Source organism: Leptodactylus fuscus, chromosome 1 (genome assembly GCF_031893055.1).
Source record: "Leptodactylus fuscus isolate aLepFus1 chromosome 1, aLepFus1.hap2, whole genome shotgun sequence".
NCBI lineage: Eukaryota > Metazoa > Chordata > Amphibia > Anura > Leptodactylidae > Leptodactylus > Leptodactylus fuscus.
Window position 1 is genome coordinate 92,342,707 of NC_134265.1, and position 288,358 is coordinate 92,631,064.

Sequence of the window (288,358 nt, forward strand, 5' to 3'; positions counted from 1 at the left end):
CCCCTGACTCCTTATTCATATATGTCCATTTTATATGGAGCTGCATTGTCCAGTTCAATCACAGGCTGCATGCGAACCCAAGCAGGCGCATGCACATGTTTTCCACCAGTGGTATGCTGGAAAAGGTAGACTACAATAGTGCATGTTTCCATTTTGTGTTCCTCTAAGGCCCATTAAAGTTCGTATACGTGTGTGGAAATCACGGACGACACATGGATGCCATCTGTGTTTTTATTGTTCATTGGCCTAGAGACATGGAAAGTATAGAAAAAAAACAACGGAGGAGTTTACCATGGACCCTCTATTGTTGGGGCAGAAAATCACCCCCTCATATAACCCCAAAACTTTCATCACTTTTCTCCATATATTGTCTTCTTTCCACTTCGGTCTCCTTTCTTTTATAATTTCTCAACCTTGTAAGCAATCTGTAGAATTATTGTAAAGTTAAATTCTCACAACTAAATTTTCATGCTAATTTCAGCTGCAATTCTGCACTGAGATCCATGAGAAATATGCTTCATTGTATGTAAGTGGGGTTTCTGTAACACCATTCCAAAGCATTGGAAAATTTCTGCAGAGAATATGTGGTGCTGCTGACCTGCTGCTTAATTGGGTAAAAAGCACATGAGTTATCCCCATTGAGTAAAAATGGGGTTAGCCATTGTGTAGATTCCTGGAAGAACAGTCAGCTCATATTTGTGATTCAGAAAATTCAGGTTAGGCTGGAGCCCCATGTGCCGTAAACGCTGCAGAAAAAAATGTAGTGACTTACAGTCACAGTAAAGTAGATGAAATCCACTTCCCTATCCCCACTTTGTGTTAAAATATGTGCTGCGGACACACGGTGGTTTCCAAAACCTTTGCGGTTTTGGAAATTGCAGCATGTCCATTATACCTATGGTAATGCCGGCGTTTTCCCTATAGGTATAATTGTTGCAGGAAAACTCTGCAAACTTTCTGTCAAAAGTGCTGTGGGAAGAACCGCAATGCGTTGCTGCCAATGTTTTTCCCCCAGAGCTTTTTTGCTGTAGGATGCCATGCAGGGTCTTAGCTTTAGCACAGGGGTGCCCAATACGTCGATCGCGATCTACCGGTTGATCGCAATGGACGTATGGGTAGATTGCGGGATGCAGCCAGGCATCCCCGCTGTCTGCTTCTTCACAGTGCAGGCTGAGAGTTATCTCTGGACACTGGCAGGCTGGGGCTGCGGCAGCCCTGCCTGCCAGTGTCCATAGATGACTCTCAGCCTGCGCTGTGAACAAGCACTTGCAGGCCGCTCTTAGGGATGGAGGGGGCCGGGGTGCTGCTTCTTCACAGCGCAGGCTGAGAGTCATCTATGGACACTGGCAGGCAGGGCTGCCGCAGCCCCAGCCTGCCAGTGTCCAGAGATAACTCTCATCCTGCGCTGTGAAGAAGCAGACAGCGGGGATGCCTGGGCGGCCACCTCTCACGATCCACCTGGCCCCGCCCACATGTCCCATCCCACCCACAGACACGCCCCGCTCTGCCTACAGGCCTGCCCCCGCCCATAAGAAGTGGGTAGTCGATCTTAGGGCTTGGCCATTTAAAGAAGTAGCTCACATGCTGAGAAAGTGTGAGCACCCCTGCTTTAGCAGTTTGCCTATCAGCCAGGCATTGGGGTGGATGATGCCATCATCCACCTTCTTCACAGAGCTCTCTCTCACTTGGAGAAACCAGGGAACACCATGAGAATAATGTTCTTTGATTTCTCCAGTGCTTTTAACACCATTCAGCCAGGACTGCAAACCGACCACACTATCTGAGAGCCAGGGACCACGTGTCGGACACTGTGATCTGTAGGACGAAGCACCACAAGGTACAGTTCTTGCCCCTTTTCTCTTCACACTGTACACTGCTGACTTTAGGCACCATCCAGCTGTTACCTACAAAAGTACTCTGATGACTCTGCAATAGTAGGCCTTATCACTGATGGCGACGATAGGGAATACAGAGACTTAAACCGGGATTTTGTTGAATGTATCAGCAGAACCAGCTCAGATTTAATGCTGGGAAGACCAAGGAGATGGTGGTGGACTTTAGTAAGCGGAGATATGCTCCAAAACCAGTGGACATCCAGGGGACGGGTATTGAGATAGTCAGGACCTATAAGTATCTGGGTGTGATCCTCAATAATAAGCTGGACTTGGATGGTCACCTGGAGGCGCTGCACAGAAAGGGTCACAGCAGACTCTACCTGCTCAGGAGGCTGAGTACCTTTGGAGTCCGGGGGCCACTTCATAGGGCTTTTTTCAACTCTGCCGTTGCTTCAGCCATCTTTTTTCAGTGTGGCCTGCTGGTGGAGCAGTATATCAACCAGGGACAGAAATAGACTTGACAGGCTGATCAGAAGGGCCAGCTCTGTCCTGGGGAGCCCCCTGGACCCAGTACAGGTGGTGAGTGACAGAAGGACACTGTTCGTGGTGACCTCTATGCGGGAGAATAAATCCCACAACATGTATGAGACCTTGACGGCACTTGGCAGCACTGTAAGTGAAAAAGGAACCCATTGAAGTCAATGGGAGGCTTTTTTTTTCAGCGCTGAAATTCCACACCAAATTCCTCACCATTTTCCTCCGTATGAATGGACCCTCAAGGTGCAATTCTGCTACATCATTTCATTGCCCAACCAGCCATGCCTATAGTGCACTAAACAGATCTTTGGAAAAGAAATAAGAGTTGGTTGGCAGCAAGATTGCACTTTGACATAAGAAAGGTTTCCGCAATAAGCTTTAAACAGTCCCCGCAACCACATATAAGTGGTTTAAGAGCAATTTTGGTAGTGGTAAATTTCCTTTAAATTTGAGTGATTGATGTGAACATAACCTTATATTGTAAGTAGATACTTCAAGGATAATGTACAAAAAAAAGATCACAATCATATTAAACCATTTTGGAAACACACAAAATAGCAGGGAAATAAAGGGATACCATGCCATGCTAGTATGTGTCTCATGCTTGTCAATGACACATGTTGCTGTGTAGCCCCAGTTTGTCAGTATATTAAAATCCAACAAATCCACCACCTCTAAATTACAGATCAAACAGGAAGCCACAATTCCATGGCAGCTACACGAGACATAACATATATCACCTTTCCCCCAGATCTAGGTCAGAGTGCTTGGCAAGTACTAGAGCATTAGAAGGGTTTCCTATTTTAGCTTGAACTGTAGGTCATGGCTAAATAAGATACTTGTGTGATCTTGGAACATAGCAGATGAACGTCAAACTAGGAACACTTGACCCACAGTCTATTTCTTCTTCAATCTCAAACTAGAGCTGTCATGAGATGGAATTACATAATTTATTACCCTAGATTATCTATGTACACCTCAGCTTTTTCACACATATTTATATTTATTAAACTATTTATGTTGCAAAATAACCATCAAATCCTGATATTTGTACAGTATAGAACCTAAACATGTGTCCCTATAACCTATAAAATGACTATATTGCCCACACACAGATGTATACATTATATGATATGTTTTTATGTCATAAATAATTAAGAGGAACGCTAAATCTAGAAACAAATGATAAGAGTAAACAAGAAATATATTGTTGCCCTCAGTGTTTATCAGAGGGACAGGGTTTAGGAAAGGAGGTAATACATAACAATCCTTTGACCTATTGCAGAGGGGGAGGCTCCTGCTGCAGTCAGTTGTCTTGCACCCAGAGACAGGATTATGAGGAGGACAAGGAGGGACATGACTAATTTTCTGAAACACATATAGATTATTTTCACATCCGCAGCAGCCTGTCCATTGTTCTGGCCCATTGGATGAGCAGAACAACAGACTGCTACAATAGTGGATACATAAGGACGGACCCCTTTGATTTTAATGGGGGGTGTCTGTTGTTTTTAAACTGAAATCGGAAAAGTTGCGCATACAGGACCTTTTGATCTGCCAATTTCAGACGGATGCTGTGGCCGGAGACTCTGATGCAGGTGTGAATCAAGAAGCACACAAAGATTTATTTGTATATTTCTCAGTTTTAATTATAGTGTGGCCTATTTTCTGTGGCCCAAAGTAAAGACCTATAAATCCCATTGAGCATCTGTGGCAAAACATAAAAATTGGTGTTTACAGATGCTCTCCATCCAATCTGGCTGAGCTTGATTACAGAGTACAGGGGGCTGAATACTTTTGCACTTTACACTTTTCAGATTTTTATTTGATTACAATGTTGAAAACCATGTATCATTTTCATTCCGTTCACAATTATGCGCTACTTAAAATACATTTAAGTTTATAGTTGTAAGGTGACAAAATGTGAAAAATTTCAAGGGGTATGACTACTTTTGCAAGGCACTGTATCCTAATAGGCACACTGACAGGTGTCATCAACTTGTGGCAAATTATTTTTACCACATAAAAGTTGCCGAAACATGCAATATTTCAAAATTATGATATCATTACCATTATACAGAGAGCAGAATTCCTGAGGTCATTGAAAGAAAGTAGGCGAGTTCCTGAGCCCTAGCTACTGGTTTGTCAGATCAACCAGTACTAAGTTCTCCAGGGACTTCCTTTCCACCTACTCACAAAATTCATCTTCACCCACAATTACTTTTCTTTTGGTGACTGCATCTATCTACAGCAGACCTGCACCGCAATGGGGAGTAAAATGGTGCCACAGTACGCTAATCTCTTCATGGCCAAGCTTGAGAGTGACTTCCTATCCACCTGCACCACCAGGCCTCTGGCCTACTATCGCTTCATTGACGATATCCTGATCATTTGGACTGGATCTGAACAACAGCTGAAAACCTTCCATGAACAATTCAACCAGTTCCATCACACCATCAACCTGACGCTCAATTACTCTTTCTCTGAAATAAATTTCCTAGACACAGTCATCAAGATACAGGATAACAAAATTAAGACATCACTGTATCAGAAACCAATTGACCGCCCTACCTACCTAAGATGGGATAGCTTTCATCCTATACACATACAGAACTCTATTGTATACAGCCAGGCTATCAGATACCATCGCATATTCTCAAACCCTGCAGATAGAGACAAACACCTTGGAGGTCTCAAAAACACATTCTTGAGGGAGGGTTACCATCCAAGAACAATTGATAACCAAATCACCAGGGCCACCAGAATACCAAGATCGGATTTATTAAAATACAATACCAAACAGGAAAACAATCGGGTGCCCCTGGTCGTCACATATAACCCACACCTGGAGACGCTGAGAGGAATCACATGCAAATTACATCCACTACTGCAAAAAAAACACCGTCTAAAATTCATATTTCCAGACCCCCCTCTCCTGTGCTATAGACAGCCACCAAACCTCAGGAATATGGTTGTCAGCAGCTCACTGTCACCTCCAACTAACACAGGAACATTTCCATGCGGACAGAAAAGATGCAAAAATTGCCCTCACATACTGACCACTGACAGGATAGAGATACCAAACTCTAACAGGGAATATAAAATCCCAGGTACGTTCACCTGCAGCACACCCAATGTAGTGTATTTAATAATATGCACCAAATGTTCCACTGAAAATCTGTATGTTGGAGAGACTGGTCAGAACCTCAGAATGAGAATGAACGCACATCGCCATACAATTAGAGAACAAAGAATGGACCTTCCTGTGTCAAAACATTTCTGCAATGAAGATCATAATATCACCAATGACATGAAAATTTTGATTTTAAGAGAGAATTTTAAATCAAGGAAACAGAGACGGATTTATGAGTACAAGAGCATGACCCTATTTAACACTCTGGAGAATGGAATGAATCTTTTACTTGGGTTCATGTCACCCTACAGAAATCACTGAACTTAGCCATAAAGATAAGAACCTTCGAACTGTTTACGTGTATATACCAATAAGAATCTTCCCCCTCCCTCCTAAAATTCTATCCCTATTTGTCCTGTGGTACATAAATATGCAGCCTTCAGAATCTGTTTTTAGTTATATCTGAAGAAGAAGCCGGGAGCTTCGAAACGTTATAGTCTGTCATAATTATGAGTTAGCCATTAAAAAAAGTATAATCTACTGAAGACTTTATAGTTTCTTTTTATATATATATATATATATATATATATATATATATATATATATATTTATTTATTTCCAGGGACTTAAAGGGATTTTCCAGCCTCAAATTGAATTGTCTTGCACATGTGATGTGTTGGGGTCTGGAGGTTCTATCAGCCTCCAGGTGCTGGACGCATGCAAGTACTAGGAGCATTGCAGCAGGCCCGTCATGTGCTTAGTGGTGGTTCAGGTAAACTATGGCGCTGCTCCTGTTATTTGTATAGGCAGGGCCGCCGATAGGCCAGTACTACTGCTACTGGCGTCAGGGGCCCGGCCAAATTTAAAAATTGGGGGGGCCCGGGCCCCCTGGCGCCGGCAGCAGTCATTGTATGTCCTGCTTGTTTCAACTCAGATCTGCGTCCAGAGGACGCAGATCTGAGTTGAACACATACGCGGCTGAAGCGAGGAGCTGACACAGGTCAGCTCCTCGCTTCGCCGCTGCCCGCCTCTCTCGCTGACACATGCGGCTGAAGCGAGGAGCTGACCTGTGTCAGCTCCTTGCTTCGCCGCTGCGGCCTCTCTCGCTGACACATATGCGGCTGGCTCAGCCGCATATGTGTCAGCGAGAGAGGCGGCAGCGGCGAAGCGAGGAGCTGACACAGGTCAGCTCGCTTCAGCTGCTGAAGCGAGGAGCTGACCTGTGTCAGCTTCTCACTTCGCCGCTGCCGCCGGCTACCCGGCAGTGTAGACGCGATGTAATGACGTCACATCGCGTCTACAACTGTGCACCGGTAAGAGAGAGAGGCGCGCAGAGAGCAGCGGGGGAACGAGGAAAAGGTAAGTGTAATGTGGATTATGTGGAACGTGAAACTGGGGGCAGATGAAGGAGAGGACGGCATGACACTGGGGGCAGAGATGGAGAGGACGGCATGACACTGGGGGCAGAGATGGAGAGGACGGCATGGCACTGGGGGCAGAGATGGGGGGACATGAATCTGGGGGCAGAGATGTGGGGACATGAATCTGTGGGCAGAAATGGAGGGGACATGGATCTGGGGGCAGAGATGGAGGGGACATGAATCTGGAGGCAGAGATGGGGGGACATGAATCTGGGGGCAGAGATGGAAGGACATGAATCTGTGGGCAGAAATGGAGGGGACATGAATCTGGGGGCAGAGATGGGGGGACATGAATCTGGGGGCAGAAATGGAGGGGACATGAAACTGGGGGCAGAGATGGAAGGACATGAATCTGTGGGCAGAAATGGAGGGGACATGAATCTGGGGGCAGAGATGTGGGGGACATGAATCTGGGGGCAGAGATGGAGGGACATGAATCTGGGGGCAGAGATGGGGGGACATGAATCTGGGGGCAGAGATGGAGGGGACATGAATCTGGGGGCAGATGAAGGGTGTATATGAAGCTGGGGGAGAGACGGAGGGGGGACATATAATTTACGGGTGACTGTAGGAGGATTATACAGTGTTCGGGCACATGAAAATTAATGAGTGGGCGGAGTCAACATAACAGTGGGTGGGGCTAAACTTCCCGCGGCGCGCAAAGCGCGCCGCACATTTTATCCCTTTTTTGGTTCTTCAACAGTTGGGAGGTATGGGTACAGGGGGCAATGGAAAGATGTTAGAGGGTGGACGGGGGGGGGGGGATTGTTGGGACATCGGGTGTGCGGCACTGCGGAGAGGGAACTGGGGCAATAATATATAATATATAAGTTTTTAGCTGGAGAATAATAATGATGTAGGCTATGTTACTAGCATAGCAGCCTGTTTGGGGGTGGGACTTTCACTGTAAAGGAGTATTCACGTTGCGTTTTTGGCCTCCCTTGCCGGGATACGTTGGTAACCAGTCACAATCAGCTCCCCACTTATCCCTGCACGGAGAACTGCAGGCCCTCCTTTTTTTTTAATGGCCAGTTCTTCGTGCAGGGATAAGTTGACAGCTGATTTTGACTGGTTACCAACGTATCCCGGCAAGGGAGGCCAAAAACGCAATGTGAATAAGCCCTGAGGATTTATTAGGAGGGCTCTTATAGATGGTGTTGGCTCTCTATAGCACATAGCAGATTTTACCTGCAAATAGAATCTGATTAAGCCTTGTAATGCTGCTAAATAAAGGGAAATGTAATACAGAATTGGTGTGTCGCAAAATAAGGTCGTTTTAAAATGGCGGGGGGGGGGGGGCAGACACTTAGGCTGTATGGGGCCCCAAAATTCCTGATGGCGGCCCTGTGTATAGGATCTGCTTTGCACATGACGCCCTTCCTGTGGCTCAGTTCTCAGTATGAAAACTAAATTTGGGGCCAAATCACTGTTTCAAATTTACCTTGTTTTGTCTGTTTGTTTTTTTTTATAATGGACCCAGGTGTTTCAACCTCCTCCTCCTCTCCTGCACAGGTTATGGACCTGTGTTATGAGGAGTGTCTTTCTATAGTCATCCAGCCCACATAGTACAGGTAAATTACCTATGAGATTAGGAGAGGAGAGGAGGAAGGGGGTAAAGCAACCCAAGGGTCAGAACCAGATCCATCATGAACAATTTGCCGGATACATTATGAACCTCAAACAATCCTTTTTACATTTATGTTGTTTTGTTCCGTTATAGCAGAACCATAGATTGTAAGCCCTCGCGGGCAGGGCCCTCTACCCCACTGTGCCAGTCAGTCATTGTTAGTATTATATCTACCTGTATATTCTGTGTATTGTATGTAACCCCCAAATGTAAAGCACCATGGAATTAATGGTGTTATATAAATAAACAATAATAATAAAATAATAATAAACCATGACATAGTCCATCCACATCAGATACGGCGCATAATGGACAACTCTAACACCTTTGTACCCTATTGGTTATAATGGAGTCAGTTGGGTTTCTGTCCTATTTCATTTTACCAGACATTAGTCCAGCGGTTTTTATTGATTTGGTGAAAATGGCTCCAACACAGATCTGACCATAGCCTAAGCCCTGTGACTCTAAAGCCATTCAAGGTGTTTTCCATCTTTCCTTTGGCCATCATACAAGCTCAGAACTGAGTCATTTGCGGCCTTTTTCTGCAGAAGCAGGTGTGTTATATGATATACAGCCCATAGTAACAGGACACGGATGGAGCAGCTCTGCAGACCCAGCTGACAGCTCACTCCCCTGGCGGCGGCGGCGGCAGCAGGCCGTACCTACTGCGGGGAATCCTGCTGACGTAGAATTACGTCACACAGTCACGTGTGTCTCTGCAGTTGCCTCCCTCCTCCGGCCTCCTGAGTGTCAGTGCGGTCCAAGATGGCGGCAAAGGTCGACTGGACTCTTGAGAACCGGCACTGAGTGCGTCTTACAAGCCACAGACAGCGCCACCGGAGCAGCGGGTAGTCCGGGCTAGGAGGGCTGCGGCCGGGAGGGAAAGCACCGAGGAGTTCACAAGTGACAAGCCGGCGTGTCCTTGAGGAAGGCGGCCAAGACTAGGAAGGAGCGGGCGACACGGAGGAGGACAAGGAGGAGAGTAAGAAGCACGGGGGACCGTCCGGGGCCATGTTCTCGGTTCTGTCGTACGGCAGGTTGGTGGCCAGAGCCGTACTAGGCGGTCTCTCGCAGACGGACTCCCGAGACTACAGCCTGGTGACTGCCAGCTGCGGATTTGGCAAAGATGCCAGGAAGGGGATCCTGAAGAAGGGGATGTGCTACGGGGACGACGCGTGCTTTATAGCCCGGCACCGGACGGCGGATGTGCTGGGTGAGTACGAGCTACCGCAGCGTGTGTACAAGGCACAACCTGGGGCTTCTAAGCTGCAGCTATGGGATGTGTGAGCAGCGCTCCGGGTCCGGCTTTGTGTTTGTCACATCTATACTATACTATGCTATACTATACTATGTCACATCTATACTATGCTTTGCTTTGTGTTTGTCACATCTATACTGTACTATGCTATATACTAATGCCTTGTCACATCTATAATGTACTATACTATGCCTTGTCACATCTATACTATGCTTTGTTTGTTTGTATACGTCCTACTATATAGCAGACACGTGACCAGCTGTCTTGCGGTGCTGCTGCTGTAACGCGACCCCAGTAAGTCCAGTCTGAATGAGACAGCGTTACACAAAATACTGCCATAACCACAGAATGTTTGGGAATGTCCTGGGAAGTGTATGATGGGGGCAGGGATTATTTCTGCATAGAGTCCTAGTGATCTTCTTTGTAGTGTGTGGTTGCTGATAACAGAGAACAATGTATGATGTGAGGAAGATAAACGAAGTTTAGGGAAGAGTTTTGTGCAGATCACGTGACTATTGAAAGATGTTTGGTAGCTGATTTGTGATCAAAACAAGCCCTTCCCTTACGCCCTAATAGGGCGTATTGTTTTTGTATTGCTGGTAGCCATGGAGCACCCGTTATTAGCCGTCGTTGAGAGATTCTTGTGCTGGAGAACTTAAAAGGGGTTATATATCGTATCCACGTGTCTTATCACTGAGACCCTCACCAGTAATGGCAATGGGGGGTCCTGATACCTCTGTCACTCATTTCATGTCTGAAGGGCAGCCCCGCTCTAGAAGAGTCTGTGCCATGTGTGTCTGCAGTATAAATTCCAGCTCTGGTTCATAGTACATAAGAGCTTTATTAATCCAGTCTGGCTCCTCTTAGTCTTATGTTGGTAGTGTTAGTGCGGGCCTACCTGCTGGCTGTATGGATGTCTTGTGTAATACATCTGCAGCTAGGAGATGACCTTGAAATGTTCTTTGTAATAGTTACCGTGTTGTAACACTGACTCTTGTTTCACATGGTGCCCTGATGACATTGACAGCCATTGCATGCAGAGGACACTGGACACAAGTGCTTGTACTCAACGTCCTGATCAGAAATCCAACCCTCACCTTCTGGTGTAAACTGATCTGAACAGGATCTGCGCTTTCTGCCGGTTTCTATAGCCAGTACGGTGCTTTCCTTTGGTATCAGCCGGCTGCTACTAGCTTTGTCTCATAAATGTATGTTACAAGTTTAGATGTCGTCCTTTTTGTTGTATCTGCAGAATTCGGGTTACTATTAGTTTTTCAGTATTGTGCCTATAGTACTACATACACTGTCTGTTCAGTATACATCTTCTAAGGGTATGTTCATACTGTGCCTTTTGGATAGCATATTGATGCGTTCTTACACCTCATAAACTTGTTCTGTAAATGCTCCTAAATTATTCACATTCAGAAAAGAAAGCTGAGTCTTGGGTTTTTGGCGCAGTTTTGTACGAGTGGTTTATCCTCATACAGGGGGGCAGCACCACAGTCTGTGGGGTAATCCTGCTGCTGAAAATGCCCAAAATCTGATAGCTGCCGCTTAGGGGTGTGAACATACCCTAATAGAGCTATGCATGTGGCTACAATTACTCTCACCAAACAACTCTCCAAAATGCCAAATGGGGGTAGGAAACCCTTCCGAGTTGTAGTCATATGGTGTGCCACATGGAAGGCAGTTTATTCTAGAGCCACCTATTTTGGAAGGTAGAGCTCCCAGTAGATCAAGCCTGTCTTTTCCAGAAACCTAGTAGCATTATCGAGGACGCCAAGGAGGACTTATTTGCAAACCCCTTTCCCAGAATTCTTAGTACGTCGTGCATAGTTTGAGTCCCTATATACTGCAAAGCAGCATCTCCTTAATAGCACTTAGTACCCGGTCTGAAAAGTCTCATGTGATAAAATCTGTGACTCACATTCCTAAGTACATGTCACGTGATCTTTGGAGATTTCTTGCCAAAAGTGACCATAGAAGCCATGTGACAGAACCAGAACGTCTTCTCTCCATTATACTTCCTAGTGTCTCTCTATTAGGACCACGACTGTGATGTTGATAGGTCAAACCTATTTTTCCACAGATCCCCAATGCAGCCTTAAAAGAGGTTGTCACTAAGGATTACAACAGTGTGCAAGATGATGCCACCAATGTTTGCAGTTTATAAACCTGTACATGATCCGTTTCTAGATCTCTACATGGAGCTGAAGATGTACAGAGCGTTGCTGAGCTTTAGTGGCCCTTTGTTCTATCCAGCCTTTGCTATTGTATTTCATATATTAGTAGGTCTACACTGGCTGACAGCTGCTCTGCTCCTGCTGCACACATTCAGACATTGCCCCTCATTTACTAGTGTGTACTGAGATTCCTCTCTCAAAATGTGATAATCCTCATATATTGGCCAAACATCTTTGGAAGCTACAAATGTTCTAGGAACGCTGAAGAACCTGGTGAGTAAAGACTAGAGCAAGCTGCTCATAGAAAGAGAATCCATCATCCAATCTCCCCTGGGACTTGAAGGCCACGCAGAGTTGCTGTGTATGTATATCAGTATCCCATGGCATATGTGTAATAGCACACAGATCTGCTGACATAGGCCCTCATTGTTCCTAGCATATTGATTAAAATGGCGCTTCACCTTGGAGTGCCAGGAAACAATGTCATGTATCATTTCTTTTAGGAACAGGAGCTATGTGAGAAATACAGTATTTTTCGGACTATAAGACGCACTAAGGTTTTAGAGGAGGAAAATAGGAAAAAAAATTTTGAAGCAAAAAATTTGTAAAATATTTAATAACAGAACATATTATTTCACCAATGTAAACAGAACTCAACAGCAGCATTAACAACCATTAGGGACTTTAAGCTTTAAGTATGGAAACTCTTCTAATCATCAGGGAACCATGTGATCCGCTGCTCCTTTACACAGCTCCAGTGCCAGCCAGCATCGGGCCAGCAGTCAGCAGTTCAGCATGTCCCGATGCTGGTGCTGAACAGCTCTGCTGGCCCGATAACGGAATAGTACCAATTTTTCCTCTGCTACAGCAGTCACCATACGAGAAAAATATTTTCATAAGTTTGTAGATCAGGGGTTTTCGGACACAGGGATTCCTAATGTGTTTGTGTTTCACAGTAATGTTTTTGTTTTATATGTATTCTAGGGATATGGGGGTGATTTGAATTTTTTTTTATATTTTTTTTTTCATAGCTATAATTTTTTTTTTTTTTAATATTTTATTTTCACCCACCTAGGGGGTTTGAACCTGCAATCATTTGATTGCAAGTCCCATAGACTGCAATACAACTGTATTGCAGTCTATGGGAGAGGCTCACTATATGACCGTACTATGAAGGCCCTTCCTGCAGAGCGTTTGCCATAGCTAACAGGTCTCCGCTGTACATGAGACCCGATAGCTATGGCAATCTCTCTGTGAGAGATAATGTCCCACAGAGAGCTAAAAAAGTGCCCATGATACCTGTACTAAGATGTCGGGTCTAAAAGATGGCCGGCGCTCCTGCAGAGCGGTTACCATAGCTAGCGTGTCTCCGCTGTACAGGAGACCCGATGGCTACTGCAATCTCTCTGCAAGAGCGGCCAGAAACTTTTACCTGTAATGTTGCAGGCCAGCTCCCGCAGAGCCAACCTGTTCCTGTGCTACGCGGCTCTGAAACTCAGGAACAGGTCGGCTCTGTGGGCTTACGGCTTATTCACATGTCAGTGTTTTGCATCAGTCTTTGTAAGGCAGAACCAGTAGTGCAAACTATACAGAGATGAGATGCAATGGAAAGTTTTGCACTTCTTCTGTGTCTCTCTCTCCTCATCCGCCTTATAAACACTGATGTAAAACACTGAGGTGTGAACAATGCCTTAGGTTATCTTACTGCTGAATGCTTTGCTCTTAATAGTTCATCTACAAACACAATGCGCTTGCAAAAACTTGTTAGGCGTTTCACGTTTTATGTGATGAATTTTCAGTTCTGCCTGTTTGATCGATGTAACTACGAAATGAAAGTCACATGTACACCTAAGAAATGCCAGTTCTCAGGAGAAGCCGCCACCTCTGGAGTGTAGCTATAGAGAGAACTTATTTCATATTGTAGCTGAACGGATAGGACAGGCCTAACCTTTATAACTACAGGCTCCACTCTGAAGAATACAGTATGTGCTGTGCGCTTAGCCCTTATACACCCCTCCTCTATGATATTTTGTTTCTCCTTTTTTTGGAAGTTAAGGGTAACCTACTGGAGTATCAGATACAAATTCCTACCTGGGCCCATGACCATGCTGCCCGTTTACTGTGATTCCATTGACCATTGTAATCTTTACATTGTTGGTCTCTAAGTGGCTCATGACGGTGTTTCTCCATTTTCCAAGTGCCGGTAGAGTTCAATAAGTTTGACCAACAATTGTTTTTTGAGTCATCTAATATTAAGGCTCGGTTCACATCTGTGTTTGGGTTTCCGTTTGGTGAGTCCACTTCAAGACTCCCTGAACAGAAACCCATCCGCATAAAAAGTGGTTACCTAAGGAAACCCGTGGACTTCATAGACTATAATGGGGTCTGTGTGGTTTCTGCATGACAAATGCAGAGAGAAAAGTGCTGCTTGCAGGATTTTTCTATCCACATATTTCATGCGAATAGGGGAATGGAATGGCCCAAACGCAGATGTGAACTGAGCCTAAGCGTTCACAAAGTGATCCCTGTGTGTGAATGGAGCAGTAGTGTGGATGTACTATGTCATCACCACTTCTATGGGACTGATGGTAGCAGAGTACAGCCCTCCATAAGTTCCATTAAAGTGACTGTAGTGTTTGTCAAGCATACACAGTATTGCTCCAGTCTCCAGTGTTTTGTTTTTGTTTTTTTATCACTGGGCCTCCGAGACTTGGTATAAGTACTGTTTGTGGGTATAATCCGTTTGAGAAATGCATTGCACTCTTGCAAGAAGTCTGTTCCCTTCTGTTCTTACACGTGCACCTGTCACTAGTACAAATCTTTTCTCTTGGGTACTAGTTAATAACCGTGGTAGCGAGTGTGACCTTCAGGCAGGTCTATTGAAATCTAATTTCTGGAGTCACTTTGTATCACGTGTCCCAAGCAAACAAATGACTTATTGATCTGATTTCTGCAGTAGTAAAACAGGGCTTGCGGAGCATCTACCTTTCCTTAGTTCTTGGCAGCATTCTGTTTAGGACAAGTAAGTGTTTCTGTGAAAGAATGGGGTGTGGAGCTATGAATACAGAATAAAATGAGTCACTCCACAGTGGAAATGTTCTGTTCTGGGCCCTGGATCTTCCATAGTGAATGCTTTAAAAAGTTAAGTGACTCATGCTGGAGAATATTTCTGTTATTTCAGTTTTGCCATATATGGGATCAGCATGTTTTATAGAAACATGAGAGCGCAGCAAAATACTCCACTTCTTAGGGCTCTATTATATTCCTTTTCTTGTTTCCACTTGCTTAGTATGTTCTCTAGCAACTCAGTGTGGTGTCTTGCGTGTATTGTATACAGATTCTAGCACTCGCACATTAAGATTGTATATAGTCTGTTGTCTAGGTGTTAAAGGTTTGGAAATGGGACCAAATTCAAAATCTAGTATTGCTAAGGGTCATGGGAAGGACGTAAATATTATAAAGGTGTACTGTGAATATTGAGAGCAATGAATAGTTAAAAGCGATCCATAAATAGCTATTAGGATCTCATTATTATAGTATTGTTGTACTTGAGCCATCAGTGATCTTACCAGTAAGCCTTATGTCTGTCCCAGGCACAGGGCATAGTTTTTTAAATAAATTTGTAGATATCTGAATGTAATGCTCCATGCACACGACCGTAATTTTATCCGCAATTGTGGATAAAAGTATGGGCCTATACACACAGCCATAGTTTTTAAGAGCCACAAATTATAGAGCAGGTCCTATACCTGTCCGCATTTGCAGCTCGGCCCATTTAATAAAATGGATGGGTCAGTGAAAACCACAGATGACTATCCTGGTGTCATTCATGCTGTTTCACTGAGCTGCAGACTGCACATGATCTTGTACATGAAGCCTTACACTCTATTCTTTGCAAAGAGTGAAATGTGCTCCATTTCCCCTAAAGAATGAGCAGCAAAGTGTGGTGGGTATTAGAGGAACTATCTACGACACAGTGCCTGATTAATATTATTATTATTGTTTATTTATATAGCACCATTAATTCCATGGTGCTTTACATTTGGAGCCTGATGCGTGCAAGTTCCTGCCTCCAGTGTCATCTTTTACATTGTTGAACAATTATTGCAGCTGCACAGTTTTGGGGGCAAAACCTGCTGTCTTTAGCTATGGTCACAGGCGAAAACCCAATGGAAAGACAAGATAAGATAATTCTTTAATAGTCCAACATTGGGGAAATTTCAGAAGCCGCTGCAGAAGAATACAAAGTGAAAATGCAATGCTGCTTGCAGGACTTTTCTCTCTGTAAGTTTCGTGTGGAAACCTTATGGACCCCATTATAGGCTATTGGGTCCACGGGTTTCCCAGGTAACCGCTTTGTGTGTTTCTGGTTGGGGGCTCTCCAAGTGGACTCCCTGAACGGAAACCCGAACACTGATGTGAACCAGGCATAACTTATGGATAAGCAGTTTTTTGTTGCAGATTTTGCTGCAGTTGTTTGAGCCAATTTCAGCCGTGGATTTAGGGGAGACGAATAAGATCTTGCTTGGCACCAAAAGCTGCTTTTCTGCTCCATGGGGCCGTAACTTACCGTACTACTTTTTCGTTGCATTTGTCTTTTTCTGCTGTGGGAAATTCAGCATGCATTTATTCTTTTTGCATCATTTTTCATCTTGCATATAAGTCTATGGTGAAAAACAGAGGATTTTCATAGCTAAAATTTAACATTCTGCATTTATTTAAAAACAAAAGCTGGTGCGTTTTTCTGCATTGTGTAGATGAGAATAAATGAAGTCTAGTTCCCTTTTGCTGTGTTTTGACCCTTGTGTATTTGCAGCGTACATTTCCATAACATGTGACCTTAGCCTTTAACTGGAAAACAATAATAAAAAAATATTTAGCAATGTAAATGAACATTGCACCACACCGTTCTTCTCCCTTAAACCAGGATTAATCCATCTTCAGCCCCAACATCCCAGCTGTATATAGGCTACGTATGTTGAATTGCATAATAGCACAGTCTTTGACTTTACCCCAAGTTGCACTTACAAAATATTTTTTGGCTGCTGTCATGCATGTCTAAATGCAGCTTTGTCAGAAGGATTTATTAACGTTGTATGGATTGCTACATTATGAAAATTTATGTGATGTGTTGCACTCTAGTTACATGATTTGGTCTTATTAAAGTGCTGGCCCTGAAGGGGTTGTGCAAGAGTAGATATTGATGTCCACCTCCATCTGAGATCTCTACACAATGTGACCCAGGCCTATGGATCTGGAAGAAGATGGCTCTGTTCTGTGTAATGGTCACACCATGGTATTGCAGCCGAGCTTCCTTTCAAGTGATCTTATCTGATAACTGAGATCATTTTTTTTTTTCCTTAAAGAATAGGTATTAAAAAGGTTATTGCTGGCTATGATGGAAAGTTATCAGATCGTGCACTGCAGCTTGCTGTACCCATAGACTGGGCCAAATGCCTGTCCTGACACATTTACCTTATTGAAAGCCACTACAATGATTTTTGTGAGGTTCAGAATGATTTGGTATTGTGGCGCAGTGGAAGAAGATGGCCGCCTGGTTTAAGTCCCATTTACCTATATTTCATTTGGATGACTGTGCATGCCTCGCTTATCCTGGTAAGATATGGCACTAGGATTATTTATGGAAAGAAGGCATGTTGGGTAAGGCGGTGTGATACACAGGGGAACCTTGGGTCCTAGCATTCTTATGGCTGTTACACATACCACAGACCTAAAGATAGTTACAGGCCATGGCAGTGGTATTCCCTAATGGGTGGGCCCTCATTCAGCAGGATAATGCATTCTGACGGTAAAAATTCTTCAGCAATAGTTTGGAGAATTTAAAGGGCAAGTAGACACCTACAACTTTCACGTTTCTCAGTCTACAGCAGGGGTCTCAAACTCAACTCAGCATGTGGGCCGCAGAGCAAGATCCCAGCCAGTCGGCGGGCCGCACCGCGGCAAATTTAGCTCCACCCACTTGTATGTTGACTCTGCCCATTCATTTTTCATGTGCCCCCACACTGTATAATCCTCCTACAGTCACCCGTAAACTATATGTCCCCCCTCCATCTTTCCCCCAGTTACATATACACCCTTCATCTGCCCCCAGATTCATGTCCCCCCATCTCTGCCCCCAGATTCATGTCCCCCCATCTCTGCCCCCAGATTCATGTCCCCCCATCTCTGCCCCCAGATTCATGTCCCCCCATCTCTGCCCCCAGATTCATGTCCCCCCATCTCTGCCCCCAGATTCATGTCCCCCCATCTCTGCCCCCAGATTCATGTCCCCCATCTCTGCCCCCAGATTCATGTCCCCCCATCTCTGCCCCCAGATTCATGTCCCCCCATCTCTGCCCCCAGATTCATGTCCCCCCATCTCTGCCCCCAGATTCATGTCCCCCCATCTCTGCCCCCAGATTCATGTCCCCCCATCTCTGCCCCCAGATTCATGTCCCCCCATCTCTGCCCCCAGATTCATGTCCCCCCATCTCTGCCCCCAGATTCATGTCCCCCCATCTCTGCCCCCAGATTCATGTCCCCCCATCTCTGCCCCCAGATCATGCCGTTCTCCCCCCTCCCTTCGTCTGCCCCCAGTGTCATGAGCCCCTTCATTCCACCTCAATGTTTAAAGAGGACCTTCCACCATTTTGCCCACAGGCAGTTCTATATACTGCCGGAAAGCTGACAGTGCGCTGAGTTCAGCACACTGTCGGCTTTCCCGATGTGGGCCCAGTGTGAAGAGCTTACGGTCCGGTACCGTAGCTCTTCTATGGTCAGAAGAGCGTCTCTGACACTCAGTCAGAGACGTCCTTCTTCACAGCACAGCCAATCGCGCTGTGCTGTGAGAGCCGGGAGGAACGCCCCCCTCCCTCCCTGATAATGCTCGTCTATGGACGAGTACTGCGAGCAGAGGGAGGGGGCGTTCCTCCCGGCTCTCACAGCACAGCGCGATTGGCTGTGCTGTGAAGGACGTCTCTGACTGAGTGTCAGAGACGCTCTTCTGACCATAGAAGAGCTACGGTACCGGACCGTAAGCTCTTCACACTGGGCCCACATCGGGAAAGCCGACAGTGTGCTGAACTCAGCGCACTGTCAGCTTTCCGGCAGTATATAAAACTGCCTGTGGGCAAAATGGTGAAACGTCCGGATTCAACTTGGATCTGGCGTCCCTAGGCTTGTGCGGGCCGCACAAAATTGTTCGGGGGGCCGCATGCGAGTTTGAGACCCCTGGTCTACAGAGTATTTATGCTATTTGTGGTTAAAAAAAGGGAACCTGTTACTAAGAACATACAGCAGTGAATATAAAGTTCGGGGGGGGGGTTTCTGGCAGAAACAGCAGTAAGCCATTTCCTAGTGCAGAAAACCCCTTATTGCACATAATTGCTTCTGTGTAGACCCACCCAAAAGAAACTGCTCACCACAAGAGGCTTCTACTAAGCCCTAGACAGTAGGGTTGAAAATAAAAATGCTGTATATGGCTTTTAAAGGGAGTTTTCCTGAAAAGTTGGAATATATGCATTGTCTTGCTAGGCAGTCTTGCTATGGCTGTATAAGCCTTCATACATGGTGTTCTATCAGGTTTTCTGCTGACAATCACGTTTCCTTAATCATATTATGGCTGCAGCACATTTTGGCTTATGGCTGTGGACTTGTAAAATAAGGGGTAACCTGCCCCCTCCCCCATCTCACTGATACTACTGGTTTCTTTATGTAATTCTGCTGTACAATACCAAACCAATAGCTAAGAAAAGCCCAAGTGACCATAGTATAGGAGATCCAGGAATACTGGACTGAAAATACACACAGGCAAAAAAATAGGAAGCCAAGGAAAGCTGCTTGCTGTCAGTTTATAATATTCTATTTGTTATTATACAAGTAGCTACGTTTTTTTTTTTTTTTACTACTATATTTTAGGCTGTGACATTTGCAAGAATGTTCAGTCCTTTGCACAGGGGAAGCGGTCTGCAGACTTGTGTGGAAGCTTTAAATACATCTTGATTATCTAATGTATTCATGGACAGGCTTTGGCTAGTAACAGGGAGTGAACTGTGAATAAGCTAGAATGGAGACTCCTAGTAGCGTTTTACAGTCCGTGCAAAGTGGATGGAATTCTAGCAAATCCCATGCCCACTTTGCGGTTAAAACCACGGTGCAGATACGCCGTGATTTCCAAAACCGGCGCGGTTTTGGAAATCACAGCATGTCAATTATACCTACAGAAAGGCCGGCTGTTTCCCCATAGGTATAATGGTAACAGAAAGTCTGCAGAGGAAACTTCTGCAAACTTTGTGTAAAGCACTGCAGGAAGAACCGCAATGTGTTGCCGCTGTACAGCTTTTTTGCTGTGGGGCGTCCCGTGTGGCCTTAGTCTTAGAGTTTTCCAAATGCAATTGTTTTTTTTGTTTTGTTTTTTTGTTTTTCCCCACAATAATGGTTGAATGACATTTTGGTACTTGATATCCTTGTCCTTTAGATGCCTACCTCCTGGCAGTCTGTAAACTGAAGTAATTTTTAACCTACCTCTTGGCAAATCACATCTTTTTTGCTTTCACATTATGAAAGTCATGTGAAGGTTAATTCAGGTGCACTAAAGTGTAAAGTGTTCCTCGATTTCTATTAAAAGGACTTTTCATGACTTAATTTGATGCTTTTAACGCTTTTTCTTGTATAGATAGCCCCTGCTGCAGCCTCCGCGTGAAAAGGCCTCTTCTGTTCCCATGACTTGTTTCCTAGTCAATACTTGTATTCTTCATGCAATAGCAATTCTTGCTGAACTTTTCTTAGAACTTCCTAGTGCTGTTACTTGTCCTATATGTTTATGAATAAATAGCTAACTGGATATTACTGGCATGTCCCTACACTGTCATTACTGTGAACAAGAGGAAGCTGAAGCACCTTGCCCTGCCGTTGCAGCCTCTTCATACAGATGAATGTCAGGGGTGCTGGACCCCACAGAACTGCTATTGATAGGTGATCAATATTCTGATCCCAGAAAACCCCTTTAAACATACTTTCACGAACATTTAAAGCATTCTCTGAATAATGTCTAGAGATGTATTGCAACTCCCCTGTAAGTCAGCAGCTAGACTTATTGGGCAATGTAATTCAGGTATGTGTCTGCTGGACTATAAGACGCACCTAGGATTTAGAGGAGGAAAATAGGGGAAAAAAATTTTGAAGCAAAAAATGGTAAAATATTTAATATATGGGAGTTGTAGTTTTGCAACAGCTGCAAGGCCACATTGACAGGTGACCCTGCAGCTGTACGGGGACGCATAGAGTGCTTTTTTTTGCGGGGCCAGAAGTACTTTTTAGTTATACCATTTTGGGGAATATCTATTGCTTAGATCGCCTTGTATTGAAAAAAAAAACCCAGTGGTTTATGACATATGATTTTCTACTTTTATATATATATTCTAGGGACAGGAGGTGATTTAGAACTTTTATTTATTTCATATTTTTATTATATATTTTTAAAGCTTTTTTTTTTTTTACTATTTTATTCCCCCCCGGGGGCTTGAACCTGCGGTCACTTGATTGCAAGTCCCATAGACGGCAATACAACTGTATTGCCGTCTATGGGACATTCTGTCTATTAGTATTACGGCTGGTCATAGACCCAGCCGCAATACTAATATATAGCAGTGACAGGCCTGGGAGCCTCATTAGGCTCCCGGCTGTCACCCGAACAGGTCGGCTCCTGCGATATCGCCGCGCAGGAGCCAGCCTGCAACTTTACAGGTACGGGGCCGGTGGGGACCGACCCCGGGGGAGAAGGGGCCACCGATACTGACCCGGCATCCGCTGTACTAGAGAGGCGGGTGCCGGCGAGGGATAGACGCCAGCACAGGTGCCGGGGCCTGAGACATCGCTACGCTCCTCTGCCCTGCATGAAGCCAGCGGCGGGGGGACGGAGGAGCAGAATAGCATCACCCCTGCCGCTGCTGGCTTCATGCAGGGCAGAGGAGCGCAGCGATGTCTCAGGCCCCGGCGTCTATCCCTTGCCGGCATTCGCCTCTCTATTACGGCGGGTGCCAGGCGCCACATTCAGACTATAAGACGCACCCTTCTTTTCCCCCAAAATTTTGGGGAAAAAAAGTGCGTCTTATAGTCCGAAGAATACGGTATATGCTGCATATTATTTTAGTGTCTTTATATTCTGCAGCATATCTGCAGAGATATTGCCAACACTGTCCCAGGTAGGGCTCGCTATCTAAATTTCCCATGATTATAGCTTTGGATACATTGACATTAGATTCCTACAGTCTATAAAGTATGCAGCCTCATACGTTGTTAGGCAAAATGCCAAGTCATGGGCTATTTTGTATAATTCACTAGAAAGTGCACTCAGTAACTAATCTGACATGTCATATGAGCAAAGTATAGGTATACTGTGGGTATGGGGCAACACGGTGGCTCAGTGGTTAGAACTGCAGCCTTGCAACGCTGGAGTCCTGGGTTCGAATCCCGCCAGGAACATCATATGCAAGGAGTTTGTATGTTCTCCCCGTGTTTGCATGGATTTCCTCCCATATTCATCTGCTATACCATTATGGTGGATGTCTGGTAAATTGAGTAAGACGATTCTGAAACACAATGGACCCATTAGTCGAATTAATTTGATTGTCCACTTCTAATTTGTAGCTGTGATACTGGAACAGATATGTTCCTGTATTAGTTATGTGATATGGGCCTAAATGTCAACATACAGGACAGCTTTTGTGCCAGTTACTGTCTCGCTGCATGGTGAGGCTTAATAATAGTCAAACAGTTTTTTTTTTTTTTTTATATAGCAATTTGTTTCTTGTTTCATATTCTTCCCTCAGGACAGGGTGTTGGCGAATGTTGTAATCTGTCGTCTCGGTGTCTTGCTGTTCTAGTTTTTATCTCTGAGCTGTATGACCGTGTGAACGCTCCCTTCACATTACTGCTAAATAACCTACTCTGTTTTAGTGGCAAGGACTTGTACAGCTTGTGGATATCCATTATTTATGTTCTCCACAACATGATCAGATCATGGATGTTGGTGCATAGGAACACCTAAGTCATGCCTTCCTTCCCTTTAAAGGGGTATTCCCATAAGTCTTGTTCTGCAGCCTGCAAGCTCTGTGCTCTCTTCACTTTTTGGTTTTCTCGGCACATTGGTGGGCGGGGTTTCACTTGCTCTATCTGCTATGTTTGCAGTCAGTAATGAGGGATTGTAAATGCATTACCACAGTATAAAGCTGATGTGGAAACTGATTCAGCAGAGCTGGATTTGAGTCAGTTTGCATTACATACAGAGGTAACAGACTCCTTATCACAGCCCTTATCAGCCAAATTCAATTAAACCAGTTGATAAGTGGAAAAGCTGAAGATAGACAGCACAGTAATCCCCGAGCTCTCACCTCCCCACTCCCCTATCTGAGGAGCTCCCGTTTGTCAGCTCCTCTCCCCCCTGAGAGCAGGCAGCCATGTCATTTGGAAAATGAGCAGATAAGCCCAGTGGCCATAGAAACGCAGTGTCAACAATGAAGTGAATAAATTAAGATAGCGACCAAACAAAGCAGTTTTGATAAAGCAATGTATTTAGGAAAAGTCTTATATCCACATAAACTAGCAGTATAGATAGGATGCTTTTCATGGGGCAACCCCTTTAATGTTAGATTGCAGGCATAGTACACAGTTGTCTGGAGTAATCCTTGCATCTACTTTTTCTGAATGAAGTGGATTTCAGTGAATCTTTATAGTGGTCATTGTTAAGCTAGGAAATAGGGAAGTGAAACTTTTAGAGACTAAATGCCCAAACGGCAACCTAAAACCCACTAAATTATCAAAAAGTGCCAACACGGTATTTTAACCTAAACATTCTGCAAATCCACAATTGCGGATAGTTACAGACCCACAAATTACATTTATGTGAATGGGGCTTTACAGAGCTTTCAATAATACAAACAACTTTGCACTGAAAGGTAAAGCTCTCTGCATTTAGTACTTTTGAACAATTAATGTTCAATATTTTCATTGCACAGGATCTGTTTTATAGTGACCGTGCAATGTTGTTACAGCCTGTACTAATATCACATCTGCTATAAAACAAATACTGTGAGATATAAATGGTGAAGGGCCCTCACACAGTACAATCTGCTTCACAGTGGCCCCCACACAGTGTTATATGCTCCACAGTGGCCACCATACAGTATTATGAGCTCCACTTTGGACACCCAGACAGTATTATATGCTCCACAGTAGCCCCCTCCCACAGTATTCTATGCTCCACAGTACACCCCCCCCTCCCAAACACACAGTTTTCTATGATCCACAGTAGCCCCCCTACACACACACACACACACACACACACACACACACACACACTTATACTTACCTGAAGTCCCATGAAGAGCAGCTGAGCATGGTCCTTCTTCTGATTGCAGGCGCTGATGACTTGTGTCATCACGCCTGTGTCGGGGCAGAGCTCACACTTTGTGTGTTTGCAAATACAGCTGAAAGAAGCGACTAACCACTAATGGGGAATCCTGTACACGTGCTATAGGATCGCCATCGCAGGTATAGGGCACAATCTTTCCTTCTCACACTCTCCCAAAGATTTTGAGGTTCTTTAGCCTCATCCTTTCTGCCCAGACCAGCTGCATTCCTGATACTTACACATAACTGAAGGTCTAGGGCTTGATAATATGTTCTTTTCCATGGAATTTCCTATTTGCAAGGATACACATGTTTCTAAAGTTCTGTTCACATGTTAAAAGTATACAGTTGTAGGCACACATCAGGAGGATCTCTCCACTTTATCTCTATGAGAAGGTTGCTATGTAGCCTAGCCTACAAGGTGTAGCGGCCATATAAAATAACCATATATCATGTTCTCTGGCTTGGACCAAACCAGTATTTCATCCTCATCTGATTTTTGAGGTAAAGCAGTTTAATATATTAGCAAACCGCTATATCCTAAAGCCAGTAGTATACGTAATGGTATGTTCATCAGGTGACACTTTCCACAATACCAGTATTTACCAGCCTGGTGTAAAGCATTGGGTGGAGAAAGATAAATCGCCTTTCACCTTGCTGGATTTCTGGAGAATGTTTCCTTACACTGTGCCGCATGTAGAAAGGAGGAGAAATATTTTGGCAGCTTTTATGATTATAGATAGGAAGTGTTAAATGCAGGCTCCAGGGGAAGCAGAACTAAGCAATTGTAAATTCTAAATTTGTACTCGCAATGTGGGTCTCTAAGTAATAAAATACAAGGCAGAATGTGGTTGGTTACTACATTTAAGGTCAAAAGGAAGACTTGTGATGCGCTTCTCCCTGCCTTAAAGAGGAATGGTCACCACTTCTGACAAGTCTGTTTTAGTCATTGCATGGGGAATACAAGTATTTACAAATCTGGAGCATCTTGTCTTATTATGGATGCAGTTCCTCTGTTGTTGCTCCTGAAATGAATAAAGTGACCCTTGTCAAAGGGTTGTGTCCTTGCAGACTGATAACGTTAACACTTACTGGTAACCATGTCAGATTGTGTAGTGTTACACTCAGTTATCAATTTACTAGTAAATTTCTAGGAGGAATAACAGAGGAGCAGCACGGCATAGAGCTCTAAGAAACTGTGCTCCAGAATAGTTCCTAAAAAGTCATATCTGGAGCGCTGTCCAGCTAGTGTACGTGACTATGTCTGGCTGTCCACATACTCTTGGCCATGTAGTGTAGGGATTGCGCTGCTGATGTGTAAACATGTAATCACACTCTTAGTGTTAATCTGAACTAACCTCTAATCCCTGGCGTTCTGCACCAGATTTACATACCTATAAATAAGCTGTGACTTGCACATACTATGTGGTGCAGATTGTTCATAGGGAAGAAGTTTTCCGTGTCTGTATGTGTGTGTGTCAGGTTTTTCTCCTATGAAGATCAGACTTTTCCAGATCTGAAAGTGGCTGCTATGGGACAAACAAATCTAAGAATAAATGACCTCTTCACCCATCAGCAGACTTCACAAATATCTGACATTTTACCGTCAGTGTAGCAATGACTTGTCTTTCCATCTGATCCTGTTTCCTCAATGAGCAGGTGGTTGAAAGGTTGACCTGTGTATATTTTTTTTTTTTTGGTAGAATCGGATTAATCTGCCCAGGCGGCGGTCCGGCAACATGTTCCTGACAGAATACTGGGTTCATGGCTGGGTCAAGGCAAAAATCCCACTAGCAGTCTGTCAGACACCTTTTTGAAGGACATTGTGCTCTAGTAAATGTGTGCTGCCGATTTTAATACCAGTACATTACCGGTTACCCTTGGTTTGTTACAAATTCTGACTTTATGTAATAACTTCATATTTCAAAGCCTATTAATGTATCAAATAACTTTTCAATGTCATTCTTTTGAGCTACTTCTTGCCTGTACATTACAACGCTGAGATGTGACAAATCCCTTATTAAAATAATCTGATATTTATAATATTTTATGAACTCCTGTTTGCAGCTGCTTTTCTCAGCCTGCCTGTGCCTAACCCTACACAATAGGGTTGTAGTCTGAACAGCATCACTGTCGCTGTGCTCCACTTGATACACCATGTGAAAGGGATGAAGAATTGCAGTACAAGAGGATCACAAATTAAGTTCTATTCTCTCCTGTATCCTAAAATATACAGAGTTCAGCCTAAAGTGTAACATCTGAAGACATAATTCATAATGCATGTAAATTTGAATCAGGCCAGCAACATTGATGACCTAAGGATAGGTCACAGATATTAGGTTAGTGGAGGTAATGGCACCCCTATCGATCAACTGTTCTCAGCAGTTGATACACAGAATGGAACAGCTCTGTTCTGTGTAGTGGCCAAACCAGGTACTGCAGATCAGCTCCCCTTCATTTGAATGGAATCTAATCTACCGAGCTGTCTGCTTCCTGCTCCATTCCCTGTGTATCTCTGTGATGGGGGATGTCAGACCCTGACAGTTTTGATATTGGTCATCGATAGGTAGGATAGGTCATTACTATTTTTAGACTCTACAATCTGTCTCATTCAAAGCATCAGTAAATTTCTTTTAGACATTAACATTTCTCTGTATTTGCAGGTGTGGCTGATGGAGTCGGTGGATGGAGAGACTATGGAGTTGACCCTTCTCAGTTTTCAGAGACTCTTATGCGTACTTGTGAACGTTTAGTTAAAGAAGGACGGTTTGTGCCAACAAATCCTGTTGGGATCCTCACCTCAAGTTACTGTGAGCTGCTCCAAAACAAAGTACCTTTACTAGGTAAATAGCACGACCATTTCAATTCACTTGAAGTGAATTGTATTTCTGTTCACTGGTTGAAAATGCTAGCATAGAAAAGTGTTTTTTTTTTTTTTTTTTTTTAAATCTTCTTTAATACAATTTTTTTAAGAATTACTCTGTTTTACTAAAGGGCATAAAACTTCCAATTATTCCTAATTTGTGATTACCTAGTACTGGGGCCCTGGTAAATCTTATGCAGGTCTAGGAGCAAACAACAACAAACAGTAGGGACTGGTCTGCACAACCCAGCTGAGGAAAGCACTGCACTTGTTATGCGCCAAGTCTCACAACAATGAAATAACCCTTGTAAGGAAAAACCTATTTAAAGGCAGTTTATCATTGGAAAAATTACTTTTGAGCTAAACAGATGGCTGAATAGCCTTTAGAAAGGTTATTCTACTACCTCCTTTACTTTTTCTGTTGTCCCGGCCGTTCTTTTTTAAATCGCTTTTTCTTTATGCTGATTAACCCCATAGAGCACCCTGGGCTTTCCTCAAGGCTTCTGAGCTCCCCGCACGTCATACCTTTGATACTTCCCCTCCACTGCTTGTGCTCCGTCTGCCTTCCTCCTCCTCAGTCTGCCCTCCTCCTCAAATCTCAGTTCTCAGCTCAGTTCTCCAGAGAACTACACCAAAATGGCCACTTGGACATGCCCAGTACTGTCTGAGCAGCCATTTTGGTGTAGTTCTCTGAACAGAGCTGAGATTTGAGGAGGCGGGCCGATGGAACAAGCAGTGGAGGGGTGGGATTAAAGGAATGACGTGGGGGGTGCTTGGAGGTCTTGGGGAACGCCCAGGGTGCTCCGTAGGGTTAATTAGCATAAAGAAATAAAGTGGTTTTAAAAAAAAAAAAACCGTCGGGGACACCAGAATAAGTAAAGGAGGTAGTAGAATAGCCTTTTGAAAGGCTATTCGGCCATCGGTTTACCTCAAAAGCACTTTCTCCGATGATAGACTGCCTTTCACATCTAAAATGTGTCAGTCAATAGTATTGGAAGTTATGGTCGATGTAGTGCTGTTCCTGGGTAAACATTTAAAGGGGCTATGACACTGTTTCTCCTTGTGCTCTTATTAGAGCCCCTATACGAAGGTGTGCTTAAATAAATAAAAAAAAAAAATATATATATATATATATATATATATATATATAATGTATGTTTGTTTCTCCTCCTGGGTGTGGTGCTTTTGTTTTGTTTTTGTTTGTTTATTGGGGTTTTTTTTTCTCTCCTTCCTGTCTCGGAGAAGTTCAAGCTGAAATGGATCTGGTGGGCTCCTGCAGACCTTGTGATGGAGCATATGTTCTTTTTAATCTGAATGTAAAGGTCAGACAGGAGCAGCATGTTCTGCCTGAAGTACGAGGATCCATTTTTATGGCTTCCAAGTATAGGAGACCATATTAATAACTCACAAGATAGATAGGTTTAGTAGAGGCGGAGAGCAGTAGTAACAGCCCATGTGTCTGAACAGGCTTGCTGACCTTCTGACTAGCACTTTAGAAACAGAAGTCCTGGTGCTGAATTATTGTAAACTAAATACATGGCAAAAGCTCTTCTACAGTACAGAGTACTCTGGAAATGCAGAATAATGTGTAGGAAGAGTTAATTTCTTACCAAGGGTTTTTATTTTCGGAATTTACTTTAGCTCTTTGGAGGTCAATTGCAGATAATAAGTAGGGATTTGTGGTTTTGCCCCCGAGAATGATTGATTTGTGTATGGTCATCCCTGCAGCGGCACACTGTGTTTCAGAAATTGTTCCTGCCAACAGAACCCTACTGGTCTAATTTTGACTCTTTTAATAGGATAATCATGGGTATTTAAAAGGCATATACAATATTACATATTACTAAAAATATTATTTTCAAATAAAGATATTGCTGTTACATTGTTATGGTGCCCTCTAGTGTTGTTTTTGATTCTCCCAGAATGTTCACCGAATGTATCCAGTGTCGGAGGTCATGCACTCTGTATCCCAGCCCCTCAGATCACATCTTCTTGTACATGGGCAGCTGAGTGGTTATTGTACAGGCCTTGTAATAAGTGCAGCACTTGTAGCAGCTACTTCTCAACATGACCAATCACTTAGGTTGATGTTCTAAAAAAGTATTCAAAAGAACTCCGGGGCCCCCATAACAAGCACGCAACAACAGTCTCTAGACATGGGAGCTTTTTTTTTTTTTTATATGTAAGTGCAAATTGAAGTGTATGCTGTGAACGGTCTATATATGTGGGAGTAGTTCTTTGTAGCGGTGCATTTTAACACATACTGCCAAATCTACTGTGCAGAAAGGATTATAAGACAAGTTTGCTGCATTGTTAATCCATGTTCATATTACAAGCTTGTAACACAGTTTACTGTCTTTTTAATTTGTCATTTCTTTATATGTATATATTTTTTCTCTTTCAAGGAAGCAGCACTGCCTGCTTAGTAGTTCTGGATAGAAGAAGTCATCGTTTACACACAGCAAACTTAGGTGATTCTGGTTTCTTAGTGGTAAGAGCAGGAGAAGTAGTGCATCGGTCAGATGAGCAGCAGCATTACTTCAACACTCCATTCCAGTTGTCAATAGCGCCTCCTGAAGCTGAAGGAGTGGTCCTCAGTGACAGGTGGGTACCCTAGTTAGTTGTAGAAATGCAAGGTGTTATGAAAAAATATTGAGGTTTCTTTTTACAGTATTAGTATTATCATTTATTCCTCAGCACTTTACACTGATGTCTTGCAGTACTGAGCTTCTAGGATCTAGAAACTCTGGGAAAAATGTATCATGAGGGAAATTTTTAAAGTCTGTTTTGCTGGAGTTTCCCTTTATAATTTGTGGTAAATTTTTCATATGTTGTATGTTTGATAAATTTGGCACATATTCAAAGGGATTTATTTATTTTTTGTTTGTTTACAGCCTATCCTTAACCCATTCCCACTCTGCGCCGTACTATTGCGACACGCTGAGAATATAGTTAACTGTTATATGTAGTTATAGCTGTGCCTGCGGCATTACTTCCTGCTCTTGACCGTGTTACACAACCGAGGGATGGGACGACCTGTCAGAGTTGGGAGATACTCTGACTCCAGTGGATTAACCCCCTGAATGCCATGATCAATAGCAATCACAGCATTCAAGGGTCAAGATCGTTCCACTATCCCCACAATCACCCCTCAGACCCACCATGATAAGATCACGTGTTCCGAGGGTTTGCCATGGCAGACAGGAGGCTGGGACACGGCCTCCTGACTGCCTCTGCATAGTTCCCATAGGAACTAGTATGTGATGTTCTGCAATACTGGCGATCTGAGGACCCAGCTTTAACTCCTCTTGTGGGGCATGTGAAAAAAAAACAAAAAACTCTTACAATGCACATTAATAAACAATAAAAAGTAAAAAAAAAACACCAAACACCTTTTATAATGTAAACAAACAAACATGTTGGGTATTCCCACGTGCGTATAGGTCACCGCTATCCAAAAACATAATTATTTATCCTGTACGGTGAATACAGCAAAAAATACCACAATGCGCAAATTAACTTATTTAGGTCACTATACTTTCCCCAAAAAAATAACAATAAAAAGTTTTACCAAACATTCGTACCAAAATAAAGTAAAACTTGTCCCGCAGCTAAAGAAATATAAGTAAAGCATAGTAAAAAAGTTATAGGCAACAGAATACAGTGACCCCAGGAAAATCATTCATTTTCCAAAAGTGACGTTTTTTTTGTAAAAGCAGTAAAAAGTAATAAAAGCCAATATAAATCTGGTATCGCTATAATCGTAATTACCTGCCGGACAAAGCTGCCGTTTCATTTTTAATGCAGAGTGAACACCGTAAGAACAAAATGCAAAAAATGATAGAACTGTGTTTTATTTCACATGGACCCCTAAAGAATGTTAATAAAAACTAATCAAAATATATGTACCCCAAAATGGTGGCAAATGAAAGTACAACGCCTCACGCAAAGAGTAAGCCCTTACATAGCTATGCTGACAGAAAAATAAAAGTCATGAATTTTGGAAGACAGGGAGGGAAAATGAGTCTCCAAGCACTAATGTACAAAATACCCTGCTTCATTAAAGGGTACCTGAGCTTTTATGAAAAGTTGTATTATATGTGCAGGGTCTTGCTGAGCAGTCTGTTCTATAACTGTATAAGCCTTCATCCATCATGTCCTATCAGTTTTCTGCTAATAATCAAATTATGGCTGAAACACATTTTGCATTTGTGTCTTGAGGATATGAGCCTGTACAATAAGGAGCAGTTTGCGCCCCTGGCCCCTCCCTCCCCCCTCCGTAGCCATGGCTGATAATGTTCTGCTATCCATTCTGCCAGGAGTAACTATACAATTGCGAACAAATCTACCTGGCATCTATGGACGGACTTGCTTAACAGTTAATGAGCTAAGGGGGAGACCCCTAGTGGAAGAACATTTAGAGAAGGTTTTCAAGCAGAAAGCAGCAATATTTTTAATTAAAGTGCATTACATTTTCATCCAGAATTACATGCTTTATAAAATATCGGTCCTGAGATGTTACTCCACGTTCTACACCATTAAATTTGTTAGACATGCTAACCATTCCCACTTGTTCCTAACTTGTTGCACTTTATATAAAATAAAATTTTAAAAAATCCTAGCATGCTTGGCTTGATAAATACCTCGTTTTTGTACTTTTTTTTTTTTTTTTTTTTTTTTTTTTTTTTAAATGTGTACTTCGGCATGTATTCTCTTTCAAAACAGCAGGGCAAGGATTTTGGTGTGGAATTTGCATCTTAAGTCACAGCTTGAAAAGATTTATTAGAAACATGCAATATTCTGTGAGGTGACAGAATAATATGGTTAGCAATTGACTAAAACTGCGATTGTTACATCATACAGAAGTGTTTGGCTATATCTGTGATAAAATAAACATGCTGCAATCTTTAGGATAGACGGATGAGCAAAGCTTGGATGGGATTCCTCTTTCCCTTGAGCTGATCTTCAGGCATGTGATCAAAGTGGTTTCATGTTGCTTTCACATCAGTGTGAAAAAATTTCCAGCAGCACACTGTGTTCTTGCAAGGGAAAGCAACAGTACACTTGGCAGTGAGCGGTGTTTTAGATGGGAGTGTTCAGAAGCCAGTCTGTTCATAGGATGTGTGCTGGCTCTTTCACCAGCCCCTCAGATGGCACACAATGCACATTCAGCAGGAGGCTGACCGTTGAACTGAACCTTGATATGTAAATGAAAATGTTCTATCACACAAAAAATGATATATATTATTATTGTTCATATACTATAACTGCTACTTTAGAGTAAATGGGAGAGTGATGTGTATCCTGTGTATTTATAGCAGGGAAGACGTGTTCATTTTTGGCCTTGCTCTCATTTCAGTCCGGATGCTGCAGACAGTAGTTCATTTGATGTTCAGCTCGGTGATATTATTCTAACAGCAACTGATGGACTCTTTGACAATATGCCAGATTACATGATTCTTCAGGAGTTGAAAAAGTTAAAGGTATGCGACCGTATGTAACCATAATGATGTGCATTCATGTTAGTAAGGCTTGATTTACACCAGATTATCAAATACAATTGCAGTAATTCCTCCATGTAAATCCTAATGACCATGACAACAGTTTAGTGTCATGTAATTCAAAACATGTAATAGAAAAAGTGACATTTTTGGGAGGTTTTTTTTGCAATTTTAACGTCCGTTAGGTTTGTTGTGTGGTGTGTGCTTTTAAGGTCTATTAAATTTTTCAGATATGTGTGTTTGGACTAGGTGGTAACTGTACACTCAGTTCCATTACAGTTCAGCACCACTTTGTCCCATGACTAGACCTCAGAAATCTATGATATTGTAGTGTGTCTTAGCTTGGTGACCTTTCTGGTGATGAATTTCCTTCTCCTTTTCTCTAGAATTCAAACTATGAAAGTATACAGCAGACGGCACGCAGCATTGCAGAGCAAGCTCATGACCTGGCATACGATCCCAATTATATGTCACCATTTGCACAGTTTGCATGCGACTATGGATTGAATGTCAGAGGTGAGACAGATAAATAAATGCTCAGTGAAACCTCTGCAAACGACCACCTCCTCACCCAGACTGCATTTTCTGTGATGGATTTTTAATTTTCCATATTAACCAAGTTGTTTGAGAAGCCCACCCCCTAAAAGACCACTGTTTAATGCAGTTTTGGTTGGACACATCAAAGGTTTCTGTCTATACTGTATATATGCAGAAAGTATAATGTGTATTTCTTGACATTTAAAGGGAATGTCATGTCCAAGATCCCATGCATATTGGATGCTGGTAATCTATTCCTTGGTGCAGATCCAATACCCTTTCTCCACAATGATCAGTTGATCTTGCTGCTAGGAGCTGTTTAGAGTGTATACAGCCAGAAGCAGCTCTGATTCTATTTCCTGGTGCCATCACTGGGCTCCATACATTGGAGTCATGTTGCCAGGGATCTGCATCTCTGCTCCCATTCAATTGAAAAGGAACAAAACTGCTTTATCCTATGTACAGCTTCTGGTTCCACATCAGCTGATTTGTGAGGGTCTGGGTGGTGGACACTTTCGGTCTTGGACAGTGCCTTTAGTGAATAAGCATAGTTCATGTCTCATGGCTACTGATGACCTGAGGATGAGATGTGGTAAATACATACAAACTACAGCAGATCACAATACTGCACCATTACATCCTGAATTTTAAAGTTGCCAATAGTACAACAGCAGCATAGAAACTAGTGGTATTGGTGTGCAGTTACTATAGCTCAGCTGTACACATAATAGTACCTGTATACATTGAATGTAGATACTGAACTATTGATAGTTATTCACTGGTGTGTCTCTCCTAGATATCATGTGATCTCTGTTAATTTTTTTTTTGTATGTGATGTTCGTTTTAACCTAGCCTTTCCAGAAGAGTAGAATGCATTAAGAGCCTGGTGCATGTGTAAGATTTCAGTGAGTAGGGGTATAATGACAAACATAGAGGGAGATCTGTGGCAGGGCCCTGGGACACTTGCCAAAAAAAAATAACATGGTGTATTAAAGATGAAGACACTGTGAACAGCCACAAATGTGTTGCTAAGTGTGCTACCAAGCAGATCACTTGGTGGTACGGCAGATCACTTGGTGTATGATGAAACAGCATGGACTGTGTCACACAGGAGATTATGTCCTATTATGTGTGGAGGTCCTATCACTAGCTACCCCTGACAATTGCAGGCTCATATTGTACAAAGGGGGTGGAGATCACTGTACAATGCGTCCGACTGTACACTTATAGACTTTATTATTTCAGGGGGTAAAGAGAATAATTACTGTTCCCCAGCAGGCAGAGATGGTACTGTCTCTAGCTGTATGAAGGAATTAATCAAATGACAAAGCACAGAGAATGAATAATCTAAAAATCAAGATGGTGTCTGATCAGAGTGGAGCGTGAACTGCAGAGAAATGAATACAATATACATAGCCATTTATAATTTGTGCACTCCATGGTATTATTACATAACAACAGAATGTATTTGAAATTTTTTGAGTTAGTACTACTACTATAAATATATATTTTTGAAGCTGACTGCTGATATATATATATTTTTTTTTCTTATGTTTTCCTTCTTTACCCTACAGGAGGAAAACCAGATGACATCACTGTTCTTCTGTCAATTGTAGCTGAATATACGGACTAAAATGCCTGGAACATCTGCTACAAATTTAGATCTTTTTTTGTTTTTTATTTGCCTAGAACCCTTGAACTTCTAACTCTATGTTGTACTGTATCCTGCTGGCAGGACTGCAATTTTTCAACAGATTTCATTGGCCAGTTGTGAAAGAATGCTGTCTGCATATTACAACTGAGGACTTAGTTAAAACCACTACTGTTTAATGGTTGCGTTTTCCTAAAACCATATGTTTTACCAAACCAGGAGTATTGCAAGAATATGTTTCTGTGTAAAGCCGTGCTTTTATCAGAACCACGGATTTTGTTTCTGGTTATTTCTTTTGCCAAAAAGCACATTTGGAATCCTTTAGAAAACATGATTGGATAAAAAAAATAAATAAATAGGGGTAAAAATACAGATTTTATAATTCACCAATTTTCTGTTCTGAAGTTTTAGATGTTGAAATCCTCGTCATCAGTTTGCATCAGAGAACCTTGACTAGAAGCCTTTTATATTATGAACTGCTGTACTATACGACACAAGGAGATTCTTCAAATGTTTATTTTTAGAACTACTTAACTTAAAGCCATGTTTCTATATGTGTTATATACAGATCTGTATATAATATATATTTTGGGTAACATTTCGTGACTATGCAGTGAAATTCTACCTGTCACTAATGTTTTGGGTGTTACTTTAAGTCGGTCACTTTAAGGACTTTCTGAATTTTAAAGATTGCAACTCAGAAATATTACGTGACTGTGATTTCATTGTATTTTATACGTGTGTTGTGTGTAATGTTACCTCAGATTGTATATTAACGTTTTTTCCTTTTATTTTTGTGAATTGTATATTTGCATACCTATGTTGGGCTTTTATTTAAATGTTAACATGTACCATGTACATGTCATAATGATAGCACATCATGCTTGTAACAGGCATTAAATTCTCGATGAGTTACTCATGTGTATGCAGTTAAGAAATGTATGTTCTCTTGCTAACTTGTTGTGTTGTCTACACAAGGTCACGTTGAATGACTTCTGATATTGCCTTAACTGCCCAAAACTTGACAAAGCAGGAAAACCAGCATATGTACTCACAAAAAATACATGAATTACAATGGAAATTTTCATATTTGTTGCAGCTTGCCTTATTTATCTGCATCATTTTCTGTACACTAGTCATTTAGTTATCCTTTCACCTGAGCACACCATGTCCTTTTATCATTTTTTGCTATATCTAATTCCAGATACATTTGCACCTACTGTATATACTCTAGTATAAGCCGAGGCCCCTAATTTTACCACGAAAACCTGGGAAAACTTATTGACTCGAGTGTAAGCCTGGGGGGGGGGGGAATGCAGCAGCTACTAGAAAACTTCCAAAATTAAAATGGGTCAGAGTTTTTGGGTGCAGTAGGTCCTGGGGAAGGGGAGGCGGTGTTTTGGTTGTCTGACTGCCCCTTCCCTGAGCTTGAGGTCTGTTTTTTTTTTCCCCCACTTGGAATTCAGCCTGGCTGAATATAGAGTATCTGCAGTGCTCCTATTAACACCTACCTGACGGAAGAGGAGCACTGCAGATACCCAATATTCAGTAGACCGGGCACTTTGACACAGAAATACCTAATGTGTATGTGCTTCACAGTCATTTTCTACTTTTATAGGTATTCTAGGGAAAGGAGGGATTAAGAACTTTGATTTTTTTATTTTTCTTAAAGCTGCTTTTTTTTCACTATTTTATGGGAGATTCCATACATTATTGTTGTGGCTGGTCATACCCACCCCCACCCCAAAAAAAAAAACTGTGCTGAAAAACTCGGCTTATACTCGAGTATATATGATACTTTTCCCAATGTCAAATTGGTGACATAATATGGTTTTCTCTTGATAAAAATAAATGGCTCATGAAAGAGAATCCAGTAAATGTGCAGTGAAGTTCAACTGATCTATGGAACTTACATTATCAGAGTTGGAGGCTCTTTGACCTAAAAAGTGTCATCAATCCCCTTTCAATGTGTTCTTGGCACTTACTTAAGCTATGTACTGACATGACGGGGCATAAAATAATTGATATGATGAGTTGGAAAAGTGTCTATGGCTGTAGTTTGGTCGCTGCAGACACAGCTAATGTGAAGAAAGCAGGAATCCTCTGATAAGGTAAAGGTTACCTTCCATTTAAAGATGCTTCTTAGTGCCCTCAACAACTAGACCCCATCAGCCATGCTGTTATATCCTGTCAGACACCTTATTAAGGTTGCTAAAATTGATGATGTAAAGGGTAAGATCACACAAGGCAAATGACCTAGTATCCTGCTGCAAAGTAATAAGCAAACTGGTTTTACTGGCAAAATTGTGTATCCAAGTAAAGCTGTATTCGGTGACCTGTGCAAAACAGCTACGAAGAAGAGATTTCTTCCACGGCCGCTTGCATGAGGCATCAGTGTTCACCGATATCTCATAGACTGAGTCTATTGAGGGACCCATGAAAACAGTCTGGTAAAAAGGACCATCAAAAAAATCTGTCATGTGACTAACTCAATGCAAATGAATTGGTTTTAATGCAGCCATGTGATGTCTTAATTTTGCTAATCAAGTCATTTTATCTCCTGTGGTCACACTTGTGTGCTCTTACCCTAAATGTTTTCTTCCCTAATTTTTTATCATTCTTTTCGCATTATTCTTTTGCATCATCCTACAATGAAATCCTCTGATAACAAATGAGAATTACTCATGTACTAAATGTTGCTATAATGAATATAAGACTGATCAATGACAAACAATTGTCTTATTGAGCAAACACTTCTGTTTGTGCCCAGCTTCATTTATGTAACTTGTGTCCTTCTTGCTTGCAAATCTTCTACCCCAGGCGTAGTTATGTATTAAGTGGGAAGTGGTATGAAACTAGAAAACCAAAATGAATGAGGTCAGTGGCTGACCTCTATATGTGGATGAGCTAATGTGGTTCTATTTTCTATTGGAATGTATGTATGATGGTGGCCACAATATATGTACACTGAACTTGTACAATGCCTTAGATACCTTAACCTCCTATATACTGGCTATTATAATACATGTAAACACCATGGCAATCGAGTCTAATAAAGTCTAGGGCGATCGATCATCCATAGGAGGACCCTACTGCTTCAACTGGGGTATTTGTAGTCAGTATTTGTGGGTTGCATTGTTGCTGTAGTCCAGGCAGAAAGATGATAAACCTGTCTATACGTTTTAGGCGTCTCAGCAGGTGCCAGATGACGGATCATATCAGACTGTCCAGACTGCAGAGTGCAACTACTTGGTTATTCTGCTACAGGGATAGTGTTTTGATGTTGGATCCACCATGCATGAGCCCCCTACCCATTCCCCCTCTCTGCTGCATTACTTTAGAACAGAAGGGTGGGACAAAGACTACCGACTACTTTATTCTTATTTAGTGTTTTTCTTACATTGTGGCAAGAACAGGTGCTGAGGAAGGGATGGTTATATCTGAAACATTACACTGACCAAAGCTTTGCTTTCACTTTTGCTTTCTATATTATGTATCCACATGGCCAGTCGAACATTGATTGTAAGCGAACCTGAAGTCAATGTGCAAGTTGTCTTGCATAGAATTTTTTTTTTTTTTTTACATACTTATTGAAGTGTTCACATTCATTAAAGAGCATCTGTCATTGTTTTTAGAATTGATATGAAAGCTCCTTAAGCGATGCCTCCTAAATGTTTTTTTTTTTTTTGTTTTTTTTTTTTTTGTATTTTGATGAGCCATTTCTCAGGAAATCTCAGACGGCTATAAGGACGTTTGTAGTCTTGCTTTGAGGGCTTTACCCATCATGTTCTGTTACTTGATAGTAACTGTGGGGTCACATGGCAATGCAGTTGGGTGCCTGCATGTAGAGAAGGCTGCTAAATGATGTATTTTACAGGGGCTAAAAGATAATTATTAAAGATAAGTGAACTTCAGGGGGATGACAGTGCAAGTTCTATACAGATAAGCCATGAACTATATTTGCAGTATCCATCTTAAGTTATGTATTATTTTTTTATATTTTTAGGCTGCATTTTGACAGATGCTCTCTAAATCCATGAATTGTTAGCTGTGCAGGCAGCTGCTTAGGCTTACACTTCTGTGTCCAGGTGTTTGGCTCTATAGGTGCTCATACACCTGCAGTAGCTGTTAGTTGCCTACAACTATTCCACCTGACTGCCCCATACACATTTGGTTTCGCCAGATTTGTTTTTGAGTAGGTAGTGTGGTGAAAGCCACTGCTAGGCTCCTGTGGTGACTTATCTTCAGGGAGAACAAAGGCCTTGATATTGAAATTCAGCACGCCTAAACCTCCTTTCCTGACATCTGTCAAGGGTGAGTCATGAGTCCCCGAGCGCGCGCACACTATTCGGCTACTTCCCGTCAAAATCAGCAGGTTCAACCAACTTTTCTCTGTGTAGGCCTTTAAGTTTTAAAAATCTACTTTTGGATCGATTTCTATTGCCTCTGATATGACCATGTCAACCAACTCTGCCTAGTCAGGTGTGTTGCCCAACGTTTGCTTTTAGTGCTCAAATTCAGAAGTCTCACACGTGGAATAATTGGCCCTATATAAAGTCAAATTTTGCCTTTAATTACAGTTCTGTAATTGGGTAATTGAGAAAGCGGTCAACGCTGCATGGTAAGGAACACCCCCTCTGACATACAAGGCTATGTTATAGTACAGTCGAGGGTGGCTAGCCTGTAAGTCCCGCCCTTCTTAAAGGGATTCTACCACTAAAACACTTTTTTTTCTAGTTACCACGTCGGAATAGCCTTTAAAAAGGCTATTCGTCTCTTACCTGTAGAAGTGCTCTCCGCCGCGCCGTTCGTTCAAAATACCGGTTTGTACCGGTATGCTAATTAGTTCTCTCGCAGCGATGGGGGCGTCCCCATCGCAGGAGCAGCGATGGGGGCGTCCCCATTGCAGCTCGAAAACCGACCGCAGCGCCGCCTCTCTGGTCTTCGGTGTCCTCCCCTTGCTTCTTCAGCGTACAGTCGGACGCCTGCGCAGTACGCTCTGTTCGGTGAAGATTGCCGAACGTACTGCGCATGCGCGAAATTGCGGTCCCAGCCATAGTGCGGGCACCGCACTTTCGCGCATGCGCAGTACGTTCGGCAATCTTCGCCGAACAGAGAGCATACTGCGCAGGCGTCCGACAGACGCTGAAGAGGCAAGGGGAGACACCGAAGACCAGAGAGGCGGCGCTGCGGTCGGTTTTCGAGCTGCAATGGGGACGCCCCCATCACTGCTCCTGCGATGGGGACGCCCCCAACACTGCGAGAGAACTAATTAGCATACCGGTACAAACCGGTATTTTGAACGAACGGCGCGGCGGAGAGCACTTCTACAGGTAAGAGACGAATAGCCTTTTTAAAGGCTATTCCGACGTGGTAACTAGAAAAAAAAGTGTTTTAGTGGTAGAATCCCTTTAAAGTGATGAAATATAGGTGCCGAAATGAACATCAATAATGTCTCCAGCGTCGGGGCACAACCCGGGAAAGTCAACAGTGCGCTGAATTCAGTCCTGTCAGCTTTCTAGCGGTATATAATACCGCACACTGATGAGGTCCTCTTTAATATAGAATCTCTTTCCATATATAGGTTTGCTTTTTCCATATATTCAGCCTGCTTTTATACCTTGTCCCATAACAATCAAAGTTTGGATAATGAGCAGCATAGCCGCCTCTGGACTTCTCCCTCAAGTAACACCAAAGACTGGTAACATTATTAGCTTTCCATCTCTCTAAAAGCAATATGTATGATAGATGCTTATTTTTACAATGCCACTTATGTGATGTTCTGCACTCTACATATCAGAATAGCCTCTTCCTTTTTAAAGCTGTCGGCGCACAATACATCTATTTTAAGATGAAAGCAAAACCCATGCACTTCCTAAAGTGAAAATGGTAATGTGATCAAAGTTGATGCTAGGATTAGTTCTGTGAGGTGTGTACATAGATGCTTGTATTAATGGAGAATTTTTTTTTTTTTTTTTTTTTTGTATGTTGAGAGTTTAATGGTTTGGGGAAAAAGGGATATTCAGCTACTAAAATGCTGCTTTATCAGTATGTCACTACTTTGTGTAAATATACATTAGTGGGAATGTTTTATGCAGAGCTGCTGAATGAAACGTGTAATGTAAAAATGTGTACTCTGTTAAACATCTGTCTTAGAATGTTTTCTTAAAGGTGTCTCTCTTGGAAGAGGGTACACAATTTGAAGATTAAAGGGGTTTTAAAGAATTAGAAAATCACGGTTGTCTTCTGCCAGAAACCGAGCCACATCTGCATATTGGGTTTTTTTTGTTTGTTTTTTTTTGTTTGGGGTTTTTTTTTTTTTTTTTGGGGGGGGGGGTGTTAATGGTGATACTGCAGGTAATCTCCACTGAAGTACGGTAAATTGAACAGCTCTGCAATCCCATAAGAAGCCAGTGGACCAGTGGAGACCCTGGTTTGGAAGAAAATTGCCATGTTTTTCTAGTAATGGAAACTACTTTGACTGACCCATGGGTGTACATCTGACTTTATGGGTGAACTGTGATAGATGAAATCTAGCTGTGTGTAAATGTTCAGTTATGTGATGTTGCAAGCTTTGTACCTTTTCAGTCTGAAAATCTACCATTGGATGACATTGGCCACAGGGGTACATAAGAGTATTTGTATGCATTTTGTTATATATATAGCATTGCTTTATTTCTCAATGCAAATGTCTGCATTTTATGTATGATGTGTCACAAGTATGGGAATAGCCTCTGTAAATATATGAAAGTAAGCTGTAAGAAATTATTTAATAAAAAAAAATATAGTATTTATACTAAAATGTCTGACCCTGCTTTACAACTAGAATTTTTTTTTTTTGTTCAGTGTTGCTACATGGGGGATGATGGATCAAAACAGTAAATAAATTAGCCATTTACTATACAGGTATGTTCATGCTAAGCAGTTGGTGTGATTTTTTTTAAAGCTGCTGAAATGAGTTGGTGGGTAAAGCCAACAAACCTACATAATGGAGTGATCTCTGTGACTACAGATGTTGGCACAAGGGATTGGGGACCTCCGTGTGGCTCCCGTGGCAGCTTCTTCCAGGGTAAGTGGTCTCTCTCAATGAGATGCCTACCCTCAAATCCGAACACATAGCCCAATATCTGTTACAAGAATAATTCAAAAATTCCAACATCTATTGCAAGGAGGCCATCTCAAAGTATACATAGACTATTCTACAAGTGTGGCATTCTTAGAGGACCTTTCATGTCCTCTAACATTGGCTGCGTTCAGCGTACTGTTAGCTTTGGTGTTATCTGACCTGGTTGCAGAGATATCGGTGCTGTTGGTTTCGGCACCAATATCACCGCAAGGCTATGCAGTGTACCGCCAGTGAGTCGATCCTCACCACCCAATTCATCAATTGCCTGGTCCGTTCCACATTGCAGACCTGCACTATACCTGTGGGTGGCAGGGAAAGATAACTACAGGCAAAGAGCTTTTAGGTCCCATTTACTCTTATATTAGGACTCGGCTAAACAGACTGTCTGCTGGACCACCTTGCCACAACGGGATGCACCCGGCGAGATGCAGTCCTGAAGGAGCTCATTGCCTCTACTTACTGCAGCCTCTGATGCACTCTGCCTATATTGTAGACAGCCATGCTTGTTGCTATGTAGCAGTAAATATATGCCGTTTGGATTATGCTATGACACAGTGTGAATCTGGACTGAATTATTTATAACAGGTGTGTCTGCTTCAGATTGCTACATAGTATCACGGTGATATAATGTAGATAATCATTCCACATTTTTGATGCCTGCCTCCAAATTCACACTGAATGTAACAAGGTATTCAGTTTTACAACCAAATGGGCCATGTCTTGATAGAGTCAATTTAATTACACATTGGTGCATATATCAACCACTATAGTGGTTATGCACTTCCCTTTCCTGATTCTTATAGTTATTTTGGCATTGCACACCGTGGTGGATTAAGTGGTTCTACATAAATTTAGGAGTCTTAGAGAAACTTTGACACAGTTGAGCACTCCCTCCTGTTAGAAATTCTCTCATCCCTCGGTATCTCAGACTTGGCCCATTCCTGGATCTCCTCATACCTCACCGACCGCACATTCAGCGTCTCCCACTCGCACACCACCTCCTCACCTCGTCCTCTCTCTGTAGGTGTCCCCCAAGGCTCCGTCCTAGGACCCCTCCTATTCTCCATCTACACCCTTGGCCTGGGCCAACTCATAGAATCTCATGGTTTCCAGTACCATTACTATGCCAACAACACCCAAATATACATCTCTGGACCTGACATTACCTCCCTGCTGGCCAGAGTTCCAGATTGCTTAGCAGCCGTAGCCTCCTTCCTCTCTTCCCGCTTTCTCAAACTCAACATGGAAAGAACAGAGTTTATCATCTTCAGCCCTTCCTGTATGGCCTCTCCACCCGACCCATCTATCAAAGTTAATGGAACCCTTCTTACCCCTGTCCCACAGGCCCGATGCTTTGGGGTAACCCTGGACTCTGACTTATCCTTCAAGCCACATATTCAAACCCTCAACACCTCCTGTCGCCTCCAGCTCAAGAACATCCACCGAATCCGCTCCTTCCTCACCCCGGAAACTACCAAGATGCTCGTCCAGGCCCTCATAATCTCCCGCCTAGACTACTGCAACACACTTCTGAATGGACTCCCAGCAAACACCCTCGCCCCCCTCCAGTCCACCTTAAACTGCGCTGCTCGCTTAATCCACCTCACCCCCCGATCCTCATCGGCTGCTCCCCTCTGCCAGTCCCTCCACGGCAGGGCCCTCTACCCCACTGTGCCAGCCGATCACTGTCAGTATTATATCTACCTGTATATTTTGTGTACTTTATGTATCCCCCAAATGTAAAGCACCATGGAGTTAATGGTGCTATATAAATAAATAATAATAATTAATAATAATACGGTACATTCATGCATTTCCCCCCTCCCATCCCAAGCTTTTATTCGAAAAGCCTTATGCAAATTTCGGAATGTTGACATGCTGTTCCTCTTAATAGCCCCATTTTGGGCTAAGAAATTGGTTCAGACTACAAAAATTACTCACATTCTTTGAGCATTCTGATTTTTAAAGGATGATCTCCGTCTGCAGGGTCTTGTTTGTCACCTGAACTCGAATACCTGACTGCTAGCCTCAACAATACTTTGGATGCCTTCCACTCTATTTGGTCTCCTGGGACGCTCACTCTGCATTGAATGGTCTCTGATCCTAGATTTTTCTCCCTCTCCTCCCTTCCTTCCCCTTCTGTTTCTGTATGTTTGTCTTCCCCTTATTTTCTTGTTTTGATGTTTTATTCTTCCATTTCAGGACTTTTTTTCACTATTTTATTCAGTTCTGGTGGTTACGCCTCTCCCATTTGTCATCGCTTCTGTTGGATCTGTTTTTTTTTCCTTGTTATATATAAAATTTTTCAATAAAAACTACAGTTAAAAAAAAAAAAAAAATACACCTTGCCGCCTGGAGGCTGAAAGATCAACTCTACAACTCTATAACTCTATCCCATAATGGACTTTCAGCCAAAGTACTAGACTCTTCTGTCTCCCGATTTAAAAAAAAAAAAAGTTACCTCTAGTGTCTACCAAAAGATATGGAAGGGAATCTGCTCTTGGTATGGAGAAATTCACCAAATACAGGTAGTCCTAACATTCCTCAAATCCTGGATTGGATTTTATTTTTTTTTTTGTGCAAAACTGCTTTGAAATTTCAATACTAAACTGGCCCCTTCATCCATGGATCAAACAGTTCTGTAAAAGGGTGTCAAAGATGACAGATATTCCCCACTTCCTTGTGATCATTACGTTTGAACATTCATTCTGGGTTCGGTCCGAATATTTGTTTCGGGCCGAATAATTTCGGTATAAACCATAGCTTAAGTTGGCTTTACATCATGGTGCATCACACTGTCAGGGTTCCTGGGACTTTATCTAGAAAATTTCAGGGATAGCTTTCCTAGAGAAATAATAGTGGCTAGGGACTCTCAGGTACACTGATATTGAGACTGTGTGCATGCCGTCAGTTGGCAAAACTGATTGGAATCCACTAAGTAGCACAACAGCGACTGCACCTCCAGTAACTTGGCCAGTGGTTAAAGTTGCCTACTAGATGGATAACTGAGTGCACATTTCTGTTTCCTGAACACTCAATCTCCTATGGATGACTAATGTTGGTATAGGAGAAGCAGACAGAGACAATGACCATGTGCTAGGTGTGGATGTGGCCTGCCTACCAAGAAGATCACAGGGAGGAGGAGTGGCACAGTCTTATTCATACTGCCTGCCAGTGCCAATTCTATTTTGCCAAATGAGCTGGTGACACCATTCCATGTGAGTTATAGAGAGACAGAGTTCCTACATGTGTGCAGGCATGAATATGGCTGATTTTCTACTTGCAGGTTTTACACCTTGCCATGGATTTATTTGGTAATGTAAAAAAGAATTCCCATACAAGATGTAACTGTACATAGCTGTTGCCACCAATACCACCCAAACTTGCCTTAGACTTACCCTATGTAGTTTTTTTTCCCATGTTGGATGCATCTTGCAACTTTATATGGATTGATTGATTGATATTGGATTATTGATTATTCTGTTTGGGGAATATTTGTCAGGTTATGAGTATTTTTGTATTGGGGTTCCCTAGTTTAAAAAAAAAAAATCTCTTTGGTATATTATAAGACCTGGCACTCATTCTTTTTTGCTAATTTACTTCTTCATGTTGGGTCTGTACATGAGATGGATCAGTTTCCATAAGTCACTATGATAGCACCATTTATTTCCCCTCCCACTTTGTACATTTTTTTTTTTCTGATTAGATTTTATACTGAAGCAGGTCCTATGTCCTCTGCTGGAGATAGAAATCAATGGGGAAGAGGGGGTGGAGAATAATAATAAGAGAATAATTGAACTTCCTGTTCCTTTTAAGGTCAAGGGCCAATCTCACCAGTGGTGCTGTCATGGTATCTCATGAAAACCATATACAGTAATGTATAATTTGACCTTCTTGAGCCAAAGCCAGGAGTGGAATCAAAAGAAATGGGAAATATAAAGGAATGAATTACAATTCTCCTTCCTGGTGAATACATTCTTAGCTATGGTTCAAAAAAGGCATCAAAATCTGCAACAGAAAAAGCAACAAAAACTCAACGTGTGTTTCCAGTCTCAGACTACATGAAAACCACGTGAGAAAATGTATGCAGTCTTGCAATGCCCCATGTTCTTAGATGTGAAATTTATTTTTCTTGATCCAACCTCATTCACTGTTTGTGAATGTACCGTAATTTTGTAAGTCGTGAAACAGAGGCATTACTTCAAGCTCCTGGGCCACATGCAAAACTCTGCATGAAGTCAATAAGATATTGGGCTGTAAACTTATTTTTCATCCAAGATTGTGAACGCAGTGAATGCAGATTGTGAGCCCTATATAGTCAGTGATTATCGACGCCTGTAAAGTACTGCAGAGTTGGCGCTATACAAGTAAACCAAGAATATTTAGTTCTAGAGTATTGCTGCTCAAACTGATCGGCTGATGAAGTGCATGACTCTATCATTGTCCATTTCTGCACGAAGTAGGTACTGTGAAGTAGAAACTGTAGGACTTGATGGTAGTTCTAGCCTAGTATTATTCAGTCTTATTAGATAGAAAGGATGTAGGACTTGCGATGACTTCATCACTGAGCGGCCACAGGTTCACCTAGTACCTGCATGTTGAATGCTGTAATCTGGAGGCAAAAACATCATACACCAGTCCTGGAGGTTGGGTGTTCTTCTCCTCTTGGGGATGCTCCTGTCGATATGGGAGACTTAGAATTGAAGAATAATTTGCTGCATATTTGAAAGGTTTAATTTGGGGGAGAATACAGCTGCCAATGGACTAGCAGTGGAAGACTGTACCTGCTATTAGAAGAAGGGAAGGTTGGGGAGCAGTGCTGCCATAGTCATGCTGCACTGTGGTATTTAGTTCTTCTGGGAGGTATTTAGTGGTACTATGTGTACTGTACTGTATTTTGTTTGCCAGTGCTGAGGGTATTATATGACCCAGTCATGGACACTGAAAATTCATGTTATTGTAAAGTGGAATGCTGCTTTTTAATAAAGTCGACAAGTTAATTTGCATGTTAAAAACCTACCATACCCCGATAAACAGTTGTAATAATAATAGTAATCATCCTGGTAATATGCAGCCATTGTTTGTGTCTGATGGCTTCCCACAAGCCATTCACAAGCTCTTCCTGGCAGCACGACATAGGCCATTTGTGCCTTTTGTTTGAATATTCTTGGTTACAATCAAGCGGTTGCTAAGATGAGGCAGCCAAGTTTGTTTAAATTTTCTCTGGTTGATCTTAAACCCCAATTATTTTGTATCTCTGGGTTGTACAGAATGCTTTCCTCTAGTGCTCTGCAGACTTCATTTGTTTAAATACACAAGAAACAGCAGTGTGTCATCGGTACTTGTTTTGCCTAGCGTCCTGGATACTGACACATGTGGTGAGTCATACTGGGGCTCTCCGTTTCCTGACATTGTTCAGTATTTGTCCACTGATATTCACTGTTCATCGTTCGCCCTTTTCTCACCAAGACCGCGAGATTGCTCACTGCCCGCAGGATTCCAGAGATCTACTTTGTATTCAGTCATTGAAGTGCATTTTTGAAGAGAATGCTTAATTCCATCCTCCTTCACACACTTCAGTTCCTTGCTTATAAATAGAGATGAATGAATTATTCAAAAATTCGATTTGTCCGCTTTGCTGAATTTTCCGCAACGATTCGATTCAAATTAATTTGCAGTGAATTGTGTTAAAAACAGCTATTTCCTGGCTGCAGACAGCCTGTATAGTGGTGTAGAACACTGTGCCTTGCAGTAACACATATAGGGAGTCCGCTGTGGTAGTGAAACAATACCGTGAGTCAGTATGACGCGCACATGACAGGCTTCAATCTTAGAACCACTGCACACGTCACTTATTTGGCCAGTTACGGGGTGAAAACTGACCAACTAACTCAAGTGTGAACTTACAGCTCGAGGTCAGTGCCAGGTATAAAGAACCGTGCAGAGGCCCAAGTTTCTACTGTAGCGTGAAAGAGCGCAGGGGCGTAACTACCGTGGTAGCAGCAGTAGCAGCTGCCACAGGGCCCGGGCCATTAGGGGGCCCGGTGACAGCCGCTACCGCTGCGTTTTTTTTTTTTTTTTTAAAAGTCCGTTACGGGCCCTATTCACTTGCCGATCCTGGCTGGGCCGGGATCGGCAAGTGACACCGCGGGGCCCACAGAGGCTATCATTATACTCGGGGGTCTTTGCAGACCCCCGAGTATAATGATCGGCGCACCGGGAGGGGTAAGGTAACATAAAAAACACTGTTACTTACCTCTCCGCGATCCTGCCAGGCCTCCGTCATTTGTGTCTGACGTCACATGACCCAGGCCAGCTTCCCGGGTCATGTGACGTCTGACGTCATTAAAGCTGGACAAGAGCGGACAGGACAGCCGACAGGAACAGGTAAGCAACTGTCTCTGTTCTTTTAATGGTTTTAATCCCCCGGGTCTCCGATTATTATACTCTGGGGTCTTTTCAGACCCCAGAGTATAATAAATGTTTATAGGTGTCCGCAGTGGGACATATGGGGACACTATGGGGGATAATACTGTGTGTGCAGGGGCACTATAGGGGTTAATACTGTGTGTGCATTGGACACTAATGGGGTTAATACTGTGTGTGCAGGGGACACTATAGGGGTTAATACTGTGTGTGCATTGGACACTATAGGGGTTAATACTGTGTGTGCATTGGACACTATAGGGGTTAATACTGTGTGTGCAGGGGACACTATTGGGGATAATACTGTGTGCAGGGCTTACTAAGGGACATAATAGAGTGCGGAGGAGGGGGTCAGTCGAGGTCTTCGGCATCGGTTTGGGGAGGGGGGGCCCCATGTCAAAAGTTCGCCACGGGGCCCCGCCATTCCTAGTTACGCCACTGAAAGAGCGCACTCCTTTTACAACATTGTCTGCTGATTCCACATAGATGTCTACAGAACCTTTTCTATTAAACGTTTATGTAAGTGAGTGGAGAGGGTGTCAGCAGTAATTTTGCGTTGATGTCACTGATTATTTTGCTCTTCCTCTGATCTGTCAGAACAATAACCCCCCACCAAAAAACGGATACTGTCTGTTAAGAAACCGCCTTCACTTGGTCAGGGTTTGGTCAGTAATCCATCTGTATTACTGATGCCAAAATAAACGGGAGTGGATCCAAAACAGAGATGACACGTGAATGGAATATTTGCATGTCTTTTGTGTTTTGTACCCACTCCTGATTTTGGCTAACAAATCGCTTCTGATGGGACCACACAGGCATTACAGCTGCTACACAGACAGGATACCTTGTGCATCTCATTTTTCCTTCCTTCTGACAGATCAGAAGAAGTGTCAAATAGATGATGATGTCAACCAGGCCAAAAAGGTAAAATAGTGGCCAAGTCATGGAGTGAGAACAGTATGAGAAGTGACATAGTGTTGTAGTAGCAGAGGCATGAGGAGGCCACAGAGCGGCAAGGTGACATAATGTGGAAGGGGCAGCAGCATGAGGAGGCCATAGAGTGACCTGGAGACAGAGTGGGGAGGTGGGTGGCACAACAATGATGGCTGTAAGAAGGGGCAATTGGCATCAGAATAGTAGCTGAGGCAGATAGCCAGAAGAAACCAGTCTTGCAGATGTTGTTCTTGGCAGGATTTGAACGCAGGACTCCAGTGCTGCAAGGCTGCAATCCTAACCACTGAGCCACCACCACCATGCTGCCTTGAAACTGGTCTTTTTTTTGTCAAAGTTTGGGTGAGGCAGCATGGATGATTTAATCTGATGAATCAGGCATTGCTGGGTGGAAATCCTAGCTGATCCACGCCTGATTCATCTTCACAAAGGTCAGTCTCTCCACATGTTGGGTGGACAGGTGAGTTCTCCTTAGGGTAACTATGGCCCCTGCCACACTAAACACTGATTCCACACTACTGGCCGGGCAGGACAGCTTTTCCAGGGCAAACTCAACCAAATCCACTTTGGCTGCCCAGTAGTCCAGCAGATCTTCAATGACGGGTGGCGGGGTCCAAGTATGCGACTGCCTGCTGGTCCAGGTTCCAAATTGTGATGTATAATCTCCGAAGTTATCTGTTATAAAGCCTTTTCTTGGCGTTTATTTAGTGGGGAAAAAATAAGTGGCTTGTTCGCCATTGTGTGTAGAATGGAGAAAATTACATGCATTTTTGCCGTGCATTAGTGGCAAAAGAAAAGAATTGTTATTAACACTCTCATCCTTGCTGTATAGTGGAGCTGAGCCAACAGCATAGAGTATTTCTCTAGCTGAGTGAACAGAAAAGGATATAGGCAGGATGAGGGCACAGGGACTGCTCCCGGGCCATGCCAACTAAGGGTTGTGTCTGACGGACCCACTGATGTGTCTGATGTGACTTGGGATGAAGTGGATGATTGAGTCAACCATTCTAGAACCACTGGCTTGCTAGTCAAGACACGACCACTAGCTGACACTGGGAACTCAGGCCTCTGGAAGTGACCTCTGCTGCCAAGCCTTCTTACTCTGATGCAACCTGTGCCAGTAACATTTAGGCCTGTCACTTCTCTTTCTGACATACTTTTAGATAATATGCAGTATAATGGCAGTCAGTGCAGCAAGGTGTAGTAGGATTGTTCCTATTACCCAGGCTGCAAACACCCAAAATAAATCCTCTTCTGCTTCAATACTCTGTATAAATTCCTCCCTATCCTTTCCCTACACTTTTAATGTTCTTTCCCTGAACTTCGATTGAGGAAAATATCAGTTTGAAGTCTTTTCTACCACTTTCCCTAGCGCCTGCTGACGTCTCTCCCTGCACCAAGTATACTAGAAAATGCCTGAATTCAAGATGGCGGAGGGTATATATAGGACTGTGGCATCACAGGGCTGGCTGGCTGCTGATTGGCTGCACGTATGTCATTGTGGGTGATCTCCCGTTACCAGACTTCCTTGCCCCCATGTGCAGCAGCCATTTTAGGAAAAAATGTGATTCATTACCACTAATCGCAAGGAAATCCAGATTTAATGTGAATCGAATATTTCCTGAAATTCAGATCGAATTCCATTTCGTCAGCTTTGGCTCGCTCATCTCTACTTATAAACAATATCATCAATTTAATAAATTATCTCCTTTTTCCAAAAGTGTTTTTAGTGGCAAAAAATACATGGAAAAAAGCAGGCTGACAAAAAAAAAAAAAAGACACCAAAAATGCCATCAAATTGACACACAGAAAGCAATGCAAAAATGAATTGATTGTAATGGTTTTAATAGTTTGCAATGGATTTTCATGTACCATCTGGCTATAGAATTGTGCAATAAAAAAGTGCCCTTTTTCTAAAAACAAAAAACCAAACACTGTATGAAAAGGGTTGTGCTATCAACACAAATGACAATAAGAACACTGACTAGGAGGGAGGCCAGGGAACCTGAATGATGGCGAGCCCGTCCGAAAAAAACGGCGATTACCCACAGACCCAATAGACTATAGTGGGGTCTGCCAGGATACTGCCGGCGGCTATTTTTGGGTAGCCGCTCTTGCAGTTCAATACAGGAGCCGGCCGGCGGCCATTTTGGGGTGGCCTCTCTATGCTCCTGTAAGCAACTACAAGAGCAAGAGAAGCCAGAAGAGGCGGAGTTGCTGCAGAACAAAGAGGCGGCGCAGGAAAGAGCTCTCGGGTAGCAATGGGGATGCGCTCATCAGCCTTTCAGCACTGGGGCCCGCCCTCATTGCTGCAGAGAGCTCATTTGCATACCGGATAAAACCGGTATTTCTACAGAACGGCGCAGCGGAGACCACGTCTAAAGGTAGGGGACGAATAGCCTTTTTTAAGGCTATTCCGACGTGGTAATTAGAAAAAAAAAGTCGTTTAATGGTAGAATCCCTTTAAGCAAGCCATAGATGCAGACTCCAAGCAGTGAGGGGAAAAGCCATTATATAAGCACCTCACCACTCCATATTGCTCCATCCTGAATGATCATTCTTATTTCTGTTCTTCATAAGAATGAGAGCTGCTTAATGTGCTGCTGCCTATACTGGGCTTTCTCTCTGAAAGGAAGGAAGAAAGCCTATGTCCATCAATGATATCTCTACTGCTTACAGTGAGGACACAGAATAAGCTGTACTGAGTTCTAATGGGTGTTCATGACTAACAGAGCCTAAACATCTTGAACACCAGGGGGTGCTAATACAAGCAGATAATTGGAAAATTTTCATGAGTTAACACTGCCCTTTATTGGTTCTTATTCTGTATTATCCATGCCTAGTTTGAGCTGGAAAAAAAAAAAAAAAAAGGGGGGGGGGGGGGAGTGCTCTTACCATAAGAGTGCTGTGCTACATGCCTTTTAAAAAATTCTGCCATATTAGGAAATGTTTCCCAGTAAAGGAACAGCAGTAGACCCTAAAGAACTATTTTCACAGTGTCAAGAAAACTGCCTTAATGCAGGATAATAAAACTTAGTGTGGTTCATTTAAAAGCATCTTACATCTTTTATAACATAGTTTTTATAATCTGCATAGCAACATTTTCGGGCACAGTCGGGCAAGTGCCGGGGCCCACAGAGCCTCTGGGGGCCCCCCGGCACTTGCCCGCCCCAGCACTTGTCTGTCACGATTTCAGCTCATCGGCGTCCGTCCGCCGATGAGCTGAATACGTAGGCGATTAAAGCAGTAGCTGTGACTTCAACTCCTGCTTTAAAGCTCCGGCCCGGCTTGCGTGTGTAGGCGCGATGACGTCATCACATCGCGCCTACACACGCAAGCCAGGCTGCAGCTAAGCAGGAGCTGAACTCACAGCTCCTGCTTTAATCGCGTATGTGACTGGAGTGAGAGAGCGGAGAGAGGAGCGTCGGGGGAACGATGGAAGGCGAGTGTAAGTGTTTGTTTTGTATTAAATATAAAGGTGGAACATAATGAAGGGGGCCCATGAAACTGGGGGGCAAATGAAGGGGAGGGGGGGGAACGGCATGACACTGGGGCAGATGGGGGGGGGGGAGAGAACGGCATGAAACTGGGGACAGAGATGGAGGGGGCCCAATGAAACTGAGGGGGCAAATGAAGGGGAGGGGTGGAACAGCATGACACTGGGGCAGAGACGGGGGACATGAAACTGTGGGCAGATGAAGGGGGAGAACGTGATGAAACTGGGGACAGAGATGGAGAGGGGACATGAAACTGGGGGCAGAGGAAGGGCGTATATGAAACTGGGGAAGAGATGGAGGGGGGGCATATAATTTACGGGTGACTGTAGGAGGATTGTACTGTGTGGGAGCATATGATAAATTAATGAGAATGGGTGGAATCAACAAAAGTGGGTGGAGCCAAATGTGCCGCGGCGCGCAGAGCACGCCGCACATTTTGCCCCTCTTTCTACTCTTTAAAAATTGGGAGGTATGGCATTGGTGACGCCACACTCCTGCATGACGTCACTCGCTTCATCTGTGACGCACAGTGTCTCGACTCCCCCGCCTCCTTTACAAGGGAGCCCACTGAGGCTCTGTCGCCCAAGGGCCCATAAAAACCTGGAGCCGGCCCTGAGACCAAGATAAGGGAGTGGCTGAGAAAGAAGGACCAATCCCTTTGGTTTTCTTTTTTTGCTAAATCACTTTACCCTACTACTTCTACCTTGTAGATTTTGTAAGAAACACACCAAGTTGCACTTTTTTAGGGACAGATCGATTCAGACAAATTTATGCATGTTCCAGGTTTAGAAACTTTTCAAATGTGCAGAATTTGATCCAGTCTAGTGTACGTCGACTAAAAGTTGGCTTAAAAAAGGAAACTGACACTGTACACCACCATGGCAAATTTAGGACATCCTGAGCCTGTAGGGTTTAAAGAGGACCTTTCACCACCTCCACCAACTCCAACTCTTTGCATCTTCCAATAGTTACCATTCCACTGACTTAGCCCCCCTGCACACGACTGTATAAATGGTTAGTGTACTATCCGGGTTTTTTCCAGATAGCACACTAACCCATTTTTTTCTATGGGCTCGGACAAATGACCATGAATGTGCTGGCAGACAATCCAAGGCGAACATTTGACATTGGCTGGAGCAGATAGTCAGGGACAACCTACATGACCACAGAGAGACTTATTAGCTTTTTGGGTGTTGAAGCTAATAGCACTAATTGTTCAAGTATAGTAGAGGCCAAAGAAACATCTTTTGCAGGATATAAAAAATTGGAGGTGGTGAAAAGTCCTCTTTAATCCCTTCCTGACATCTACATACTAAAAAATCCACCCTCCTTTAACCTCTTTAATGATTAAGGGGCTAATAGTATGTCCTTGGTCAATTGGGGATCTATGGAGAAGGCTCAGGAGCTGTGCTCTCTCCATACATGATAAATGCTGACTGTATAATACAGCATGAATAACAAATACCAAAACTGTATTGCATACAGGGGTAACATTTTTGAAGTCACAAATCACAATCCTCTATTTAGCTGTCTGGTGAACAGGCTTGGTTTTACCTAGGCCCCTTAGTTCCAGTGAAGGGACATCAAGCATGCCAGCATACCAAGACATTTTATACAATTCTATGCTTCCAACTTTGTGGGAACAGTTTAGGGAAGTCCCTTTTATCTTCCAGCATAACTATGCCACAGTACACAAAGTAAGGTGCAAAAAGTCATGGTGGAATGAGTTTGGTGTCAAAGAAGTTGAATGGCCTGCACAGAGCCCTGAACTCAGCCTCTTCAAACACTTTTGGAGTGAACTAGAATGGATATTGAAAGTCAGGCCCGTTTTGTCCAACATTAGAGTCTGACTTTCTGAACAAATATTCCCACAGACACTTGCCAAAATCTCATTAAAAAAAGCCTTACTAGAAGAGTTGAAGCTCTTTTATCTGCAAAGAGGAAACAACTCTATATTAAAATATATATATATATATATATATATATATATATATATATATATATATATATATATATATATATATATATATATATAATATGGGATGACACAAAAGGTGTAATATATCAATTCACTGACGGGTATTCTACTCAAAATATTTTGTATATACAGCTGAGGGAGTAGAAATAAAACATAACTTTTATTTTTTATTTTATTAAAATTGTGCCCATTATAGCATAAAATATTCCAATAGGGAGATTCACTAACCAGTAAAGAGATTAGGTAGATATGGCTTCTATCTCTTTGATAAAGTGAAACTCTCCCCTTTATCTTTCCAATTGGCAGGAAAAAATAGATAAGTATTCCATTTGTTCAGCAGGACTTGGAGGAGCAAGAGTTAATATGCAGCATTAGCTCCCAACAGTGCTCAGAGGTCTGACCAGGTAATGATATAGCCTGTATACAATGGTTAAGCAGCAGTCCTATCTATCCTCTGGTTCAATTTAAATGTATTATAAGTCCCTGAACTATTATATGGAGAGAAAACTATTTCCTAATACCCTCTATACGTATTTCACTAGCTGATATTCTAGCTCATCAGGAGGTTTTCCTTGGTGGTAGGACGTGGTATTAGGTTAGACTGCCATTAGGTTAGACTGCCATTAGACTGCCTGGCAGTCTAACCTAATACCACGTCCTACCACCAAGGACGTGGGAAGTGCAGTTTTCACTGCAGCTTTCATCTTTCCTTAGAAAAACCTCCTGATGAGCTAGAATATCAGCTAGTGAAATACGTATAGAGGGTATTAGGAAATAGTTTTTTCTCCATATAATAGTTCAGGGACTTACAATACATTTAAATTGAACCAGAGGATAGATAGGACTGCTGCTTATCCATTGTATACAGGCTATATCATTACCTGGTCAGACCTCTGAGCACTGTTGGGAGCTAATGCTGCATATTAACTCTTGCTCCTCCAAGTCCTGCTGAACAAATGGAATACTTATCTATTTTTTCCTGCCAATTGGAAAGATAAAGGGGAGAGTTTCACTTTATCAAAGAGATAGAAGCCATATCTACCTAATCTCTTTACTGGTTAGTGAATCTCCCTATTGGAATATTTTATGCTATAATGGGCACAATTTTAATAAAATAAAAAATAAAAGTTATGTTTTATTTCTACTCCCTCAGTTGTATATACAAAAGGTGTAATATGTAAGCGCCTCACTATGTTTGTAATATTTCTGGTTAGTGTACCTTAGTGTGGCCAAGGTCATAACAACATACTACAAGAAGCAAATTAGATCACTGGTTATGTAGTTAATTCCTAAATCTTCTTGATGGTCAGTGTCAGTTTTTTTTAGACTGGAGAAAATACAGCTGGACTGGGCTTTATGCAACTGGTTCTCCCTTCAGATAATATTGCACAGGGCATATGCATGAGTATATCATATGTACAAGGTATACCCGGTATTTTGACGAAAATAAAATGATGAATTATATATCATGCAGTGATATGCAGGATAAAATGAGGCAACATACACAATTTCGTTTATAATCAAAAATGCTATATACTACATAACGTATATACTCAGAAATACCATGTTTAATTAAGAATAGAAAACTACAACAACTTAAGAAAGTAAGTGTGAAATAGGATATTATAAATAGTGTACAAAACCCTTAGGAATATAAGCAAACTTAGTAACACATTGTAACCTAACATCTATTTTCTATCTATGCAAGTATGTCTTACATAACCGCTGTTTGGAGAGCGGTCCTGCCGGCGGTCAGCACATCCCACCGCCAGTACACTGGTAAAAGCAGTTTTCACTGCTGGTAATGCAACATATTTATCCACAATTGCCCCTGAGGAGTCTTATGACGAGACGAGACAAAACACGTAGGGCTGTACTGGGGAGTTATATATATGCCTGGGGAACTTGGCCTGAAGCTCTGAGATTATATGGTGGTTCTCACTCCTGCCTCCTATCCCTGGTGGTGTGGCATTAGGCCAGTAGCCTCAGGGAAGGGGGTGGTAGCATCCACCTTTGTTACTATACTGATCTCTGAGTGAAGTAGGCATTTCAGCACCAGAAGCTCCGTGGCATGTTTATATTTGTTGCATAGGGAGTTATGGTATTAGTGGTATAGGGACAACACAAAGTTTTTTTTATCCCTGTTCTGCCCACTCCCTAAAACTTGTTTATTGTGTGCATGTGGCACATTGACACACGCTAGGGTGCAACTGGCTTATTTTCCTGGTTTGGAGGTGCCCCTCTATAATATTGTTTTTACCTTTTTGATACATTTTTATCTGTAAAATTAATAAAGGTGAAGTTTTATAATTGTATTCTTTTGTACCTATTCTGGGACCTATGGGATCCCTTCAGTGAATTTATGTCTTACATGTCCTCACATTGTGTTCCAGAGACAAAGAAAAACAGGGAGCCATTAAAGGGGTATTCCCATGTACATAATCATATCTATATTTGTAGATATTTAAAAGTTAAACATTTTTGCAAATATAATTAAAAATTCTGCAAAGTTTTAAAGATTTTCTCTAACTTTCTTAGTGGTGACAGTCTGTGATCTTGATCGGTTGCCATGGATATGACCACTAATGCAGAAACTTTCTATGGTCGGGGTCTTGTCAGGAACAAAGCTATGATTTTCTTATTGTCGCTGGGTCATCAGGCAGGGACACTACATGTATCAGAAGATATCCCGGCCACAATAAGGACATCATGGCTGATTTTCTGACCTTAGAAAGTTCCTGCATTCATGGACGTATCCAATGGCAACCAATCAAGGAAACAGACTGTCACCACAAAATATTTAGAGAAAATCTTTAAAACTCTGCAAAACGTTTAATTACTTGTACTTGCAAAATGTTTAACTTTTAATTATCTACAAATTTAAAAATAATTATGTACATGGGAATACCCCCTTTAAGCTATGCCATTTACAATTACAGCTGTAAACCTAAAACAAATGAACAATATAAAGAGGAAAGAAAGTGGTTACAATGAGATCCTGCAGTGTCATCACATATACCTGCAGCAAGGTTAGAATGTCTGTGAGAGTTCTCTGCAGAATGCTTCATCCTCATCTTCACTAGCTGTTGCCAAACTGTAGAATAACTGATCAGATTTATCTTGCTGTTCTGATGAAACTGATCCAAAAAATATGGAACAAAACTACAAAAAAAGAAGATATGAAAGTGTATAATTAGTTTATCCCTTTAAGCATCTTTTATTTTAGTCATCCCTTCCTTTTGTCCCTGTCCTGTTTCTTTAGGAAGCAGAAAGAACTGTGTTTACATTGATTCATTTTAGGCTATTTAGGCTGTTGCGTATTCACTTTCACGAGCTCATTACCACAAGAGACAAAGGAGGTGTAAACTTAGGCTGGGGTCATACCAACCTTGGCTTTCCCTTCAGGGATTCTATTCCCCTCTCAGCTTGAAAAATGTGGAGAGAAAAGCGCTGCAAGCAGCACTTTTCTCTCCGCATTTTTCGCCCTTATCATGCAGAAACTAGGCGGACCCCATTATAGTCTATGTGGTGCACAGGTTTCTAAAGATAACTGCTTTTTTAAGCGGATTAGGCTTCTGTTTGGAGGAAGGGGGGGGGGGGGCAACCCGTGTACAGAAACCCAATCGCATAGGTGAACCTAGCCTAACCCGATATTATTCTTATTAGATAATAACCCGATATTAGGATACAGGATTTAGCCTACTTAACCAGTCATGTAACAGACTGGGCAAAGGATACCAGCAGCAACTTCAACTACAAGTTGGAAGCCAACTTTGTGGCTCTAAGAGACTTTAAATTCCCGCTGCATACCAGATTAGGGGGCTACTACCAACCAACATAAAAGCAATAATCTATAGCAGCGGTCCTCAAACTATGGCCCGCGGGCCACATGCGGCCCGCCGAGGACATTTATCCAGCCCGCCGCATGTGGCCCACGCTGTCGCCTGGATCGCTCACTAACGGGGAATCCGATTCCCCGTTAGTGAGCGGATCGCCGCTTTCAGTTGTATGTGCATTTGCATATACAACTGAAAGCTGTCAGGGGCCGCCCGACCACGGCCTACACTGATGGCAGAGAGTGACCTCTGCCCCCGACGCAGGCGTGATGACGTCATCGCTCCTGCAGTCTGGAAGGAGGAGGACGCACCGCGGCAGCTCTTCATGGGTAAGTATGACAGTGTGGGTGTGATTGTACTGATGAGCATATAATACAGGGGGGGGGGGAGAGTACTGATGAGGGGGGAGGGTACTCCCCCCACTGTATTATATGCTCATCAGGGGGGTACTGATGCCCAGTGTGTGTGTGTGTGTGGGGGGTACTGATGAACATATAATACAGTGGGGAGAGGGTAACGATGAGCATATAATACAGTGGGGTGGGGGGGCAGGGGGGGTAATGATGAGCATATAATACAGTGTGGGGGGGTAATGGTGAGCATATAATACAGTGGGGGGAGGGTAATGATGAGCATATAATCCAGTGGGGGGGTACTGATGAGCATATAATACAGTGGGGGGAGCTCCCGAGCCCTTCCCAACTGGCTGTGGTATGGATGACCTGATGAGCGCTCTCCCTGGTTTCCTGACTGCTCACACTCACCCCTACCTACCCTTTCGCCCCCCACATTTAGTCCTCTCCCCCACTCATCTGTCCCACTAACCCCTCCCTCCCCCCCCCTTTTTTTCCTTTTTTTTTTTTTTTTTTTTTCTATGTTGCTTTCTTTGTCTTTAATTTTTTATTCTTCTATGATTGTATTTTGTGTTGCACTGTGTGCTTTTTCTGTTTGCAGGGCGGGTGTTCGCCTTGTAACTTGTAATTGTTTTTTCTCTTCTTATTGTTTAAAAAAAAATTTCAATAAAAAATTTGAGTTACAAAAAAATAATACAGTGGGGGGAGGGTAATGATGAGCATATAATCCAGTGGGGGGGTACTGATGAGCATATAATACAGTGGGGAGGAGGGTACTGATGAGCGTATAATACAGTGGGGGGGAGGGTACTGATGAGCATATAATACAGTGGGGGGGGTAATGATGAGCATATAATACAGTGGGGGGAGGGTAGTGATGAGCATATAATACAGTGTGGGGGGGGTACTGATGAGCATATAATACAGTGGGGGGAGGGTACTGATGAGCATATAATACAGTGGGGGGGAGGGTACTGATGAGCATATAATACAGTAGGGGGGAGGGTACTGATGAGCATATAATACAGTGGGGGGGAGGGTACTGATGAGCGGAGAGGGTGCTCCCCCCACTGTATTATATGCTCATCAGTACCCTCCCCCCTACTGTATTATATGCTCATCAGTACCCTCCCCCCACTGTATTATATGCTCATCAGTACCCCCCCCACTGTATTATATGCTCATCACTACCCTCCCCCCACTGTATTATATGCTCATCATTACCCCCCCACTGTATTATATGCTCATCAGTACCCTCCCCCCACTGTATTATATGCTCATCAGTACCCCCCCCACTGTATTATATACTCCTAAGTACCCCCCCACACTATATTATATGCTCATCAGTACCCTCCCCCCCCCACACTGTATTATATGCTCATTAGTACCCTCCCCCCACTGTATTATATGCTGATGAGCATATAATACAGTGGGGGGAGGGTACTGATGAGCATATAATACAGTGGGGGGGAGGGTACTGATGAGCATATAATACGGTGGGGGGGGGTACTGATGAGCATATAATACAGTGGGGGGGAGGGTACTGATGAGCGGAGAGGGTGCTCCCCCCACTGTATTATATGCTCATCAGTACCCCCCCCACCGTATTATATGCTCATCAGTACCCTCCCCCCCACTGTATTATATGCTCATCAGTACCCTCCCCCCACTGTATTATATGCTCATCAGCATATAATACAGTGGGGGGAGGGTACTAATGAGCATATAATACAGTGGGGGGGGGGGAGGGTACTGATGAGCATATAATATAGTGTGGGGGGGGTACTTAGGAGTATATAATACAGTGGGGTGGGGGGTACTGAGGAGCATATAATACAGTGTGGGGGGGTACTGAGGAGCATATAATACAGTGGGGGGGGTTACTGAGGAGCATATAATACAGTGGGGTGGGGGGTACTGAGGAGCATATAATACAGTGGGGGGGTACTGAGGAGCATATAATACAGTGGGGGGGGTACTGAGGAGCATATAATACAGTGTGGGGGGGTACTTAGGAGTATATAATACAGTGGGGTGGGGGGTACTGAGGAGCATATAATACAGTGGGGGGGTACTGAGGAGCATATAATACAGTGGGGGGGGGGTTACTGAGGAGCATATAATACAGTGGGGTGGGGGGTACTGAGGAGCATATAATACAGTGGGGGGGTACTGAGGAGCATATAATACAGTGGGGGGGGTACTGAGGAGTATACAATACAGTGGGGGTACTGAGGAGTATATAATACAGTGTGTGTGTGGGGGGGTACTGAGGAGTATACAATACAGTGTGGGGGGGGGTACTGAGGAGTATATAATACAGTGGGGGGTACTGAGGAGCATACAATACTGTGGGGTGGGGGCATACTGAGGAGCAGGGGTGAACCTAGCCTTTTTGCCGCCTGAGGCGAAATATTTCGGCCCTCCAGTGTTTTGAGGGACAGTGAACTGGCCCCGTGTTTGAAAAGTTTGAGGACCCCTGATCTATAGGGACTCTGTGACCTGTGGCGAAAGTAGCGGCAGCAGGACCCGTGACCTTAGGGGGCCCGGTGGACCCCCTTCTGCTTTTTTTTTTTCTTTAATAGGCCATTACCTGCTTACCTGGTAGAATAATCCCAGCAGGTAACGGGCCCTACTTACTAATTGGTCCCGTTCCTGCTCACTGATATCTCCACTTCCCTTTCTGCCCTACAGGGAACCCTGTGCGTTGCATATGGGCCTTGATGGGACATAATACTGTGTGGAAGGGCCGATATGGAACATTATACTATCTACAGGGGCCGCTATGGGACATTATACTGTGTGGAGGAACCGCTGAGGAATATTAAACTGTGTGGAAGCCACCTTGGGACAATAAAGTGTGTGTAAATGTGTGGAGGTCAGGAAAGGGAGCTCTATGTGTGTGTGGGGTGGAGGGGCAACTGAAATGTTTTCTATGGGGCCCAGTCTTTTCTAGTTATACCCCTGATTGCAATGGCGTGACAGATACTTTCAAACATTTAACTTTGTGAACCCACCCAAAGGGCATGGACATTTGTCTATATATTCAATGGCACAACAAGGAATCACTAATGTTACATATTTCTTGCATGAGACTGAGCCCTGGTGGTGAACAATGGCAGTACTAATATAGGGTGGGTTCACACCTGCGCCCGGTCTCCACTTTCAGGTTTCTGTCTTCTGCCCGAGAAACTGGACAGGAGACGGAAAGCAGCAGTAAGGGCCCCTTCACACAGAGGATACTGTGGCTGATTCGGAACGTGTAAACGTTCCGAATCAGCAGCGTTTAAAGCAGGTCCCATTGCTTTCTATGGGAGCCGGCATACGTGAGCTCCCCATAGAAATGAATGGGCTGCTTCTTCCCATTCATTTCTATGGGGAGCGTGCGTATTCCGGCTCCCATAGAAAGCAATGGGACCTGCTTTAAACGCTGCTGATTCGGAACGTTTACACGTTCCGAATCAGCCAGAGTATCCGCTGTGTGAAGGGGCCCTAAGTTTTCAAACCCATTCATTTGAATGAGTTTGCAAAGTGTCCGCCCATGAGTGTCTTCTGGTCTCCACGGAAAACCCGTTTTTTTTTCTTAACCGGACACAAAGTTGGACATGCAGGACTTTGTGTCCGGTTAAAAAAAAAAAACGTTTTTGCCGTGGAGACCAGAAGATGCTCACGGGCTGACACTGACTGCTGGGCTTCCGTCTCCTGTCGGCTGAAGGAGAAGGCGCAAGGGCACAATCACTAACCCTAGCATATAAGTGAAAGACAGAGATCCAGAATGTTCCCATCCCCACGTAGTCCCACCAAATATGGAAGAGAGTTCCCCTCTCACTGCCACAGCGCCAACAGTGATCAGTCACACTGGGAGAAATTTTATGGAGGAGGTCTGGACAATGATACCATTAGGTTGAAATCTCAAAGTTCTCCTCCTTGGACCAATCAGCAGGAGAGAGACGCATCTGCAAGTTGTGTTCCCAAGGTCTGGTGTAAGATTGGGGAACATGGAGTAGCCTCACCTAGGAGGGTGCCATAGAGTAGAGTAATAACTCTCATAGGGGTTGTTAGGCTGCAAAAATATCTTCTCCAGTGCAGTGGTATCAGAGGAAAGGATGGATGTCAGGGAGAACTTGTGGAGAAAGCAGAGAAGCTGGTTATATTCCAGCCAGGATAAGGAGAGACCTGGATTGGGAGCATGCAGCAGGTGCCTCAAGAAATTTTTGTTTGTTTTGAAAAAAGCAAATCTATTTTGAGTAAATAATAAAATTCAGGCAACACCTCGGCCACTGGCAGAGTACTAAAAGATTAATTGATGATTTCAAATGGTGTCATGTGATGAGACACCTCATTGGGTGGATTGAGTGGGTTATGATGAACATGTCCTTCTGTCTGTGGAGCAGCATTTGGATACAAGAGAAGGTGAGGCTTCACAAAGTGAATAAACTGCAATGAACCACTAATCAGCATATAATATCAAAACTTGCTTATATTGTTTCCTACACATTTGTAAAAAAAAAAATCCTAACAACTAAAACAGCAAAAAGTCTTTTGTTTTATACCCTATTGCTTATTGTATGTATCTCAGAAGCGATAGGTCTTTGTTAAGGCACACAACATAAAGATTTGGACACGAGACAAAACATTCAAAACCCCTCCAGAATACCTTGTTACAAGAAGAAAATGGCTCTTGTGCTGCATGCTGTTTGGACTTTTTAACAGTTGTCTTAGTCATTAACACAGGACTATTAGTAAGTGCTGGTTCTTTGTTACTAATATAATGCCCATTTTCTTTGCTTCTTTGAGCCAAGCGCCTAACTCCTCCAACATTGTGCATTACAGGGGTCTGCCTAATTAAAAAAAGATAATATATTGACAGATTATGGGCTAGTCTAACATAATATTTTCAGACATATCTGTCACTGCATTTGTCTGTTTTCTTTCCTGTCTGGGACTCCTAATAATAATAATAATAATAATAATAATAATAATAATAAACTTTACTTATATAGCACCAACATATTCTGTAGCACTTTACAAATCAGAGGACACATGAACAGACAATATGAGACATTACAATGTGACAAAGAAATAAACATATCAAACATTAGGAGTGAGGGCCCTGCTCACAACAGCTTACATCCTATGAGGAGGTAGGGGGACACAAGAGGTCAGAAGGCTTGTTTGCTACTATGGTCCAGCCACGGATAAGCATTTTTAAGTTGATAGGGTTTACGTTTTGCAGATCCGAAAAACGAAAACCTGGATGCTAGTGTGAACCTACAGTCCTATGAAAAAGCTTGGGCACCCCTATTAATCTTAATCATTTTTAGTTCTAAATATTTTGGTGTTTGCAACAGCCATTTCAGTTTGATATATCTAATAACTGATGGACACAGTAATATTTCAGGATTGAAATGAGGTTTATTGTACTAACAGAAAATGTGCAATATGACCGGTGACAAAATTTGACCGGTGCAAAAGTATGGGCACCTCAACAGAAAAGTGACATTAATATTTAGTAGATCCTCCTTTTGCAAAGATAACAGCCTCTAGTCGCTTCCTGTAGCTTTTAATCAGTTCCTGGATCCTGGATGAAGGTATTTTGGACCATTCCTCTTTACAAAACAATTCAAGTTCAGTTAAGTTAGATGGTCGCCGAGCATGGACAGCCCGCTCTCAAAAGATTCCACTCAGAATCAGCAGATTCTTGAGAATAATGTTCAAGAATCAGTGACGAAGTTGAAGTTACGCCGGGGATGGATATTTCAGCAAGACAATGATCCAAAACACCGCTCCAAATCGACTCAGGCATTCATGCAGAGGAACAATTACAATGTTCAATGGCCATCCCAGTCCCCAGACCTGAATATCATTGAACATCTGTGGGATGATTTGAAGCGGGCTGTCCATGCTTGGCGACCATCAAACTTAACTGAACTTGAATGTTTTTTTAAAGAGGAATGGTCCAAAATACCTTCATCCAGGATCCAGGAACTGATTAAAAGCTACATGAAGTGACTAGAGGCTGTTATCTTTGCAAAAGGAGGATCTACTAAATATTAATGTCACTTTTCTGTTGAGGTGCCCATACTTTTGCACCGGTCAAATTTTGGTTTAATGCATATTGCACATTTTCTTTTAGTACAATAAACCTCATTTCAATCCTGAAATATTACTGTGTCCATCAGTTATTAGATATATCAAACTGAAATGGCTGTTGTAAACACCAAAATATTTAGAAGTAAAAATGATTAAGATTAATAGGGGTGCCCAAACTTTTTCATAGGACTGTAGCATTAGAATAAAAGATGTTGCAGACTCCTTATTTCATAGAAAATACAAGTGTCTACTATATCATACATGTCATGAAAGATTGCAGGTCCTCTTTAAGTATTCCATGCAGGGTTATTCCCAAAAATCCATAAGAAAAGCAAAATCATACAGAAATGATATCTAATTCCTTCTGCACCTTTATCAATAGTATTTGTAAACTGTATAGGAATCAGAAATGCAGTAAAGACGGTTGGACTTACTCAAATACTGTGTCATGAGATTTTTGAGAAGAGGAATCATCTGTTTCTTTTAATGTTGCCAAAACAAAGGTTGCTTCAAAAACAATGTCATCTATGCTGAATATTAATGGTCTAAATAATAAACAGTTATGCAGTTAATGGTTTTATACAATAAACAGGTTACGTAGACTGAGATTACTATTTACCATAAACATTAAACTAAAGTTTATAAATACTGAAAATGTTCTAGACATAACCTACTCTCCTGGTTTGCTGAATTGAATTGTAATGACAGCACTGGTCGCCTCTGCAAATGACAACAAGCCCTATAAATAAGAAGATAAAGATATTAGAGATTTTACCAATGTTTATTGAATATCTAATTCAAGTTTCCTTTTGCATATAAGAGTAATATAAAGTGTTTGCATTGTTGTGTGCCATCCACAGCTGTCAACGTGATGTTAGTAACGTGACTTCTGAGGCTGTGATTGGCAGCAGAGATCATGTACTGTCACCCCGACTTAATGGAATTGTTCAGGACCTCGAAAACATGGTTACTTTCTTCTTCTCAGGAAGTGACATCATGTCTGTTGGTCAGATGGTCACACTGCAACTCAGTTCCATTGATTTATATGGGATGGTGATGTGGCATCTTCTTCCTGAAGAGAAGAAAGCTGCCATGTTTTTGAGTCCTGCACAACTCCTTTAACAGCTATAGCCAGGTAAACAAAGCTCAGTCAGTGAAAAGGGAGAGATGCTGCATGAACCACTTGGTGTGTAGTACTACTTTTTTAATTTATGAACATACTGGCCACTTAAAACTAGTTGAACCCACACAACCCTTTTAAGATGACTATTGATATGAATGGTATAAAACAATGACAACGTTTTGAAGCAGATCATGAATAAAAATATTATAAAATTATATAAGTGGCCTATGGTGAAGTTATCATAAGCAGTGGCGTAACTAGAAATGGCAGGGCCCGGTGGCAAACTTTTGATATGACCCCCAACCGACGCTGAAGACCCCGACCAACCCCCCTCACCCCCGAATTCCTGCACCCCTGTACACACTATGATGCCCCATAGTGGCCCCTGCACACACTATTATGTTATTAATAATAGTGTTTGTGGGGCCCGCGGTGTCATTTACCGATCCCGGCTGCTGCCAGGATTGGTAAGTAAATAGGGCCCGTTACCGTCTGGAGTAACTCGATCCGGTAACAGCCTATTAAGAAAACAAAACGTAGCAGTAGTGGCTGTCGCTGGCCCCCCTAATATCCCAGACCCTATGGCAGCTGCTACCGCTGCTACCCTGGTAGTTATGCCCCTGATCCTAAGGGCTAGTTCACACGTGAGTAATAGGGGAGGTTTTTGACAGCGGATTTCGCGTCCAAAACCTCCCCTTATAATGGTGGTCTATGGAGACCGCCGGGCTTCTGTTCTCCGCTAGCGGCGAGCTGCTGCTAGCGGAGAAAAGAAAGGACATGTCCTTTCTTCAGGCGGAAGCCGCGCTGTCTCAGTCGCGCGGCTTCCGCCCCCCGCAGCTCCCTCCTATGTCGGCTCATTCATTTGAGCCGACAGCAGAGGGTTAAGCCGCGACAGCGATGGTCGCGGCGGGCGGGTTTTGACAAGAGAGAGACGCGGCTCGCCGCGTCTCTCTCTGTGTCAAAACCCGCGCGGGCAGTTCACGTGTGAACTAGCCCTTAGAGAGCCTGACTGATTGCTTTGTTAAGAAAACTAGAGAGGGTGGCTTTTCAGCTGGGTGGAAAAAGAAGGCTGGGAACTGATGAGGGTCCCTAACAAAGTTGATAACAGAAGTGCATGTCAAGAAAAAGCAGATACAACGAAAGTGTGTTCCTACATACCAGGACTATCCTTTAGGAACTCAACAAGGTTAACTCTGTGCCGACATTCATCATACTATTAGAATTTCTTTTTGTTTTTGTCTGTCCTTGCCTCATGATTTTTAGCAAACATGCTGATAATTTTCTGTTTAATATATTCTAAATGCTTTTACATACAATTTTACTCTCTACTAAAATTCGTCAGACTTGTCAGTTCATAGGCATGTTTATCTCTCCTCGTTTTCTGCTTATTTGTTCCCAATATTTGTTACTTAATTTGCAAAGTGCTGCAGAATATATTGAAGAAATACAAAGAGGATTATTAAATTGTTTCTGAAAGACAGAAACATGCCATGTGGAATGGAAAATACAAAATGCCAAAGAGTGTAAGGAACTTATAGAAAATTATAATAGAAACAACATTTTACACACATATAAGGGCTCGTTCACATCTGCGCCGGCACTCCGTACTTGAGGTTTCCGTTTCCTGCCTAAAACAGAGGCAGGAGACGGAAACCTGCAGGAGTCTCTCTCACCCATTCATTTGAATGGATGAGAAAGATGTCCGGCCGTGAGCAGCGGTGAGCGTTTTGCGCTCTCCGCCGCGAAACCGGGTTTTATAATCCGGACACAGAGTCGGACATGCAGTACTCTGTGTCCGGATAAAAAAATCCGGTTTCGCGGCGGAGAGCCTAAAACGCTCACCGCCGCTCACGGCCGGACCCGGTCTATGGTTTCCGTCTTCTGGCATGCAGAAGACGGAAACCATAGAACGGAGACTGTGAACGCAGGTGTGAACCTAGCGTAACAGTGTTAGGTCTTATTACTGATGCCTCTAAAATGTGGTCTTTGAGCTGTAATAGTTGGATTTTATCAGTGTGGAAATTGCTGTATGGTCAGCCACTAAACTTTCTCAGCCATTCCCAATGAAATGAGGGCAAGGCGTTCTGACCACTGCTCCATTCAGACTCCTATTCTAGTAATAAATATGCAAACTATAGTGTAACCTGCGTATAGGGGGTAAAAGTAGGGACCAAGAGGTTTAAAGTAAAGAGGAATGGTGGGAGAATAAGCTAGCGTGTTTGGGTATGAAACAGTAGGTAAGGAGTAAAAGTTGAGGGGGTTTGATATGTGAACAAACAGACAACAATAAAGACTCTGCTTCAACCAACCATTTAGTGAGTTGATTTGTTAAACTACAGGTTGCAGGGAGAGCCTCTAGGGTTTAGCTGATGCGCTCCTTATTTTTCCTGATACAATTTTTTTTTTTTTTTTTTTTAACCAATATTCTATAGTAATTTCCATGTATTTTTTATCATGTTCAGTGTCTTACCCTGACTTCCTTTAAACAGAATGTTATATCTGAAGAATCAATATCAGTTTTGAAGTCATTGAATTCATCTGGGCTTAGGTGAATTTCAGTGTGCATTGCCTTTGCTAAGCCTGTATAAATAAAATATATGATATGAATAAATAAAATATACTGATATCCTACTGCAGAATAAAGAAAACCTGATATCTGTATTAATTTACGGTACTTGCTAATAGTAACCATATTAAGGGGGTTTTCCAACCCCAAATAGATATGTCATACCAAAATCTATACACAGGATAGGTCATCAGTATGTGATCTGGAGGAACCCAACAGCCTGACCCCACACAGTTTAGCTGTTCTGAAAAGTGTGTGCAGGTTACTTCTATTGAAGTAATAGGAGTGGTGCTGTAATTCCCCAGAACCACCGCTATAAAGTCAATGAAGCTGTAGGGCTGCTCCTACCGGAATAGGAGCAGCCTGTACACACTTCTCATCTTCTACAGCATCTTCAAATACCTGGAGGCTCTTGGAACAACTCATCTGTGCAGGGTCAGACCTGGGCATATCATATACTGATGATCTATCCTGTGCATAGGTAATTTGTATGAAAGACCGATTTGGGTCTAGAAAATTCCTCTAAGGCTAAGGCCCCACGTTGCAGAGATGCAGAATTTATGTTGCAGTTTTTTGAGTCAAAGCCAAAAATGGCTACACAAGGAATGTGATATATACAGGAAGTCCTTTTACTTCTACCTTGTGCTCAATCCAATCCTGGTTTTGGCTCAAAAAAATGCAACAAAATCTGCAACAAAAAAAACTGCGCTGCAAAAATCTATGGTTATTTAAAAAAAACAATCCTATTTAGTGATGCACAGGAGCCCGCAGTATGGGTCTGACCCACCCGACGTACGTTTCGGCACATATCACCGGCCTTCTTCCGTGCTGAAACGTACGTCGGGTGGGTCAGACCCATACTGCGGGCTCCTGTGCATCACCTACTATGGGTAAGAGATGTCATTTCCTCCCCTAGATACACTGTTTTTTGGACAGACTTTTAGTTGGAGAATGTTTCTCATATAGTATTTACTTGCATTGAGCAGCATTGTATTGTGTTTATCTCCCTGTTATCATTGCATACATTCCCTAGGACAGGGTATTTTCTCTGGCTTTCAGTGGAGATTGTGTCCCCCTTCCTTCTCCTGTTTCCCATTTTATTTTTGATATGCTTCAATATGTGATTGGAAGGATTTGGAAAGGATTTGGGACATTCACATATCCTATCCTATTAATATTATAAATGTGAAAGTTTGTGGGTTTGTGAGTTTGGATGTTCGGATGTTTGTTCCTCAATCACGCAAAACCCGCTCGACCGATTTGGCTGAAATTTTCCACAAACGTAGTTAATACACCCGATTGCGCAATAGGCTACTTTTCGTCACAATAGCGCACATACGTTTGTGCCAGGACCCTCACAAAACCCGAACTCACACCACCATCTCTGCAATCTCACACACTTTGGACCATAGCAAGCCACAAAATTCATATTACCCTCTACAGCCTCGCCCCTAACCCCACACAATCACATATACATATACTTTACCACTTTGCCCCTCACCTTAACGATACTCCAGGAGGCGCTCTTTAACGCTCCGGAGCAGCCATGTTTGCCAACCCCCACCGCTCTGACAATCCGCGACACCACCCACCCATGTCAATACCCCTAGGAGGTCTAATACATGCAAAAAAAAAGTTTTAAAAAAGTAAAAAAAATATATATATTATATATAAAAAAAAAGGATTAATAATTCAAATCACCCCCCTTTCCCTAGAACACATATAAAAGTAGTTAAAAACTGTAAAACACATACATGTTAGGTATCCCCGCATCCAAAATCGCCCGCTCTACAAAGCTATACAAATATTTTTCCTGTTCGGTAAACGCTGTAGTGGGAAAAATGGTCAAAAGTGCCAAACCGCCATTTTTTCACTGTTTTGATTCTGATAAAAATTTGAATAAAAAGTGATAACATTTCCCGAAAATGGTAGAACTACAAAGTACACCCGGTCACGCAAAAAAAAAACCCCTATACATCCCTGTACACGCACGTATAAAAAAGTTACGGCTGTCGGAATATGGCGACTTTTCAAAAAACAATTTTTTAACACAGTTTTGGATTTTTTTTATGGGGTCAAAATGTTAATAAAACCATATAAATTTGGTATCCCCGGAATCATAACGAAACACAGAATACAGGGGACAGGTCATTTTGGTTGCACAGTGAACGCCGTAAAATTAAAGCCCGTAAGAAAGTCGCAAAAATGCATTTTTTCTTCAAATCCACCCCATTCGGAATTTTTTCCCTGCTTCCCAGTACATTGTATAGAATAAATAATGGTGGCATCATGAAGAAAAATTTGTCCCGCAAATATCAAGACCTCATATGACTCTGGGAGCGGAGAAATAAAAAAGTTATGGGGTTTAGAGGGAGGGGAGTCAAAAACGAAAATCAAAACATGCCATCGGCGGGAAGCGGTTAACTTCAAATCCCTCTGTCCCAAAGACACTATGTACAGTTTATACCAACACCGTATAGCAGCTCAAATACAAATTAACTTCAACACAAAAGTCTCACGTATTCTCAGAATTACAGCGAAAACAAGATACAAAGTTATATTTCATATCCCATACCTTATACACACTACGAAAACCTTACCCGCGCCTGTATATACCCACTTCTACAATCACCGCAGACGAAGTCGTGGGTACCAGCTATACTCAATATAACCTGGAGAATTTGCTATCCACTCCACTTTTTCAAGTACGCAAACATTTAACAAATCTGTATCCACCCAATTCTCGAATCACCGCTGACGAAGTCGCGGGTAACAGCTAGTATATACATATAAAAACCACTATATTTCCAGTGCTGCTCTTTCTCTGTATATGTCTGTTCTGGTGGTTGAGAAGCACAGTTTATTGCCTCAGTGGGTTGCCCCATTTTTGTACTGTTTTGAATAATAGTTTTCCGTGTGTTATATGTTATGTGTATTTTTAGACATGTAATGCTTCATTAACCCCTTAAGGACCAGGCCATTTTTTGGTTTCGCATTTTCGTTTTTCCCTCCTCACATTTCAAGAGCCATAACTTTTCATTTTTCAGTTCACAGAGTCACATGATGGCTTATTGTTTGCGGGACAAATTGTACTTTGTAATGGCACCATTCAATATGCTGTGCAATGTACTGGGAAGCTGGAAAAAAATTCAGAATGAGGTGCAATTGGAGAAAAAATGCATTTGCGCCATTTTCTTATGGGTTTAATTTTTACAGCGTTCACTGTTTGGTACAAATGACATGTTACCTGTGTTCTACGTGTCAGTACGAACGCGGTGATACCAAATTTATATAGTATTTGAAATGTTTTGATACTTTTAAAAAAATGATAAACTTTGCAAAATAGAAAAAAAAATTTGTGTCATCATGTTCTAACACCTGTAACTTTTTCATATTTTCATGTATGGAGCTGGTTGTGGTGTCTTTTTATGCGGGACAAGATGACGTTTCTATTGATACCATTTGGGGAAAGATCTGATGGTTTGATCACTTTTTATTCAATTTTTTTTATAGGAGGCAAAGTGTTGAAAAAAACGCTTTTTGGCTGTTTTTATTTTTTTTGCCGCTACGCCATTCGCAGTACGGGATAAATGTTTTAATATTCTAATAGTTCGGGCATTTTGGAGCGCGGGGATACCTAATATGTTTATGTTTAATGTTCTTTAATTACTTTTATAGCTAATCTAGGGAAAGGGGGGTGATTTGAACTTTTATATTTTTTTTATTTTTTTAATACTTTTAAAAACTTTTTTTTTTCTTCTGTTACATTTATGATCAGACCCCTTAGGTACCTTGAAACCTAGGGGGTCTGATCGCTCATACTATTCACTGCAATACTACAGTATTGCAGTGAATAGCAAAATCGCAGCACTTCTATTAGACGATGCCTCTGGCAACAGCCATTGCAGAAAAATACCTTTTTGGAAATTGGAGCATGTCAATTATATCTATTGAAATGCTGGCGGTTTCCCTATAGGTATACCGTAATTAAATTCAGAAACAATAGAGTTTTCCACATAAGTATAATAAGAGCAGAAAGTCTGCAGAGAAAAACTCTGCGAAAACGCAATGCAAAATACTGTGGAAAATAACACCATGCATTTCTGTCGCGTTTTTTCTGCAGGGATTTATTGGTGCATTTCCCTACGTGAGGCCTTACCCTAAAAGTGACATCCCATATGACAGCAGAACCTGCCATAACTTTTCAAATTAAAAAAAAAAAAGATTAACAGTACAACAGTAAAATGCAGAGTATAATCTTAAACTCTATAAATGTTAAATGTCTTTAAAAAATGATAAGCAATTCAAAAGTGACATATGCCACATCTCAAAGTGACAACCAATATGCAAGTGAATTCTATTGTCACTTTTAGCAAAATTAAGAGCTCATTGTAACAGGAAAATTTATTATACCCTTGCTAATTTCAGGACAAACTTCTTCACCGTCTCCAGACCCTCTTTCTCTTGTTCTAAGGGTAAGTTCAAACAGAGTTTTTTGGTCAAGATTTTGAGGCGGATAAAGACAGCTCCCATTGAAATCAATGGGAGCCGGTCAGTTCTTTTTTCCGGGAGCCATTTGTTCCGGCTTCTGGAAAAAGAAGCGAGATGCTCATTCTTTCAGGCGTATTCGCCTAGTCCCATTAATTGGGCCTAATCTGGAGCGGAGTCGCAGCTACCCGTATTTTGGTCTGGAACCTCAGGTGCCTTGTGCCTGTGCCTGTCTTTCATCTGATAGCCTTGTCGTTGGTTTCTTATTATCCACTAATTGCTGTAGGCATTTAAGTTTATTTTGTAACACGTTAAATACCTTTTTGCTTTTTTTCTTGTTTTTGTTAATGTTGGGAAAAAAAATTAAAAAAAAAATTACAGTTAAAAATTAAAAAAAGATTCAAAGCATAATGTTTTTGCAGATTTTGCTGCAATTGTTTTTAGCCAAACCCAAGAGTAGCCTAAGTAGGAATGGAAAATATAAAGGAAGCGCTTATACTTCTACCTTCTGCTCAATCCACTCCTGGCTTTGGCTCAACAAAACTGCAAAATCTGCAACAAAAAAAAGGAGTTTTTCTAGCAATTCTAGCAAATTCCATCCAAATAGTGTGGAAACATACACACAGCAGACTTGCTGCGATTTCACAACATGTCAATTATACCTATGGAAACGCTGGTGTTTTCCTTAGGGCCTGTGCATACGATTTTTGTGTGTTTTTGGCGTTTTTTTACACGTGTAAAAAATGTCACTGAAGTCAATGGAAGTCTGATTTTTACACATGTATTCTTTACACGTGTACTATGCAAAAATGAGCGTACGTTTACTCCGTGTGCACGGGCCCTTATAGGGATAATGGAAGCAGAAAGTCCACAGAAGAAACCTCTGCGTTCTTTCTGTTAAAAGTGCTATGGGAAAACCTGCGGCGGCAATGCTTTTTTGCTACATGTGTTTTCTGTGCAGCCGAATATAAGGGCTAAGGAAACACCCATACTAAAGATGCTGAAAAACTTTCTACTGTTTACTAGATGGCATATCAGTATTCATTCTCATTTATAATACTAGTGAACTTGGCAAGCCGTTGAAGGATTGGTAAGAGAAGTAAGAGAGAGATACTTTATGCCGATCATTCTGGACACATCAGATAGTGGGTTGCAAAATTCCAGCGTCATACTCTTCCTGCACAGGAGCCTTCTTCTGACTATAAACTGTGGGAAGGTGCGTTTGTGTTTTTTATACAAGAGTTATGTATAAGTCAGCTGTTGCCAATGATCTGTACAAGGGAATATGCTGAGAAGACACAGTTTTCTCTTCTAAGCATCCACACTGCTACTTTTTTCCAAATGCAATCTTTTCTACAGATACAAAAAAATAAAAGGGTTTGCCCATTTTCAGCAAAATTATGTTATTGTTTGTTTAAGGTAAAGTTTTAGAATTTTTCAATATATTTTCTATATCAATTCCTCACAGTTTTCTAGATAGCTGCTTGCTTTCATTCTTTATATTCTATACTGCCAGTGGATTAAAAATCAGTCCATTGTTCATTGTAGAGCTCATCACAGTCACAACACAGTAATCTGACCTCTGTCATGTAACAAGCATTGCACCTGTAAGTATCTTTCTGAAACTGAACAACCCATTTAATGGCTAAGGATCACCATGGATAAGCATAATGTACAATAACCTAAATTAGGTGGAAAGATGTCTTACCAGGATCACTACAATAGCTCTTCAATATAACTTTGTTTGGAGTAGAAGTAAGTGTGACTTCCTCCTGACATGATGGAAAGTGAATTATAATATCAGATAACACCCTGTAAACAAACAATGCAGTTTTTATTTTACATTGTTTGCAACGTTTTAAAAGGAACTATGATGCATTCTCACTCCAGTAATGAAATGTTATAGAAAATGAAGAAACATCTTTTAGGCCGGGGCCCCACGGGACGTAAACGCTGCGATTTGCCCGCAGCGGAGATGCTGCGGGAAAAATCGCAGCGTTGTACAGTGCAGGCAAAGTGGGTGGGATTCATGCAAATCCCATCCCCACTTTGCAGAAGAAATTGCAGCATGTCAATTATATCTACGGAAACGCCGGCGGCTTTCCAGTAGATATAATGTTAAGAGAAAGTCTGCAGAGGAAAGCTCTGTGAACTTTCTCTTAAAAGCGCTGCGGAAAGAACCGCATTGTGATCACGTAGTGGTTCTTTCCACAGTGCTTTAGTGCTGCGATTACGGCCCATGGGGCCTTAGCCTTAATGGATTTTTCATTGAAATCAGTAAAAAAAAAAAAATGTATTGACAAACAGTGGTGTGTATTCCTATAGACTACCATGGAAAAAAAAAATGTATACTGTAATTTTTTTGCTAGCTGTCTCTCTGTAGAAAATTGTAATCGACAATGCGTTGCTACACAAACAAAAACAAAGTATACCTTTATATACCTGCACAAGAGAGGTGAAAATTACACTTTTTATCCAATGATGGTTCGATAGAACCATTTAAATGTAGTTAGTATATACACTAGCACCTTTTCCAAGCACATAGCCTCGACACTGGGGCTACTAGCAGGTGGACACGGTCAATTTGGTAGTCCTGTATCCAATTCCAGTGCTGGACCTAGTCAATCTGCATTATGTGGTCAGCCATGTAGTTTAGGGCTACAGGGAAATGTATAGCCAGAAACAATGTCCTATGGTAATAACAGTTGTTTTGATTCTATTATGGCAGTAAGTAGGGTTAAGGAATATCACAGATAGAAACTAGCACCATTATAAGGACAAGTGATATACATAATAACATTAATAATGTATATGAAATCTATGCTTGATTTAGAAATACAGCAGGTATCAAGTGGGTTTGTATACCTGTGAGATAAACTTACCTGGACTGAATCCTTAGTACATTGGGACACAAGGATTTGGAATACACTGCTTGTATTGGTTTACAGTCTTCATAAGCCAGGTTGTATGTTTTAGTAAGGCCTTGAAAAAAATTATGTAATATGTAATTTAGTGCACTGTATTCTGCTGCTCACAGCAAGGCTCTGTTCATCATGTATTTTTCATTATATTTATCATAAGTATCAAGAAAGTTTCCAATGCATAAGTCCATGTACCTGGTACAGTATATGTTAAGCCAGTATGCATTGCCATGCCCCTTGTTTTAACTGACTAGAATATGTAGTGTTTCCTATACAGAGTGACGCTACTGAAAATCTGATTCATTGAGTGACTTATACCACTGTTTGAAAAGTAAAAATGAATTAAAAACAGAACATTAGGGTGCTATCACACATGTGGCTGAATTTCAGGTATAGCATAGAGATAAATGCCATTTGCTGGGCTTGCCATTGTTTTAAGTTGTACATCTAGGATCCTTGTGGCAATTATTGATAAATTGTTTGTAGCACACGTGACTTGTCTGAAAATATGGAATAGCGCCTTTTGTAGGCGTGTTTAAAATTTGTTTCTTGTATGGAATTTTTAAAAGTGAAAACCTGGTGTGGATCATAATGGAAAATAAAGTATAAAGGGCAGTAGGGTTGTCGCTATAGCAAAAGATTCCAGGCATCTGTATCTTTTGCTGAGTGCCCAGAATGTTCACAACTGAATCAACATCCACCAATACAGCTGATTATTGTGGTGGGGCACAATATGCCCTACTGTTCTTCCTCATAAATTACAAGCCACTTCAGGCCTATAATCTATAAAGGAGTGGATTGCTGGCCCAGGTGGCACCTTCTACAGTGGCCTGATACCTATACAGCATAGCAGACAGAATCACAGAATAAGAGTAATGTGAGTGTGTGTATATAGATAGTCTACCAATAAGTATTTGGACACCTGCGGTAGAATAGAAAAACAACATTTCTTCATATTCAATAGTTGGTAGAACTCAGCAGATGGTTCCTTACGGATGGTATTGATGGACACAATACTCCCGGATGCCTGTTTAAACTCCTGGTGTATGTGAACCATCAGTTGGGTGCGGTTTCTCTGGCCAGCACCCGTCAGTCTCTATCTCCTAGTTTCGGGGGTCTGTCGCCTCGGGGCACATTCCGACATTCACCGTTCACCTTCCACTTCGTAATCACATAGGCCACTGTCGATTTTGGGTAATTCAGTTCGCTTGCTATGTCCCTTAAGGATTGACCATTTCTGTGGTACCCCACAATAACCCCTTTCTCGAAATCGGACAACTCTGCACTTCGTGGCATCTTGCATGCGACTAATGCCAGTGCTGTTTCCTATTTAACGGCAGAAGGCGTGAAGTACATCACGACCGCAGATATCTTCATTTACATGGATGTCCAAATACTTATTGGTAAACAGTATATATACACTACCATTCAAAGATTTAGGGTCACTTATAAATGTCCTTATTTTTGAAAGAAAAGCAGTTTTTTTTTCAATGAAGATAACATTAAATGAATCAGAAATACACTCTATACATTGGTAATGTGGTAAATAACTATTCTAGCTGCAAACGTCTGTTTTTTAATGCAATATCTACATAAGTGCATAGAAGCCCATATCCAGCAACCATCACTCCAGTGTTCTAATGGTACATTGTGTTTGCTAACAGTTTTAGGCTTGGTTCACACATCAGTATGCCATCCGTCCGTTTGAATTCAGTTTGACACTTTAAAACGGACTGATGCACATACTGATTGTATACTGACACCTTTTTATGCTGATAGCAAATGCTGTCTGTCCCCTAGAGGACAGATAAGGGGATTAAAAGTAGAAAATTGTAAACACATATAATAAATGTCCTTATCTCTACTCTGTTTACAATTTTCTACTTTTCTCACCGCTCTCATAGTACAGCGCTATAGGCGCTACTGTGAGGAAGGACGTTCCTGACTGACTGTCAGAAACGGCCTTCTGACGATGAAGAGCTACGGTATCGGCACCGATAGCTCCTCACCCGGGGCACAGAACATGAAAGCCGAGTCGGCTTTCTAGCAGTGTATAAAACCGCATGTGCCCCAAGTGGTGAAAGGTCCTCTTTAAGGCAAATATTTTACTTCTGCAGTGCATTAACATCCTCAAAATTTTCTTCCCCTTTCTAGGCAATTAAATGCTTTCCAACACAGATTATTATTATTGTTGTTATTATTATTATTATTATTTTTTTAAGAGCTATTTTACACAGTGTACTTAAGGCATGCTCCACTTTAATTGATTTCACTGCTTGGCCTACATAAACTTGCCATGCATAGCAATCATACTATGGAAAGAGTCACATATGCAAGTTTGTTTTTGTGTTAACAAACAGATAAAATCTTCTCCAGAACTGAAATATGAAAGCTGAGATTACCAGCCTTTGACTGAAGCCCCACGTTACGAAAAGTTGTGTTTTACAGTACCTGCCAAGTGAATGGGATTCTGGCTAATTCCATCCACACATTGCAGAAAAAATCTGGAGAATCTGCATTTTCAAAAATGCTTGCAGCGTCTCAATTATACCAGCGGTAACACTGGCATTTCTGTATAGGCATAACCATGGCAGAACATCCACAGAGGAAAGCTCTGAGAAAACGCAATGAAAAATGCTGGGGCAAAAATGTGATGTGTTTTCACAGTGTTTTGTTTTTGGGTTTTTTTGCTGTTTTTTTGCTATATGGGGCATTAGCATTCAAGTGACACCAGCACCAGCTTTTGTAGGTGGAGTAAAACCAGAGATACAGTTAGCAAAGCTTCTAGAGGATTTGGAGAACTTGTTTTATGCTAAAAGGAAGTACAATATGTTAATAAAGTATATTACCAAAATAATCTCTCTTTATACAGTAGCAAAACAAAAAAAAAGGAGCATAGGAACCCTCTAACCCTGCACACTAGTTCGTAAGAAAAACAGGATATATACGTGTGAGTTGCAGGGATCATCATCCTGCCTGTAGTTTGCTTCTGCCAGCAACAGCACAGTACCATACCCTCACTATAAAGTTCAGTTTAAAAAAAAAAAAAAAAAACTCTCAAAACATATCTCATAAGAAAAATACAGTATGTTCTGTACATAAGTAACCTTAGTACATATGTACAGAACAAGAACCAAGCACAGTAATTGCTACATTGCCAGAACTAAGTAAGCAAATAAATATGGTAGTAAAACCAACATCTATACCAAAAAATATAGTACCAAGTGCTGTACACATGTTAAAAAAACCATTCACTCTGTGCCCGATTTAAAAAAATGCCCTGCTGTGCCCCTTATTTCCAAGCTCCGATATCAAAATGCTGCACTGTTTACCCAAATTATATAAAATGTCCCTACTGTGCTTTCTGATTAGAAAAATGCTAACACTGTGTTCCCTAACATATTGGCCCCACCATGCTCCATTAATAAATGCATGGCCCACACTGTACCCTATAAAAATATGAACCTAGAATAGAATGCTCCTACCCTGACATTGCTACATGTGGCAGAGCTCTTGAGGAACAACGCACGTGGTGTGATGACAGAGAAGGTGCTGAGTGGTGCTGGTGCAAGATGCCTTTCACCTAATAGAGCCAGCACTGATACTACATTAGGATATGTTCACACGGAGTTTTTTTGCAGGTGGATTTTGACGCGGAATCCGCCTCAAAATCCGCATGTAAAAATGGCTCCAATTGACTTCAATGGGAGCCACTCGCATAAATGGCATAATGTGGGTTTCAGCTGCAGCATGTGGATAAGATATTATCCTCAATATCTCAGGAGTTCACCTGTTGGTAAGCTTACATTGGCTAACTCACTACAATAATGTCTTTATTGTTCCTAGCCATGGTGTATGTGGCTCCAATGTCCCAGCATATTCTGATTGTTTATCAGGCCATGTGAAAGTTTTCACAGAATTTCAGTGGTAATCTTTTTCACTGATGCAATTATGTCCTCACCCTATTTTCACATGGGGTGATACATTTCATGAAAAAAACAATTCTAAGGTGTAGTATGGGGCCTGGCATTTTCTAGTTCTGTCCCTTGTTGCAGTACATAACAGTGCGGGGCATCCGAGATTTATCATACTAAAACCACAAACAATGATTTCATTACCATTCACTCACCTATTTTGTAGAACAACCGAAAAACCATATGACATGAACCAAAATGTATGTAAATTTGGCATTTTTCCACATTTCTGTCCAATGTACTTAAACATCTAAACACAGGTAGAACAGACTGCAATGAAAAGTATAGTCAATGATGAAGTGCAATGTACAATGTGTAACACTATTACAGCATATGTTAAATTAACAATTTATATATAAATTTATCTTTATTAATAATTTTATTTACTTATAGGTCGCAAGAGACAAAAACACGTGTGTATCAACCTGAGAGGATTTCTGAAGCTGTTACTACGATAGCAGATGGTGGTGGAGCACTTGTGAAAAGAGAGGTTAACCTGTTCCACCATCTCTGGTATTAGTGCCGGCATGGTCACTGCCAGGGCCATTTAATACATTAGTGGGCCCAGTGCCCCTTTCAAGGAAATCTGTCAGGGAGATTTGGGACACTAAAACACCCACATGCCCTTATGGACCAGGGGGTTTAGTGTCCCAAATCACCAAGTGATAAAGCCATCCATGCCTGCAATGAAAATAAAAAATCTTTACATTCACCCTACTGTACTTTACATTCACTGTACTCATTGCATCAGTGCAGTTCTTAACTGAAGCCATTGGAGTACAACTCGGCTTCAGTGAGCATGTTCCATGCTTTTAGCACTTGCACAGTGAAGTCAAGGTATAGGTCCTTGACTTCACTGAAGATCCATGCAGGCGCAGGTTGCACAATAGATAACTCTGCTGAGACTCAACGGACTCTAGGTAAGTATAAAGGCTATGATGGATTTAAAACAGGGCGACTTGGTCTATAAGGACCTGTGAGTGGTTTGGAGTCCCAAATCAACCTGAGAGGTTCCCTTTAAGTAGCCCCCTCAGTCCCCATCAATATATAACATACAACCCCCCCTCCAAAAAAAAACATACAGTATGTATAGTTAGAATTATATTCACCTTACCCATTGCCAAGGAGCTGCTTACAGGCTCTGGCTGTAGTGATGTCTGCCGCTTGACAAGCATCGCACCTCTCTTCTGCAGACATCATTAGCCGAAGCCTGAATAGTAGCTGCTGATAGCTCCATGCTCTGTATTCAACTCTATCTGTATCCTAAGGACTCAGATAGAGTTGAAAATGCTAACTGTCATCCAAAATGGAAGACTGTCCCACTCGATCTGGGTCGGTTGTGAGAGCCCTCATTAACATAGGGCCCAGAGGAGATGCACCATTTGCCGTGGTTAAAAAGGCCCTGGTCACTGTCTCAGAAATTCAGAGTTGGACCAGCAGATCGATGCAATGCTGCTGGTAACAGCAAGAGAGTAACATTATGTTTTCTTATTTTGTAACACCCTCGCCCCTCCAAACACACACAGATAGATACATACCATGATTTGACAAACAAACATATTGTACCGTGTTTCCCCAAAAGTATGACACCCCCTGAAAGTAAGGCATGCAGGGGTTTCTGTTGAATTGCCTAATATAAGGCATCCCCCGAAAAAAAAGGCATGGCAGGCAGTGGTGTGCGGGGTTTTGGGGGGCGGGGCTTAGCGGAGTTTTCGGGGGGCAGGGCTTAGCAAGCTCCACTTCACTGACACAGCAGCCATGCTCTGTGCTCCGTGTGCACAGCAAAGCCGGCTGCTGCTTCTGCTGTTGTAGGATGAGCTCTCCCAGCTCATCCCAGAGGCAGAGACAGCAGCTGCCATACAGAAGAGGCAGCAGCCGGCTTTCCTGTGCACACGGAGCACAGAGCCGGGCTGCTGTGTCAGTGAAGTGGAGCTTGCAAAGCTCCGCCAAGCCCCGCCCCCCGAAGCCTCGCTCACCACTTCCAGGACGAACAGCAGCACCAGCGCTGCTAGGAAGAAGGGAAAGGTAAGTATGATACCTTCCCCCCTCCCCTACACTACCTACAACCGGCAGTCATGCTGACGCTCCACTAAGGAAGTGCTGGCATGACTGCCGGTTGTAATAAGGCACCCCCCGAAAATAAGACAGGTCCTATATTTAGAGTGACAATTTAATATAAGACACTGTTTTATTTTCGGGGTGTTAGAATCATATCTTCTAACTTGTATTTTGTCATAACTCTTTCTCTAGCAAAGATATGTAGTCTTGTCTCAAAAGCAATTGGTTAGACTAATTAACATGGAGATGCTATGGGCTACCAGGAAATGGAATGCTAATGAATCCCTATCTAGCTGATTGACTTCAGAGTTGCACCTTTGTGTCAAGAGTGTGTAACTCAGGATGTTCTATAGAAACACTGGAAGTTAGATCCAAGAAGTGACAAAAGGTCTTTGATGTGTAATTATCTTCTGAGCCTTGATATACACATACTGTATACAGTGACTGTAGGGGGGTAGTTTCCTGTTGAAGTGTAATTAGTCAGCACTCCACATCCAAGTACTAAAATGTTATAAGTCCAACCTGCTTGTGTCTGTATAAATATTGCCTCTTCTGTAACAATAAATCAGAACTCACTTGATACACTATCAGTTGCGTGTGTGTGTGCGTGTGGCTTCTCCAGGCCCAATGGGTGATAGCCCCGTCTAGGCCTGTTAATTAATTATTAATTTGGAACTCTGCAACATACTTTTACGAGGACAATTTAATGTCCCCAACAGGGGAAACATGGTATGTTGTAAATGTAAGAGAGGCTACATATACAATTACCTTAGAAACAGAATACAGTGAAACATCTTTGAGATGTCTACCCAAAATTGCACTGAAAACTTCTAGTGAAAATTTGGTTAAGGAAGTAGCTGGTCTTCTTTAAGAGGTGATAATTGTAGATTTCACTGTATTTTGTTTTTTTGTCTAAAGGATAGCTTCCTTTTCAATAAAGTTAAAAAACATACCTGGTATATAAACATATTCCATACCGTTACATACACTGCCGCAAAAGTATATACAATTCTTAAATGTGAACAATGGCCCAGATTTACCATTGTAGTTAGGACTAGACACTGGTGTAAACATAGCGCATTTCTGGCACAATGTGACACATATTTGGTGTAATGTGGCGCATCTAGTTTGGGCGTAAAACGTTTTTCTACTAGACGATTCACCACAATGTAACAAAATCATGTTCTAAAATTCTGGCTCAAAGTACAAGGGGCGTTCAAGTGTTAGCAGGGTCAGTTTTAGGCAAATTGTGGCCCTGTGCAAAATTAAAAGTGGAGTCCCAAATGCTAACACACCAACAAAATATAATCACGTCAGTCAATTCAGAAGGCAGTGCAGCACTTCAATGGCATTGCTAGAGTCTTAAAAAAAAAATCAGGGGAACAAGTAAAAATTCACAAACATATATATATATACAGTACAGACCAAAAGTTTGGACACACCTTCTCATTCAAATAGTTTTCTGAATCTTCATGATTATGAAAATTGTAGATTCACACTGAAGGCATCAAAACTATGGATTAACACATGTGGAATTATATACTTAAAAAAAGTGTGACACAACTGAAAATCTGTCTTATATTCTAGATTCTTCAAAGTAGCCACCTTTTGCTTTGATTTCTGCTTTGTTCACTCTTGACATTCTCTTGATGAGCTTCAAGAGGTAGTCACCAGAAATGGTTTTCACTTCACAGGTGTGCCCTGTAAGCTTTAATAAGTGGCATTTCTTGCCTTATAAATGGGGTTGGGACCATCAGTTGTGTTGTGCAGAAATCAGGTGGATACACAGCTGATAGTCCTACTGAATAGACTGTTAGAATTTGTATTAAGGCAAGAAAAAAGCAGCTAAGTAAAGAAAAATAAGTGGCCATTATTACTTTAAGAAATGAAGGTCAGTCTGTCTGAAAAATTGGGAAAACTTTGAAAGTGTCCCCAAGTACAGTTTCAAAAACCATCAAGTGCTACAAAGAAACTGGCTCACGAGGACCGCCCCAGGACAGGAAGACCAAGAGACACCTCTGCTGCAGAGGATAAGTTCATCCGAGTCACCAGCCTCAGAAATCGCAGGTTAACAGCAGCTCAGATTAGAGACCAGGTCAATGCCACACAGAGTTCTAGCAGCAGACACATCTCTACAGCAACTGCTAAGAGGAGACTTTGTGCATCAGGCCTTCATGGTAAAATAGCTTCTAGAAAACCACTGCCAAGGACAGGCAACAAGCAGAAGAGACTTGTTTGGGCTAAAGAACACAAGGAATGGACATTAGACTAGTGGAAATCTGTGCTTTGGTCTGATGAGTCCAAATTTTAGATCTTTGCTTCTAACCACCGTGTTTTTGTGTGACGCAGAAAAGGTGAACAGATGGACTCTACATGCCTGGTTCCCACCGTGAAGCATGGAGGAGGAGGTGTGATGATGTGAGGGTGCTTTGCTGGTGACACTGTTGGGGATTTATTCAAAATTGAAGGCATACTGAACCAGCATGGCTACCACAGCATCTTGCAGCAGCATGCTATTCCATCCGGTTTGCGTTTAGTTGGACCATCATTTATTTTTCAACAGGACAATGACTCCAAACACCCCTCCAGGCTGTGTAAGGGCTATTTGACCAAGAAGGAGAGTGATGGCGTACTACGCCAGATGACCTGGCCTCCACAGTCACCAGACCTGAACCCAATCGAGATGGTTTGGGGTGAGCTAGACCGAAGAGTGAAGGCAAAAGGGCCAACAAGTGCTAAGCATCTGTGGGAACTCCTTCAAGACTGTTGGAAGACCATTTCAGGTGACTACCTCTTGAAGATCATCAAGAGAATGCCAAGAGTGTGCAAAACAGTAATCAAAGCAAAAGGTGGCTACTTTGAAGAATCTAGAATATAAGACATTTTTTCAGTTGTTTCACACTTTTTTGTTAAGTATATAATTCCGCATGTGTTACTTCATAGTTTTGCTGCCTTCAGTGTGAATCTACAATTTTCATAGTCATGAAAATACAGAACACTCTTTGAATAAGAAGATGTGTCCAAACTTTTGATCTATACTGTATATAAATATATATATATATATCTCTGTACATATATATATATATATATATGAGATAATACCAATAATACAGCAAGTATAGGTACTGTAGCACTGCCCCATAGATTTCAATGAGACAGCGCTACAATAACTACACTCAAGTGAGTAGTGCACAAGTGTGCAACACGGTTTGCAGTATGTATACAATACTGTGAACCACATTGTGTTGGTACCGGTGATCTGTGGGGGTCCCAGGTACCCTAAACATAGGCCATCAATGTTAGAAACCATATCACCCTTTTAATAATAATAATACACCCTTATAAATAATAGTTCCTGCTTATCAATAACATAAATACCCTTTTATAAATAGTCCATGCTTATCAATAATAATTAGAAATGAGAGCAGCCTTTATTGGGCCATGTCACTGAGATTCTGTCTTCCTAATTACATCAGGGAAGACAGGCTTGCACATTCCAGTGAGTGCCCTCTATTGGTTTGCAACACTGAGGCACCTGACTTCCTAATTACATCATGGGAGACAGATTTACATATTCTTCCCATGGTCCCTTGCAAAGTGGAATGCTAAAGGCTTAATAAGTCTCCACACACCTATATGGTGGTTTCTCCCCAAGGAGTGACGATATCCCCTTAGCTGCACCCATGTAATTGTATTCTGTTATTAAATGCCCTTTTTCATTATAATAGTTCGAAACTGAAAATCCATATGAACACTCTTACTTACCTTTATTGAGAATTTAAAATTTAGTTCCAAAGGAACATGCCCCTGACCTTGCTCATGAATGCAGGCTTGATGGTAGCTCTGGAAAAAGAGAGATGAAAAGCAGATGCAGGCATATGCTGATCTGGAAGTATTCACTGCTCTCAAGGCAAGCTAAAAAGAAAATGAAAGTCAGCAGTGTTTCCAACCCATTTTTAGCAAAATCAATGAATAATCAACAATGTAATATCGTTATTAGATTCACTCATCATATTTTATTTATGTATTTGAAGTAACCATAATAAGTCCCAAAGAGAACAAAAACATTAGGTTAAAAAAATAAAAATGTTAGACACAACATTTAAGCCTATTAATTATTTACAGTGATACCCAACTGGTACAGCTATATGGCACAGCTGCCCTCTACAGGACAATGAAAAAGCTAGAGCGCTTCTGATTATAAATACTAGAAGAGATACTTCTGTCTTCTCTCTGAATAAGATGCTATGGTCTCTTTCCCATTTCCAAATTTTGTTTAATGTGAGATGATCCTTGTAAAGACAGATACTTCTCCTTGGAACTCTTACTTTATTTAAGCAGAAAATCTTGCAAACAGCGTGCCAAACTAACCTGACTTTGGCAAGTCCTTAATAATTTCAACCACTAAGCTTCCCAACAGAGCATATGTTTAGAGACACTTCTACCACCTGAATGTTTCCCAGAAGAACCAGTGTTCCCAATGAATGTTTAGAACTAAAGTTCTCTAGTAAGCATGTGATGCTACTGTCATTGACAGATGTGGTGTTAACAGAAGGTAAACAGAGTAAGAATGGGCTGGTATCTGAACAATCCTATCTAAATCGGTTCAACAGCTCTGGAACAGAATTCAATTTTTTTAACTACATCTCACTAGCGACATGAGAACTGGTCCTAAGAACTGTTGGAACTTACAGTCTTTCAGTTCTCCACAGTAACTGGCTGTTTAGACACTCTTTGCATCCTTTGATCTTTCTCTGTTGATCTTCAAAATCTCACCCTGTTGACTACCAATCTTATAGCACAAACTCTACTTTTCTGGCTTTTCTTTGCTGAATTTGGTTGTGCTGTAGAGAAGCCAGGCGGCTACACTTGCCTCATACTGTTTCACTAACTTTGCATCACTTAGCCTTGACATCTTTCCCTGGCATTCTCCGTGCACTTCTTTTTACACACTGGCCACACAACCTCTTATAGGCTTTGCCCTCCTCAAGCTCCCTGTTTTTTGTTCCCTTCTTTTGTGTCCCTTCAGGTTACAGTTGTATCACGTGTATGTTAAGACATATGCATCTGTGTTTGGACTTTTTTACCTGCTGGTGGTCTGAGTTTGCTACATAGGTGTTTTTGTCTAGGGTCAAACTTGTTTGAAGCTAAATAAAAGATTTGCTAGCTGCATACAACTGTTTAAGAAACACATTTAACCCCTAAATCAGTCCAGGCTGAGTGTTATGTTTAGGCCTTTGGCCCTAACTATAAACAACTTAGCATCAACACCAAATAATGCCATGCATGGGAAGTAGTCAGGGGACCCTGGAAGTAAGGAAATAGGACAAAGGTGCATTCACACTGAGTATACGCTGATTGATTCTGAATGTTAAAACACGTTCAGAATCAGCGCGTACAAAGCAGATGCCATTCATTTCAATGGGAGACGGCATACGTGCACTCCCCATTGAAGTGAATGGGCTGCTTTTTTCCCTATTGGTTTCAATGTGATACGCGCGTATGATTGTTGTTTGGTTTCCGGGTCGTAAGCATAGCACCAAGACTCATCTCCCGTAATAATTTTAGAAAAAAATTCTGGGTCGGTTTCGGCATGTTCTTTCATGGCACGGCATGTTTCAATGCGACGCTCTTTCTGTTGATCAGTCAAGAGCCGCGGCACAAACTTTGCAGCGACCCCTGACATGCCCAAATCCTCCGATAAAATGCGCTGAATTGAGCTCCAACTCACTCCAGACAACTCTTCGAGTTTTTCAATGGTTCGTCGTCGATCTTCACGCACAAGCTCGTTGATTTTTTTGACACTTTCCTCCGTTCGGGAAGTTGATGGACGTCCAGAACGCGGTTGATCATCAATTGACATTTCACCATTTTTAAAGCGGGTGAACCACGAGTAAACTTGAGCTTGACACATAGCGTCATCCTTGTAAGCGGTCTTCAACATTTGAACGGTTTCCGATGCTTTTTTCCCGAGCAGAAAGCAAAACTTCACAGCCGCGCGCTGCTCATAAAACTTCTCCATGAAGAAAAACGACGGCTGGACAACAGCTCTTGCAAGAAAATTCTCTGTGGGTAGACGAAACCTTCTGTATCAACGCCGCTTGGCACATTGACTGAGAAGGCGAGGTTGAACAAATAACTAGATGCAGAATCGTGTACTACGAAAACTGCGTGCGCAGCAGCCTCATTCTGGAAACTTTTGGGTCCCCCCTCGTATGACTTTGTTTTATACAGAAGAAATTGCATTACATTACTGTGTCATTTACAATTTATTCGGGCAAAGATATAAAAAACAATGTCATTCAGATATATATATTTGCTATATCCAGTGGCATAACTACTGGGGTAGCAGGGGTAGCGGCTGCCAAAGGGCCTGGGACATTAGGGGCCCAGCGACAGCTGCTACCGCTGCGTTTAAAAAAAAAAAAAAAAAAGGCCGTTACCAGCTGGTATGTGACGCCGCGGGCCCCACAAACACTCTCATTATACTCGGGGGTCTTTTCAGACCCCTGAGTATAATGATTGTAGGCCCGGGAGAGGTAAGGGAACATAAAAAACAGTGTTACTTACCTCTCCAGGCAGGATTCAGCCTGGTTGTGTGACGTATCTGATGTCACATGACTGGGTCCCGGGTCATGTGATGTCCTGATATCATTGAAGTTGGCCGACACCACCGAGGACTGCAGTGGAGCCGGTTATAAGTAAGTGACAGTATTTTTTATGTTTGTATCCCCCCCCCTCCGTCCCCAATTATTGTACTCTGGGTGTCCACAGTGGGGCATAATACTGTGTACTGGGGCCACTATGGAGTATAATACTGTGTGTAGGGGCCACTATGGGGCATAATACTGTGTGAGGGGCCACTTTGGGCCATAATAGAGCGCGCAAGAATGCGGGGGGGGGGGGGGGTTGTTCGGTCAAGGTCTTCGGCGTCCGTGTTGGTCGGGGGGGGGGGAGCTATGGCAAAAGTTTGCCACTGGGCCCCGCCATTCTTAGTTACGCCACTGGCTATATCGTTAAGGTTTTACACTAAATAAACTGTAAAATTAATTCTTTAGGTTAATGACACCACTTATTGCTGCAAGGAAACAGCAAAATTACTTATCTGAGCGATCTGCTGTTTCATCTCTGACCGCCTGCAGATATTCCACGGAGTATGCCTAGACTGATACTTTCTATCTCTAATTTACATGAGTTAACCGCAGGACATGAACTGTCATGAACTGCGAACTGTCTGAAGTTTTCTGAAATGATAGTTATCCTTAAAAAAAAAGTCTGTAAAACTTACCCCTTTTTCTAATGGCTCAAACCACAGCTCATCACCAATTCGTGAAAGAGAGTGAAGCGCTTTCCCAAACACTATCATAAGAGAGACAAAAATGCAGGTTGGTAATATTGTAGTTAATAAACATATTACAGAAGAGACCTTCCCCTAAGCTTAACACTTTAAAGGTTATTTTTTTCTAGGGCATATATATTAATGATGACCTTTCCCTGGGTAGGGGGTCTAACACCCATGGACCCTCGCCAATCAGTTGTTTGAAGAGACCACCACACTCACTAGCACTGCAGCCTCTTTCCTTAGCTGATGACATCATGTTCATTGGTTCCATGGCACACCAGCAATTCACTCCCATTCAAAGGAACGGGTCTGAACTGTGATACTTAAGCAGAGCCCCTACAATATGCACGCCACTCTACTTGGCATTCAGTAAAGAGGCTGCAGCACTCAATCGAATGCTGTTCCTGTTCCTTCTTCAACCAGCTGATCTGTGGGGGGTCCCAGGTGTCTAAGGATATAATCAGTATATGTGCCCCAGAAAACCAGTAAGCATTATATATTTGGTTTGCTAAAGTTAGTTTAACCCCTTCCCGACATCTGCCGTAATAGTACTGCGCATGCCGGGTGTGTAACTATGGCGACCGCCTGGGAGCCGGGCGGCCGCCATAGCCACCGGGTGTCTACTGCTTTAAGCAGTAGACAACCGGCTGTAATGCCTCCGATCGGTGCCCGGACCGATCGGAGGCATTAACCCGGCGGCGCCCAGCATGCTCCAGGGCCGACGTCACGTTGGCATGACAGCCGGGAACCTTTACAAGGCTACCAGGCTTGTCTGCAAGCTCTTTGTTTTGCAGGCTGGTCTATGCAGCCTGCAAAAGAAAGGATAATTTTTTGCAGTGCATTGCAATGCATTAGCATTGTAATGCATTGCATTAGTGATCAGACCCCCTGGGGTTCCACACCCCTAGGGGGTCTAATAAATGCAAAAAAAAAAAAAAATTATATATATATATATATATATATATATATATATATATAAGTATTAAAAATTCAAATCACCCCCCTTTCCCTAGAACACATATAAAAGTAGTTAAATACTGTGAAACATATACATGTTAGGTATCCCCGCGTCCGAAATCGCCCACTCTACAAGTCTATAAAAATATTTTTCCTGTTCGGTAAACGCCGTAGCGGGAGATAGTCAAAAGTGCCAAACTGCTGTTTTTTCACTGTTATGATTCTGATAAAAATTTGAATAAAAAGTGATCAAAGCAATAACATTTCCCGAAAATGGTAGAACTAAAAAGTACACCCCGCCCCGCAAAAAAAAGACGCCCTATGCATCCCTGTATACTGACGTATAAAAAAGTTACGGCTGTTGGAATATGGCGACTTTAAGAAAAAAAATTTTTAACACAGTTTTTTTTTTTTTTTTTTTTTTTTAAGGGGTCAAAATGTAAATAAAACCATATAAATTTGGTATCCCTGGAACCGTACCGAAACACAGAATACAGGGGACATGTCATTTTGGCTGCACAGTGAATGCCGTAAAACCAAAGCCCGTAAGAAAGTCGCAGAAATGCATTTTTTTCTTCAAATCCACCCCATTCTGAATTTTTTTCCTGCTTCCCAGTACATTATACAGAATAATTAATGGTGGCATCATGAAGAAAAATTTGTTCCGCAAAAATTAAGACCTCATATGGCTCTGAGAGTGGAGAAATAAAAAAAAGTTATGGGGTTTAGAAGGAGGGGAATCAAAAACGAAAAACGAAAATCAAAAAATGCCATCGGCGGGAAAGGGTTAAGGGAATTGCAGTAGAAGCAGCAATTCCCCAGTAGCTGCTGGAGAAGACTGGGGGGAGGGGCACAATAGACAGTGAGCCCTAAGCTGAACCCACCACTGCCCCTACCTGCTTGCCGGTCCTATCCTAAGTAATAGGTGGCAACTGGTCAATGGGTCCTTCCTATATTAGTGACAACACAGAACGAAGACAAGACAAACAACAACAAAGAGAGGTCAGCTAGCCGAGGGTCCAGTAACAGTCGAGCAACACAGTACAGAATCAAAATCCAAAAGAATGGTCAATAGGGTAAGCCAGAGGTCAGTAATACAATAGCAGCAGACAGAGGAGCTAGGAGGGTGTTAGAATTGTGCAGTACCTGCGGGTGTGGTTGACTGTTTGACCGGCATAGGTGCGTGGTCAGCTGGGCTATTTGCTTGTGACCGCCCCCTTGCCTATATAAGGGGGCTGGTCTGGTGCCTGGCGCTCCAAGATTGAATCTGAAAACCCAAATGATGTGTGTGTGCATGAGTTCCAGCCTGAACGAAATATTAGTTGGCCTAGTTAGCATATACTCCCTGAGATAGCAATGCCACTGGTAGTTGGGCAGCATGCTGCCTTGTGTGTGTTGTTAGATATCTCAGTAGGCTTTAGCCAGTGAAACTCTCAGGGCTCGTTCACATCTGCGTTCTGCTCTCTGTACTGCAGGTTTCCGTTTCCTGCATAAAACAGAGCAGGAGACGGAAACCTGCAGGACTCTTTCTCACCCGTTCATTTGAATGGGTGAGAAAGATGTCCGGCCGTGAGCGGCGGTGAGCGTTTTGCGCTCTCCGCCGCGAAACCGGGTTTTTTAATCCAGACACAGAGTCGGACATGCAGTACTCTGTGTCCGGATTAAAAAATCCGGTTTCGCGGCGGAGAGCATAAAACGCTCACCGCCGCTCACAGCCGGACCTGGTCTGTGCTTTCCGTCTTCTGGCATGCAGAAGACGGAAAGCACAGAACGGAGAGTAGAACGCAGGTGTGAACCTAGCGATAAGGACATTTATTATATATCCTTATCTCTACTCTGTATACAATTGCTACTTTTAATCCCCTTATCTGTCCTCTAGGGGACCACAGCGTTTGCTATCAGCATAAAAAGGTGTCAGTATACAATCAGTATGTGTATCAGTCCGTTTTTTAGTCTCAAACTGAATTCAAACGGACTGATGGCATACTGATGTGTGAACATACCCTAAGACTGTCTAGCCAGAGACCGACTAAACCCAGTGTGCTTTAGTTCCACCCATCCCACAATGCAGCTTAAATGCCAAACCAACCCAGTGTGAATACTGACTGACGCTAGGTTCACACCTGCGTTCTACTCTCCGTTCTGTGGTTTCCGTCTTCTGCATGCCAGAAGACGGAAAGCACAGACTGGGTCCGGCCGTGAGCGGCGTTGAGCGTTTTATGCTCTCCGCCGCGAAACCGGATTTTTTAATCTGGACACAGAGTACTGCATGTCCGACTCTGTGTCTGGATTAAAAAACCCGGTTTCGCAGCGGAGAACGCAAAACGCTTACCACCGCTCACAGCCGGACAGCTTTCTCACCCATTCAAATGAATGGGTGAGAGACTCCTGCAGGTTTCCGTCTCCTGCTCTGTTTTATGCAGGAAACGGAAACCTGCAGTACGGAGAGCAGAATGCAGATGTGAACGAGCCCTATCTCATATAATAAATGTCCTTATCTCTACTTTGTTTACAATTTTCTACTTTTTATCCCCTGACGCTAGGTTCACACCTGCGTTCAGCTGTCCGTTCTGTGGTTTCCGTCTTCTGCATGCCAGACCGGGTCCGGCCGTGAGCGTTTTATGCTCTCCGCCGCGAAACCGATTTTTTAAATCCGGACACAGAGTACTGCATGTCCGACTCTGTGTCCGGATTATAAAACCTGGTTGCGCGGCGGAGAGCATAAAACGCTCACCGCCACTCACGGCCGGACATCTTTCTCACCCATTCAAGTGAATGGGTGAGAAAGACTCCTGCAGGTTTCCGTCTCCTGCTCTGTTTTATGCAGGAAACGGAAACCTGAAGTACGGAGTGCCGGGCGCAGATGTGAACGAGCCCTTATCTGTCCTCTAGGGGACGGACAGCGTTTGATAACAATATAAAAAGGTGTCAGTATACAATCAGTATGTTCATCAGTCCGTTTTTAGTCTCAAACTGAATTCAAACGGACGGATGGCATACGGATGTGTGAACCAAGCCTTAGTTGTTGTAGTGGCTGCTCTGATCTGCACAGGTGGCTCTGAGATTTTAACAAGAGCACACCCAGTTACTTTTGTTTAGCTGGTAGTGACACTAACTGCCAGCCTGTATTCACACTTGGGTTCATATGGATGTCACTTTTAGGCTAAGGCCCCACGTAAGGGAAATGCACCAATAAATCCCTGCAGAAAAAACGTGAAGGAAATGCATGGTGTTATTTTCCACAGCATTTTGCATTGCGTTTTCGCAGAGTTTTTCTCTGCAGACTTTCTGCTCTTATTATACTTATGTGGAAAACTCTATCGTTTCTGAATTTAATTACACTATACCTATAGGGAAACCGCCGGCATTTCAATAGATATAATTGACATGCTGCAATTTCCAAAAATGCTATGGTTTTGGAAATCACAGCATATCCGCTGCAGGTATTTTTCTGCAATGACTGTTAAACGCAGCTGTTTTTGCTGCACCTTGTATGCTGTGACCAAACCGTGGCGTTCATGCCACATGGGGCCCCGGCCTAAATTGGTTTTACTACCTACTATAACTTCTACAGCCTATCCTATTAATATTATAAATGTGAAATGTTTGTGAGTTTGTGACTTTGGATGTTCGGTGGTCAATCACGCAAAAACCGCTCCACCGATTTGGCTGAATTTTTCCACAAACATAGTCACTACACTCGATTGCGCAATAGGCTACTTTTTGTCACAATAGCGCACATACATTTTTCCCAGGACCCCCACAAAATCCAAACTCACATCACTATCTCTGCAATCTCACACACTTTGGACCCCGATTTGGCTGAAATTTTCCACAAACATAGTCCCTACACTCAATTGCGCAATAGGCTACTTTTCGTCACAATAGCGCACATACGTTTTTCCCAGGACCCCCACAAAACCCAAACTCACATCACTATCTCTGCAATCTCACACACTTTGGACCATAGCAAGCCACAAAATTCATATTACCCCCTACAGCAGAGGTCAGCAACCCCTGGCACACGTGCCAAGAGTGGCACTCCTGCCATATTTCACTGGCACGCCAGCAGCACAGGACCTGCAAGAGTTAAATGAAGTCCGAGTCTCTTCAGTGCTGTGCTATAGCTAAGGCATAAGGACACTCCCCTTTATGAGGGGTGCAGGAAACCCAGGGGGTGGAGCTTAATCGCTCAAGTCTCTGCCTGCTATAGTGATAGCTCCTGCCGAAGCTGCTAGCAAACTGAAAGTAAGAAACACACAGCTCCCTTCCTTTACTTCCTATTCTCATTAATGTCAGACATTTGGGGTTATTAGTTTAGTGTTAGTAACTCCATGTGCCTCACATTAATAGGAATAAACCCCATCATGTCCCTCATACTAACCCCTGTGTGCCTCACTCTCTCACATATCAGTAACTAGAGATGAGCGAGTACTGTTGGGATCAGCTGATCCAAACAGCACGCTCCATAGAAATGAATGGATGCACCTGGTACTTCCGCTTGGATGTAGCTGGCGCGCTTAACCCCCCGTGTGCCGGCTACGTCCATTCATTTCTATGCGAGCGTGCTGTTCGGATCGGCTGATCCCAACAGTACTCACTCATCTCTATCAGTAACTCTTAAACAGGGGTTAATGTGAAGGACATGATGGGGTTAATTGCTATTAATAAGAGGAGCATGGAGTTACTAAACTGTCATGGACAGGGCCAGACTTTATGTTGCTTGCTCAAGAGTATCCTGTGCCCAAAACTTACATGTACTGGCGCAAAATAACAACTCATACAATGTCGTATATCGAAGTATATTAACCTGAAATACCTCTGTCCCAAAGACACTATGTACAGTTTATACCAACACCGTAGCGGCTGAAATACAAATTACATTCAACACAAAAGTCTCATGTGCTCTCAGAATTACAGCAAAAACAATTAACACAGTTACATTTCGTATCCCATCCCTTATACACAGTACGAAAACCTTACCCGCGCCTGTATATACCCACTGCTACAATCACCGCAGACGAAGTCGTGGGTACCAGCTAGTAATTTATAAACAGGAAATTTTGAATTGAGACTAATTCTGCTCAAACTGAGAAATTAAAATATAAAAATAATATACAACATAACAGATATTTATTTGTTTTACTTATTTTCACTCTATGTGAATAGTGTACCAATTTGTATGGTAGATGGAGCTCTTGCCCCAGTAATCACTGGGATATACTATGATACAAACAAAACCAGTGCGTCTCTGGGGAACTTTAGCAGGAGTGAAGCTAAAATAATCTTTTATTGATGCCAGTTAGGTGGCGTTCACACTACCGTCTGTGTCTGACAGGTAGTGTCCGCTCCTAGTGTCCGTTCAAAATCTCGCACAGACATTAGGAGCGGACACTAGCTGTGTCCGTGACACCTGTCATTTATTTAAATGGTGATCGGGTGTGTTCTTTTGCACTCCGTGCCCTTCCTTCACTGTCCGCTTGTAAAGATGTCCGACTTTTCAAGCGGACAGAAAAACCCGACATGTAACAGTCCGTGGAGTCTCATACAGAGTAGAAATAAGGACATATAATAAATGTCCTTTTATCCCCTTATCTGTCCTCTAGGGGAGATAGCGTTTGCTATCAGCATAAAAAGGTGTCAGTATACAATCAGTATGTACATCAGTCCGTTTTTAGTCTCAAACTGAATTCAAACGGACGGATGGCATACTGATGTGTGAACCAAGCCTTAGTTGTTGTAGTGGCTGCTCTGATCTGCACAGGTGGCTCTGTGATTTTAACAAGAGCACACCCAGTTACTTTTGTTTAGCTGGCAGTGACACTAACTGCCAGCCTGTATTCACACTTGGGTATTTAGCAGTCAGAGTCCAGAGGGCTCCGCAGGATATTATTTTTTTACTTTTTGTTAATATATCCTGCTGATTGTAACACAGGGACAAGGTCTAAGGCTTGGTTCACACATCAGTATGCCACCCGTCTGTTTGAATTCAGTTTGACACTAAAACCGGACTGATGCACATACTGATTGCATACTGACACCTTTTTATGCTGATAGCAAACGCTGTCTGTCCCCTAGAGGACAGATAAGAGTATTAAAAGTAGCAATTGTAAACAGAGTAGAGATAAGCACATTTATTATATGAGGTAAGGATATTTATTATATGAGGCAAGGACATTTATTATACATCCTTATCTGTACTCTGTTTACAATTGCTACTTTTAATCCCCTTATCTGTCCTCTGGCATTTACTATCAGCATAAAAAGGTGTCAGTATACAATCAGTATGTGCATCAGTCCGTTTTAAAGTCTCAAACTGACGGATGGCATACTGATGTGTGAACCAAGCCTAAGGACAGAGTCTCAATAGCCGGTGAGTCTGTGTGGGCGGACGGCATGTATATAGAAAGCCCAGGACCAGCCCTAGGCTTGATTGGAAGACAATCTGTAAATCACACAGGCAAGGCCAGAATTAACCATTTCATGAACAGAGGAAAACAAGGTGCAGGAGATGAGTATGGTGGAAATTCAATTACTGAGATACAGCAGTCTTCACACAGTGCAACGAAAAACACTAAGCAATGAATCAAACAGAACACGCCTCCTGCGCCGCAGTGTGCGAGCAGAGGGTGGCACAGAGACCTGAACAGGCAGAGATGTTACCGTAGGGGGATTTTCTCATACTTCATGTAGGTTAAATCAACTTAAGGTACCACAGCAGGAGAATGTATACATAAGTATTCCTTACAATATACAAGAGGTTTTATTAAAGTGGTTTTACAGGTTAAAAATATTGATGATCTATCATTAGAGGCAAAAATGGGACAGCACTATTCTCTGTGTAGTGATTGAACCAAGTCTGCAGTTTAGCTCCCAGTCAAGTGAATGGGAGGTGAACTGCAGTAACCTGATTTGGCCACTACACAGTCAATGGAGCTCTTACTGTAGAGCTGTTCTGGGTCCTCTCTTGGTGGCTCATATAGCTGTGTACACAGTGATTGTTAAGGCAGGGATGATAATCAACCATTCCTGTTTTTCCTGTAGCAGGTCTAGAAACAGCCGGCACCCTGCTTCATAGAATTGTGCAACTGCTTAACACTGCAGTTTTAAGAGTGGACCACCCAGATGTAAATAGTCAATGGGCAGTCCCAAAGTAGTTAAAGGGAGTTTGTCAACACAAAACTGAGATATAGACTAATCACAGTATCTTGCAGGACTGTCAGCACAGTTTACAATGGTGTATTTCTTATTCGGGATCAGTGCGCCACTCTTGTAAAAATCATTATTTTATCACTATGCAAATAAGCAGAAAAGAGCTTTAGGGGGTTTGTCTTTCCAACAATGCGCTTCACTATCAGCTGCTGCTAACGACTACTCAGATCCACCATGTTTATGTGCGATGACAATAATGCCCCCATCTGAAGCCAGCTTCAGCCACCCGGCACAGTCACTATTAGGGGGCGTTCACACTACCGTCGGTGTCCGACAGGTAGTGTCCGCTCAAAATCTGTCACGGACATTAGGAGCGGACACTAGCTGTGTCCGTGGCACCTGTCATTCATCTCAATGGGCATCGGGTGCGTTGTTTTGCACTCCGTGCCCGTCCTTTCCTGTCCGCAAGTGAAGATGTCCGACTTCTCAAGCGGACAGAGGAACCCTGCATGCAAGCGAACTACCCTTTCTTCAGCCGGATTCTGCGGCAGTATCAGCCGCAGCGTCCGCCTCACCGCAGCAACTTCCGGAGTCAGCCCATTCATTTGAGCCTACTCCGGAGGGGGAACCCGTGACCGTCGGAAGCCGCGACAGACGTATTTTGGCCCGAGAGTGACGCAGCTCCCCGTGTCACTCTCGGTGCCAAAATCCGCCTTTCCACTCCCCATGTGAACGGGGCTTAGAATGCCAACCAACCCAACAACTATAGACTTGACAGTGTTCAACATAATTTATCACTATTCTTGTGTATTTCAGAAATACATCCCATAGTGTATTATAATTTTGCTCTCGCTGTGGGTCATATTCATTCATTTATTCTCAGGCTCCATCTTATGTACTTGGTGCCCTACTTGGAAAATTATTTGAGACAGATGTTTCATCCTCAGAGTAGCCATCTACAATGTATGGTGACTTTAGAGAAAATGTGACTTGTGCAAGATTACAGAAACAAAGCAGCTTTCTTTCAAAAACAGCGCCCCAGCTGTCCACAGGTTGCTTGTAGTATTGCAGCTCCACTTTATTGACAGACCAGACGTTTCCTCATGTGCCACAGTTGATCTGATGCTGCAGACTCCCCCAGCTGACCAAACTGCCCATTTGCTTGACACTTTGTGGCCCCATCTATCACCTCATCACTTGTCATGGAGAAGTTCCATGTTACTGGACAGATTTCTATTGCTCTGTATTATGAAGTAAATTATTGCTGTATTTTTACTCAGTGTGCTATCACACTTAATAGAATGACAATGACAGCAGCTACCTTTCAAATGGCCGCCAGGTATAACACACTTCATGGTTAGTGGCTGTTTCTGAGGTAAACCGTTCACTATTAAACAATCCTGGCAAAATGACCCGTGTCAAAAATGTAAAAGGCGGGAATAAGTCACATGACACAAGTCAGGTTAGGATGTAATTCACGTCTCTCTAGTCCGTGTACACTCAGCAGTTCTGCCCAAAGTTGTGCAATTTTGACACTTCCTGTGCTCCGTAGACAGTTGATAACATGCTCCGTCCTTTGATTGGCGAGAGGTATAGAATCGCGATTGGCTATTGACGCCATCTTGTGATTGGCATCGGTTGTTGCTTTCCTATTGGCCGAAGTGCGTTCTTGCTACTTCCATTCTGGCTGTCGGCTCCGGTTTGCAGGATGGTAAGGGCTCCTTCCGAGGTAGTACTCGGCTATATAGAATCGGTTTTCTTGTGTGATAAGTTCCCCATCTTATGGGAAGGCTCTTGCCTACAGCTTACGACGCGGACAAGGACTGAAAGTGTCGCTCTATGGGCACAGATGGACTTGGGGCCTGTGGTGGTTTAAGTGTCTGCAGATGGGTGTTGGTGCTGTCATATGATCTCAGGCACACTCAGTGGAGCAGATGCCTTTGGCAATAGCGGCAGATATCCGATGATTAAACTCCGATTTCTGTCCTATAAATAATACAATATATAAAGATCATATCATCAGGTCAGTAAGGGGGCATTCACATGGTGCGGTTAAGATCTTATTATTAGATTTTGAAATATCTGCATCCAGGGAAAACCGATGATCTGCCTTTTCTTTTTCATGAACCCATACCCTTTCATCGATGTGATGAGTCCATGAAAAAAAAGGGCTTGCTTCCAGACTGACCTCTAACTAGACACGTAGAAATGAATGAAGACACCAATACATATGTAATACTTGAAGTGTGGGTATCATTAAAAATCTGCATGCAGTTTTTATGGTGCAGATTCTTGATTCTACACGTTAGAAGTGAAACACGTTTTTTTTTGTTTTTTTTTTAATTGCTCCCAAATGCACCATGTCCGTGTACCCTTATAGGATCATCCCTTGTAACAAGGGATCAACTAAACTAAACAAATCCTTCTCATATTGTGACCAGTTTGGGGATCAGCTGATCGCCACAGTTTTGGCTGCCATATGCAGATTATTAGGTCTGCAGGCTTTTCATTGTGGATTCTGCTGTTTACAATGCATCGAGTGAAATCTGCATTAAACCTGCAACAATTACTCTATGAATTCCACATAAAAAAAAAAAAAATTCTCCCCCCCCATCTGTTCCATATGACGATAACCTTATGACATCTGTATCCACTAAAAGGAATGTGGCCATGATTGGTGCACAAACCAATGAATCATATGACAAATGTGTATGATCAGCAGTTATACAGTTGTCGAAATTCACCATATAGCTCTGTATGACTTAAACTGGTATTACTGTACATTTTTATTGATATCCTATCCTCATAATAGTGTGTCAATAATGGATCAGTGGAGTTCAATACCTGGTATCAGCTGTTTGGGATGCAGCACTCATGCAAGTGCTGTGATCCCTTCACCGTTTATATTGCTTACCCTCTGTGTAATAGCAGTCATATGATGTAGAGTAATTACAGGCCATCCCATAGAAGTGAATGGCACAAAGCTGTACTTTCATTGCATGGCTGCTATGAATAAGGGCTCGTTCACATCTGCACCCGGTCTCCGTTCTGCAGGTTTCCGTTTCCTGCACAAAACAGAGGCAGGAGACGTTTTACGCTCTCCACCGCGAAACCGTTTTTTTAAAATCGGACACAGTCGGACATGCAGTACTCTGTGTCCGATTTAAAAAATCCGGTTTTGTGGCGGAAAGCATAAAACGCTCACTGCCGCTCACGGCCGGATCCGCTCTGACAGGTTTCCGTCTTCTGTATGCAGTAGACGGAAACCACAGAACGGAGACCCGAATGCTAGTGTGAACCTAGCGTAAGACGGTGTGCAGTGTGAACGGTGACGCACAGCTGCAGGATAGTGCATGCTATGTAAAAACTAAGACACATCATTTTTACTGTGCTTTACACCTTGTAGTGTTTATAACATACATTGTGTTCTAGCTATAATCAATATCTATGAACATTCAGAGCAGGAAGCTATGTGTAGCCACATCATTATTTATGTTTCCAGTCCATGGTCTTATAGCCAAAACATAGTATTTTAACTCAGTATATTATGAAGGTAAAGCACTGTATTTTCTATTTTCGTTATGTCCACTTTAAACATTTATGATGTAGCTAAAGAACATTCCCTTGATAGATGGGGTCCAAACTCTGGGATGTCATGTTATGAGGAGAATGAGGGTCCACTGATTCCGGCTTGGCAAGTCAAGGCTGCTGGTGGTGACCACAAGTAGGAGAGATGGAGATTGAATATACATGTCTGATGGCAAATTCAGATGGCCGTATTACACAGATCATGTAACAGCCACAAATCCTGGCCGGACCATGGGTCAAATGATTCTAATTTGATGCAGTAATGTCAGACCTACAATCAGGACATGATTTGTGGCAGTCATATAGCCTTATTATGGTTGTCTGAATTAGCCCTTGGGGAGTTATAGTGATATCCTAGTTTCCAGGTCCATTCTACAAGCCATATGGCAGATTCAGTAGGATAAATTGAGTGTCAGTAACATTTAGAATGAGGGTAGAAGCAGGCTAAGGACACAGGATTGGTTTGTCATAGGATTATCAATTTTGCCATGGGAAAAGCTTACTGAATAGTATGGTTTCCATGGTTAAATTCTGTAATCTCTGTGAGTATCCCAGTCCTTTACCCATTTGTACTGTATTACTCTACAGTTTTTTTAGAAGATGTAAATAGGATTTTTATTTTTATTTTATCTACTTCCCATAAGTACAACAGCTAATTTGCTGCAACTTTACTTTCACATGCTATAAAATGTCATTTTTGTTTCTTTGTAAGTATTTTATAGGGATACAGTACAGTTTTGAGTCTTTCTTTTGCTTTTGTTATTGTATTTAAAAAAAAAAAAAAAAAAAAAGAGGAGGAAATAAATCTCTCTAGTTAAATGGGCTGTCTGGCCCCAAAATGGTTTTTCATACTAATGATATAACCAAAGGATAGGTCATCCGTATGTTAACTGTGGGAGTCCGACACACAACTAGAAGTTACAGCAGTGAACGAGAAGTATTCAGGGAAAAGGAGTGGCAATGCAATTCCCTGGAACCACCACTATTCGCTGGGTGGGGCTGCTGCGCTGCTCCTATTACCTGACTAGAAGTAGTTGACTGTAGGGACTGTTTGATCTCCCAGTACAGTTCTTTGGGGTCCATGACTCTAAGGCCCATAAAACAAAAATCTAAAATTGGCCTTGTATTGAAAAGTATAATGTCAAACCAGGAGGCTGTTGAATGTATATCCATTTTTACTTAACTCTGTATGTTAAAATCTATCAATAATCATGTATAACGTTGCTTCCTCAGAACATCTTTTTTTTTCTGCATTTAAAGAAATTTCCTAAAAGATTTTCTCTCTTAACATTCCAAATCAATTATTTTTTTGTATTCATTTTCCTAATTTGTCACCCATTTTCTTTTGCTTTCTTTTATTTAACATCGCTCATGTTTCACCTTTTCATACCCCTTGTCTGCAATCAACTCCTCCATAAGCCTGGGCACAGAGTAAGTTTCCTCTGATCACGTACTAACACTGGTGAGGTACCAATGATTTGGGTTCTGTGTATCTATCCCTCTCTGTGATTTGCTGATTTAACACCTCTGACATCACACAACCAGACCTTCTCCAGTCAAAGCCTTCCACTGTGAAATCTCGATCACTTCTTTTCACCATCATAGCACATCTAATCACAAGGCATCTAAGAGACTTAGGCTCATTCACACATACTGTGCCTTTGCTTTTTTTTTTTTTTTTTTTTTATTCAGTGTTGAAATGTTATAGTGTAGTGAGTGGTGATTTTAAGCTGGGTTCACTTCCCTGTTTGCAGACCAGAAAAAACAGTCAGGACAGTGATGGATCCATCAGGAGACCAGAGTTGCTAAATGCCTGCACAGTGATCTATGGTGTTCTGAACATCCCTGCCCGTGGCTTCACCATTCATACTAAAGATATGTAGTACAAACCGTGCAGCCACAGTAACGCAGGGACTCCTAGGATCAGAGATTTCTGTTATGCAAGGAGTCCTGTCTTCTAACTGAACTGCGAAATATGGCTGATGTGCGGTTTTAATTGCCCTGTGTGCAAGGGGCCGCAGTGTGAATAGGGTTCAGGATTTGCTTTTCCTTTTTCATGTTAATATCCGTGAGTAACAAAGATAAGTATAAGATATGTATATGTAATATATTTTGGTAAAAAACCCCAACCCAAAACAACTGCCATAGATGTGAATACATCTATTACATGATATATTACTACTTGGTTGCTGTGTTTTGTGTGTGTTCTCAATGATGCAAAATATAAAATATTTGTGTGTAAACCCAGACAAATACAATATGGAATAAAAGGTTTCTGCAAAAATCTCAGTGTGTATTCAGTTGTATGAGCACTAGTAGTGCCTCCACTTCCCCATATACTCGCTAGTAAAACAGAAAGCGCGCTCAGTGGCTGCAGTGTAAGCAGAGATGCTACGTACAGCTGTCTAGGTCTTTGTAGCTCTAAGGTTGGAACCGCAAGCATTAAGTGATCATATGATATATTATTTTTTTTTTTTTATTTTTTTTTAGAGAAGAATTTATTGAGCCCTGTGCCCCAGAAATCTTGCTTAAAACAAGTCACAAACTAGAGTTTTACATTTTGAGCAAACCAGAAACAAAGTGGGCAAAGAGGGAAAGGCTGGCCAGTCTAGCTGGCTTGTACTTCAGATTTATCAGACAGGAAAAACATAGTTGCAATCTTACTTCAGTAAGGCTAGGTTCACACCTACGCCCATTCTCTGTTCGGGGATTCTGTCCCCAAATTCGCTTCAAAAATGCGGAGAGAAAAGTCCTGCAGCAGTGGTTGTTTCATTTTTTCAGATGAAAACCTGGCGGACCCCTTTATAGCCTGTGGGTTTCCACAGGTAACCGCTTTTTAGGCTGAAGCCCCACATTGCGGAAATACAACTTTTTTTGTTGCAGATTTTGTTGCGTTTTTTTGAGCCAAAGCCAGGAGTGGATTGAGCAGAAGGGAGAAGCATAAGAACTTCCTGTATATCTCCCATTCCTTTTGTAACCACTCCTGACTTTGGCTCAAAAAACCGCAACAAAATCTGCAACAAAAAAGCTGCATTTCTACAACGTGAGGACTTAGCCTTAAGCGGATTGGGTTTCCATTTTATACGTCCCCAAGCAGACCCAAAGAACAGAAACCCTAACGCAGGTGTTAATCTAGCCTATGTTAATGGTGTGGAGATTGGAGTTATCACCTTAGGACATAAGCGTGAGACTTCTAGATGTATAAAACGTATCAGATAACATTTAAAATGTTATAAGTTTGATGAAATTTATGGCAACATAGAATCCAGCAAAACTGACTTTAGAATTACAGAATGCTAAAGAATTACAAGTGCTCAAGCTTCTGTAGGCAATATATTTTTGCAGGATCTTTTAATCTATATTGTATTGGTCTACATTTAAATACGGTGCTATCTAATTTGTTTTTTCTTTACTATCTTAGTGATAATCCCTTTGTGTGAATTGACAAATTATTTGGAGTGATTTGTTTACTATTAACCTGTGGTAATAATGTTTTGTAGGTGATTTATATGATTTGTAATGATGCATTTACTGCATGAGCAGAACATCGTTCCAGACACATTATCTGTTATCTATTTTATGCTTTACCCAAATGACATCAGTATAAATAATCTTCTCTTTGCACTACACACAAGGTATCTATTTCATGCTTATATATGGTATATAGTCCTGTGAGACTTGCATGTGGTGTAGTTTAAAGAGAGTCCTTTTTTATATACATACCAAATTAACATTTTGGTTGCTAACTGAAATTATTATATGATTTGTATCTAACATCCTTTTTCCCTCTCAATTTTGTAGTTGGTCTTGGTCTTAGGAGATCTGCACATCCCACATCGCTGTAACAGCTTGCCAGCAAAATTCAAAAAATTGCTTGTCCCTGGTAAGATACAACATATCTTGTGCACTGGGAATCTCTGCACCAAGGAGAGCTATGACTACCTCAAGACACTGGCTGGAGATGTTCATATTGTCAGAGGAGACTTTGATGAGGTTCTCATTTAATTTTTTTTTTTTTTCTTTTCTTGTGTTGCACCTACATACAGTAAATATAAAAACAAAGATTATATCTGTCACTTCTTGACTAATGTTGGTCTAACCTATGAGACTGCCATCAGTCCTGAGAATGAGTGGGCCACATGAATCCTAAGGGTAGGTTTACACTACTGTTTGCTCTCATCCTGTGAAGGGATGAAAGCTAAGGACATTAAAGGGCTATTCCTATCTCAAGGATCCTATGTATGCTTATAGTTTATGTAAAGTCAAGAGTTTTCCTAAATACATTTCTTTAGCAGTGCTGCTTTGTTTGCCTGCTTTGTTAGATTGTTCCTCCCATTGCTTACAGAGCGTTTCCTTGGTCCCCATCCTGTCCTGTGATAACCAGTCAGAGTATTAGTCGCTGCTCTCTGGAGGTAGGGCCAAGTTATCTTATTGTTATCTCTTGCTCTGCGTCAGGACAATCCGTTCGGCTAATTGTAGTTTGCTGATAAAGGCTCAGACAGTGTATATCACTATATAAACACAAATATAACATTTAGTTTACTGCAAGAACGTTCTCTGTAGAAGCTTGGTAAGTGTTCTCTCCAACCCTATGTAATGTAATATACCTTTACTTTGCATATTATTTGATCTGCATTTATATTACATTTTTAGTAATCCTAGTAAATACTCTCTCATGGTAAAGGCACTGTTTATATCTATTGAATTACTTCATAATGTCCTTTCCATCAAACAGTCAAAGCTTGCCCGCCAGCTTGCTGAAAAATACAGTGACAAAAGGAGACTGCAGAAAACTGCTGAGGCCTGGTTCACAACTGCACATAGGTTTCCGTTTGGGAAGTCTGCTTGAGGACCCTCCGAATGGAAACCTAATCCACATAAATAAGCGGTTTCCTAAGGAAACTTACGGACACCATAGACTATAATGTAGTTTCCACACAAAAAATGCGGAGTGGAACAGAATGGCCCAAAAGCACATGTGAACCGGGCCTGAGAGAGCGAGATAGGAAAACACCTTTAAATGACAAATTGAGATCGAGATCCCGTCCATTGGGTGTGTGCCTGCATTGACCCCAATGTAAAAAATACGATGGAAGTTTTCTTCCGTCATGCTTTTCACTTTTCTACAGGATATTTTCTTCTGTTACAAAAGTAAATATGATGGAGGATAGCCTCTATCATGTTGTTTAAATTGAGTGGGAATTGACAAAGAGAGGGTTCCATCTGTATCTGTTAGTCTGCTCCCATTAATGTTCACACTACATTATTAACTGTAGTGTGAACATAGCCTAAGGGAAAAACGTTTAATGCAATCATATTCATTATTATATCATTATTCTTCAATATTACAGTATTTATTTTCAATATCATTGCAGTAATCTGTAATCTAATTTACTTTTATCATTATAAAAAAAAAATTACTTTAATTTAACATTTACTGAAATATACCGGTAATTACAGTAAATGATAACTGATTGTCTTTGAATCTCCTTTGCAAATTCAGGTTTTCATACCTACAGGCTAAAAACTATTACTGTGTAGTTTGATTCTGCAGTCATATCCCCCTTTCATTTCTCCCTACTTCTACAGTTTTATTAGTAATGTTGTTGTCTTGTTTTTTGCAAGGGGCTCTATCATTGGGAAAAGTCATTTTTAGCTAATCACATCCTTGCATAGGCTTTAAAAATTCTATTCCACCCCTACCTTTAGTATGTAAATTGCCTCAGTGGTTTCTGAATAAGTTTGGTATTATTCATATGCTATTGAGCTCCCAGCCAGCACAGGAAGTTCCCAGCAGCACTTGTCTCTGCTATTATCTCCTATGTGTGTGTGCAAACAGGAAGCTGAGTCATCATCATCATCATCAGCCTCCCATAGGAAACAACAGCAAAGAGGTGCACGATGTACCGTGCACCAGTGTAATTAGCATATGAATAAAAACGGACTTATTTAAACCCTTTTAAGCCTAATTAGGTAATCTTGCTTATTTTTCATTGCTGTAGAAAATACAGAGCACATTCACAATTACACGAAATACCTTTCGAATAACAACCATCATATTCAGAAAATTGCTGTAGCTAAGTAATCTTGAATGTAATAAGTCCAGGGTTGACAATGGAGAAGAAAGAGGTAGGAAAATAGATGCGTACAAACTTTTCAAACTCTTTGCAATAAGTAGGAGCTTAACTTTCTGTAACCCAAGGAGTGTTTGGGAGACATAACACCATCACATAACAATCACAGTCATGCAAGACCTTGCGCCTAATATGAATTTGGGGGCGAGGGGTATTATCCAGAGCTTGAGATCTATCAGTTTTAAGACATAACTGTTCCTTTTTTATAACACAGTGTCTTTTGTTTCCTTTAGAACCTGAACTATCCAGAACAAAAGGTTGTGACTGTTGGCCAGTTTAAGATCGGGTTAATCCATGGCCACCAAGTGATTCCCTGGGGTGATATGGCCAGTCTGGCGTTGTTGCAGAGGCAGCTTGATGTAGATATTATGATTTCAGGACATACACACAAATTTGAAGCATTTGAACATGAAAATAAGTTTTATATTAACCCGGGATCTGCTACAGGAGCCTACAATGCTTTAGAAAAGTAAGTAATCTCTTACCTGAATTATAATCTAAGTACCAGTGTACAAAGTTATTTTCCATGACTAAATATTTATTATTATAGAGGTTATCCGGAAAACTAAAACCTCCAGCGTATTAAATGTTGCAGAAAGTCCCATTTACTTATACAGATGTAGCAGCGTGGTGTCTTATCACAGAAGACAACAAAAAAAACTGTAAAAAGTCTTTGAAAATGTTTTTCTAATGTTTTTTGTTGTATTTTGTTCTAAGATATCCGCAGTTTAAGCAATTGCTGAAGTTCAGATTAACTCTGCCACATCTGCATTTTCTGAATCCTTATTGTGTCGGTACCAACCTTTACAAAGGGCTGCCAAAGTGCTGAAAGTCTCTTGTATTTCAGATACAATACTTCCAGCCCCCAGGCACTTATTGATATGTAAGGAGCTGTTGGAGTTGTAATTCCCTGGATAACCCTTAACAAGCAGTAAGATCAATGTGCATTTTGTTAGTGTGCGATTCCCTTATAAGACACACAAGTTTTTTGGAAAACATGGAGGATTGTTCTAGCTTATACATTTTTGGCATATCCATGGAATATACCCTACAACAACAAAATATAATAACAGGTTTAAAGAGGATCTTTCATGTCCTCATGAAAGTGCAGTTTTATATACTGCTAGACATTCGACAGTACACTGAATTCTGGTATGTTCCTTGGCGGTAGAGATATCAGTGCTATTGGTTTTGGCACTGATATTTCCCCACTGTCAGAAGGGTGTTCCCCATAGCTCAGCATCATCGCTGGGCTGTGAGGATTGCCTCCTCTGACAGTAACATAGCTTTGTACCGTCAGGGGATGTTTCTTACTGCCTAGCAATGACACTGAGTTGTGAGGGACTCTCCCCCCCCCCCCCCCCCACAGTACAAGTCTATGGACAAGTAGAAGTACATTGTATCAGCAATGATGCCAGGCAGTGAGGAACGCCTTCTAACAGTAGGGAGATATCAGTGGCGAAACTAACTGATAACACTGGGACACATACTGGAAAAGCTGACAATTCGCTGAATTCAGTCGGTTTTCTAGCGGTATAGTAAAGCACACTTTCATGAGGACATGAAAGGTCCTCTTTAATGAGGTTTTCCAGGCTAAACGATTAATGGCCTATCTTCAGGATAGGTCATTAATTTAAGATAGTCACTACAGACACCCAGGCATCTAGCTGATCAAGCTGTTTGAAGAGGCGACAGCTTCTTCAGTACTTTTCAAGCACAGCACTGTACATTTGTGCAGTGATTATGCTTGGTATTGCAGCGCAGCCCACTCACTTCAATGGGACTGAGTTACAATTAGACCAATTGTAGGCAAATGGGTTTTTGTTTTAAACAGGTTATCTTAAAGTTGGTCAAAGATGATGACATCACATGGCCTGTGAAGCAGAAGTAGCGCTCAGAAAGTGCTGCTGCAGCTTCAAGCAGCTGGCATGTTGGGATCCTGGATATCAAACTCCCACCCCCATGGATGTTCTATCATTTGACCTGTCATATGGTTAGGTCATCAATTGAAAAGTGAAGGAAAATCTATTTAACCCTTGCTTATACCATTCTATAGAGATGAATAGATATCTAGAAAAGAATGGTCTTTAACTACTGATGAAATGCTACTTTATTTGCTTTCAGCAACATCATTCCTTCCTTTGTTCTCATGGACATCCAAGCTTCAACAGTCGTCACCTATGTCTACCAACTGATCGGAGATGATGTCAAAGTAGAAAGAATTGAGTATAAGAAGTCCTAAAGAAAATCCTCAGAACTTTTTATTGCCTTCATTCCCACTTATTTAATCATTGAACATCTCTAGGCAGTTTATGTAAGCTTTGTACCCCTATTTGCAATGTAAGGTGATTTTTCACTTACCGCTGCTTTAATGTTTGGTGTAAACTAACTAGTGATGATTTCTTAGTTTACATGTGTTATAAAAAAAAAAAGAAAGTGTGCCACATTGAATTAATACCCTGTATAAATAAATAACCTTGTAAATATAACATATAATGTTAACATTCACTGATGTTACAGAAATAACAATACAAATTAAAACAACAAATGCTTTTTCATCTCTTCTATTTTATGTTCTATTTAATGTCTGTATTATTTGTATGTCCCACTTTACCAAGCTAGGTGAAATGTTTTCTACTAACAAAAAATAAATAAAAATACAACAATAATTTACAGTGAGTCTAACACCACCTAAACCATTTTTAAACATCTTATATGCAGTTGCAGGGCCAGTTATTGTCAAAGTACTATTTTAATGCTGAGAAATTCAACTTTTATTTATTTAGCTTGCTGACTGCCAGTTTTTGTTTGTTTTGCACTTGTTGCCCCCTAAACAGAAAGAAAGGCCTCATTCACACGGCACAAGAGGGGGCGGATTTTGGCGCTGAATCCACATCAGAATCTGCCCCTCACAACAGAAGTCTATGCAGACTGCTAGCTTCCTTTTTTCCATGAGTGGTATGTTCCCGCTCACGGAAAAAAGAAGCGAGCCGCCCTTTCTTCAGGTGGATTCCACGGCGTTCGCCTTGTGGCAGCACCCTCCGGACTAGGTCCATTCATTTGGGCCTACTCCAGAGCGGGAAGCCGGGACATCGCGGCAGGCACATTTTGGTCTTATTCTGATGCGGCTTCCCGCGTCAAAATCAGGACCAAAATACGCTATCCCATACCCCGTGTGAACGGGGCTTTTGTGTTCCAAGTTGTGGTTTGCGACCACAAAACAAGACTGTACCTACGTAAACAAGCCAGATAACCATAGCTTTTCCAAGGTGGCGGCTGCTTAGGTCTTAAGACTGTGCAGCACAGGAGCAGATAAGGTTCAGTATCTGTGCCTGCGAGTAGAAGACACAGCCACCATCTCGGAGAAGCTATGGGCATGCATCTTGTTTTTCCTCAATACTAGGGTGATATTTTTGCTTGTGGCTAAGGTAAACCCTCAAGTTTTATACCGTTACACAACAGTGTATGGTATTTCCATAATTAATGCAAAACGTGTACAAATTCAAAAGACCTGCCAATGGAAGAAGTGTATACAAATATCTGCTACTGTGGTGGACATATATCCAGACACATTTACCGTCTAACCCCCTGAAAGTATAATAGGAAAGTATACTCAGATTCAAAAGGAAAATATATGATTTGTGCTTTATCACCAGAGGTTCAACCTCTAGGACTTTTTGGCATAATAACATTGGGGAAACACAACTCCAGTAGGCAGTAGTGTCAGATAAAAGGCAGAATACTGGTTTTATGAAGATCTCTGTTGCAGAGATTTGTAGAATCTGCTACCTCTAAAGAAACTAAGGCACATCTTAATATAATATGTGCCGGACTTGCTATACAGTAGGGCAATTTAATTTGTGAACAGTTGCTAAAGAATTAGAATCCCTTAAAGAAGGAACTATTTCAGTTACTTAGGCTAGATTCACACAGATTTTTTGCAAGTGGATCTTTGAGAAGAAATCCACCTTATAAGAACACATCCCAACTCTCAAGGGTGTCAGGCAGGTTTTTTCCTCTAGCTTGTAAAGCCCAGTGAAATGAATGGGAGGCTGTTTTTTTTTAAAAAACTGCATCTTAAACCACATTGAAAGGCATAATTCACATGTTGTCAGGTCATTGTGCTTTTTTTCCCCCTGTCTAAAAAACAAACAAACCGCTAGATTTAAAAAAAAAAAAAAAAAAAATCTGCTACTGACTCCTATTGGCCCATAGGATATTGTAAGGAAGGCACATTTTGAGGTGGACTCCATCTTCTAATCTGCCTGCAACTACATTTTCAACAGCAGTTTACTGCAAAGTTTTGATGATTTTACCTTTATTTTAAGAAAGTGTTACTTGGTAATAAATAGATAAAATAGTATTTTAATATTTTATTGAGAAATGGAGCCTGCCAGTGTACTGGGAATAGTGGAATATCTAGTTAGTATAATACATATATGATATTGGTGATGGACTGTAGTGAGGTTCTATTTTGTGTAATCAAAAAACCTCCTTCAAAATATCTTTTGCAGTATTTTCATCCATCACAGTTGGTCTCATTCATGGAAAGGCAAGTGATTTGCTCACGCATGTCTTCTATGGTTCTTGCTTCACTATTCGTAATTGCTGTGTGTACTCTAAATAGCAATACAAACAAAATAACATCATTAAAAATGCCTTGTTCATATGCAGATCTATATTTGATTCAGACCTCAATAACAGCAGAGCAATGAGTCCTCTGTACTACAGAGCCATAGGCAACTTGTGTTCTGTGGTTGATGTATCTGTATGGCAGTGTATTCTGCAGAAATTCTCCATAAACAATTATGTTATAGAATACTTTCATAATACAGTATGCTACGCCTTGATACCTCCCGCCTTCAAGATATTCTATCAATCCAAAGGTTAAAAGAATTGTACCTTCTACAATGTCCCTTTATTTCATTCTTGCTTTTTCCTGCAGCTGAAAGATTCAAATGAGCTTTCTTTGAATCTATAGACAATAAAATATCACAGTTATAATACACATAATAAAACCATGAATAAACAAATATTTCATAGCGACACAGATGACTAACACTAAAGGTGCATTCAGATTGAGTTTTTTGGCGAGGATTCTGGCGCTGAAAATCCACATAGGAAAAAAAAGTCTCCCATTGACTTCAATGAGTTCCTTTTACTGGAAAAAAAACAAACTTTGTGAATGGACCCTAAGCGTTCATCATTTCCTCCTTTCACTTCTACAGGGAACCTGTCACCATGAAAATGCTGTGGAATTTGCAGACATCTTATGCCCCCCCCCCCCCCCCACACACACACACTTTGTGGTAAAAGATTCGTTATAAGCTGTCAAGTATCCATTTATTTCTCTGTTCTTTTCAGGCTATGGTCAGGGCCCCACTTGGCATAAATCTCAAAGTGGATGAGATTCTAGCAAATTCTATCCACACATTGAAAAAAAATATATGCACTTGAAATGTTGCGATTTCCAAAACAGTTGTGTTTTTGGAAATCACAACATGTCACCTATAGAAAATTTGGCGGTTTCCCTATAGGTATAATTGAAGCAGAAACTTTCTGTAAAAAGTGCTGCGGGAAAAAACACAATGTGGTTCTGCTGCAATTTTTCATTGCGGCCTGCTGTGTGGGGCATATCCCTAGGGTCAGTGCACACTGACTTTTTTGGTGCTGATTTTGACGTTGAATCCGCCTCCAAATAAGGCTCCAAAAAAAGCCTCCCCAAAAAAAAAAAGTTCTATTGGGGGGCTTTATTTGGAGGCTGATTTTGAGGTGGATTCAGCATCAAAATCAGCACCAAGAAAACTCTGTGTGCACTGACCCTTAGATTGAGTAATTGAGTCCAGTGGGTGGCGACAACAGTGACTGTACATTCAGGGATATCTGTGAGTTGGACTCACTAACTCCTAGGCATAGAAAGAACACAAATAAATGACAGATTATACTGAATCTTTTCAGCTCCTCCTGCTCTATAAAATAAGAGTGCCTTCATATAAGAATACATTTTCATGCTGACAGGTTTCCATTAAGTACTTCCATGTTTCTGTAGTCCATAAATAAACAATTAATTTCTTAACTTTAATGGGGTTTCCACATACTGTATATACTGGAGTATAAGCCGAGTTTTTCAGTACAGTTTTTGTTTGTTTTTTTCCTTTGGGGGGGGGGGGGGGTCTATAACCAGCCGCAATAGTAATTTATAGAATCTCCCATAAAATAGTGAAAAGAAAAAAAAAGAAGCTTTAAAAGTAAAATAAAATAAATAAAAATTCTAAATCCCTCCCTTCCCTAGAATACATATAAAAGTAGAAAATGACTGTGAAACATACACATTAGGTATCCCTGTGTCTACTGAATATAGGGTATCTGCAGTGCTCCTGTTCTGTCAGGAAGGGGTTAATAGGAGCACCGCAGATCCCCTATATTCAGCCAGGCAGAATTCCAAGTGGGGGAAAAAAAATCCAATACATATCTACCATGCCATACCACATCTCATCTTTGAAGGAAGATGTTTTTCAGTCATAGTTCTCATGTTGCTGGTGCTGTAGATTCTGGCAATGCTGCATAAATATCGTTTCTGGCCCATAGTGAGATCAGGATGCTAAAATATAAAATTTATGAAAATAGCTAAAAAAAAAAAAAAACCATTTGCCCTGATTTATCTGGCATAACACATATAAGATAAGATTGGGCTACTACTGTTAGCAAGCACTGTTTGAAGCACTTTTTACTGATAAAAGCCCTGTCTAATAGAGCTAGTGATCAGCTGACTAATGAGTGAACGCTCACTGGGTGGCTGATCACATCTGTTACCCTTGGTTCACATCCGCGTTTGGTAATCCATTCGGGAAGTCCGCAAGGGGAACCCCGAACGGATAAGCGAACGCATTTGCAAGCACTGTGCAGTGAAAGCACACAGACCCCATAGACTATAATGGGGTCCGTGTGCTTGCTGCGAGATCTCTGCACAGAACATGTGGACAGGAAAGTACTTTCCTGTCCGCATGTTCCCTGCGGAGACCTTGTGGCAAGCACATGGACCCCATTATAGTCTATGGGGTATATGTACTTTCACTGCACAGTGCTTGCCATTGCATTTGGTATTCCGTTCGGGGGGGGGGGGGGGGGACACAGTCGTCTGGCTGTGTAATACAGTCATTAGTAATATTAGTCTGGTTTATAAATGCAGTAAAATTAGAGCTTTTTATTGAGTCTCAGGGCATATTTAATAGCTTTTTATCTGCATTTTTTGCCAAGAAAGAAGTGTCCATATGTTACATGTTAATTCATAGTAAAATATGAAAATCTCTGCTTTCATTTTTTCTCATGCTTTTTTGCCACTTCACGTGGTGATTTTTCAAAGCTAGGCATGCCCTGAATTTGGTGTTTTTTCACACAGTAAATACAGTAAAAATGCTGTGTACTCAAAAACAACCAAGGGGAAAAAAAACATAATAAGGGTGCATTCAGACTACGTAACGCCGGGCGTGTATGAGAGCCGTACACGCTGGCATTACGGCAGACTGCCGAACACTTCCCATTCACTTCAATGGGAGCGCTCGTAAACGCCGCTGTTACGAGCGCTCCCATTGAAGTGAATGGGAAGTGTTCGGCAGTCTGCCGTAATGCCGGCGTGTACGGCTCTCATACACGCCCGGCGTTACGTAGTCTGAATGCACCCTAAAACATGCATGTAATGCTCTCATTTTTTTCAGTTTTTTTTTATTTGCACCTTGCAAAACAGGCATAGTTTTAATGCCTCGAAGCTTGTATGGGGCCATAATTCAGCTGTGTCCATAAGCTAGGGCAAGTTCAATTTGGTGAAAGTTATTAATTGGACAACTTCTGCCTTTTCTCCGTGTTTTACTGCTATTTATCATTGGAATTAAATAAAGAAGACCCTACCTTCAGAAATGCTTCATTTTTCATAGCCCTGGGAATCTTGATTGTTTTGACTTGCTGTCTCAAAGGAACAGTCTTCAGTCTGCATCCTGAATCCTTTGAAATGTTATTAGTATGGGTTCCTTAAAAAAATAAAAAAATAAATAAATGTTAGAACCTTTCGGTCATATTCACATCATTGTTCACACGCTGCAACAGACCAGAAGAATGAATAAATGGTCTTTCTATTGACAGACAACAGATCCCAAGGACCTCCAATTTACTTTAATGGGGTCTTCTAGGTGTCCATTGGTTTTGTTCTTTGACACCATCAGACAAAAGGGGTATCATCAGAAAAGGATGTATATCATTTGTGTTTGGTTAATAAAGATTTCTGGATTTTATTGACTCTGGGTGAAGCACGGTTCCTTCCCTCCTGACCCAAGCTTTGGGGTAGACTTTGGTCCTTCCTTTGATATGCTTTAACTTCTATGGGAGAGTTTTCTAGGTGTGCTCTGTGATCTTTTGACCACAGTCAAAACGGCAGGATTTAAAATGTATATAATAACATGGGTAACAAAAAAAAAAAAATGACGAAACTTTTTGGAAATCCACATATCCACAGGATATGCCGTACATATCTGATATGATTAGACAGATGGATCTGAGATCTGATATTAAAGGAGTTTTCCAGTCAATCTGGAAAACCCAGGGAAGGCCAGGGTGGGATAAAATAAAGGAAACTCACTAATCACTCCGATCAGGTCCATCATTCCATTCTGTGCCCACAGTGGTTGGGTCAGGAGTGAAGGGCTCAGAAGACAGCTGTGACCAATCCCTGACTTCAATGTTCACATATTGGATACCAGTGATGTCTCTACTATAATGCATCACTAGTACACAACATATGACTGCTGAGACGATGATTGGCCACAGTGGTCACCTGAACCATTTCACTTCTGGACAAACCAGTACAGGTAGTCAAGGAGATGAATAAGGAGCCTGATGCCAACCAGAGGATTAGGGTAGGCATGTACCCCTTCTTTTTTACCCACCCCCCTTTCTCCCTGAATTTTCCAGTTCATCTGAAAATCCCTTTGCCAGACCAACTGAATATGCTTAGCTACAACCCTCAAAAAGCCATTCCTATTTTGCCATGACCTGCTGCCTGAGCATCACCTTGTTGAAAGAAGAAGGTGAGGTAAACTCAATAGATTGACTCATAAGCTGTATATGGCGATTCCTTCAGGGCCAAATAGTAAATAATTTTTGTGCCATTTTGGCTACTAGGTATACAGACTAGTCATGCTCTTACATATTAAAGGGGCTCTATCAGCAAAATCATGCTGCAAGAGCCCCACATATGCGTGAATAGCCTTTAAAAAGGCTATTTAGGCACCGTAAATGTTATATTAAACTACCCCCCAGTTTTAAAATAAAACCCTAAAAAAGAATGTTATCTACTTACGCATCGTGCACGCTGGGCAGGCATTCAGGGTGCGCCGTCTTCTTCATCCACGCCTCTTCTTCCTCCGATGTCCTCCGGTCCCGTCCTCCTCCGGCGCTCGTGGACTGACTCTGATAAAAACAAATGGCCTGGGCTCATGCGCAGTAGCCGTAGTAGAAGCCGCATGCTACTGCGCATGCGCCCAGGCCATTTTTTTAATATCGATGTCAGTTCGCGAGCGCCGGAGGAGGACGGGACCCGTGGACATCAGAGGAAGAAGAGGCGTGGATGAAGATGAAGGCGTTATTTTAAAACGGGGGGGGTAGTTTAATATAACATTTATGGTGCCTGAATAGCCTTTTTAAAGGCTATTCACGCATATGTGGGGCTCTATCAGCATGATTTTGCTGATAGAGCCCCTTTAAGCTGACTGACTCACTTTCACAAATGCGAAGCTGATATTGCACTCACCATCTTCAAGATCCTTGCGCCTGAAATCCATGGTCCTGGAGAGAGATGGAGCTGTGTTTACAGACTGTACAGGGCCATGTAATAGTCACATATCATGCACAACCATTAGCCACTTGACTGACCTTACAATGAGCTTCTGATCTGGTTTAGTACCTGATATTTTCTCACTCTTGGAATTGGAGGCAGTGCAGGTTGTGTGTCTCTCCATCTTATTCTGTAACGTGCCTCACCCAGCTTCTAGCCTTCTAGGAACATGCCAGGTCTCCATGGTTACATGCACACAGTAGGATTCACATCTGTCTCCTCCTTGGATGCTACTGAAGCTCAGACTGCCGCGCATGCGTAGTATTAAGTATATGTCGGTTAGAACTCCAGACACCATAACCTCTTTTGTACTAGTGACATAAGGTAATACCAGTACCTCTGAGGTCCGAGCTTACTACTTAGTATACTCATGAATGTGCACACACCAATGAATTCCCTAAATTCCTGAATTACTAGTTTCCAGGACTGCAGTTCCTGTTGCGGATTGAACAGCGGCGGCCACCGTCATGTCCCGGAAGTGAAACCACGTGTAAACAAGTGCTGTGCTCCGACTACATGCTGGGCCGGCAGACGGTGCAGAGACCATGCCTCGCTATGCGCAGCTTGTGATGGGCCCGGCGGGCAGTGGAAAGGTGAGCACAGCCTTCTGGAGGTGCCCAAATGGTACCGATGAAGGATCAATGAAAAGACAATTTTCAATTAATTTTTTTTTTCTGTAATAAGATATCACACTGCAGAAAGTCCAGGTTAACACGTGCGACGTGTATATATATATATATATATATATATATATATATATATTGCAGACAATTCATATGGCTCAGCCACAATACACTGTAGCAAACAAAGCTGAGTGTTTTCTACAGTGTATTGTGGCTGAGCTATATGAATTGTCCGCAGTATAGCCTGGCTCCTGCCCTGAATATTTGATGTAATGTGTCATTGTAGGTGAAGTGCAGCACATACGTCTATGTTCACATTTATGTTACTGCCTCACAATGTCTGCCTGGAATGGGTGGATGAAAAAGTCCTATATTCATGACTTTTCCATCTGTTGTTTTCAGGTTAAAATCAGTGGACCCCATTATAGTTAGTGGGGTCTGTTGAACTCTGTATGTAACCTATATTTTAGTGGTCCACCTTGTCCATTATTCTGGACATACAGCATTGGCAAGGAACTAGCATCAAGCTACGAGAGTTCTTCATAGGCTGATTTGCGGATGGCAGGGTGCGCCAAAAGAGGGAGTGGTGTTTATAAATATATGTGTGGGAGTGGGCTTTATAAAAGGGCACAGCTACATATTGCGTTAATTTTACTGTGTGCTTCATAAGAGTTTTGGCAACACAAAATATGCCTATATTACTTTGTTTTGTAATTGCTACTTAATAAGGTGTGTAACTAAGATGTGTTTATTGCGATTTCCATTGGTAAATCTTTATTAATTTCTAAATATATATGTAAAGGTACAAACCAGACAGCGCAGTTTCGGAGTGCTTAATATTGGCACTATAGTCTGTACCTTGGGGCGGGCACTATACTCTACTCTATTAGAAAAGATTTCATTAAATTACTAGGGTTATCCCCCATCAATTTAAAGTATTTTATTTTTTTCCATTAGGAGCTAGGACTGGAGATGAGCCAATATACTCTATTGAATAGCTCCCGGCGCCAGGGAAGGTGGGAGGGGCAGTAAAAATTTGATGCCCCAGAAGTGTTTTTGCACTGGGAGCTATGCCTCTAGGTATTCGATCGAGTATATTCACTTATGTCTAGCTAGGACTTGAACTCAAGAAATGGAGCATGCAGGACTCTACTTGTCTCAATGGAGTTTATTTTTCTCATATCAAGCTTCAATAATATTTTTCTTTCACTCCATATGTATGTTATATACAGAAATATATCTATATGTCAGAACAGTGTATGTTTAGAAAACATATGTTTAAGCATAGAATGTTCTGACATATAGAGATATTTTTATATACTTATACATTACGTAGGGACAGTATGCTACTGAAGCTTGGTATAAGTTTGTGTTCAAACCCTGGCTCATACCTAATGAAAAAAATAAAGTAAATCATTAAATTGATGGTGATCTGCCAGAATCCTCCTGCACCAAAGTGACTGCACAGTACAGTGAATTCTAATGAGTTGGCAACCAGATGAAAGTGTGAAGTTTGTAAATATATGATGACAAAAACATTGTTATCCTTAAAACTAAATGCAGTATAACTAGTTATGTTTTAAACTGAATATGAGATTACGTGACAAGATGATGCCAGCAATATCTGGATATAGCTATAATATGCCTTTTTGTCCCAGGTTGACACTAAAATCATATGTCCATGCTGGCATCTTGTAATCCATTGTTGTGGGGAGACATTAGTCCACTCTAGCTAATTTAAACCGTCTCCTTTTGGCGGGAGACAATGGACATGTATTTCAAAGAGCCAATAGACCAGGTCAATGAATAGACAATTCAAGAGGACATCTTTAAGCAATGGTGGAAAAACCAGTTAGGCTGTCAAAGCATGAACAGATAAAATTCAATTAACCCCCAGCCCCTCATACACCTAGTGGCTGGGGGTGGATGGAGTTCAGAGCTAAGCCAAAGATTATGCCCACATGTATATACGTGTGTATTAGAATACAGACATGGGATTGTGAAGATTGAAACTATAAAAACATTCCTGTGTGCTATGGGCTTTTGACAATGTACCAGACATCATGACAAGATGGCCTCTATACTGTGCTCAGGTGTAGGCCTGAACATGTGGACACAAGGAGATTCTACAGGGCTTCCCATGAGAGCATGGGAGGACCTGGCACTCCCACAGAAAGTGTCATCACAGGAAGGGGCATCACAGAAGGTCACTGCTTGTAAAAGTAGTGCCCTGGAGCTGATGTCACAGGAGGCGGATACCCCGACCAACCAATCAGACCCATGATAGAGCTTGCTGTTGTTTACTTCCTGTATTTGCATATAAAAACCTGAACGTGTGTAATAAAGGTCTCTTTTTGTGCACTGCTGAGACTGAGAGAAGCTCTTAGGGCTCATTCACACGGGGCAAGATGGGGCGGATTCTGATTCCGAATCCACCCCCTCACAATAGAGGTCTATGTAGACCGCTAGCTTTCTTTTTTCCATGAGCGGTATGTTCCGTCTCACGGAAAAAGAAACGAGCTGTCGTTTCTTCAGGCGGATTCCGCGGCTGAGTCAGCCCCTGCGTCCACCTCGTGACAGCACTCTCCGGACTTGGCCCATTCATTTGAGCCTACTCCGGAGGGGGGAGGCGCGACTGTCGGAAGCCATGACAGTCGTGGCAGGCGCATTTTGGTCCAATTCTGATGCAACTTCCCGCTTTAGAATCGGGACCAAAATGCGCGGCGCTTATCCCCGTGTGAACTAGCCCTTATACCAACTCTTGTGTGCTTTGAAATCTTCATTGCTAGCAATTTAATCTTTGAATTTGGCCAGCCACAGTCCCTCAGTTACTGGACAAGTGACCACAAAGGCCCCTGTTTCTGACAAAAGTGACTGTTCATCGGGAGACTGGGTCAGTTGACCTTTCTGTGTAAGATACAGAACTTTGTTGACTCATAGCTGAAGGCGCAGACAGTCAAGTGATGCATTAAAGGGATTTTCCAAGACTTTTTTTAATTGGTGACCGATCCTTAGGATAGGTCATCAATTGAAGATCTGTGGGGAATTGCAGCAGCTGGTACTCCCTGAACACTACTTGTGCTACACAGGTCGCATGGTTTTACATTCATTGGGAACATGGATTTATGCAGCTTAGTCCCATTCAAGTGAATGGCCTGAGCTGTGATACAATACACCGGACCACACACTTATCAGATGAACTGGCCACCTCAAGCAATCCAGAAGTCACTGCCTTGTATAAGTAATAGGCGCAGAACAGGGGTACTGTAGCAAAGAAAGTAGGGGTATTGAAAATGGGCATGTACCATAAAGTACGATGTTTTCATATCACTTTCTTATGCATAATAAGACTATGACCCAATTTATTCTGTTATGTTGGGGCATGCTGTAGTCTTGTCATGGATCATGTATTGAAATCCAGAAGCTGCTTGAAAGTAAATTAGAATTGTATTGCTCTGTTACACTAATGATCCTTTCTTGTGACGTGTTTTGTCTTGCTACAGAGCACCTACTGCTCTACCATGGTCCAGCATTGTGAGGCTCTGAACAGATCAGTTCAAGTGGTAAATCTGGATCCTGCAGCAGAATTTTTTGACTATCCAGTCATGGCAGGTAAGTTTTGGAGTAAAATATATATGTGTTAGCCATACATTTAAAAAATAGTGTCTGTGAGGCATATTACTGTACTTTGCCAAAGCTTCCCACGTATTACAGCATGGCTGAAAATGCTGATTTATGCCATGAGAATTGTGGAACAAAATCAGGTGTCTCTGGAAAGTTGGTCTGCCATGTTGGACTTTTTATTGTGGGATGATTTACTTGAAATGTTTTTCAAGGAAGCAACAAATCTGCATCCTGTCAATGAAATTCCAGATTTCATGTCACTGTACAGATTATTCACCAATTTGATATTGATACGTATGGCATTGTCGTCCAAGATTAAAACCTTCACAGACCAACCGTGAATGAAAATCAGAAAACAACAGACTTGTGACCAACTATATCATGATTTAACAATAAACTTAAGGAATGTTCTACATCCATTTGTTGTGCTGATGACTGTCATTTACTGGTGATCGCTCTCGCTCTCTCTCTCGCTCTCTCTCGCTCTCTCTTTCTCTCTCTCTCTCTCTCTCTCGCTCTCTTTCTCTCTCGCTCTCTCTCTTTCTCTCTCGCTCTCTCTCTCTTTCCCCCTCTCTCTTTCCCCCTCTCTCTTTCCCCCTCTCTCTTTCCCCCTCTCTCTTTCCCCCTCTCTCTCTTTCCCCCTCTCTCTCTTTCCCCCTCTCTCTCTTTCCCCCTCTCTCTCTTTCCCCCTCTCTCTCTTTCCCCCTCTCTCTCTTTCCCCCTCTCTCTCTTTCCCCCTCTCTCTCTTTCCCCCTCTCTCTCTTTCCCCCTCTCTCTCTTTCCCCCTCTCTCTCTTTCCCCCTCTCTCTCTTTCCCCCTCTCTCTCTTTCCCCCTCTCTCTCTTTCCCCCTCTCTCTCTTTCCCCCTCTCTCTCTTTCCCCCTCTCTCTCTTTCCCCCTCTCTCTCTTTCCCGCTCTCTCTTTCCCGCTCTCTCTTTCCCGCTCTCTCTTTCCCGCTCTCTCTTTCCCGCTCTCTCTTTCCCCCTCTCTCTTTCCCCCTCTCTCTTTCCCCCTCTCTCTTTCCCCCTCTCTCTTTCCCCCTCTCTCTTTCCCCCTCTCTCTTTCCCCCTCTCTCTTTCCCCCTCTCTCTTTCCCCCTCTCTCTTTCCCCCTCTCTCTTTCCCCCTCTCTCTTTCCCCCTCTCTCTTTCCCCCTCTCTCTTTCCCCCTCTCTCTTTCTCGCTCTCTCTTTCCCCCTCTCTCTCTTTCCCCCTCTCTCTCTTTCCCTTTCCCCCTCTCTCTTTCTCGCTCTCTCTCTCTTTCCCCCTCTCTCTTTCTCGCTCTCTCTCTCTTTCCCCCTCTCTCTTTCTCGCTCTCTCTCTCTTTCCCCCTCTCTCTTTCTCGCTCTCTCTCTCTTTCCCCCTCTCTCTTTCTCGCTCTCTCTCTCTTTCCCCCTCTCTCTTTCTCGCTCTCTCTCTTTCTTTTCCAACCCCCTACAATGCAGGTTTCCCTAAATCATCTCAGCTAAATATTTATCCAGCCTACGCTTAAAGGTTCCCATTGATGGCGAGCTCACCACCTCCCATGGCAGATTTTTTCACTCACTCACCACCCTCACTGTCCCTAATATCTAATCTAAATCTCCTTCCTATTAATTTCATCCCAGTATTTCCCTGTGCTAATGAAAATAGGGAAGATCCTTCTGCACTGTGACTACCTTTCAAATATTTATAGACCGCTATTAAATCTTCTCTCAACCTTCTCTTCTGCAAACTAAACAATCCCAGTTCTTTTAGCCGCTCCTCATAGGACATGGTTTGCAGACCTTCCACCATTTTAGTTGCTCTTCTCTGGACTTGCGCCAACAAATCAATGTCCTTCTTAAACTGAGGTGCCCAAAACTGAACACAGTACTCCACGTGGGGACTAACCAGGGCAGAGTAGAGTGGAATAATGACCTCTCTTGATCTAGATTCAATGGTTGCCTTAATACATCCCAGAATTTTGTTAGCCTTTTTGGCCACAGCACCACATTGTTGACTCATATTAAATTTATGATCCACCAATATGCCCAAATCCTTTTCCCTTGTGCTATCACCTAGTTCAATTCCTCCCATACAATAAATATTTTTCACATTGTTCTTACCCAAGTGTAGAACTTTGCATTTGTCCCTGTTAAATACCATACTATTCACTTCAGCCCATTGTTCTAGCGTATCTAAATCTTTTTGGATATTTTTTCTCTCCTCTCTAGTATTAACTATTCTTCCTAACTTCGTATCATCTGCAAATTGTATAAGTTCCCCTAAAATACCGTCGTTCAAATCATTAAAAAAATATTAAAAAGTACTGGGCCCAAAACAGAACTTTGCGGTAGCCCGCTTTTAACTTTCCCCCAGCTAGATGTAAAACCATTTAGAATTACCGTTGTGCCCGATCATTAAGCCAGTTATAATTCCACCTAATTAATTTTTTTGTCAATGCCATACTTAATCATTATTTTTTAATAAAAATGTTATGCAATACTTTATCGAATGTGTTACTAAAATCCAGATATACTATATTCACAGCATTCCCCTGGTCCAGCCATTCAGTAATTTTATTTGACTCTGTTGATACTTATGTTATAAGATTCCATTGGGCTTTCCAGTATATTTGACAGCATTGTGAAAAGGACATGCCATAAATGTTCCAAAGGTATGGGACTCACATCAGTCACATAATTGAGGTTCTTAAAATCTGTTTTATGGCTCCAATTAATAGAGGGTATGCTGTGAATGCATGGATCTCTTCATTTACTTATATTAGACTTGCAAGAAAAGTCGAGCCTCCCCGTAGATATGCCATAAATGTCCCAGTTGGGAATACCCCTTTAAAGTCAGCACGATCAGCTAGGAAACAAATTTATCAAACTTGGTGTGGCTTGGTTATAATGGGCATTATATATAGTGTGAAAAGCTTTACAATTTCCTCTTTTACTAATGACTTTTCCCCCCCAATTCAGATATCCGAGAGCTCATTGAAGTAGATGATGTGATGGAAGATAGAACGCTCCGATTTGGTCCTAATGGAGGACTAGTGTATTGTATGGAATATTTTGCCAATAACTTTGACTGGCTGGAGAGCTGCCTAGGTCACACTGAAGATGACTACATATTGTTTGACTGCCCAGGTTATTGTATAATCTTTGTATATCTTCTACTCAATGCCATGAAATCTTGTTAAAGCAGCATCCAAACAAGTAAACTAAAAAGAGTTTTTCGAGACTTTAATCTCGATGAATGCTTAGGAACGGTTATTATCAGCATCTCAATAATAGAATTTTTACTCCATCCATCCCTGCCTGTTAGCTGTTGACGGGCAGCGGTGTTTGGGTAAGTGCTATGACATACACTCACCGGCCACTTTATTAGGTACACCATGTTAGTAACGGGTTGGACCCCCTTTTGCCTTCAGAACTGCCTCAATTCTTCGTGGCATAGATTCAACAAGGTGCTGGAAGCATTCCTCAGAGATTTTGGTCCATATTGACATGATGGCATCACACAGTTGCCGCAGATTTGTCGGCTGCACATCCATGATGCGAATCTCCCGTTCCACCACATCCCAAAGATGCTCTATTGGATTGAGATCTGGTGACTGTGGAGGCCATTGGAGTACAGTGAACTCATTGTCATGTTCAAGAAACCAGTCTGAGATGATTCCAGCTTTATGACATGGCGCATTATCCTGCTGAAAGTAGCCATCAGATGTTGGGTACATTGTGGTCATAAAGGGATGGACATGGTCAGCAACAATACTCAGGTAGGCTTTGGCGTTGCAACGATGCTCAATTGGTACCAAGGGGCCCAAAGAGTGCCAAGAAAATATTCCCCACACCATGACACCACCACCACCAGCCTGAACCGTTGATACAAGGCAGGATGGATCCATGCTTTCATGTTGTTGACGCCAAATTCTGACCCTACCATCCGAATGTCGCAGCAGAAATCGAGACTCATCAGACCAGGCAACGTTTTTCCAATCTTCAATTGTCCAATTTCGATGAACTTGTGCAAATTGTAGCCTCAGTTTCCTGTTCTTAGCTGAAAGGAGTGGCACCCGGTGTGGTCTTCTGCTGCTGTAGCCCATCTGCCTCAAAGTTCGACGTACTGTGCGTTCAGAGATGCTCTTCTGGCTACCTTGGTTGTAACGGGTGGCTATTTGAGTCACTGTTGCCTTTCTATCAGCTTGAACCAGTCTGGCCATTCTCCTCTGACCTCTGGCATCAACAACGCATTTCCGCCCACAGAACTGCCGCTCACTGGATGTTTTTTTCTTTTTCGGACCATTCTCTGTAAACCCTAGAGATGGTTGTGCGTGAAAATCCCAGTAGATCAGCAGTTTCTGAAATACTCAGACCAGCCCTTCTGGCACCTTCTGGCACCAACAACCATGCCACGTTCAAAGGCACTCAAATCACCTTTCTTCCCCATACTGATGCTCGGTTCGAACTGCAGGAGATTGTCTTGACCATGTCTACATGCCTAAATGCACTGAGTTGCCGCCATGTGATCGGCTGATTAGAAATTAAGTGCTAACGAGCAGTTGGACAGGTGTACCTAATAAAGTGGCCAGTGAGTGTAGTCTTGGTGAGTGTGATGTCTTTCAGTACCAATCAAGTAAATGAGTTGCAGTGTGAGGCACAGCCACTACACAATGTATGGTGCTGTGCCTGCTATGGGTTTGTGAATGGGTTTCAGCTCTTGCCTGAGTACCATGGCCCTTTTATCAGCTGATCAGTGGCAGTGCTTGGAGTTAGACCTCCACTGATCTAATATTGATGACCTACTCTAAGGGTAGGTTCAAATTCGACCAAGGACAGCTTCTGCAAGGAGTTTTTATGTTCTCCCTTTGTTTGTATGGGTTTCCATCAGGGACTCAGGTTTCCTTCCACGTTCTAAAGACATAGGGATAGGAATTGTAAGCCCTATGTGGGACATTGACTGACACGAGTAAGAGAAATAAAATAATCAAAGTAATATTACAGTCTAAGAAAGCCCATTCAACAGTAATGTGTAGAGATCACCACTGAGTATTATAACCATTTTAGATGAACAGGTGAGGCAGTGACCAGCAAATGTTGCTGCTACTTCTTGTTGCTCTGGTACCTACTAATCAGTTGGTATTACTAGATGAACTTCTTATGGTAATAGAGGGAATGTCTTAATGCAAGTAGCTCCTACCAGGCTGTATTTACACACTGCAGTTTTGCAGCCTTATTGAAACCTATGAATAAACACCTTTAATATAGGTAATGGCCTCGCAAAAGAAAAATACATCCAAAAAAGTGTAGAGTAGGGAGCAGAGGATTATACATTACTATAAGTCTTTTTGAGTTTTAATTTGCTTGTATGGATTTACCTAGGTCAGATTGAACTGTACACTCACCTACCAGTTATGAAGTACCTGGTGGAACAGCTTCAGCAGTGGGAGTTCAGAGTCTGTGGAGTTTTCCTGGTTGATTCTCAATTCATGGTGGAATCTTTCAAGGTACATTGTTAATTTTCCTGATTGGATTGACAATCAGAAATCCAATTCATATTTTCTGTAGTCTCTTTACATTAGATTTGTTAGTTTCCTTTATACTGTGTCTACTATACATGTTTGACAGATGTGCCTGGAGTACTCCTAGCAAATAAGCTATACATACCCATAGGCTTCCATTATAGTGTTGGAAGCCAATATAGTCTTTGTCATATGATATGCTTTGGGGATATAATTTTTTACAATATGGAATAGCAACAGACACACTATTCCATAGAGTGGTGTATGTTTTTGTGTTACCTACAGGTAACAGATTTTACTGTTTGGGATCAGTCATAGTGATATATTTGGTTCCAAGTAGGGAGTCCTCCCAACAGAACATCAGATAGACATTGATACATTGAGAATACAGCCTTGCCAAAACTGCAGAAAACTGGTTACCAATATAATAGTAGTGTCTGATAAGAGTGAATACACAATACTCTCTGGGTGTTGTGCAGTTAGCTAGGGTGTCTTCATGTCAGTGAATAGATGTAAAAAAACATTTTTACCAGTTATTTGTTTTTCTTTCTCTTTCAGTTTATTTCCGGTGTCATGGCTGCCCTGAGCACCATGGTCTCTCTGGAGATCCCACAGTGCAACATCATGACCAAAATGGATTTATTGAGCAAGAAAGCTAAAAAGGAAATAGAAAAGTGAGATTAAAACTGTTGTAAATGTGAATACGCAATATGTCACTATGGCATGTGGAGGAACAATTATGTTTTATCTCAATTTATTGCTTTTCCCACTGACAGATTTTTAGACCCAGACATGTACTCAATGATTGAAGACTCAACAAGTAAGCTGAGAAGCAAGAAATTCCAGAAGTTGACCGAGGCGATTTGTGGATTGGTAAGTCGCACAGTGCAGTGAATACAAATGAACCGGCAGCCAGATGAGTTACTATTCATCGGGTGACCGGGTAAGTTGATCTGTCTGTTACAGATCTATGTCGGATCATAGCAGAAGATGCAGACAGGCCAGTGATTCACAAAATGCATTAAAATGGATTTTCCGGACATATCAATTTATCCATAGGATAAGTAGTGAAAGAAAGGTTTGCAGAAGTCCAACACTACATTTTCAAGCGACAGTGCTTCGTATCACAGCTCAGCCTCATTCATTGAATGGGATTGAGCGGCAAAGAGTCCTGGTGACCAATGAATGTAACATAACATGGCCTGTGAAGTAGAAGCAGCACTTACAGAGAACCACTTTAAACAGCTCAACTACAGGAGTCCAGAGTCTCATAACCCTACCAATCTTCAATTGATGATTTATCCTAAAGCCCAGAAAACCCATTTAATAAATATATATAATATTTATTTATTTTGTCATATCCATACAGCTAATTATGGTGCCCAAATTAATAATTTACTGATTGATTAGTTTTAGTCTGTGATAGTATGACTTTTGCCGTTAGAATATTTAATCTAAGTAACAAGAATATTGTACTGGCCTTGACCCTTTTCACATCTACCTTAATGTACTAGGAAATACCTTTCTTTGGTTGCCTGAATATCTTGTACCTCTGGTGTAATGTGTACTTGTTTACGTTAAGTCTTGTTTTCTCTGTTTCATGTATTAGATTGATGATTACAGCATGGTTCGCTTCTTGCCATTTGACCGATCAGATGAAGAATGCATCAACATAGTCCTCCAACATATAGACTTTGCTATCCAATATGGGGAAGACCTGGAGTTTAAAGAGCCAAAGGTATGTTCACCATTTATGGAAAAGGGTATTTTGTTTTTGTTGTAAGAATATCAGTCATGTAATTATGTCCTTTCTCATTAGGGCTATGGAGTCGGGTTGGCCAAACCTCCCACTCCTCTGTTTTCCATAGCTGAGTCCGACTTTTACTCCAACTCCAGTAGAGAAGCGAATTCAACTTTTTTTTTTTTTTTTTTAATGACCTGAACCCCCCCTTCCCAACCCCCCAAAAAAGAAAACACATATGTGAATGATTCCTTTCACAATACTGTAATGGGTTTGTTACCTGCCCCTGTTGTTTTTTTCATGGACAGCACTCGGATACAAAAATTGTTCATGTGAAAAAGTCCCAAGATGTGTGGGGTTTTTTTTTTTGGCTTTTTCTTTTTAATAAATGAATTGGATATATTTCACTATATTTTATCCATTTGTACTAGACGATTATCACAATACAAATAGTCTGTATTGTGAGGATAATTTCTATACAGAACCAGCACAAGTGTCAAATCATGAATGTCATAAAACGTAACTTTTAATAAGCCAAATAAAACAAATTGTAGCACATTTTGACCGTAGATCCCATATATTAGGAAATCCTCCTATGTACACAATATCTTGCTAAGATCATGGTAAAAACATTATCTGCCAGAAACAATGCAAATGTAATGCCATATATATCCAATAATGAGAAAAAAGAAAAAACACAAAAGGTGAATATATTGCTTCAATCTCACCAGTTTGCTGATTTTTTTTTTTCAAGAAGTCAGGAGCAGCTTGGTGGCAGATCCAAATATCACAGTCCCTCGCTCACGCTCTTGTACCTGCCCTGACCCCCACAAGAAAGACTCCCACCCTTACAAGGGCAAAACCAAAAGTACTATCCCTCAAAAACACTGTCCCTTCCTGTCCCTATGTTTTCATTGGACTATCTGATGGTAAGCTCAGATCCATATTCAAAAAAGGGAGTTTGGTATCTCAGGGGCTCAAAAATAGATATAAAGGAGCTAACTACCCCAGTGGTTGAGAGAAATTTCTGATCACTAGCAGATAAAACACTGGTGACATCATTGCTATAAACCTTTTATAAGTTAGATACAGTAGGGACTTCCACATCAACTTGCCATTAGAGATGAGTGAGTACTATTCGAAACGGCTGTTTCGAATAGCACGCACCCATAGAAATGAATGGAAGCAGCCAGAACGCAGACTTGGCCAGCCGCTTAACCCCCTGCATGCCGGCTGCGTCCATTCATTCCTAGGGTGCGTGCTATTCGAAACTCCCGTTTTGAATAGTACTCGCTCATCTCTACCTGCCATCACGACATGTCTGTATAAGACTGTAGGCAATTTGAAGTATTTGAAGCACCATGTAATGATATCTTGTTTTGATTTTTTAACAGGAATCAGAGGAGGATAAATCCCAGAATTTCGATGAATTCTTTCAGGATCAGGCAGATGAACAGTGACTGTGATTGTTACATTAATAATATAGTGGAATTTGGATTTCACTTTGATTCCACCATCTTTACTGTGTCATGGTGAATGCGGAGGCAGAAATTCACTTGAAGTGGTGAAAGTGCTTTGAAGTGATGTGTGCCAGATCCGTTTCATGACTGCAGGGGCCGTGTCTTGATGAAATGCTCATCCTACACAATGGAGCCTTCTGCATTGACTCCATGGACATATAAACCTGTACAGTGCTGCAACTGTAAAAAAAACAAAGTAGCATCTTGGCTTCAGTGATGCTTTAATACATATATATTTTCTGTAACATTGATCTCTATAGGCTGTTTTGTTGTAGTTAAATATGATTTTTTTTAATCTAATTTATTTTTCTGTTCTCGTAATTAAGATGTTAAGGTTTTTATGTTATACAAATATACTGACTTGCCTCATAATGGAACTAATGATGCTAGAAGCTTAAAGAGAGTCTGTCAGTAGGAAAAAAAATTTAAAGCAACCACAATACCTTGTAATCTTAAGGGCGCTGATCACAGTGCTATACTTTGTAGGCAGAATCTTTGCTTCGTTTGGTCGTAATTCAGTTTTTTTCAACATGCAAATCAGGTAAGCATACATTGGGGGTGTTTATAATAGTGGTCTCCCCCCCACCCCACCCCGCCTTCATCCAGAATGATTTCTACCCAGCTTCCCCAACCTTGGGGAAGATTGTTAAAGTTTGGAATCTTCAAAGTGTGAGGAACTCCGTTCTGTTTATGCACGCCTCACATTACATACACATTGAACAGAAGCACTTCTGTTCCAGCTACCTTTAAAGGAGTTTTCCGGGCAAAAAAATGTTTTGTTTTTTTTTAAATGCCAGTTAGTGCTATTAATTGGTTAATAAATGCACCCATATACCTGTAGCAGTGTTTTGAGTGATTTCTGGGTGTCTCTGGGAGTTCCTTGTATCTCCTGCATTTGTTTACTTGTTTCAGCTTCCTGCTATGTATCTTCCTCACTAACCCCTCTCACCTCCCTGTCTCTCTAGCTATCCCGCCCTTCAGTACCTACTCAGCCCAACTCATATTATATACTTACCCTCCACTCTTCTTCCAGCGAAAAGGCTCCTACTCCTGTACTAATTCTGTGTGTCTCTTCTCCATCGCTACTCTGTTTTCTGCAGCAATGATCCATCTCTACTGCGCATACGTAGATGCGCAGTAGAGGTGAATTATCGGCAGCAGTGCACACAGCGCTTGGAGAAGAGCGCGCACAGACAGAATCGCTACAGGAGGAGGAGCTGTATTGCCAGAAAAAGCATGGAGGGCAAGTATAATAGGGGGTAGTTACCCATATCCCGTTTCCAGGGATATGGGTAACTATACATTTTTTTATTAATTAGGTTATTTAGAAAGTAAGAGGATGTTTAGATTAGTGTAGGGATTTCCAGTTATCCCAGACAACCTCTTTAAGCTTGAATCAAGTGGGATGTAGGTAAGCCAGCTAAAGCCGAAGTGCGTGCAGGGAAAGCTGGACAGATGTAATTTTGGATGCAAGGCAGAAGTATGCCACTGAATGATGTAGCAGCGACCCACAGCTTCTATAAACACTCCCTGATGCATTCTTGCCTGGTTTGCATATTGCTAAAAGATAGAATTACTATTAAAAGAAGCAAAGAGTCTCCCTACAAAGTATAGCATTGTGATCATTGCCCTAAGCACTCCAATGTATTGCAGTTGCTTTGAATTAGTTTTTCTTGTGAACTCCTTTTAAAAAAATATATCCTTTTTAAGACAATAATACAATTGAAAATCATTATTTACAAATTCTGTGGCAATACATACAGCATTTTTTGTGTTATAAAGACATAAGTGGAGCATGAATAAAAACAAAAGGAAAATGAAAAGACGTGCAGCTTGTAAAAAGAAAAGTGCTGTTTTGAAATGTAGGACTGCTCAGGCTGAACCTGCAGAAATGCTAATATACCATGTAAAAAGGCTCAGGATTGTTAAAGGACTGTGGTTCATGTCATGTTTACAGAAGTCTCAAGCATACTACGTTCTGTAATAAAATGATATTTTCTAATATGAATCTTTGATTGTATTTTAACTCCTTCCCGCCACAGTCATTTTTTTTTATTTTATTTTTGTTTTAACTCCCCATCTTCCAAAGACCATAACTTTTTTTTTTTGTTGTTACAGAGCTTTATGGGGGCTTCAATTTTGCAGGACTAATTATATTTAGTAAGGAAACCATTTAAAGGGATTCTACCACTAAAACACTTTTTTTTTCTAGTTACCACGTCGGAATAGCCTTTAAAAAGGCTATTCGTCTCTTACCTGTGGAAGTGCTCTCCGCCGCGCCGTTCGTTCAAAATACCGGTTTGTACCGGTATGCTAATGAGTTCTCTCGCAGCGATGGGGGCGTCCCCATCGCAGGAGCAGCGATGGGGGCGTCCCCATTGCAGCTCGAAAACTGACCGCAGCGCCGCCTCTCTGGTCTTCGGTGTCCTCCCCTTGCCTCTTCAGCGTCTGTCGGACGCCTGCGCAGTATGCTCTCTGTTCGGCGAAGATTGCCGAACGTACTGCGCATGCGCGAAAGTGCGGTGCCCGCACTATGGCTGGGACCGTAATTTCGCGCATGCGCAGTACGTTCGGCAATCTTCGCCGAACAGAGCGTACTGCGCAGGCGTCCGACAGTACGCTGAAGAAGCAAGGGGAGGACACTGAAGACCAGAGAGGCGGCGCTGCGGTCAGTTTTCGAGCTGCAATGGGGACGCCCCCATCGCTGCTCCTGCGATGGGGACGCCCCCATCGCTGCGAGAGATATCATTAGCATACCGGTACAAACCGGTATTTTGAATGAACGGCGCGGCGGAGAGCACTTCCACAGGTAAGAGACGAATAGCCTTTTTAAAGGCTATTCCGACGTGGTAACTAGAAAAAAAAGTGTTTTAGTGGTAGAATCCCTTTAATATTCCATATAATATACTGGGAAGTTGAGAAAAAAATCTGAATGGGGTATAAATAAAGAAAAATTCTTTGTGCTACCTTCTTACGGGCTTTGTTTTTATGGTGTTCAATGTGCAACGAAAATGACTTGTCATCTGCAATTTGTGGGTCGATACGATTATGGTGATACCAAATTTATATAGTCAAACCCAAAACTTGCAAAAAAAAAAAAAATCTTTCTTGAGATCTAGGGAATAGAGATGAGCGAACAGTATTCGAAACAGCCGTTTCAAATAGCACGCTCCCATAGAAATGAATGGAAGCGGCCGGCATGCAGACATTGCCCCCCCGTGTGCTGGCTACGTCCATTTCTATGGGAGCATGCTATTCGAAACAGCTGTTTCGAATAGTGTTCGCTCATCTCTACTAAGGAAACTTTTTTTTTTGTTTTGTATTACCGTCAATTGTCTGAAACTTTAATAGAAAGTACTGCCTTGACAATTTGGAAGTTCAATGAGTACATTGCAATATGATGGCGGAACTTGATTAATGGAGCCCCTGGGAACCAATGGTGAGTATCCGTTCATTACTCACTGCTTGGCTTACTTCTGTGTTGTGTTCTGGCACCTGGTACACACGTTGCAGTGTCTGGAGCAGAGCTGTGAGTAATGAATGCATGCTCGCCACTTTCTCCTTGAAGTGTGGCGGCATTATCTTGTGTGGAGGCATAGTGGTGGGCATTATATGATGTGAGGGATACAAGGGAAAACATTATACTTTGTGGAGCAGTCCTGTGTAAAATATAGAGTAGTGCTGGATAGACACGGACATATTACCAGACAACATTGCACAGCATGCCGCACTATTTTGTGCAGGCCTTTTTACATATCAGCTTAAGCCACAGTCACTGTATACCGCCATGCCCACGGTCTCTGATCATTTGTAACATTTGACAACTATAGTCCTGGTTGTATTCTATGTGCACATGGCTAGCTTTACTACTGAAAACTCAGCCCTTGTATAAAACAAAGAGTTATAATAGAATATACAGTGAAATATTGTGCAGAGGACCACCCAAATTAAAAATGGCCTCTTCAGGGTGGTCTTCTCAAAGAGGTAATGTTTTGGAGATGTTTCATAATATAAATAATATAATATACTGCTGTCCAGATACACACACTATACACAGCTCACTGTGCTGCGGAATGTGGACTGACATAAGCTCTATATCGCCACCTAGCGGCCACAAGCCGCATTGCCCAGCGCCTTCAGTCACATTAAACGTCGCTTTGCTGCCTCTAGTGGGCACAAGCAGAATCGCAGTAGTTTCACTTCCTGCTTCTGACGCCTAGGGTGGGACAGCGGAAGTGCCGAAGGAACATCGTCGGTTTGGACTGAACGTCTCCTGCTACGTTGCCACAATCATGCCGGTAAGTGGACAAGTGGTGTCAGCAGTTCCAGGCCACCGCCAGCATGGCTTGTGATCGGTATAGTACTCGGTGAAGGATAGTATGACCATCAGAAAGGTGGGCGAGGCCCGGAGGAAGCGGGGAGATGTCACTCACCGGAGATCGGGATGTTGTGCACTGAGTGGTGGACACTACACCTGATGAAGCAGAGCTGAGCGTGTTCGGCAGTCTGCATGGTTGTATCCAGTGATTACAGCGCACAGTCCCTGAGACGTGTGACTGGTGAATGTTCACCCACTGGTAATAGCTGTAAATATCCAGTATGGCAGCCATTATAGATCCTGCAGGACTGTCACCCGGCTTCACTAGCTAGGTCAGTCTGTCTATACAGAATATGGAAGTAAGGGAGGTGTTACTGCATAACTGTGCATTCAGGACCCTGGGAAAGCTGGGTGACAGATCCAATAGACGCAGTAAGGCTTGGGCTACTTGGTGACTTTCATCGCCAGGTCGCCTAATGTCAGTGAACGTAGTCGTACTGTGACCAGTAGGCTGTGACTTTGGGTTAAATGCCTTTTTTGCTACTAGAAGTCTTGGTTGCAGCGAACTAGGGGTCACAGTGCGACTCCATTCTCTAACAGTAGTCCTAGCCTAATGGTGATAGTATTGGATGTCACGCAGAATCCCTACAAGCTGCTGTATGCATTTTCAAACCTTGAGAAAGGACCTTTATTACAGGGTTAATGCTTCCTATATCTAATAGTGGGATAGATTTACCAATCCTGGCTAAGATTTAGACAGTGCAGCCGTTTACACTGGTCAATGCTGGGGTGATCGAGCACCTGCTAGAACAGGGGTAGGGAACGTACGGCTCTCCAGCTGTTGCAAAACTACAGCTCCCAACATGCATACTTGCTCTGCTGTTCTGGGAACTCCCATGGAAGTGAATGGAGCATGTTGGGAGTTGTAGTTTCACAGCAGCTGGAGAGCCAAAGGTTCCCTATCCCTGTGCTAGAATGTGGCCCTATGTAACCAGGGAGACGCTGAGCTGTCAAATGGGAAAATGCTTGTATGTTGGGAATCGGATCATTTATGTGGACATGTGAAAAGCACTTGCTGATCGGCTGCAAACTGTGGATGTGCTGCTGACTTATGTGAGAGCGCCTCGACTAGACGGTCTATGCATGCCCCAGGTTCATCCTAGTGGGTGGTACCTTCTGTGTATCTTTAGACTGCTGTCTACATACTATATGCAGTACTATGTGTTAGTTTACCTTGAAAATAATGCTAGGCCTGTAGGTCAGATTTTAGCCAGAATTTCAGAGCATTTAGCTTTATGAATCTCCCCAATGAGTTTGAGGCATGGCGCTTATGATTCAGCAGGCCTGACGAAAAAGGGAACAGGATGTGGCTTACTCTATGTGCACATTTTTTGTGACCACTCTTGTAATAGTTATTACAGACACAACACAAACACTGACAACCTTGGCCATAAGTTATATTCCTCTTGTCAGACCCACAATGCACTGGGAGGCAGAGGTGCGATTCAGTGCTCCCAGGCCTCAAAGCAAAAATTGTAATGGGCACCCACTTATCATGTACTATCTATAATACTGTTGTATAGATGCCTTCGGGCTCCCTCGGACTGCCTATAGTCCCCATATAGCTACATCCCTGCTGTGAGGGGTCTGGTCCAAATTTCTTATTTTGTTAAATGCAACATACACTCACCGGCCACTTTATTAGGTACACCTGTCCAACTGCTCGTTAACACTTAATTTCTAATCAGCCAATCACATGGCGGCAACTCAGTGCATTTAGGCATGTAGACATGGTCAAGACAATCTCCTGCAGTTCAAACCGAGCATCAGTATGGGGAAGAAAGGTGATTTGAGTGCCTTTGAACGTGGCATGGTTGTTGGTGCCAGAAGGGCTGGACTGAGTATTTCAGAAACTGCTGATCTACTGGGATTTTCACGCACAACCATCTCTAGGGTTTACAGAGAATGGTCCGAAAAAGAAAAAACATCCAGTGAGCGGCAGTTCTGTGGGCGGAAATGCGTTGTTGATGCCAGAGGTCAGAGGAGAATGGCCAGACTGGTTCGAGCTGATAGAAAGGCAACAGTGACTCAAATAGCCACCCGTTACAACCAAGGTAGCCAGAAGAGCATCTCTGAACGCACAGTACGTCGAACTTTGAGGCAGATGGGCTACAGCAGCAGAAGACCACACCGGGTGCCACTCCTTTCAGCTAAGAACAGGAAACTGAGGCTACAATTTGCACAAGCTCATCGAAATTGGACAATTGAAGATTGGAAAAACGTTGCCTGGTCTGATGAGTCTCGATTTCTGCTGCGACATTCGGATGGTAGGGTCAGAATTTGGCGTCAACAACATGAAAGAATGGATCCATCCTGCCTTGTATCAACGGTTCAGGCTGGTGGTGGTGGTGTCATGGTGTGGGGAATATTTTCTTGGCACTCTTTGGGCCCCTTGGTACCAATTGAGCATCGTTGCAACGCCAAAGCCTACCTGAGTATTGTTGCTGACCATGTCCATCCCTTTATGACCACAATGTACCCAACATCTGATGGCTACTTTCAGCAGGATAATGCGCCATGTCATAAAGCTGGAATCATCTCAGACTGGTTTCTTGAACATGACAATGAGTTCACTGTACTCCAATGGCCTCCACAGTCACCAGATCTCAATCCAATAGAGCATCTTTGGGATGTGGTGGAACGGGAGATTCGCATCATGGATGTGCAGCCGACAAATCTGCGGCAACTGTGTGATGCCATCATGTCAATATGGACCAAAATCTCTGAGGAATGCTTCCAGCACCTTGTTGAATCTATGCCACAAAGAATTGAGGCAGTTCTGAAGGCAAAAGGGGGTCCAACCCGTTACTAGCATGGTGTACCTAATAAAGTGGCCGGTGAGTGTAAATGAAGAAAGCACTTTCCTGTAACCCTGCATGCCGTGCTTCTCCTCTGACCTCAGCCATTTGTGCTGTAGACTTCTGTGGTTTCTTGTATAGGAAGCCGCTGTCTGACCGTTACCAGTGGTGACCTACCAAAAGAGTATTGTATATATTACTATAACTGCAACCAATCTATTGTTAGGGTTGTTACCAAAGGTCCCATTTTGTGAAAAAATACCCTGCGGAAACACAGCAGAAAACACAAAATTACACTTTGTACTTGGCATTTTTCATTGTGTTTTGACATTTTCCACTGTCAAAAGTCTTTTTTTTTTTTTTTTTTTTGTTCTCCATAGTTTTATTTCCCAAACACTCTATGTTTCTGCAACATGTGGGCAAAAGCTGACACCGACACCACGTATTACAGAAAGGCTGCAATTTTTGCTGGTTCAAAAAAAGTAAAAAAAAATTCTGCAACAAAAAAAAAAAGCAGCTTTTCTGCAGCGTGTTCTTAGTCTTAACCATAAACTGTAATCCAGATATTGGGTGGTGGGTTAGCTAGTACACCATGTAAATGTTTGATCATAAAGCAAAGATTCTCCAAGCTATAGAGTCCAGAACACACATCACCACAGCATGCATATTGCTGAACACAGCAGCGGTGAAACCTGATGGACTGGTGTTCTGTTCCATAGTTGAAGCAGTCAGTATGGTGTCACCAAATTTGGCGCATTTTTGGCTTGTTAGCTACATAGTCCAGTCATATTAATGTGACCACCTGTCAAAATCCAGAATAACCCCCTTTGGCAGAGTGGACCACTGCGAGACGTGCAGGAAGAGAAGGGGATGTTGTGATGATGTTCACTGGGATGTTGAGCCATGCTGACTCCAGTGTCGTGGCCAGCTGCACTAGGTTACGCGGTTGAGCATCCATGGCGCGAACAACCTGATCAAGGTGGTCCCACAGATTCTCGATTGGATTCAAGTCCGGGGAATTTGCTAGCCAAGGGAGTATGGTAAACTCATCCTGGTGCTCCTCGAACCATGCACGTATACTGTGAGCTTTATGACACGTCACATTGTCCTGCTGGTAGATGCCATCATCCTGAGGAAAAACAATTCGCATGTAGGGGTGAACATGGTCCGCAAGGATAGATGCATACTTGTGTTGATCCAGTAGGCGGTGGTCACATTAATATGACTGGACTGTGTATAACCTTTTCATTATGCCAACTACTTGCATTGGACACTTACTGCTTCTGTCATGTCTATTCATCTTGAGTGGTCGCCAACAAATAGGACATTATGGGAGGCTACAGTAAAATGCAGCTCTCCAAACCGCCAAATTCTCTCCTGTGAGGTCTCTGTCTATTGAAAATCCACAGGTTTCTCATGACAGGCCTCAAAGGTATGGTCATGACAGCTATTGTGAACTACCCAGTAACCTGTATAAGTAATATTCTCTCTGAATCATTGCCTACACATGTTCCAGGGTGGATCTTTTACATTCCAGCCAGTGGCACACAGTCATTACTCATATGTTTGCTCAGTTAGTATTTACTGATATGATTGTATTGCATGAACACTTTGTCCACACAGGCCCCTCACAGCAGAGATGTAGCTATACGGGGAGTAGAGGCAGCCTAAGGGTGTCCAAAGTAAAGTAATGTATTTCTCCAGCGATTGAAATAATAATAAGTATCCCAGCATAGCATGAGTTAGTATGGCTACCCCCTCTCATTGAAATTACATGGATGTTGTCTAATACCTGTGTGTGATCTAACAATGTTTGCACTTGCTACAGGCCTACCACTCCACATTAATGGACCCAGACACCAAGCTAATTGGGAACATGGCATTGCTGCCAATAAGAAGCCAGTTCAAAGGACCTGCCCCCAAAGAAAGTAAGTCTTACCTTGCATTCCTGCTACAACATGGCTACAAGTCTCAGCGTGCTGCTTGTATGGTAACACCACAGACTAGTTATTAGTATCAGCATTGTTCTAGAAATGACATACAAGGGATTACAAAGAATTTTCGGAATTTCTTGTATCCTTACCAGTGTTTTTACAACCAAGCTTTGATATAAATTTTATTGGGGTCCATAATTTTTACATATAAACCACCAGCAGCTGCAAATGTGTCACTACGCCCTGTTCTGACTGTACAGTATAAGATATCTGTGCACTGCTTCACATGTATTTGTCTGTAAGGTAACTGAATATTAACTTTCATCATTAAAGGGGTATTCCCACAAACATAACCATTTCTACATTTGTAGATAATTAAAAGTTAAACATTTTTGCAAAAGTTTTAAAGATTTTCTCTAAATTTCTTGTAGTGACAGTCTTGTTATCTAGAACGGTCGCCAGTGGATATGACCGTGAATGCAGGTACATTCTAAGCTCAGAAAATCAGTCATGATGTCCTTATTGTAGCCGGGATATCTTCTCATACATGTAGTGTCCCTGCCTGATAACCCGGCTACAATAAGGCCATCAAGGCTGGGTTTTTGACAAATCGAAGACCATAGAAAGTTTCTGCATTCGTGGTCGTATCCATTGGCACCTGATCTAGACAACTGACTGTCAGCACTAAGATGGTCAAAAAGAAGTCTTTAAAACCCTGCAGAATTTTTAACTACTTATATTTGCAATATTTCACTTTTAATTATCTATAAATATGGATCTGGTTTTGTTAATGGGAATACCCCTTTAAGTAAGTAATGCCTAAGATAGATTAAAGAAGTTATCACATCAAAAATAAAAACCTCTTTCAGCCACGGTCAACCTTGGACTCAGTTTTGGCAGCCCTGGCTGATACAGGGGAATGTAGTATTACATGAAAGTTATTTAGATAAGTGTTATTCTTAAAGGGGTATTCCCATGTGCATAATCATATCTATATTTGTAGATGATTAAAAGTTAAACATTTTTGCAAATATAAGTAATTAAAAATTCTGCAGAGTTTTAAAGATTTTCTCTAACTTTCTTAGTGGTTAGAGTCTCTTTATCTTGATCAGTTGCCAATGGTTATGACCACTAATGCAGAAACTCTCTATGGTCCGGGTCTTGTCAGGAACCCAGTTATGATTTTCTTATTGTACCTGGGTTATCAGACAGGGACACTACATGTATTAAAAGATATCCCGGCCGCAATAAAGAAATCATGGCTGATTTTCTGACCTTAAAAAAGTTCCTGCATTCATGGTCGTATCCACTGGCAACCGATCAAGACAACAGACTGCGACCACTAGATATTTAGAGAAAATCTTTAAAACTCTGCAAAATGTTTAATTACTTATACTTGCAAAAATGTTTAACTTTTAATTATCTACAAATTTAAAAATAATTATGTACATGGGAATACCCCTTTAAGGATGCCCGTATAAGGATTTATTTATTTTGCTCACTTGTATAGCGCCATGATATTCTACAGAGCTTTACAGGTATTGTCAACACTGTCCCATATAGGGTTTACAATCTAAATTCCTTATCAGTATGTCTTTGGATTGTGGGAGGATACCAGAGTGCTCATACAAATACATGAGGAGATTGGCCTCATGAGGACGCAAATGACGGAGAGTCGAACGCTATTGTGAACCTTTATTTTTTTGAATAGTGAACAAGTGCATTAGTGGGAAACCGCTTTGAGAGTGAAACTACAATAAGTGCCACTTAGAAATAGCGTAAGCACTGATCTGCATGTTGGTGCTGTTTCAGTTGCAATGTGCCGAACACAGTAGCTGTGTGGCTGCAAAGTGTCAACCCAGCCATAAAATTCATGCACTGTATAAGGGCTTGTTCACATGGGGCAAGAGGGGGCGGATTTTGGCGCTGAATCCATGTCAGAATCCGCCCCCTCACAATTTAGGTCTATGTAGACCGCTAGCTTACTGTTTTCCGTGAGCGGCAAAAGAAGCGAGCTGCCCTTTCTTCAGGCAGATTCCGACGTTAGCCTCGCAGCAGCACCCTCTGGACTAGGCCTACTCTGGAGTGGTCCTGAGCGCCACACTTAGGACCAAAATATGCCATACCGATCCCCATGTGAACTAGCCCTAGCAATTTTTATTGCTGATACTTGATTATATAAAGTAACCTAAAATTTGGCCACATCTTCAGAAGGTGGTGCCATTGTTATTAAGTCTGCAGTATTCATATTGTACTTGTATTCATGTGAAACGTGACTTACCGTAATATTTTGTTTTCTTTTTCTAGCAAAGGACACAGATATTATTGATGAAGCTATTTATTATTTCAAGGCCAACGTGTTCTTCAAAAATTACGAAATCAAGGCAAGTCAATGCAGTTATATTCATGTAGTTTGGTACCGTATTGGGATAACTTGTGAAGTTGTTCTTCATTTATTCATATTTTGTGTTTTGTTTTTTCTTTTCTAGAATGAAGCTGACCGGACCTTGATTTATATTACACTTTATATTTCTGAGTGCTTAAAAAAGCTGCAAAAGGTGAGACTTTCAATCAAATACATACGCTATATACTTCTCTGACGCTGTTCTTTAGATTTACTAAAAATATTATTACTGGTGAGAAAGGAAGGCTTTGGCTTCCCTTAGTTGGTGCATTTGCAGAGCTGCTTACTTTCTTTATGGAGCAATGGCATCTGTACTGTTGCAGCCCAGCAATTAGCAGTAATCACATGCAGCCGCTAATGACCAGACTCAATGTAATAAAATAGGTCAGCATTACACCCTTCCTTATCATCTGTAGCACTGGGATGTGATACACCAAAAACATTAACAGGATGTCTTTCTGCTGGAAACTGAAATCTCTGCCAGATAGAATCTGGTGTAGAATTCAGCTATAATTTGGGCTAGTTTTCTGTCATAAACTATAATAAGATTGTTGAAAAACAGTGGTCTCACTCTCACCTTAGTTTCCAAAGTGCCGCAAATGATGGGAAACTAGAAAAAGGTTATTTGGGGGGGTGCAAAAAAGTGAGGCACCAAAAAACTGCATTTTTCTACTCCAGAAATTGGTGTAAATGTTATTATACCTTCCCACAGTGTCTCAATACTTTATTATGACAAGACCAGTACATGTTATTGAGTCTTTCAAGCATAGTATCAGGTATCTGCTGGAATAGTAAGGCCTAGTTTACACGAGCTAGTGACCGCGTATTTTGGTCCTGATTTTGACGCGGGAAGCTGCATCAGAATCAGGACCAAAATGAACCTGTGGCGGCTTCCCGCTCCAGAATAGGCCCAAATGAATGGGCCTAGTCCGGACGCGGCGTCCACCTCAAGGTAGGGCACCTCACTTCTTTTTTCCGCGAGCTGGAACAAACCGCTAGTGAAAAACGATCGCTAGCGGTCTACATAGACCTCTATTTTGAGGTGGATTCCACACCAAAATCCGCCCCCCCTGCCCCGTGTCAACTAGTCCTAAATGATTTAATCACGGATCAGATTTTTGCCATCGTCACATAAATATTGATTATTTAGTGAACGTTGGGTAAATTCCAGTTCATCGATATATAGTGTTGAGTCTTAAGAAAATCATTGTTTGGCAAGGGTATTGGAGTCGCATGTCGTTTTTGTGAGCAGTAAAAATTACCTTCGCCAACACAACACATCAGGCCTGAATATCCTGGTCAAATCCTCTCCATTGATGATATGGACATACATATTAATTTTCGGCTGTGAACTTCTATTCTGAAGACACAGACAATATAACGTTTGGTGTTTTTTCTCTTTAATCCAGTGCAATTCTAAAGGACAAGGAGAAAAGGAGATGTACACTCTAGGAATTACCAACTTCCCCATTCCAGGAGAACCAGGGTTCCCTCTCAATGCCATGTACGTGAAACCTTCCAGCAAACAGGAAGATGGTAAGTATCTGCTTTTGTTTGCTCTTTGTATACTGTGAGCTTTCTGTAAGCAAAGGGGGCCTATAAACAACAAGATCTCTTATCTCTGACTATACCCTTTTCACAGAAAATACTTGCTAAAAAAAAAAATATATATATATATATATATATATATATATATATATATATATATATATATATATATATATATATATATATATATATATATATATATATTCTGTCACTGATTTGGTCCGTGACATTTTGGAGCATGTAGCTGCATGTCCACACATACACACCACTTATTTACATTGTATTATTCTGCTTCATCCTTCTCTCAGAGGTGATGAGGGCATACTTACAACAACTGAGGCAGGAGACTGGCCTGAGACTGTGCGAAAAGGTATTTGACCCTCAGATAGACAAGCCGAGTAAGGTAAGTTTGATGCCCATTATTTATTATATAATCTTTTTACGATGTATTTTTGTGGTAAACAAATGTCAACACCATTGTGTCTGTATTTTTAACCCCTTCCCGCCGATGGCATTTTTTTGATTTTCTTTTTTGACTCCCCTCCTTCTAAACCCCATAACTTTTTTATTTCTCTGCTCCCAGAGCCATATGAGGTCTTAATCTTTGCGGGACAAATTTTTCTTCATGATGCCACCATTAATTATTCTGTATAATGTACTGGAAAGCTGGGAAAAAATTCAGAATGGGGTGAATTTGAAGAAAAAATTAATTTCTGTGACTTTCTTACGGGTTTTACAGCATTCACTGTGCAGCCAAAATGACATGTCCCCTATATTCTGTGTTTCGGTATGATTCCGGGGGATAACAAATTTATATGGTTTTATTTACATTTTAACCCTTTTAAAAAAAAAAAAATTCCAAACTGTTAAAAAAAATTTTTTTCTAAAAGTCGCCATATTCTGACAGCCGTAACTTTTTTATACGTCCGTGTACGGGAATGTATAGGGCGTCTTTTTTCACGAGGCCGGTTGTACTTTTTAGTTCTACCATTTTCGGGAAATGCTATTGCTTTGATCACTTTTTATTCAAATTTTTACCAGAATCAAAACCTTGAAAAAACGGCGGTTTGGCACTTTTGCCAGGAAAAATATTTTTATAGATTTGTAGAGCGGGCGATTTTGGACACGGGGATACCTAACGTGTGTGTGTTTCACAGAATTTAACTACTTTTATATGTGTTCCAGGGAAAGGGGGGGGGGGGTGATTAGAATTTTTAATACTTTTTTAAAAAAAATTTGTATTTTTTTTTAACTTTTTTATTTTTTTGCATTTATTAGACCTCCCTAGGGGTCTTGAACCCCAGGGGGGTCTGATCACTAATGCAATGCATTACAATGCTAATGCATTGCAAAGTACTAGTAACGTGACGTCGGCCCTGGAGCTTACTCCGGGTGCCGGCGATCACCAGGAAAATGGCGGCGCCCATGGGCCGCCAGGAAAATGGTGCCTCGGTCAGCCTTGACCGAGGTGCCGGAAGAGTTAATGCCTCCAATCAGTCCAGAGACTGATCGGAGACATTAGCGCCGGTTGTCTATTGTGTAAAGCAGTAGACACACGGCAACTATGGTGGCCGCCCAGCTACCGGGCAGTCGCCATAGTTACACACCCGGCATGCGCCGTACTGGTACAGCGGATATCGGGAAAGGGTTAAAGAGGACCTTTCACCTCCTGGGGCACATGCGGTTTAATACACCGCTAGAAAGCCAACAGTGCGCTAAATTCAGCGCACTATCGGCTTTCCCGTTCTGTGCCCCCGGTTATGAGCTATCGGTGTCGGTACTGTAGCTCTTCACTATCAGAAGGGCGTTTTTTGGTTTTTTTTTATATTATGGACCATGAAAACAGTCCATCAAAAACAACTTGACATGTCCTATATTTGTCTGCTTTGAGGGCCACACAGAGTCAATGGGTCTGTTTTTAATCACTTGGACAGCAATCTATTTTGGTGACCATTAAAACTGAACCAGTGCATACATTTTTTTTTTTTTACTTGGCGAACATCTGTGAAAAATGAACAGTCGTGTAAATAAGCTCTTAAATTGTACAACAACTGAATGTCATTTAGGTTTAGACCGTGTTTATGCCTCATTCCTTGTGTACAATCTGTAATATATGCCTAATGTACCCATAGAATGAGTGTCCGGGGTGACCTTAGTGATGTAGGTGATATGTTTCAGCATGTCATTTTTAATAGTCATTATAATGTCTTCAAATTTGCTTTTGAATACATATTGCACCCCAGAAAATAGTTATCTATTGCATGTTTACTTGGTTTTTACAGCAGGAGTCAGCCACACATCTGTAGCATACCGTTGCATATGTTTCAGTCATATATGTTGAGATGTGTTGTCTGCTTTATATGGCAAATGTACACTGCGAACAGAGTCTAAAAGAGCAATTTTATGCTACATTATTTTAATGTGATCCTTTTCTCTCTTTCTAGTGGTGGGTGTGTTTTGTAAAGAGACAGTTCATGAACAAATCTCTGTCTGGCCCTGGGCAATAAGACAAGAAGCTGGTGAACATTGTAATGATTGAATTATTTTGAGCAAAAGTTTTATACTGTGTTGTAATAAGAAGTGTCTCAACCAAACAAAGCAAGTCAACTCCAGCACTTTGGAGACTATTCAGTGTTAAGCTGGTGCTTAATAAACGTGAGAAATCTTTTCTTCATTATTGTTTGGTGGCTTTGTGCTTTGCTGTATCTCCACTGGTTGGAACAGTGATTTGTTACCATGCACACCCTCTCCTGTATACTAATAAAAGGCGTATATATTTACCCTAACAATGGTTTCTTCTAGTTTAAGGAGAATACAAAGGCAAGTGCAGTGGAAACTTAAGAAAATGTGTTGAATCCTTCTATAGTAAGGGTTACTCATTCATTTTATTTTCTAATTTCTATTGTTTACGATCAGTGTTCCTAACCTTCTCAGATTTGGGGAACACTCCTACCAATGAAATTTTACTAAAAGACAAAAAAACAAACCAGCAGTTCTGATGTGTGTTTGGTGCGGTATTTTAACTTTGTGTTGAAATGTAGAAATTCTCACCAAAAAACATCAAATCCGCATGCATTCTTTTCAGATACAGTTGTAACTGCATCACGTGAATACATCCTCCAAGCTACTCCATCCTATACTTCCCAGCCAACATATATAAAAACTCACCTTTTTCTTTCATCATGCCCAGTGGCCCCCAGAGACTTAATAATGTTCCTCAGTGCCCCCACACTAGTTGTACCATATAAATTCCCATGGAAGTCTGCTCCTTTCCTCTAGTCTGAGCCACATACTTCACTACTACAGTCATGGCCAAAAGTTTTGAGAATGATACAAATATTAATTTTTACAAAGTCTACTGCTTCAGTTTTCCTAATGGCAATTTGCATAGACTCCAGAATGTTATATAAAGAGTGATCAGCTTAACAGCAATTACAGCAAAGTCAATATTTGCCTAGAAAATGAACTTTATCCCCCAAAACACATTTCAACATCATTGCAGCCCTGCCTTAAAAGGACCAGCTAACATTGTTTCAGTGATTGCTCCATTAACACAGGTGTGGGTGTTGATGAGGACAGGGCTGGAGATCAATCTGTCATGATTAAGTAAGAATGACACCACTGGACACTTTAAAAGGAGACTGGTGCTTGGCATCATTGTTTCTCTTCTGTTAACCATGGTTATCTCTAAAGAAACACGTGCAGTCATCAGCATTGCACAACAATGGCCTAACAGGGAAGACTATCGCAGCTAGAAAGATTGCACCTCAGTCAACAATCTATCGCATCATCAAGAACTTCAAGGAGAGAGGTTCCATTGTTGGCAAAAAGGCTCCAGGGCGCCCAAGAAAGACCAGCAAGCGCCAGGACCGTCTCTTAAGTGTTTCAGCTGGGGGATCAGGCTACCAGCAGTGCAGAGCTTGCTCAGGAATGGCATCAGGCAGGTGTGAGTGCATCTGCACGCACTGAGGCGGAGACTCTTGGAGCAAGGCCTGGTCTCAAGGTGGGCAGCAAAGAAGCCACTTCTCTCCAGAAAAAACATCAGGGACAGACTGATATTCTGCAAAAGGTACAGGGAGTGGACTGCTGAGGACTGGGGTAAAGTCATTTTCTCTGATGAATCCCCTTTTCGATTGTTTGGGACATCTGGAAAACAGCTTATTCGGAGAAGACGAGGTGAGCGCTACCACCAGTCTTGTCTCATGCCAACTGTAAAGCATCCTGAAACCATTCATGTGTGGGGTTGCTTCTCAGCCAAGGGAATCGGCTCTCACAGTCTTGCCTAAAAACACAGCCATGAATAAAGAATGGTACCAGAATGTCCTCCAAGATCAACTTCTCCCAACCGTTCAAGAGCAGTTTGGCCATCAACAATGCCTTTTCCAGCATGATGGAGCACCTTGCCATAAAGCAAAGGTGATAACTAAATGGCTCAGGGAACAAAACATAGAGATTTTGGGTCCATGGCCTGGAAACTCCCCAGATTTTAATCCCATTGAGAACTTGTGGTCAATCATCAAGAGACGGGTGGACAAACAAAAACCTACAAATTCTGACAAAATGCAAGCATTGATTGTGTAAGAATGGACTGCTATCAGTCAGGATTTGGTCCAGAAGTTGATTGAGTGCATGCCAGTGAGAATTGCAGAGGTCCTGAAGAAGAAGGGTCAACACTGCAAATATTGACTTGCTGCATTAACTCATTCTAACTCTCAATATAAGCTTTTGTTACTCATAATATGATTGCAATTATATTTCTGTATGTGATAAAAACATCTGACAAGCATACATAAAAACCAGAGGGCAGCAGATCATGTGAAAATATAATATTTGTGTCATTCTCAAAACTTTTGGCCATGACTGTAGATGCTGGAGCAGGAAACTGAAGGCTTTCCTGTGCCACCATTCTATTCAACTATATTGGTGTCCTAAGTACGCCAATGTAGTTGAAATAGCACATGTGGCTATTTTCTTTTCTGGATTGTCATGGAACCCCAGTATGGAGTCACTGGTTATAAATAAAAAAAAACATCCTTCTAGTATAAAATAGAACTTGTGATGGGACAAACCATTGGAAAAAAAATAGCTTTCTGCAGAGAAAAACTGGAATGTTGAGAAACCAGGAACATGAGAGTTATAATGGAAGGGGGTTAAGGAAGTGAGAGTAGGGGAAGCAAGAAACAGAGGAAAATGTATTAGCAGATGCAATAGAAGAAAAGTTAATGTCTTATGAAGTGGATGATCTGAATAAGGGTATAAGTTCTGTGACTAGTCGTTCATTTAAAGCGGATTGCCAATTTATTTTTCTTTAAAGTTGCACAAGTTTATGAAACAAATCTGGCATGTTAAAGGAATTGTCCAGGGCTAAAGAGGACCTTTCATGTCCTGCACATGCGATGTTATACTAGAAAGTTGACAGTGCACAGTCTGCTTTTCCTTTGTGTCCCCGGCCTGGAGATATTAGTGCCATTAACTTTGGTATCAATCTCTGCCCACTATCAGAAGGGCGTTCCTGACAGTCCTTTTTCCTTAAAAATCCCCCCCCAAAATTATTTGGAATCACCATATTCTGACACCTTTAACTTTTTTTTTTTTTGCCATTTCCTATATAGAATTGCACCAGGTATCTTTTTGCGGGGTCAAATGTACTTTTTCATACCACATGTGAGGCAGAATCAGGACCAAAATACGCGGTCCCGTGCCCCGTGTGAATAAGCCCTTACTGATACATTTAAAGGGAAAATGGCACCAGGTCTGCACAGTGTGCCATGTTTAAAGACTTGACGTCTTCCTGACATCCACTGTCTTGTGCCACGTGTTAAGTGCAGGGCAACACTGATTTTTAACTGTTGAGCTCTATCCCACAAGATCACATACAACTCCATGCATTCATTTGGATGTCAGATGTAGCTCAATAGTCAAAATAAATTAGTGCTACAGAGTCTGTGCCTCTGGAACACATTGTAAAATAAAAATTAGATTTGCAGCGCTGCAGTAAGACATATAGTTTTCTACTCACCTGTACTATTAGTGCCATTTTATACTTTGATGTATTTTTTATTATTCTTACGCACAGCACTTCACGTCCCATAGGAGGCTCACAATCCACTTTCCCCATCAGTATGTCTTTGGAATGTGGGAAACCCACACAGGGAGAACATAAACTCATTGCAGATATTATCTTTTGGTCAGATTTGAACCCAGGACTGCAGCGCTGGAGGACTAGTGCTTTAATCTCAGCTTTGTGATAAAACCACTGTTTCTAGTTGGTATAAAACCAGAGAGTGATTTAAAATGAACATCCTTTAGGTAAACGCTTCAGCTCTACATACTGCATTGAATACAGGTATACAGAGTCTCTCTGGCAATGCTTGGTAAGAGCATTGCTAATGGAAACTTCAGCCTGTTTACTAATAAGTTTTATAGGTCAAGTATATCACCAAAATGTTCACCACGCCCCCTTACCACAAAAACACCCATTTTTCGCTTATTTCGCTGGGGGACACAGCACCACGGGTATAGACCTGGCCACTAGGAGAATGAAAAGCTGTGCACTCTACCTCTGGGCTAAACCATTCTCGCAGACACTGTGCTAGTCAGTTTTGAACCTAGTGTCAGTAGGAGGCAGACATGACCTGACTCAGGTTTTTCAGACTTCCAAAGTTTTATTTTTCGCTTCACTGGTCACCCAGTCCCTACTCACTGCACCAATGACCCCCCTTTTTGTAATCTTCCACTTCTGGGGCTCTTCTTGCTGCTCACCAAGCGGTTTCTGTTCAGGGGAGGAGGGTTCTTTTAGTTTCGTTGGGGCCCCTCTCCTGGACCCCATTTCTATTTTAGTCCCTGGCGTCTGCTGGCGACTAGGCCCACTGCCTCCTCAACACCCAGTCCTTCCTATTGGCCAGGGGGTGGTCTCCTTCTGCCTAATCCCTCCACCATCTGGCTTTTGGCCCCGCCTCTGGTCCTGCCATGTTTACACATGTGCTGCTGTGTCAATGTTTTTATGCGGCCAGCCTGAGCCAATTGGTCCTCACTTCCTTCCATTGCTCGCCTCGCAGCACTTGGAACAATACAGAGTATATTAGCAGGCCACTACGCAGAATACATGCATGCCGCACTAAAACCTAGCTTTAACCATCATTTGTACTTTTTGGCATCAAGACCTGTGTTTTTTTCTGGGCTGAACAGCTCCATAGGGGTCTTTCCTGTGTTGCCCTCCTCAGGCCTCTATGCCTCCAGTCTTTGGGCAATGTTTTCCTGAAGCAGTTCATTGTTCTGCCTAGGTGGCCGTCTATGCTGTTGCATTGCGCTTGCATCCGTTCAAGGCATGCTGTATCCTCTAGAAGGTGGTTGTGGCCTGTCCCTTCCCTTGGGAGTAACAGGGCTGGTGTTTTGTTTAGGCTCTGCCTAGTTAAGCTCCATGGCTATAGGTGGAAGTGGCCCTTTCCTCCACCAGCTCCTCCTCTTCGTTGCAGAGGTAAGTCTTCCTGTGACTCACACAGAGTAGCCCTCTGGGTCTCTTGGCAATCTTTTTTTTTTTTCAAGCTTCTCTTCTTGAGAGGTTTCCATCCCTCGGTTGCTCTCCCTCCTGGCTTGCCAGCGCCTCTCTCTCCTGGGTCCAAGAAGTGGTGTATACCAGCTACTGAATCGAGTTTTCTCAATTGTAAATGAAAGTGGTTTTTTTTTTTTTCTTCTCCAGGCTGCCCCCACTCTGCTGTGGCAAAGTGTTATTGTTCCCATTTCAGTAAGGACAGCTCCTTCCCTTCCTGGACCCGAAGAGGCTCATCAGACTTATCCACAAGTTCTACATGTAGCCCTGCGATCAGTTGTGGCATTCCTGGATACTGCCCATAGTTTTCTGTAATGCACTCCTTCCTCAGACTGAAGTTGGGTCTACGGTGATGACATCCCTTCCAATGTTCTTCCATGGCGAAGGAGTTGTTGTGATTATGCACCCGGATGTCTTCCAGGTTCAGCCACCTCCAGACTGGACATTCTGAGTAACTCGTGGTTCACCTTGGGCCCGTTCACAGATTTCACTGGCTCATCAGCAGGTAAAAGTTTACCTTGTGCCTTCTTGGCACCTGACATTCCGGGGAATGATGCTCAGTGCACTCTTGGTCAAGTTTTTACTTCCCAGAGTCCAAAATTCTGCCCCCATTCCAGTGTGTCCTGCCTTCGGAGGTTCCCTTTGTACTCTCTTCACTTCTGCCTGAGAGTCCTGGGTACAATGGTTTTGTCCTTCGAGGCTCTCCCTTTGGCTCAGTTCCTCCCAAGCCCTTGCAATGTTGTTTCTGGGCCGCTGGGACTAGTCTGTGTCCAGCTCCTCTCCTAGCTTCCCGGGTTCGCCTGGAGCTTCTTGGCTAGCCTCTAACAGGAGAATTTCTCTCCCTTCTCCTATCGCAGGGGAGCAGTCTTTGGTGCCTTGACAGTTCAGGGCCTGTGCTCTGAAGCAGAGTCCTCCTCCTACCTCTGAACCTAACCCTGTCTCATGGGATCCCTCTTCTCCTAGGGCGTCTAGTTAGAGTCCAGACCCTCAACTCCATTGTGGTCACTTATTTGAAGCTTCCGGGGTGTCCTTGGTGATGTGAGGCTTTCCTAGAAGCCTCCCACTCTTTAGTGGGCGGAGCCTCTCACAACCTAGCTGAGAAAAACTCACAGTCGAGTGGTTGCTTCATCAGTAGCTTGCCCTCCAGTTGTGCTCCTGGTGGGGCATGTCAATCTTTTCTCCCACCTCCTGAGTCACAAGTTTTCCTGCCTTATGCTCAGGTCACTGGGCCCTTGGCCCATCGGCACCCCTCTTGCGTTTCTCTGGTCAGACTTCCTTCTGCACCTTTAACTTCCTCTTCTTCTTCGAGTTTCACAAGCTCAGCTCTGAGGGGGTTCCAGCCATCCTGGTGCCTCTGGATTAGCCACATTGTTCCTGGTATGCAGATCTCATGATCGCACTGGCAGGTGCTCCTTGGCCTCTTCCTCTACAGGTTGACCCTCTATCTTGTCTAAAGGACTGCTTTTCCACTCTGTCTTGCCTCGGCTGCAGTGAACGGCATGGCTGGTGAAACCGAGGTTCTAGAACGCCTTGGGTTTTTTGAACCTGTTGTACAGACCATGCCTTAGGCCTGTAAACCACAGTCAGCCAGGTTCTACCTTTGCTTGTGAAAGTCTTAGGGCCACTGTTGTACGATTTGTCATCCGCTATCCTTTTCTATTCCTAGGCTTTTTTTTTTTTTTTATTCCCCCCCCCCTACTTCGGCCTGGTTCATGGTCTTGGTCCTCTTGAAGGATTGTGGGTTAGGCTTTGCCCTTGCAAGTGTCTGCTCTTTCTGGAGCCGTTGGAGCCTCCTGGGATGTTGTGCCTCAGTGTTCTGCTGTCCAAGTCTGCAGGCTGCCACCTGGCCTTCATTCACACTTTCTCTGGTTTCCCCAGGACCGTTCTGTTACCTCTGCCGACACAGGTTTGGCTGTACGGTTTTGCAAGCGGCTGTGCGCTTGGTTGTTTGCATGGCCATGTAATTCCCACACTCTGGGACTACTTTAGGACATCCCATGGTGCTGTGTCCCCCAGTGAAATAAGATTTCTTTGTACTCACTAAAATCCTTTTTTGTTGTATTCACTGGGGGACACTGGGATCCCCAACCTTGCTTTTTTTTCCCTGTTGTTCCTGCCAGAGTCATTTTGCTTCTTTATCAGGTACAGGACATGTTGGCATTTATTGGTTCTGTGCTCTTTGGTGTCTTTCTCCTACTGCTGCGGTACAAACTGACTAGCACACTCTCTGAGAAGGGTATAGCCCAGAGGCAGCGTAGACAGCTTTTTATTCTGCCAGTGACCAGGTCTATGCCCATGGTGCTGTGTCCCCCAGTGACTGCAATGAGAAAAGAATATTACAGGGAGTACATAAAAAAAAAAGAGAAAAATCCTGTTTTTAGTATGCATTGTTTGGTATACAAATTTGACTAAGGAACCGGTACAACATGCATTTGTTATTCATCTTTGGCATGCATCAGTCAGTTTTTTTGTAGTTCAAAAGCCTTACGTTGAAGCCTGTTAAATGGATGCAAATGTATGACCTTCCCATGGCATGTTTGACACTGTACAGTGAAAAGAAAAATACTGCAAAGTAAACCTAGCCTTACATGGAAACTTATTGTAAAGACTGAATACAAGACAGTTCTCAAAACATCTCAAAAATAGTTTAATTCTGTAACCAAAGTTTCACATAACAAGAAAAACAAGTTACACAAAAGGGCATTATACAGCATAAGGTTAATATAAAAAGAGGATTTAAAGTGTCTACTCTACCAAGAGGTCCAAGTGCAATCCTTGAATCTTCCCAGTTCTATTTAAGGGTTGCAAAATCCAACAATCCATGAACAGTAGCAAAAGCCAAAGTGTATGACCAAGATTGAACTTCCAGCTGAGGTTAGTAGCCAAGCAGCATATTGTGAGGTGATTTGCACTGGCTACAAGACTTGTTACGGGCAAAAGGCTTTTAAAGCCTATGCTTTTGGCAGAGTTTCCTGTAACCATATGTGAAACGGTCATTGTTTCACTCCAAGACTCCTTCACAATGCAAAGACTAGTGCTGTAAGGAAGTCACTTCAGCTTTATTAAAGAACACAATAGAAACATATGCAAAAATATATATTTGAATAAATAAAGAACTCCTGGTGGGATTGAAAATCAATCTGCAGGTTTTGCAGTTAAAAATGTGAAGTCTATCATATATAATTTATAAAATAAACCAGTAAGTAAACTGCCCACTGAGGGTAAAACAGAGGTCAGTGAAACGCCACACGCTGTGAGTCGAATTCTGCTTCTGCCCGTAAATGCTATTGCTCTTCATATTTCCATCATCTACTGAAATTGAGAGGAAACACATTTCGAGTTATTCACTTTTGTGATAAAGGGAAACACTGATAAAATTCTGGAGGGAGAAAAAACAAAAACTGCTAGGCCAGGGCCGCACAAACTCCATAATCACAGAAGTATAGCAACCATGATATTAACAGTAGCCAACCTGCTACCATGATAAGTAGTAGGCACTGGATGAGAGTTAAACAAGTCTCACCCAGTGACTAAAGACAGCACAGAGGGACTTTTGCTGCAGATAACAATGGCTGTAAGTTTCACACCCCCAGCAGAAGCCATCCAATTTTGAAGTTCACTCAGCGTGGCCTTGGCTTTATGGGATGGGGCAATGTGACGAGACTATGCAAATGTAAAAAAGACAAAAACCTCTTACTGGTTCATTCAAACGCCATCTCCTGACTTTTTCTAACACAGCGAGCAACTTTTCTTTTGAATTCACCATTTGGATCCTCCCTCCATTCTTTCTGTTAAAGGAAAGATTTAAGGAATTATTTGAAATCATAAATTGAAAAAAAAAAAAAAAAAAAAAAAAAAGTGTGGACCTATCCCACGTATGTATTCTAAGGCTGGGGACCCATGTGGCGTAAATGCCACGAGTCAGGGTAAAGTGGATGAGATTCTAGTGAATTTCATGCCCACTTTGCGGTAAAAACCGTGGTGTGGACACACTGCGATCATGCGACTATGATGGGGTCTGCTGGGTTCCCACCTATAAAATGTGTAGGGAAAAGTCGTTCTCTACATTTTTAAGTGGGAGGGGGACAGAATCCCCAAAAAGGCAATAAACGCAGGCGAGAATCCAGCCTTACAAGTTACAAAGTTTACAATACAGACCTGCTCATTTGTACCACATACACCATTCCAGGGTTTTGGGTTTTTTATTTTTGAGGAGGGGGCGGGGGCTCTAATATCTTTTAGCAAGCTTTTCAATAAAGCTCCTTTTCAGACCGCCCCACTTGGTTAATATCTCATGGAATACAGATCAAGTCAAACTATTATGTTTCCACATCTCAGTAATGTCTATGTAGAAATGCACATACCAGAAGGATTAACATTAGAGTGGTACTCACTGCTGCATCCACATTAGCTGGAGAGTCACTGTTTGGGTCAGCAAGCATAGAAATAACACTGATCATTATGGTCTCCACAGTGTGAATGGGTAACCAGCGTTCCTCTGGCTTCTCATAACCAAATTTATCTTCACCGGGCTCATGGAGAATGGATATACAGACATCACCATTCTTTGCAACTGGTGACAGAAAGAAAAGGAAGTACAAATATAAGCTTACACTAATACATTCAAGTGACTGGTTCATTGTATCTCCAAAATACCATACAGCTAAGACATCTGTAGACCTCCAATGTCAAGGGCAGATCCAATCAGATAAAAAAAGCCATTGGTTTGGGCATCAGTTTACTGGCTTGGACATATGAATAAACATGGAGAATTAAAATTTCCTTCCATCAAGGCGGAGTACCTCACTTAAAGGGGTTGTGTGGGATGAAATAAAAAGTAACCCCTAAACTATTACCCCACCCCCCATCATGCTTATGGGTCTTCCTCTCTGGGAACAGCTCTGTCTTCCTCTCTGCCAGCGCTTGCACAACCTGGAGGTGGCTCCGACACCTACGCAGTATAGATGGCAGTCCATCTCTACTGTACAGGTGTCAGAGGCACTTCTGGCCTGTGCACACACCATCTACTGCGCAGAGGTCTCCAGCCTGTGCAGTTAGGACAGTGAAAGAAAGGAGGAGCCATTCCAGAAGGGAAGTCTAAAGAGGAAGACAGGCAAGTATGATGTGGTGGGAGGGTGGGCAGGATAGCTAGGGAGACAGGGAGGGTGTGTAAGGGAGGTAGTGTGGAAGCTACACCATGTAATCAAATGGAGATGATGCCAGGAGCTCTCCAGAAATCACTCAAAACACTGCTAAAGGTATATGGGTGTACTTAAAGAGGACCTTTCATGTCCTCATGCACATGTGGTTTTATATTCCTCTAGAAAACTGACAGTGCGCTGAATTCAGTGCGCTGTCAGCTTTCCAGTTCTGTGCCCCAGTGGTGGGGGGGGAAGCTATCGGTGCAGTTACCGATAGCTCTTCACCATCAGAAGGACGTTCCTGACAGTTTAGCTGAGAATACCCCTCCTGACAGTACTGTGTGTTGTAGTATACTGTGAGGGGGCATTCCTTACCGCCAAGCCATGACGATAAGCAGTGAGAAATGCACCCCCCGCCCCTCCTCCTGACAGTACTTGTCCATAAACTATACTGGGTATGAGTGTGTGTGTGTGGGGGGGGGGGGGGGGGGACGTTTGCACAGTGCTGCAAGGAGGGGTGTTTGCAGCTAGACTGTCATGATTGCCCTTCTGACAGTGAAAAGCTAATCGGTAAATGCACAGATATCTCTTGCCCAAGGGCACATAATGAGGAAGCCGATAGTGCGCTGCATTCAGTTTTTCCCAATGATAGAGCCCCTTTAATCATGTTTTGTTCAGACTGATACAGTTTTTCATGCCAAAAAAAAAAATCAGGAGCAGGCCAAAAAGGTAGAAAGTATAGGATAGATCGCATGACTTTACAACCTGTTACTGGTTTTGGCTTCAAAAACAAAAAAGTTAATATATATTTAGTTCACTTGTATAGCACCAAGTCTTTGGAGTGTGGGAGTAAGCCATACCCAGGAGCAAACCCATGCAAATATGGGGAGAAGACACTCCTTGCAGGAATTATCCTTGGTCAGATTCAAACAGAGGACTCCAGTGCGGCAAGGCTACAATGATAACCACTGAGCCACTATGGTATACTGAAGTAGGATAATCCCAAGATTCCAGTTGGCCATATGCACAGAAACCAGAGCCATTACTTACCATTAGGATGCCAGATTTCGGTTATAAATTTCATTTTGGGAGGTCTCAGAGGATAGTCAACAGGAAACGTAAGGTGCACCTTAAAGAATCCACCCTCACTTAAGGAGAAAAATAGGATCAGTTTAAGAGAATTGTACTCATGTGGACAAATAGACAATGACATCAAACATCTAAGTGCACAATAGAAAAATTGTCTCACCACAGGAAAGCCCCTCCTTGGTAGGAACATATTTACATGTCAGAATATTTAGAGGATTTTGAGTTAAACTTTCATTTCAGGATCCTCTCTAGATTCCAATTTTTAATTTCTGCTGCAGCCTTTACAGACCAATACAGGTCGGATGATGGGGCTGATCAACAGGGTGTCTCGTACTGTGGGTTCTGCAACTGAATCCACAGCAAAGAAAGCAGGATGCTTTTTTTTTCTCAGTATCCTGTGTCACTCACTGCCCTCCTATTGTGTACAAAGGGAGGCAGTCAGTATGGAATTAGACCCAGATTTTGAGGCAATAATCCACCTTCAGGCTAAAGCCCCACATTGCGGAAATGCAGCTTTTTTTGTTCTGGGTTTTTTGAGCCAAAGCCAGGAGTAGATTGAGCAGAAGGGAGAAATATAAGAGCTTTCTAGACATTTCCCATTTCTTCTGTAGCTATTCTTGGCGATGGCTCAAAAAAACTGCAAAAAAAAAAAAAAAAAAAGCTGCGATTCCGCAACATTTGGCCTCATCCTAAAAGCAGTAAATTCTTCCAGTCTCTTGATACTCCAAACAGCTGTTATTTTAGTACAAATGTGACTTTGTACCAGCTCTCCACTAACACTCAGAGGGTGTTCCCAATTACATGACCCCCTCTTTCATAACCTGAAGGGTTGTTTTCATAGACATTGACCACAAGGTCAAAAAATATTTTTTCAACTGTAAATTATAGGGGTAGTCACAGACATTTTCTGATTATCCAGTGACTATCAGTTTCTGGAAATAGAATGTCACTACTCTCCCCTCCCACCAATCCACACCATTTTCTTCCTGTCCAAGCTTCTGTCTGCAGAGGACAGCTCCTCTCTGCTCTTGACGTCAGCTCACGTGTGCACAAAAGAGCCAGAGTCCTGGGTTTGCGCTGAAGCCGACACCATAGCAAGCGTGGGAGCATGCATAATAGAGATGTAGTGAAGGCTACAGCACAGTGGCAGGACTGCTGAGCACTGGCATTCACAAAAGAGGAGCTGTTCACCCCAGAAGGAAACCTGGACAGAAAGAAGACAGGAAGGGGGGGGCGGACTGAGTAAGGTGGAAAGGACTAGCAGTGGGCGGAATAGCTAGGGGGACAGGAAGGGGGTGTTAGAGAGGAAAAGGGAGGAGTGAGAGCGAGAGCCTACAACTACCAGAATGCATTGCATCAGTTAAGGCAGCAGGAGAATACACCTGTAAATAAATGCAGAAGATGCTGTGCACTCTCAGAGGAAGACAGAAATCACTCAAGACACTGATAAAGTTATATTGGGAGACGTATTAACCCAATGGCCAAGCCTGCTTACACAATATCTATTAACTACCTCCACTCCAACTCTCTCCCCCCCATTAAAAACTGCAAGCAACAATCACTTACAATAAGGTGTCCTGTGGCCCAATAAGTAACACCTCCCATTTGTAGATATCATCGTCATCTATTAGCCCAGCAGAAAATCCCTCAACAGGGTTTTTGTTCAGCTCTGAAAAGAAATTCATAAAATAAAAGTACTGTTAGTTTGAAGAGTTTATGATCTTAGAATTTAATGCCTACAACAGAATTAAGTGGTTTTTCAGAACTAGAAAATTGAGTTATACATACACATGAACCCAAATCACTGCTTACCAGGTAACCACTCCAACCCACCCCCTACAAGTGTCCAGACACTGCTTTCCACTTCTCTTTATAGAATGTGTATATCTAGCTAGTCCAATTGGCATTGCCAGCAGTGTTAAAATTTTGGGTTGGTTCACAATTTCTTTTGTCAAACTTAAAGGGATTCTATCATTAAAATCACATTTTTGTCCTCGATCACACGTAGGAATAGCTTTAAGAAATGCTACTCTTCTCCTACCTTTAGATGTGTTCTCCGCGCCGCCGTTCGGTAGAAATCCCGGTTTTGGTCTGTATGCAAAGGAGTTCTCTCGCAGCACTGGGGGCATCCCCAATGCTGTGAGAGAAATCTCCAGCGCCGCCTCCATCTTCTTCAGAAACTGCCTCTCTGCGCGTCTTCTTCCAGAGCTGGGTTCAAACTTCTATTCATGTGCAGTCGGCTCTGCCATCGGGACTCGGGTAGAGCCAACTGCACATGGTCATTTTTTTTGTGGCCGCTTACCTCAGCTTACTGCGTAAGCTGCCACAACAAAATGGCTGCTTACACCAGGCGGGCATGCACAGTCGGCTCTGCCCAAGGCCCGATGGCAGAGCCGACTGCACATGTGTAAAAGTTTCAACCCAGCTTCGGAAGAAGACGCGCAGGAAGGCCTTTCCTGAAGAAGATGGAGGCGGCGTTGGAGATTTCTCTCGCAGCATTGGGGACACCCCCAGTGCTATTTATATGCAGAGAACTCATTTGCATACAGACAAAAATCGGGATTTCTACCGAACACCGGCACGGAGAAAACATCTAAGAGTAGGAGAAGAATAGCCTTTCTTAAGGCTATTCCTACGCGTGATCGAGGAGGAAAAAAAAAAAAAAAAAAAAAAAAAAAAAAAGTGATTTTACTGATAGACTCCGTTTAAAGGGAGTCTATCTTTGGGAATTTTATTTTTTAAGCAAACACAAACTGGAATAGTCTTTATAAAGACTATTCTAGTCTTATCTCTTTCTCTCCTCCTCGCAGCAATTTTCTGAAATATCGTTTTTGGCAAATATGTAAATGAAGCTCAGGGAGCACCACAGCGTGAATGGGGCTTTACAGAGCTTTTGATGATACAAAACAATTTTGTACTGAAAGGTTAAAGTTTGCATTTGGTATAATTATGAACAATTAATGTTCACTAATTACATCGCACAGGATCTGTTTTATAGTGACTGTACAATGTTATTACAACCTATAATATCACTTGTCTGCTATAAAATAGATACTGTGTGATATAAATAGTGAGGGAGCTCCTCACAATACAGTCTGCGCCACATATGGGTGCCCACAGAGAGGGCTGTGAGTGCCACCTATAGCACATATGGCATAAGTTTGCCACCACAGTCTTAAAGGGATAATGTATTTTTTAATCCAACTAGTTTAAGGGTATGTTCACATGGCAGAAACCTTTTCCGTCATGTGGCTTTTTCGATCAGCTAGCCGCAACAGGATGCCAATGCAATGGCATCCCGCTCATGATTAGTTCTGGGCCTAGTCAGGAGAGTATCTCAAGCCGCGGACGCTGCAGTTCACTCAAACACGAAATCCGCATGAGGATAGAGCATGTCACTTTTTTTTCTAATGCTAGCTGAAAAAAAAAAAAAAAATTACTAGTAGTGGAAAAAAAACTGAGTGACTTCCATTAACATGAATGGGAGGCATTTTTGCACGCAAGTTACACATCAAAATCCGCCTGCAAAAAAACTCTGTGTGAACATACCCTAAGGCACGTTCACACAGTGCTAGGGACCGCGTATTTTAACGCAGGAATGGGCCTAGTCCGGAGGGTGCTTCCGCGAGGCGGACGCTGTGGCTGGATCAACCTGAAGAAAGGGCAGCTCGCTTCTTTTTCCGCTAGCGGGAACAAACCACTAGCAGAAAAAAAGAATGCTAGCGGTCTACATAGACCTCTATTGTGAGGGGGCGGATTTTGAGGAGAATTCAGCGTCAAAAACCACCCCTCTGTGCACATGTGAATGAGCCCTTAGTCTTCTCATTGACCTCTATGGGATTTTGGGCATCTTTTCTCCTTCAAGACAGGACACAACACTTTCACCTAGCTGAAAAAAAAAAAAAATTGTGAGAAGAAAAAAAACCCCTCTAACATCGACTATCAATAGGAAAATTCTCTGCCTTTTTGTGGAACTACTTTTGGAGGAGGTTTTTTTATTATACAGAAAATATTCACAGTTCCAGAAGGAAGCTATGTACCATACCCTTAGGTAGAAGTATAAAACACCTCAGTCACATGACCAGGTATAGCCTTTAGTTTCCTGTCACTCAGCAGCTCTTCTCCCTTACCTGAGGCCTAAATATAGATGACAGTCTAGGGATCGGTTCACACCTAAACGCCACAAGTTGCCTTCACTAGTGCTCCTGTAGCTGCACATGTATTACCGCACCTATGGTGGCGCTACAACAGGCCAGGCCGCCTAGTAGGGTTTAGCCCTAATCCACTGACACAATATTGCCGGGAAGATCGTGAACTCCAACACTATCGCCGAACCATGTGACGATAAGAACTGGAATCCTCGTGGCCGGCCGGCAGGAAACTTAAGAATCCCGAAGTTACCTCACGAGCCGCCCACAAGTCTCTGGAAACAATAGTGAAACAGGGAGACAAAGACAAGCCATGAGTAGCCAGTGAGCGCCCCCGACAACATTACCTGCGAGCTGCTTCCTGAGCAGAAGGACAGACTGTTCTGACATGTTGAGACCACTACTCCGCTCCCTGCTCTCCTCCGACTACCTGTCACCACACAGCTCCCTTCTCACCCCTTGCCTTGCACCACTTCCGCCCTTATGGGTTTCAGTCTTTTCTCCGGAACGCATAAGCCCCGCCTCTGCCTTGGAACGCACGACTGACGCGTAAGTCGCCATTTTGAAGAGTATAGGTGGCCAAGATGCCTGAGTAGATAACGTTAAATACAAAAACCAATCTAACTAGGTATAGTATTGGTTTGTAGTGCGCTTTTCAGTACTAAATGCGATAGATCTGATGAAGGTGGAACGTGTGCGAATACGTGCGGTGTAGCTATGCTTACAACTCAAGTGTAAAATGAACAGGCGCTCTGAGGACACCTATTATATTTTTCAAGTCAGGTCGTCAGCGAGCGCCATCATTTAATGCGAGCAGTGCTGCTGGGTGGAGTTGTCGTACTGTACTGTGTAGAGGAGGCTGCGGGAGATTCTAGCCGGGATGAGTGTGATAGATCATGTACGGGACATGGCTGCGGCCGGACTGCACTCTAATGTGCGCCTTCTGAGCAGTCTCCTGCTGACCATGAGCAACAACAACCCGTGAGTGTCACACTGACCAGGACTGCTGCAGCGGCAGATCCCGGGGCCGATTACATCTATGGGTGTGAATGTATACAGTGATAGATAACCGGTATCCCATAGCAGTCACTTGTCACCTCGGCACACTGAAGGGCTGGAGACCATATTATGTAGATCACTAACTTGGTGAAACAATGACCTATGACTAGGAATTTATTGAATAGAACAAAAGTGTACAGAAAATGAACAGTATAGTAGTGAAGGGATAATTCAATGTACTAAGACACAAATAAACCGACACTGGCGTCTACTACAGACTTCTAAAATCTGCGGAAATTGAGTGCACCCCATTATAGTCTATGGGGTCCGCAGGTAAAAGGCCCCATGTTGCAGAAACATTGCAGATTTAGTTGCGTTTTTGTTTGAGCTAAAATCAAGAATGGCTACAAAAGGAATGAGAAATATATAGGAAGTTCTTAGGGTCAATGCACGTGGAGTTTTTTTAGTGCTGATTTTGACACTGAATCCTCCTCCAAAAAAAAAGCCTCCCAATAGGGTTTTTTGGAGGCCGATTCGGCGTCAAAATCAGCACCAAAAAAACTGTGTGCACTGACCCTTATACTTTTACCTTTTCCTCAGTTCACTCCTGGCTTTGGCCTAAAAAAAAAAACAAAAAAACTGCAAAATCTGCTCTAAAACTAGTTGTTTCCACCATGTGGGGCTTAAAAACAGAAAAGGTCTCTGTGTTTGGGGTCTGCTTGCAAACAATAGTGTGAACCTAGCATAAACTTTAAAACGTAATACAGAAGAATGTACATAACTGCTAGAAAATGAATCTAATTAAAAATATTTGCAATGGGGGATGGGAAAGAATAGCGCTATTTCTTAGAGGGAGTGCCGCTGCCTAATAGGGGGATGCTGCAATCAGATACTTTGTTCAAACATTAAAATTGTAGACCGTATTGTCAAACACTGGACATTGGCTCTATTGATCCAGGGAGACCATATCGTGTCAAAATCTTGTGCATCTGATATGACAGCATTAATTTTCTCAGAGTGCATGATTGAGTCCGCATTTCATTACTTCTGAAATGGAGAGGTTTGGAGTCCGCCATTTGGAAGCTATATAAATCCTTGCTGACATCAGAATAAATTGTAATAATTTGTAGGGTACATATCAGAGGTCAGCTGGTTTAAAGGGGTTATCCAGCTTCCACAAATTATCAGAAAATCTGCATACAGCAGTGCTAAATACTCACTCTTCCCTTGTGCACCCTTTGTTTGGCTTTACTTTACTTGCTGCTCCTTGTATCACTGTTGTATCCATGTAGTGAATCTGTGAACAAAGTACATTCCCCCTGATTCATCTGCCTGCTCTCACTCTCTGTGTACCCCTCCCTTCTCCACCCTCCCCTGCATTGAAATCACAGGTAATAAATCCCTCCCACATCTAAGGTCACATGCTACTGTGATGGTTCATTTGCTGGCTTGATTTACTGACCGGGATGAGTAGTGAGCTCGCAAAAACGTCACTCTGAGGTCATTGAACCTAAAATAAATTAGGTAAACAGGATAAATATTAGTAAGTATTTTGTGTTGATGCAGCCTGCCATTTGGCTCATATTTAAACAAAAAAAAAAAAAAACCCAACAAAACAAAACTGGATAACCCCTTTAAGGCCAAGCAGGAAGATTGGAGCCATCAGCAGTACTGCTCGGCCTAAAAGTTGGTGTACTGACCTGTGAAAGGACAGCCAAAAGCAGTGAACCAAGAGACAGCTCTACCAAACATGGAGAGTACCTCAACTGATTTGACAGCCTCGAAAGCACCTGGGTGAGATCGTGGGGTAGATGAGGTGTAGATTAGCTGGGACCATATAAGTCCTATGTAGGATTTTCAAGGTGATTCCATTAGGGTGACCTGTCAGCTGCCTTTCCTAATGAATGTGCAGCAGTCTTGCCATTGGGCCAAGGCCAATGTGGTTTCCAGGTCTCTTTCCATGGCTGTCATAAAGTCTAATTTGACCATACTAGGTGGGGCATTCAGTTCACTATGTATAAAGGAGAGTGAATCTCTATCCATACGGTAGTTCTGTAGAGACACATTCGTTAAAAGTTGGTAGCATGAATAACCGTATTATTTGTGGCAAGTATTCGCAATAAAGGAAATACCTGCCAAATTTGAAAGACCTCGGATGAGGGTGGTGAGTGGATGCAAGCAAAGTATTCTTTGGTGATGATTCACTTGTCAAGGAGGAAATCTTGGAGGAGCCTGAACCTCACATGTCTCTACCATACAAAAATCTCAGGGAATAGACTGGGGGGAAAGGGAGGTTGCTAAATAAAAGCAGTAGAGGTGATATCAGGCTCTATAGTTGATACAGAAATCTCGTCTTCCATCACAGCTGCACCTTTAACCCTGCTGTTCTGTTCGTATTTGCTATACACTTGTACTGTTCCCGGGTCAATATGACCCGACCTATTAATTCTTGATTTTTAGCTACTCTAATTGTTTTATTTGAATACTTTTTTAATTGAAATACTGTATGTGAACATGTTTGATCATAAACAAAAGAAAAATTTAAATTCAAACTTAATTATTTATTTTTTTTCATAAAAAGGTTACACAGGCTTTTTGCAATTATCTTCGATTGTTGACATTCTGCACACAAATAATAAAGAAGCTTTACATTACTATTACTAAAACATGAAATTTATCTTTTTGAAAACAAATTTTATAAATCAACAAATGAAAAATCATAAAAACTTCAACCATTTTAGAAAGAAAAAAGAAAAAACTGAACATGTTCATACGTTTTTACACTGAGCACAATAATAAGACACATGTCCTTTACACAGATATTTTGAACATCCAGCACATGTCAGATTAGTCTTATTGTCACAGGAAGATGGACAGAAGCTCCATCTCTTCCTTTTCTTGCTGGTAGCTGTGCTGGTGGAGGCCGTGGATGTGGAGTCTCTTTCTTGAGCATGCTGGACACTTCTTACAATGGCTGCTGCTCCCTCACTTCTGGGGGTCACTTTTCTGCTCTCAATATATGGCCTCAGCAGGGATTTTCCCAATTCCTCAAGAAATAATCATCTTTTATGCAGCTTATTCCGGTTCCAATCAGGGTCGATTTCTCTCCATAAGACAAATGCATTGTATGCAGAAACGTCCAGTATGTTATAAAATAAAATCATTGGCCACAGATTGGTTTTGCGTTTGCATGTATATGTTGATATTGCTTGGTCTAAAGTATCAACTGCTCCCTTTGTGGCATTATAATCCAAAATAATGTCAGGCTTTCTGTCTTCTCTATCACTTACGGCATTGTCATGGTGCATTGTGCTCATGAGAATTACCTGTTTGTTTGTTTTTTTGGAACATAAGAAACAACAGTTGTATTTCCAGAAAAATAAAAAGTTGAACTGTACACCTCTCTCTTGCTAAGGATACCTTGCGGTAGTTCAGGTTTGTTTTTTTCTCATAGTACCCAGCATGGTAAGTTGTTTTTTTTCTTCAACATCTGGCCTAGTTGATAGGATGTAAAAAAGTTGTCAAATGTGACATTTTGTCCTTTTAGTCCATGAGTCAAATCTAGAACAACACGCATACCCTGATTTTTTTCAGGTCTTTCATCAGGGGCTTTTCCTGTATACACTTGAACATTTAGAGCATATGAACTTTTGCTGTCGCAAAGTGTCCAGATCTTGATGCCATATTTTGCAGGCTTACTTGGTATATATTGTCTGAATGGGCACCTACCTCGGAATGCCACCAGTTGCTCATCAACAGTTACATTTTCACCATTGTTATACAATTTTGGTAGAATCTCTACCCATTGATTCCAAACATTTCTAATAGGGGCTAGTTTATCTTTAGCTCTTCTTTCCATTCTACCTGTTTTAGAATCAAACCGCAGTACTCTCGAAATGTCATGAAACCTTTCAAGACACATTGTAGCTCTAAATATATGGCGACCGGTTTCGCAATTCCACAAACTTTTACCCTTTGAAAGATAGACAACCAGTCTCCTCTCTCACAAACAGACTAGATAATTACTTGCTTACTGATAAGAACAGTGAAACCTGCACCATTTGGAGATGAAGTACACATAAAAAAACATAACTTTTGCAGTCAGAAATAATCAGAGACCTGTAGAACAGTATAAAATGCTATCGGGTCATATTGACCCGAACAGTACAAGTGTAACAATCAGCGTGTAGCAAAAAGTAAACAAAAACAAAAAAAAAATGTAGAGCTCCACAAATGAGGAAAAGTCAAGGAACCACTAGTTTCAAATCCTCATTAAAAAAAATCTGCAGGGTCTCAAAAATCATTTCGGGTCATATTGACCCGAACAGAACAGCAGGGTTAAAGGGTTTCACCAACATCTGGACAATTCTTTTAAAAAGAGAACTACAAGAGCTGTATATAACAGTCCCGTAACTTTATTTGGCTGCAAATGACCAGCAGCATTAGTCGATGCAGCCAATCAGAGGCCAGCCTTTATTGTAAAAGAAAAAAAAAAAGTTGAGAAGTCATATTTGATTGGTCACAGGTTTTCATACCCAAGGCTCTGTCTCTTCTTCTTGAAGCTCCTGAGCCACAGAGCATAATCTTTACCCACTTCAGTGCTAAGCTAATTTCTCTGGTTCAGCACCAGACACTTTTAGAGGTTGGTTTGTAAGTGCGGTTTTAAGGATTAGAACATTATCATTTGGGTTATTCAACTAATTTTTGCGTGTTTTTGTTTTTGCTTTTTTTTTTTTTTTTGGTGACACATAGGGCTTTATTTTAATTTTTTTATATCTGGGAAAATATAAACAAAAGAGGAGGGAAATCGTGTATCCTTCTCACTTTTTTATTTTAATAGCAGAAACTGCTACTAAAAAAATTATTAAAATTGTTTTTTCTCTGTTATGGTCATTTTTATTTTGTATTATATAGCAGGAGTGGGGCTAGAACCAATCATGAGGGCCTGTTTTTGGTGTATTTTTCTTTTTTTTTCATTTCTATATATTTCTGTTTTTACATTGTGCCTGCACAAAGTCATAATAGACCTTTGGGGGAATCTGAACTCTATTGTTTTTGTTGGGGCGGGGGCTGATTTCCGATGTAACTGGGGCTGATACATATATCGCCAGTTACAGGAGGAATGCTACCTCCTTCCCATCATTGCTTCTGGGTCCTCTCATGGCGGTTCCCATTGCTGTGCATACAGCGCTCATTGAGCGATGTGGAAGGCAGGGACAGTAATAAATCGTACAATATCAATAATATAATTTAAAGATAACGTTTCTACCCCATACTGGCTCCGAATCCATAGCCCTGGAATAAATAGCTGTTATGTGTATACTGTATAGGGATATTTAATTTCAGTTTAATATGTGGATACAAGTCTGTGGATTCTGTACTGTTGTCATTTCTTGATTTTATTCCTATATTTAGGGAAATGTTTTCACCATCTCAGAAGTACCAGCTTTTAGTATACCACGCAGACTCTCTTTTTCATGACAAAGAGTACAGAAATGCTGTCAGCAAGTACACTATGGCTTTACAGCAGAAAAAAGCATTAACCAAGACATCTAAAGTCAGACCTTCAACTGGGAATGCTGCAACAACACCACAAAACCAGGTACAATAGTAATAGCTTTACTTAAAAGGGTATTCCCATGTCCCTTGCTCACCAGTCTTCGCTGCTGCAAAGACTTCTTTCTTCCTGGTTTTCAACGTCAATTGGTGGGCGGGGTTTCATGTGCAAAGATATACTGTCTGACTACCTCAAGTTTAGCTCCGCCCCAAATTACCGTGTAGCGCCACCCACCACATGGCGTGATCCTATGGGAACAATAAGGGACTGTGATGTCATCAAAGGTCCTATAACACTTGGATTTAGCTTGTTCTATATATAGAGTCGGTTAAATCCTAGTGGGCTAAGGGACCTGGTCCTTCTATCCACTAGCTTTTAGCCTGCTCTATATAAGAACGCTAAATCCTAGTGAGCAGAGGAACCAGGTCCTTTAGCCCACTAGGATTTAGACTGTTTTATATAAGAAAGCAGCACTAATTTCTCCCCTCCTTTATCTGAGAGCAGGAAGCTAGGTCACGTGTGGTGTAGACACAGGAACAGCTACAGACACAGGCTCGCTCCCGTGCACTTAGCCCCTCCTCCCTCCCCCCTGAGAGCAGGCAGCTATGTCACTTGACATTTGAGCAGATAATCCCAAGGGCCATAGAAATGAAGTGTCAACAAAGAAGTGAATAAATTAAGATAGTGGACAAACAAAGCAGTTTTGCTGAAGCAGTGTATTTAGGAAAAGTCTTAAATCCATATTAACAAGCAGTATAGATAGGATCCTTGTGATGGGACAACCCCTTTAAATAGGACCTTTCATCACTTCTGTCAAGTCCAGCTCTTTGCATCATTTAATAGAGCTGCTCCTCTGATTCCAGTGCACTTGGAATATTTCCTCTAGCAACTACTGTTCTTGATCAATAAATACTGTTATTTTTGGTGTCTGATATGCTATTCAGGCTCTGTACTGTGAGGTGCTTGGTGTCGGGCAGGAGCAGGTAAGGGGTTGTCGTTCTGAGCTCTAACACTGCCCACCTCTGACTGGAGCTCTGAGTTCCTGCTCCTGACTGACACCACCCACTTGACAGCACAGAATTGTGTCAGAATCAGCAGAACAGCACTTTTTAACAGATGCTAAGAACTGTAGTTGTGAATTTGGTGAAAGGCCCTCTTAAAAGCAGACCTCAAACAATATTTATACCCTGCCCTTAGGACTTGGAATAAGCATATGATTGCGGGGGAACCTCCACCAATAACGCTACTGGGGGTCCTGTATCCCTCATTTGAATGAAGTGTGTCGCACTTGTCTGCCGCCATTTTTTTTTTTGCTCTATGGGACTACCAAACATTGAACTCTATCTTTTTCAGTCCCATATTATTGAATAAAGTGACAGGGAACATGTACGATCCACAGAATATAGGATAGGTGTCCGATGGCTGCAAGTTGCACCACGGGGACCCTCCCTGATCAAAAGCACTGAGGTCCCTTAATGACTACTACACTTTCCACTTCTATGAGACCAACATATTGTGCCATCTCCATTAGCCCCATATAAGTGAATGTAGCAGTGTAGCATATGCACTAGCACTCTAAACACAGCGCACTCAAAATCCATTGTTTTTGTCATCGGTGTGGGTCAGTGACTTATTCCTTATTTTCTGACTAGTGTATTGGTGTTGTTAAATAGGAAAGACCCTCGAAGTCATTTATATATCCAATAAAATAATAGAATATCTAGGCTGAAATGGGAATGAGGAACTACCAGAAATCCAATTTCCAGAAGCGGGTCTCACTGGTTCAGCCAGTACAATACAAACACCTTTGGCTAGGTTCACACGTGTTCTGGGCTGTCCATTGTTCGGGTCCACCTTCACTAAAGTAGACATTACCTGCTGGGTGTCCATTTGATTTCCACTGCTTTTATATTGAAATTGGTGAAGAGAATAGTCCTCCATGCAGGACTTTTCACCCGGTGATTTTTATTGGCGACTATGACCCAGAAGTGAACCTAGTCTTAATCTTCTTTGTAATGGCTTAAGCACAGGCGGTTATATTACTGATTCTGTATGGTTTGTTTCATACAGACGTTTTTCTGTCCGATTCCGTAGCAATGGAATGAAGTAGAATGAACTCTCAGAATTTTCATCTACTATGTTATATCAGAGTACTTAGAGTGTTTCATTTTTTATCGTTCATTATTTTACCTTATGGTTACTTGCGTTCTTGATTTTTTTTTTTTTGTGTCTATAGAGTCTCCCATCAGAGATTGAAGTGAAGTATAAAATGGCAGAATGTTATACAATGCTTAAACAAGACAAAGATGCTGTAGCCATATTAGATGGAATCCCTTCCCGACAAAGGACTCCCAAGGTAAATTGGTTCTTTATAGAGCTACCATATTCATATTTCTTTTTAAATAACTTCCACACTTGAATTGGTGGAAGGTTTTGGTTTTTTTACTGTTATTGCTTTTATGCTGATAATATAATATACCAGTAATGTAAAATGCACCAAAATTTGGTCATCTCTGGCATATAATCTGGGTTTAAGCCATCTATCTTGACTAACTTGCAACATCATATGCCAAAAATGTAACTGAAAATTTTACTGGAATCTAGGCCAGCTAAGTGTATCTTCACATGGAGTTTTTTGCAGGCAGATTTTGACACGGAATCTGCCTCAAAATCTGCCTGCAAAAAAGGCTCCCAATCACTTCAATGGGAGCCGCTGGCTTTTTTTTTTCCCCACTAGCTAGTGGGGAAAAAGAAGCGACATGCCCTATCTTCCCACGGATTCTGCAGCTGACTCAGCCGCGGTGTCCATGCTGCGACACTCGCTCCCCATTAGGCCCATTCATTCGGGCCTAATCAGGAATGGGATGCTGATGTTCTGCATCGGCATCCTGCCGCAGCTAGCCACGTGGAGAGTTCACACGACAGAAAAGGTTAAGTAATGTGGGCTATTGTTTTTGAGAGGTTTTTTTTTGGTCATTTAAAGAGGACCTTTCACCATATCTGGGCACATGCAGTGTTATATACTGCCAGAAAGCTGACAGTGCGCTGAATTCAGCGCACTGTCGGCTTTCCCGATCTGGGCCCGGTGTGAAGAGCTTACGGCCCGGTACCGTAGCTCTTCTATGGTCAGAAGGGCGTTTCTGACTGTTAGCCAGAGATGTCCTTCTGCCTCGCGGCGCCAATCGCGCTGTGCTGTGGAGCCGGGAGGAACGCCCCCTCCCTCTGCTCACACAGCTTGTCCGTAGACTAGCATTATCAGGAGAGGGAGGGGGCGTTCCTCCCCGCTCCACAGCACAGCGCGATTGGCGCCGCGAGGCAGAAGGACGTCTCTGGCTAATGGTCAGAAACGCCCTTCTGACTGTAAAGCGCTACGGTACCGGGACCGATGGCGCTTTACACCGGGCACGGATCGGGAAAGCCGACAGTGCGCTGAATTCAGCGCACTGTCAGCTTTCTGGCAGTATATAACACTGCATGTGCCCAGATATGGTGAAAGGTCCTCTTTAACTATAACCTTGTATGTTTTACAGATCAATATGATGTTAGCCAATTTGTACAAGAAGGCTGGGCAGGAACGTTCTGCAGTGACAAGTTACAAGGAGGTGTTGAGACAATGTCCTTTGGCACTGGATGCCATTTTAGGTATAACATTATTTTATTACTTATTTATTTGCTTTCTTATATAGTGCCATCACATTCCATATTTTTGGTCTCATACTTACCCAATCTAAGTACCATTCAAAGACAAGGAAACTTTTTTTGGACTGCGTAGCCATAGTACAGTCATGGTAGCAGTAGAAATCCACAGGTTCCTTTTTCTTTCTTTAAGCCAGGGAACAGCTTGCTTTTCTTTATTTGCACGTCAAAGCCATTTAGGGAAATGAACACGTTTTTTTCACATTTCGAGAAATTAAAAATGTTATTTTTATTGTTTTGGAAAGATTAAAATGGCTGTGCCACCTTCATACTTCACAGCAACTCATGAATTTCAGCTGAAATAGAACAATAGCTGTAATTGGGAACTATCGACTTCCTCTTCACATGGATATTTTTGCCTGCGTGGAGAGAAAGAAAATAAAATATGTTTTAATTCAGCCGTGCAATTAAAGTAGGAGAGAAGCTGTGCTTTACTGAAGGATCTACAAAGTCTGGTGCCAAGTGGGGTTTGACACAAGACATCCCTGTTGAGAAGATGTTGGGTATTGATTGATTTGTGGGCAATACATCAAGATGTAATTTATAGAAAGCAATGCCTTCGCACTGATGGAAAGGAGTCACTCACATGCATAGCAGGTGTAATGGTAAACACAGCAGCAAGGAGGCTAAATTAACGGTGAGAAATAACCAGGAGTTTATGGTAAGTCATCCTCACACCTAGAGAGGTCTTGAAATTGAAAAGGAATAAATCCATTTTTTTTCATTGTTGTTTTACAGTCTAACTGATGTAACAATGGACTGAGCTTAAAAAAAACCTAATACTTTGTATTGTAGCTTTATAAATTTCTGGACTAGTAATGGACCATAAATAAATAGATATACAGTGTTCACTTGACTTTCGCGGGGGATACGTTCCAAGGCCACCCGCAAAGTGGAAATGCGATATTTAATTTCATATACGTACACTATTTACGGCAGTCTTGTATCCATACGGACAAAACAGCTTCCATTTTCATAATCCGTTTATTTCTTGGCATCACCATCCTTTTTGCTTCCTTGTTGAATGTGATCACAGCTGTTTCTTTTATCTTCTTTTCATCCTTTCGACTGTATCTCACACTCGACTCGTTTATTCCATAATGGCGGCCAACTTCCACATATGAGCGACCCTCTTTCAACGTATCTAACAGTTCAATCTTCTGTTTAATCGTTAGAAGCTTCCTAGTCTTTTTACTTTCTCTGCCTACACTCAGCACAGAATGTTTAGGAGGCATCTTGGGTATGTCTTTATAATAGTTTTAAGTAAAACTATTCACAAATAACGCACACAAACAGATAAAAAACGCACTAGCGGGATGAAGGCTGGTAGGTATGTGAGAAGGATTCCTTGTTTGGTACTGTGACCTAGCGCGTTTTCAACCAGTTGATGTGTTAAACGGCTATTTCGGCCGATCAGCATCCAGATGTCACCACAGGATGTATCATTCCGCTCAACTAATGGCGGTATATACATTGAGCAGCCGCGGTAAAGCCCGTGGTGTTAAAAAAAAAAAAAAAAAAACCCACAGAGTATTTTTTCCATTAATATTTTTTGAAAACCTGTGGTATAGCCCTTCTGCTAAAGTCGGACCTGTGAAAGTCAAGGGACCACTGTAGATAGAGATATATATTTCTATAATACATTACCGTATATATAGTATTTTGCCATACTTTCCTATGGGTAATATCATGGTGATTGGTTTTAACCACATCATATTGATATCTTATAGTGCTCTCACCCTCCCCAGAACTCTCAGAAGTAATGAGAGGCTGCTCTTGTTGATGGGAGTGTTGCATGACTAGGTAGAACATTAAGGCTAAGCCCCCACATGGTGGAAAATCAGCAGAAAAAACCTGTGTTTTACAGTACCAGCAAAATGAATGAGATTCCAGCTAATCCAATAATAACTATATGGCGCCAACATATACCAGAACTTTACAAATCAATACACACATTGTAAGAAAAAAAATGTTTTGCAAAAGCTGCATTTTGAATAATGCATGTGTTTTTGATAAATGCAACAGGTCAGTTTTACCTGGTAACATACAATAGTTTTCCCTATAGATTTAAAAAGGGAAGAAAAATGCAGGAAAAAAACGTAGAGCTTTTTAGCTACATTTTGCTACATGGGACAAGGAGATTCATGGAGCTTGCTGAACACCACACCACGCGGAATCCACCTCAAAATCTGCTTCTCCCATTGACTTCAATGTGAGCCGTTCACTTCGTTTTCCCCCTAGCAAGTAGTGGAAAAAAGAAGCAAGCTGCCCTATCTTTCCGTGGATTCTGCAGCTGAATCAGCCGTGGCACGAGGCTCCGGCTCATTCATTTGGGTCTTATCCATCGAGGAATGCTGTGACGGGATGCCAGTGCACTGCACCTGCATCCCATCGCAGCAGCCGCAACGGAATATGTACACGCAGAACTCCGTGTAAACTACACCTTATGGCAGGCTTAGAATTCTTATGCACTTTGATGTGTCTTGCTTTTTTAATTTTAATTTTGCATTTAGATATTATTGTACAATTTAGGGCTAGTTCACAGGGGGCGGATTATGGCACTGAATGTACGTCATAATCCGCCCCCTCACAATGGAGGTCTATGTAGGCCGCCAGGCTACTTTTTTCCGTGAGCGGCAACATGCAACAAAAAAAAAGAATCGACATGCCCTTTCATCAGGCGGACTCCATGGCTGATTCAGCCGCAGCGACCCCCCCTTCGGAGTAGGTCCATTCATTTGGGCCTACTCCGGAGCGGAGAGCTGCTATGGGATGCCGTGTACTACACCGACATCCCACCGCGGCAACCGCCCCGAAATATACACACTCGTATTTGCGTGTGAACTTATTCTGCCATTCAGGATCAGAAATGAGTGAGTATAGCTATCCTGTTCCTGTCCTATCCAAATTTCCTCTTCCCCCTTAGACCCCCAGGAGGACAGCTAGAGGGTAGGTCCCATTAGCTTATGTTAGCCTGAGGCTCAGAACAGACTTTTGAACAAGGTGGATGGATTGCACACTGCAACTATAGTGGTTGGGGAGATTTTAATGTGATTTTCTGGGAAATGATTGTTCACCAGTCCATTCTAAGAAAGAGGCTACGCCCATCCCAGAGGTTACTTGCTTACAATTTTAGGTGGATCATTATTATCATGTGTTATTCGTTTTATAATCTATGAGGCATTACTTATCCTACTGAAAGATCTATACTGTATAGACTCACAGACACACACATTGAATACATCTTTGGGATTGCCTTAGCCCTCTGTCTCCTAATGGAAAAATCCATAGGCACTCTGTAACTGTCTAATCAACTTGACTACGACCCCTACTAGGATCTTCCACTGGCGCCTTAACAAACACCTCCTTCATAAACCCCCAAAAAGGCTGCAATTGCACCTTAAATACCCTTAATACAGGCTTGAAGGCATCAGACAAGACTGTCTTGGACACCCACATCGTTGTCACTAGAGGTGATTGTGATAAATTTCTGCAGCAAACAGCACCAATACAAGAAGGGAAATGATTCTATTATAATTCTCTATTAGCTAAACTACTGTGGGACTGGACTGACCCTTTATGTTCGTAGGAGAGATGAGGAGAGTTCCATAATGTATGATCCAAGAGTGATCTCTGAGATGTTGTATGTTCCGAGCAGATAAATTGTTCACTAAGGTCCTGGTGCACAACGACCTGGTGGGATTTGTCCCCTGCATGCCTGGTGGAGATAGCACAAAGATTAGGCTATCATGATCATCCTGCTACTATTAAGCTCCTTCGTATCCCCTTCCCCTTTTCCAAATATATATTAGCACGAGACAGGGCTCTCCTCTTTTTTGTGCATTACGCATTGAATCCTTATCTGCCCATGTACCTCTTCACCCTGACATCCGAGGGGTCACAGTGCACGATAGGGAATTTAAATGATCATTATTGTTACCGTAACCTTTCTTAATCTCCACAGTTTATTAGAAATATTTCATTGTGTGTCTGGATATTAAATTAACACCATGAAAGCTGAGGAGATTTGCAGAAACATCACAATGTGTGATATACAAAGACATCTGATATAAACTTGTGATGCATTGCTACCGCATGCCTGCCTTGGACACTTTTAACCTTCTATGCTGAATCTTGCTTGGAAGTATGGAACACATCTGACCACCTTGTTTCATATCCTCTGGTACTGCCCTGGGGTGCGGTTTAATTTATAACATTAGCTGCAACACTGGATATATAGTGGCTATTCTCTATTACTATAGCTCAACTTCCATTCAAGTGAGTGAGAGATGAGCTGCAGTATCCATGATGACAACTACAGGTGGGATAGAAGTACCGGTATATGCTTCTGGCTCTGTATTATATAGTTCATGCTGATATCAGGTGGTCAGTGGGGATGCTGGACTTCTACCAATCTAAATACTGATGGCCTATCCTAAGAGTAGGTTGTCAGTATCTTTTGTTGTGGAAAATCACTTTAATTGCATATATTTATTGTTAGATTTGTGTGAAAAGAGCCTTATGAGCTCACTTGAACTGTATGTAAGATCCTGTTCTGTACTTCCTGCCTTCTTAGATACACTTTGAGCTGAGAGATTTATCTGCTTTTGAGCTCAGCATCTGGACTAGTAGATAAACCTACAGATCATTGTGCAGCTGATCTTTAAAAACTTCTTGCTGCATTGTGATCAACCTTCCTACTATATTGTCCTGCTATGCTTTAAGGCCGTTTTTGTTGAGTCTTGGCATATACCCAAAGCTTCCCATGGGGCCACCTGCTGCGATCACACATTGTATTAGCCACAATAACACTCCCCGGTGTTGTGGAATATGTTGGCACTATATAAAGATTATAATAATTATCACCCTATGTATAGTGGGTGAGTGTCAATGCGAAAACTCCCTGTATTCTATGAAGTATCTCTTTTCTATTTGCAGGTTTGTTGTCTCTGTCCGTGAAAGGTGCAGAAGTAGCTTCCATGACCCTGAATGTTATTCAGAGCATCCCCAATCTGGACTGGCTGTCTGCCTGGATCAAAGCATATGCATTTGTTCACACAGGGGACAACACTCGAGCAATTAATACAATCTGGTAAGTCACCAATGGGAGAATGTGAGAGCGTCAACCTAAGAAAATGTGGCATGAGGCTGTTTGGGTTTTTTAGCGTAAGTAACTTTTGAGGACACCTCTTAAGATCCCGCCCATTACCAAAAACATGTAAAGCCTTTGAAAGCAGATGTTGATGATGACAGGTATGACCACGTCCAAACTTGACAGATTTTTGTTTTGGACTAAAGCCAGCCATATACCCAAAATGGCCTTCAGGTGAAGGATTGTTCAGCCTATACACATGCATGCTCTACTCACTTTGAGCAGTGCATGATTTTGAAGCTAGAACAGGGAAGATTGATGCTGCCTTACAAAATTGGGTAATGCAACTCAGGAGAGTCGAAGGGGGGGGGGGGGGGGCACTGGTCCTCATACACATTAGACAGTTGGCCAAACCATGTAAATGGTGAATATATGTGGCCAGCTTTTTCATTGCAAATATATGAGTATTCTGGGGATTTTGTTGCAGATTCCTGTTAGCAGATTTTTTTTCTGTACTGTTCATTACAAATGGTGGTCTAAACTATTACTGAAAACAAAAAGATGCCTAAAATTTCTAAAACTTGTATTCATACTATTATAATTGGTAAAATAAAGGGCTGTTAGTTATATTGTCAATACACCAGAAAAAGGACAGTATTAACACTTTGGCTCAAAAAAAAACGCAGAAAAATCTGCAACAAAAAAAGCTGTGTTTTCACAACATGGGTCCTCATCCTTAAGTAGATTTTCTTTAATTGGGCTCACCTAGCAAACTAGTTCTCACAGGTGAAGGAACGGACCATTTTTTTTATGAAGAAATAACGTGTTGTTCATTTATTATCTTTTTTTCTGCTATAAATTGAATTACCAGGTTTTTGGTTTGTTTATTTTTAAACCGTAATTTTTATTGAAGAGATTTTTAATAACATAACATAAAACAAAGAAATGGTGAACACAGGATAAGGGCTGGAGGGGGGAACCCTCAAGTCCCGCAGGAGAAACAACAAATCACAAAATTACCAGGTTTTTTAACATTAAGATATTTATTGAAATTTTTTTTTATTAAATGCGAGACAAAAACATAAGTCAAATGAAAAATATTATCGGGGATACTCAACAAATGACCAGAATGGCAGGGAAACACAAGGAACACCGTCCGGGGTGGAAGGGAAACATGGGGAGAAGAGGAAAACCAAAGCTCTGTCAAATTAAAACAGTAAACATAAATGAAAAACCATGACAATCAAATCAACATCATTAAGGGAAGAGGTAAGAAAAGCGAGGGGAAAAGAAAAAAAGAGGACGGAAGGAGAAGATAAAGATGCAGAAATCAAAAGGAATGGGAAAGAAAAAATAGGGGGAAGAGGGAGAAGACAGAGGGACTGTACGGAGAAAGCAGACCGAATGTCGGCAGAATGGTAAAAGTGGTTCCACGAGAGCCATGTGCGCAGGTGGGAGCTGTTGTCACATTGTAACTCTACCAGGTTTTTTTTCCAATTAAAAAAAAACCTTTTTTCCAGTTCTTTAGAGAAGAAATCTTTATTGAGAGACAACGTGGACCTACTAGGGAGTTTGGCTGACCTATATTTCCGGGTAGGCGATAATAAAAATGCCATTCTGAAGTTTGAGCAGGCGCAGATGTTGGACCCCTACTTGATTAAAGGTAACTATCTGATATTGCTAAGTGGTTTTTCTTTATATATGGTTTCTCTGCTGCTCTTAATCTATTTTCACATATCCATTGGCATGTCTGATTTTCCGTTCTGTCAAAAGAACAGAAATCCCAAAGGGGAGACACAGATCTCGGTGGACCCCATTGATTACACTGGAAAACATGCTGTGGATATCTTAAATGTCATTAAGTGTCATTAAGCAGTTTTTTTATGCTGATTTCAAATCTGAAAACTGTTTTGCTCTAGCAGGTAAAATTCTTAAGATATTGTTGAATAAAAGTTTTTATTTTGCTTAAATAGGACTACAAGCTTCTGACAGTATTCAAAATTGTATTTTATATACCGTATATACTCGAGTATAAGCCGACCCAAATATAAGCCGAGGCCCCTAATTTTACCACAAAAAAATAGGAAATCTTATTGACTAGAGTACTGGAAAATTTCAAAAATTAAAATGGCCGGAGTTTTTTGGTGCAGTAGATGCTGGGTGCTGGAAAAGGGGAGGGCGTGTTTTGGTTGTTTGTCTGCCCCTTCCCTGAGCTTGAGGATTGTTTTTTTTCTTCCCCCACTTGGAATTCAGCCTGGCTGAATATAGGGTATCTGCAGTGTTCCTATTAACCCCTTCCTGACAGAAGAGGAGCACTGCAGATCCTATATTCAGCAGACCGGATACTTTCAGACACAGGGATACCTAATGTGTATGTGTTTCACAGTAATTTTCTACTTAATATTATTAGTATGGCTAATCCATACATACCTTCTGTATGAAAATTGCCTCAGTAGTGTTTGAATAAGTCAGTTTTTATTCATATGCTAATTAGCTTCTCAGTGCACAGGAAGTTGTCAGCCCTCTCTCTTCTCCCTGCTGTGTGCTGTGTATGAGAGCAGGGAGGAGGCAGCAGCAGCCTGTGCTGTATACACAGGAGACAGTGCATGGAGAAGGCTCATTAGCATATGAATAAAATCTGACTTATTAAAAATCTACTGAGGCAATTTACATACAAAAGGTACGTGTGGAATAGCCTTTCTAGAAAACCTTCATCGCAGTCAACGATGAACATAGCGAGCGCTTCCACCAGGACATTTCGGTGATGGAGTCACGCTATCGGGGTCGGTGGAGTGCAGCAATGTTGGCATACTACTGTTGGACGCTTCAGTGTGATTTTTTTTTTTTAACTCATCAGTATAAGCGGAAGTCCACACCTAAGAAATTTAAAGCATGAATATGTTTAACGAATTTTTGCACATATTTTACAGATATTAGACTTCAAACTGAATTTTTGTTTATCATATAATTATGTATGTTATATATCATTTCAGTAGCTATAGCCACGTTCATGTTTATAATTCATGTAGCAATAACTTTTAAAATACAAGTTTTTTTGCAAAAATTACATTTCTTATGTTTTGAAGTAATGGAAATATAAAATTTAAGATCGTGGATATTTCAAGAATGGAGGGTGATACAGAAAAACGGTGTGCATATTTGAAATCCACATGTTCAAACTGACAGATCGATTATTGTATACCAAGATATCCTCGGAAAGGGAGAGCAGCACTCAAAATGAATAAACTGAAATATAATAAAATATAAAATGTTATTATACATGGTAAAAAAAAAAATCACATTTTCACTCAACAACACTCCGCCTCCCCCTGGCTCGAACTGACTCTACATGACTTGATTGATTGAATCCATAGAGATCTACCAAACTATAAGGAATTAATACAGAAAGTATATTGGAAAATTGTATAATTTTTCATTATACGAATAATATCATTTATTTTCTGTAACTGAACACCCCCTTGAAATGTCTGATTTCATAGATCTATACAGCTACTGCTTTGTTTTATCTAGGGTTGTGTGATCCAGGTGACTTAAGTAACATACTTCATGGTGATATGTGCTGTTAGGGAAACACATTATAGATTTTCTAACTTTTTCTTATGTCTCCGTAGGAATGGATATATATGGATACTTGCTAGCTCGAGAAGGGCGACTGGAGGATGTGGAGAATCTTGGCTGTAGATTGTTCAACATATCTGACCAACACGCTGAGCCTTGGGTAGTGTCAGGGTAAGAATGATTTGTAGAATGGGGAGAATCTACTATGGTTTTGTATCCAAATTCTAGCCATTCAGGCGCACAATGTGGCATTTAGACTATTCCCTCCCTCCCCCAACTACCTCAACAAGGTGGCATGGTTTAAGCATACTTCAAAATAGTGGTGTAAAATAAGCTACCTAATAGATGGCATACGTTATTTGTTCTTTTTTGGAGAAAGAAAAATTGGTAAACTATAAGACCCATTGATTTAAAGAGGACCTTTCACCATATCTGGGCACAGGCAGTGTTATATACTGCCAGAAAGCTGACAGTGCGCTGAATTCAGCGCACTGTCGGCTTTCCCGATCCGTGCCCGGTGTAAAGCGCTATCGGTCCCGGTACCGTAGCGCTTTACAGTCAGAAGGGTGTTTCTGACCATTAGCCAGAGACTTCCTTCTGCCTCGCGGCGCCAATCGCGCTGTGCTGTGGAGCCGGGAGGAACGCCCCCTCCCTCTCCTGATAATGCTAGTCTACGGACAAGCTGTGTGAGCAGAGGGAGGGGGGAGTTCCTCCTGGCTCCACAGCACAGCGCGATTGGCGCCGCGAGGCAGAAGGACGTCTCTGGCTAATGGTCAGAAACGCCCTTCTGACCATAGAAGAGCTACGGTACCGGGCCGTAAGCTCTTCACACCGGGCACAGATCAGGAAAGCCGACAGTGCGCTGAATTCAGCGCACTGTCAGCTTTCTGGCAGTATATAGAACTGCCTGTGCCCGGATATGGTGAAAGGTCCTCTTTAAGGGGAACAAAAACTGTATACCATCTATTAGGTAGCTTAGACCCTTGTAATCAACTGCATTGGCATACAATGATATGGGAGTCTACAGAAGTTAAGTATGTGTTGGACAAACCCCGAAAGATTAACTTGATGACGTTTACCCGGTGGCTTCGTTAGGACCGAACATATCTGAACCAGACCTGCTATTTAACTCTAAAGTCTCTTCATAAGAGTATGATAAGAGGAGGTCAAGGTGGGGTGTTCTAACACAAAAAACTGTGTTATCCTCCTTCCCTGATCTCTGGAGTGACTCCTTTTCGGCCTATTTCAGCCTCCTGACTCGCATCAGGGACTGACATCAGTCAGGGAGCCTGAAGAAGACCGGGAGGTATGCCAGAGATCAGGGGATGTGAGTAACACTGTTTATGTATGCTAAATTGCTCTGGGCCTCCACTTACTGTACTCTGAGGTCTGAAGAGACCCCAGAATATAACGGTGGTTCCACTTTGGGCCAAATAACACTGCAGATAAAACCTCACATATATTGTAATGACTGAAGTGAAATATCACATCGGCTATTTGGTTTGAAGTTTGCTTTCCGTTATTTTTCGAGGAATTACCCAGCCCTAATTTGAACATTTATTCCACTTTTTATTTTTTCTTCATCGTGACATTTTACTTTCAGGTGTCACAGTTTCTACACGAAGAGACATTCCAGAGCTCTGTATTTAGGAGCCAAAGCAATCCAGCTGAACAGCAACAGTGTTCAGGCTTTGTTACTGAAGGGGGCAGCTTTGAGAAACATGGGTAGAGTGCAAGAGGCAATCATTCACTTTCGAGAAGCAATCCGCCTAGCCCCCTGCCGACTGGACTGCTGTGAAGGTATGTGCTGTTAAAATTGTATATTCAGACTTGGACTCTTGTTATTCTGCACCCTTAGTGAACAGTGACCTGGTTCCCATCACTAGACACATTAGCAGTACTTTCAGTCTGTTGTTGTTTTTTTTGTGTTAGCCAAGTTCACATTTGATTATTTTCATTCCACTTCTTTGATCTGTCATAGGATCAGAGCAACAAACTGTGAAACACATTCTGTCTGCATCAGTCATCATACATTGGTGTTTAAAAAAAAAAAATCAATTTATTCCATTTTATTTACTTTTCAAATGTCCGAGGGATTTCTGCGCGCCCAGTTTTATCTTTTGTCTGAATAGGAAACAAACAAGATGGAAGAAAGCTTCCTTCTTGTCTTTTACTTTGCAGTGAAAGTAGGCTTGCAATGGGACGAAACGCATCTTTTGTGAGGACTGTGTCATGAGCAGTCAATAAAGCAAAAATTGACGGAGCAGCAATGAGTACTGGAACTTTCCTTTTATTGTTTGCAGGATTACTCCCTTCCACGTGCACAATGCCACTGACAACTGAGTTCTGATCAACGTATCATTCTTTGCAGTGATTTATGACAGATGTAAATAGAATGTGCTCCGTTTATATCCGTCATTACGTTAGTTTTACAGTCTGTTGCTCTAATCCTGTGGACACTGAGATCAACCGACTGAATATAAGATGTGAACTCAGCCTTAAATGTTATGGTTGCTTTGTACTTTGTCTGATAGATTGGTCATTTCACTTTTGTTCATTCACATAATTTAATTGACAAAAATAAACTATTAACATTGCTTAAAACTTATACACAGCTCTGTATATATCTGTATTTGTTTTGTTTTTTTATGTTTTTGTTTTCTGAAAAACTTGTTTAGTCTTGGACCATTCACTTGTAGTCTACCACAATATTAACTGCAATTGAATTGGTAGGTTATGAGACTGGCTCTTTATCTAACCCCTAAAATGTAAGTACAGGGATAGAATGAATGAGGCAGACTCTGCCCTCAGCTGCTCCTCCTGTCCGTATCATGCTGCTCCTCCTGTCCGTATCATGCTGCTCCTCCTGTCCGTATGATGCTGCTCCTCCTGTCCGTATCATGCCACTCCTCTTAGCACTCGTCGTCAGTTTAGTTAGAATAGCCTCCGCCGGCCATGCAGTGAGCGCTTCTGGCTTTATGCCATATACTGTAAGATACCGTGGCGTACTGTGTTTAGTGAGCTCACCCTGTAGTATAATGCTTATACAGACCCGGCCTCCTTCTGTGTTTGGGACGATCAGCCTTTCTTTTTCCCCTTAAGACCTGTGGATATTATTGTAGCTATCCATGTGAAATGAAAGGAACTAAACTGAAGACTGTATTCCTAAAGAGCGTAGTAATGTGATATGGACAAGATGGCGGCAGCTGAACAGAAAGTGGTATGCCTGCTTCATTCAATCATGCTTTACGTGTTGGTTTACAAGACCAGCTTTTTATCTGTCGGATCAATTGTTGCATAATTTTGCTAGTTTATAGATTTGCTGTTGAATGGTAGACATGCGGGCAAGTTTTATTATTTTATTATAGTTTATTAGTATATGACCTTTTTTCTGTGTCAGGGGGATGCATTATGACCTGCAGCTACGCCCTGACCCTTGGAAGTCATCTGTAACAGCGTAGCAAATTTTTGTATTGCAATTTCTGACATTGTGTAAGTTGTTGATTTAAAATAAATAAATAAAATTCTTGTTCGTGATTATGGGGGCAGTCATTTTTCTTGAGCATCTTTTTAACATTTAGAGACATGCTGTCCATTAGCCACATGGCTCATAACAAAGTGTAATCTGGGGATGGCTCAATGGGGGAGATCACTAGTCTTCATATCCTAGCACAAGTGAGGGGTGCACCTCATTTATTAGGAGGTACATGTCTCTTCATAATTTGGGTGTACTTTCCGCTGGGTCATGCGTCTGCACACTGAAATCTATACAAGCTTGTAGCTGGAAAGGATTTCAGGGATCATTTACGCAGCAACTTTTTTTATGCCTTGTACATAAGATAACTTTTTTACAAGCCATAATAAATCTGCCCCAGTGAATTATATGAATGTTTTTCTATGACCTGTACAGAGGTGTAGAAAGAGAAGGGGGGGATGGGTAGGCTGTGACCATCATGTACTGGTGGATTATGTGCTTTCCAAAACCAATTTTACCTTCCATCCTGATCTGTGGTTATGAGAGGACTGCCAATTAGTGATGGCTACAGATCAGGGTATCAGCTGGGCTAGTTTATTTGAGCTAGTAGCCAGGACTTTTTGTTTCTGTAACATTTTTGATCATGCATTCCTTCTAAATAGATAAAGCAAATACACTGGTCTACCACTTGGAGGCAGTGTTGATGCTTTTTTGGTATTTTCCTTTTAAATTGTCAGTTTGTGGTTCAGATCAATGGGCTTAACTTGTCTATTTAGCTGTTTTTTTTTTTTCTAACCACGATTATTTGACCTCACTATAAGAATTTCCTTCCTTGCTTTTATTTGGGATTGCCTGTTAATGCTAACTGATCATGGCTGTGACTCTAAATGCTAAAGTAAGACTCTTCCTTTCTGGAGCTTTCTGTTTTTGTAAAGACTTTACTTTTGTCTTGGTATTAAAATACATTTTTCTACATTTATTAGTGGATACATCCATTCAGGCTGGTACTACCACGTTAGAGTTGCGTGCCCACTCTGGATGGCTCATTACATGGCACAAAGAAAGCATAAAACTGTACTTACAATCTGAGATACTCATCTAAAATTTGATATGATGCGAATAGATTGCTATACAATGGTAGACGTGCCTTCATTCAAAAAGAAAAATTATATATATATATATATATATATATATATATATATATATATATATATATATATATTTGGCGCACAAAGGAAAAAAATAGTTTGTATGGTACTGTGAGTCTGGTGAGCCTTCTTGGCTATCTCTCCCTTCCCTTATTAGTGAAGAGGTTGTTTAGTGAATCATTCATCTAAGATATATGAAAGTTGCTGTAGATCCAGTTTCTGTAGCAAATCCCCTTTGAAGAAAACCTTTCAGGTTATTTGTGCCCTATGTAACAGCTTGTGATAGAAAAAGAAAAACTGACTTCCATGATATATCTGTTTATATGATTTGGAGATGAGAAAATCCTTACCCGATTTCTAGGAAACATAGAGAGAGTCCTGCTTACCCAGTCTATACAGGCCCACTGTTTTTGGTACATACACTGTGTGGTTAAAGAGGACCTTTCACCATATCTGGGCACAGGCAGTTCTATATACTGCCAGAAAGCTGACAGTGCGCTGAATTCAGCGCACTGTCGGCTTTCCCGATCCGTGCCCGGTGTAAAGCGCTATCGGTCCCGGTACCGTAGCGCTTTACAGTCAGAAGGGCGTTTCTGACCATTAGCCAGGAACGTCCTTCTGCCTCGCGGCGCCAATCGCGCTGTGCTGTGGAGCCGGGAGGAACTCCCCCTCCCTCTCCTGATAATGCTAGTCTACGGACAAGCTGTGTGAGCAGAGGGAGGGGGCGTTCCTCCCGGCTCCACAGCACAGCGCGATAGGCGCCGCGAGGCAGAAGGACGTTCCTGGCTAATGGTCAGAAACGCCCTTCTGACCATAGAAGAGCTACGGTACCGGGCCGTAAGCTCTTCACACCGGGCCCAGATCGGGAAAGCCGACAGTGCGCTGAATTCAGCGCACTGTCAGCTTTCTGGCAGTATATAGAACTGCCTGTGCCCAAAAGTCGTGAAAGGTCCTCTTTAAGTTAGCTCAGTAGAACCAGTGGTGCGGACCCAAACAGTCAAGACAGGGACACCGAGTATGCAGTAAACTGGTTTATTTGAAAGGAAAAAAAAAATAAACAAAAAAAGAGAAAAATAAATAAACCTTGACTTCGGGCACAAAATGAGCAAAACAAAATACTGACTTAACTTCAGGCAAAAAACAAATAAAAACCTGCTCATCTGAGCAACTAACTAACAAACTGATAACCTAACTATACATGTGGCTTACTTACAGCCACACAAACAAACAAGTGCAATATAGTCTCCCTGGACTCAGGGTTACAGGACAGAACCATACACCTCCTTTCACCCCATGGGACTGCACCTGAATGCAGGATCTGCAGCCTTTTTCTGTCCCAGTAATGAGCCAAGCATCTACACCTCAGAAACCTGGGGGAGATAGATATCTGGAGTCCAGCACTCTACCTTCTCACAACTGATACAAGGGAAGTTGTCAATCACTGTGTGTGGGGGTGGGGTAATCTAGGCTGTCATTGCCTTTCCTAAGAGTCCTGTAAGTATTTACTTTGCTTTTTACTCCTATGACTTTGAGCAGGATTTTTGTTAGATATGGCAGATATGCTTTAAATACTATAAATGTAATATTTGTGTGCACAAATGATAGGTAATTCTATCTTTCTTATATTCCAGTCATTAAAATGCTTCTGTGATTCTCTCATGTCTCATTGGAACGCAGAATACATTTTAGTCGGCGGACTGTTCTGCATGCAGGAATACATATCCGGTGTTTACGCAGTGCTGGCGCGGAGGCAGTGTTCTGCACTGCTGCTCTGTACTGTATAATTTTTGCTTTTATTTAAGCTTGGCATGTAACCCGGAGGCCTGGCACTGCTGTCTTAACCATTTCTTAAATAGAGTTGCTACCAAGCAATTGCTCATCTGACAGAAAGTCTTTGTTCTTCTCCCACCAGGGCTCATTGAATGTTATCTGGCATCTAATAGTGTCCGGGAAGCTATGGTCATGGCCAATAATGTCTACAAAACTCTTGGAGCCAATGCCCAGACTCTAACTCTGCTGGCAACAGTGTGCTTGGAGGATCCAGTAACTCAGGAAAAAGCAAAAACACTTCTAGACAAAGCACTTTTACAAAGGCCAGATTACATAAAGGCTGTTGTAAAGAAAGCTGAACTACTCAGTAAGTATTTAGGTCAGACCAATAGTCATGTGTGGAATACCTGATGATGTAATGTATTGAAGAAGAATCCACATAGAGTTCCCTGACATTCGCTGGGCAAAAATGAGATGTAGTAACCAATCTGTAAAGATTTATATACCCAATACTGCCCACCATTTATCAGAATGACTTGGCTGTGTCTGGTCCTCTAGCTTAGTTCTGTACATTTGAGCTGTGCTACAGTGCCAGACATAACCGCGTTCTTATAGATGTGCCTGTCTCAGGTACTGCAGTTATGGGTTGTTGTGCCACTTGTATCTTTTCATAGGGTTGTTTCTCCTGGGATAGGTACCCTCAGTCAAGGCTGTTAACACATAGGTAGGCCCAGTGCAAAGGTTTCATAAGTGAGCCCCCCCCCCCCATCACCACCTCAACCACTAATACCTGACCTGCACAAATTATACTCTCCCCTCAGTGACCCCCCACATAATATAATGCTTTCCTAGTGGCCCATCATACAATCAATTGCCCCTGCATGCATCACACTTTAAACTCCCCTTAACCCCGTGGCCCCACAGACATTAACCTGTCCCACCTCTTCTTGGCCCCTCTGTCATTATATTATAATGTCCTCCTCCAGGTGACCCTCACAGTTTCATGATCCCTTCAGATTGCCCCACAGTGTCAAGTCCCTGAGTCTCCAGGGAACAACAGGTGCGATGTAAGTGATATCACCACATTGCGCCTCCTCCTTCACCATTGTCTCTGGATGCTGATGAGTTGGGGGCAGCGTCAGGTCAACTGCCTAAAACATCTGGGACAACAGATACAGAACTGTCACACTGTCCCAAGTGGGCCCCCGCAACCAATAGGGCTCAGTGCAAGTGCACTTTTGGCTCTATGGTTAACGCAACCTTGATACCTGAATCTCACTGATATGAAGGATAGGCCATCAATAAGTTCCGTTATGGTCACTTATTCACAGGACAAGAGATATGTTGGCAAGCCTGATCACCAGGTTCTGTCTGTGGTGAGGAGGACAGGGGAGCGAAAATCCCCCTAAAGTCTCATTGGGAATGGAGTTGCTTGACAGTCACTACATCAATTCCTAAGGTTAGAGACGATGCCGGAGATAAGTCCCAGCAGCCATACAGCAGTGAATGGAGTGTCACTCAATCTCTATTCACAAGTAAGTTTTAGGGGGACTTTTGGTACTCCTGCGCACTGAGGAACAGGTTGATCGGGCCCTCATCAATCTTTATCCCCTGCCCTGTGGACAGGGAATAAGTGTCCATAACAACACAACCCCTTTAAGGGAATATTCCAGGTAACATTTAATATATCTAGAAACAAGTCATGTATCATCCCACCTTGTACTGCATTAGACATAATACAGTATAGGTTTTACTTTGAGTTTTCCTTTAAGAGCTTGGATAGCAGGTGAACATTGTAGGAGAGATTTATCATGCCTTGTACACCAGGCATCCAGCATACAAAGCATGAAAAAAGTAAAAAATAGTTGCACAAGTCAGGGTTTTGTGCAAAAACTTGCGACTTTTCTCTTTTATGGGGCTCTCACCACCTTCATGACTTTACGAGGAGGTTTACACGCCATCATAAATGAGACCCACCCTCTGCTGACACAGGAATTGGAACTGAAACTGCCAGTCTCCATAAATCTCTCCAAGTGTGTCTACCCTCCTAAGCATCAAGAACCAGATTAATGAAATATTACCTAAAATTGAATATGAAATCCCATCTCTCCCCATCGTAGGGTGCATTAGTCTCCATGACACTTACGGTGTCCCTGTCTGACTTTACTAGATGGCAAGTCATCTGAGCCACAAACTAGAGAGGCTTAGAAGAAAATTGTCTTTTGGAAATGTGTTATAAGAATATTTATACTTAAAAAGAGGAACAACTTTATAATGAATAGAACAAGTGATTTATAAGAAACTTTGTAATGTTATCAGAAAGAAATGCCTCTTTCTGCTCTTATCAGGCTGTTTTCTCGATATTCCGTCCTCTCCTAAAATTATATAAGATATAAGAGAAGAAAAAACTTGATATACAGTAGTCTGATGTTGAATCTGTAAAAGACCATTCGTATTGTAACCATCAGTACGTTCCAGTAATTCTCTGTACATGTCCTGCATGATTCTGGGGTTGTTTCTGAGTGATAGAGGTTTAGAGCAGATTCTTTCTCTAGTCACAGTGTTCAACATATAACAGCTAGTCTCAACCCACCAGCTCAGACAAAGCTATAAATACAGTATGCAGAGGGGAAAACTGCTAAATAATGCAAAAAATTTTATGACCAGAAATGGTGTTACTCCTCATGTACACAGAGCAGCTAATCCTAAAGTCATGAAAAATGACAGGTAGGCCTTAAAGAGGTTTTCTCATCTCACTGTTTCAGCAGCTTGTCTACTGTCTCTTCTTCTCAATTTCTGTGTCTTCTACCCCCCCCCCCCCCCCCCCCCCCCACACACACACACACACACACACACACACACCACTTCCCAGTTTGCTGAACGGGACACTGTGAGGTATCCCAATACTTAAGCAGATCAGATAATATGCACATGCTTGTAGAGAAAGACTCAGTGTTATCTGTTTGTTTATATAGATATATAACAGACTTTATCAGCAACTGATTGTCCTGCCAGGAGAGCAGTGAGTGACATCACTTGTCCTATCTCATATGTCCGTAGTCATGTAAATGCTGTGTAAACAATGGGAGGAATATGTTCACATAGCAGGCAAACAAAGCAGCATTTCTAAAGCAATATATTTAGAAAAAGTCTTCAAGTTACATACGCTAACAGTATACGTAAGGATCCTTGAGATGGGAATGCCCCTGTAATAAAGAACCAGTATCCATGTATGCCTCCTTTTCATGATTAAATAAAGCGAAAGTTTTCCATTTCCAGGCCGAGAACAGAAGTATGAAGAAGGTATAGCACTGCTGCGAAGTACTCTTGCAAATCAAAGTGATTGTGTCCTGCATCGTATGCTGGGCGATTTCCTTGTTGCTGTGAATGAATTTCAGGAAGCCATGGACCAGTACAGCATTGCTCTCAGGTACAGGTGTTCTGTGCATTTCTAGACATGTACAACAAACAATAGCCCAGATTTACTGATAGTTAAACACTGTAAACTTAGACAGGTAGTCTGAAAATGCTCCAGATTTATCACTCCTTATCTGTATACCATTTTATACCACTTTTCAGTTGTCTTACTTTGAGCCAGAGTTTTACAACACAATTTTGGTGCATTTATGGCTCATTTTGTTGAAGGCACACTTGCATGTCTAGTTAGGCAAAAAGCCTAGTTCAACTAGATGTGCTTTGTTTTTGTCCTTTTTGGAATATACATAGGTAGGATACTCATTCTGTTAAATGGATGACCTTCTCTAGACAAGACCTTTTCAGTTCGGTCTTCTACAGCATTTCCTTCTGTACACTTAAGACTGCCGTCACACTAGAATTCGGGGACTCCGTTACCCATTCCTCTTAAAATATGCAGGAAGATCCCATTATAGTTCACGGGATCCGCAGGTAACCATCCAATAGGGTTTCTTTTTTTTTTCAGGTCCCTAAGTGGACTTGAAGAATGGAAACATGAATGTTATTGTGAACCTAGTGTAAAGGTGTATGAGTGTATGCAAGTTTCTAATATATTTCTACTGAAAGTGCTGCACCATTGTCATACTTTGATCGGCGCCACACCCTTGTCTGGGAACGGAGTCTTCTCAGACCACACAGAGATCCTGTCTGGAAATGACTACTTATGGAGAGTCATTGGATCTAAGGATACCTGATAAGGTGCAGTACTTTCCAAAATATCAGTGCAGTTTATATAGACCTGTTTTCTACATATTGGTTAAAATGGCCAAACTTTTTAAAACTGGCTATATATTTATAACCCAAAATTGTTGCTCTAAGGGCATGTTCACATGTAAGAATTTGGGGCTGATTCTGCGCCAAATCCTGCCCTGAATCTGCCTCCCATTGTTTGCAAATCCTCTGAAATCCTGCAACAGAAAGTTCAGTGTATACTGCTCTATAGGTATATGTGGCATATATTGTCCAAAGGGCTTTATAGTATTAAGAAATTGTTTATACCTGTACAGTGTGTCCAGTTTACTATGGGGGATAGTCTACTATTCTATTCTACACATAAAAAACCCAATGTCGGGTCCAAATGTGAGCTCAGCCTAAAAATCTCTAGTTCTTGTCCTAGTGTAAGAATCTACATACATACGTGACTGGTATTCACAGCTCCTTTAGCTGTATACAGTGCTTTACATTACTATGTTATGTTTTTAACCTTGCTATTCCATTTATTCAGTAGGAATTTTCTATGTTAAGTTCCATCAGTTGCCCCCCCCCCCCCCCTTAGGCACTAATGGGCCATGCCTATTCTAAGAAGTGGGGTACAAGTAGCCAGGGTTAAAAAGTAAATAGCATTTCCTTACTCCCGTACCAGGAAATCTAATAGGTTTATAGCCAGAGGTGCTGGATTTCATATCTGTAGTAAATAAGCTTGTAAATGCCTATTTACGATCCGTTTTGTATTCTATGTTATTTTTATGGGTTGTAAGATCTATTGTTAATGTATGGATTTATGTGTCAATGTGATGAGGAGCCATTTAGGGGATTAAGATAATGCTTAGGCATAGAGGTGACCTGGTATAGCTCTTGGCTGTGCAGAGAATGGGCTTTCCTATGTAAAACACACATTTAATGTGTTGCTGTAATGCAGCATCCTGCAGCAAAGAGCGGAGCATGTGCATTGCATAGCCCTCTGCAGCAGAACTACTAGCATTTCTTCCAGGAGACATCTACTTGTCATTTTATCTTCTAAAGAATCTTATTGAAAATCTGAAAAATAAGCAAAATGTAAATTTGAGTCTCTTTATAAGTTGTAGTGAAGACATTTTACATTTGTCGCAGCTCCGCACACAAAGATATAAAAATCCATATTAAATAAATATAGCAAAGTGTTATTGACATCATTCTGTATATACGGTAGACTTCTAATGGTCAGGTTTATAATATGCAGATTATAAGGAAGTAGTAAGAAGTTTTGCACTTTTATGACCTGTCCTGTTTCTGGTAATATAAGTGCATTACTTCCAAGGCTGTTGTGGATTTGAGAAGTCCAGTGGGTTTTCATAAATAGTAGAATAACAAGGAAGGGTATACAGCCAGTGGAAAATGAGATCTGAAAGTACAATATATACACTGATAGAGCGGAGTAAATGTTATAGAAACAACATAAATCCCTGAAAAGAGACCACAATCCACATCTTGAGATTTCCCAACTCAGAGCTATAATATAAGCTGGTGTATATGGCAGTGTGGGGGAGATAGTATCTTGGGCACTAGTAACAATGTCTGCAGAAAAGTGGAATATGTTTCATAGGTCTTGTACTGACACCTAAAGGGTTGTCCCATCAAAGATACTTATACCCTAACTTAGAGGGATAAGGGTCACATCGCAGAAGGTCCAGCAGCAGTGTCTCCCAATGATGAATGAAGTGTCAGCCCTAGCAGTCCCATAGAAATGAATGGTGCTGGTCATGCAAGTGCACGAGTGCTTCATTCACAATGGGGGACTATTAGTCCCCTGCTCACCTCATTGCATTTTCTAAGTTATTCCCTTTTGAAAGTCATTTTATTGTATTTTTTTAACACCAATTGTATGCAGGTAGCCTAAGGGTTTCAGTAGCTCTCCTGCGTCCTCTCCCCTCCAAATCCTGATTTCACTTGGTGGGGTTGGCTTAGCCTGTATGATGTAAAACTCAGGGTAACATCTCCTGCAAGACGCTGCATACTATTACATCTTGATGTATATACAGAGACGCTGTTCTAACCCTTCTAACTTTAAAAATTATGATAGAAGGCTCCATTAGCAATAAGTCAGCATGAAGAGGATAGAGGTGGCCGGGAACAAGGACTTATGTCACCAACCCAGCCACTGCTACCAGATGGCAGATGTGGTCTGTAGCCTAGTAAACACTATCAATGCATATTTAATAGTATCTGACAAACAAAGCAAGAGTGGTCTGTATGTAATGGTGCAGGAGTCTGTAGCAACTACTGGGGAAATTTATAGCCTTATGTGGTTTACCAAGTAGTAGTTTGTCAAATGAGGTTAGAGATAGGCAATTAATCGAAAAATAATGGAAACCAACCATCATCCAGGATAACAGACATTATTTTGTTCACATCTGTAATTTTGATCGGTTATTACATGAATTCCACCTGTAGAGTATGTACACAATACTGTTTAATGTCCATTGCTCTCATCTTCCACAACATCAAAGCACTGAACGTTAAATGACAGATGCAAATGGCGCCCACACCGTTACTCTGCCACAGTTACTGTCCGTTGCTCTCATCCTTTGACTGATAACAGCAATGGACATTAACAAAAGGTTGTGTGAACATGACCTAAACTTTCAAACAACATGTGATTTTCTAGCAGCATTTGTGACACTAATAAATGTTTTTCAATAATTTATATATTAACAAATTTTGGCTCCTTTCTCTGAAATCCATGCCCATCCCTTCTCTTATCTTCTCTACTTTATCTGTACACCTTGGCTTTCACAGTGTAAGTTATGGTATATCTCGGGCATTATAGAACAGAGCAGTGATTTTAGTGTCATCTGAAAGATAAGATTCACAGGAGGACAATGTCCTATCAGGATTACTGATTTGTGAATAAATGAAACCAAAACTTTGGCATGTAAAGAGTGCAGTTTCCTAAAATAACCGTAAATTGGTTTTGGTTATCATAGCCAAGCCCTAATTCACTCTTCTCCCTGTATTATTTTCAGAGATATCACCAGTCAGGATTGGGCGCAGCTGTATATAAATATGGCAGAACTGCGATCTTTGTGTCATATGTCCACTTCTTTCATTACACAATAGCCCTCCCCTCTGTACCCCTAGTGAAAGCAGCTCACAATAGAGGAAAAAATATATAAAGAAATGCAGGATTTTATAAAATAAAATAAATATTCTAGTATGTACTAATGACAGAATCCTGCCAGAAAATCACAAGTTGTTGTAAAAGTTTAGTTACACTTTAAATGTTGTAACTGAGGATGGACCCTTCATAGCACATAACCCATAATTTAATTCCATTATTATTTATCTTCTTAGTCTGGATCCGAATGATCAGAAGTCACTTGAGGGAATGCAGAAGATGGAGAAAGAAGAGAGCCCAACAGATGCTACACAAGAAGAAGATGTAGACGACATGGAGGGTAGTGGAGAAGAGGGAGACTTGGAAGGAAGTGACAGTGAGGCCGCTCAGTGGGCAGACCAAGAGCAGTGGTTTGGGATGCAGTGAGGTGGTACACAGATGTATGTATACAGCGCATCCTCATTTTTTTAAGGCTTAAATCTTGTCTTCATGTCCAAGCAACATCTTGTAGGAACCATAGAGATTCACCTTGATCATCTTCAAAACCTCTTATGATGTACAATTACCAGGTACTGTTGTAATCTCTGCATGGTCCTATTTTCTGCATTTCCCTTTCTTTGTGGAGTGGAGAATCTGGCTGCAGAACACCTTTCACATGGCCTACAGTCTATAGCAAAATGTCCCCAAAGTATATAGGTAAGGAGGTAGTTGATTCATTGAGCTCTGGTCAATATATAGCAGCCTGGGTGTAGTATCGCTCTTGCATATTGTCGTCTCATTTTTATATGCATCTACCCAAGTATATGGGTTTTGCAGAATAATATAAGTATTTTTTTGTTGTGTGCCTATTTTTCTTTTTTTTTTTTTTTTTGCATTTTCATGCATTTTTTAAATTCCATGTGTTTGTGTATATATGTAGCAAATGAATATTTTTGTTTGTTTGTCAGACCTAATATATTTCGATATGAAATACATTTCCATATGTATTATTGGGTTCAAACAGAATTGAAAAGAATTGTCATTGTATACAATGTATACCAGATTTGATGTACTCCAGAAAGTTGCTTTTCTATTAAAATAAAACACAACCCTTTTATGTGGTGAGTCTTTATTGACATGTCAATTACGGCTTAGTGGAAATAAATATTTCTGTAAGATTTTCAGTAACTTAAAGGGATTTGACAGGCCCTGATAAGTTTTCATATTGATGACCTATCAACATGATGGGGTTATTGGTATCTGATCAGTTGGGGTCCAACAACTGGAGCCTGCAGCAATCAGCTGATCTGGCTGCCTTTAGGTGCCGACCAGTATAACACTGGACAAAACCAGAAGCAGTTCTGCTCTTATTCAAGTAATAAGGTCATAACTACAGGCTCTGGCCACTGTATAGAATACTGCAGCTCTGTCCTATTACTTGAAAGGAGCAGAGCTGCTTCCGCCACCCCTAGGTAGATAAATCAGCGAATTGTTGTAGGGTCTACATTGGACCCCACCGATTGGTATGAAAAACCACCTAGGGACCATGAAAACACATTTTAAAGCTAAGGTTCCCAGTTGCAAAAAATTATCATTACCCAGTGTAATCATGGCAGTGATCAGACAAGCAAACACTAGTTTTTCGGCTGATCCCATGTTTCATGAGCTGCTCATTTATACAGGAAGATGTGCTGCTGACAATATGCAAACTGTATGGGATTGAATGATCAACTTAACCCATCATTAATTTCCCTATAGGGTAAAGGCTCACATAGTGCCCATGGCAGGTCAATGATCACAGAGATCGCAGGAGATTGGTAGTTAGGCCATACTCAGTTACCACTATTAAAACCTCGCTCAGGCTAGGCTAGCGCTTGGTCTCTGGGGATTCTGTCACCCATTCCACTTGAAATTTGCGGAGAGAAAAGGCCTTCAAGCGGAACTTTTCTCTCCGCATTTTTTGAGTGGAAACCCGGAGGACCGTGTCAGACTGACGTAGCTGCTGTCGTTAGTGTCAGAAACGCCCTTCTGACACTGAAGGCTTAATTAACATATAGGGCGCCAGAAATAACGGGGCTCAGAGCTCCACAACGAGGGGGGCTACATACATAATTCAAAGTGCCCCAGAGTCTGTGCAGCTGCGCCTGTAACATGGTGCAGAAAACTGCACAGGCTTGGGGTGGTGAAAGGTCCTCTTTAAATGAATGTAAAAGAAGCTTGAAGGGATTCTACCATTAAAACCTCATTTTTTGTGGATAAGATGTCTGAATAGCCTTTAGAAAGGCTATTTAGATGTGATCTCCGCCGCTCCGTTCCTTAGAAATGCCGGTTTTTACCAGTATGCAAATTAGTTGTGTCACAGCGATGGAGACGGGCCCCAGTGCTGAAAATGCAATGGGGGCGTCCCCACTGCTGCTCGAGAACATGATCCTGCGACGCCTCTATCTTCGACTGGATCCTCCCCTTCTCTGTCGTCTTCCTCCTGCGTCACTTCCGACGCCTGCGCAATCGACTCTACTAGTGTCTCACTGGCAGAGCCAACTGTGCAAGCGTCAGAGGTGACGCAGGAGGAAGACGATAGAGAAGGAGAGGATCCAGCTGAAGATAGAGGCGTCGCAGGATCGTGTTCTCGAGCAGCAGTGAGGACGCCCCCATCGCATTTTCAGCGATGGGGCCCGCCCCCATCGCTGCAGGAGAACTAAATTACATACCGGTAAAAACCGGTATTTCTAAGGAACGGCGTGGCGTAGATCAAATCTAAAGGTAAGAGACGAATAGCCTTTCTAAAGGCTATTCCAATATCTTATCCACAAAAAATGAGGTTTTAATGGTAGAATCCCTTTATATGGACCTTGTAAGCAGACAGGAAATCTGCCCTCATAAAAGAACCTTTAGGATACATGGACAGTGATTGGATATGTTAGATTTTTAACATGCCTCTGATCCTTTGTTTCTCTGGGAGATAAGCTGTTGGCAGAAGTACCTGATATCAGATTATCTCCCTGTCCCCATGGCATTCAATCTGCATGTTTAGCTGATCCACACATGAATGTTTAAGGAGTAGGGGGAGATCGCACAGCTGGCAGCTATGTTACTCTGTGCACATTGCTGTCAGATGCACCATTCAGACCTTCCATCAGCAAATTTCACCAGAACCTGGCAGACCCCATTGTAAAGGCTTATTCACAGTGAAAAACGGATGTTGGCGTACAATTTTGCAACGTACGAAACATGTCTGTTTTGAGAATACATTGAATCCAACGTGGATTCATATATGGACATTTTGACCATCCGTTTTTAATGGATGTCAAAAAACTGACCTTCTTTACATCTGCAAGGAGTTTGTATGTTCTCCCGGCGTTTGCATGAATCTCGTCCCATTCTACAAAAACATACTGATAGGAAAAAAAATAAAGTACATTGTGATCCCTATATGGGGCTCACAATCTACATTAAAAAAACAAAACAAACCCTAACCACCTTTGATTTCTACAGGGTCGGTGGGCCCATGAATACAGACAATGTATCTGATTTTAACTGATGTAAAACGGCTGTTAGAGCTGTAAAAAAACATCGCTGTCATGAGCATAAGACCTAAAGCTATATTCACACAACAGTAACCAAACGGACATCACACAGCAGCTTGTGAATGGGGGCTATTCACTGTTATCCTGTAACAGACCCTCAAAATATAGGTCATGTTTAGAGATGAGCGAACAGTGTTCTATCGAACTCATGTTCGATTGGATATTAGGCTGTTCGGCATGTTCGAATCGAATCGAACACCGCGTGGTAAAGTGCGCCATTACTCGATTCCCCTCCCACCTTCCCTGGCGCCTTTTTTGCTCCAATAACAGCGCAGGGTAGGTGGGACAGGAACTACGACACCGGTGACGTTGAGAAAAGTAGGCAAAACCCATTGGCTGCCGAAAACATGTGACCTCTAATTTAAAAGAACAGCGCCGCCCAGGTTCGCGTCATTCTGAGCTTGCAATTCACCGAGGACGGAGGTTTCCGTCCAGTTAGCTAGGGCTTAGATTCTGGGTAGGCAGGGACAGGCTAGGATAGGAAGGAGAAGACAACCACAACAGCTCTTGTAAGAGCTAAATTCCAGGGAGAAGCTTGTCAGTGTAACGTGGCACTGACTGGCTCAATCGCCGCAACCCAGCTTTCCCAGGATCCTGAATGGAATACACTGTCAGTGTATTCCCGTATACCCGATATATACCCCGATACCCGTTCCAACGGTGTGCCCCCCCACCTTCACCCCAGAAATACCCTGCAAGTCCCCTAGCAATAGAATTGGGGCTATATACACCCACAATTTTTACTACTGGTATACAGTGCCATTGTCTGACTGGGAATTCAAAGAATATATTGGGAATACAAATACCCTCATTTCTTGCTACTGCCATATAGTGCCAGTGTCTGACTGGGAATTCAAAGAATATATTGGGGTTACGTGCACCCACAATTTTTACTACTGGTATACAGTGCCATTGTCTGACTGGGAATTCAAAGAATATATTGGGGTTACGTGCACCCACAATTTTTACTACTGGTATACAGTGCCATTGTCTGACTGGGAATTCAAAGAATATATTGGGAATACAAATACCCTCATTTCTTGCTACTGCCATATAGTGCCAGTGTCTGACTGGGAATTCAAAGAATATATTGGGGTTACGTGCACCCACAATTTTTACTACTGGTATACAGTGCCATTGTCTGACTGGGAATTCAAAGAATATATTGGGAATACAAATACCCTCATTTCTTGCTACTGCCATATAGTGCCAGTGTCTGACTGGGAATTCAAAGAATATATTGGGGTTACGTGCACCCACAATTTTTACTACTGGTATACAGTGCCATTGTCTGACTGGGAATTCAAAGAATATATTGGGAATACAAATACCCTCATTTCTTGCTACTGCCATATAGTGCCAGTGTCTGACTGGGAATTCAAAGAATATATTGGGGTTACGTGCACCCACAATTTTTACTACTGGTATACAGTGCCATTGTCTGACTGGGAATTCAAAGAATATATTGGGAATACAAATACCCTCATTTCTTGCTACTGCCATATAGTGCCAGTTTCTGACTGGTAATTCAAAGAATATATTGGGGTTACGTGCACCCACAATTTTTACTACTGGTATACAGTGCCATTGTCTGACTGGGAATTCAAAGAGCATATTGGGAATACAAATACCCTCATTTCTTGCTACTGCCATATAGTGCCAGTGTCTGACTGGGAATTCAAAGAATATATTGGGGTTACGTGCACCCACAATTTTTACTACTGGTATACAGTGCCATTGTCTGACTGGGAATTCAAAGAATATATTGGGGTTATAAATACCCTCATTTCTTGCTACTGCCATATAGTGCCAGTTTCTGACTGGTAATTCAAAGAATATATTGGGGTTACGTGCACCCACAATTTTTACTACTGGTATACAGTGCCATTGTCTGACTGGGAATTCAAAGAATATATTGGGAATACAAATACCCTCATTTCTTGCTACTGCCATATAGTGCCAGTGTCTGACTGGGAATTCAAAGAATATATTGGGGTTACGTGCACCCACAATTTTTACTACTGGTATACAGTGCCATTGTCTGACTGGGAATTCAAAGAATATATTGGGAATACAAATACCCTCATTTCTTGCTACTGCCATATAGTGCCAGTGTCTGACTGGGAATTCAAAGAATATATTGGGGTTACGTGCACCCACAATTTTTACTACTGGTATACAGTGCCATTGTCTGACTGGGAATTCAAAGAATATATTGGGAATACAAATACCCTCATTTCTTGCTACTGCCATATAGTGCCAGTGTCTGACTGGGAATTCAAAGAATATATTGGGGTTACGTGCACCCACAATTTTTACTACTGGTATACAGTGCCATTGTCTGACTGGGAATTCAAAGAATATATTGGGGTTATAAATACCCTCATTTCTTGCTACTGCCATATAGTGCCAGTTTCTGACTGGTAATTCAAAGAATATATTGGGGTTACGTGCACCCACAATTTTTACTACTGGTATACAGTGCCATTGTCTGACTGGGAATTCAAAGAGTATATTGGGAATACAAATACCCTCATTTCTTGCTACTGCCATATAGTGCCAGTTTCTGACTGGTAATTCAAAGAATATATTGGGGTTACGTGCACCCACAATTTTTACTACTGGTATACAGTGCCATTGTCTGACTGGGAATTCAAAGAATATATTGGGAATACAAATACCCTCATTTCTTGCTACTGCCATATAGTGCCAGTTTCTGACTGGTAATTCAAAGAATATATTGTGGTTACGTGCACCCACAATTTTTACTACTGGTATACAGTGCCATTGTCTGACTGGGAATTCAAAGAATATATTGGGAATACAAATACCCTCATTTCTTGCTACTGCCATATAGTGCCAGTGTCTGACTGGGAATTCAAAGAATATATTGGGGTTACGTGCACCCACAATTTTTACTACTGGTATACAGTGCCATTGTCTGACTGGGAATTCAAAGAATATATTGGGAATACAAATACCCTCATTTCTTGCTACTGCCATATAGTGCCAGTGTCTGACTGGGAATTCAAAGAATATATTGGGGTTACGTGCACCCACAATTTTTACTACTGGTATACAGTGCCATTGTCTGACTGGGAATTCAAAGAATATATTGGGAATACAAATACCCTCATTTCTTGCTACTGCCATATAGTGCCAGTGTCTGACTGGGAATTCAAAGAATATATTGGGGTTACGTGCACCCACAATTTTTACTACTGGTATACAGTGCCATTGTCTGACTGGGAATTCAAAGAATATATTGGGAATACAAATACCCTCATTTCTTGCTACTGCCATATAGTGCCAGTTTCTGACTGGTAATTCAAAGAATATATTGGGGTTACGTGCACCCACAATTTTTACTACTGGTATACAGTGCCATTGTCTGACTGGGAATTCAAAGAATATATTGGGAATACAAATACCCTCATTTCTTGCTACTGCCATATAGTGCCAGTGTCTGACTGGGAATTCAAAGAATATATTGGGGTTACGTGCACCCACAATTTTTACTACTGGTATACAGTGCCATTGTCTGACTGGGAATTCAAAGAATATATTGGGAATACAAATACCCTCATTTCTTGCTACTGCCATATAGTGCCAGTGTCTGACTGGGAATTCAAAGAATATATTGGGGTTACGTGCACCCACAATTTTTACTACTGGTATACAGTGCCATTGTCTGACTGGGAATTCAAAGAATATATTGGGAATACAAATACCCTCATTTCTTGCTACTGCCATATAGTGCCAGTTTCTGACTGGTAATTCAAAGAATATATTGGGGTTACGTGCACCCACAATTTTTACTACTGGTATACAGTGCCATTGTCTGACTGGGAATTCAAAGAGCATATTGGGAATACAAATACCCTCATTTCTTGCTACTGCCATATAGTGCCAGTGTCTGACTGGGAATTCAAAGAATATATTGGGGTTACGTGCACCCACAATTTTTACTACTGGTATACAGTGCCATTGTCTGACTGGGAATTCAAAGAATATATTGGGGTTATAAATACCCTCATTTCTTGCTACTGCCATATAGTGCCAGTTTCTGACTGGTAATTCAAAGAATATATTGGGGTTACGTGCACCCACAATTTTTACTACTGGTATACAGTGCCATTGTCTGACTGGGAATTCAAAGAATATATTGGGAATACAAATACCCTCATTTCTTGCTACTGCCATATAGTGCCAGTGTCTGACTGGGAATTCAAAGAATATATTGGGGTTACGTGCACCCACAATTTTTACTACTGGTATACAGTGCCATTGTCTGACTGGGAATTCAAAGAATATATTGGGAATACAAATACCCTCATTTCTTGCTACTGCCATATAGTGCCAGTGTCTGACTGGGAATTCAAAGAATATATTGGGGTTACGTGCACCCACAATTTTTACTACTGGTATACAGTGCCATTGTCTGACTGGGAATTCAAAGAATATATTGGGGTTATAAATACCCTCATTTCTTGCTACTGCCATATAGTGCCAGTTTCTGACTGGCAATTCAAAGAATATATTGGGGTTACGTGCACCCACAATTTTTACTACTCGTATACAGTGCCATTGTCTGACTGGGAATTCAAAGAGTATATTGGGAATACAAATACCCTCATTTCTTGCTACTGCCATATAGTGCCATTGTCTGACTGGGAATTCAAAGAATATATTGGGAATACAAATACCCTCATTTCTTGCTACTGCCATATAGTGCCAGTTTCTGACTGGTAATTCAAAGAATATATTGGGGTTACGTGCACCCACAATTTTTACTACTGGTATACAGTGCCATTGTCTGACTGGGAATTCAAAGAATATATTGGGGTTATAAATACCCTCATTTCTTGCTACTGCCATATAGTGCCAGTTTCTGACTGGTAATTCAAAGAATATATTGTGGTTACGTGCACCCACAATTTTTACTACTGGTATACAGTGCCATTGTCTGACTGGGAATTCAAAGAATATATTGGGAATACAAATACCCTCATTTCTTGCTACTGCCATATAGTGCCAGTTTCTGACTGGTAATTCAAAGAATATATTGTGGTTACGTGCACCCACAATTTTTACTACTGGTATACAGTGCCATTGTCTGACTGGGAATTCAAAGAATATATTGGGAATACAAATACCCTCATTTCTTGCTACTGCCATATAGTGCCAGTGTCTGACTGGGAATTCAAAGAATATATTGGGGTTACGTGCACCCACAATTTTTACTACTGGTATACAGTGCCATTGTCTGACTGGGAATTCAAAGAATATATTGGGGTTATAAATACCCTCATTTCTTGCTACTGCCATATAGTGCCAGTTTCTGACTGGTAATTCAAAGAATATATTGGGGTTACGTGCACCCACAATTTTTACTACTGGTATACAGTGCCATTGTCTGACTGGGAATTCAAAGAATATATTGGGAATACAAATACCCTCATTTCTTGCTACTGCCATATAGTGCCAGTGTCTGACTGGGAATTCAAAGAATATATTGGGGTTACGTGCACCCACAATTTTTACTACTGGTATACAGTGCCATTGTCTGACTGGGAATTCAAAGAATATATTGGGAATACAAATACCCTCATTTCTTGCTACTGCCATATAGTGCCAGTTTCTGACTGGTAATTCAAAGAATATATTGTGGTTACGTGCACCCACAATTTTTACTACTGGTATACAGTGCCATTGTCTGACTGGGAATTCAAAGAATATATTGGGAATACAAATACCCTCATTTCTTGCTACTGCCATATAGTGCCAGTGTCTGACTGGGAATTCAAAGAATATATTGGGGTTACGTGCACCCACAATTTTTACTACTGGTATACAGTGCCATTGTCTGACTGGGAATTCAAAGAATATATTGGGGTTATAAATACCCTCATTTCTTGCTACTGCCATATAGTGCCAGTTTCTGACTGGTAATTCAAAGAATATATTGTGGTTACGTGCACCCACAATTTTTACTACTGGTATACAGTGCCATTGTCTGACTGGGAATTCAAAGAATATATTGGGAATACAAATACCCTCATTTCTTGCTACTGCCATATAGTGCCAGTTTCTGACTGGTAATTCAAAGAATATATTGTGGTTACGTGCACCCACAATTTTTACTACTGGTATACAGTGCCATTGTCTGACTGGGAATTCAAAGAATATATTGGGAATACAAATACCCTCATTTCTTGCTACTGCCATATAGTGCCAGTGTCTGACTGGGAATTCAAAGAATATATTGGGAATACAAATACCCTCATTTCTTGCTACTGCCATATAGTGCCAGTTTCTGACTGGTAATTCAAAGAATATATTGGGGTTACGTGCACCCACAATTTTTACTACTGGTATACAGTGCCAATTTCTAACTAGGAATTCAAAATGCGCAAGGCTCCCGGAAAGGGACGTGGACGAGGCCGTGGGCGAGGTCGGGGGAATGGTTCTGGGGAGCAAGGTAGCAGTGAAGCCACAGGGCGTCCCGTGCCTACTCCTGTGGGGCAGCAAGCATTGCGCCACTCCACAGTGCCAGGGTTGCTTGCCACATTAACTAAACTGCAGGGTACAAACCTTAGTAGGCCCGAGAACCAGGAACAGGTCTTGCAATGGCTGTCAGAGAACGCTTACAGCACATTGTCCAGCAGCCAGTCAGACTCTGCCTCCTCTCCTCCTATTACCCAACAGTCTTGTCTTCCTTCCTCCCAAAATTCCGAAGCTTTACAGAACAATAACCCAAACTGTCCCTGCTCCCCAGAGCTGTTCTCCGCTCCTTTCATTGTCCCTCAACCTGCCTCTCCACGTCACGATTCCACGAACCTAACAGAGGAGCATCTGTGTCCAGATGCTCAAACACTAGAGTCTCCTCCATCTCCGTTCGATTTGGTGGTGGATGACCAGCAACCCACCCTCATCGACGATGATGTGACGCAGTTGCCGTCAGGGCATCCAGTTGACCGGCGCATTGTGCGGGAGGAGGAGATGAGACAGGAGTTGGAAGAGGAAGTGGTGGATGATGAGGACACTGACCCGACCTGGACAGGGGGGATGTCAAGCGGGGAAAGTAGTGTGGATGTTGAGGCAGGTGCAGCACCAAAAAGGGTAGCTAGAGGCAGAGGCAGAGGTCAGCAGCTTAGGCGAAGCCAGGCCACACCCGGAATCTCCCAAGATGTTCCAGTTCGTACCCAGCCCTGAAAAACTCCCACCTCGAGGGCACGTTTCTCGAAGGTGTGGAGTTTTTTCAAGGAATGCGCCGAGGACAGATATAGTGTTGTCTGCACAATTTGCCTCTCGAAATTGATTAGGGGCTCTGAGAAGAGCAACCTGTCCACCACTTCAATGCGCCGTCATTTGGAATCCAAGCACTGGAATCAGTGGCAGGCAGCAACGGCAGGACAAAGGCCGCCTGCCGTTCACGCCACTGCCACTGCCTCTGCCACTGCCTCTGCCACTGCCACTGCTGACTGTGCTGGCGATGCACTCCAGAGGACGAGCCAGGACACCACTTCATCTGCCTCCGCCACTTTGTTGACTTCTACCTCATCCTCCCCTGGTCCTGTCTTATCTCCTTCTCCTGCACCATCAAAGGCACCATCAGGCGTTTCTTTACAACAACCCACCATCTCTCAGACATTGGAGCGGCGGCAGAAATACACTGCTAACCACCCACACGCGCAAGCCTTGAACGCCAACATCGCTAAACTGCTGGCCCAGGAGATGTTGGCGTTCCGGCTTGTTGAAACTCCCGCCTTCCTGGACCTGATGGCAACTGCGGCACCTCGCTATGCCGTCCCTAGCCGTCACTACTTCTCCCGGTGTGCCGTCCCCGCCTTGCACCAGCACGTGTCACTCAACATCAGGCGGGCCCTTAGTTCCGCGCTTTGCACAAAGGTCCACTTGACCACCGACGCGTGGACAAGTGCATGCGGACAGGGACGCTACATTTCACTGACGGCACACTGGGTGAATGTAGTTGAGGCTGGGACTGCTTCCCAAACTGGCCCGGTGTACCTCGTCTCCCCGCCTAACATTCCTGGCAGGGACACGAGAAGAACACCCCCCTCCTCCTCCTCCTCTACCGCCTCCTCCTCCGCCACCGCCTCCTCCTCCGCCACCGCCTCCTCCTCCGCTGTTAGATTGACCCCAGCTACGAGTTGGAAACGTTGCAGCACTGGCGTTGGTAGACGTCAGCAGGCTGTGCTGAAGCTGATCAGCTTGGGGGACAGACAGCACACTGCCTCCGAGGTGAGGGATGCCCTCCTCGATGAGACGGCAATATGGTTTGAGCCGCTGCACCTGGGCCCAGGCATGGTCGTTTGTGATAACGGCCGGAACCTGGTAGCAGCTCTGGAGCTTGCCGGACTCCAACATGTTCCATGCCTGGCCCACGTCTTCAACCTAGTGGTGCAACGTTTCCTAAAGAGCTACCCCAATGTTCCAGAGCTACTGGTGAAAGTGCGGCGCATGTGCGCCCACTTTCGCAAGTCGACAGTAGCCGCTGCTAGCTTAAAATCTCTCCAGCAACGCCTGCATGTGCCACAACACCGGCTTTTGTGCGACGTCCCCACACGCTGGAACTCAACGTTTCAGATGTTGAATAGAGTGGTTGAGCAGCAGAGACCTTTGATGGAATACCAGCTACAAAACCCTAGGGTGCCACAAAGTCAGCTGCCTCAGTTTCACATCCATGAGTGGCCATGGATGAGAGACCTTTGTGACATCCTACGGGTCTTTGAGGAGTCCACAAGGAGGGTGAGCTCTGAGGATGCGATGGTGAGCCTTACAATCCCGCTCTTGTGTGTTCTGAGAGAATCCCTGATTGACATCAGGGATAACTCAGATCACACAGAGGAGTTAGGGATAGCATCCGATCCGTCACAGCTGGAGAGTAGGTCCACACATCTGTCCGCTTCACTGCGTTTAATGGAGGAGGAGGAGGAGGAGGAGGAGGAGGAAGAAGAGTTGTCCGATGATGTGATGGTGATACAGGAGGCTTCCGGGCAACTTCGAATCGTCCCATTGTTGCAGCGCGGATGGGTAGACATGGAGGATGAGGAGGAAATGGAGATTGAACTTTCCGGTGGGGCCAGAGGAGTCATGCCAACTAACACTGTGGCAGACATGGCTGAGTTCATGTTGGGGTGCTTTACAACCGACAAGCGTATTGTCAAAATCATGGAGGACAACCAGTACTGGATCTTTGCTATCCTTGACCCCCGGTATAAAAACAACATCTCGTCTTTTATTCCGGTAGAGGGGAGGGCCAATCGCATCAATGCTTGCCACAGGCAATTGGTGCAGAATATGATGGAGATGTTTCCAGCATGTGACGTTGGCGGCAGGGAGGGCAGTTCCTCCAGTAGGCAACCAAGTTCTCACCGGTCCACACAAACGAGGGGCACACTGTCTAAGGTCTGGGACACCTTGATGGCACCCCCTCGCCAAAGTGCCGCCACGGAGGGTCCTAGTGTCACCAGGCGTGAGAAGTATAGGCGCATGTTGCGGGAATACCTTTCCGACCACAGCCCTGTCCTCTCCAACCCCTCTGCGCCCTACACGTATTGGGTGTCGAAGTTGGACCTGTGGCTTGAACTTGCCCTATATGCCTTGGAGGTGCTGTCCTGTCCTGCCGCCAGCGTCCTATCTGAGAGGGTGTTCAGTGCAGCCGGTGGCATCATCACTGACAAGCGCACCCGTCTGTCAGCTGAGAGTGCCGACCGGCTCACTTTGATAAAAATGAACCACCACTGGATAGAGCCTTCATTTTTGTGCCCACCTGTGTAAAGCACCCCAACATGAAACTCCATGTCTGTACTCAACCTCTCCAATTCCTGCGCATCCTCATACTCATCCACCATAAGCGTTGCACAATTCTGCTAATACTAGGCTCCCTCCAACATGATTTCCCCCAACTCTGCTGGTTAGAGGCTCCCTCCACCCTGATTTCCACCAACTCTGCTGGTTAGAGGCTCCCTCCACCCTGCTTTCCCACAACTCTGCTGGTTAGAGGCTCCCTCCACCATGAATTTGCCCAAACTGGGCTGGTTAGAGGCTCCCTCCACCATGAATTGGTCCAAACTGGGTTTTTTAGAGGCTCCCTCCACCATGAATTGGTCCAAACTGGGGTTTTTAGAGGCTCCCTCCACCATGAATTGGTCCAAACTGGGCTGTTTAGCGGCTCCCTCCACCATTAATTGGTCCAAACTGGGCTGGTTAGAGGCTCCCTCCACCATGAATTTGCCCAAACTGGGCTGTTTAGAGGCTCCCTCCACCATGAATTTGCCCAAACTGGGCTGGTTAGAGGCTCCCTCCACCATGAATTGGTCCAAACTGGGGTTTTTAGAGGCTCCCTCCACCATGAATTGGTCCAAACTTGGCTGTTTAGAGGCTCCCTCCACCATTAATTGGTCCAAACTGGGCTGGTTAGAGGCTCCCTCCACCATGAATTGGTCCAAACTGGGTTTTTTAGAGGCTCCCTCCACCATGAATTTGCCCAAACTGGGCTGTTTAGAGGCTCCCTCCACCATGAATTGGTCCAAACTGGGCTGTTTAGAGGCTCCCTCCACCATGAATTTGCCCAAACTGGGCTGTTTAGAGGCTCCCTCCACCATGAATTGGTCCAAACTGGGCTGTTTAGAGGCTCCCTCCACCATTAATTGGTCCAAACTGGGCTGGTTAGAGGCTCCCTCCACCATGAATTTCCCAAAACTTGGCTGTTTAGAGGCTCCCTCCACCATTAATTGGTCCAAACTGGGCTGGTTAGAGGCTCCCTCCACCATGAATTTGCCCAAACTGGGCTGTTTAGAGGCTCCCTCCACCATGAATTGGTCCAAACTGGGTTTTTTAGAGGCTCCCTCCACCATGAATTGGTCCAAACTGGGCTGTTTAGAGGCTCCCTCCACCATGAATTTGCCCAAACTGGGCTGTTTAGCGGCTCCCTCCACCATTAATTGGTCCAAACTGGGCTGGTTAGAGGCTCCCTCCACCATGAATTTGCCCAAACTGGGCTGTTTAGAGGCTCCCTCCACCATGAATTTGCCCAAACTGGGCTGGTTAGAGGCTCCCTCCACCATGAATTGGTCCAAACTGGGTTTTTTAGAGGCTCCCTCCACCATGAATTTGCCCAAACTGGGCTGTTTAGAGGCTCCCTCCACCATGAATTGGTCCAAACTGGGCTGTTTAGAGGCTCCCTCCACCATTAATTGGTCCAAACTGGGCTGGTTAGAGGCTCCCTCCACCATGAATTTCCCAAAACTTGGCTGTTTAGAGGCTCCCTCCACCATTAATTGGTCCAAACTGGGCTGGTTAGAGGCTCCCTCCACCATGAATTTGCCCAAACTGGGCTGTTTAGAGGCTCCCTCCACCATGAATTGATCCAAACTGGGTTTTTTAGAGGCTCCCTCCACCATGAATTGGTCCAAACTGGGCTGTTTAGAGGCTCCCTCCACCATGAATTTGCCCAAACTGGGCTGTTTAGCGGCTCCCTCCACCATTAATTGGTCCAAACTGGGCTGGTTAGAGGCTCCCTCCACCATGAATTTGCCCAAACTGGGCTGTTTAGAGGCTCCCTCCACCATGAATTTGCCCAAACTGGGCTGGTTAGAGGCTCCCTCCACCATGAATTGGTCCAAACTGGGGTTTTTAGAGGCTCCCTCCACCATGAATTGGTCCAAACTTGGCTGTTTAGAGGCTCCCTCCACCATGAATTGGTCCAAACTGGGGTGGTTAGAGGCTCCCTCCACCATTAATTGGTCCAAACTGGGCTGGTTAGAGGCTCCCTCCACCATTAATTGGTCCAAACTGGGCTGGTTAGAGGCTCCCTCCACCATTAATTGGTCCAAACTGGGCTGGTTAGAGGCTCCCTCCACCATGAATTGGTCCAAACTGGGGTTTTTAGAGGCTCCCTCCACCATGAATTGGTCCAAACTTGGCTGTTTAGAGGCTCCCTCCACCATTAATTGGTCCAAACTGGGCTGGTTAGAGGCTCCCTCCACCATGAATTGGTCCAAACTGGGTTTTTTAGAGGCTCCCTCCACCATGAATTGGTCCAAACTGGGGTTTTTAGAGGCTCCCTCCACCATGAATTGGTCCAAACTGGGCTGTTTAGCGGCTCCCTCCACCATTAATTGGTCCAAACTGGGCTGGTTAGAGGCTCCCTCCACCATGAATTTGCCCAAACTGGGCTGTTTAGAGGCTCCCTCCACCATGAATTTGCCCAAACTGGGCTGGTTAGAGGCTCCCTCCACCATGAATTGGTCCAAACTGGGGTTTTTAGAGGCTCCCTCCACCATGAATTGGTCCAAACTTGGCTGTTTAGAGGCTCCCTCCACCATTAATTGGTCCAAACTGGGCTGGTTAGAGGCTCCCTCCACCATGAATTGGTCCAAACTGGGTTTTTTAGAGGCTCCCTCCACCATGAATTTGCCCAAACTGGGCTGTTTAGAGGCTCCCTCCACCATGAATTGGTCCAAACTGGGCTGGTTAGAGGCTCCCTCCACCATGAATTTCCCAAAACTTGGCCGTTTAGAGGCTCCCTCCACCATTAATTGGTCCAAACTGGGCTGGTTAGAGGCTCCCTCCACCATGAATTTGCCCAAACTGGGCTGTTTAGAGGCTCCCTCCACCATGAATTGGTCCAAACTGGGCTGGTTAGAGGCTCCCTCCACCATGAATTTCCCAAAACTTGGCCGTTTAGAGGCTCCCTCCACCATTAATTGGTCCAAACTGGGCTGGTTAGAGGCTCCCTCCACCATGAATTTGCCCAAACTGGGCTGTTTAGAGGCTCCCTCCACCATGAATTGGTCCAAACTGGGTTTTTTAGAGGCTCCCTCCACCATGAATTGGTCCAAACTGGGCTGTTTAGAGGCTCCCTCCACCATGAATTTGCCCAAACTGGGCTGTTTAGCGGCTCCCTCCACCATTAATTGGTCCAAACTGGGCTGGTTAGAGGCTCCCTCCACCATGAATTTGCCCAAACTGGGCTGTTTAGAGGCTCCCTCCACCATGAATTTGCCCAAACTGGGCTGGTTAGAGGCTCCCTCCACCATGAATTGGTCCAAACTGGGGTTTTTAGAGGCTCCCTCCACCATGAATTGGTCCAAACTTGGCTGTTTAGAGGCTCCCTCCACCATGAATTGGTCCAAACTGGGGTGGTTAGAGGCTCCCTCCACCATTAATTGGTCCAAACTGGGCTGGTTAGAGGCTCCCTCCACCATTAATTGGTCCAAACTGGGCTGGTTAGAGGCTCCCTCCACCATTAATTGGTCCAAACTGGGCTGGTTAGAGGCTCCCTCCACCATTAATTGGTCCAAACTGGGCTGGTTAGAGGCTCCCTCCACCATGAATTTGCCCAAACTGGGCTGGTTAGAGGCTCCCTCCACCATGAATTGGTCCAAACTGGGTTTTTTAGAGGCTCCCTCCACCATGAATTTGCCCAAACTGGGCTGGTTAGAGGCTCCCTCCACCATGAATTTGCCCAAACTGGGCTGGTTAGAGGCTCCCTCCACCATGAATTGGTCCAAACTGGGTTTTTTAGAGGCTCCCTCCACCATGAATTTGCCCACACTGGGCTGGTTAGAGGCTCCCTCCACCATGAATTGGTCCAAACTGGGGTTTTTAGAGGCTCCCTCCACCATGAATTTGCCCAAACTGGGGTGTTTAGAGGCTCCCTCCACCATGAATTTGCCCAAACTCTGCTGGTTAGAGGCTCAATCCACCCTGATTTTCAAAACAAATGTTGGTGCCAACCTCAACTTACTACAAGGGCCAAATTCACTGCTGGTGACAAGCTCTCCTCACTGCAAGTGCCAAATACACATGTTTCAAGGTGTTTTCCTACTGTCAGAGATGTGGTATTGAGTGTGTAAAGTGTGTAGTTGTTAGGCTGTGATGTTGGGGTAATAGAGGGTCTTTGGTGTGTTAGATGCCCCCAGACATGCTTCCCCTGCTGTCCCAGTGTCATTCCAGAGGTGTTGGCATCATTTCCTGGGGTGTCATAGTGGACTTGGTGACCCTCCAGACACGGATTTGGGTTTCCCCCTTAACGAGTATCTGTTCCCCATAGACTATAATGGGGTTCGAAACCCATTCGAACACACGAACATTGAGCGGCTGTTCGAATCGAATTTCGAACCTCGAACATTTTAGTGTTCGCTCATCTCTAGTCATGTTCTATTTTTGTCCGTTTTCATGGATCCCTCCATATAATCAAATATATGCGAGATTTGTGAAAACTGGTGCCCCTCGGTTGTGTAAATGTAGGCGCAGGCAATATGGTTCATTGCAGAAGGAGGGAAATTTGAGATGGAGAGGGACAAAGAGGGAAAGAGTGAGACGGAGAGGGACAAAAAATAGGAGGGCGATTCCACCATGGACAAAACAAAAGAGGACAATTTTAGTAGCCACCTAAAAAACAACCTTCCAAGAGAAAAGAAGCGATGGGGTTCAAATGGATGGGAAAGAGGACCACTTTTTGACTGCATTGTCTAGTGGATACATAGAGGGATATTCAGGGGGATCAGCTGTAATTTGTCCAAACCTCCTACCAGGAAAACGCCAGAAAAAAATGTAGACATTTTCTGGTAGGAGATATCTGATTTTTAACTGTAGAGTATCGACTGTAGAGGTATTTTTCTTGATGACTACTGAATCTCACCCTTAATACTCGTCCTTGGAGGAAAAGTTAGAGGGGGGGCTGGACAAAGCTGGTGGGATTTGGTAGATCTGCCCCCTTGTCTACCTTGCAATAAGTTTGATGAGTCTTCATAGTCATAGGGACCATGTGGGGCCTGTACTGACCATGGTCCCAGTGAGTCCATGATTAAACTGCAGTCCCTGGTGAGGTCTTAAACTGCCAAATGACACCCACTTTGGTTCGTGACCCATTAGGGGCTGAGCAAGGACACTGTGGGGCTGATCCACTGACATAGTGACTCTAGCTGTCTCCTACCTCTTGGCCTCACCCCGTGTTCATTTACCCCTTTAAATCTTCTTATATGGCTTTGCCTCACGAAAGCAAAGCTTTTCTCTCTTCACTGCTATTCCTGCATAATTGTAAATGACTTCATCTGTTGTAACGCTGTGGTCTCCAGCCTACGGTGTGGGTTATGCAACAGTTTGCGGTAATTGCAGATGATGATGCGGCTTTAACACAAAAAAAAGCATGCCATGAATATGAATACAAGCCTCTATGTGAGACATGGTGGATTTGGTTGCCAACTAATTAGCATATTGGGCAAAAACATTGTGCAGCTGTACTAGAGAGATATCCTTGACTATTTTAGAAAAGTAAGTGAACCTTAACCTTTGTGTATGCAAGAGCTCTAAAGTGTTGAGATCCCCATAATGAGTCTTTTCCCACTCGGCGGTCTGCTGAACCAGTTCTCTAGGTTCTGTCTTTTTTGTTCCCGTTTGTCATTTCAGCCACATTTCTATCTTCCATCATCACGTGAACATCCAGTAGTAGAAGAGATTTTCTGCTTATTAAGTCGTTTCGGCTACAATTGTTTTTTTGTTCCATTACATCTAAAGTGAATTTACTCATAGGCAGTGTAAAAAGTCCGACGATTTCAATAATATAGACACCCAGGCGGTAACATATTATATACAAGAGAATCTTCATACGTGCTTCGGGGGTTTGTGTAGCAGTACTGTCGTAGTAGGCGTGTGTGTATGTATGTGTGTGTATATATATATATATATATATATATATATATATATATATATATAATGCATGACAAGTTATTGCTATGTGACAACTCATAATAATGAAGTTATCTCTTAATCCAGAAACTGAAAGATCCTTCTAAACTGTGTCTCAGACTTAATATTATGTGACCATTGTGTTCTCCTGGAAGGTGATTCTGTAGGGGGCTATAAATGGGAAAATGTGCAAAAAAGGATATGGAATTTTCTCGCATTAGACACAGTAACAACCTTTCTGGCCCAACACAATAGTTCAGTAGTTAAATATTTACTGTACTCTTATCCGACATTCAGTAGTATTAAAGGGGTTTTCTTAAAATATTAAGAACCTATTATTAGGTCATCGGTATCAGATAACTGGAGGTGCCCCCATCAGTCAGCTATCCTCAGCTGACACAGACAATGGAGCATGAAGCAGACAGCGCTGTTGGCTGTGTAGTGGCTGAACCAAGTTGCTGCAGATTGGTCCACCTTCATTTTAATGGGAGCTAAACTGCAGTGACTCAGTTCAGCCATTAAATGTAAAGCGGAGATTTCTTTTTCCTACTCCATTCTGTGTGTATCAGCTACTGACAACAGCTGATCGGTGGGGATCCTGTGTGCCATTCCTTACTGTTCCAATAGGACATCAATATTTTTAGCCTGAAGTACCCCGTTAACACCAGTGAATGTTTTTTTTCATTCCCTCATTTGTAGGCACATGGATTGTTAGTGCCCCAAAGCCTTTGAATTGTAATGCTTTATGTCAACAACTCCTCTTCAGGAACATCTCTATATCATAGTACACTGTGTCCTTTGGTTGCTTGGTTGACTGAAGATTTGAGGCCTGGTTCCTGCAAGTAGAGTTTTTCTCTCTATGTTTGATGCGGGAACTGAACAGAAACCACACAGACCCCATTATAGTCTATTGGGTCTGCGTGTTTTCCCAGGTAAATGCTTTTCTATGCGTATAGGTTTCCATTTGGGGGGGGGGTCACACTTTTGAGTGCAACAGGGCTGCAGTTTTTGACTATATAATAATATAGGTATATCCCATTCCCCTCAGATGGATGGCTCATTTGTGAGACTATACACATTACCTTATGTCATTTCTGAGATGACATTTTGCTTAGCTTCCTCTGATTCTAAGAGTTAAACAATAATTATCCTTCATCCATTTCAAAGAAATGTTCTAAGAATGTCAAATTCTAAGAATTAAATTCAAAGAAGCAGGGAAAACATTCAATAGCAATGTCAGGGGGAAGTATAACACGTTCTTAATGATTGTGAGAATCAGAAATGACGATGTCATGTTCTTTACTGTGAAACTCACTTCTTACTCCGATTTTCTATAAAGAGCTTACAAAACTGAAATGTCATAAACAGTTTATGTAAAACCTAACACTAGAATCTACCCCCTGTAAATGCATATTGAAAACATGTACTTGTCTAAATAGAACATAAATTGTCATTGTTAGCAAACAAGAATATCTGGCTTTCGCTGTTTTCAGTTAGCATTTGTGAATTTCAAAAATTTGAAAGGTAATGTAAATTCACTATTGTCAGCAAATGCTGCCATAGACGGACTATTTGGGAACAAGGTCTAATGGAAATTATTTGACATACCTAATGCTTGCTTCAATCCAGACCTTGATGAAGAAAAGCGTGACAGTGACCTGTAAAGTATCGGAGGATCCTCCGTGGGCCTCATAGGCACAGCAGACAACAATCCCATTCAGATATGACTGAGGATCTAGAGTCTATTTCTCATGAGTTAATTCACAAATAACATTTTATTACCCCTTGATGATATGTCATGTGTGTAGAATGATAACAACAATATGCAGTTGAAAGTGAATGTGCAAGTTTTCACAGTAGTTATGCAGGGCCGCACCTCTAATGGGGCCAGGTGAGGCAGCTGCCTCAGGCGGCACTTTTGGAGGGGGCAGCAGCTGCGGGACTTTTAGTTTTTTCTAAACTAGAGCAGGACAGGGCCACTTTGAAAACAAAGTGAATGGCCCTCTCCTGAGCTGGTTTAGATCTCTGCGTCTGAGCGCAAGAGGTGTCATCACGCAGGAGCAGCAGCGGCAAGGTAGGTTAGTAACATACTTTAAAAAAAATAAAATAAAATAGGCCTCTACCTGCTGAAGTATCCCCAGCAGGTAGCGGCCTATTTACCTACCTCCCTGGGCCTTCTCATGGCCGCCCCCTGCTTCCCCTTCTGCTATAGGATGCTACTACCGTGACCCACTACCGCTATTATTATACTCGGGGGTCTTTTCAGACTCCTGAGTATAATAATTGGAGCCCTAGGGGAGGTGAGGTAACATAATAAACAGTGTTACTCATCTTGCCTGGATCCGGTGTTAATCCTAGCAGGCTTTGGACCTGTATAGTAGTGTCCCAGACGACGTGACGTCTGGGACATTACCATACAGTTCCGAAGCCACTGTTCACCACTGTAGTTTTGGGTAGGTGGGCACCAGAACTACATGCTCTAGTGGGCCCAAGGAGTCTCGATCCAACACTGGTACACCTGTCCTTAAAGTGGGTTGTGCCATTAAGGACATATCTCCTAATTGCTGCAGAGAGGATAAGTGTCAGATTGCTAGTTTCTGACTGTCAGGACCCCAAGTCAATAGCGTAATTAAGAATGGCGGGGCCCCAAGATGAATATTTGACATGAGACACCCCCTGACTCCCCTCCTGCCCTCTTCTCCCCACACAAACCGCATTGCTGCACACACTTTTATGTACCCTGTTTCCCCGAAAATAAGACATGTTCTTATAATTAATTATCTAACGAAATATATGACCTTTCTTATTTTCGGGGGATGTTTTATGCAGCGGCTGGAGCGGGGATCAGTCGGCAAACAAAGCGGGGAACAATTAGCGGAGTGCCGGCATGACTGCCGGTTGTATGTGATCCAGAAGGTGAAGGGGGGGGGTGTCTTATTTTCGGGGAAACAGGGTAGCATAGAGGCCCCTGCAAACAGTAGTATGCCCCATAGTGGCCCCTGAATACAATATTATGTCCAATAGTGGCCCCTGCACACAGTATTATGTCCCATAGTGGACCACCCATGAACAATTATTATACTCTGGGGTCTTTTCAGACCCCAAAGTATAATGATTGGAGACCCAGGCGAGGAAACAGACATAAAAAAAAAATAATGTTACTTATCTCTCTCTGGCTTCAGTGCACACCCTGCAGAACTCTTCAATGTTGGACCAGACGTCACCTGACCCAGGCCGGCATCGCGATGCATGATAATGCAGGCCTGCACCACTTGTCGTCTGTGACGTCACCAAACAGGCCTGAAGTCTATTGGAGCGCAGGAGAGGAAGTTTTTTATGTTCCCTCACCTCCCCTGGCCCTCTGATCATTATACTCAGGGATCTGAAAAGATCCCCGAGTATAATGATAACAATGTTTGTGGGGTTCGCAGGCCTGCGGCCTCACTTACCGATCTCCGCTCCTGCTTCCACAGAAGGGGAAGCAAAGGAGGCCATGAGCAGGAGCGAAGATTGGTGAGTAAATAGGGTCCTTTACCTCTGTGTTACTCCAGCAGGTAATGGCCTATTTAAAAAAAAAAAAAAACACATCAGGGGCCTGCCAGGCTGCCTAATGTCCCAGGCCCTGTGGCAGCGGCTACTTCTGCTACCCTGGTAGTTGCGCCCCTGTCCCCAGCGATGAGGAGAATGGATGCTGAAGATCGTAGTACTGGCAGACCTATAGTAGTCAGGCATGAGGGATTTTCTGATCAATGTTCTCCTCATTGCTGGGGGTCTTGATAGTCAGACCTCCTGCGATATGACATTGTGCAGTGTGCTGGATAGGGGATAAGTGTACTTAATGGCACAACCCCTTTAATGCTTTGCTGGGTGTGCTGTTTTTTTTTCTAATGCTTTCCATCCAGCAAGTTTTAATCCACCATGTTCTATAACTGAGTGTCTGCTGGGCATTCCCTAAGTTATACACATGACTGGGTTGTAAATTGACCATGAAATACAAATGAAGCGGTCTGCTTTTCACAGCTGATTTGCATTCTTGTCGCAGCCATTTTACCAGATACCTCAGACATGGGTCTATCCAGTGATCTATTATATATCCTATTATTTGACAAACTGATCACATAGTCAAAAATACTTAAAAAGTGTAAATAGGCTCAAAGGAATCTATAAATTTTAGTCCAGCCTTGTGACCATTATAAAGATTTCAATCATATGGCCAATGATCACATAAATAAGGCTATGACCCACCACCCTCTGGTGAGTTGAGTGAGAAGATCTACAGTATTATACACAGCATTCCACTGTCAGAAAGGAGCAAGATAAACCCGTCATGGCAAAAATATCAGTCAAGGAGGGACAAAAGTGGGCATGAATATCATATGGAGGGCACATAATGTGAATAAGTCTTCATGGCGATCTGAGAAAGAGAAGAAAAGGTCGATGCTGCTAAAATGTATGGATGGGATCTGGTTGACATTTGTGAAAAGTCACACATAGGGAACCAAGTGGAACAGCAGCTTTTGCAACTTCTTTAGTCATAGTGGATTCACAAACCCCTAGTCACTGTCACATATCTCTCTGATAGTAATGTGTATACACATTAAAGGGAATCTAGCAGCAGTACATTGGTTATAAACATTATTACAGTATATTGCAGAGCTTTGGAGCACCATTTCCATGTAATTTTTTTTATACACAATTGCAGCATTCCACTAGATAGTCCAGAATATTTTTCTTCATCCAGCTTCCGAGGTGGAAAGTTGTGTGAACTAGCGGAGGCAGAGACCGCCTATAGTCACACTGCAGACTAGATTCAGGAAAGTATGGGAGCCTAGTGAGTGACACTTGGGCGTTTAAAAGAAAGAGTGCTTTTCCTGGATTCTTATAATAAGGGAGCTTTCACACAGAGTAAACGCGCGTGTATTTTTGCAAAATACACGTGTAAAAATATGCATGTAAAAATAAGACTCCCATTGACTTCATTGACATTTTACAGGCATATTTTTACACGTGTAAAAAATATAATTGAAGTCAATGGGAGTCTTATTTTTACAAGTGTATTTTGCAAAAATACACGCGCGTTTACTCCGTGTGAAGGCTCCCTAAGTTACTCAAGGGCCTCAAAGCGTTGACCCTACCAGAGCTAGGGAAGGGCCAGGGTATCCTGGGGAATAGATTTCACTGTCTGATACATGGCTGCCCCAGAGAGACACAAGTTTACGACAAGGCAGACTGGTGTATGAAATAGGCCCCAGTGCAAAGTCTGTAGCAATGTTCTTCCTTCCCCCATTACACTGTCTGATATCAGTGTAGACATTGACCTGTGTTGTATACACAGCCTCATAAATGAAGCTTCACAATAACACTGAGGTCTCCAGAACAACATCATTAAGATAACAAACTCTTCTTTTGGGAATGTGTCACATCAGGTTTCTGGTAAAGTAAATCTGGGCAGACAATTCAGTGAAAAAGGCGCAATGTAAGCTCCTGATAGAAGGGCCAAGTGCACAGCCTATCTCTATTCCTAGAAATAAGAGGAACACAGTGTAAAGGGAAAAGCACATTACATAGTTACACAGCTAATAAGGTTCTCTCTCGAGTTCAGTCAATGAATAGGAGAGGATGTGAATGAATGAAAAGGAGATACAGCAGGACTATAGAAACGTCTTTTCTCCTATCGATCCAGAAGAAGTTATAAAACAAGAATCAATCTGCCCTAAAAAAAGGTCACTTTATACGGTTGTTGTCATCTTGTTGTAGCCTTTATTGAAGCCTGTGAATCCTGTGACTTGCTTCTGTTCTGACCAGGGCCGCCATCAGGAATTTTGGGGCCCCGTACAGCCTAAGTGTCTGCCCCCCCCCCATTTTAAAACTACTTTAATTTGCGACATACCCATTCTGTATTAAATTTCCCTTTATTTAGCAGCTTTACAAGGCTTAATCTGATTCTATTTGCAGGTATAATCTGCTACGTGTGACAGCGCCTATAGAGAGCCAACACCATCTATAAGAGCCCTCCTAATAAATCCTCAGGGCTTATTCACATTGCGTTTTTGGCCTCCCTTGCCGGGATACGTTGGTAACCAGTCAGAATCAGCTGTCAACTTATCCCTGCACGAAGAACTGGCCATTAAAAAAAAGGGGGTCCTGCAGTTCTCCGTGCAGGGATAAGTGGGGAGCTGATTGTGACTGGTTACCAACGTATCCCGGCAAGGGAGGCCAAAAACGCAATGTGAACACTCCTTTATAGTGAAAGTCCCACCCCCAAACAGGCTGCTATGCTAGTAGCATAGCGGCCTACATCATTATTAATACAAAGCACACAGACCTTTGGAGGTATTGTGTGCTTTGTAGTTCTCCAGCTAAAAACTTATATATTATATATTATTGCCCCAGACGTTCCCTCTCCGCAGTGCCGCACACCTGATGTCCCAACAATCCCCCCCCCCCCCCCGTCCACCTTCTAACATCTTTCCACTGCCCCCTGTACCCATACCTCCCAACTTTTGAAGAACCAAAAGAGGGACAAAATGTGCGGCGTGCAAATTTAGCCCCACCCACTGTTATGTTGACTCCACCCATTCTCATTAATTTTTCATGTGCCCGCACACAGTATAATCCTCCTACAGTCACCCGTACATTATATGTCCCCCCTCTATCTCTCCCCCAGCTTCATATACACCCTTCATCTGCCCCCAGTTTCATGTCTCCCACCCAATCTCTGCCACCAGTTTCATGTCCCCTCCATCTCTGTCCTGTTTCATGTCCCCCATCTCTACCCCCAGATTCATGCCCTCCATCTCTGCCCCCCAGATTCATGTCCCCTCCATCTCTGCCCCCATATTCATGTCCCCTCCATCTCTGCCCCATATTCATGTCCCCTCCATCTCTGCCCCCATATTCATGTCCCCTCCATCTCTGCCCCCATATTCATGTCCCCTCCATCTCTGCCCCCATATTCATGTCCCCTCCATCTCTGCCCCATATTCATGTCCCCTCCATCTCTGCCCCCATATTCATGTCCCCTCCATCTCTGCCCCCATATTCATGTCCCCTCCATCTCTGCCCCCATATTCATGTCCCCTCCATCTCTGCCCCCAGTTTCATGTCCCTCCATCTCTGCCCCCATATTCATGTCCCCTCCATCTCTGCCCCCATATTCATGTCCCCTCCATCTCTGCCCCCAGATTCATGTCCCCTCCATCTCTGCTCCCATATTCATGTCCCTCCATCTCTGCCCCCATTGTCATGCCATCCTCTCCATCTCTGCCCCCATTGTCATGCCGTCCTCTCTCTGCCCCCAGTTTCACGTTCCACATTGCACTGACTGACTTACCTTCTCCTTCGTTCCCTCGCAGCTCTCTGCGCGCCTCTCTCTCACTGGCGCACAGTTATAGACGCGATGTGACGTCATCACATCGCGTCTACAAGCCAGTAGCGGAGGCGGCGAAGCGAGGAGCTGACACAGGTCAGCTCCTCGCTTCAGCCGCATATCTGACAGCGAGAGAGGCGCACAGCGGTGAAGCAAGGAGCTGACCTGTGTCAGCTCCTCGCTTCGCTGCCGGCTACTGGCTTGTAGACGCGATGGCTGAAGCGAGGAGCTGACACAGGTCATCACATCGCGTCTACAAGCCAGTAGCAGCGGCGGCAGCGAAGCGAGGAGCTGACACAGGTCAGCTCCTCGCTTCAGCCGCATATGTGAGAGGCACGCCTCTCCGGAGAGGTGGATCCGGCCACCTCTTCATTCATAGAGGCTTCAGGATGGGTGTACACAAGAGCAGAGCAGGGACCAGCATCTACAAGTAATTTTGGGGGGATATTTTTTTTCCAGTTCCAGAATGTCTGACAAACTAACAGTCACCTACAGTGTTGGCCAAAAGTATTGGCACCCCTGCAATTCTGTCAGATAATACTCATTTTCTTCCAGAAAATGATTGCAAACACAAATTCTTTGGTATTATTATCTTCATTTAATGTGTCTTCAATGGAAACCACAAAAAGAATTGTCAAAAAGCCAAATTGGATATAATTCCACACCAAACATAAAAAAGGGGGTGGACAAAAGTATTGGCACTGTTTGAAAAATCATGTGATGCTTCTCTAATTTGTGTAATTAACAGCACCTGTTACTTACCTGAGGCACCTAACAGGTGGTGGCAATAACTAAATCACACTTGCAGCTAGTTGAAATGGATTAAAGTTGACTCAACCTCTGTCCTGTGTCCTTGTGTGTACCACATTGAGCATGAAGAAAAGAGAGAAGACCAAAGAACTGTCTGAGGACTTGAGAAGAAAAATTGTCAGGAAGCATGAGCAATCTCAAGGCTACAAGTCCATCTCCAAAGACCTGAATGTTCCTGTGACTACCGTGTGCAGTGTCATCAAGAAGTTTAAAGCCCATGGCACTGTGGCTAACCTCCCTGGATGTGGACGGAAAATAAAAATTGATGAGAGATTTCAACGCAAGATTGTGCGGATGGTGGATAAAGAACCTCGACTAACATCCAAACAAGTTCAAGCTGCCCTGCAGTCCAAGGGTACAACAGTGTCACCCCCTACTATCCGTCGGCGTCTGAATGAAAAGGGACTGTATGGTAGGATACCCAGGAAGACCCCACTTCTTACCCAGAGACATAAAAAAGCCAGGCTGGAGTTTGCCAAAACTTACCTGAGAAAGCCAAAAACGTTTTGGAAGAATGTTCTCTGGTCAGAGGAGACAAAAGTAGAGTTTTTTGGGAAAAGGCATCAACATAGAGTTTACAGGAAAAAAAAAAGAGGCCTTCAAAGAAAAGAACACGGTCCCTCCAGTCAAACATGGCGGAGGTTCCCTGATGTTTTGGGGTTGCTTTGTTGCCTCAGGCACTGGACTGCTTGACCGTGTGCATGGCATTATGAAGTCTGAAGACTACCAACAAATTTTGCAGCATTATGTAGGGCCCAGTTTGAGAAAGCTGGGTCTCCCTCAGAGGTCATGGGTCTTCCAGCAGGACAATGACCCAAAACACACTTCAAAAAACACTAGAAAATGATTTGAGAGAAAGCACTGGAGACTTGTAAAGTGGCCAGCAATGAGTCCAGACCTGAATCCCATAGAACACCTGTGGAGAGATCTCTTGATGGCAGTTTGGAGAAGGCATCCTTCAAATCTCAGGGACCTGGAGCAGTTTGCCAAAGAAGAATGGTCTAAAATTCCAGCAGAGCATTGTAAGAAACTCATTGATGGTTACCGGAAGCGGTTGTTCACAGGTATTTTGTCTAAAGGTTGTGCTACCAAGTATTAGGCTGAGGGGGCCAATACCTTTGTCCGGCTCATTTTTGGAGTTTTGTGTAAAATGATCAATGATTTGACTTTTTTTTCATTCTCTTCTGTGTTTTTTCATTGCAAGCAAAATAAATGAAGATATTAATACCAAAGAGTTTGTGCTTGCAATCATTTTCTGGAAGAAACTGAGTATTATCTGACAGAATTGCAGGGGTGCCAATACTTTTGACCAACACTGTATTTGACTATAATGTTGTTCAGGGTTGCTTGCTATAGAGGGCAGCATAACAGAGGCACTGTCTCCCTGTTTACATCTTGGGAGACAGATTTGCATATTCTTCCCATTTTAGGCATGTAACCTATGAAGGCTGATGATATTGCAGAACAGGAATAAGGTAAAAAAAAAAAAATTGCATCACCACTATAACTATTGGGTGCACTGCTACTAATGGGGCACACTGCAAGAGAGCTATAACTATTGGATGCACTATTACTAATGGGGCACACTACAAGAGAGCTATAACTATTGGGTGCACTGTTACTAATGGGGCACACTGGAGATAACTGCTACTATTTGGGCATTAAGAGATGACTATTTCTAATGGGGGCACACTGTGGGAATATTGTTAGTACTGAGGGACCAATGGGTTAATACCAAAGAATTTGTGCTTGCAATCATTTTCTGGAAGAAACTTAGTATTATCTGACAGAATTGCAGGGGTGCCAATAATTTTGACCAACACTGTATTTGACTATAATCTGGACTGAAGGCCCGCTGCTCCTGCTAGTCATCTTCATATATCAATGACTATTTTAGGCATGATTGTGGGGATAACGTCTATCCTTAGGGAGAGACCACCTTCTCAGGTGTGTGGAGACTTATAGCCATAGTGGCTCCACTGCAAAGGAACATGGGAAGAATATGCAAATCTGTCTCCCAAGATGTAAATAGGGAGACAGTGCCTCTGATATGCTGCCCTCTGCGCTGATGACGTCCAAAGAGACAGAAACGGTGCCGTCCTTAGCTGAGAAACTGATTTGGTTATAACCTCGCATCATGCAGCAAAGGCTTCTGGGAAGTCGGGCATGTTGTTCAGGGTTGCTTGCTATAGAGGGCAGCATAACAGAGGCACTGTCTCCCTGTTTACATCTTGGGAGACAGATTTGCATATTCTTCCCATTTTAGGCATGTAACCTATGAAGGCTGATGATATTGCAGAACAGGAATAAGGTAAAAAAAAAAAATTGCATCACCACTATAACTATTGGGTGCACTGCTACTAATGGGGCACACTGCAAGAGAGCTATAACTATTGGATGCACTATTACTAATGGGGCACACTACAAGAGAGCTATAACTATTGGGTGCACTGTTACTAATGGGGCACACTGGAGATAACTGCTACTATTTGGGCATTAAGAGATGACTATTTCTAATGGGGGCACACTGTGGGAATATTGTTAGTACTGAGGGACCAATGGGAGATTATTATAACTTTTGGGTGCGCTATTAATAACAGGTCACTCTGGGGAACCATTGCTTCTATTTGGGGCATTAATAGACATTCGGCACACTGGAGTATAATTATTTCTAATGGGAGCATAATGGAGGGCACTTTTGGTAATGAAGCTCTCTGGGTGGGGGGCGGCACTATTCACTGTGCACAATTATTTTTAATGGCACTAAAAGTGGAACTAATTACTGTAAGTGGCAATATGTGTTAAATACAATAGGGGCAGCATCTATATGGCACTACTATTTTCAGGGGGACTATCTGTATGGCTGTATTATTTCTGCTGTGCAGTATTTGAAGGCAGTGAAGAGTAAAGCAGTCACAGTATTAGGGACATCGACAGTACGACACTAAGATGGAGGGACATGTCTTGGCTGGAAGGAGTGTTCATGGAGGTCTGTGATAAATGGAGAAGATGAGGAAAGAAAACAACTACAATCAGAAGAGACATCACCCATGAGCCATTGGGTGTAAGTTTCCAGTGTGACTGTATCTGGTCATTACAGTTGACTGTAGAAATGCCATAGCAGTAAGAATTTCATACAGATGCAATAGGGCTCGGGCCCTGGATCTTTTTAGACTCTAGCAGCATTTCTGTATTACTCCCAGGTGCTGTCAAACACATGTCCTGGCACCAGGGTGAGCACTGGTCCCAGCCTAGGGACACTTTGAGAAAAGAAAACACACACTGTTGGGGTTGGGGTTAGAGAACGTACAAGTAAACTTTGGTTTGAAATCCAAAATGGTTTATGGCATGTATTTGTTTGGGGGTCTGAACTTAGGAAGTCCCATAATACTGCTTGTACATAAAATGCATTAGGTTGGTGGGAGATTTGAGGGCATGTTCTATATAAACAGATTGTATATAAAAATGATAGATAGATAGATAGATAGATAGATAGATAGATAGATAGATACTTATCACATCAGCTCTTGGAATTTCCCCAATATCACAGCTCAAAATTAGGCAAGTATGATGTAATTCACAAAACTAAAGGGATAAAGATATATACATATATATATATATATATATACATATACATATTTTATATTATAATCCACCTTCCTCAGAAAAAAAATGATTACAAATTCTGCATTCAGTGTGTATGCATATAACAGCAAGTCATGGAATACTATACATATTACAATAGTAAGTGATAGAATAATATCTTATTATTGTGATGTAAATCTCCCTATTACCACTGACTAGTTTATATGCTGTATTACAGGGTAGGACAGTGGTCAGCATTATATCCATAAATCACGACATGTAGCAGAAAATGTAGGTAACCTTGAAATGATATTAATAGTTTTAATTCACTCTCTGTCCCAAAAGCCTTTCTAATCATAATGGAAAAAAAAATAATTAGGCCTAATAACCCCTTTAGCTTTCAGGACAGTAAAATGATAGAATCCCTGTGCGAAATAGATGTAACCATTTTTTCAGAACAGATAAGGATTTTTGTGCTGCTTTGGGTGAAATGGGTACACTGGATGTATTTTCAGGACCAAAGTAATACAGAACGTATTTTGCAAAGTGCATGTATAGCCCTTGCTATCGTTTTTAGTGGTACTGAAATGAAGGACTTCTGAAGAAGACCTGTCACCATACTGGGGACAGTATTTGCAATATCTGTAATGCGCTGCGTAATATGATGGCGCTATATAAGTAAGCTAGATAATTGAATATATATAGTGTTGTTGGGTGGTAATTCTAGAAGAGAGCTGGAGCACCTTTTGCTGTCTATAGGTAAATCTGATAAATCTGACCGCAGCTGATTTGCATATTCATACAAAGATGATTATTTCTGTATTCCTGCATTGGCATGTGGCCACAAGGTACATTTCTGCCCCCACCCAGTACTAGTATTGGTTTGGGAGACACATTGGACCTGATAGACTCCCTATAAATACAAAGCCTGATAGAGATGATGTTTACAGACCAGCTAATGTGTTCATTATTACCTCTTCCTCCTCCATTACTGTGAGATATCAGAATGACAACAAGCTGTTACCCTACACCGGCGTGCTTACAATTGTCGGCTCTGCCTGCTAGGAGGATGAACACTGCTCGACATAATGTATATGAATTCTTGGCCGTTTCTATGCAGTTCTAGTGAGTGCGGTTCTCTGAAGCACGCCTGCATGGACTACTATAAAGCTATAGAGCACCAAATAAGGAAGATTTGCTTAGGTTTTTGTGTTACTCTAACTGCTACTGCCTTTCAGAGATGTAAGCGTGTTAGAAACTAAATATTTGCAGAGTCAAGTGAAACCGCCTAAAGAGGCCGGAGAAGAAGATTTCTTACTGGCGGGTTACAGAGGGATGACACACATCTTGTGCTCTTGTTCACAGGAGGATGGCTGCGTTGGCTGATCTACCATTTGACATGCAGGACGTAACCTGAATGCTACACAGGAATCTAGGCGTGGGCAATGTATTTAATATAAGGGATTGTGGAGGTGGAAGCACTGCAAACAATTCTGACTATACAAGTTGTAGCATGATAGAACGCAGCTATGATATACAATATATATATATATAAGGTTACAGTCTAATTCATCTACTGCCTGAGGGGTTCAGTGAGACAATTGTGTGACATACGTAATCTAGTAATGGGATTATTAGACATGTTATATCATTACACAGCCGGGCTGTACTTATAATAATACTGCAATATACATATAGTCCTCCTTCTATTTCTAACCGCCCCTTATTATGTGTAATAAAATTAGGTTAAACTGTCTAGAGCAGTGTTTCTCAGCCGGCTTCCTTAAAGGGAAATAGGAACTAGTTATTATGTGAAAATATCGTCCATTTTGTAAACTATGTAAGTAATTTCATATAAGATATTACCAACGGAATCGCTGCATATAGTGTCATATAGGCTAGCTTTAGAGGTATTTTTCATGATTATGACAATGATGACCTGTCCTACTCACTCTGCTATTTGCAAAAGTCTTCAGATTTGTGAAGTCAAAATATGTTACTTTTTTTTTTTTTTTAATTGTTTATTTAAAGAATTTTATCAATAAAGAGAAACAACAAGGACGATAAACCTTTATCGTTCCAAGAAAAAATGTAAATAAGGTAGCAGTACAATACTCCAATAAAACAATATCAAGTAATAAAGGTCATAAGGAAAACGGGGAAGACTAGACAAGAGAACACAAGGGCAGAGGAGACAAGGGAAAAAATCAACAGGGAAAGGGAAAGTCCAGTTGTTATCAGGTCAAAGAGGCTGGGTAGCCCAGAACACATCACACAGGTTCCAAATAACATGAAATTTCTCCTCCTCATTGTTAAGCACAGCTGTCAGTGACCGCACGTTCCTAATTCTGGCATACAACTCTTCGAGCATCGAAAGGGCTGGCTGGCGCCAAACAAGCACCTAACAGCAGTAAGACGCAGCAATAAGAGGCATAGGGCATGTTTACGCAGTTGAATGGGGGGAGGGGAGATGAAGGAGATAGGTCCTAGGAGACAGGGGCAGACAAACCCCTAAAACCCATTCCAAGAGGCCCTGAACCTGGCCCCAATAAGGCTGGAGCAAAGGACAAGACCAAAAAAGATGGAAAATATACGCAGGACGGGTCCCACAATGCCAGCAACAATCCGGGACAGACCTGTCAAAAGAATGGATAAGAGCCAGCATATGGTACCAGTGCATCAACATCTTAAAGAGATTCTCCTTGTGAATAATGCAACCCGAAGTCTTAGGTGCCCTATTCCAAATAAGGGACCAGCCAGAATTTGAGATAGGCTGTACCAAGTAGGTCTTCCATCCTAGCATGTAGGGATGTTCAGGGAAGACATCAGGGGTGGGATCTGCAAGGAGACAATAAATATCTGAGATCAACCCCTGTGTCCAAGTACCCGCCTAACAAAAAGCATGGGTCTAGGCGCAACCGGCCCCCGAAAAAGAGAAGAAGCGAGATGGGAAATCTGGATGTATGTAAACTCTCTGAACCCGGGGAGGCCAAACCTGGACCGGAGCTCAGCAAATGGCAGGAAAGTCCAAGTCAATAATATCGACTCGCCGAAAAGTCCCGCCTTCAGCCACAGGCCCAGTGAGTCCAGGCAGGTAGTTAGGGTGTAAGAGAAAGGCGGTCATAGTAGAATGGGAAAAGTAAATGGATTATTGGGCCATACAAGTGTGCAAACATCTCTAGTGAGTGCCATGGGACCGAAAAAAGACTAGACCCGGACCATATCAAAGAGTTAGGGTGTTGTAGAGCCAACCACAATTTCTCAATCTTCATCCATTTAGAGTAAGCATGGACCAAGCCAGAATCCCATGTAGCTGGGCAGCCCAATAATACAAGAATAAATTGAGAAAGGAAAGGCTGCCCCGAGCCCTAGGAGTCATCATAAGCTGCCTAGAAAGCCTGTGTCTCCCCCAGCCCAACCACACCGAAAGAGTGAGCGCTGCAGTGAACGAAGATCCCGAAGGGGGACTGGTATCGGGAGGGTCTCAAGCAAATAAAGCAACTTATGCAAAACAGTCATCTTGACTGCGGCAATCCCTGCCACAATGATAAAAGTGTGTTTTATTGGCAGCTTTCATGACCATATATATATTTTTTTACTTTATTGAACAGCATGGCAGACTACACTATTCAATAAAATCTGATTCCTCACACCACTTTCTTTCATTGTTCTGTGCTTCAGTCATGATGTTCACATGCTCATTGAAGGCAATTTTGCCAGTGGACAGGGTTCAGCATGGGTGTTCAGTCGAGGAAATATGTCCCGCACAAAGACTTGCACGAGGGAATACAGCCGTAGAGGCTGAAATAATGGATCTGAAATTGACAAGCCAAATTTAATGTATGTGGAAAGTGAAGGATAGACTATCTGCTCTGATCTTGTCAGATACCTTTCTGTCATAGCTGACATCAACTTTATCAGTAGATTGTGTTACAGAAGGTCTTACTGAAGCACAAACTGCTGAGAAAGTTCATACCAGCTATGACAGAAAGGTGTCAGAACATATAGTGTATTGCAATTCACTGCTTATGGGGCAGTCTCAGTGCCCATGCTTAACCCTGTCTGCTGGCAAGAATGTGAGCCCCAGTACTGGACCAGGAAGCAATGGAAGAAGATGGTTTGATGAATCACACTTTAGCTTATATCATTCGGACTTACAGGTATGCATTAGAGGAAAAAGGTAAGTCAGCAGAAGCAGTATAATTTTCTTGAACAAAGCTTTGCTTTGGCAGTATTCTTTAGATCCGTTCTCACTTTTGGATTTTTTTTATAAACTATGAACCTAGCACAATGGAAAAATAACAAAAGAAAATATTGTCCAAAGCTTCCCATAAAAGTGTACATTTTTTAGTCAATTTTGTTAGATCGTATTACATGGCAAAATTTCAACTCTTCTGTTGCAGTGGCTTAAAGGGATCCTATCTTTTAAATACATTTTTATTCTCCCTAACATGTTGGAATAGCCTTAAGAAAGGCTATTCGTCTCCTACCTTTCCTTGATTTATCTGTGCTGCCGTTTGCTTGCAATCTCGTTTTTTCTCGGTATGTAAATGAGTTCTCTCGCAGCACTGGGGGCGGGCCCATCGATCAAACAGCACTGGGGGCGTCTCCAATGCTGCCAGAGAACTCTCCAGCGCTGCCTCCATCTTCTTCTGCAACAAGGTCTTCACCGTGTCTTCTTCCGGTGGTGTCTTCTAACTTCTAGGCCTCAGGCCTAGGGCAAGCTGACTGCGCATGCCCACCAGTCACGAGAAAATGGCCGCTTACAATACTGTGTAAACTGCCATTTTTCTTGTGGCCACGGGCATGCGCAGTCGGCTTGCCCTAGGCCTAGAAGTTAGAAGACACCACTGGGAGAAGATGCAATGAAGACCTCATTGCAGAAGAAGATGGAGGCGGCATTGGAGAGTTCTCTGGCGAAAACAAGGAAAGGTAGGAGACGAATAGCCTTTCTTAAGGCTATTCCGACTTGTTAGGAAGAAAAAAATGTGTTTCAAACATAAAAATATTAACATTGCATATAAAAATATGGGGTCATCCTTCTATAACCTTCTAGAGTGTTGAGGCCCCCTGTTGGTAATAACAGATGTAGGAGAGTGACACCCTTACAATTATTACATGGCACACTGAGGACTTCATCTTTGATTTTTTTTTTTTTCCCAAATAGGCACCCCAGACTAAAAAGGTTGCTGACCCCTGTTGTAATATGTACAGCTAGCCTTAGATAAGGGTGTTTATTTCAGTAGCTATACTATTATTCCAAAACAAGATTCACATCTGTGTTGCTTAATCCTTTTTTCTGTTCCATCCTAGGAACAGAAGAAAGGATTAAACAATAATGAGGAACAACCATAGATCCCCAGGGACCCCACTGATTATAATGGGGTCTGTCAGGACTGTTGTTTTTTCCTATGACTTCATTGGACGAAAAAGTCTTTTGTGCAGGACTTTATCATCTGCAATCTTAGACAGACTCTGTGCTGGAGGCTACAAACATGGCAAGACAGTAAGCTCGTATGGACGTAGCAGCCCGGCCTTCTGTAATAATATGACTATGCTATAATATGAACACATAGGCCTGATTCGCATATGCATTCAGTATTACAATTGGGGAGTCTGTTTGGGGATCCCCTGAATGGAATAATGAACGCATTAAAAAGCGGTGAGCAATGAAAGTGCACGGACCCCATAGACTATAATGAGGTTCGTGTGTTTTCTGCACAAATCATGCGGAGAGAAAAGTAGTTCTTGAAGTACTTTTCTCTCTGCATGACTCGTGAGGACACCATGTGGAAAACACACGGACCCCATTATAGTCTATGGGGTCCGTATGCGTTCGTTGCTCACTGCTTGTCAAGGCGTTCGATATTCCGTACAGGGATCCCCAAGCAGATTCCCCAGACAGAACACCGAATGCACTTGTGAACCGGGCTTTACTTGTTTGAAGCAAATTGATAATTTTCTTCTGAAGATATCTTGTAGCCATTCACGTGTATTCTAGAATTTGTTTATAAAACCACAAATGTATACCTTGTATCTATATACTGTATACATGTTTTATGTAAATAGTAGTATTTGTGTACAGTCAGAGATAAGTATATGTTGAAGAGGGCCTGTCCATTATTCTTGAGTTGTATCACTGCTGACACTAATGTGCTGTTATTTGTTTTCATGTATCCCCCTCCCACCCACCCCAGAATGTGTTGTTGCTGGACATTGCACAGATATTGATAGCCAAAAAGAAACTACACCAATATTTACTGATTGAGAGAAAAAAAAAAGTGGGGAATTCAGCAGAGCGGTGACAATCTATGGGTATATACAACCCAAGAAACCAAAAGATGTGGCTGGTATTAATATCCCTTCCCGCTGCAGACATTTTGTGATTTCCATTTTTGACTCCTCGCCTTCAAAACCCCATGACTTTTTTTAAAATGTTTCCGTTCACAGAGCCATATGAGGGCTTAATGTTTGTGGGACACATTGTACTTCCTAATGGTACCATTTATTGCTCGGTACGAAGTATTGGGAAGCTAGAAAAAAATTCAGAATGGGGGGGGAGAATTGGAGAAATCTTTATTATGGGCTTCATTTTTACAGCTTTCACTTTGCAGCCAAAATGACATGTCACCTGTATTCTATGGGTCATTATGATTCCAGGAATACCAAATTTATGTGTTTTTATTTTTTATTTTCATATTAACCTCTTAATAAATCCTAAACTTTGCAAAAAAAAAAATAATAATAATTTTTGGAGTCACCATATTCTGAGACCTGTAACTTTTTAGATTTCCTTGTATGGGAATACATAAGGCGTCGTCCTCTGCAAAGCCAGATTTAATTTTCAGTTGTACAATTTTGGGGAAAGCCTATTGCTTTGACTGTTTTTTTTTTCAAATTTTTTATGAGAGACAAAACAGCAAAATAATGGCAGTTCAGCTCTTTAGATTATTCTATTGTTTTATCAGATAGCACACGGAGCCATTCATGTCCATGGCCTCATACACGTGAGCGTTATGTTCACAGATCCAGGTCACAAAATCTCAGGACATGTCCTATTACGCTCTGTTTGCAGTCAGGCCAAATAAAGCAAAGTGTACAGGTCTGTGGAAAGCCGACAGATGTCATCTATGCTGTTCTTCACCTGTACGTGCTCATGGTTGGGTATATTTAGCTTCATTTAAAGATTTTTTTTTTTGCATTAATTAATCCTAAAAGAAAGATCTGTGCAAGGAAGCATTTATTAATTGAAATGCCTGACTTGTTTATCCTCAGTTTTAGTCCTTTACTGGAATGAAAAATTGTTCTGTAATATATTGGAGAAACACTCCAGGGATTTGTTTTTCCTACATTAAAATTCAGTCTTTATATTCAGCCACAATTCATTTAGGAAACTAGAAAAGTGTAATAAATTTAAAGGAGTTGTCCATGGTTAATGTTTCCCCTGATCAGATGTACAGAGCCGACTACAGCACCTATCCAGTCCGAAGCAGAAAGCTCTGTCCCTTGTATTGCGGCTGGACACCATTACTACAGTTCAGCGCCCATTGAAGTCAGTAAGCTGAGCTGCAATGATGGAACCAGATGCAATACAGGGGATGGAAATTTCTGTTCTCTGAGCCAGAAGCAACAGAAGTTTATTGATCCGGGGTCCAACTCTCTGCCCCCCTTCCCACCAATTAGGTAGATATGGCCCATCTTAAGGACAGGCCTGTATAAAACTTAGGGTCAGTGCACACAGTTTTTTGGTGCTTATTTTGACGCTGAATCCACCTCAAAATCATCCTCCCGATAGAGTTCTACTGGGAGGCTTTTTTTGGAGGCTGATTTTGAGGCGGATTCAGCATTAAAAAAAACCTCAGTGGGCACTGACCCTAACCCTGGACAACCCCTTTAATAAAAGAAATAGGCTTGTGACTTGCTGAATACAAATTATATTTATGTAGTTTCTTTGCAAATGCATTTTGCTTTGTTGGAATCAGAGCGGAAAAAAGTTCAATTCAGTCACCCATTCTTTTCAATGGAAATCCAGTCGTAGTGGGAGTGTCCAAATGCAGATTAGCACCATTAATTGAGTCTAACTAGTGTGAGCAGAGATAGAAAACCTAAACCTGTGTGTTCCATAGGAAAAACATCACACTTTTACATTTACTTTTACATTTACTTCTGTCATATATACATACCCTTAGGGTGTGTTCACATATAGGAATTTGAAGCGCCAATTCTGCCTCAAAATCAAGGCCAACCTCCAATCGAAGCAGGATGCTGATAAAATAAATGTAATGCTCAATCTCACCCCAGCATGAGACATATTGCTGGTCAGCCCTAATCATCTGAGGCTTCTCAATGAGTGAAAGCTGTAGAGGAAATCCAAAGCAGAGGAGCAGGCCTTACAGTAGAAGTCTACAAAAAATGTCAGACTAAAACAATGTACTATGTACAATGTTCTATAGTTAGAAATTACTCAGAATAAAAGAACAAATGTGTAATCCATCATTCTATGCAAGAGAATACCAAGAACGGTTTTCTGTACAACAAAGCTCCAAAGGTAAATATACACAGTAGAATGTAGATGGCAAATACAAGAAACTGACAATCCTGAATATGACGTGTAAAGGTTAACTCGTGTTTGCTTCAGACATTGTTACTCTAAGTACAAATGACTGATATGTCAGTGAGTGGTATCAACCAGCATGACCTTGGCAAGGAATCTGTGCCTGGATGATTTAGTAGCTGTAGGGGACACAGATCAGCGCACACCTCCGGAGATGTAAACACTGGGGCCAGGAATTCAGTCTGGAGTTACTATTTTTGAATAGCTTTCAACTCCTTGTCATGGAGCAGTGGTCATTTATTTTATGACTGCCTGTGGGATAAGCAAGTGGAAGTGATAATATGACTAAGGTAAAAGGCAGATCATACAGGACTATTGCAACATCACACAGGGCGTTTCACATGGGCCACCAATCGCTGAGCGACACAGAAATCTGCACCCCAAGTCTTATTTTGCTAATAGTAAGGAACATTAGACATGGAAGTCAGATTTGTTGAAATCAGTCATAGACCCACACTTCGTTTTAAAGCAGGAGAAATGGCCTCAAGTGGTGTGTGCGTGGTTTAAACAAAACTTGTCCATAAAAAAAACACAAAAAAAAACTCACCTTACACACAGCTATGCTATATTCTGAATGAAAATTAGAACAGAAAATAAAAGGCTCCGTGGGCGAGAAGACCGTTAAAGGGAAAACAATTTTTATTAAAACCAGATTCATGTTTGGAACCAGCTTTTATATTCAGATTGTATATTATTATTTTTTTTAGTTCTATTTTCTGTACATGATCATGGGGCTGCCATCTTGTCTGAGCTGCTCTACTCCGTTAATAGTATTCAGTTTCATGCTATCTACATATGCTTTCTGCTGGGATAAGGAGTAGATAAGTTGTAACATATCAGTAGTGGAGGCAATAATGGCTCAGTAGTGTTACCTATAGAGGTGGTATCTTCTATTACAATCCTGTCTGTGATGGATATGACTGCTGCAAAGAGAATCCCTAGAGAATGGGCAAATGTCATGCTACATACATCGTTTTTTAAAGTGCAAATATTCTGTGAAATAACAGGATACCATGTAATAAATTACCTATAGGTAGACCTTCATGTAGTGAACGCGCCCCGACGCGCGTTTCGCCACTACCGTGGCTTCGTCAGGGGGGAAAAAAGATGATCTTTTTTCCCCCTGACGAAGCCACGTATGTTATATATGCACTTTAGAAACTATGGATGTTTTACATATCCTTATATATATGTAATGTAAGTGTCATTTATTCATCATCAACCATTAGTATTCCATCTTGGGCCTTCATTGTTCTGTTTGGTTGTATCACCCCATTCATTATTTCTGTCTTATATGTTTTAAAATGTATTTAAATAAAGCTTTATATATTTTTTGCTAAACATTTTCTGTGGCAGTGCGCTTTTTTTTTTTAGAAAGAGTTGGATGTTTTCTCTTATGCTAGGTTCACACCTGCATTTGGGTTTCCATTTGTGGGGTCCACTTGGGGACTAGATGAATGGAAACCTAATCTGATAATAATAAATGATAGAGACCCAACCCCCCAATGATCCCTAGAATAAGGCATTTCCCTCCACTGGCGATGCAGCCATGAGAAAAGTATCTGAAATTCCTGGTAGAAAAAGATAGCCGAAGGATAGCACTCTACCATATCTGGCACCAGGGTCGCTGAGCATTAACATCCAAACTACCATTGTCCGTCTCAAATGCACCAATTTATTGCGCAGTTTTAGTTGTATTCTTGTAAATCTAGTAAAGTGTGCTGTTGGTTTGTTTTAACCTCATCCATTACACTGTCACTCCTGGCAATTCATCCATGGCTGACCTGCTGCTAACTCGTCCCTGGCCTAAGTATTGTTTTTTTGTCATCATTACATACCAGTAGGAATGTAGTCAGGCTATAGGGTTAACCACCAGGCACTACAGTTACATATTAAAATTGTCTCATTACACGTTGAGATCAATCTACTCTTCTATTGTATACAAGGAGGATATATACAAAAGGAAAAAAAACAAACAAGTCAGCCACTGAGTCTATAGTAGAACAAACTTTTATTTCATCGGAAACCATGTCTGTATGATGCTTATGTCAGCAACAACTGAATTTATTTACAACTGTCTAGAGGCCAAACATGCGTCTGCAGCAACTGACATTGTTTTCTCATAATAGAAGCATCACAGTAAATCGTATTGCACCAAAAGATTATCTGCTTTAGAATTTAATAAGTTACATTATTACAGTGCAAAAATGACATTTGCACACTTAAAACGAGTTAAAAAACCTAAAATTTATGAAATGGTGACCTAGAGATTTACATTTGAAACATTCAACATCTGTAGCTTTTGAATAAGTTTATAAATAGAACAAGTGCATATTGTACATAGCTGTTTATAAAGGAAATTATACAGTACAGATATCTGGCTACTTACAACTGAAAGCATGCACTACAATGATATTGTACATGAACGGATGACATCTTACATGGCGAAACACAAACTTGGCTTGGCTGCTTAGATTATCTTCTCATTCCATTTGTTGCTAGAGGGGCCTCCAACATTACAGTTCAGGGTCTACCCTCTAGCAGCAAAGGAATTTGTATCGCATCTTCACTGTGCACTGAATAAGCCTCCTTGGAATCTTCCAACACAGATTGTGGAGGTGATTTTCTACTTTAGCACAATTTGAAGCACATGCCTTTTCTCGTCTCCATTTACTTTGAAAACTGCCTCTAAACACACACATGCACGCAACAAAGCAACCTTACATCTCTGCACAATTGTTTAAGAAGGGGATTACTCCAGTTGTTCTGAAAAGGAAAGAAGAAATAATACATCAGCGGTTTGGAAGTCTACAAAATATCAGGCTTGCAAAAATACACCGCACCTGAATATGCCTATTGCTGAGCCCTAGCATTTGCCCTAATGTACAGGGTTCTATACTAGAGGAAACACACATAGGTGGTGCCTACGATGGGCTGTACAGGCTGCTTATCCTTACCCTGAAATACACATCTACTCTAGGCTAGACTCATGTTGCTTATACTACATGAGGCCACATTCACACTTGCATATTGAATAATGGAGCTAAATACTGATACAAAAGGCAGATTGTGTCTACATGTTGCGTTGTATTTAAGTCATCTTTAAAGCTCTATCATTTGTATTTTTTATCTGCATTGGCATTTTCTTATTGTAAAATTGATCTATACTTTGGATGTCACATCTATAACACCCAGCAATTGAAATTTGTATATTTAGCACGTTCTGATGCAAGAATGAGATTTATGCAGGGCCGAGTTGCTCTATGCTAGATATTCAGTATGTAGTTCTCATTCTTCACTTTAGCAGGAATTTCAGACTGACTGTGTCCTCTCTGAGCTGGTCCTTCAGAAGGTGCACTGTGCGGGCCAGGAGTTATTTTTAGATTATAAATGGAGGACAGTATGCTAACTTGACACTGGGTTCACACTCCCCTCCTTTTTAAGTTTCAATAATGAGTAGCACAGTCACCATTTCATCTAAGCAGCAGATCTGAGGGTAGTGCCGCACAAGGCACGTAATGTACCTATAATCACAGCCACATCCAGCAGTATTTTCACTCCTCTGTAAGAGAAGCACTGTCCAGTAATGATATCCCATGCCCACTTTGTGGTTAAAAAAAACCCAAAAAACTGCAGTGCGGACATGCTGCGATTTCCAAAACCGGCAAGGCTTTGGAAATTGCAGCATGTCAATTATATCTACCGAAACACCGTTGCTTTCCCCATAGATATATTTGTAACAAAGTCAGCAGAGGAAATCTCTGCAAACTTTCTGTTTAAAGTGCTGCGGGTAGAACCGCGATGCATTGCCACTGCTGTTTTTCCCGCAGCGCTTTATTGCTACAGGTTGTCCTGTGGGGCCTTAGCCTAAAAGATTCCTTACTAGCTGGATTGCATTATAATGACCAATGTGCCCAGTTTAGTATTTGCTTCAGACTTCTAGGGTTTTCATACAGGTTACATATCAGTGACCCATTCTCAGATGAGCACCGGGACCTTTTTAATACTAAGCATGGCATCCTACACTACATAGGGACTAAGCATTGCATCTCAGCCCTGTACATCTGAATGGGAATGAACTGCTGATCTGCACGTGACAAGTGAATGTGCACAAGTTCATCTGTGAAAGATCCAGGTGTTAAACCTCCACAATCACATATTTATGACCTAGCCTAAGAATATGTAACATTTATTTCTACAGGTACAATAGATATCTGATGAATGCTATGCACTGAATATTCAGAATACGTGTATTTTAGACTAATTTTATACAGAACTAGATCCACAATTCTCAAGTGTGAATGAGGCCTAAATGAGACTAGGACTACTTGGATGTAGGTGGTTACTACATCACACTTTAATGTGAACGCACAGTTCACTGGATGCTTGAACAGTTAGATAGGTCTCGTTGTATAAAAGGACATCGTATAGTATAATAGTTCTATTTGGTTTTATTGCTCTCCCTAAGACTCACTTTGATAGAACAACTAGACCACCGCTAGATGAAATGCTTCCAACTGGATAAATTAATTGTGCCACAACCCTATATATACACAATTTGATATCACATGGGTTAACAGCATTCATGTGCACAGTGAATATCAAATGGCAAACGTCCATTAGTGTGTGGATGAAGAAGTGTGTTATTTTCCCCAGGTAGAGTAGTAGAGGTGAAAGGTTAAAAGTAGTGATGTATCACACATTTTAGAATATAACCAGCCTTGTATTTAAATGACCTGTAAACTCCTGTACTCTTCTTGTGATTAACATGAATGAATTGAGATGAACCCATTCTTTCTATTGTACAGGATCTAACATAGGTGCCTCCAAGGTCACACCATCTTGTGAGCGCAAGAATGGAAATGTCAATTCCAGGTTGACAGAAAAAAAAGTTAGAAGCAATACATTATGTTGTTATTTAGTTGAACTACTCATTACTATAGTAGCATGATGACACTACAGGGAAAAGGCCAGATTACTTGTGGATCAGAAGGTAGTTTCCAGCGACTCTGAACCACTGAGAATCTGATGTGAATTCCCAATTGACTAGAAAAGTTACGAGAACAGCAAAAAATTAAATCTGCTTAAAAGGTATTCCTATCTTGGACATTTATGGCATATCCTCAAGATAGGACACGTTTGATGGGCATGGTTTCCATTTTTTCCTGTTATCTTCAGAACTCCCATAAGAGTTACAGAGCTTTGCATGATCGGCTAGGTCACCCCTCCACAGCCGTCATGAGATATGGATCAGGGAACCTGGAAGTGGTCCCAGAGGTGACATTAAACACTAAATGTAGAAGAGATACACCAAATAGATCCCTGGAATTCCTCCCTTCGTGTTTCATGGCATGGTTTTTGGGACAGAAATATAGTGGTATAAATATATAATTTGCATGCCTTCAGTCAAGGCTTTAAATTTACACAAGAGGACATTGCTGCAAACAAGAAGTGTTCTATAAAGAAAAAAAAACAAACAAAAAACAAAACAAAACACAAACACACACCTTCCCAGTCAAAAGTAATATCCAAGTCAGTATCTATGGAGTATGAGTAATGTACTTCTGTACATCAGTCATGCTGAAGTAGCTGCTTTGCTCCGTTTGGTCAAAGCTATAGCCCTGACTGCATTTTAGCTTCAGTGCTAGTGTGATTTAGCCCCCCCCCCCCCCCCCCCTATCATTAGTTCAGATGGAAGCTTCTCTCTTCCTCCCTGCAGCTATACTGTGTCAGATTGGCCACTGAAGTCCAGCCCAGCTGCAATGGGAGGTCGGTGTGCAGAGACTTCCAGTACAGCAATAGCAAAATTGTTAATTACAGACAACAAAAGCAACAGTGAAGACATTGTAACATAACTGCTGAACAAAGACTGTACAAGGAAAAAAAAAAAAAAAAAAAAACATTTTGTAAAGAGGCGCTTGAGATATATAAGGAGACCTGTCAGCAAGGAAGGGGGGAAAAAAAAAAAATGAAAAAAAAAAAAAAAATTCACCTGATCTGAGGACACTGCTTAATAGCTGCCGCGACACAGTACAGGGAAACAAATGTTTCAAGATGTAGCCAATCCTGTGTCAGAACACCCTTTAACCTTTAGTTCAGTGCTGTACGTTTCATCTAATGATTACACTGGACTCCTACTCCCACTAGTCAGCACATTGGTTCCTTCTACCCGCTGCCTGAAGAGAAGATTTCTTTCTACAGAGTGAATAGAACGTTCTCCAAAGCCACCCCTGCTATCTCTTGTGTCACCCCCACTACCTCAGATTGCAAGCTCTTGTGAGAAGGGACCTCAGTCACATTGTGCGAATTGACTAAGGAGGTTGAAGATGACTGTGCTGCAACCGGCCGGTTGTGAATTAAAAGCACAGGCAGCACATGAAGATGTTCCCTGTGTACCATGGCTCCTTTCATTATATCAATAGGAGCTACGGAAGCAAGGGCCACAAAATAGGACCTGTTCTATATTTTGTGGCCCGGACTGTTGGCCCACACACGGGACTGTGAAATCTACAGTTGTGTGTACGGGACACCCCCCCCAGAAAAAAAAAAAAAAAAAAAAAAAAAAGAATGGTTCAGTGTGCTATCCATGAAATACACAGATAGTACACCGAGCATGGCCACGATCTTCTGCAAACAGCCTTACAATAATATATCTCTTCGCCTGTGCTTGAACCCAACAATTTGCAGAGTGCTGCGGAATATGTTGACACCATCTAAATAAAAAGAGGGTGGTATGAGAGAAGAGTAAACAATGCATCTTATGAACACATTAGACTCCTCAAACTCCCGATAAGACGAGGGTCTGTGAAATAACAAATCTGATGATCAACAAGATTGGCCATCCTACAACATTTACATCCCTACAGTTTAAGCAGCTAATAAACTGCCCTCAGATCCCGCACCATGTACATGCTGACAGGTTAGTCTAAAATATAGTAAACCTGAGCCACAATAAAGCTACCCTGATATAACTAGTCCCTTTAAGTGAGGACACAACCCAGTAACCATTCCAAGTATTCCATCTCCGCCAAGCACTCTGCAATAGCATAAAGACTGGACTTGTTAGCCATTATGGAAACTTTAAAGAGGACCTTTCATGGTTTGGGGCACAGGTAGTTCTATAAACTGCTGGAAAGCTGGCAATGCACAGAATTCAGAACACTGTCGGCTTTCCTGATCTGTGCCCGGGTAAAGAGCTTTTGGTCCTGGCTCTTTACAGTCACAAGGGCGTTTCTGACAGTCAGTCAGGTACGTCCTTCTCCACAGCAGCGCCTATCGCACTGTACAGTGTGAGCGGGGAGGAACGCCCCCTCCCATCCTGATAATACTCGTCTATGGACGAGCACTGTGAGCAGTGCGCTGAATTCAGCTTTCCAGCAGTATATAGAACTGCCTTGCCCAAACCAATTAAAGGTCCTGTTTAAGGCTGCATTACGGTATCAAATTGCAGATTATCTCTACCCCATTGTTAAAGTCTAAATTTACAAATCAGCTTACGCATTGCAAAAAAGGTACATTATGACAGGGGTCAGAAAAAGCTAGAAAGAATCAAAAACTTTCAATATACTAAAATCCCCTAAATTGGACAAGGTATTGAGAATTTTAATTACCCTGCTTAAAAAGAATGGTAATAAGGTAACATAGTATGAAAGATTGATTAAATGTAATGGAAAAAAAGTAATACAAGACTTTCCTGGCAGCTTTGAAGTCTTAGACTGTGGAGTTAAACACAGCTTGGTCACTAGGAATGCTCGCTTTTAATGTATCCATTTATGGACATAGTAGGCTTGAACCGCTTTCTAGCAAAAATGCTTTGAGTCAAACTGCTAAAGATGGTAGCTAGATCTCCAGCCAAGTCTAACCAAATAATTAAAAAGCAATAATACTTGAGCTAAAAATAATGTCACTAATGAAATAAGATTTATAACAGGTGAAGCTCATCTAACATCACAAAATTGCAGTTCAAACCCATCATCTATTTCTATACCAGAATGTATTTCCCCTATCCTTCCCCTTTTTAGTAAAAAGAAAAGAGGAGGAGAGAAGAGAAAAATAAATAAAAATACCACCATTTGCTTTACTTCATGCCAAACATGTCTGACACCTGAAGTATCTAAACAGCTCATCAAAAGGCATCACTAAGGTTCTTATGAAGAGAACTATTTTCTAGACTAGCGGAATTATACTAGAGATCCACAAAACCTGATGTTCAATGTGACACTAGGTGCTGCAATGGAGCATTTGTGGAAAAATACAGATAGAAGTCTAGAACAAGAGTAAGCAAGTTTTAGCACTCCAGCCGTTGGGAAACTACTACTCCCAGCATGCCCACCTGCTCTGCTCTTCATGGAGCTACCCACTGAAGTGAATGGAGAATATCAGAAGTTGAGTTTTCCACAGCATCTGAAATACTGAAGGTTGGTCTAGAAGATGTCTTTTTTTTTTTTTTTTTTTTTTTATAACTTCTGCTTTTCTAGACCTCTCCTTGCAGCTGTGAATAACTGCAATTTGTTACAAGACAGCTCTCCATCTATGATGAGGTGTCACCACAGGACCAGAGCAGAATCCTCTTTATTTGAAGCAGAAATTACAAGATCTTAGCCAACCCAAGACTGAATACAGAGGTGGCACACTGAGGCACCACCATATCATTATTCGACTATTCGTTGGCGAGATCTACATCATTTATAGCATAACCAGATCAGGTTCTCAACTAACCAGATATTCCAAGTTCACACTACTAATGGTCTATCCAGCATCAAATCAGCAGGTGTCCGAGTTGTCACCACTCCCTTCAGCAGTTTAAAGAGGCTGTGCCTGTACAAGCACCATGACCTCTAATATAATTACCATCTACCTCTGTGCAGGTTATTGTAGCTTTGGCTTATTCAACAGCCTTATGTATGTAGATGGTGTGAAGTGTAAATAAAGGCTGTAGCACTCACTAGTCACAGACCCTGTGGGAGGAGTAAAGTCTGGGCAGTTTAGACTATACATCCAGGCCCCATTTCACACCATTTCTTACATTCTCAGAGCACAATAGGCGGTCTAGAAGATTCTCTGCCTTCTTGGTAAACAATGACTCTGGGCTACATGACTGATCCTGCTCTACTTCTGATGCTTCTACACAAAGTAAAGTGGGGTCAGTTACGTGACCCCAGATTCAGAACCTCACCCAAAGAGACAAGACTTCCAGCTTTGCACAGCACTCAGAATGTAAGAATTGGTTCAATGGAGGACTACAATGTGTACATTAGGTAAAGCACCAGTAAATTTACTAAAGATATTATGCCACACAATACCCCTTTAAGACAGACCATCAGTAGTGTGAACTCAGTTTGACTTCAGTATAACAATCTTTCACTTCATAAGAAACAATCACACTTCTAGTGCTTCTGTCTCACTTTAAATTCAGGCACCATAAAGAAGCCCAAGAATAACCACACTAGAAGGCACAGAAAGATGCTTCTGATGGACAAGCCAGTCAGCAGCTAGCAAGCCCCCCCCCCCATAATCTGATTCGTATTACACATAAATAGTGTTGTACGTACATAAAACAAACTGCCGTGTTTGCAGCAATGCATATATAGTTAATGTTTATATGGTCCCAAGAGGGTTTTAGAGAAGACATGTCGTTTGATTTCTGGTATAGTCTGGATAGACACCTTGGTATCTCTGCAACAGATTAAAACTTAAGGTTTAAGCTAAACTCCAAAACACATGCCGAACGCCAACCACAGCCAATTGCAAACAGAGTAAGTTTGCCTTAGCCGCCATTCATGTGATCAACAGTCGACATGAGGTCTGTAAGGTTTCAGTTTGCTAAGCAGCATTGATCCTCTTGCTGCAGTTAAAGAACTTCTTGTAAAAGGACAAGAGTCAAAAGTAAAAGTATTTTGGAGTTGTGAATTAAAAGGTCTTATTTGGGCCCCATGCACATGGAAGATTCCAGACTTAAAAATCCAATCCATACATCAGCTGGATTTCCCGGACCAAATTCTATCCAGAGAACCTGAATATCTGCATCACAGTGATTTATGATGCCGGAGTTCCTGACTTGCCACAACTGTTCCTGTAAAGTATGTAGCATGGAACAGGGGAGCCATAAAGATGCAATGAGTCCAGTTCTCCTGAGTTCAAGCCAGGAAATCCAGCTGACATATGGATTCTTCTGTGTGCAGGGGACCTTAAAATGGGAGAAAACTGCTGAATACTATTAAGAGAACTCTAGATGCCTCAAAAATTCCACTTACCTGAACAGCACCAGTCCTGGGATCCTCTGTTGTCCTTTATTATGCTAGGGTTTCTTACAAGTGATACTTAGAGGGGTTGGTACTAACATTAAAACTGATCACCTATCCTCAGGATAGACAAAATCTATTACAGCACTCCGGCTCTCTAACAGGCCCACTTACTTTGAAGGGAATGAAAACATGCATGATTGACACCTGCTCTCTTGACTGATGATGATCCTACCAGTTGAACCCCAACCCAGCAGCCACTTCTCACCTATCTTGTAGTAAGTAATAAAGGGGTGGTGCAAAGACTGAAACTTAGTTCCATAACTCTGGCCAAAAGCAGTCTCTCCTGGAAGGGACACTGCATAACATCTTTACCTTGCCATGCTGCTCTGACCCAAACAGTTTTACAGCTACTTGTTTGACAAATTACCATTAATTTTAAACACTTCAAAGCAAGGAGGAGGCCAATGACGGGTCAAAGAGAACCTTACAAACTCAAGCCCCATTACAGTGGCACACCCCATATAAGTGAAGCTCTATCGTGGTAGGGTTTGATTACTACAGCATCCATATTGCCGACTATTTTAAAGGTAAAGGACATTTCATATACATTCAGGGCAGATCTAAAGGGAACTTTCCAATTTCACCCAGATTGGACTGGTGGAATATTTCCTGCATGTGAAATGAAAGCGTAGGACAGACTCAGTGCAAAGTATTGGGAAACTTAACCACTTTTATTCTTTAGCAACAATACAGACTGTAATTTCTTGCATCGTAACATGAACCGGGTACGACGGAGTGTTTCAGAGGCAATGAATACTCACTTTAGTTGATGAGTGTTGGAAGGCATTTGGAGAAAAACACCACAATTAGGACGGTTAATGACCTAAACTTTGGTGGCTGAGGGAAGTCAACCTGAAAACATGCTCTAACAGTTAAATGATGGTCATTAGTGTCACTTTAAAATAAAAATAGATCTATACAATATGTTCATTTGGTCATGTGCTATTTACAGGTTTTACAAAATAAAACAAAAAGTTAAATACAAAGTTATTTCCCCAACTCTGGTTAATACAGGTTAGAAGAATAACTTGCAATGATAACAGATGGATGGTTGCTTGCCAACAACTGTGAAATATAATCCAGCTTTATCGTTGCAGTGCAATTTTTTGATCACACGCATACATAACAATGTATATGTATAATGTTCTATATAGAAAAAGAATGATAAAAAAAAGGAAAAAAAAAATAAGGAACTTATGGTGATAAAGCATTTGTAAGACAAGACATGTTTCTCTGTCCATTAAAAGGTTTTATTTTTTTTATTTATTTATTTTAACTAGGGTGAAGTATAGCCCATGAAAAGGGCAATACTGGGGGAGGGGGGGGGGGGGTGAGAAAAAAAACAAAAATTGGTTGGCTACAATAAAATACATAAGACATTTAAATAAATAATCTTAAAAATATATGGAAAGAAAACAATTTTAAGTTGTTGGGGGAATCTGCACAAGCGAGAATAGGCATACCTCTTACAGAGAATCAGACTGGTGTAAACAGAAAGGAAATCAATGAAATGAGAGACTGGAAAACAAAATACTGACTGAGGTAGCAGTTATCTGCTTAGTGCAGAAAAAAACTGGCTTATGGCTAAATAAAAAGAGCCCATTAGACAGACAGTATAATGATATCAAACCAAATCCAAATGACCATGCAGAAAACACAGATCATGCTTTGTAATTTTAGTCAATTAATATCACACATTCCCTAAATCTGCTACCAATTTTCTGCAGATAATGTCCATGGATTCAAATTAAAGTTCCTTTTTGCTCCCTTGTATGTTTTTTTTTTGTTTTGTTTTTTAGATGAGAATGGATATCATGAAACTGAACACTGTACATGCTTTTTCCCATCTACAAAAAATATTTGCATAAAATAGTGTTAGTCCTCTGTACATGTCAAAGAACACATGATAAAAAAAAAAAAAAAAAAAGAGAAAACCTCTTGTCTGCACTGCTGTCAAGAGGTTTGGGTGGGGCAGATGGGAGCAAAATGAGAAAATAAGACCTAGTATGAGAAACAAACTTGCCTTCACCAGCACTATGTTCATGTGAAAATTCAGCAGAAATAGACAGTTGCTTTAAACAAAAAAAAAAACAAAAAAAATAAAATAAAAAAGGGGGTTAAGTTAAACATTTCCATTCTGTAAAAATGTCAGTCAAGACCAAAACATCTCAGTAATGTTAGTGTCGGTGCTGTAAAGCCAGATAACCAAAGGTAAGGTAATGAACACAAACGGCCAAGAAATCCCCTCAGTGCATGCGGAAAAAGTGCACGGTCTGGCTGCAGGCTTTTCACACTCTTTACCAGGTTCCAAGTAGTTACGGGCAACATATTTAAGTGTCTCATCCAGAAGTATAACAGGTAATGAGATTTTCAGCACCATCAACCACTGAATCAAGTTCAACGGTGTAATCTGGAAGATAAGCTATAGAAAAAAGAAGAGGAAAAAAACAAATTTAGCAAGATCAGTGTAAAATTGTTAAACGTACCTCATTCATTACTGGCTGCATCATATGAACATACCGGTAATGGTTCTACATAAAGAATCAGAAAATGAAGAGACATGGATAAGCAAATGGAGCCTAGAAGCCAGACGTTCTCCCATGGAGGCATTCTCAATAGTGATTGATTTTCGGACAAGCTGTAAGAAAAAGAAATTAAAAACAATAAATTATTGGACGAACAGTCTGTGCATTCTGCTTATCACAGAAATAAGTACATATACAAAACATTCTGCGCTTAAGGCAGATCTGATCAGACCATACTGGCCTCCATACGGCCAAAAAGGCACATGGTGGTCAATTGCCACAGTAATAGACATCTGTAAAAATTCCATCGTTTTCGTGAGCAGAGCACACCCCTTCGAGCTCAACCTATTTGCAGTCATCGATAGACAGCTGTGTATGCAGATACACAGTACCCAGCTATCAATCATCAATGAGAGTGTCGGGGTGGGGGGTACTCTGCTCAAATTCACCTCAAGCACACATTCTGACTGTGTGTACCTTGTTCATAGGTCTTTAGTAACTTCAATTAGCCAAACTATGAATTATTTGTGTCATTGTAACAGGTAAGGAAAAGTGGAACTGTCTACATACTAGGCTAACCTTACCAGCTGATGACCAACCTGCTTTAACAAATTAAAAAGTCACAATGGTGGAATGGTGAGGGGAAGTAAATAGCAACAGTTACCTGTTCAAAGCATTACACATTTCAATAGTAACTAGGACAGACAAGGCCATAGTCATTGGGTATGGAGATTCAAAGACTTCACATGAGACATTTGCAAAATCTGGGTTATCCTCCTTGCACTGAAGAAAGTGGCTCTACAATGAAAAAAAAGTTTACATGAAGATTACTGATCACATGTAAAGGTTACAGCAAAGTATTTCACAGAGCCTATGGTTTCAATCTCCTATATAATGTCCAGTTCTCCTTTAAACACCAATTTCTGAAGGTTATAAAAATGACAAGATTAATACCAGTTGGTAGAAAGTAACTCTTGGTCCGTCGTCAGCAGCAATAAACCACCAGGCTGCGGCTCCAACTGTAGCGGCACCAACATAACCTATATTTAACAAATGAAACAACCCATAATCAGATCCAAGAAGCGTATGCCGGTCAAGTTATATTATAATTTTGGCAAGACATTTCAATGACACTGTCAGATTTGGCAAAAAGCCGTTCACTTCCCTAAAAGTATTTATTTAAAAAGGTAAAGTAAACTCACAGCCAATAGCTAGATAACGAAAGAAAAGCCATCCACTGATCAGCGGTTCCTTGGGATTACGTGGTGGCTTGTTCATAATGTCCAGGTCAGGTGGATTGAAGCCCAATGCAGTAGCAGGAAGGCCATCTGTTACTAGATTTACCCACAGCAGTTGAACAGGAATTAATGCTTCTGGGAATCCAAGGGCAGCAGTCAGGAAAATACTAAATGGACCAAAAAAAAAAAAAAAAAAAAGAGTCAAAATTAACAAGCTAAGGGGTTTACAGAGTAAGAAATATTATTAAAAACCTATTAAATAAGCGTAGAGGAGACCTGAGGTACTACCATCAACATAGCCATCTAAGAGCAATACATACCAAACCACTTCTCCAACATTAGAAGAAATGAGGTATCTGATGAATTGCTTCATGTTGTTGTAAATAGCACGACCTTCCTCAACAGCAGCTACAATAGTGGAGAAGTTGTCATCAGCCAGAACCATTTCAGAAGCAGTTTTAGCAACTGCAGTGCCGGAGCCCATTGCTATTCCAATCTCTGCTTTTTTAAGTGCAGGGGCATCATTTACACCATCACCTGTCTGAAAGGAGAGAAAGACTGGTTACTCACCTAACCAATTATGTAGTGGGCACATTTAAGCAACTGTGTACAACCCCCCCCCCCCCCCTTCTAAGAAAAAGAAAACAAAAAACCACACACAACTCATGAGCACCTGCCCCAGGGGAACCTTAAAACAAGCCAAAGTCCATTCTTTAGAATATACTCTTGGTTTGAACTTAAAAAAAAAAAAAAAAAAAAAAAAAACCACCATCACTAAATTCCTAATACTCAACTACTTCAATCAAAATTTTATTCTATTCTGGGACCTTGGGGTGGGAAGGGTCTACATTTATTACACAAGTTCCCATAACATACCATAGCTGTAATTTCATCAAAAGACTGTAGAAATTCCACAATTTTCGATTTGTGTGACGGCTCAACACGGGCAAAGCATCGGGCATTCATACAAGCGTCTCTCTGAGCAGCTGGAGATAGCTCATCAAACTCACGGCCAGTAAAGGCCTTTTCAGAAACATCTTCATCTTCACGGAAGATACCAATACGTCTGCAGATTGCTACTGCTGTTCCTTTGTTATCACCAGTAATCATGATCACACGAATACCAGCCTGTCTACACATTTTTACTGATGCTGCCACTTCTGTTCTTGGTGGGTCCAACATGCCAACACAGCCAACAAATGTCAAATTGGTCTAAAAGATAGAGAGAAAAAAATAAAATATATATACACTTTACGGTTACTTGAAAAGGATATAGCAAAGCAGCCAAAAGATGGGATCTGTTTACTCTCATCACATGTTCTAGTATACTTATCTGAATAAGCCTATAATATACAAATTTTGCTTAGGCAGAGCACTTTCATTATTATATACACTACAGCCAGGACTACATTAAAATCTACACGTGATTTCACTATGTGTAGTCACAAAGATGAAATAAAATCTTGGGTAATGTATACAAAATATCTCACCTCATAGTTAATAAAATTAGTAGATTCTTCCAGATTCATATCCTCTTTCCGTGGAGGGTTATCATGTGTTGCCAGTGCCAAGCAGCGCAGAGTGTCTCTGCCTGTGCCCCACTCTCTGATCACACTCATTAGCTTTTGTTTAATTCCTGGAGTCAAGGCTACTTTTGCGCTACCAATACGGATATGGGTACAGCGATCGATTAAGCCCTCAGGAGCACCCTAAAGAAGAACACAAGTTTATTCAAAGCCTATAATAAATTAATAGTATGTTTAAAGATTATAAAGGCTTCACAATCTCAGACTTCATCCCCAGTATAACACCTAGACAAAACTGAGAAAGCTGCTAACATTTATACCATTGTATTGTCGAAAAAAGTCTCTATACATAGCTAATTTATTTTAATTATTATTATATTTTTTAAAAGAGGATGCATGAAGCTCAACCCATAATCCTAAAACAGTGATAATGTGGAAGGCAAAAACCCCTATAAACTATCCTCTAGTATACAGTATATTATTGCCTTTACAGATAGTAATGAGTGAGTTACCTTGACAAACATTTTGTTCATATTTGTACGGCTTGGTTTATTTGGTGTACAGTAAACAGACATGGATTTTCTATCTCTTGAAAACTCCAATGTGAATTCTTTCTTCATGAGTTGCTTTATAACCTACAAAAGAAGATTATGTACTCCTATAAGCTGACAATTTACCGCAGTTACATCCATTGTGTGCCCTCACTGCACCATATAGGACAATGAACCGAAGTACAAAATATTTATTTCTAATTAATTTAAGAACCTACCGAATTACAAGCATTAGCACGTTCAATTCTTGAGAGTCCTTTAAGATCTGTGTCAAAAACATTCATTTTTTCAACCAAACAAGTAAGAGCAGTCTCTGTAGCTTCTCCAACTTTCTCATACACTCCTTTAGCCTACATTGCAAGAGAAGAGACAGTCAAGTCATTTGTAAAAATTACAGATTCTGAAAAAGTTGAAGTAGGAAAAACAAACAAGGGACCAAGCCAACATGACTATATGCGATCCTGCCAAACTGAAGGAAGCTTTGCACTACAGTCACTTCCATGATCCAAAAAGACAACTTTTTGCGCAAGACTGATATTTCCATAACTGAGAGAACAAATAATGTGCAAATATGAAAATAAAATTAGAGGTTTGTGGGAGGAATTAAAAACAGCACTTGCTATCGTCTGTGGCAGTGATGCTTCAAATATTAAATGGATTTAGGTCACTCATTTTTCATTCCCAACAAGATTGTTTAAATGGGGAGATATTGGATAAAAAAACCATTCAATAATCCTCACTTTCCATTACATTACTCAAGTGTTAAATAAACTTCAGTCATTAACATCAAGTCATACAAACCTCATTAAAGTCCAACGATGAATCATTGCAAAGTGCACAAATCGTAGCCAGCTCTACCAGTCCATCATACTGGTGACATTTCACAAGTTTGTCATCTTTCAGCCTAATTGTGTGCGCAGAAAATTAGGAAATATAAAAATACAAGATTATATAGAAATTACTATTAGCTGATGGAAAGGCAAGTACTGTACAATTTTTACAGTGAAGTCTAAGATCAACACATTTATATAAAGATCACACCCCGAAACACCCTCATGCTCAGTAGACTATTGGATAAATATATATGGGGATTTATTATGTGACTGAAGAACCTTTCCCCATCACCCATCATGACTAAGGGTTGCTCTATTTAAATTTAATTGAAAACCTAAAGATCAATGGGGACCAACACTTGGGTCCATCACACAAATGCTTAGCCCCCTTTACAGTTTACATAACATGCTGTCTGATTCATAGCAACAGTACAATGTACAATGTTACAGACGTCAATAGGACGAAGCTGTAATTGTATAACACAGTCACTAAGTACCAAACAGCATAAGATGTAAAGCAGTGAAGCGATGCTATATAGATTCAAATAGGATAGGTCAGCAATAAAAGATCACCTACTACCCTTACTGATAAGATGAGGATAGAGCAGTAAAAAGCCACACAAGATATGACTGGAGGGCTTATCCAGTTATCATAGGATAGGACATTTAAAGATCACTGGGGGTCAGACTGCAGAGATCTTAGGAGATCAGCTGCTTGCTCATAATAGCAGTGGCTGCCCCATTCAAGACTATAGGACGACTGCTCTTAAGAACTATACAAAGTGGGCACTGCAGCTTGCATCACCACTGGGAAACAGCTAACTGGGACATCAATTTTATAGAGCTGGATAAAATCCACCCCATTAGAACAATGGCTCTGCTGCCAAAAATGGCAAAGACACGATAAGAAAGCAAATTAACTGGTCCAGAACCCAACCCATAAACAAAGCCAGACAAAAGAATGAAACTTACACTTCTCCCATGGGAGCATAAGTGGAGCCTGTTACTGAAAACTCATTCAGAAAACAGTTATCGCCTTCGACTCTATCAACAACAAACATCTGAAGGAAGATGGGAAAATAAGACAGTCAGTAAGATTCATTTTAGGATACATTCTTATCTTTAATACTTTATCATTAATCCATGGGGATTACAACCAGGATATAATCAAGAAAATATTAATATTTACCATTTGAACACCTATTTTGTAAGGTCTAGCTTAGGGAAGTCTTTAAGTAGAACATTGTTACTTAGGCCATGTACACACTACTGTTGGAGTTTGCATTGGCAGAGATTACATATAATGAAGAGCATAAACCACACAGCATGGTCCTGACCACTAATAACTACTACAGCAGAAAGGAATCGGATGTTCTTCTAGTTCCCCCTCTACAACTAAATATCCCAGGAGCAGGTGAGCCAAAGTGCCTAGAAGTTTGTTAATGGAACCTACCTTAAATTTTTCATGATTTTTTTTTGTACTACTGGGATTTGTCTGGCTGAGGTATAACCGGTCCCTGAAGTCTACAATAGCTTGTCTATCAATGCCCGATCATCTCACAGCTACATGTAATGAGGGCACAGATTAAGTCACCACAACCAAATCCACTGGCACAGGAGTGAAAGAGCATCAGAAGAATTCTATGCCTTATGTAAGGGGGCTTGACGTGGAGTTTTGCCGTTAAAAGATTATGTCAGGAAGACTTCAACATATACTTCTAATGAATGCCACTTTATAGATATGTGGCATTTGTCAACCATTAGCTGTAATGATTGGTGTGTGTGTGTGCGCGCGCACTTTTTACCCCGTGAATTTGTATTGAATAGTGCAGAATACTGCACTATTCTAAATATATGCTAAACAAATATATATTAAACAATAAGTCAGGCATACTATGCAATGTGGAAGCAGCACAAATCTGAAGCCAGCACACTTCCAAGCGGTCCTAATGCGGACTCATTCCAAACGGAGCACATAAGCTAGTGTGAACCGACCCTTAGAGGGTTTGTCCAAGATTAGGAAAAAAAATGCTTGCCAATCCCCACAAAAAACACCACCCCTACCCATGGGCTGCAATTCAGTCCCACTCACTTTGAAACAGTTCATGGACAAAATGAGGCGCCATTTCTACAGGACAAAAAAATAAAACACCAAAATCTAAAAATCAAACATTTTTCCTTATCAGGGCACTTTGGTAAATCAGAGGAGGAGGAGGCAGCAGTGATATTGGTATAACCCGCTTCATGGTTCCTAAGGCACTGTTTACACAGCAGTATTCACATATTTCTTCCTGCTGCTAGTAGCTCAAAGCTTTGGGATGAGTAATCGCTCCCCATTACAGAACGTATATGTACACAAACTCAAGAAAACAGACTACATAATGAACGTTGCATGAGCTGACTTTGTCTAGTGACTTATTAAAAGGTTATATAGTATTTACATAGCAATTCATCTCAAAGCTTGGATGCAAAATCATACTAACTAGTAACGGGCAAACTTAATGCTTACTGTGCAAGTCTGCTGTAGAAAATAGCAGTAGAAAAAGCTACAGTACACACACTACACCCATTCACAAATCCTCAGCTGTCTGCCACTAGCCCACAGAACAATGAAGTTGCCATCACTACACCTTGAGCGCTAAGATGGACACAGATTATGCTTTGTAATATCTTGGAAAGCACAAGAGAAAGCCTTGCCCTGACTACAGCAGTTATGCAACAAGACTGCAACTGGTCTCCTCCTGAATACTGATCAGCCACGACTCTCTGGTGAGCACAGGTTACAATTTTACTAAGTGAGGATTAGGTCAAGATGACTGACAAACATGAACAGGAGATCTATAAAAGCAAAATGAAGTTTTCATTTTTAGGTTTACAATTCTGGAACAAAGCAGCGCGGTACACTGATTGATTACAAAGCAAACATAAAAAAAATATATTCAATCATGGTTTATCCCTGCAGCACACACAGAAAATCTGGTTTTAGGGGTTTCTTTTATAGTCTGTCAAAGACTCAATCTCATTTCTACTTAGAATGCAGCAAGAGATGGAAGCAGAAATTGCCCGTTCATCCATGACTCACTTAACAAGGCAATGCACCACAGGCACAACGGACTGGCAAAATGATGAAGGCTGCAAGAAGAACACTACACCTCCATCACATTCAAGGTGACATTGATAAAGACGGCAAAAAGCTGCTGTCAGGCTCCTGCCACAAAAGCAGGAAAACACAAAACAAAAGACCTTCATTATATTGCAGACAAAACACTCAAAGACAAGTGCAAAATAATAACATGCAGCGCCATCTGTGATATAAATGCAATCGGTTACAAGATTTCCCAGAATGGACACTACCATGAAGAAAGGGGGGGGGGGGGGGGGAGGCAAATGTAGTTCCTGCATCACTTCTTTCACTGAAATCAGTGGATTGTTGGAAAGTTATAAGTGACATCACACAATTGCTTCTATATATGGCTAATTCTCCACTGCAAACTGGGACCGGGACCCCATTTGCTCCATCAGTGAGGGGTGAAAGTCATCCTAATATATCTCTTAAAATATCAACTTACACATCAGGAGCCAATTTTGGTAAAGTCCATTAAAGTGCATTGGTGTTTTTAACAAATATTCTCCCACTGGACAACATTGTTAAATATAGAAAGTAACATTACTATTTCCTAATAAGAAGATAAAGTTTCTTACCCTACAGACTGACATCTGGTTAGTGGTTAGAGTACCGGTCTTGTCAGAGCAGATAACGGATGTACAGCCCAGTGTTTCAACTGATGGCAAGCTCCTGACAATTGCATTTTTCTTTGCCATTCTTCTAGTACCCAAAGCCAAACAAGTGGTGATAACAGCAGGCAAACCTTCAGGAATAGCAGCGACAGCTAAGGCAACAGCTATTTTGAAGTAGTATATTGCTCCTCTTATCCAAGAGCCTCCATGCACAGGGTCATTGAAGTGTCCAATGTTGATGATCCACACGGCAATGCAGATTAAGGAGATCACTTTAGAAAGCTGCTCCCCAAACTCATCCAATTTCTGCTGCAGAGGAGTCCTCTCTTGCTCTGTAGCTACCATTTCATCACGAATCTTGCCAATTTCAGTGTTGACACCAGTTGCCACCACTACACCAATGGCTTTACCAGCAGCAATATTTGTACCCTAATTGACAAAAAAATTTAAAAAAGTACTTGAATTACTAACGTATGGAGTTAAGAGGTTCTCATTACTATGCCATGTTGGAGATTTACTTACAGAAAACAGCATATTCTTCTTATCTTGATTTACCGCTCGAGGATCAGGCACTGGGTCAGTGTGTTTGATTACAGACACGGACTCCCCTAAAAAAAAAATTAACAGCATGCATTGTACCATGAACATTATACCATCTACAAAATCATGAATAGAAAATGCAGCTTATCATTAAAATTAAGTTACCTGGTCAAGGCATATGTTTCTAATAGACATAAGGATTTGGAGCAGGTTCTGAACCCATGTTAAGTTATCAAAACCAGCCCCGCCCCCCTCCTTTGTCTCCCCCTCCTCTCCTGTCTGCACTATAGGAAAGTCAGCCCTCACAGCACAGGTAAGAGAGAAGGGAGAGAGGAGCAACCTGGAGGGGAGGGTGACTAGTTCTGATCCCATGACCCATGGGAATCTCTCAGAATCCCCACACCAGGTAAGGAAGTTCATTTAAAGACTGTGGACAACTCCTTTAACTTACTAGCAGTCAGGTTTTTTTTTTTTTTTTTTTTTTTTTTTTTTTTTTTTTTAAATCTACTATGTTACAGATCCCACAATGTCAGAACTGATCAGTGGAGGTCCTAGATCTGGCACCTCTACGGATCAGAAAAAAAATGAACACGGGCACAGAAACAGTTTAGAACTGCATTCTCTAACAAGCTTTCCATGCACAATAGCACACTCATGGGGCAAAAAGTAATGCTAGCCACTTCACTTTCCAATTGTAGCCCCTTTAACGTTATTCTCAAGACAGACCATAATCTTTCATAAAAGGAGGAAGTCTGCCAGCAATATGCCATAAACTTAAAAGATGGAAATACTTCCTCAAGAGAAAGCTGCCTGTAAAAAAGTTTTCTAAAGGTTTATACATTACTTCTAGCCATTACTTTACTACCTATGTGACATTAGAAAGTATTCCAGAATGGGCAAGTCTGGCAAAAGATGTACTATAACTTACATAATACATTGCTTTAAGCTAATACAAGAACCAAACTGAGGGTGAATATATAGGGTTCTTGCTTTTCTTACAGGATTGCCACGACAACAATTTGTACCCCAGGGCCTTTTCAGTGCAGTGTTATAAGGACAAAGCAACTAAACAGCATTTTACTTCCTGGCCGCAATGGGACCCTCAGCTAATGAATAAATAATGGAAAAACATTAGGACATTTCACTTATAATTTTCAGGTGCTGCTCCTTCAAATTCCTCCAATTCATGTTCATTATGGCTCACACAAGATTCAAATTTTTCAACCTTGTAACCCATTTGTTTTATACATACCAGTAAGGATTGACTGGTCTACTCTCAACGTTGTAGACTTGATCGAAGTTAGTCGTATGTCTGCTGGAACTTTGTCTCCAACTAGAAAAAGAAATATGCAAACATAAAACATGTACTAATTCATCCAAGATACATACATTGTGAGCAAAAATGTATGAAAGCAACCATGGCCTCATCCAACATGCGTTCAAAACACAACAAGTTGTATGACATTGCATTGCTAAACTAAGATGCCCAAATAACTATTGTAAACCATATAGATCAGATTAGAAGGAGTGAGATTTTACAGATCAAAGTATAGCATGTACAACGCTTGCCTTGTAAAGACAAGGGTTTGCTCAGACATCAATTTGTGGTATGGATTCTGCACCACATATCCACATGACAGTTCAAGTAGATGAGTTTTCTAAAACTCCAGCAACATGCAGCGGAAAAAAAAAAATATTGCAAGGAAATCAGAGCAAGCAGAGGATTTTCTAGTCCACAATTTGCCTATTTTTGTACAAAAAAAGGCACAGTTTCAATGAAGAAATCCACAGCACAGTCTGGAGATTCAGCAGAATCATGGCAGATTTCCAGAAAGATTTGTTGCAAAGTTGTTTTGCCCTCTTTCTAAATATGCTAGAGCTCAACTTCAGGTTCTCTTCAGTAATACTTACTGCTGCAGATAATATGACTATGGTTGAGGACAAGACAACAAATGTCAAAAGGAAAAATTTAGGACAACTATATTAATAGATATACTGCGCATAGGTATGCCTAAATTTGGGTGAGGAGGAATTTATAAACCTTCTACACCAGTTTTCTGGCATAGATAGGCTTTAACATGGCACATCTTTGCAGTTGTTAGTGTCAAAGATTTGCCACAATCCTCGCTTTCCAACCGCCTGAGTGGCCTCAGCTCGACAAAATTATATAAAATTCAGAACAGAAAAAGAAACTGACATCTATGCCAATTCAAGACTGGTGTACACAGCCGTTGTGGTGCACAGGAGTGAACCCGATTTTGTAATAGGCTAAAGCCTCTTAACTCAGGTGCGTCTTGTGCCAGTCCAGGACTTTAAGACTGGTGTAGGAAGCCCCAGTTTTCATAAATCACCCCCCCCCCCCCATCGCCAGTAATTATTGCTATTTCTTTTACATTGTATCGCCAAATTGAGGTCTTCTAAATAGAGGAAAATGATTTTATCAGTTTTATCCAAAACTTTGAATGCACTCTCCCACAGTGAATTATTTTAAGACCTCAATCACTAACTACAAGGCAGATAAAAAAAGGCTGGCATGGTGAGGTTCACTCCTCTGTACCATAGGGAGCTGCATGTGCCAGTATTCCCTAGTGGGAGTCCTTATGCAATTAGAAGTAATAGCTTGTTTTGAGGTTTGCGTTCTTAAACACCTGCAGGAAACCTTACCAGGTTAAATAAAACACCTATGTGGCACCTATAAAGTAATGAATCTTTTGCATACATATTCAGTAAGAAAACAAACGTCTGCAGGTGCGTATGACCAGCAAGATGACTTAAGACTCAAAAATTCATTACATTTATTCTATTTGTGCTAGATACCGGAAAATAAAACCTACACATAGGAGATGTGAAAATGGATTAATAGGAACTGTTGAAGCAGGTAGCCCTTACAAATCTATTAGAAAAGGAGCCGCTTAGCACAATGGACATAATGAAACAGATCTATCACAGTCACTCATTTTCACCACTGTCACAGAAGGCAAGCTGGTTTCGACATACAAATGTCATTGGCATTCGGCCTAGAATTCCATTTCAAGATATGCATCCCTGTGTGAAGTGCTCCAATTCCCTACATGGACATCTCTCTACAAATTCTATGGCAAAGTCCATATTAATACCTTTTGTGTTTAGTATTGTAACATGCTCCACATACATCAGCTACTTAACATGAGTGCTGTAGAGCAACAATAAATTGCCCTGATGTCTGGTCCTAAAAGCAATCTGACGTTTATAGACATATTAAAGTTTATAACATGCAGAGCTCAGCACTGCACAGCAAATTCATCAATGGAGAATGTACATTGTAAGCCATCACTTCTACACATGAACGTGCGGCTAGTCTAGAGTTTGGCTCACACAGTAAATACAATCTTACACTAAGGCCCCACATTGCACAAACGCAGCTTTTTTTGCTGCAGATTTGGCTGCGGCTTTTTGACCCAAAGTAAGGACTAGATTGACCAGTAGGTAGAAGTATAAGAGCTTCCTTGACTTTTGCCTTTGGCTACAAAAAAAACGCTGCAAAATCTGCAAAAAAAAAAAAAAAAAAAAATTCCTGCAGCGTGGGGCCTTAGTCTTAAAGGGGTTTTGCCACAAACAACCATATTTAGATTTGTAGATTGAAAGTGAAAAGTTCTAGAAAATTTAAAAAATTCTATGCATTTTTCTCTAACATCTTAAGTCTTAACTCTACAGGTTCCCAATTGATAAGATCATGAATGTTGGAAATTTATCATCTGGCACTTGTTAGGAATCCAGTCATAATTTTTTTATTGTGACCGAATTGGCATCTTGTTTAGGCACTGACCCTGCCCATTTCTGTGTTCCTGCACAGAAGGATATCCCAATAAAGAGATCATGGCAGGGCTTCTTACAAGTGGCAGATCATAGGAAGTTCTTGCATTGATTATACTATCTATTGGCAACCGTTCAAGACAACAGACTGTCACCACTGAAATGGTTAAAAAAAAAAAAAAAAAAAAAAAGATTTAAAGCGCTGCAAAATTTTATCTAATTATATAAAATTGGTCTACAAACACAAACACGATTATGTTCCTGGGAAAACCCTTTAAACACTTTAAACCTAATCAGGTATCTAGTAATAGATTACACACAAAACTCACCAGCAACTTCAACAATGTCACCAGGGACAATATCTCTGGCTTTAATCCTCTGGACACTTTTTCTGTCCTGTCTGTAAACTTTGCCCATTTCAGGTTCATACTCCTTGAGTGCTTCAATGGCATTTTCAGCATTTCTTTCCTGTTAAGGAAGAGGAGGTGTAATGGCAGAAAAGTGTCAACACGTCAAAGTGGGAAAATGCTGAGCATTTTACAGTTGCAGCAAAGCTCATGCAATTCAGAGAGATCTCAAACACAAGATAGAAAAAAAACAAAAAACCCAGAGCATTTGACCAGATAAGCTCTAGCCACAACTTCTAGTCAGAAAACAGTCTAATAGGTGGTCTGGTGAGCTGCCATAATTTTAGGGACACGGCTACTTACATAGCACATTTACTTTGTTGCTTACATCCATATATGTGACCTAACTCTCCTACAGGTCCTGCACTGTTTAGGTTAAGGAGTTCCTCTAGGAGCAAGGAGGGATTACAAGAGCGAAGAGACCAAACTCCATCAGAAAGGGAATTTAGAAGCAACTTGGATATGGTGCTAAAAGGAACTACATTTTCTTTTATGTTAAAGAAACAAATGATTGCAAGATAGTGCAAACCTAATAAAAGGTACAGAATACACTATTGTAAATACTCTTGCCACATATCCTTATTTCTGGATAGACAGCCATCTGTGACAGTATGAAAGAAGCCAGTTATTACTATGTATAGATACTACATATAGGTTACGGCCAGACAACGTACTTTATTTCCTTGGGAATTGTTAGTACTTAAAATAGGACTACGACAACTTGTTTTCTCTATTGAGAACCCGTCAATGAAACGTGCATTGTGGTTACTACGTTTCTCTCAAAGATGATGGGATTTTAGCATACCATCAATTCTAAAACAGCTTTTCAGAAAGGAATAGTACATATAAAAAAGAAACTTTGTAATATTTCTTGAGAGGCGTTTTCGTCTCCACTTAGGCTGTTCTTCTCATTGTCACAGACTACATTTACATACAGTACATCTCTTATTCTCCTGAGGAAGTTATTAATTGATTTATTGCCTCATTCTGTGCAGTGGTAGAGCCTCATCTTAAAACACAGCAGTGTTAAAAGAAGGACCTGACTGTGTAGTAGAGTTTAGTGCTGCAGATATTTGTGTCTTTTCCAGCATCCACCTCCTCCATACATTTCTTTGTATAAGTGAGGAGGGAGAATTTCTTACATTAACAAGTACTATTCATTTATGAAAAGTTGTTTAGAAATGAAGGAGCGCGCGCTAAAGAGACTCGTCTCATTCTAAACGTATACTACATATCCAGTAAGATCTAACAGGTTACATTTTCAGCTTCCAGATACCCATTTACTATATAACACTCTGTACTTTATATAGAATCCTACTACAGGGACTGCATGTGTTCACTTATTATACATATCTTGTATGTCTATGTATACATGCTGTATATGCACACGTGTGGTATTGCAGCCCAACCCTATTCATGTAAATGAAGAGTAAAGTGCAATAAAACATGAAATGTGGAATTTCTTGATTGTAATCCTACAGAATATACAGAAGACAAACTATCTGAAAGAAAAAGGTTTGTTGCCCAAAGCAACCTATCACATATAGCTTTTATTTCTCATTGTTCACTTGGAAAATGAAAGCTGCATATCTATCGGTTGCCACAGGTAACATTTCTTTTAGGCCGTTTTCATGAACCTGCCTCACTGTATAAGTCGCCAGGGAACACAATGTTATGACATAATGTTAGCCAATTGCAAAGCTAAGACTTGAGCAACAGGAAATTGCAGCACTTTCTGCAAGGAACTAACTGATTCATTTTACCAGAGGACTGCTTGTAAGACTTTTTAACGTAAGGTTACATTTCTCTGTAAAAAGGGTAAGAACAAGCTGTTCATGGAGCTCAAGGTTTGCGCCATTCCATTTGGTATAATATATGTCAAAAGGAGCAAAAAAAAAGATTGAAGAACTCTACAAAACCGCTAATACATTTTTCTGCTCCTCAGTCCTGTTTAAGGGGCTTCTCACGTGCTATTTTGAGGCACTTTTTGAACTGACTGCCCTAAGAGAATCCCTAAGGAAGAGGATGAATATAGTAAAGACTCTACTTTTCTGAGTCACTTCCTAGTTATGACTTCAAAAACCACAAAATGCCATATGAAAATGACATGTGCGACTGAACACTGTCACAAGCAGCAAGTATGTATGCAAAATAAATTACATCAATGCCATACCGCAAAAGTTTACTTACCTGCCACACACCCACAATGGCATTTGCTACTAATATAAGTAAAATTACAAAAGGCTCTACAAAGGCTGTGATTGTTTCTTCACCTTCCTCGAACCATGCCAATACCTGAAATAAAAAAAGATACATCAAAAACAATGCCAAGACCGACATGTCCTCATAAGGAATTTGCTGGCATGTGTTATCACCATACACTGACAACAGATAGATGCGTAGTGCCTGCCATGGCTACTGTTTTGAGACCTTAGGCACAATTAAACTCCAAGACAAACATGGGAGAAATAATTGTTGTCAGGCAGATACACAGGGCTGAGCTTTTCAAGAATAAATTCATTAGTGTTTTACTGCATGCCCTTCTGCTGGAGAGGGCTCCGAATTCCCAGAGTCAAACTTCCCAAATAACAGAAGTCTGAAGAAACTAGGAATGTCTAACTGTGTGATGTTTAAACAAGATCAAAACAAGAAGTCGCTCAAGTATATACTAACTGTGCTTACCGCAACACAACACTCAGCTACAGCAAACGTTATCAAAAGGTTATTGTGGAACTAAACCAGAAACATGAAAGTCATGTGTCAAAGGCACGCTCGTACATTGTATTTTAGTCCAGCAGTGTTAGATTATTTTGCAGTCATATGAGAAAATGCAATGGACTACAGGGGAAGAAACTTATAAGAATTAACCAAAACATCAGCTCAGGCAAGATTAAAATAATTAAATACAACATTTCTCTACATGATAAGGATGTGATATACTTATTACACATATTAACTCTTCCTCTGACTAGCTTGTGTACAGATTTCCCATGTCCAGAAACTTAAAGTGCACAGCACTGGCTCAGCTAGTCAACTCCAGAGTCCCAAGGGATGGATGGATGGATGGATGGATGGATGGATGGATGGATATCTATCCATCCCTTAGGAATCTGCAGTTGACTTGCTGAGCCAGTTTTTGTGAAACAGCCAACAAATATTGGCAATAATCAAATACTTATTCCCCCTTCCCCAAAACAGTCTATATGGAAGATATTTACACATCAGAGGCTTTGACAGTATATTGTGTCATAAACATAGATAAATCTCACAGATAAACTACTCCGCTGCATCTTTACATAGAAAACTTGGAGGCAAAAAAAGGATCTGCAAAAAGCATGCAACTAACCATCAGAATCCTACACCCTATACTCTAGTATACATTACATAAACTGTCCAAAACAAAATATTGGCTTGCCAGTTCCCATTTATACAGACATCCACATCCATTCGATAGATTGGATCATTCTATCTAGCTATAAGGGGAGGGCAAACATGTACAAGACATTTCTGCCCATAACAAGAGTGAACAAAAGATCTGCTGAACAGCCAAATCTCTTTTTTTTTTTTTTTTAAACCAAGAATGGATGGCTGCTCGGTCTCCCAGCCCCCACAAAAGTCACATTGAAATTATTGCTATATAATAATGAAAATTGCAGCCTGAATAACCATACCAGGAGTCTCAAACAATACTTTCCCCAGTGAGTCTATTTTATAGATAGTAGCCAAGATCAGACCTGCAGCATTGGGGTCCAGAGGTAAAATCTGGTTATGGCAGCATCTCTATGGATCCTGAATGCCACTTAATGTCCATACTTGAAATCCAACAAGTGCAGGAACTAATCTGACAGATCATCACTATACTTATGCATGTAGCACTAACACAACTGACAGCACAAGTAATACTGTCGCCACCCTGTGCCCAGTGAAAAGCTGGATAGTAACTCAGTAGTTTTAGCTTAAAGTTTTCAGTTTATTAAGGCGAGTAAGACTTGGATCAATGCAACCATTTACAAAAGATCATTCTGCAGAATTCACAATTCTATTAACTGCCAAAATGTGAGACTGCCTCAAGCAAGATTTGCGTCTTTTCTTGCCCTCTCTGCGGTTTCCCTCAGTTCTCTAACCACAGAATAGCAGTAAGAAAAACACAACCAAGCTGCCATCAACATTGCAAAATCATCCATAAATATCTAAGTGTTTTGTGTACTCCATAGCATAACCAAACAAGGTGAACAGTGGATTAAGAATAGCTAATACTGCTCACTACACCACTAGAGTCTTTACTGAAACAGAATGCTGAGGCTATGCACGCTGTAGTGGCCACTTACTATAGGCAGGTCTCTTCCCTTATGCCAATATCAACAGACATTACATGATCTTGCTTATAGCCTTAAGATACTTTAACTGTCAAGAGGTATTAGAATCTATAACCTGCATCACATTACATAAGAGTGCACAGCGATTCCAAAGAGGTTTTATCCAAAGTAGCAAAATAATGCCTTAATAGTCCAAATAAAGTTAAATCCTATAGCTATTACCCCAGACAGCTGATAGGTCAAACTAGACTTGACATGAATGCCTTATGTACAAATATACATTTCTGTGTTTCATCCCCCCCCCCCCCCCCCGATAGAACATTGAACCATTCAAGTATATGAGGCAATAAGTATCTGGGTTTTTAATGAATCCATATGTTTGTTCTGCGTTACATACACTGTGTTCTATTCTTGTACATTTTCAATGAAGACTTGGCCTGTTGAAGTCTATGGGATCAGTGAATAATGAATGAAACTCACAAGTTAAATACAGACACTGATGAATACCGGATTATTCTATAATTGAAAAGAACTGACAGAACAGTGAAAACAAAAATGGATGTGTGCATGAGCCCCAAGTAGCTACACCTATAGGTTAAGTACTGCTAATCTGCAGGCACAGCGTTTGATCCTCTTGTGACCTTATAAGACTATATAGCATGACTGAGCCAGACAGCATACATGTTGCTGAGCCAAATCGCATCCTACACTAAACTATGCATGAAATATGGAAGCAATAAAGTACTGCAAACACTCCCATTAACAACAATTGTGCAACTCTAAGCAATAAATAGGAACTTTTCCAAACAAACGCCAACTATTGGTCATGTCAGATTCTGTTTAACAACTGATTACTTTACAACACACAGTAGACATGTGTGCATAGTGAGAGCTAGTAAGTCACTTACTATGTTGCTGTAACTAGCTGTGCGGAAAGGGGACAGCGTTAGATGACCAGCATATTAACTGTACCATATCGGGCTACAATGTGATCACTTCTTTGGCCCAGGAGGAATATATTATCCAAATCTCCCCTCATTAAAGGTCAGTTACTAAATTTGGTCAAGAAATGAGTCACTCCCAGCCAACAATTGTCATTTGACAGAGCCATTGGGAAAAAAGAAGCGCATTACATGTCAGAAGAGAAAGGACATTAGGCACTTTGTCAAGGTAAAATATTCTCCATGCTTTCCTAGCTCGCCTTGACAAGAGATGGCACACAATTTCTGGAACATGGCAAAAAGGACCAACCGCAACCTACTGATTTCACATATTGATGATCTAGACTTAATGTGCCTTAGACAGCAGTCAGTTCATCTGGCTCACAGCCATTTCTCCCCAAAAAATATACATGCCCTATGTAAGCACAAGGGAAATAAGCCACTTCCAGAAACTGGTACTGCTTTCCCATGAAGAAAATAGATCAAGCATGTTGAAATTCAACATGTCCAATCCTTCCACACTAACATCTTCAGCTAAGGAGAGTTCAGATACCCCATACGCATACTGGAAAAGCATAGTCGCACCAAAACGTAAGGGCAATTCTAGGACAGATTTGTGCTCATACATGGGGCTTTATCCCCCCACGTTAACAATACTGGACTCTATATTTAGAGAGTAGTACACTTGCTATTGTTCCCCATCATTTCAGAGCAAAAGTTGGTATTGTCCATGGGGTATACACCCCCCGTATTAACATTCAAAAACTATGGCATACAAGTATGTGCATTATGTTTGCTGGTCTTAAAACAGATTATGCTGCGCCTACCCCTAAACACAACCCAAGCATCTGTAATAGAGTTTTACTATATACTTACAAATGATATACAGGCAGCAAGTAACAAGATTCTAACTAGTAAGTCTTCAAACTGTTCAATCACCAGTTCCCATAGTGTTTTCCCTAAGGAAAGAAACAAACACTTGTCACATTGACTGGCAGAATGCAGGAATATCTTTGTCACATGTAAGTGGCACATACCTTCTTCTGCAGGTAATTCTGTTGAAGCCAAAGATCCAGGAATGTGTGTGGGGGGAGAGGTAAAAGAAAGAAAGTCATTAGAATCAAATGTTTATACAAAACACAAGATAGTTTAGTAAATAATCTAAGGTATTCGACACTTGCAAGGAAGAGATTGTGACAATACAATATACTGCCATTACTCAGCCTACAAGCATTGCAAAACACTCTCATGATTACTTATAATGATCATTATTACAATGTACGCTCAACTAACTAGTGCTTATTCCATATTCTGGGCTTCCACAGACAATTCAGGGATATTAGTCATAGTGAATCTGGCACTGATGGCAATCTAGATTGTATATTCTGTCTGAAATACACTAAGAGGCCACTTCTCGGATGGATCTATTTATGTTTATTCGCCTTATTAAGGCTGCATTCACATTGGCACCAGATGAACCATCGCAACTGTATCACATCTGTCAGAAAAGGCTTCATTTTTAGTAAAATGTTGGACCCAATTATACATCATTTGGTTCCACCAGGCACCAGCGGGGACCTGTCATATGTTGAATCCAGCAATGATGAGACAGTAAACTGGAAACTAAGACAAATTCAGACCGTGTGCAAAATAAATAAAAAAGTGTTACACAATAATATTTTTTTCCCATTCTTTGGTTAGTCAGACAGGCCTGTGATGACTATTAACCACTTCTACATTTGATTTCTATCCACAATGCAGAAGGATTCTTGTAAGATTTAAAAATAAATAAAAATTAGTAAAACCTTTTAGTCAATAATTGGCCTCCAATATGGCCGGTTCACCAGATTAAGGGCCACATGTACAGGATAGAAGAACATCCTGGTCTATGGGAGGCTTCACTGTATAACAAGGTGACCACCATATATACTACAATGACAAGGCCACATATGGACATGTCCAGATCTAGGTCCCCCCCACCAGCCCTTGCTGTGCCCCTTCTATGGGCCCCACCAGGTACAGAGGACACGAGCCCCACACCTCCAGATGTCAGGAAGTGGAGAGGCCGGCTGGGAGGACACACGAGGTTGCATCCAGGCAGCCATCTTCTGTGCGATCCTGTGATGCCGGTAGAGAAGGGATAGGCCCTGACAGGAAGTGCTTACATGATGGAGATGACTGGAGCTTTTCCACACACACATTACACACAATGGCATCCAGCACACACACCTTACCCCGGCCCCTCACCCTAACAGCGGCTGGGCCCCCCTGCCATGACGACCCCCAGTTAGGGCACGTACCATTGGGCCCCCATCTCTCCTTCTGCTTCTTGACCTGCTCCAGTCCCAGCCCTGTGCTCTCGTTCACATTGAAGTGCGCCAGCACCTCCTCCACCGTCTTGGTGTGTGCGTTCTCCATGGCCGGCTCTCTCCCGCCCTCTCCTCACCGCGGTTCGCTTGTTCTCAGCGCACAATAGGCCGGCGGCGTCTTTACAGCGCTCTTCCCATACGAGCCCCCCGCCTCGGGCACGGTGTCTGAGCTAGCCGCAGGCTTCGGGTGCTACTAGCTGCCAGGCGGTATTAGGATTGCTTCATACACGGCGACTAGTGCCGGCGCCGCCTCAGAATCCCTGCCCGCGATTAGATCGATTCGCGGGTGTTCTCGAGTGTTCCTCGCTGGCCCGGAGCGTTTGGCCGGAGACCTGGACTAGCCGAGGTAAGTGGGGGAGATGTCTATAGCAGAGTCCCGGGCTGAGTCTCTTCACACTGCCCCTGCTGGGTTCCCTTAGTGTTCCCGGAGTTGCGGCCTCCCTTTTATGGTCTCTCCCTTCAGCACGTCCAGCCCGTGTGAACCTCTGCCGCCGCTACTAGTGGCAGTGCCGTGCAGCCGCTATAGCATTTTATTCTGAGGCTGCTCCGGCTCACGATCGCTGCATGTGGACGACTCTGATTGGTCGAGGCGCGCGTCATCAAGCCACTCCCCTTTTCTCCAGCAGGATCCCGGATCATGATGACGTAGCTCGAAATGTCCCAGTGGGGGAGCTCGACCTGCGCTCAGCTGAGGTTGTAGGGGCGGCGCTGGAGCTGCTTCCTCGGGTCCATCCTCATGTCCAGCCTCATGTCCCCAGCTCCAGTACTGCTCACTTCAGACAGACAGACAGCTGGGGCTTTGCGTCACAGCGTCCCGAGCCTTGCTGATGTAAGAGCCGGCTAACAAAGTTTTCATTGCCCTCAAGATATTTCTTGCTTTTGGTTACACTTATAAGTTTCTTTATGATAAGCACATGTATAGCACACCACTAGCTATAAATAATACCGCCATAGCAAGACCAAATATACCGCTATACATCAGACAGATAAATGCTGTAGTATAAACAACAATTAAAGGGGCTCTCCAGGGAGTCTCAGTGTGCACTTCCTATGGGCTTGTAAGGTGCCATATGTAGAATCTGCTGAGTTTTGGGGTGTCATGTAACAGTAAATTAATAGAGATGAGCGAATACTGTTCAGATGAGCCGATCCGAACAGCACGCTCGCATAGAAATGAATGGACGTAGCCGGCACGCCGCTGTCAAAGCGGAAGTACCAGGTGCATCCATTCATTTCTATGGAGCGTGCTGTTCGGATCGGCTGATCCGAACAGTACTCGCTCATCTCTATAAATTAACACCAATAGCTACTGGACCTTTAACGGGAATTATTAAGGGTACAGTTTGACTGCACTAAAGGGGTCTGGCCGACTATAGTAAAGACGGTCCCTGCAGCACAGGTAAGGCTATGTTCATATTGTAAATGTATTAATCCTACCCTCTGGTGCACTGAAATGAGACAGGTGAGCAAGATTTGTGATACACAGCCTTTTACTGTCAGAAAGGAAAAAACCTTTCAATGTCAAATGTAGCTGTAGGTCAACATATGGTCAAGAAGATATTGTGTGGAGGCACAGAAGGTAGCGTGATCACTGTGTATGGGGCACTAATAATGGATGAAAATGAGAAGCTAGTGTGCACAGACGTAGTTAGCAAGTCTTCATGGGGGTCTGGGCTGAAATAGAGACAGAGAGGGAAATGTTAATGCTGATAAAATGTACAGATAGGATGTGGATGACGGTAGTAAGGAGAAGATGGACAGTACGGCTCAAGCTGTTCTTTATATATTCACCTTTCACCCATTCACCTTTTTCTCAAACTTTATTAACACATGGTCCATTGACATATGATAAACAATAATATATAATACAAGAATATAGAGACATGGCATTACCATACCATGATGTTAGTTGAGTAAATATCAAACTAAGCAGTTCATATTTGTAATAATCAACCATGTCAGTATGTGACGTACAGACGAAGGTGCACGAGTTACAACATTATCATCTCAGTAGCATATCATGGCCATATATAATCATAAACATAAACCAATCGCCAATTTGCACTCTATTCTTCCTTTTATTCTATTATCGCCATCAGAAATTTTGGGGTCCCATAATGGACTAATTTGTGTGCCCCCCTCATCTATGATGTATCTTACGGTTTCCTGTCCTTTGATATAATGCTCCACATTCTCCCCAGGCAGTATAATGCTCTACAGTAGCCTCCACACTGTATAATGCTCCACAGAGGCCCACATGCAATATAATGCTCCACAGAGTGCCAAGACCGTATAATGCTCCACACTGGCCTCCACACAGTATAATACTCCAAAGCAGCCCCACAGTAGGATGCTCCACAATGGCCCTAAACAGTATAATGCTCCACATTCTCCCCAGGCAGTATAATGTTCTACAGTAGCCTCCACACCGTATAATGCTCCACAAAGGCCCACATGCAATATAATGCTCCACAGAGTGCCAAGACCGTATAATGCTCCACACTGGCCTCCACACAGTATAATACTCCAAAGCAGCCCCACAGTAGGATGCTCCACACTGGCCCTAAACAGTATAATGCTCCCCCCCCCCCACAGTATAATGCTGCACTGTGGCCCCAGATAGTATAATGCTCCACAGTGGTCTCCACATAGTATAATGCTCCACAGAGGCCCACACGCGGTATAATGCTCCACAGAGGGCCAAGACAGTATAATGCTCAACAGTGTCCCCCCCACACATTATAATACTCCATAGCGGCCCCCACACAGTATAATGCTCCACAATGGCCCACTCACAGTATATGACCCCTTTTTTGACCCCCTACAGTATATAATTCCCCTTTTTATCTATATGTTAGGCTGCTACCTATTGCACCTACCTACCTATTGCAATAGCTAATGGCTGATATAAATTACTCACGTGTTCACGCTGTTGTCTGGGTTGGCCTTGCTGTCACCTCCAGGGCACGCTGTACCAGACAATGAAAAACTTCAGGACACTGTACACTGTCCTGGTGTTCTTTAACATTGTGATACAGGTACAGCGCCACCTAGAGGAGGCAGCAGAGGCCAGCCCGGACAGGTGAGTAAATTATTGGGTACTACCTACTGCAAAAATACAATAAGTAGCGACCGATTAACAAAAGATTGCTGTCCCTGCCCATTTGCTACTGATGGCTAGTGACCCTCTGGCAGTCTTCACATGACCTACCAGGGGGTAGGAACCCACAGTTTTGAAGCCACTTTAGGGTCTAAGTAATGTGACCTGTAGTTCGTCTCACAAGATTGATAGAGCAGTAATTTTCAGAGTGAAATTTGTTATTACCAGAAGGAGCAGGAAAAAGGAAAACTTGTGCCACGTGTTACAAAGTATCTTATAATCGACTATACTATTAATTTATGCAAACTTTATTGAAACAATAGTGTCTATTTATCTAATTGATTATATTTCATTATACATAAATTAGCTCTGAAAGAACGTAAAGGGTTAATGGACACTTGGAGAATAAGAGTGAGCTTAGACATGACCTACCAGGGGCCATATATTTTGAATGGATGGACAGATTTAAAATATTGAAAATCCAAATTGATCCAGGGCACAGAGAGACTCAAGTGATGTATGGCATTAAGTATCTTATACTTGTTGACAGGTCCTCTTTAAAGGACCTGCCATAAATCATTTGTTGCTGATCATCACTTTTTTAATTTCACAAATCACATCCTTTGGATTGTGAGTCTATGGTTATAGCAAAATTTAATAAGAAATGACCATGACTGAAGAACAGACCCTTAGTGATGTGTGGTGTCTGCAGGGGTGAACCTGGGCTTTCTGCCACCTCAAGCGGGTCGCAAGGAAGGGGCGGGGTCGAGCAGAAGGGGCGGGGTCGCGCAGAAAGGGGGCAAGGCCGAGCGGAGCGAGCGGCGTTCGCAGGCAGAGAGCAGGCAGGGAGAGGACCTGCTCTCTGCCTGAGTGTGAGGGGCGGCTGCTGCAGCAGCGCTGCGTCCAGCAAGGCCGCCCCAATACACCACTCGCTTCCTGTGTCGGGCTGCAGACACGGTGACGCTAAGCCAGTCCAGGACAGCTTGTCCTGGACTGGCTTAGGTCAGCAAAAATTCCGCCCTCCCGAGGCCCTGGCATAGCGCCGCCTGAAGCGGTCGCTTCAGGTCGCCTCATGGGAGGTGCGGCGCGTGTCTGTTGTTCCAGTCCGATACCAAGTCTCTCCATATCATCTGTAAAAGAAAGTAATTGTGGATTAGAATATAGAAAACAGTAATTTTACAGATAAGACGCTGTGTACCATAAGTGCATTATACAACCTAGATGTCTCTGACCTGCCTTTCAGTTTTCCTTTAATCCTCCCACAATAGTAGACGGAAGAGCAGTAATCCCTTATTCACAGTGCAGTAGTTACGCAACATTGACAAAGAGACCTTTGCACTCACTAAACAGTGCTCCTCCTGAAGCTATGCAGAGAGCTGCCTGCAGCTAGAAGGTCAACTCATGTGGAACAGAATAATGGAGGACAAGAACTTTGTCACACAATAGTAATGGCTACTTATCCAATGTAAAACTTTAGATACAGATTTCATTAGTCAGAGCCATGACTATGTTGTGTTGGGAGAGTATTAGCTGTATTAGCTGTTTTTTTATAACACTAGTGACACCAAACATGTCAGATGTGGCCCAATTAAATGCCATATTAAAGAGGTGCTATATGATGTCACTATATGTCATCCCTGTGCCCTTCAGGTTAACAAAATCCATTCTGATTAATATGCAGTTATATAATGTTATAGCACAAGGGGTATCAATTTGCCAAGGGTTTATGAGTTTTAAGAAAATTTGGTGCATTTGTTCCTGATATTTTTAAAGTAAGTGCTATTTATTGAACACCAATATACCCTTACTGACAGTTCCCTCAAAATGGAAGGACTCATGGGAATGATCTGGAATTTTTATTTCCATCCCTCCAAGCAATAACAAAGTTTATCTTGTTAGCTTGCAGCATGTCCCATCCCATTGTGGCATAGCTAAAAGGCACTGTGCTAGCCAGAATGCTTTCATAAGAGTAAGAGCTATAGCACAACTATCCAATTAACAGTCTATTTTCTCTATATGGCTAGGTTCACACAATATAATTTGGAGCTAATGTTGAGGTGGAATCTGCCTCCTATTATTTTCAATGGAAGACAGTGACACACCTTTTGTCACAAACTTATCTTGAACCAATGACTTCCTGGCTATGTTCTGCATCCTTAACCATTATACTATTCGGAATCCTGTTTGTTCTGTGCCTTGCCTGGTCTGGTCTCTTCTATTGGAGTAATCGGTTTATGGAGATCACCTGTTCTGTGGCCTATCACAGTTTAGCCCATCCTATATAAACTCATAGCTTACTCCATCCTGTGCCTGATTATTCTGACTATCTGCTCCTTATTGCCCTGAACCTCACCAGTACTTTGCGCCTCCTGTGTACCGAACTTTGCAAACGTCTGACTATGACTGATCTGCTCCTCCTGTGTACCGAACTTTGCAAACGTCTGACCATGGTTTCTTCTACTTCTGTGATACTTATTACTATTTAAGTACTGTACCATTTGCCTCCAGATCTGATAACTAGCATCGTTACACCTTTTGTCAGGATGCTGAAAAAAAAACAACTTCCTGCTCCATTGTGTCTGGGGCTAAGTTCTGCTTCAACTTTTTGTGGTGAGATCCACAGGGATGGAATTTGGAGAGGAATCTTAGGCCATTTATATCTTTTGCCTAGGGCAGCTCATTGAGTCACATGATTTTCAGTACCTCCCCTATGCTAATAATACTCAATCTTACCACTGATCCAGACACTACCTCTGTCCTCCCTCATCTCAAAACTCAACAAGGACTAAACAGAATTTGTAATCTTGGGACATCTGCATTATAGAGACAGTTCTTATTCACAACACAGCTGGGCTATGAGGAATTAATATCTGTTTTCTCATATTTGTGTGTCTCATTGATCTCCTCTCTCTGCATAGACTTCATTGTAAACTGATCTGTTTGTGTACAGAATATAGTACAAATTTACTCTAAGACGTATAGACAGAATTAAGCTGTTAAAGACACAGGTACTTTTCTTTAGTAAGGTATATTGCAGACTTTGTTCCCTTCATCTGCACTATTGATTTATGAATAAATTAAATAAATCCTTACATACACTTTAAATGTTAATTATTAGGTAAGACCTACAAGGCCTCCACAACCCATCCCCTTCATACATCACTGACCTAATTTATTGATACTTCCCTACACGTAATCTCCAGTCCTCTCACAACTACAGCCATCCAAAAGATTTCTCTTTAGGCCTTGTTCAAATCTGCATTCAGTATTGGATTTGGGGAGTCCCCATGCCCCCCCCCTTCCCGAATGGAATACCGAACGCATTGACAAGCAGTGAGCTTATGAAAGCACACGGACCCCGTAGACTGTAATGGGGTCCATGTGTTTTCCGCGCGGTGTCCGCATGAATCATGTGGAGAGGAAAATAGTTCATAAAGTATTTTTCGCTCCACATGTTCCGTGTGGAAAACACATGGACTCCATTGTAGTCTATGGGGTCTGTGTGCTTTCATAAGTCTACCGCTTGTCAATGCGTTCAGTATTCCGTTTGGATGTCCCCATGCGGACTCCCCGAATGGAATACTGAACGCAGATGTGAACCAGGCCCTACAGACTCTGGTCCCTGTTAGCCCAACATGTCAGATTGTTCTCCACAATTGAAATTTTCAAATATAACCTGAACACTAACCTACAACCTGCAGTAACCCTACTTTCCCTGTGCTACCATATGAGTAGTCTCCACGCTCTCCTATTTCTAGATCCATCCCTCTTATAAGCCCTTGTGGTAGTTGGTCCTCCTTCACTGTACCAGTTTAGATATGCCATTAGTTTGTTTTTTTTATTGTACTTATTTTGTACCTTGTATGTAAACTTTTTTTTTTTTCCTAAATGTTTAGCCTCATGGCATTGATGAGATTTGTGACTTGTTCTAATCGTGAAATCATTGAACCCTTTAAGAGAGCAAGCTTGGATTACAAGTTGCTCCCAAATTGGCCTCCAAACAGCCATGCCACCCAAGAATAAAATTACCGGCCCTTCACAAGATCACACCCTCAGCAAAATTCTCAAAGATCAGTGTTTTGTGACATGTACTGACATGACATAACTCCTTTGGAAAATTCCTATACATTTTTCTGCAAATTGCAAGCATACCCAGTTTTAGCTGTTTTTTTGTTTTTTGAATAAAACATTAGAACTATATGCATACTGACACACACAGAACAGGGGTGGAGGAGGGGGTGTAATGTTATATGCCCCTCAGGAAAAAAACTGTTCACTAACTAGGAATTTTAGGATTGGTTTCTAGTAATTGTCATATCTGTGTGGAAGGCAAAACAAACTCCCCTCCCCCCCCAAAAAAATAAAAAAAAATCTAAAAGGCTTTGCGCAAAAGGATGATTTAGGGGGCAGTGTTCTTTGTTATATGACATTCCCAATTACATAATACATTAGATATTACTAGCAAAGCTGTTACACTATTCTAAACCTTCGGAGGAAAAAAGAATAAATCTTCTCCTTTTCACTATCGTGTGCATTCACAATGAGACTTTTACTGAAGATGACACTGAAAGACACTATCCAGGGATATGGATATATAAGATGTGGGCGGCAAGAAGAATACATGCATTTACTTGGTGGATTGTAGAGGGAGAGAACACAGTACACTTAGCCAAATAAGGATAAAGCTAACTGTTTCTCAATGCTATTTTATCATAGTCTGTGAGGCTGAACAACTCCGCCATTGATGATATCCGTCATGTAAGATGGATGGATAAAAGATGTAATATTATTAAATTATGATCAAGAGGAAATAGTGTGAGACTGCAAAGAATTTTACAATATTAACTCAGCCATTCAGTATACCAATGTGTACAACTGAAATGAGAGCTTAATTCCTCACTAGGAAATGGAAGAATGCCTCGTGCTATGGTAGCGAGCAATAGATGACTGAGATTGACTGTTTTCTTCATACTCATTTCATAGCGGCCACACTTGAGAGAGTCGCTAAAGAGGTTAATTATGAAACAATGACAGACGCATTGGAAGCTTGTGTCATTTATTGCTCAAAGAGGTCCCAAAAATATTCATCTTATTATATCAACCTCCGTAGAATACAACTTATTTATTGCTTACAGTTTTAGAAATCTCACCCAGGCAAGAAGCATTAAGTGCAAAGAAATTACTAGTATTAGGAACATCGATAAATGGAAATACAGTATCAATCACATGATAAAAGAAGCATTAGGAAGCGTATGTGCCATGTCAAGCAAAAAAGAAAATTTTGTGGCGCTCATAGATAGGTGTTCAGCCAAAAGAAGCAGCAATGTACAGTACTGTGCAAATATTTTAGGCATGGTGGAATGCTACAAAATAAGAATGCTGTAAAAAGAGATGTGTTAATAGCTTATTTTTGTCAAATAACAAAATGCAAAGTGAATGATCAAAGGAGAAATCTAAACCAAATCAATATTTGTTGGGACCAGCCTTTACCTACAAACCAGAATGAATTCTTCTAGATACACTTCTACACAGTTTTGGAAAGCACAAAGGTGGGTGATTAGAATTTTTTTTATTTTTATTTTATAAAACATTCTTTTTAGTTTCTTTTCTTAGATTTTTAATTCCCCTAGAGATCTTGAATGCATGATCTTTTGATCGCTCATACAATGTAAAACCTCTGCACTGCATTATATTGTAGTTTTCCTGCCTGAAGCTTGTAATAGATCTAATACAGGCCTTTGTCATGATTACCAAATGGCACTTTTCCCCACCCCATTATGACATGGGGCACCGATGAGATGGCTGGTATGCAGTCCTATAGGTGCCACTGTATGGTACTATCACCATTTGTGCATCATACATGCAGAATCTTAAAGGGAGTCTGTCACATGAATCCAACAACAGCACTGCAGATACATAAGATAGGATTACCTAAATCAAACACTGGCTGTTGTGTACAATACAACCGACACACATTCAATATGGTGTGGGCTCAGCTCTGGCATATTTCCATTGAGCCTGTCCAACATGTATTTATAGTAGGCCGTTGTGAAGAGACTAAGATTGAACACAATGCAAAGTTTGAAAGACTCCTCACTCCATAAGTGTTGTGCTTGTAAAGCCCTATGTACAGGGGCGTAACTACCGTAGAGGCAGTGTAGGCGGCTGCCACAGGGCCCGGGCCATTAGGGGGCCCAGTGACAGCCGCTACCGCTGCGGTTTTTTTAAATAGGCCGTTACGGGCCCTATTCACTTGCCGATCCTGGCTGGGCCGGGATCGGCAAGTGACACCGCGGGCCCCACAGATACTATCATTATACTCGGGGGGTCTTTGCAGACCCCCAAGTATAATGATCGGCGGACCGGGAGAGGTAAGGGAACATAAAAAACTGTTACTTACTTCTCCACGATCCTGCCAGGCCTCCGTCCTACTTTGTCTGGCGTCACATGAACCCGGCTTGCTTTCCGGGTTATGTGACGTCCGACATTAAAGAAGGACGTGAGCGGTGGTCGACAGCATAGGAGCCGGGGAACAGGTAAGCAACCGTGGTTTTTTTTAATGTTTTTATTCCCCCGGGTCTCCTATTATTATACTCTGGGGTCTGAAAAGACCCCAGAGTATAATAATTGTTTATGGGTGTCCACAGAGGGACATAATAGTGTGTGCAGGGGCCACTATTGGGGTTAATACTGTGTGCAGGGGACACTATGGGGACATAATACTGTGTGCAGGGGACACAATTGGGGATAATATTGTGTACAGGGGCCACTATGGGGACATAATACTGTGTGCAGGGGCCACTATGGGGGATAATACTGTGTGCAGGGGACCCTATTGGGGATAATACTGTTTGCAGGGGACACTGTTGGGGATAATACTGTGTGCAGGGGCCAGTAAGGGACATAATACTGTGTGCAGGGCTTACTAAGGGACATAATACTGTGTGCAGGGCTTACTAAGGGACATAATAGAGTGCGGAGGAGGGTGTCGGTCGAGGTCTTAAGCGTCAGTTGGGATGGGGGGGGGGGGCATGTCAAAAGTTCGCCATGGGGCCCTGCCATTCCTAGTTACGCCACTGCCTATGTACCAAATTTAAGCAAATAGAGTGTGCTTTTTGTGGCCAGTACACATTGGTGTGCTCTTTTTACTTGACAGGAATGCATGGTGTGCATCATAGTGGTTTGTTTGTTTGTTTTTTACAATGGGAATGCATGCCAATATACATTTACAGTGGCATATATCAATAAATTCAGGGAATACTTTTGATGTAAACATCAATGATACAAAAAAAAACAAAACTGAGCCTGACAGGGATTCCCAGCTACCATGTCGTTCATAATGCAGGGGTCTTTCTCTCTGGCAGAGGGGCCTTTGAAAGTTTTATGTCATTCAGTTTACTAGTGATTTGCAAATTTATTTATTTATTTATTCATTCCCCCCCCCCCAGTGACTTTTTGTTTCCACATCTGTGCATGGTGTCCTTTGTCTGTTCCTTCAACCTTGTCTGACCCCACACTGAGCATCAAATGTTTTTGTTGCAAAGAAAACTGTGTGCTAATGAAGACCCTCCCTCAGCTTTGTCAGCAGCCTCAAGGGGATGTCTGCCTAATGGACTATTCTCACATAAGCAAATCACTATGACACTTTTCATACCCCAATCGTTCTCCTCTATTAGGTACCATTGTCATTTACTAATCTCACTCACTTAGCAAGTGGAACCTCCAAAGTTTTCAGGTATGCTTCCAATTAAATGTTATAGCCACCTTTATAAACAGATTTGGTTTTAATGTGGGTGTTAGATGTAGAAGTTATTGAAGCAGAAGAGTTAGAAGATGTGGAAGGCAATGATTGGAGATAAAAAATTTGAAAGGGGCAGATTTTTAGTGCACCCCTGGGAGATGCAGGGGCTTAAAAAGAGGTTGTCACAAAATAGCATATCAACACATCCCAGCAAAACTTAGGTTAAGATCACCTGAATAAAACAGTATTTTGCCCTGGTAAATTGGTTTCTCCATTGCTTCCATTTTTGTCAATATGCAAATTAACTATTTGCAAATGAGGGAGGGGTCATTTTTCCAAAGAGGTAAGCCTGCTGATTGACTGGACCAAGTAATGTATACCTAATGTAGTGTGTCCCTGAGCTCGGTCACACTCCCCATTGCTCATATTCTCAGTGTGTGCAATGCCGTGATGCTTTCTTTGTCCCAGTTGCATTGGCCAGTGCATTGATTGAGAATATGATCAGCAATAAGTGTGACAGAATGCAGGGCCATATGGGTAAGCACTGCTTGACCCTGTCAGTCAGAATAAGTAAAGGAGAGAGGGGTGGAGGACAGCACAGATAGGTAGGAGACGCACCTCACTTTTGCATATTAAGAAAAAGATTTATGTTGGAAATGGAGTCACTGATTCACAGGCAAAAAACACAATTTGATTCAGGTGATACAGTTACATTATGTTATCCAAAGCTATGCCATAATGTGCACTTCATTGTCGGTTATTAGTGGGAAAACTCTGTGAAAAACATGCTATATTGTATACTAGCTTTTACCCGCGACTTCGTCTGCGGTGAGTTGAGACTTGGGCGGACACAGACGTGTGAAACTGTAAAAGTGCTTTAAAAAGTTTGGTGGGCTAGCAAATGTGATTTGATGTGTTATATTGTGTATGTTGTGATACAGACAATGTGATGTGTTATACAGCCTGTGTACAGGAGTATATATGTATCAGGTACTGTATATAGCAGTGATAGGAGATACATGTAATATATAGTATATACAGCCTGTGTACAGGAGTATATATGTATCAGGTACTGTATATAGCAGTGATAGGAGATACATGTAATATATAGTATATACAGCCTGTGTACAGGAGTATATATGTATCAGGTACTGTATATAGCAGTGATAGGTAATACATGTAATTATATAGTATATACAGCCTGTGTACAGGAGTATATATGTATCAGGTACTGTATATAGCAGTGATAGGAGATACATGTAATTATATAGTATATACAGCCTGTGTACAGGAGTATATATGTATCAGGCACTGTATATAGCAGTGATAGGAGATACATGTAATATATAGTATATACAGCCTGTGTACAGGAGTATATATGTATCAGGTACTGTATATAGCAGTGATAGGAGATACATGTAATTACAATGTGATGTGTTGTATTGTGTATGTATAGTGGAAAGCTATATGTATATGTGAGTGAGTAGAGTGAGGGCTACTCCTGAGGTGACAGTAAGGAGTGTGCAGGCAGGTTGAGGCAGGAAATGCCAGGCAGTGTGTGTGAGTCTATAGCTGGGGCTAGGAGTCCTGCTTTTGTGAGTCTCCTGCTAGGAAGCCATGTTGTTTAGTGGCACCAAAAGTAGCCTGCGACTCAATCCTGAGGGAAAACTATGTTTGTGGAAAATTGCACGCAAATCCGTCCAGGCGTTTTAGCGTGATTGAGGAACAAACATCCAAACTCACAAACATCCAAACACACAAACTTTCACATTTATAATATTAGTAGGATGATTGCACTGTAACTTCAAAGTGTTGGCACGCAGCACTGACATGGTCACATTTGGGAGCAGGCTAAATTCAGCCCCAAGCATATCTTGTAGAAGTGGCCAAAGTTAGATAAGGTGAATCTTTGGAGCACCTTGTGGCAATAGTTATTAGGCAGAGTGAGGGGACAGAGTAGCAAACATATATAACCGGCAGTGGAGGGAAGTGGGCTTAAAGAGCCCCTGTAACCATCTCCAAAATATTCAGCTCGTTATATCATTTATTGAGCACTGCTCCTCTGATTCTGGGACAGTTTAATTTTTTCCTTTAGCTGGGCCACACAGTGGCTCAGTGGTTAGCACTGCAGCCTTGCAGCTCTGGAGTCCTGGTGTTCAAATCCCACCAAGGGCAAAAAACCATCTGCAAGGAGTTTGTATGTTCTCCCTGTGTTTGCATGGATTTCCATCCCATATTCCAAAATACATACTGATAGGGAAAAATGTACATTGTGAGCTCTATGTGGGGCTCACAATCTACATTTAAAAAAAATTTTTTTCCTCTAGCTCTCACCATCATCAAGCAATAAGTGCTGTTATTTATGGTGCCTGATATGCTATGTAAACTCTGTACTATCAGTAGGGCGATGTCAGGCAGGAGCAGACAAGGGATGTGATTCTGACCTCTGACACTGGCTGCCTCTGATTGGAGCTCTGAATCCCACCCCTTTTCTTCTCCTGTCTGACACTGCCCATCTGACAGTAGAAAGCTTATCAGCCAGCAAAACTAACTGCATTGATTTCTCAGGAATGATGGGAGATAAAGAAGTGATATCAGAGGAGTAGTAATATCTATTAGCTGATGCTAAAAACTGGTGGTGATGGAGGGGATAAAAGGTCCTATTTAACTGTAACCAATTCTGATTTTAGGAAAACAGCAATATAGCCAAAAAAAACCCCAAAAAAACAAGCCATCTAATGCTAGGTTCACACTAGCGTTCAGGTTTCCATTCTTTGGGTCTACTTGCATACCTGAAAAACAGAAACCCTATCCGCTTAAAAAGCTGTCACCTGTGGACCACATCTTTTAATTGGAATGGGGGATGGAGTCTTTGAATGGTCACACAACGCTAGTGTGTCCATAGCCTTAACCCACAAGCTAGCTAACTTTGTATTTTGAGACATTGCAGGCCACTATGCTGCAGTATGTGCAGATTAAGTTGGAACGATAGGGTGCAAGAGAGCTGCTCTTTGAATGGAACCAGCTAGCCTTTACAGACCATCAAGGAGTGGACAGACACACTGAGTAAAAGACCAAAGATAATACCTACTAGACTGCTCCTTTGAAGGGTGTCTGAGAAGAGTAAAGCTATTTTGACATGGTAAACCACACCTTATCTTTCATATGACAGAAAAAAAAGAGCTGCAAGACGCAGACAGCTCAAACAGCTTATGATGGAGTATGAACAGGTGCACAATAGTAATAATGCAACCACTCACACACCGACCATCCATGATGGAGATGGATGCCCAGCATTCCTAATGCACACAGATATGGCTTATGTAAAGATCCAGTCACATGATAATGTGAGGTGCCCAATGTTGGCATACAGCCCATTAGTGATGCCCATACTCTTAGATTCAGTGGACTGCCTAGAACCCAAAGTCACCTCTCTAGTACCAGCACCCCATTTTCATCAACCAACATAACAGGGCCTGGCTGCATCCTGCAAAAAAGATTACTTCTTAACCATGAGGTATTAGTTGATATTTTAGCCAAAATATGGAAGCACGCTACACACCTGAACCATTGCTTAACCTGACCTCTGCTTGCACAGTACACTCATGTAAGCAGCCACAAGAAAATGGCCGCAAACATGCGCAGTCGGCTCTGCCCGAGGCCCGATGGCACAGCTGACTGCCCATGCATGGGATTTAGATCCAGAAGACTCCAGAAGAAAAATCATCACAGAGGACACCATGGAGAGGCATGCCAGAAGAAGATGAGGTGATGCTGGAGAGTTTTCTTGCAGCACTGGGAACGCCCCCAGTGCTGCGAGAACTCATATGCATACCAAAGAAAACCGGGATATCTCCCGAACGGTGGCGTGGAGAAAACTTCTAAAGGTAGAAGAATAGCGTGTTTTAAGGGTTTTCCAATGTGTTGGAAGAAAAAATGGGATTGTAATGATAGAATTCCTTTAATAGAGATGATTTGCATTTGGTTTACGCTATTGCAAATTTTTGTTCCTTAGAGTTCATTCTCTTATGAGCACTTTCCGCTACTTTTTGTCATCTGCAGCTCTGCATGCAGCTCTAGTATGAAACAGCAAAAATGAATGTCCATTCACTTATGTCCTGGCTAGACTACTACAATACTCTGTGGTCTACTACTGAAGAGCCTGGCATGCTTCCAGACTCCAGCAGTCTACTTTACTGTCCTGTCTAATACGGGGCATTCATACATTTTTCACTAATACTAACCCATGAAATATTTCCTTTCCATGAATGAGCTTTTCCTCTTTACTATTCTGATCTCATCTTCACACTCAAACCTTTAATTATACTCACAAAATAACCTTGGCTAATGTAATAAGCTTACAACCTTTCCTGGTGTCCCTTAAAAGGGTTGGCCACTTTCAAACCAATATTGAGAGATAAATGTTGTGTGTGTATAATAAAAAAAAAAGTTGCAAAACTTGTTGTTTTTGTATATCTGTACCGCAGCTAATGCTGTGTTCACACATCAGTATGCCATCCGTCTGTTTGAATTCAGTTTGACACTTCAAAACGGACTGATGCACATACTGATTGCATACTGACACCTTTTTATGCTGATTGCAAACGCTCTCAGTCCCCTAGAGGACAGATAAGAGGATTAAAAGTAGCAATTGTAAACAGAGTAGAGATAAGGAGGACACAGGGACATTTATTATATCTCCTTATCTTTACTTTGTTTACAATTGCTACTTTTAATCCCCTTATCTGTCCTCTAGGGGAAGGAGAATGTTTGCTATCAGCATAAAAAGGTGTCAGTATACAATCAGTATGTGCATCAGTCCGTTTTGAAGTGTCAAACTGAATTCAAACGGACGGATGGCATACTGATGTGTGAACACAGCATAAGTCCCTCATAGCTCGCTAGTGGAAGAACACCTACCTACTCCCTACCTTTTGGCCCGTATCAAGGATGTTAGATGCTTGGAGTCTTACAGCCTCCTTGAATAATGATACAGAGAGGTTCCGAGCTATCTGAGCCCCATGAGACTTGTACTGCTCTACTCACGGTCTTTGATCTCCTCTTCCCCGTCTCCTTACTCCTAATTTTGCCTTTGCTACTTTGTAGTTCAGTTCATCTCCTTGCAGATGGTTTTATGCCCTTGGTGGGATTTGAACACCAGGACTCCAGCGCTGCAGTGCTAACCACTGAGCCTCTGTGTGGCCCGTAGTTCAGTTTTCTTGATTTCCTGTTGGTTTGTCTGCCATTTCTTGTTTTGGCAGCAATTTTTGTTTCGGTAGTATTCCTTTATTTTATTGAAAAATTTAATAAAAATTACAGTTTAAAAAAAGTTGCACAATTTTCCAATATACTTTCTGTATCAATTCTTCACGTTTTTCTACATCTCTGCTTGCTGTCATTTCTTCTGCTTACTTCTAGTGGATAAAATTCTGACCATGGTCATATGATATACAGTCCATAGTCGTGTGATGGACACACAGGCGCACAGCTTGTTATAGTCTCAGCACAGTTATCAGACTATAAGAAGGCAGAATGTCAGCAAGCAAAGATCTAGGAAACTGATACTAGAGCAGATCTATGGGGGTCTGATACTCGCCACCCATTCAATAGTTGTTCTCAGCAGCTGATACATAGAGAATGGAGCAGAATGCAGACAGCCCTCTTCTTTGTGTAGTGACCAGACCAGGTACTGCATATCAGCTCCCATTAATTTGAATGAGCCCTAAGCTGCAGTGACTCAGGTCTACCACTAGACAGAGAACAAAACTATCTGCATCTTGCGCCATTCTCTATGTATCAGCTGCAAAGAACAGCTAATTAGAGAGGTGATGGGTGTCAGACTACCACAGATCTGATGCTAGCAACCTATCTGTAAGATATACCATGAGTAGCCTGAAAAACCCTTTAAGAGGTCAAACAATGTAAATACTTAAAGAATTCAAAATATAAATAATGTATTACTATCTTAAATGTACCGGTATATCTAGAATAGTAGTCTTTTAGTTCTTGCAATGAAATACTACAAACTTCATGGCACAAATAGAGTTAATCTGGTGCCTTCCTGTCCGGCTTGCTTTATTATTAACAAAAGACCATTTTGTCCGCAGGGCCATGTACACAAAATCTCATTAAATAATAGAAGTAATGAGTTATAACATATTCATTATCATTTTTATTGCTACTTGTAGTTTAGCCAATTCAAGTTACCATAGCAGCAGTATTTTATATTGTCACTGACGGGCATGTCTCCAAATTAAAGCTATCTGGCGGAACTCGGGGGTCATATACCCTTGAGTTACATTGATTACTTTTCAGAAGCATTAGTATTAAGAGTATGGTTAACTGCCAAGATAATGCACGTTCTAGATACTGAGCCCATTTTAGCATACAGTCCTCTAGGTAAGGCCTGGTGTGTGTATCCTATTAATATTATAAATGTGAAAGTTTGTGAGTTTGGATGTTTGTGGGTTTGTGTGTTCGGATGTTTGTTAGTCAATCACGCAAAACCCGCTCGACCAATTTGGCTGAAATTTTCCACAAACATAGTTAATACACCCCATTGCGCAATAGGCTACTTTTCGTCACAATAGCGCACATACGTTTTTCCCAGGACCCCCACAAACCCCAAACTCACATCACCATCTCTGCAATCTCACACACTTTGGACCATAGCAAGCCACAAAATTCATATTGCCCTCTGCAGCCTCGCCCCTAACCCCACACAATCACATATACATAGACTTTACCACTTTGCCCCTCACCTTAACGATACTCCAGGAAGCTCTCTTTAACGCTCCGGAGCAGCCATGCTTGCCAACCCCCACCGCTCTGACAATCCGCGACACCGCCCACCCATGTCAATACCCCTAGGCGGTCTAATAAATGCAAAAAAAAAAGTTTAAAAAAAGTAAAAAAAAATATTAAAAACAAAAAAAAAAAGGATTAAAAATTCAAATCACCCCCCTTTCCCTAGAACACATATAAAAGTAGTTAAAAACTGTGAAACACATACATGTTAGGTATCCCCGCATCCAAAATCGCCCGCTCTACAAAGCTATACAAATATTTTTCCTGTTCGGTAAACGCTGTAGCGGGAAAAATGGTCAAAAGTGCCAAACCGCCATTTTTTCACTGTTTTGATTCTGATAAAAATTTGAATAAAAAGTGATCAAAGCAATAACATTTCCTGAAAATGGTAGAACTACAAAGTACACCCAGTCCCGCAAAAAAAGACGCCATATACATCCCCGTACATGCACGTATAAAAAAGTTACGGCTGTCGGAATATGGCGACTTTTCAAAAAAAAATTTTTTAACAGTTTTGGATTTGTTTTTAAGGGGTCAAAATGTAACTAAAACCATATAAATTTGGTATCCCCGGAATCATAACGAAACACAGAATACAGGGGACATGTCATTTTGGTTGCACAGTGAATGCCGTACAACCAAAGCCCGTAAGAAAGTCGCAGAAATGCATTTTTTCTTGAAATCCACCCCATTTTGAATTTTTTCCCTGCATCCCAGTACATTATATAGAATAATTAATGGTGGCATCATGAAGAAAAATTTGTCCCGCAAAAATTAAGACCTCATATGGCTCTGGGAGCGGAGAAATAAAAAAAGTTATGAGGTTTAGAAGGAGGGGAGTCAAAAACGAAAATCAAAAAATGCCATCGGCGGGAAAGGGTTAACTTCAAATACTTCTGTCCCAAAGTCACTATGTAAAGTTTCTCACAACACCGTATAGCAGCTCAAATACAAATTAACTTCAACACAAAAGTCTCACGTATTCTCTGAATTACAGAAAAAACAAGATACAAACTTACATTTCATATCCCATACCTTATACACAGTACGAAAACCTTACCCACGCCTGTATATACCCACTTCTACAATCACCGCAGACGAAGTCGCGGGTACCAGCTAGTGTAAATATTAAACCCGTAAGTGTTCCTAAAGAGCACAATTTTTGTTTTATTATGGAGCTGTATTAGTTCTGCAATAAGGCATCTGAGTGAGCAGGGTACAATTCTTAAATAGGTATTATTTTTTCCAGGAACTTTGCATAAATTAAAGGGTTTCCCCCAGCGGTGAACCTGCCTTTTTTGCTGCCCGAGGTGGACGACAGAAAGCCGCCCCCCCCAGGAGGAGGGGGTGGAGTGGAGGGGGCGGGGTGGAGCGGCATTAGCAGGCAAAGAGCAGGCAGGGAGAGGACCTGCTCTCTGCCTGAGCGTGAGGGGAGGCCGCTGGAGCAGCGCTGCATCCACAGGGCCTCCCCAATCCACCGCTCAGTGACGGTGACGCTAAGCCAGTCCAGGACAGCTTGTCCTGGACTAGCTTAGGTAAGCAAAAAAAATGCCGCCCTCCCCGGGGCCATGGCATAGCGCCGCCTGAAGCGGTCGCTTCAGGTCGCCTCATGGGAGTTGCAGCGCTGGTTTCCCCCCATGAACACTTGTTGCAGTCGGTTATCTTCATGTGCATGCATTGCTCTTGCCATATAGCTGGTCAAAATAATGAAATCATAACTCAGTTTTTGACAAGTCCCACACCATACAAAGTTCCTGCATTCATGGTCCTGTCCATTGGCAACTGGTCAAGACAACAGACTGTCCCCACTAAGATGGTTAGAGAAAATCTATAAGCCTACACAATTTTTAATTATTTATATTTACAAAATTTTTTAATTTGTCTACAACTTTATATGTGGTTAGGTTTGTGGGAAACCTCTTTAGTTTCAAAGGTATTTATTGAATGCTACAGAAGAATACAAAAGATGAGCAAAGTATCCATAGATCCAAAAGAAGAATAGAACATTAACAATTAATATCCTTTAATGGTAAACAGGTATCAGAAACATAAAGCAAAAATGCTAAACATAATAAATATCGGGTACACTATAAAATTAAAAATGTTTGCCACAAAAGAGAATCGAACAGAGAAAAGAAGGGGGGGGGGGGGGGAGCAATATCTCTTAAATCAGGGGCCTCTGCCTAAGGGGCCAAGACCAAGCTACAACCAAGTTCTCTAGTTGAAGACAGTATGACAAGCCCAGGATATTAGCTCTGTTCATCCAGGGAGAGGAGTTCACACCTTGTCATAGTGAATCCGAGTATCCGATATTGGAGCGTTGATCTTTTCAAGAATCGTGGTTCAGTCACTTATTTACTAACTTCTGATGTTGAGAGACTCGGTGATATGCTCTATGCTATATGAATTCTGGCAAATAGCAAGATATACTGAAGCAATTTACATGGTGTATACCGAAGGCCAGCTGTTTTCAAGCCTAGTAGGAGAACTGAGGCTGATAGTGGAATCAATTGACCTAGAAGCCTCTGTGCTAACCTATGAATGGACTGCCAGAAATGACTGACAATGGGACATATCCACCAAATATGTGGGGTATCTCCCCTGGCTTGGCAGCCGCTTAAGCACATAGGAGAAATATGCAGTATGGATAATCCCATTTAAAGTAGTATCTAGAGAGCTGCAGAGATTGATACCCAGATACGGCAATGCATAATTTCTGATTTGGACATATTGAGTTTAACCTCTTAATAAGATGGCCAAAAAACACAGACCCATTTTTTTAAAACTGATGTGTCACTTTATGTGGTAATAACTAACTTACCCAAGTGATTCTGAGATAGTGTCATAAACAATGTACTTCGTGTTAGTTCTGAACATTTGTCAATATTTTTTGCTTGTAGTTATAAAAAAAAGTAGGAAATTTTATTGAAATTTTCAAAATGTGAAATGCTCTGCTTTTCAGATAACTAGTCATACTACCCGAATACATTATTAATAGAGATGAGCGAACACTAAAATGTTCGAGGTTCGAAATTCGATTCGAACAGCCGCTCACTGTTCGAGTGTTCGAATGGGTTTCGAACCCCATTATAGTCTATGGGGAACATAAACTCGTTAAGGGGGAAACCCAAATTCGTGTCTGGAGGGTCACCAAGTCCACTATGACACCCCAGGAAATGATACCAACACCCTGGAATGACACTGGGACAGCAGCGGAAGCATGTCTGGGGGCATAAAAGTCACTTTATTTCATGGAAATCCCTGTCAGTTTGCGATTTTCGCAAGCTAACTTTTCCCCATAGAAATGCATTGGCCAGTGCTGATTGGCCAGAGTACGGAACTCGACCAATCAGCGCTGGCTCTGCTGGAGGAGGCGGAGTCTAAGATAGCTCCACACCAGTCTCCATTCAGGTCCGACCTTAGACTCCGCCTCCTCCGGCAGAGCCAGCGCTGATTGGCCGAAGGCTGGCCAATGCATTCCTATGCGAATGCAGACTTAGCAGTGCTGAGTCAGTTTTGCTCAACTACACATCTGATGCACACTCGGCACTGCTACATCAGATGTAGCAATCTGATGTAGCAGAGCCGAGGGTGCACTAGAACCCCTGTGCAAACTCAGTTCACGCTAATAGAATGCATTGGCCAGCGCTGATTGGCCAATGCATTCTATTAGCCCGATGAAGTAGAGCTGAATGTGTGTGCTAAGCACACACATTCAGCACTGCTTCATCAAGCCAATACAATGCATTAGCCAGTGCTGATTGGCCAGAGTACGGAATTCGGCCAATCAGCGCTGGCTCTGCTGGAGGAGGCGGAGTCTAAGATCGCTCCACACCAGTCTCCATTCAGGTCCGACCTTAGACTCCGCCTCCTCCGGCAGAGCCAGCGCTGATTGGCCGAAGGCTGGCCAATGCATTCCTATGCGAATGCAGACTTAGCAGTGCTGAGTCAGTTTTGCTCAACTACACATCTGATGCACAC

At 42.0% G+C, this 288,358-nt stretch overlaps 9 protein-coding genes and 1 pseudogene across 15 annotated transcripts; 6 read left to right on the top strand and 4 right to left on the bottom strand.

The window, feature by feature from the left end:
- The first annotated feature begins 6,601 nt into the window (after window positions 1-6,601).
- LOC142190970 (small nucleolar RNA SNORA17) lies at window positions 6,602-6,745 on the top strand (annotated as a pseudogene).
- Window positions 6,746-9,283: 2,538 nt separating this feature from the next.
- On the top strand, window positions 9,284-36,047 carry PPTC7 (protein phosphatase targeting COQ7). Its single transcript, XM_075273827.1, has 6 exons — window positions 9,284-9,766; window positions 27,066-27,245; window positions 29,671-29,869; window positions 32,625-32,748; window positions 33,153-33,282; window positions 34,878-36,047. The coding sequence occupies exons 1-6, from the start codon at window positions 9,565-9,567 to the stop codon at window positions 34,934-34,936; spliced, it is 894 nt and encodes a 297-aa protein (XP_075129928.1). The 5' UTR covers window positions 9,284-9,564; the 3' UTR covers window positions 34,937-36,047.
- A 21,915-nt stretch (window positions 36,048-57,962) lies between these two features.
- On the bottom strand, window positions 57,963-99,150 carry RAD9B (RAD9 checkpoint clamp component B). The gene is made up of 11 exons (XM_075271913.1): window positions 99,117-99,150; window positions 89,633-89,703; window positions 86,110-86,259; window positions 80,442-80,556; window positions 76,274-76,373; window positions 75,100-75,203; window positions 68,808-68,917; window positions 65,889-65,953; window positions 65,649-65,759; window positions 63,779-63,962; window positions 57,963-58,094 (listed from the first exon to the last, which is right to left on the bottom strand). The coding sequence occupies exons 1-11, from the start codon at window positions 99,148-99,150 to the stop codon at window positions 57,963-57,965; spliced, it is 1,176 nt and encodes a 391-aa protein (XP_075128014.1).
- A 275-nt stretch (window positions 99,151-99,425) lies between these two features.
- VPS29 (VPS29 retromer complex component) lies at window positions 99,426-110,062 on the top strand. 2 transcript variants are annotated; one of them, XM_075272879.1, is made up of 4 exons: window positions 99,426-99,506; window positions 105,185-105,376; window positions 107,751-107,986; window positions 109,642-110,062. In XM_075272879.1, the coding sequence occupies exons 1-4, from the start codon at window positions 99,504-99,506 to the stop codon at window positions 109,757-109,759; spliced, it is 549 nt and encodes a 182-aa protein (XP_075128980.1). In that variant the 5' UTR covers window positions 99,426-99,503; the 3' UTR covers window positions 109,760-110,062. The 2 variants fall into 2 exon arrangements, with proteins under 2 accessions (XP_075128980.1, XP_075128973.1); XM_075272872.1 differs by lacking the exon at window positions 99,426-99,506 and adding an exon at window positions 102,699-102,814.
- Window positions 110,063-111,934: 1,872 nt separating this feature from the next.
- FAM216A (family with sequence similarity 216 member A) lies at window positions 111,935-117,814 on the bottom strand. Of its 3 annotated transcripts, none has more exons than XM_075272919.1 (6): window positions 117,444-117,812; window positions 117,317-117,351; window positions 115,423-115,541; window positions 114,004-114,118; window positions 112,420-112,492; window positions 111,938-112,136 (listed from the first exon to the last, which is right to left on the bottom strand). In XM_075272919.1, exons 2-6 carry the CDS (start codon window positions 117,345-117,347, stop codon window positions 112,037-112,039), a joined length of 438 nt encoding a protein of 145 aa, XP_075129020.1. In that variant the 5' UTR covers window positions 117,348-117,351; window positions 117,444-117,812; the 3' UTR covers window positions 111,938-112,036. The 3 variants fall into 3 exon arrangements, with proteins under 3 accessions (XP_075129012.1, XP_075129020.1, XP_075129003.1); XM_075272902.1 differs by having other exon boundaries at window positions 111,939-112,136; window positions 117,439-117,812; XM_075272911.1 differs by lacking the exon at window positions 117,317-117,351 and having other exon boundaries at window positions 111,935-112,136; window positions 117,470-117,814.
- Window positions 117,815-117,837: 23 nt separating this feature from the next.
- GPN3 (GPN-loop GTPase 3) lies at window positions 117,838-131,647 on the top strand. The gene is made up of 8 exons (XM_075272890.1): window positions 117,838-117,993; window positions 121,527-121,635; window positions 124,589-124,756; window positions 126,992-127,116; window positions 127,690-127,805; window positions 127,908-128,004; window positions 128,741-128,869; window positions 130,267-131,647. Exons 1-8 carry the CDS (start codon window positions 117,946-117,948, stop codon window positions 130,330-130,332), a joined length of 858 nt encoding a protein of 285 aa, XP_075128991.1. The 5' UTR covers window positions 117,838-117,945; the 3' UTR covers window positions 130,333-131,647.
- A 2,938-nt stretch (window positions 131,648-134,585) lies between these two features.
- Window positions 134,586-146,131, top strand: ARPC3 (actin related protein 2/3 complex subunit 3). Its single transcript, XM_075272931.1, has 7 exons — window positions 134,586-134,690; window positions 139,397-139,496; window positions 141,810-141,886; window positions 141,992-142,060; window positions 143,316-143,442; window positions 143,763-143,857; window positions 145,899-146,131. Exons 1-7 carry the CDS (start codon window positions 134,685-134,687, stop codon window positions 145,959-145,961), a joined length of 537 nt encoding a protein of 178 aa, XP_075129032.1. The 5' UTR covers window positions 134,586-134,684; the 3' UTR covers window positions 145,962-146,131.
- Window positions 146,132-153,626: 7,495 nt separating this feature from the next.
- Window positions 153,627-161,870, bottom strand: LOC142193138 (ubiquitin-conjugating enzyme E2 G1-like). 2 transcript variants are annotated; one of them, XM_075262460.1, is made up of 6 exons: window positions 161,729-161,870; window positions 158,800-158,902; window positions 157,195-157,292; window positions 155,398-155,576; window positions 154,701-154,791; window positions 153,627-154,312 (listed from the first exon to the last, which is right to left on the bottom strand). In XM_075262460.1, exons 1-5 carry the CDS (start codon window positions 161,769-161,771, stop codon window positions 154,705-154,707), a joined length of 510 nt encoding a protein of 169 aa, XP_075118561.1. In that variant the 5' UTR covers window positions 161,772-161,870; the 3' UTR covers window positions 153,627-154,312; window positions 154,701-154,704. The 2 variants fall into 2 exon arrangements, with proteins under 2 accessions (XP_075118561.1, XP_075118560.1); XM_075262459.1 differs by having other exon boundaries at window positions 153,627-154,315.
- Window positions 161,871-162,188: 318 nt separating this feature from the next.
- Window positions 162,189-195,063, top strand: ANAPC7 (anaphase promoting complex subunit 7). Its single transcript, XM_075272944.1, has 11 exons — window positions 162,189-162,362; window positions 167,796-167,982; window positions 170,174-170,293; window positions 171,468-171,579; window positions 176,572-176,725; window positions 178,246-178,388; window positions 180,358-180,475; window positions 181,908-182,104; window positions 186,840-187,064; window positions 189,977-190,127; window positions 194,222-195,063. The coding sequence occupies exons 1-11, from the start codon at window positions 162,262-162,264 to the stop codon at window positions 194,409-194,411; spliced, it is 1,698 nt and encodes a 565-aa protein (XP_075129045.1). The 5' UTR covers window positions 162,189-162,261; the 3' UTR covers window positions 194,412-195,063.
- A 40,580-nt stretch (window positions 195,064-235,643) lies between these two features.
- ATP2A2 (ATPase sarcoplasmic/endoplasmic reticulum Ca2+ transporting 2) lies at window positions 235,644-267,301 on the bottom strand. 3 transcript variants are annotated; one of them, XR_012716089.1, is made up of 21 exons: window positions 266,661-267,301; window positions 265,398-265,415; window positions 265,237-265,319; window positions 261,294-261,398; window positions 259,026-259,164; window positions 256,157-256,237; window positions 254,887-254,972; window positions 254,329-254,793; window positions 251,599-251,687; window positions 250,595-250,697; window positions 250,012-250,143; window positions 249,755-249,877; window positions 249,207-249,425; window positions 248,593-248,928; window positions 248,037-248,257; window positions 247,681-247,883; window positions 247,433-247,518; window positions 247,143-247,276; window positions 246,474-246,591; window positions 244,715-246,375; window positions 235,644-236,415 (listed from the first exon to the last, which is right to left on the bottom strand). XR_012716089.1 is itself a non-coding variant. In XM_075272971.1 (21 exons), the coding sequence occupies exons 1-21, from the start codon at window positions 266,776-266,778 to the stop codon at window positions 236,402-236,404; spliced, it is 2,994 nt and encodes a 997-aa protein (XP_075129072.1). In that variant the 5' UTR covers window positions 266,779-267,301; the 3' UTR covers window positions 235,644-236,401. The 3 variants fall into 3 exon arrangements, 2 of the variants coding, with proteins under 2 accessions (XP_075129072.1, XP_075129061.1); XM_075272971.1 differs by having other exon boundaries at window positions 246,255-246,375; XM_075272960.1 differs by lacking the exon at window positions 235,644-236,415 and having other exon boundaries at window positions 244,606-246,375.
- Between the last annotated feature and the right edge of the window lie 21,057 nt (window positions 267,302-288,358).

Coding starts and splice junctions, on each gene's coding strand:
- ANAPC7 (XM_075272944.1), top strand. CDS start 162,262: ATGAGTGTGATAGATCATGTACGGGACATGGCTGCGGCCGGACTGCAC. Junction 178,389..180,357: donor GGACCCCTACTTGATTAAAG/GTAACTATCTGA, acceptor ATGTCTCCGTAG/GAATGGATATATATGGATAC. Junction 190,128..194,221: donor CAGTACAGCATTGCTCTCAG/GTACAGGTGTTC, acceptor TTATCTTCTTAG/TCTGGATCCGAATGATCAGA.
- ATP2A2 (XM_075272960.1), bottom strand. CDS start 266,778: ATGGAGAACGCACACACCAAGACGGTGGAGGAGGTGCTGGCGCACTTC. Junction 247,884..248,036: donor AATGTTGGAGAAGTGGTTTG/GTATGTATTGCT, acceptor TGGTCCATTTAG/TATTTTCCTGACTGCTGCCC. Junction 247,519..247,680: donor TCGTTATCTAGCTATTGGCT/GTGAGTTTACTT, acceptor TGTTAAATATAG/GTTATGTTGGTGCCGCTACA.
- FAM216A (XM_075272902.1), bottom strand. CDS start 117,524: ATGGAGAGACACACAACCTGCACTGCCTCCAATTCCAAGAGTGAGAAA. Junction 117,352..117,438: donor GATCAGAAGCTCATTGTAAG/GTCAGTCAAGTG, acceptor ATCTCTCTCCAG/GACCATGGATTTCAGGCGCA. Junction 115,542..117,316: donor GCGCAAGGATCTTGAAGATG/GTGAGTGCAATA, acceptor TATTTTTTTAAG/GAACCCATACTAATAACATT.
- ARPC3 (XM_075272931.1), top strand. Junction 139,497..141,809: donor AGGACCTGCCCCCAAAGAAA/GTAAGTCTTACC, acceptor TTCTTTTTCTAG/CAAAGGACACAGATATTATT. Junction 143,443..143,762: donor TTCCAGCAAACAGGAAGATG/GTAAGTATCTGC, acceptor TCCTTCTCTCAG/AGGTGATGAGGGCATACTTA.
- RAD9B (XM_075271913.1), bottom strand. CDS start 99,150: ATGAAGTGTGTTATACCTGGCGGCCATTTGAAAG. Junction 75,204..76,273: donor GTACTAAGGATTCAGTCCAG/GTAAGTTTATCT, acceptor GTTTGTTTACAG/GGTGTTATCTGATATTATAA. Junction 58,095..63,778: donor CATTTTCTTCTTGTAACAAG/GTATTCTGGAGG, acceptor CTTTTTTTGTAG/TTTTGTTCCATATTTTTTGG.
- GPN3 (XM_075272890.1), top strand. CDS start 117,946: ATGCCTCGCTATGCGCAGCTTGTGATGGGCCCGGCGGGCAGTGGAAAG. Junction 117,994..121,526: donor GCCCGGCGGGCAGTGGAAAG/GTGAGCACAGCC, acceptor GTCTTGCTACAG/AGCACCTACTGCTCTACCAT. Junction 127,806..127,907: donor GCTAAAAAGGAAATAGAAAA/GTGAGATTAAAA, acceptor TCCCACTGACAG/ATTTTTAGACCCAGACATGT.
- PPTC7 (XM_075273827.1), top strand. CDS start 9,565: ATGTTCTCGGTTCTGTCGTACGGCAGGTTGGTGGCCAGAGCCGTACTA. Junction 9,767..27,065: donor CCGGACGGCGGATGTGCTGG/GTGAGTACGAGC, acceptor CTGTATTTGCAG/GTGTGGCTGATGGAGTCGGT. Junction 27,246..29,670: donor AAACAAAGTACCTTTACTAG/GTAAATAGCACG, acceptor TTCTCTTTCAAG/GAAGCAGCACTGCCTGCTTA.
- LOC142193138 (XM_075262460.1), bottom strand. CDS start 161,771: ATGTCAGAACAGTCTGTCCTTCTGCTCAGGAAGCAGCTCGCAG. Junction 155,577..157,194: donor CGAAATCTGGCATCCTAATG/GTAAGTAATGGC, acceptor TTCTGTCACCAG/TTGCAAAGAATGGTGATGTC. Junction 154,792..155,397: donor CAGCTAATGTGGATGCAGCA/GTGAGTACCACT, acceptor TTCCTTTAACAG/AAAGAATGGAGGGAGGATCC.
- VPS29 (XM_075272872.1), top strand. CDS start 102,755: ATGTTTCACCTTTTCATACCCCTTGTCTGCAATCAACTCCTCCATAAG. Junction 102,815..105,184: donor TCCATAAGCCTGGGCACAGA/GTAAGTTTCCTC, acceptor TCAATTTTGTAG/TTGGTCTTGGTCTTAGGAGA. Junction 107,987..109,641: donor GCCTACAATGCTTTAGAAAA/GTAAGTAATCTC, acceptor ATTTGCTTTCAG/CAACATCATTCCTTCCTTTG.